The 284,013-nt window shown below is 39.1% G+C and overlaps 3 protein-coding genes, 1 long non-coding RNA gene and 1 other non-coding gene across 14 annotated transcripts; all 5 read right to left on the bottom strand.

Moving 5' to 3' along the window:
* Positions 1-32,678: 32,678 nt before the first annotated feature.
* On the bottom strand, positions 32,679-103,641 carry A2M (alpha-2-macroglobulin). 8 transcript variants are annotated; one of them, XM_012175443.5, is made up of 36 exons: positions 103,496-103,641; positions 78,902-79,085; positions 77,448-77,607; positions 77,235-77,287; positions 74,560-74,580; positions 74,125-74,293; positions 73,596-73,680; positions 70,536-70,656; positions 69,543-69,657; positions 69,290-69,399; positions 66,914-67,075; positions 65,565-65,792; positions 65,054-65,117; positions 63,348-63,490; positions 62,030-62,179; positions 59,340-59,507; positions 58,778-58,889; positions 57,993-58,125; positions 55,114-55,342; positions 54,190-54,316; positions 53,723-53,844; positions 52,541-52,592; positions 49,179-49,262; positions 48,713-48,889; positions 48,302-48,389; positions 46,977-47,133; positions 46,115-46,189; positions 45,506-45,686; positions 39,088-39,311; positions 38,152-38,370; positions 37,875-38,002; positions 36,358-36,448; positions 35,246-35,311; positions 33,724-33,826; positions 33,215-33,256; positions 32,679-32,875 (listed from the first exon to the last, which is right to left on the bottom strand). In XM_012175443.5, exons 1-36 carry the CDS (start codon positions 103,579-103,581, stop codon positions 32,859-32,861), a joined length of 4,446 nt encoding a protein of 1,481 aa, XP_012030833.2. In that variant the 5' UTR covers positions 103,582-103,641; the 3' UTR covers positions 32,679-32,858. The 8 variants fall into 8 exon arrangements, with proteins under 8 accessions (XP_012030833.2, XP_060269427.1, XP_012030834.2 ...); XM_060413444.1 differs by having other exon boundaries at positions 57,993-58,113; XM_012175444.5 differs by lacking the exon at positions 103,496-103,641 and adding an exon at positions 81,524-81,679.
* A 10,297-nt stretch (positions 103,642-113,938) lies between these two features.
* LOC101104482 (alpha-1-macroglobulin-like) lies at positions 113,939-168,928 on the bottom strand. 3 transcript variants are annotated; one of them, XM_027967888.3, is made up of 36 exons: positions 168,790-168,928; positions 166,165-166,345; positions 164,619-164,772; positions 164,419-164,471; positions 163,259-163,279; positions 162,631-162,799; positions 159,509-159,593; positions 156,571-156,694; positions 152,805-152,919; positions 150,433-150,542; positions 149,574-149,735; positions 148,849-149,076; positions 144,821-144,884; positions 139,905-140,047; positions 139,208-139,357; positions 136,221-136,385; positions 134,542-134,638; positions 132,604-132,796; positions 131,979-132,207; positions 131,047-131,173; positions 130,726-130,847; positions 130,095-130,146; positions 124,930-125,013; positions 124,221-124,397; positions 123,842-123,929; positions 122,886-123,042; positions 122,429-122,503; positions 121,511-121,688; positions 120,215-120,438; positions 118,581-118,796; positions 118,281-118,411; positions 117,593-117,683; positions 116,317-116,385; positions 115,592-115,694; positions 114,748-114,789; positions 113,939-114,119 (listed from the first exon to the last, which is right to left on the bottom strand). In XM_027967888.3, exons 1-36 carry the CDS (start codon positions 168,870-168,872, stop codon positions 114,115-114,117), a joined length of 4,467 nt encoding a protein of 1,488 aa, XP_027823689.2. In that variant the 5' UTR covers positions 168,873-168,928; the 3' UTR covers positions 113,939-114,114. The 3 variants fall into 3 exon arrangements, with proteins under 3 accessions (XP_027823689.2, XP_060269421.1, XP_060269422.1); XM_060413438.1 differs by having other exon boundaries at positions 113,939-114,789; XM_060413439.1 differs by lacking the exons at positions 162,631-162,799; positions 164,619-164,772; positions 166,165-166,345; positions 168,790-168,928 and having other exon boundaries at positions 113,939-114,789; positions 164,419-164,448.
* A 740-nt stretch (positions 168,929-169,668) lies between these two features.
* LOC132659483 (uncharacterized) lies at positions 169,669-171,774 on the bottom strand. The gene is made up of 2 exons (XR_009600005.1): positions 171,630-171,774; positions 169,669-169,729 (listed from the first exon to the last, which is right to left on the bottom strand). It is a non-coding gene; the product is annotated as an uncharacterized LOC132659483 (long non-coding RNA).
* A 5,192-nt stretch (positions 171,775-176,966) lies between these two features.
* Positions 176,967-177,068, bottom strand: LOC114114192 (U6 spliceosomal RNA). Its single transcript, XR_003589029.2, has one exon. It is a non-coding gene; the product is annotated as a U6 spliceosomal RNA (small nuclear RNA).
* Positions 177,069-193,595: 16,527 nt separating this feature from the next.
* On the bottom strand, positions 193,596-247,061 carry LOC101122683 (ovostatin homolog 2-like). Its single transcript, XM_027967894.1, is given in 35 exon segments — positions 193,596-193,739; positions 194,167-194,243; positions 195,190-195,292; positions 195,876-195,944; positions 196,306-196,396; positions 198,298-198,422; positions 199,040-199,249; positions 200,918-201,129; positions 202,231-202,396; positions 203,457-203,531; positions 204,211-204,367; positions 204,979-205,060; positions 205,829-206,005; positions 206,981-207,064; positions 211,355-211,406; positions 212,391-212,509; positions 215,254-215,383; positions 215,944-216,172; positions 216,620-216,709; positions 218,529-218,677; positions 220,815-220,985; positions 223,378-223,527; positions 223,979-224,137; positions 224,140-224,179; positions 226,764-227,005; positions 227,653-227,811; positions 228,145-228,254; positions 229,804-229,915; positions 233,600-233,717; positions 237,884-237,968; positions 238,473-238,641; positions 241,286-241,317; positions 245,212-245,398; positions 246,497-246,680; positions 246,997-247,061. Coding segments are annotated over 34 exon segments (4,356 nt in total). The 3' UTR covers positions 193,596-193,739; positions 194,167-194,190.
* Between the last annotated feature and the right edge of the window lie 36,952 nt (positions 247,062-284,013).

Genomic DNA, 284,013 nt, shown 5'->3' with positions numbered 1-284,013 from the left:
GTGCATTCGAGGGTTCGCTGGCTGGGGCTTTTCTGAGCTCATCCCAGGTGAAAGACTAGTTTGGTTCTGTTGCTCTGGAAAAGGAGAGTTAGCACTAGATTTGTAGTCCCACTTGATCTTTGAGTGAACTGCTTAATGCATCTTCTCTTTTTTCCCCCTTTTAGATCTACTTTCAAAAGTTGCATTTTCTGAAGCTTTCTTTCCAATGCAGGGAATGTGAGTTTGATCATTGGTTGAGGAACTATGATCCCATGTGTCCCATTGCTAGAGCCCGCATGCTACAACTAAGACCTGATGCAGACAAACAAAACAAAACAAAACAAACTTTTAAAAAAGTTGCACTTTCTCTGCCCCCTCAAAACAAGTCCTACCTGTCTTCAAAAGGGTCACATCTTTGGTCACATGGACATACGGTCAGTGACCTCACTGAACACATTCCAAAGTTTATCATGGATGCCAAGACTGCTCTTAGACTTTTCTTGTCTTAGCTACAGTGATGTCCCAAGCTGTTATATATGTGCTGTCTCTCCAAAATGGGCTAGAATGTGCTCTCTAGATCCCCAGTAAAGAACTAAAAGTTTTTCTCCCCTTGTGAAGTGAGTGAAGTCACTCAGTCGTGTCCGACTCTTTGCAACCCCCATGGACTGTAGCCTACCAGGCTCCTCTGTCCATGGGGTTTTCCTGACAAGAGTGCTGGAGTGGGTTGCCATTTCCTTCTCCAGGGGATCTTCCAACCCAGGGATTGAACCCAGGTCTCCCCCATTGTAGGCAGACACTTTACCCTCTGAGCCACCAGGGAAGCCAGTTTTTCATGACTTGCAAGGCCCTACATGACTTGTAAGCAACTATTTGCATCTAAATGTTGCTAGCTGTGACAGGTATGAAATGCTCAAATGCTTTCCTGAAGACTGTTAGTTACACTGGTTCCTTGTATGTGTGTGTGTGCTCAGTTGCTCAGTTGTGTCCACCTCTTTTGTAACCCCATGGACTGGAGCCCCTTAGGCTCCTCTGTCTGTGGGTTTCTCCAGGCAAGAATACTAGAGTGGGTAGTCATTTCCTTCCTCGGGGGATCTTCCTGACCCAGGGATTGAACCTGTATCTCCCACATTACAGGTGGATTCTTTACCCCTCAGCCACTGGGGTTCCTTCTATATATTTTTCCTTAGGAAATGCCTTGTCCCCTCTTGAGAGCCGTGGGAAGGCAGTGGGTAGAGCCCTGATGCTGGAATCAATAAGACCAGCTTTTTAAGGTTTTTTTTTTTTTGACATAGACCATTTTAAAAATCATTATTGAATTTGTTACAATATTGCTTCTGTTTTACATTTGATTTTCTGGCTGTCAGGCATGTGGGAATCTTAGCTTCCTGATCAGAGACTGAACCTGCACCCCCTGCATTGAAAGGTGAAATCTTAACCTCTGGATTGCCAGGGACATCCCCAAGAGCAACCTTTCCTCAAATCCTTCTTCAAATAATTGCTGTGTGACTTTAGGCAAAAATGCTTAACTTCTCTGAGCTTATATTGAGGCATACTGTATGATTGTTCTGTCCAAAACAGCCAGTCTCCCAGCTCTCTGTGACATCCACTTGTTTAGTTTCTTCAAAGCTCTTGTCACAGTCTTATTTTCTTTATGTGTTGCTTCTATCAAATTAGTATTTACCATGTTTTGAAGATGTACATGTGCACAGTATAAAATTTAAAAGTTGCAAGACATAGCCCTGAAAAGAATCTCTACTCCACCTCTGTGTGCCAGCTCACCAGTTTCTTGCCCTGGAGAAAAATGCTGTTGCCTTACATTCTTTCTCAGATATACATTGTCCACAAGCAAGCATTTACGTACACAAGTGCACACACACACACACACACGGGCTTCCCAGATGGCTCAGTAGTAAGGAATCTGTTTGCTAAAGCAAAAGATGCAGGAAACACGGATTCATTCCCTGGGTTGGGAAGATCCCCTGGAGTAGTAAATGGCAGCCTTCTTCAGTATTCTTGCCTGGAAAATTCCATGAACAGAAGAACCTAGCAGACTACAGTCTATGGGGTTACAAAGAGTCGGACATGACTGAGCATGTACGCGCAAACACACACACACCTCAGTTTGTAGCATAGTATACACACTGTTCCGAAGTGTACTTCCCACCCCCAATTAACAATATATCTTGAGTTTATGTTTATATACTCATTAGAACTGCCTTATTCTTTTTAATGGCAGGAAAGAATTCTATTTTATGAATTTAGCAATTTATGTAACTGGTCTCCTATTAATGGAAGTTTAGATAATTTCCTTTCTTTTGCCTTTAAAACAATGCTGTGATGACTATATTTCTACAGATGTAATTTCTTGCTTTTTGAGTATTTGTAGTCTTCACCAATTGCTCTACATAAATCTGCAGATTTGTACTCCCTCCAGCAATGCATGAAAAGTTCATTTTTCTTTACATCTTTACCAGTGCAGTTTTTCATCAAACATTTTGATCTTTGCTAATTAGAGAGATGAAAAACAGTTTCTCATTGTGGTTTTAATTTGTATTTCTCTTATTAAGAATTATCTTTTCACATACTTACAAGTCATTTGTATTTCCTTTACTGTGAACTGACAGTTATAGCCTATATCATTTTTTAAAAAGAGATTGGGTGATTGATCTTTTCTTAAATAATGTGTGAGAAAAAGTTCTTTATATGCTAAATAAATGAACCAATTGTGTGTAATACAGGCTGAAAGTATTTTGTCTTAGTTTGTAATTTTTCTGTTTATGTCCTTTGAAATCCTTTATTCTCCATTCTAAGATTAAATTAGTTAAAGGAAAATATAAAACAACTGACCTCCAGTGAAAGGCATGATCATAAAAACACCAGAAATTAATTGGAATTGGCATTGTTGTGTCAAGAAGGATGGAAAATTGGTGCATTTGCTGGAGAAACAGGGGAATGAGTGCAGTAGTTACATGTGTGAAGGCTCATCCAGGAGGCTTTAAGAATCTGTAATATACAGCACTATATATTTTCACTGACAGACTTGGGGACTTAAGAAATATCTCTAGACTAAGAACAGAGTCAGTAGCGGAAAATGCTGTTGAGAGCTGAGAGCAACCTGGGAATATTCTTTGAAGACACAAAATTCCAGATAGAAGCTCACCTATGAATAATTGATTTTTTTTGAGAGTGCAAGAACTTCCCCATTGATGAGAGAAATAGAATATCAGAGAGAGACTTTTTTCCTGTGGTCTCAGAATTTTGGCTGAAACCTAAAGCTGAGGATAGTAGGTGATGAAAAGTCCTATTTTCCAAAGACAGTCCTTGGACACACCCCATAGGACTTTCTAAATGGGTCTGGGGACAGTTACCCACAGCACATATAATGAAAAATTCAAAACCAATTACAGAGGCAAATTTTTTGAGGGAATCTGTGGATGATGAGATTGCTGGCGTGTTTCTCCTCCTTCAGCCCAGGCCAAGTTGGGGAGGAACTAGGAGGGCCTCTGCTTGCTGGAGGTGGACACAGTCCTTCCCAGTCTGTATGGCTCAGCTCTGGAAATTTGTAGACCCAGGGCTGACTGGAGAGCAAGAGAGTGCTTGTAAGAACTCGACCTAAGTGCCCTGTTGTGGACGGCATAGACACTTCCATCTGAATGTTGCCTGGAGAGGTTTGGTGGCGGGAAGCTAGCTGAAATTGCCCCTCATGCGAGGGTAAGGAGGGGCAGATGCAGTGGATGCCAGTTCAATTTCACCATTTGTTCAGTGGGTATAGGAGCACCCCAGGCCCAGAGGAAACAGAAGAAGTTAATGGGGTTTGAGTTGTCTACAAAGGGGACGCCAGGAGAAAGAGGTCCTGTGGAATGTATGGCCATGAGTGAAGAGGCCCTCCAGAGAGCATATCACCTGTATCAGGAAATGGTGCAGGGTGGAAATTCCTCAGGGGTGTGTCTGGCTGTGTGTGGGATCTCCTGAAACCCACTAGTATCTGGGGATCATATCAGTCCAGGTTCAACAAAAGAAGCAGAACCAGTAGGAAATACATTTAAAAGTATATGTATTACAAGGAATTGGTTCAGGCAATTGTGGGGCCAAGTAGGCAAGTCCAAAACTCAAAGGGCAGGCTATCAGGAAGGGCAGACTGGGGACACTGCTGTCCCCAGGAGGAATTTCTTCTTCATCAGGGAAACTTGAATTCTGCTCTTAAGGCCTGTCAACTGATTGAATTGATCCCACCCAGATTATGGTAATGTCCCTTGCTTAAAGTCAACTGGTTATAGACCATACACACATGCGTGCCTGTGTGCTGAGTCACTTCAGTTGTGTCCAACTTTTTGCGCCTCTATGGACTATAGCCTGGCAGGCTCCTCTGTCCATGGAATTCTCGAGGCAAAAATACTGGAGAGGGTTGCCATGCCCTCCACCAGGGGATCTTCCTGACTCAGGGATCAAACCAGTGTCTCCAGCATCTCCTGCATTGCCAGAGGGTTCTTTAACACTAATGCCACCTGGGAAGCACACCTTCACAGCAACATCTAGACTAGTGCGATGGACTTCCCTGGCAGTCCACTGGTTAAGACTGCGCTTCCAGTGTGGGGGGTGACTATTTAAACCCTGGTTGGGGAACCAAGATCCCACATACTGCAGGGTGCCACACCGCGCCACCCCCCCCCCAAAAAAAAACCCCCCCAAAAAACCCAGTGTTTGATTGAATGACTGGAGACTGTTGCCTAGCTGAGATGACACATCACAGGACCACCACAGGTATCAGTCACACAAAGTGATAGCTAGCTAACAGAGTACCAGTAAAAAAGACTTTGTTCTTCCAATCCCTAACTCCAGAGGCCAGAGGGCTGCCTCACTTCCCCACTGCTGGTCTGTGAAAACAAGACTCAGAAGCCAGAGGAATGTAGCCAGAAATTTTATAAGATTGAAATTTTGTTTTAAATTGAATTAAACTTTTGGTATCAATTTGTGTACTCAGACTTTGAGGAGTGACAGAAAGATTTTATTTGGTTTCTGCACATGTATAAACTTAGGTTTTTTAAAAAATTAAAATTCATTTTTTTCTATCACATGACTTTGAGCAAACTCAGGGAGATAATGAAGGAAAGGCAAGCCTAGCATGCTGCAGGTCATGGGGTCACAAAGAGTTGAAGACGGTTTAGAGATTGAACAACAAGCACAATCCTTTCCTTGCTTCCTTCTCTTTCCCATCCACTTTAAAAAGATGGTGCTGAGGAGTTTACTTTCAGGGCAGCAATGGAGAAGCAGACATAGAGAACAGACCTATGGACACAGGGGTGGGGGGCGCGCAGAGGAGAGGAAGGAGAGGGTGAGATATATGGAGAGAGTAACATGGAAATTTACAATACCACATGTGAAATAGATAGCCAATGGGAATTTGCTGTATGACTCAGGGAACTCAAGCAGGGGCTCTGTGAGAATCTAGAAGGGCGGGATGGGAGGGAGGTGAGAGGGAGGTTCAAAAGGGAGGGGACATGGGTGTACCTATGGATGATTCTTATTGATGTGTAGCAGAAAACAGCAAAATTCTGCAAAGGAATTATCCTTAAATTAAAAAACAAACTAAAAATATAATGAACTAGCTTATCTGAACAAGTTCAGTTTACATACCCAGATTTTGGATTTTTAATAAAACAAACAAACATGTATGATGATCTCTTGTGATTTTAACTGCCTTCTTGTGGTCCAAGTCGATGATTGCCCTGATCTAAGAATTGCTAAAGTACTCTGTCCAAAGTCATTCAGAGGGTATTGAGTTAAAGACTGCTCTTTCAGGTTTTTGTCTGTTTTTATTTTTAAATGATCAATCATGGGTAGAATCTGTTATCCAATCACTTATCTTGTTTCTGGAAAAATTCGTGTGTCATTTTGACTATACTCACATCCCCAAATAGTTCATTTGTGGTGAATCATTCCCTTTGTCACCAGACATTTTCAAACAGAAATCTAGGATCATTTGATTAGTTAGACTGCTTGTACACTGTATTCAGGTCACTGCCAGTTATCGACTCTAGTCCTAGAATGACAGTGAGTGAATAAGAACAAAAAGCATAACATTAAGTGGCAAGGAAAGTAAAAGTATCAGCAGTAGCACGTGTCAGTAATGGAGAAAATAGCAAAAGAGGATAAAACAGAAACACATCATATTTTTAATAGAAAGGTGACAACTGATTACAGAAAATTAAGCTTTCCAAAAATTAAGAGAGAAAGGAGAAGATGCAGGTAGAATCAAGTGCTAATCTTGGTATCATTTTGGAATGGTTCATAGTCACATACACTATGTAATTTCACTGTATGGCACAGGGACTTTCCTGGTGGTCCACTGGTTAAGACTCTGTCCTCCTGATGCAGAGAGCCCAGGTTTGATTCCTGGCTGGGGAACTAAGATCCCACATGTCATTTGGCATGGCCAAAAGGTAAAAAAAAGTGCACCTAGTAGATGGCACAGAATTATCATAAAGCCCCTGATGTAGTGCTAGGTCCCCAGGCTGCTTCTGTCCTTAATAAACAAATGTCATCTAATCCCCTACCCCATTTGGAAAGACAAAAGCCATGCTGTCCATTTTCCTGTCTAAGTGCCTTCTGTGTTGGGTTATCCAAGTCAGGAAATCTTAGTGTTCTCCAGAGAACACTAGATTGGAAATCAAGAACTTTTTCACTATTTGCCTGAAACGTAGCAATGAGGTATTTGGAATGTTAGCTAGCTCTTCTGTTCTGTGCCTCCCTCCCAGGCCTAGATCCGGCATTCAATATTCCTAAAACTTACTTTCATTAGAGGGTATTTCATTTGAATCACTTTTTATATTCTGTGTCCTTTTGTATATCACGTGGCTGCTGCCAATGCAGCATTTCCTAAAAGAGTGCCTCACCATTGCGACTTAGCAGCAGCAGCAGCACCATTGTCTCTGAGATGATTGCCAAGCTGACAACCATTTGGTCGGTCTTCAAGCTAACACTTTTTTGACCTGACTAGGAGTTGTCACGGGAGGGTTTCAAACAACAATCAGAATTCCAGTTCCTTTTTCAAATGACTCACTGACTAAAACACTGGGAGATTAAAGCTGTTTAATGGGAAGGTCAATGGGAAAGCAGCCAAGTTCATACATGAAGAAGGAATGTTGACTGCCTGACAGCTATTGTGTAAAACGCTGTGTCAGACTTGTTTCCAAAGATGGCTGCCCGTCTCCCATCGAACATGATCTTTAAAAACAAAGAAGCAAATGCCTTCATTGCGTATAGCTGCTGAACCATGCACTACACCTATTTGAAGTGTATATAATGATGAACCACAGGTTCTTTTGTCCTTGTCACTCCCGCATCAAGAACTAGAGTCCATTTTCCCTAGTCTTCATTCTGCACTGAATATTTATTGCACTCACCTTTCTTTGTCTTCTCATCATTTATTGAGTTTGTGTACAGATGTCTTGTAAGTTCAGATTTCTTTAGCAACTAGGGATTCCCTGGCGGTCCAATCGTTTGGCCTTGTGCGTTCCCTGCAGGAGCCTGAATTCAATCTGCAGTTAGGGAACTAAAATCCTGCAAGCCATGTAGCATGGCCCCAAAAATCTCACAAAGAACCCCACCCCCCAAAAAAACCCCACCAGATTTCTTCAGGATCTATACTTGAAGAATAGTACTTAAGGAGCTTCACCCACAAACCGTATTCACACCTGATTTTGATGCTGAGATCCTAGTGCATCCGTAATAAGGTGAGAATTTCTGGGGAGAGGCTAAAAGTATTTTCTATGTGGGGGAAAAAGTGATTTTGTAATCAAATGGCAGATTTAGGAAATGTTTCCAAAGGTGGCTACAACAATTCCTTCATCTGCATGGTCTTCTGTAACGTGATCTTACTACTCCACGACAGAGTCTGTTTCACTTTCTCTTGAATACAAGCTGGACCCTGTGATGCTCTTGATCAATGGAATGTAATAAAAGTGATTCTATGTGACTTCTGGGGTTTTTCATTAGTAATGTTTCGGTTTCTGCTTTGTTTCTTGGGAGCACTGAATTGCCCTGTAACAGGTCCAGGAACCCTGTTGGAGAAGACACAAGGAGGAGCTCTGAGCTACATGGAGAGGGGGTAGACCTCAGCTGTCCAAGAATCCCAGTGGAGCCTTTGGAAAAGTCCAGTCCCAGGTCCTTTCGGCCTGCAGTTTCATGAGAGACCCCTGGCAGGACCATCTGAAGAACCCCCTGGAGAAGCTCAGTCAATTCATGAAACTGTAAAATACAATAAAATTGTTGCTTTTTAAGCGTATTGAATTTTGGAGTGATTTGTTATGCAACAATACATAAATAAAATAGAAATTATCCACTGTAGGATGTGTCCCAATTTCAGAGATGTTAAGGTGTGAAAAACGTGACCCGCCCATATGCAAGGGCACACACACACACATGCACGGGCACACCACACACACGCGCGTGCACACACACACACACACACACACACACACACACAAACAATCACTACTCCCAGAATGCAATTCTGTGGACCAGTAAGGACAATCTGTGTGCTAGTTACCTTGCTTTGTTATCTTCTTACTATAAATTTCCGTGATTATTTTATTCCTCTCCTTCTCTCTTCCCTTGACTTTTAATTTGTTTGCCAATTTTTTTTACAATTAATACAGCAGCAGTACTCATATTTTTTTAACCTCTGCTGCCACCCTGTGGTTATCTTTCATTACTGTACATGAAAAGAGGGCATCTTAGGGCTTCTGCTAAGGTATCAGATCAGGCAAAGTGTAGCGGAAGCACATTAAAAAAAAAAAAAAAAAAAAAGAAAAAGAAAAACTGGCAGAACATCCAAGACAGTCTTTTCACTGTAATGCTCAGGATTGGAGGCATGAATCTAGTATATGCTATATATGTGCCTCCAATGTATCAGTATTTATGCTTTAAAATCCTTTCAGTTTATGTCTAACCTTACGTAGTAACTCCTAATTCCTTATCTGAGTTCAAACTAAGATGCATAATTAATCACATTAATTGTTGATACTGCCTTGCCATGACTGTCAATTATGGCTTTTAATGGACTTAGGAAAAGAAGTGGATAGAAAGCTGAACCTATTGATGGTAGACCCATACATTAAAATATCTTTGTAGACTTTCATGTTGGTCAAGAACTTGTCAGACTGGCGCAAAAGAATTTTGGCTTTCTTTAAGTGGCAAAAATGAAAGAATCACTTTTAAGAAGTAGAATATATTCACAGCTCATTTTCCATGAGAATAAGAACTATTAATCTGCTTGTCACCTATGTTTACCTCTCTCACCCCTTTCTCTTGCTTGTTACTATCTCAAATTAAATCTGATTATGCTACTAAGAAGAACTAAGGAGCCTCTTGATGAAAGTGAAAGAAGAAAGTGAAAAAGTTGGCTTAAAACTCAACATTCAGAAAACTAAGAACATGGCATCTGGTCCCATCACTTCACGGCAAATAGATGGGCAAAAAATGGAAACAGTGACAGATTTTATTTTTTTGGACTTCAAAATCACTGCAGATAGTGACTGAAGCCATGAAATTCAAAGATGCTTACTCCTTGGAAGAAAAGTTATGACCAAACTAGACAGCATATTAGAAAGCAAAGGCATGACTTTGCCAACAAAGCTCCATCTAGTCAAAGCTATGGTTTCTAGTAGTCATGTATGGATGTGAGAGTTGGACTATGAAGAAAGCTGAGTGCCAAAAAATTGATGCTTTTGAACTTTGGTGTTGGAGAAGACTCTTAAGTGTTCCTTGGACAGTAAGGAGATCCAACCAGTTCATCCTAAAGGAAATCAGTCCTGAATATTCATTGGAAGGACTGATGCTGAAGCAGAAACTCCAATACTTTGGCCACCTGATGTGAAGAGCTGACTCATTGGAAAAGACCCTGATGCTGGGAAAGATTGAAGGAGGGGAGAAGAAGGGGATGACAGAGGATGAGATGGTTGGGTGGCATCACCGACTCAATGGACATGAGTTTGATTAGATTCCGGGAGTTGGTGATGGACAGGGAGGCCTGGCGTGCTGTGATTCATGGGGTCACAAAGAGTCGGACATGACTGAGTGACTGAACTGAACTGAACTGATGTTACTATCCTTTTCTAAAAAGTATATTTTGCTATGTCGGATCTTCGTTGCTATGCTTGGGCTTTAGTTATGGTAAGCGGGGGCTACTCTCTAGTTGCATTGTGAGGGCTTCTCATTGTGGTAGCTCTTCTTGTTGCAGAGCACAGGCTCTAGCGTGCTTGGGTTTCAGTAGTTGTGGCATGTGGGCTCAGTAGTTGCAGCTCACAGGCTCCAGAGCACAGGCTCATTAGTTGTGGCCTTCTAGCATGTGGGATCTTCCCTGACCAGGGATTGAACGGGTGTCCCATGCACTGCAAGGTGGATTCTTAACCATGGGACAACCAGGAAAGCCCTACTATTCTGTTTTTAAAAGATTTCATTGGCTTCCTATTACAGGAACATCCTTGGTAAATCAACCTCAACTGATCTGTCAAGCTTCACTTTTAATTACTCCCATGGGGCCTTCGTCTGACTCTGTTCCCCATGGACTGTATCCCACCAGGCTCCTCAGTCCATGAGATTTTCCAGGTGAGAGCACTGGACTAGGTTGCCATTTCCTTATCCAGGGAATCTTCCCCGACCCAGGGATCAAACATGCATCTCTTGGATCTCCTGCACTGGCAGGTGGATGCTTTACCACTAGTGCCATCTATGAACACTGCCTTTTGATTGAATGTTGATTCAACCTGGTCTAACTAACTCTCTTAATGCAGAATAAAACTGAAAGCTGCTTTCACCATCTGTCCTAGGTCTTACACATTCTAAGAGCATTAAGAATCAGAGATCAGTCAACAGGATTTTCTCTATTCCGTTCTTCCCCACCAAACGCAATGCTAGTGGTTTTCTGTTACTTAATTGTAGTGCTTCTAACACATTGCATGAAGTTGAGATTCCCTATTAAGACCTATGTCCATTTGGTGGGGGTGGTGGCTGGGAGGATTCTACAAATCCGGGCTCTAGGCTGGTGCAGCTCTCTTGTGACCGGGGCGTATAACAGAGGGATAATAGTATCTTGTATAAGAGTGCCTGTGTGCATGGCCAGATCCAGTCTGAGGGCAGAGGTACTGCTCCTTCCATTGTCGTCATTCAGACAAAGAATCTTGGATCTTGTGATATTACAAGGACTAGTAGTTCTTATAGAATACTTGTTCTTTCAGAATACTAATGGGCTTCTCTCTTAAAATTTTTTTTTTTTTTTTAGTTTTTTATTTTTTAAATTTTAAAATCTTTAATTCTTACATGCATTCCCAAACATGAACCCCCCTCCCACCTCCCTCCCCATAACATCTTTCTGGGTCATCCCCATGCACCAGCCCCAAGCATGCTGCATCCTGCGTCAGACATAGACTGGCGATTCAATTCACATGATAGTATACATGTTAGAATGTCATTCTCCCAAATCATCCCACCCTCTCCCTCTCCCTCTGAGTCCAAAAGTCCGTTATACACATCTGTGTCTCTTTCCCTGTCTTGCATACAGGGTCGTCACTGCCATCTTCCTAAATTCCATATATATGTGTTAGTATACTGTATTGGTGTTTTTCTTTCTGGCTTACTTCACTCTGTATAATCGGCTCCAGTTTCATCCATCTCATCAGAACTGATTCAAATGAATTCTTTTTAACGGCTGAGTAATACTCCATTGTGTATATGTACCAGAGCTTTCTTATCCATTCATCTGCTGATGGACATCTAGGTTGTTTCCATGTCCTGGCTATTATAAACAGTGCTGCGATGAACATTGGGGTACACATGTCTATTTCAATTCTGATTTCTTTGGTGTGTATGCCCATCAGTGGGATTGTTGGGTCATAATGCAGTTCTATTTCCAGTTTTTTAAGGAATCTCCACACTGTTCTCCATAGTGGCTGTACTAGTTTACTAGTTTGCATTCCCACCAACAGTGTAAGAGGGTTCCCTTTTCTCCACACCCTCTCCAGCATTTATTGCTTGTAGACTTTTAGATAGCAGCCATTCTGACTGGCATGAAATGGTACCTCACTCTGGTTTTGATTTGCATTTCTCTGATAATGAGTGATGTCGAGCATCTTTTTATGTGTTTGTTAGCCATCCGTATGTCTTCTTTGGAGAAATGTCTGTTTAGTTCTTTGGCCCATTTTTTGATTGGGTCATTTATTTTTCTGGAATCGAGCTGCAGGAGTTGCTTGTATATTTTTGAGATTAGTTGTTTGTCACTTGCTTCATTTGCTATTATTTTCTCCCATTCTTAAGGCTGTCTTTCCACCTTGCTTATAGTTTCCTTAGTTGTGCAGAAGCTTATAATTTTAATTAGGCCCCATTTTTTATTTTTGCTCTTATTTCCAATATTCTGGGAGGTGGGTCATAGAGGATCCTGCTATGATTTATGTCAGAGAGTGTTTTGCCTATGTTCTCCTCTAGGAGTTTTATAGTTTCTGGTCTTACGTTTAGATCTTTAATCCATTTTGAGTTTATTTTTGTGTATGGTGTTAGAAAGTGTTCTAGTTTCATTCTTTTACAAGTGGTTGACCAATTTTCCCAGCAGCACTTGTTAAGGAGATTGTCTTTTCTCCACTGTATATTCTTGCCTCCTTTGTCAAAGATAAGGTGTCCATAGGTGCGTGGATTTATCTCTGGGCTTTCTGTTTTGTTCCATTGATCTATATTTCTGTCTTTGTGCCAGTACCATACTGTCTTGATGACTGTGGCTTTGTAGTAGAGCCTGAAGTCAAGCAGGTTGATTCCTCCAGTTCCATTCTTCTTTCTCAAGAGTGCTTTGCCATGCAAATTGTGAAATTATTTGTTCTAGATCTGTGAAAAATACTGTTGGTAGCTTGATAGGGATTGCATTAAATCTATAGATTGCTTTGGCTAGTATACTCATTTTTACTATATTGATTCTTCCAATCCATGAACATGGTATATTTCTCCATCTATTAGTGTCCTCTTTGATATCTTTCACCAGTGTTTTATAGTTTTCTAAATATAGGTCTTTTGTTTCTTTAGGTAGATATATTCCAAACTATTTTATTCTTTTCGTTGCAATGGTGAATGGAATTGTTTCCTTAATTTCTCTTCCTATTTTCTCATTATTAGTGTATAGGAATGCAAGGGATTTCTGTGTGTTGATTTTATATCCTGCAACTTTACTATATTCATTGATTAGCTCTAGTAATTTTCTGGTGGAGTCTTTAGGGTTTTCTATGTAGAGGATCATGTCATCTGCAAACAGCGAGAGTTTTACTTCTTTTCCAATTTGGATTCGTTTTATTTATTTTTCTGCTCTGATTGCTGTGGCCAAAACTTCCAAAACTATGTTAAACAGTAGTGGTGAAAGTGGGCACCCTTGTCTTGTTCCTGACTTCAGGGGAAATGCTTTCAATTTTTCACCACTGAGGATAATATTTGCTGTGGGTTTGTCATATATAGCTTTTATTATGTTGAGGTATGTTCCTTCTATTCCTGCTTTCTGGAGAGTTTTTTATCATAAATGGATGTTGAATTTTGTCAAAGGCTTTCTTTGCATCTATTGAGATAATCATACGGCTTTTATTTTTCAATTTGTTAATGTGGTGAATTCCATCGATTGATTTGTGGATATTGAAGAATCCTTGCATCCCTGGGATAAAGCCCACTTGGTCATGGTGTATGATCTTTTAAATGTGTTGTTGGATTCTCATTGCTAGAATTTTGTTAAGGATTTTTGCATCTATGTTCATCAGTGATACTGGCCTGTAGTTTTCTTTTTTTGTGGCATCTTTGTCAGGTTTTGGTATTAGGGTGATGGTGGCCTCATAGAATGAGTTTGGAAGTTTACCTTCCTCTGCAATTTCTGGAAGAGTTTGAGTAGGATAGGTGTTAGCTCTTCTCTAAATTTTTGATAGAATTCAGCGGTGAAGCCGTCTGGTCCTGGGCTTTTTGTTTGCTGGAAGATTTCTGATTACAGTTTCAATTTCTGTGCTTGTGATAGGTCTGTTAAGATTTTCTATTCCTTCCTGGTTCAGTTTTTGAAAGTTGTACTTTTCTAAGAATTTGTCCATTTCTTCCACGTTGTCCATTTTATTGGCATATCATTGCTGATAGTAGTCTCTTATGATCCTTTGTATTTCTGTGTTGTCTGTTGTGATCTCTCCATTTTCATTTCTAATTTTATTGATTTGATTTTTCTCCCTTTGTTTCTTGATGAGTCTGGCTAATGGTTTGTCAATTTTATTTATCCTTTCAAAGAACCAGCTTTTGGTTTTGTTGATTTTTGCTATGGTCTCATTTGTTTCTTTTGCATTTATTTCTGCCCTAATTTTTAAGATTTCTTTCCTTCTACTAATCCTGAGGTTCTTCATTTCTTCCTTTTCTAGTTGCTTTAGGTGTAGAGTTAGGCTATTTATTTGACTTTTTCTTGTTTCTTGAGGTATGCCTGTAGTGCTATGAACTTTCCCCTTAGCACTGCTTTTACAGTGTCCCACAGGTTTTGGGCTGTTGTGTTTTCATTTTCATTAGTTTCTATGCATATTTTGATTTCTTTTTTGATTTCTTCTGTGTTTTGTTGGTTATTCAGAAGCGTGTTGTTCAGCCTCCATATGTTGCAATTTTTAATAGTTTTTCTCCTGTAATTGAGATCTAATGTTACTGAATTGTGGGCAGAAAAGATACCTGGAATGATTTCAATTTTTTTTGAATTTACCAAGGCTAGACTCATGACCCAGGATGTGATCTATCCTGGAGAAGGTTCCGTGTGCACTTGAGAAAAGGTGAAATTCATTGTTTTGGGGTGAAATGTCCTATAGATATCAACTAGGTCTAACTGGTCTATTGTATCATTTAAAGTTTTGTTTCCTTGTTAATTTTCTGTTTAGTTGATCTGTCCATAGGTGTGAGTGGGGTATTAAAGTCTCCTACTATTATTGTGTTATTGTTAATTTCCCTTTCATACTTGTTAGCATTTGTCTTGCATATTGCGGTGCTCCTATGTTGGGTGCATATATATTTACAATTGTTATATCTTCTTCTTGTATTGATCCTTTGATCATTATGTAGTGGCCTTCTTTATCTCTTTTCACAGCCTTTGTTTTAAAGTCTATTTTATCTGATATGAATATTGCTACTCTTGCTTTCTTTTGGTCTCTATTTGCATGGAATATCTTTTTCCAGCCCTTCACTTTCAGTCTATATGTGTCCCTTGTTTTGAGGTGGGTCTCTTGTAGACAACATATATAGGGGTCTTGTTTCTGTATTCATTCAGCCAGTCTTTGTCTTTTGGTTGGGGCATTCAACCCATTTATGTTTAAGGTAATTATTGATAAGTATGATCTGGTTGCCATTTACTTTATTGTTTTGGGTTCGAGTTTATACACCCTTTTTGCATTTTCTGTCTAGAGAATATCCTTTAGCATTTGTTGGAGAGCTGGTTTGGTGGTGCTGATTTATCTCAGCTTCTGTTTGTCTGTGAAGCTTTTGATTTCTCTTTCATATCTGAATGAGATCCTTGCTGGGTACAGCAATCTGGGCTGTAGGTTATTTTCTTTCATCACTTTAACTATGTCTTGCCATTCCTTCCTGGCCTGAAGAGTTTCTATTGAAAGATCAGCTGTTATCCTTATGGGAATCCCCTTGTGTGTTATTTGTTGTTTTTCCCTTGCTGCTTTTAATATTTGTTCTTTGTGTTTGATCTTTGTTAATTTGATTAATATGTGTCCTGGGGTATTTCACCTTGGGTTTATCCTGTCTGGGACTCTCTGGGTTTCGTGGACTTGGGTAATTATTTCCTTCCCCATTTTAGGGAAATTTTAAACTATTACCTCCTCAAGTATTTTCTCATGGTCTTTCTTTTTGCCTTCTTCTTCTGGGACTCCTATGATTCGAATGTTGGGGCATTTAATATTGTCCTGGAGGTCTCTGAGTTTGTCCTAATTTCTTTTAATTCATTTTTTCCCCCTGTCTGATTCATTTATTTCTACTATTCTATCTTCTATTTCACTATTCCTATTTTCTGCCTCCGTTATTCTACTATTTGTTGCCTCCAGAGTGTTTTTGATCTCATTTATTTCATTATTCATTATATATTGACTCTTTTTTTAATTTCTTCTAGGTCCTTGTTAAACCTTTCTTGCATCTTCTCAATCCTTGTCTCTAGGCTATTTATCTGTGATTCCATTTTTATTTCAAGATTTTGGATCATTTTCATTATCATTATTCAGAATTCTTTCTCAGGTAGATTCCCCATCTCTTCCTCTTTTGTTTGATTTGGTGGGAATTTATCCTGTTCCTTTACCTGCTGGGTATTCCACAGTCTCTTCATCTTGTTTATATTGCTGTGTTTGGGATGGCCTTTCTATATTCTGGCAGTTTGTGGAGTTCTGTTTATTGTGGAGTTTCCTCTGTGGGTGGGGTTGTATGGGTGGCTTGTCAAGTTTTCCTGGTTAGGGATGCTTGTGTCAGTGTTCTGGTGGGTGGAGCTGGGTTTCTTCTCTCTAGAGTGCAATGAAGTGTCCAGTAATGAGTTATAAGATGTCAGTGGGTTTGGAGTAACTTTGGGCAGCCTGTATATTGAAGCTCAGGGCTGTGTTCTTGTGTTGCTGGATAATTTGCGTGGTACGTCTTGCTCTGGAACTTGTTGGCTCTTGGGTTGTTCTTGGTTTCAGTGTAGGTATGTAGGTGTTTAAAAGACACTCCTTGGAAGAAAAGTTATGACCAACCTAGATAGCATATTCAAAAGCAGAGACATTACTTTGCTGACTAAGGTCCATCTAGTCGAGGCTATGGTTTTTCCTGTGGTCATGTATGGATGTGAGAGTTGGACTGTTAAGAAGACTGAGTGCCGAAGAGTTGATGCTTTTGAACTGGGTATTGGAGAAGACTCTTGAGAGTCCCTTGGACTGCAAGGAGATCCAGCCAGTCCATTCTGAAGGAGATCAGCCCTGGGATTTCTTTGGAAGAAATGATGCTAAAGCTGAAACTCCAGTACTTTGGCCACCTCATGCAAAGAGTTGACTCATTGGAAAAGACTCTGATGCTGAGAGGGATTGGGGGCAGGAGGAGAAAGGAACAACAGAAGATGAGATGGCTGGATGGCATCACTGACTCGATGGACATGAGTCTGAGTGAACTCCAGCAGTTGGTGATGAACAGGGAGGCCTGGCGTGCTGTGATTCATGGGGTCGCAAAGAGTCAGACACGACTGAGTGACTGAACTGAACTGAACTGAACTGAACTGAATTGATGGAGGTGTTTGATGAGCTCCTGTTGATTAATGTTTCCTGGAGTCAGGAGTTCTCTGGTGCTCTCAGAATTTGGACTTAAGTCTCCTGCTACTGGTTTTCAGTCTTATTTTTACAGTAGTCTCAATACTTCTCCAGCTATACAGCACCTTTGATAAAACATCTAGGTTTAAGATGAAAAGTTTCTCCATAGTTAGGGACACCCAGGGAGGTTCACAATTACATGGAGAATGGAGGGAGGAGGGAGTTAGAGGTGACCTGAATGAGATGAGGTGGCATCAAAAGAGGAGACAGCAAGCTAGCCGGTAATCACTTCCTTATGTGCACTCCACAGTCTGGACTGCTCAGAGATGTTCATGGAGTTATACAGAGAAGAGAAGAGGGAGGAAGCAGACAGAGGTGGCCAGGAGGATAAAGGGGAGAATCAAAAGGAGAGAGACAGATCCATCCAGTAATCAGTTCCCTAAGTGTTCTCCACCGTCTGGAACACACAGAGATTCACAGAGTTGGGTAGAGAAGAGAAGGGGGAAGGAGGAGACAGAGGCGACCTGGTGGAGAAAAAGAAGAGTCCAAAGGGGGAGAGAGAAGTCAAGCCAGTAATCTTGCTCTCAAGTAAAAATGAGTACTGATAATTGGGTTCTTAAAGGTACAAAATTGACAACAAATACTAAAAAGCAAAGATTAAAAATCTAGAGTAGAGGTTGGATTTTCAAAAATACAATATTAAAGAAAAGAAGGGAAAAAAAGTCACAAAAATTATAACAAAAAATATATATGAAGTTTGCTTAAAAATAGGGTCTTTTTTTTGCAAAGTAATAGTAGGTTATAAAAATGAAAATTAAAGGAGTAATAGAGGACTTAAAAATTAAAAAAATTAAAAAAAGAATGATAGTAAAAATATATCTAAGACTTTCTCTGGTATTGTTGTAGGCAGTGTGGGGTCAGGTCATTTTCGGATAGTTCCTTGGTCTGGCTTATATTTCTCAAGATCTATAGGCCCCTTCCTATGTAGTTGGTACTAACGACAGAGTTTTAATCTATTTCACCTGTCACTTCCAAGGTGGTTCCCTCTGTTTTAGCTTCTTCTGTTTGCTGGTCTCTTCAGTGTCTGATTTCTGCCCTGACATAAGGGGGCGGTGGTGGACACTTTTTTAGGCTCACTTGTTCAGTTGTGCTGTGGGGAGGGAGGGACGCTGCAAACAAATAACACTGGCATGTGCTCGCAGTGTTTCCGCGACACTGGGCCTGCCCCCGCTCATGGCGCGTGTACCCTCCCTGCCCACACTGCTCAGGCTCTAGGTTGCTCTGTGGGGAACCGTCCGAGGCTGGCCCTGGGCTGCATGCACCTCCTAGGTCTAAGCCACCCAGGTTCAGGCACTCAGGTAGTCCTCAGAGGCGCAGACTCGGTTGGGCCCCTGTTTGTGCCCTTCCCAGATCTGAGCAGCTCTGGTGATGAGGTGTTTGGTGAGTGTGGTCGCTGCGACTTATCGCCTCTCTCGTCCCTGCCACTCGGTTTTCTGGGTGTACAACAAATGCCCCTTCTCAGGCAGATGTTGATCATCCAGAACCCCAAGGAGTCTTAGTTGGCAAAGTAGCCTGCTTGCAATTTGGTAGATAATGTCTCTCTGGGGCTGCGATTGCCCCCTTCTGGCTCTGGCTGCCTGTCACCAGAGGGGGATGGTCTGCAGTGGGCTAGCACTGTTCAGTCCTTTGTTTTGTGAGCAGGCCTGGTGGTGTCTTAGGGTAGGGCTTTTCACATGGTAGTTATCTCACAGTCTGGTTTGCTAGCCCAAGTTAGTTCCCTCAGATTGCCCTCGGGGCATTCAGGCCCAGTCCTTACTCTAAGCAATGCAGCCCGCTACTCCCTGCCCAGCCCCTGCTTGCTAGAGGTGGGTGCAGGCATCTGTGCTGCTTCTCTACTGGGAGAGTTACTGTTGGGCACGTAATCTGTGGGTTTTAATTTTTTATTTATTTTTCCTACCGATTATGTTGCCCTCTGTGGTTCCAAGGCTCACCACAGACTCCCCAGTGAGAGTGTTTCTTGGTGTTTGGAAACTTCTCTCTTTCTAAGACTCCTTTCCCAGGATGGAACTCTGTCCCTACCTCTTTTGTCTCTTTTTTTGTCTTTTATATTTTTTCCTACCTCCTTTTGAAGACACTGGGCTGCTTTTCTGGGTGCCTGATGTCCTCTGCTGGCATTCAGAAGTTGTTTTGTGGAATTTACTCAGCATTTAATGTTCTTTTGATGAATTTGTGGGGGAGAAAGTAGTCTCCCCGTCCTTCCTCCACCATCTTAGGACTGTCCCTCTATTTTCTTTTATTCTTAAATTTTTATTTAAAAATTTTTTGCAGTACCACATGGCAAGCAGGATCTTAGGTCCAAGAGCAGGAATAGAACCCAAGTCCCCTTCAGTGGAAGTGTAGTCTTAACCACTGGACCGCCAGGGAAGTCCCCCACTTTTTTTTTTTTGGATTGGTCTTCATTGACCATTCAAGGTTGTTCTCTTCCTATCTCTAATTTTCTCCTATAAATGTCTATATAATTCTCCCACCTTTTATTAATTACTTTGCATTATTCAAGTATCTTTTAAAGAAGATTTATTTATCTCCTTATCTGTAAACATTTCTTCATAAAATTTTTAGTCCCTTGGAAATCATTGCATGATTGGCAGACTTATGTTGTAGCTAGTTTTTATAGTAGTTTTATAGGCCAAGGTAGCAGGAATAAGGTAATAGAATATGTCGAAAACAAGAATTACCTATACATGTCTGTCACACTCTAATTCCTTTATTATGGATTGAGGTAACTTAGGGTCCTTGCTGTTGTTGTTTAGTCACTAAGTTGTGTCTGACTCTTTTGCAACCCTATGGACTGTAGTCCAGCAGGCTCCTCTGTCCATGGGTAATACCAGACAAGAGTACTGGAGCAGGTTGCCACTTCCTTCTCTAACTTAGGGTCTTAGTCCTCTGTTACTCACTGGTCTCATGGTAATCGTAGACTTTCATGATAGCAGGTTGCAGGTTTCCTACAGGGATGTCTTGTAGAACACAGAAGGAAAAGCTCAGTGTCTGATTGGTACCGGAAAAAAGACAGGGAGAATAATCCAGAATCAAGGAGTCCTCACCTCTTTTCCTTTAGCTCCATTCAGTCTTCATCCTTTGAGGAACAGTCCTGTTGTTGGTGGTGTTTAATCTCAAGGCAGCTGTGCTCCCTTACTGCTCTTGTAGGAGGACGGAGATGAAGATTTTAGAGTAGGAACCCGAGGAGTTAGAGAAGAGATCCTTAGAGTAATGAAACTTTCCCAGACTTTTAAACAATTAAAACAATTCAGGGACTTCCCTGGTGGTCTGACAGCTAAGATTCCACACTCTCAATGCAGGGGGCCCAGGTTCCATTCCTGATCAGGCACCTAGATCCCACACACTGCAACTGAGTTTGCATACTGCAACTAAAGATTCTGCATGCTGCAAGGAAGATGGAAGATCCTGAGTGCTGCAACTAAGACATGGTTCAGTTCAGTTCAGTCGATCAGTCGTGTCTGACTCTGCGACTCCATGAATTGCAGCATGCCAGGCCTCCCTGTTCATCACCAACTCCTGGAGTTCACTCAGACTCAAGTCCATCGAGTCAGTGATGCCATCCAGCCATCTCATCCTCTGTCGTCCCCTTCTCCTCCTGCCCCCAATCCCTCCCAGCATCAGAGTCTTTTCCAATGAGTCAACTCTTCACATGAGGTGGCCAAAGTACTGGAGTTTCAGCTTTAGCATCATTCCTTCTAAACAAATCTCAGGGCCGATTTCCTTCAAAATGGACTGGTTGGATCTCCTTGCAGTCCAGGGGACTCTCAAGAGTCTTCTCCAACACCACAGTTCAAAAGCATCAACTCTTCGGTGCTCAGCTTTCTTCATAGTCCAAATCTCACATCCATACATGACCACAGGAAAAACCATAGCCTTGACTAGATGGACCTTAGTCGGCAAAGTAATGTCTCTGCTTTTGAATATACTATCTAGGATGGTCATAACTTTTCCTCCAAGGAGTGTCTTTTAAACACCTACATACCTACACTGAAACCACAGAGATCTCTAGTCTTTCCCATTCTGTTGTTTCCCTCTATTTCTTTGCACTGATGGCTGAGGAAGGCTTTCTTAGATGGTCAACACCGAAATCAGAGTGATTATATTCTATGCAGCCAAAGATAGAGAAGCTCTATAGAGTCAACAAAACAAGACTGGGAGCTGACTGTGGCTCAGATCCTGAACTCCTTATTACCAAATTCAGACTTAAATTGAAGAAAGTAGGAAAACCACTAGACCATTCAGGTATGACCTAAATCAAATCCCTTATGATTATACAGTGGAAGTGAGAAATAGATTTAAGGGCCTAGATCTGATAGATAGAGTGCCTGATGAACTATGGAATGAGGTTTGTGACATTGTGCAGGAGACAGGGATCAAGATCATCCCCATGGAAAAGAAATGCAAAAAAGCAAAATGGTTGTCTGGGGAGGCTTTACAAATAGCTGTGAAGAGAAGAGAGGTGAAAAGCAAAGGAGAAAAGGAAAGATATAGGCATCTAAATGCAGAGTTCCAAAGAATAGCAAGAAGAGATAAGAAAGCCCTCTTCAGCGATCAGTGCAAAGAAAGAGAGGAAAACAACAGATTGGGAAAGACTAGAGATCTCTTCAAGAAAATTAGAAATACCAAGGGAACATTTCATGCAAAGCTGGGCTCGATAAAGGGCAGAAATGGTATGGACCTAACAGAAGCAGAAGATATTAAGAAGAGGTGGCAAGAATACACAGAAGAACTGTACAAAAAAGATCTTCACGACCCAGATAGTCATGATGATATGATCACTAATCTAGAACCAGACATCTTGGAGTGTGAAGTCAAGTGGGCCTTAGAAAGCATCACTACGAACAAAGCTAGTGGAGGTGATGGAATTCCAACTGAGCTGTTTCAAATCTTGAAAGATGATGCTGTGAAAGTGCTGCACTCAATAGGCCAACAAATTTGGAAAACTCAGCAGTGGCCACAGGACTGGAAAAGGTCAGTTTTCATTCCAATCCCAAAGAAAGGCAATGTCAAAGAATGTTCAAACTACCGCAGAATTGCACTCATCTCACAGCTAGTAAAGTAATGCTCAAAATTCTCCAGGCCAGGCTTCAGCAATACGTGAACTGTGAACTCCCTGATGTTCAAGCTGGTTTTAGAAAAGGCAGAGGAACCAGAGATCAAATTGCCAACATCCACTGGATCATGGAAAAAGCAAGAGAGTTCCAGAAAAAAGTCTACTTCTGCTTTATTGACTATGCCAAAGCCTTTGACTGTGTGGATCACAATAAACTGTGGAAAATCCTGAAAGAGATGGGAATACAGACCACCTGACCTGCCTCTTGAGAAATCTGTATGCAGGTCAGGAAGCAACAGATAGAACTGGACATGGAAGAACAGACTGGTTCCAAATAGGAAAAGGAGTACATCAAGGCTGTATATTGTCACCCTGCTTATTTAACTTATATGCAGTGTAATCATGAGAAACGCTGGACTGGAAGAAACACAAGCTGGAATCAAGATTGCTGGGAGAAATATCAATAACCTCAGATATGCAGATGGCACCACTCTTATGGCAGAAAGTGAAGAGGAGCTAAAAGCCTCGTGATGAAAGTGAAAGAGGAGAGTGAAAAAGTTGGCCTAAAGCTCAACATTCAGAAAACGAAGAACATGGCATCTGGTCCCATCACTTCATGGCAAATAGATGGGGAAACAGTGGAAACAGTCAGACTTTATTTTTGGGGGCTCCAAAATCACTGCAGATGGTGACTGTAGCCATGAAATTAAAAGACGCTTACTCCTTGGGAGAAAAGTTATGACCAACCTAGATAGCATATTCAAAAGCAGAGACATCACTTTGCTGACTAAGCTCCGTCTAGTCAAGGCTATGGTTTTTCCAGTGATCATGTATGGATTGAGAGTTGGACTGTGAAGAAGACTGAGTGCAGAAGAACTGATGCTTTTGAACTGTGGTGCTGGAGAAGACTCTTGAGAGTCCCTTGGACTGCCAGGAGATCCAACCAGTCCATTCTGAAGGAGATCAGCCCTGAGATTTCTTTGGAAGGAATGATGCTGAAGCTGAAACTCCAGTACTTTGGCCACCTCATGAGAAGAATTGACTCATTGGAAAAAACTCTGATGCTGGGAGGGATTGGAGGCAGGAGGAGAAGGGGACGACCGAGGATGAGATGGCTGGATGGCATCATGGACTCGATGGACGTGGGTCTGAGTGAACTCTGGGAGATGGTGATGAACAGGGAGGCCTGGCATGCTGTGATTCATGGAGTTGCAGAGTCGGACACGACTGAGTGACTGAACTGACCTGAACTGAACTGAACTTGCTATTCTTTTGAACTCTGAATTCACGTGCTTATATCTTTCCTTTTCTCCTTTGCTTTTTGCTTCTCTTCTTTTCACAGCTATTTGCAAGGCCTTCCCAGACAGCCATTTTGCTTTTTTGCATTTCTTTTTCTTGGGGATGCTCTTGATCCCTGTCTCCTGTACAATGTCACGAATCTCTGTCCACAGTTCATCAGGGACTCTATCTATCAGATCTAGTCCTTTAAATCTATTTCTCACTTCTACTGTATTATCATAAGGGATTTGATTTAGGTCATACCTGAATGGTGTAGTGGTTTTCCCTACTTTCTTCAATTTAAGTCTGAATTTGGCAATAATGAGCTCATGATCTGAGCCACAGTTAGATCCTGGTCTTATTTTTTTCTGAACTTTATAGAGTTTCTCCATCTTTGGCTTCAAAGAATATAATCAATATGATTTTGATGTTGACCTTCTGGTGATGTCCATGTGTAGAGTCTTCTCTTGCTTTGTTGGAAGAGGGTGTTTGCTATGACCAGTGTGTTCTCTTGGTAAAACTCTATTAGCCTTTGCCCTGCTTCATTCTGTATTCCAAGGACAAATTTGCCTATTACTCCAGATGTTTCTTGACTTCCTACTTTTGCATTTCAGTCCCTTATAATGAAAAGGTCATCTTTTATGGGTGTTAGTTCTAAAAGGTCTTGTAGGTCTTCATAGAACTGTTTAACTTCAGCTTCTTCAGTGTTACCAGTTGGGGCATAGACTTGGATTACTGTGATACTGAATGGTTTGCCTTGGAAAGGAACCGAGATCATTCTGTCTTTTTTGAGATTGCATCCAAGTACTGCATTTCAGACTCTTTTGTTGACCATGATGGCTACTCCATTTCTTCTAAGGGATTCTTGCCCACAGTAGTAGATATAATGGTCGTCTGCATTAAATTCACCCATTCCAGTCCATTTTAGTTTGCTGAGTCCTAGAATGTCAACATTCACTCTTGCCATCTCCTGTTCGACCACTTCTAATTTGCCTTAATTCATGGACCTGACATTCCAGGTTCCTATGCAATATTGCTCTTTACAGCATCAGACATTGCCTCCATCACCAGTCACATCCACAGCTGGTATTGTTTTTGCTTTGGCTCCATCCCTTCATTCTTTCTGGAGTTATTTCTCCTCTGATCTCCAGTAGCATATTGGGCACCTACTGACCTGGGGAGTTCCTTTTTCAGTATCCTATCATTTTGCCTTTTCATGCTGTTCTGGGGTTCTCAAGGCAAGAATACTGAAGTGGTTTGCCATTTCCTTCTCCAGTGGACCACATTCTGTCAGACCTCTCCACCATGACCCGCCTGTCTTCGGTGGCCCCACGGGGCATGGTTAGTTTCATTGAGTTAGACAAGGCTGTGGTCGTAGTGTGATTAGATTGCCTAGTTTTCTGTGATTATGGTTTCAGTGGATCTTCCCTCTGATGCCCCCTTGCAACACCTACCGTCTTACTTGGGTTTCTCTTACCTTGCTGCTGCTGATAAATTACTTCAGTCGTGTCTGACTCTGTGCAACCCCATAGACGGCAGCCCACCAGGCTCCCCCATCCCTGGGATTCTCCAGGCAAGAACACTGGAGTGGGTTGCCATTCTCTTCTCCAATGCAGGAAAGTGAAAAGTGAAAGTGAAGTCACTCAGTCATGTCCGACTTGGACATGGGCTAAATAATGTTGTTTTAATTTGTGTGTTTCTGATTACTAAACAGGCTAGGTATTCCTGTGTTTACCAACCACTTATATATCCTTTAGGATATATATAGGGCTTCCCTGGTGGCTCAGAGGTTAAAGTGTCTACCTCCAATGCGGGAGACCCGGGTTCGATCCCTGGGTAGGGAAGATCCCCTGGAGAAGGAAATGGCAACCCACTCCAGTATTCTTGTCTGGAGAATCCCATGGACTTAGGAGCCTGGTGGGCTGCAGTCCACAGGGTTACAAAGAGTTGGACATGACTGAGTGACTTTACTTACTTATATATCCTTTAATTGTTTCATGTCTTTGTTAATTTTTCTATTGATTTTTCTTATTCATGATGATTTATACCCTTAAAAGATACATTCTAGACACTAATATTTTTAAAATTGAAGTACAGTTGATTTACAATGCTGTGTTAATTTCTGCTGTACAAAGTGATTCAGTTATATATAATTTATATATGTGTGTGTATCTATCTATCTATCTATCTATCTATCTATCTATCTATCTATCTGGAAAAAGGCATGGCAACCCACTACAGTATTCTTGCCTGGTGAATCCCATGGACAGAGGAGCCTGACGGGCTACAGTCTTTAGGGTTGCAAAGAGTGGGACATGACTGAAGAGACTAAGCAGGCATGCACACACACACACACACACACACACACACACATGCTCTTCTTCATTATAGATTATCCCAATAGATTGGATATAGTTCCTTGTGCTATACAGTAGGACCTTGTTGTTTATCTATTCTATATATGTAATAGCTACATCTGCTAACCCCGAACTCCAGCTCCATCCCTCTCCCAAACCATCTCCCTTGGCAACCACAAGTCTGTTCTCTGTTAGGGACTAATAATTGTTTATTTGAATTAAAAGTATCCTCTCCCAGTCTGCCTTTTGTTTACCTAAAATTTTTTTGACCCTTGTCTGTAAGTTATCTAGGTGTATATTTTTAGATTTGAAGATATTTTCTCTCAGTGTTTTGAGATATTTTGTTATCTTCTGGCTTCAATTACTGTTTTTGAGTAATCTGTTCATTCTAATATATGTTCTTTGTCTTCGTTTTCTGAATTTTCACTATGATATGCCTAAAATTGGATTTTTTTGGTGTTTTTACTATAGTGAAGTATATAAAGTATAAAAATTGTCATTTCAACCATTATTTAAATGCATAATTCAGTGGCTTTAAGTATATATGCAATGTTGTATAATCATCACCACTATTTTATCTCCAATACCTTTTAGCCATTCTTAAGAGATGCTTTGTATCCATTAGGTAATAGCTCCCCAGTCTTCCACCTATCCCCTGTCCCTGGTATCCTCTAGTCTACTTTCTGTTTCTAAGACGTCTTCTCTTCTAGATATTTCATATAAGTGGAATCATACAATATTCGTCCTTTTGTTTGTGGCTTATTTCACTTAGCATAATGTTTTCAAGTTTCATCCAGTTGTAGAAATGTCAGAACTGTATCCCTTTTTTATGGCCAAATAATTTTCCACTGTAGGTACATACCACCTTTTATATATCCCTTCATCATCTGTTGATGGATTTTTGATTACTAACTTATTGTGACTAATGGTGCTGTGAACAATGGCATACAAGTATCTGAGTTTTCTTTTCCAATTCTTTGGAGATATATCCTTAGAAGTGGAACTGTCGAATCATATAGTAATTTTATGTTTAACTTTTTGAGGCTCCAGCACACTTTTTCACAGAAGCTGCACCATTTGACATTCCTGGCAGCTATACAAAGGCTATAATTTCTCTACATCCTTGACAACACTTGTTAATTTTTAAAACAATTATAGCCATTTTTGTAGATATAAAGTGGTATCTTATTATGGTCTCAATTTATGTTTCTCTAATCAGTAATAGTATCAGGGTTCTTTCAGGTCAGTCAGTTCAGTCACTCAGTCATATCTGACTTTTTGAGATCCCATGGACTGCAACACACCAGGCTTCCCTGTCCATCACCAACTCCCGGAGCTTGCCCAAACTCATGTCCATTGAATTGGTGATGCCATCCAAGCATCTCATCCTCTGTCATCCCCTTCTCCTCCTGCCTTTAAAATCTTTCCCAGCATCAAGGTCTTTTCCAATGAGTCAGTTCTTTGCATCAGGTGGCCAAAGTACTGGAGTTTCAGCTTCAGCATCAGTCCTTCCAGTGAATATTCAGGACTGATTTCCTTTAGGATGGACTGGTTGGATCTCCTTGCAGTCCAAGGGACTCTCAAGAGTCTTCTCCAACACCACAATTCAAAAGCATCCATTCTTTGGCACTTAGCTTTCTTTATAATCCAACTTTCACATCCATACATAACTACTGGAAAAACCATAGCTTTGACTAGATGGACCTTTGTCAGCAAAGTCATGTCTCTGCTTTTTAATACGCTGTCTAGATTTGTCATAGCTTTTCTTCCAAGGAGCAAGCATCTTTGAATTTCATGGCTGCAGTCACCATCTGCAGTGATTTTGGAGCCCAAACATAGTCTCTTTGTTTGCTTTGTTTCTCCATCTACTTGCCATGAAGTGATAGGACCAGATACTATGATCTAAGTTTTCTTAATGTTGAGTTTTAAGCCAATTTTTTCATTCACCTCTTTCACTTTCATCAAAAGGCTCTTTAGTTCTTCTTCCTTTTTTGCCATAAGGGTGGTGTCATCTGCATATCTGAGGTTATTGATATTTCTCCTGGAAATTTTAATTCCAGCTTGTGCTTCATCCAGCCCGGCACTTCACATGATATACACCACATGTAAGTTAAATAAGCAGAGTGACAATATGCAGCCTTGAGGTACTCCTTTCCCTATTTGGAACTAGTCTGTTGTTCCATGTCCAGTTCTAACTGCTGCTTCTTGACCTGCATACAGATTTCTCAGGAGGCAGGTAAGGCGGTCTTGGTAGTCCCATCTCTTTAAGAAATTTCCACAGTTTGTTGTTCTTTCAGGTACTTATATGTCATTTATATATTTTTAGAGAAATACCTATTCAAGTGCTTTGACATATTTTAGCAAGTCTTTTAGGTGATTCTGATGCACACTAAACTTTTAAAAATCAAGTAACTAGAAACTAATAAACTACTACCACAAATAATGTATTAACATAATTGGAACCAACTGGAATAAAGCTGTTAGTTTTTTTCTTTTTTTAAATTAATTATTTATTTATTTGTGCTGAGTCTTAGTTGTGGCACGTGGGATCTAGTTCCCTGATCAGGGTTTGAACCTGGGTGCCCTGCATTGGGAGCTCATTGTCTTAAGCACTGGACCACCAGGGAGGTTCCAAGTGTTAGTTTTTGTTGTAAGACTATTTAATAGATCACGGTGAATATGTGCTATTCAATTTTCAAAAGCTTGTCTCTTGTCTTCTTAAGTAGACAAAAGCTGAGGAGAAATAGATAAACATTTGTGGAAAGGAAGAGGAGAAATCGAATAAGTGGAGGATAAACAGAAACAAGAGCAGGAAAATAATTTTCACAAAACCAGATATGTGGAGTATTTAAGACCAAATGAGGATTATGAAGTAAGATGTCTTTAATTGTACTTCATAGAGTAGGTTTTCTTTTTTCTTGTGCAGAAGGACAGGTACTGAATTCAAGGACTTCCCTGTAACTCAAACAGTAAAGAATCTGCTGTGATTCAGGAAGCCAAGGTTTTATCCTTGGGCTGGAAGATCCTCTGGAGAAGGGAATGGCAATCCACTGCAGTATTTTTGCCTGAAGAAGTCCATGGACAGAGAAGCCTGGCAGGCTACAGTTCATGGGGTCGCAAAGAGTCGGACACGGTTGAGGGACTAACACACAGCTTGAAGTGAAGTGAAGTGAAGTCACTCAGCGCTATAGCCACTCAGGCTTAGTTGCCTGGTGGCACGTGGGATCCTAGTTCTCTGACTAGGGATCGAACTCATTTCCCCTACATTGGAAGGTGGATTCTTAACCACTGGACCATTGGGCAAGTCCCAGGCAAATACATTTTTAGTAGCTTTTTTTTTTTTTTTCTTTCTGGTGGACATCATTCTAGTCTTAGTTTATGTAAGTGCAAAAAAAGGACACGTTATTTCCTTCCCCTCCCCTTATTATTTAAGAGCCTGTATTATGTACCCTGTCCTTTGCTCTATTGTTTTCTCATAACAGTATAATCCTGGAGATATTTCTGTATTGATACGGAGAGTGCTTTCTCATTCTGTTTCCAGCCACATATGTTGCCATTGTTTAGATGTTTCCTAATATATTCTGAATTCTTGTGACCTCTTTCATACAGTAAACTGTTATACCCTCACCTCCCAGTATTAACTTTTGATTTATCAGTAGAGTTTACCTGAATATAAAAGACATTTATTCTTCCGAGGTAGATCAAATATTCTATTTCTTTCTCTTTGAATTCCTGCCATAACCACACAATCAACCTCTGACCTCTCTATCTCATTTACAGTCATTTCTCCACATACTTTTACAGAAAGAATAAATAGTTCATGAAATTTGATGTTGTCAAGATATATCATTCTTTAAAAGTCTGCTGAATTTTAATTCCATGATTCCCAACCAGTAGGCTGGTGGCAGATCTATTTTCAATTATAATTAGATATTTTCTTCAGGATAAAGAACACAATGCAAAAATTCATGACTCAAGAGTGTCCAGGTCTCTCTGGTTATGAAAATAATGTCCAAAATCCTCTTACAATGAAAAGTGAAGTGAATTATAAAAGAATTCATACAGAGTGACTGGTAATTACCAGAATATCAGAATTTGAATGTGGTATGTCAAAACTTGAGAAGGTCATTGTATCTGGAGTCCATCCTAGTAATAGTTTGCAATATTTATCATGTAGTATTACAATAAGCCAAATATGAAACTGTTTCTTTTATTCTTCAGTGTAATTTCTCTAAGGAAAGAATCCCAATGTATTCAATTTTGCATCATAGCATGGAATATAGTGCCTGACACACTGGAATGAATGAATAAATGTTTCTTGAGTGAGTCTTCTTGGTCCAAGGAGATACAGTGATTGATTTGCAACAAGCATACCCTTCAGGTACTTTTGCAGTCATGACTTCCATAAAAACAAAGGAAAAAGGACTAGACTAAGTGATAGAATTTATTATAATCCTGTCAGTTTATTTCCTTTAGTCATGCTCTTTGGAGAAGGAAATGGCAACCCACTCCAGTATTCTTGCCTAGAGAATCCCGTGGACAGAGGAGCCTTGTGGGCTGCTGTCCATAGGGTCGCACAGAATCAGACATGACTGAAGTGACTTAGCATGCATACATGCATTGGAGAAGGAAACGGCAACCCACTCCAGTATTCTTGCCTGGAGAAACCCAGGGACAGAGGAGCCTGGTGGGCTGCCGTCTATGGGGTTGCACAGAGTCGGGCATGACTGAAGTGACTTAGCAGCAGCAGCAGTAATACCCCTAATTTCTTTTATATTTCATGCCTTAGATTGATCTAATTATAACATGTATTCAGCTCTGAAATGTTTTTTCCTTGGCCTTGTTGTCTGGAGAGGCAGAATGGTTTGAGGTTATGAGTGTAGACTTGGAAGCCAGACTTCTTGATATTGAATTCTGGTTTAGCCATTTACTCCCTGAATAAATTGGAGAAATTACACCTCTCTGTGCCTCAGTGTCCTCACTTGTTTTGCAAGTGAAAGTGTTAGTCACTCAGTTGTGTCCCCAACTCTTTGTGACCTCTTGGACTGTAGCTCGCCAGGCTCCTCTGTCCTTGGGATTCTCTAGGCAAGAATACTTGAGTGAGCTGCCATTTCCTCCTCCAGGGGATCTTCCCAACCCTAGTCTCCTGCATTGCAGGTAGATTTGCTTACTGTCTGAGCCACCAGGGAATCCTCAGTTGTTATAATACCTGTTTCATAGGGTTGATATATTAATACCTATGAAGTGCTTAGAGTAGAATCTAGCACAAAGGCGATTAACTTTCTTTCTTAAAGGTTTTTTTGATGTGGACCATTTTTAAAGTTTTTATTGAATTCGTTATAATATTGCTTTGTTTTATATTTTTTGGCTAAGAGGCACATATGATCTTAGCTCCCTGACCGGGGATCGGACCTCCCCCCCCCCCCCCCCCCCCCCCCCCCCCCCCGCACTGCATTGGAAGGCAAAGTGTTAACCACTGGATAGCCAGGGAAGTTCCAGGGTGATAGCTTTTAGCTTTTATTTTGCCTAGCCTGGAGACAGAGCTAAGGGTGCTTGAACTTCAAAGACCTTCACAGTTTTTAGTTTATAGCATCCAGGCTCTGTCAGACTCAACCAAATGAAGACTAGGACTCCTAGGACTTTCCAGGGATCTTCTCTTCAAACTCTGGAAGCTTCTACTCCTCCATCCATATGATGGATGATTTAATGCATATGAGTATCTCCTTGAGTTTATATTCATCCTTTGGTTCTGGCTTAAAGTTCCAAAAAAAAAGATGTTTCAATGTAACACTCTTATTTAGGCTTTGACTCCTATGTATTCTTTCCTCTAGGAAAACTCACTTCTCTTTGAATCAACTCTTCAGTATTTTCAATCTGTCATCCTTCACTGAATCTGATACCCAAGGTTAGCTAACTGATCACATGTATTGGTCAATGGCAGATTTGGTTCTCAGGACACATAACTTCCAATTCAAATCAAGTCCCAATTAATTATGCTGCCTCCCTATGTTGGACAGTCAACTTTCTATTTTATTACTTCCCTTTAATGTGGAAAGTTTTCTTCCTCCAGGCAGCCTTTTGTTCTCTCATGAATCCACTCTGGCTTTTTCTTAGAGTACTGCCATAACCAAATATGCTTTAAATGCTCCTAGTACATTATACAATGCTTTCTTCTTTTCCCTGCAACCTTTAAATGAAGCCTACTCAGACTACCATCTCTGCAATGTTTCTCATTTTTGAAATCCCTTAACTCTTGACTTTTTAAACAGTAATTTTATTTATTTATTTTTGGCTGTGCTGGGTCTGTATTGCTGCACAAAGGCTTTCTCTAGTTGTGGTGAGTGGGGGCAAGTCTCTACTTGCAGTGTGTGGGCTTCTCATTGCAGTGGCTTCTCTTGTTGCAGAGCATGGGCTCTAGTGTGTGCTGACTTCAGTAGTTGCAGCACGGGGGCTCAGTAGTTGCAGCTCCTGAGTGCTAGAGCACAGACTCAATAGTTGTTGCACATGGGCTTAGCTGCTCCTCAAGATGTGGTATCTTTCCTGACCAGGGATCAAATCCTTGTCTCCAGCATTGGCAGGTGGATTCTTTACCACTGAGCCAGCACAGATACCCCTTTCTATGAATTTTTATCTCAGGAGTCTATTGGGAATCACATGGAATTTTAATAAACATTTATTGAGTAAATGAGGAAACAGTGATAGAGACTGACCAGAAAAAAAAAAAAAAAGAAAGTTTATTCAACAAGCCTTCAGAGATGTTAAAAACTGTCTTCTTCCATGGAGATCTGAGTCTGTGGAACAGGGACTCCAGGAAAGTAGTTTTCATTGACATGGTCTTTAAGCATTTCCAGTATCTATGTTAGTGGAAAGGAGAGAAAGTTCAGATGGACATGGGTTTCTGGAGCAGTGAAAATTCCTTCCGAGATCTGGGTGGCATATTGCCAGAGGAAATCCAGTTAGTATAGTGGAAATGAGATTCATTACTTAAAATGATTCAACTTGCAGTTCTATGAACTATCTGAGATTTGACTATCAGGGGCCCCTTTTCAATAAAGGTATTTTTTTTTAATTTTGCAATAAGTTGCACCTTGAGCAGTATGATATCCATGAAAAATATTTAGCAAGAATTTTATGGAGGAGATTTGAGGGGAGACAAAGTGGTTCTCACTCCATCTGGAAGGAGTTTTGCTTACCTTTGCTGCAAGGAGCACTGTACTCAGCAACTGCAAACTCATCTGAATAAAAACAAAAACAATCAAGCAAAGTGAGAAGGAAAGCAAACATCGATGGGATACAGGTTAGTGAAAGAATCTTTATTGTGGGAAGAATTGTATCAGAAACACCAGCATCATTCATTTGATGTGTTCTTACTGCCTTGTGTCTTCAAATACTTTATGTTACTCTTGAAGGGCAGCAGTTTAGATATCATACTTATTTAAATTTCATATTGTCCTAAGTTGATTTTATCTGAAGAAAAGAGAACTAGATATCCTACAGGTGCTTTGTATTAGGAATAGTACATTTATACAGTAGGTAATTTCTACAATGTTTGTGTAGAAGACAAAGACAGGAGAATCAGACTTGGTGGAGACACATGAACTGATGAGAGCAGTTAGTTTAATGAACTGGCCCAACACATCTTTCAAATATAAATCTCTGTGATCAAGAATTTAATTTCTGTGTGAATGTTGTTCTCACTCACCTGTCTCATAATAGTCATAGACTTTCACTATGGCTGGTTTCAGATCCCTTACTGGGATGTCTTGCAGAACTGTGAAGGTCAAGGTCAGGGTCTCATTTGTCACCTATAAAGCAAAAAGGAAGTAAATGACCCTCCAGGGAGCTTCCATCTCTCTTTGAGTGAGTTTAAGTATTCACCTATTTGGGGGAAAAACTTTTTGTCAACTAACAGAGCCCTTAAATTGGGTTAAAAGCTCTCAAAGTAGATGAAAACTTCTCCAAACTGTTTCTTAAATAACTAAAACTATTCATACGCTCCCATTAATGTGAGTTCATGGCTCTGTTAATAGGGGTGAATGATGTATGCTTTTTATTGTTTGAATACCTATGTTTATTTTTAAGTATCAGAATTCAATACTTTCACTTCTCTATCATGCAGAACTACTTATTATCTCAAAATACATGTATATATATGGCTGAGTCCTTTCACTTTTCACCTGAAACTGACACAGCATTGTTAATTGGCTAATGTATGCATGCTAAGTCGCTCAGTCATGTCTGGCTCTTTGCGACCCTATGGACTACAGCCCACCAGGCTTCTCTGTCCATGAGATTTTCCAGGCAAGAATACTGGAGTGGGTTGCCATGCTCTCCTCAAGGGGATCTTCCTGAACCAGGGATTGAACTCTTGTCTGTTATGTCTTCTGCATTGGCAGGTAGGTTTTATTTTTTATTTTATTTTTTACCACTGAGCCACCTGGGAAGCCCAACTGGCTATACTCCTGTACAAAATAAAAAGTTAAAAAAAAAAGAATATAAAAGGCAGGTCACTGCAGACTTAAGTTTCATAAAATTGTAAGCTATAATATCCATTAATATGGGAACAAATAAATTATGTAACAACACACAACTATAAAATCAGATTGGTTTATTGGTGGACTGATCCTATATTTTATGGTCTAAGTCCTTCCTGAGATTGATAGTATATTACCCTTTTGTTTTACTGATGTGATGTTGAAATGTGTGTGTGCTGAGTCATGTGCAACCCTTAGCGATGCCAAGGACTATAGCCCACCAGGCTCCTCTGTCTAAGGGATTTCCCAGGCAAGAATACTGGAGTTGGTTGCCATTTACTCCTCCAGGGCATCTTCCTGACCCGGGGATCAAACCCTTGTCTTTTTAAGTCTCCTGCATTGGCAGGTGGACTCTTTACCTTTGGTGTCACCTAGGATGCTGATATAGTAATTGACTAACCCCAATGGTTTCTTCCTTCTATTATGCAGTATTTGCAAAATAACTTGTGCACATAAGTCAGCATCTTTTGTGGAGAATTTCTTGCTTTTGGGGGTTCCTAGAAATATGCATATCCAAATATTATATATAACAAGCCATTTCTTTCCATAGTCCCAGATGAAATATATATAGAGGAGAGGAGAATATTCATTGGAACTAATGTTAGAATTCTCAAATTTTTAGTATGGAGATGATGTCTCCAAAAATGTCTTATCTGTATATTTTTGCAACTAGATTGGCAGGGAGCTCACCTTATCCAGATAAATCAAAACATGATTGTTGCTAACTTCTGTTCGGCTCACGTCAGATCTTTCTAGCTGAAGAAAATTAAGACATTGTAAATGTTAGTAAACAGATGAAAACTCTGGGGAACCAGAGAAAAGAATGTTTATTACCAAACTAAGCCTAAGGATGAAATTTTTTGAAACGCTTTTTACAAGCAAAGACAATAATGTGGCAAAATTAAAAAGGAAAGGTAATTGGGATGCAGGGTTTAATATTAGTATGATACAGGACCTATGTATAAAGTTGATTTATTTGAGGAACAGGGAAAAAATTAGAAATTACCCATATTTCAAGGTTCAATTCACATTCCATTCCTTTAAGGAGGCTTTTTTTTCTTTACTTTTTCTTATTCTCAGTTTTCTCTGTACTTCTGCAATAGTTCTAGTTTATGTCAAACTTCTTCATATTTTTTTCACTAGCTCATGTGCTTATGCTTTATTTTTTAAGCTCCATTAAAATAGGAGCCTGCCAATACTTTTTTTCCTAGTAGATGTGGCTCCTAGCATAGTGCTGTTCATGACAGGAGACAGGCTGTTGCTGTGTCACTAAGCAGTGGACAGGAAGGATGCTGGAGCTGGCATCCAGCATCCAGGTATGCCCAGGAAGTTCAGAAGACTAAATTAATATGACCTCTAATACCTGCCACCCCAGTGTGATCCATGGTGGAAGAACAGTCTCAAAATTATCTGAATTGACCACTGAAGTTAGTAGTGAAAGACTAGTTAATGATAACAATGCTTCATAAAACTAGAAGAAAAGGAGAATATTTTACAGACCATTTGTTTTTCATGGGTGGCAGTTTTGGGTTATTAGTACTTAAAAATTAATATTTCAAATTAATATCTTAATGGAAATATGACCAAAAAATTCATCACAAAATTTTGAAACCCATTAAAGCAAAGTTTAATGAGAAAAGAAACATGCTCCCCATACAAACATGCTAAATTATATTTCTGCATTTGGTGAAAGTAATGTCTTTGGTAGGAGTTGATTTAATAGTATTTTATATTAATGTCTTAGTCTAGAGATATATAAAACATTAAATAAAATAGAGTCTCCTGGGCTTATGTAGACCTACCATTTTCACTGTTGGTTTCAAGGGAATGAAGCCAGATACCATCTTCACGTCAACAATTGCCATGTTGGAGGCTTGACGGCTTCCAATATAACTAAAAATCCAGGGAAGAAAGGAGTTAGGATTTTCTGCGTTATTAAATACTTTTTTTCTATGTCCAGTAAGCACATAAGAGTCCTGAAAGGTACCAGAAATCTTCCTAAATTTCTTATCAAGTAGCTCAAAAAACTGGCTGTGCATTAGAATCTTCAGGGGAGCCTGTTGAAGCCACAGAGACCAGGCCTTACTCCAGACCAGATGAATCAGAATTTCATGGGTGTGACCTCTGAGAATCTGCCTTTTAAGAAAGCTCTATAAGTGATGCATAGTTGGGCAGTTCAGTTCAGTCGCTCAGTCATGTCCGATTCTTTGCGACCCCATGGACTGCACCATGCCAGGCCTTCCTGTCCATCACCAATTCCCGGAGTTTACTCAAACTCATGTCCATCGAGTTGCTGATGCCATCCAACCATCTCATCCTCTGTCGTCCCCTTCTCCTCCCACCTTCACTCTTTCCCAGCATCATGGTCTTTTCATATGAGTCAGTTCTTCACATCAGGTGGCCAAAGTATTGGAGTTTCAGCTTCAGCAACAGTCCTTCCAATGACTATTCAGTACTGATTTCCTTTAGGATGGACTGGTTGGATCTCCTTGCAGTCCAAGGGACTCTCAAGAGTCTTCTCCAACACCACAGTTCAAAAGCATAGATGGGCATAAGATTGCTAATTTATCCAGTTATTTGTTACATGTACTTTGTTTTTGTTTTTTTTTTTTTTTCCTGAATAATATCCCCAACCAGGTTATAATATTCTTGTTGTTCAGTCACTAAGTTGGGTCTGACTCTTTGCGATCCCATAGACTACAGGATGCCAGGCTCTTTTGTCTTTCACTATCTGCCAGAGTTTGCTCATAATATTCTTTTTTTTTTTTGCTCATAATATTCTTGTGTACAGATACAGATAGCCTAGTAGTTATTTGAAAATGGCTGCATATGTATGTATTTCCCCCAGATTGATTATTTTATATGTAATCTGAGATTTAATTATCACCAGTAGAAATTCTAACTAAAGAGTCACTACTCCCTTCTATTCATACGTTTCAAGAGGTCTCCACCTTTGTCCTGGATAAAGCAAGAATAATATTAGATTTCATGACAATAGAATGAAATCAGGATGAATCATAACATTAGAATAAAATCAGGAATTCAGGTTAGAGGCAAGGGGTAATGTTCTTTATGTAATTATTATTGAGGGGGATTAATAAGCTGTAAATAAGGAGATTAGACACTAAGAGATCCTGCAGTGGGGGATATACAATGTAAACTCCATCACTGAGAAATTCTGCGTCAATATGGGAACAGGTTGCTTTTTCAGTAAATGCAGAACAGACATTCACTGTCACGCTGCTCTGCTTAATGTGGAGTTCTAGTGAGAAGATTGGCTGTTATACCCAGAACTACATGATGCAGTTAGAGGTCTTACCTGATATTCAGTGAGATCTGGAAGCTAGTGTGGGCTTCGCGTCCATCACAAGTTTGAGGCAATGTCTGCACCTCCAAAGCAAATGGGAACTCGTCTTTTTTCAGGAGAATATTGTATTTCAAAGATGTCTGTGGAACAGAGAAAAATCTATGATTTTTCCTTCTCCAGGACTCCTCCCAGATACCTCAACTCTTTCTCTCATTTGTGCCATCGCTCACTGAGTTAGGACTTTTCAGTGACCATGGTGACTCTGGACCTTCTGTCCCCAGAATCTCACCTGGAGGTAAACACATCCTTCTCCTGTGACTGACATGCTGTACTCTCCAGGCACCTCTGGCAATGAAACCTGCTGTAGCAACAGGCGGTTGCTGTTTTCCACTTGGAATTTTGTGGAAAATGTCCCTGAAGACTTGATGGTCACCTGTGCAGCCTTGCTAGTCCTGGTGAAAGTGGCTGCTCCATATCTGGACAAGGCGTGGAGAGCTACCACTGTGTCCTGGAAGAGACAGATGAGAGGACCCACGTAGGCATGACAGCCCTTGAAAGACCCAAAAGTCCATGTTAGTGAATACTGAAAGTCACTCAGTCATGTCTGACTCTTTGCGACCCCATGGACTGTAGCCTGCCAGGCTCTTCTGTCCATGGAATTCTCTAGGTAAGAATACTGGAGTGGTTAGCCTTTCCCTTCTCCAGGGTATCTTCCTAACCCAGGGATTGAACCCAGGTATCCCGCATTGCAGGCAGATTCTTTACTGTCTGAGCCACCAGGAAAGCCCAAGAATACTGCAGTGGATAGCCTATCCCTTCTCCTGGGGAACTTCCCAACTCAGGGATAGGACCAAGGTCTCCTGCATCACAGGAGGATTCTTTACCAGCTGAGTTACCAGGGAAAACCAAAATCCATGTTAGCTGCCACAAAAGGAGCTTCGGTTTCCTATTTCCTGTTCCCCTCACTACTTCAGTAGTAGAATCCTCATTTTAAGATTGATTATAATCCTTAGATAGATGACAGAACCATATCTTTTGCATATCTGCCTTGGACTGTATGGTTCTGATCATGTATCCTTATTTCTCACCATCCTTCAATACTAATAACATTTTTCTTCATTTCAAGCATTTGTATCTTCATTTTTTTCTTCTTTTGAATGTTTGTATCTTGTTCAAACATTTTGCTACCTGAAGGTGAAGTGAAAGGTTCTGGCTAAGCACGGACCTGGGTGGAAGAGAAGCCCCCCTGGGAATTCTGCTGCTTTGAGATCCACTTCACGATGCTCGTGGCAGGGGTGAGGTCCTCCGAGGTCAGGGCAGGCTGGGCCGTGAGGTGAGCAAGGAGCACGTAGGCTGTCATCTCCACCTCTGCAGACGGAGCCCTGGGTTGGTAAACATCCTCTGTGAGTGCCCTGGGTTTCTGAGGTCGTGTCCAGTGGATGGAATTACCTGGAGGTGAGAAAAGGATTTTTTCATGTGGTATGTAAGTGACCATATACTCATATTCAACTTCAAGTAAAAGTATAGGAGCCAGACCTAAAGTGAGGGTTGCATTCCAACGATAGTCTGTTAAACCTTATCTAGATGCTTTTCCTTATATGAAAAGCTGAACTTGACTTCTCATAGAACTTGGGCTAAGGTGGTCATGTTGCTGAAGTCCAAAGCCTACAGCCGGCCAAGATGCCAAATGGTTGCTGCAGTTGTGTTAATGGAAGAAATGGCTGAGCAAATTCTCTCATTAGTTGTAGTAATTTCCTGTATTTGATGTTATTCCAACCTCAATTTTCTATAAAGCCTGTCTTTGTAGATTTCTTATAAGGATCACAAATCACATGAGATAATGGAGTTTTCATTCATTAGATTAAAAAAAGTAGAGTAATTCTCAAAATACCAAAGGCTGCCAGGGTGTGAAATAACAGGTACTGATTTATACTGCTGTGGGAGGTAAACAGCTCTTTGGAGAGTAATTTGGCAGTAATCCAGCAAAGCGGAAAATGTACTGAGCTCACGAATCCAGCAGTTATGCTTTCCAAGTTTAAGTTAGACAAACTCAGGTCCTACCCCCTCAAGGAGAATATGAGTATTCATTGCAGCATGGTTTGCAACAGAAGTAAATAACAAGAAAAGATCCATGAGAAGAGACACTCTATATAAGTTATGCCCTTTTAGTATATTGTAATGTATTATGCTAGTCAATCTAATCACATGGATCACAGCCTCGTCTGACTCAATGAAACTAAGCCATGTCCTGTTGGGCCACCCAAGATAGGTGGGTCATGGTGGAGAGGTTTGACAGAATGTGGTTCACTGAAGAAGGGAATGGCAAACCACTTCAGTATTCTTGCCTTGAGAACCCCATGAAGAGTATGAAAAGGCAAAATGATAGGATACTGAAAAAGGAATTCCCCAGGTCGGTAGGTGCCCAATATGTTACTGGAGATCAGTGGAGAAATAACTCCAGAAAGAATGAAGGGATGGAGCCAAACCAAAAACAATACCAGTTGTGGATGTGACTGGTGATGGAAGCAAGGTCCAATGCTGTAAAGAGCAATATTGCATAGGAACCTGGAATGTCAGGTCCAAGAATCAAGGCAAATTGGAAGTGGTCGAACAGGAGATGACAAGAGTGAACGTCAAGATTCTAGGAATCAGTGAACTAAAATGGACTGGAATGGGTGAATTTAACTCAGACGACCATTATATCTACTACTGCGAGCAGGAATCCCTCAGAAGAAATGGAGTAGCCATCATGGTCAACAAAAGAGTCCAAAATGGAGTACTTGGATACAATCTCAAAAATGACAGAATGATCTCTGTTCATTTCCAAGGCAAACCATTCAACACCATGGTAATCCAAGTCTATGACCCAACCAGTAATGCTGAAGAAGTTGAAGTTGAACGGTTCTGTGAAGACTTACAAGACCTTTTAGAACTAACACCCAAAAAAGATGTCCTTTTCATTATAGGGGCCTGGAATGCAAAAGTAGGAAGTCAAGAAACACCTGGAGTAACAGGCAAATTTGGCCTTGGAATACGGAATGAAGCAAGGCAAAGGCTAAATGAGTTTTGCCAAGAAAATGCACTGGTCATAGCAAAAACACTCTTTCAACAACACAAGAGAAGATTATACACATTGACATCACCAGAAGGTCAACACCGAAATCATATTGATTATATTCTTTGCAGCCAAAGATGGAAAAGCTCTCTACAGTCAGCAAAAACAAGTCTGGGAGATGACTGTGGCTCAGATCATGAGCTCCTTAATGCCAAATTCAGACTCAAATTGAAGAAAGTAGGGCAAACCACTAGGCCATTCAGGTATGACCTAAATCAAATCCCTTATGATTATACAGTAGAAGTGAGAAATAGATTTAAGGGACTAGCTCTGATAGATAAGAGTGTCTGATGAACTATGGACAGAGGTTTGTGACATGGTACAGCAGACAGGGATCAAGACCATCCCCAAGAAAAAGAAATGCAAAAAAGCAAAATGGCTGTCTGGGGAGGCATTGCAAATAGCTGTGAAAAGAAGAGAAGTGAAAAGCAAAGGAGAATAGGAAAGATATAAGCATCTGAATGCAGAGTTCCAAAGAATAGCAAGAAGAGATAAGAAAGCCTTCCTCAGTGATCAAAGCAAAGAAATAGAGGAAAACAACAGAATGAAAAAGACTTGAGATCTCTTCAAGAAAATTAGAGATACCAAGGGAACATTTCATGCAAAGATGGGCTCGATAAAGGACAGAAATGGTCTGGACCTACAGAAGCAGAAGATATTAAGAAGAGGTGGCAAGAATACACAGAAGAACTGTACAAAAAAGATCTTCACGACCCAGATAATTATGATGGTGTGATCACTCACCTAGAGCCAGACATCTTGGAATGTGAAGTCAAGTGAGCCTTAGAAAGCATCACTATGAACAAAGCTAGTGGAGGTGTTGAAATTCCAGTTGAGCTATTTCAAATCTTGAAAGATGATGCTGTGGAAGTGTCGCACTCAATATGACAGCAAATTTGGAAAACTCAGCAGTGGCCACAGGACTGGAAAAGTTCAGTTTTCATTCTAATCCCAAAGAAAGGCAATGCCAAAGAATGCTCAAACTACTGCACAATTGCTCTTATCTCACATGCTAGTAAAGTAATGCTCAAAATTCTCCAAGTCAGGCTTCAGTAATACGTGAACTGTGAACTTCCAGATATTCAAGCTGGTTTTAGAAAAGGCAGAGGAACCAGAGATCAAACTGCCAACATCTGCTGGATCATGGAAAAAGCAAAAGAGTTCCAGAAAAGCATCTATTTCTGCTTTATTGACTATGCCAAAGCCTTTAACTGTGTGGTGCTGGGAGCCAGCGTGAGGAATTCCACTTGTGACAAGGTCATGCGGCAGAGCTCTGACGGCAAGGCTAATCAGACCTCAGGTTTTCCCTCCTGGAATTTCCTGAGCATCCACCCCACAAAAATAAGAATCTGCCTGCTTTTCTACTCTTCTGACATTCTCTGGAAAAAGTCAATTCAGGGCTTTAGTCTTCTGCATTTGAAAGAGTGTTTCAATCCAAAAACCCCTCTGATGGCTTTCTAGCCTGCCTGCAGGACTCGTACAGCTGTGCAAGTGATTGTTTGAGGCCTCCTGACCGCAGGAGGCACAGGAAGCTTAAAACATCCTAGGAATGTAGGGGCTTCCAAGAGTCAAAATCATTAGAATAGGACTGATTAAAGGTTTCATTTGCTGAGCCAATACTTGCTGCCAAATTTTCATATCCTTTATTTTTAGATATAGTTGGTATATAGAAAAACAAGTAGTAGACCTGGTAGATCTTTGAGTTAAGTACCTTCTTTGTTATAACCCACTGCACCTTTGTTCTATAGAGATGTAACTTTAGTGCTTTAAGGAGATACAGATTGAAGAAAAACGCTTAGGGGAAACGAAATTAACATTCATTAAGGAAGAGAGCCAAAAGTGTTAACAAGCCTCTTGGCCAGAAGATAATGTAAATCACCTGAGACATTTTGTATACAAAAAGATATACAGAAAGAATCTGGGCTGCTAAGGCTACATAATTTTGTATTACCCACTGATCTCTATGTATAATCAAAAGTATAAAAGGCCTTGAAGGACAATAGAAGGAGAGCCAGTCGCTGGACTGGTTTCCCCGTGTCTCCTCTTTACTCTGATTTCAGGCTGAATTCCCATCTGGGGCATGGAGGCTCACTATGTCTACTTACTTGTCCCGGCTTTTAAGATCCTTAAGAGAGAGAGCCCAAGGCGGGCACTCTCCGATATTCAAACGGACGCCGGCGGCCTAACGTAGATGGTGCAAGCTCCTTGTCTGGAACTTTATTGGTTTTCCATGTAACCCAAGTTAATCAGTCTCTTCTCTCCACTTAATTTTTCCTACTACACTATTTCTTCCTAATCTAATCTTATATTAATAAATAAATAAGTCTTTCCTAGCTGACTCCATCCACCCTTCGAATTCCCTGGATCTACCGGGGCTGGGCCCTGACAATGTGGATCACAATAAACTGTGGAAAATTCTGAAAGAGATGGGAATACCAGACCACTTGACCTGCCTCTTGAGAAACCTATATGCAGGTCAGGAAGCAACAGTTAGAACTGGACATGGAACAACAGACTGGTTCCAAATAGGAAAAGGAGTATGTCAAGGCTGTATATTGTCACCCTGCTTATTTAACTTCTATGCAGAGTACATCATTAGGAGTGCTGGGCTGGAAGAAGCACAAGCTGGAATCAAGATTGCTGGGAGAAATATCAATAACCTCAGATATGCAGATGACACCACCCTTATGGCAGAAAGTGAAGAGGAACTAAAAAGCTTCTTGATGAAAGTGAAAGGGGAGAGTGAAAAAGTTGGCTTAAATCTCAACATTCAGAGAACTAAGATCATGGCATCCGGTTCTATCACTTCATGGGAAATAGGTGGGGAAATAGTGGAAACAGTATCAGACTTTATTTTTTGGGGCTCCAAAATCACTGCAGAGGGTGATTACAGCCATGAAATTGAAAGACGCTTACTCCTTGGAAGAAAAGTTATGACCAACCTAGATAGCATATTCAAAAGCAGAGACATTACTTTGCCAACAAATGTCCATCTAGTCAAGGCTATGGTTTTTCCAGTGGTCATGTATGGATGTGAAAGTTGGACTGTGAAGAAGACTGAGTGCCGAAGAATTGATGCTTTTGAAGTGTGGTGTTGGAGAAGACTCTTGGGAGTCCCTTGGACTGCAAGGAGATGCAACCAGTCCATTCTAAAGGAGATCAGTCCTGGGTGTTCATTGGAAGGAATGATGCCAAAGCTGAAACTCCAGTACTTTGGCCACCTCTTGTGAAGAGTTGACTCACTGGAAAAGGCTCTGATGCTGGGAGGGATTGGGGGCTGGAGGAGTAGGGGACGACAGAGAATGAGAGGGCTGGATGGCATCACCAACTCGATGGACATGAGTTTGAGTGAACTCTGGGAGTTGGTGATGGACAGGGAGGATGGTGTGGTGTAGTTCATGGGTTCACAAAGAGTCAGACATGACTGAAAGACTGAAGTGAACTGAATGTATTATGCAGCAGTGAAAATTAACACACATGTACAAGGGATTCCTTTCAGCCTAATGTTGAACTTAAAATACAAATGGCAAGCAGACAGACAAAGATCAAGTAGAAATACTTAGAAGGATGATAGTTCTTATCTAAAGATGAAAAATGTAAGCATTCTGAATATTATTTAGGATTACACATGCAATAAAAAGATAAATCCATGGAGATTGTAATGACAAATTCTAGATCAACTACTTTTTAGCGTAGGAGTGGCACCCTGAGGGTTTTTCCAGCATTGGTAATATTCTGTTTCTTAATCTGAAAGGGAGTTATTAAAGGTATTTGCTAATCATTCTTTATGCATTTTTGTATATCTGAAATATTTCTCAGTGCATTACAAGAGTAAACAACTAATAGCACTGTCAAGGGAGAAAAGCAGGATATGTTTTATTGGATATCTTATTATTTGCATTTTATTTTGATTTCTTCTACCTGTCACATAGACCATTATATACATAGAAATATTGTGTGGATAATGAATAGACTTTTCCAACATCATCAGTTTTGTGAAATGAGCATAAAATATTAGAATTTATTCATGGGATTGCTTCTTCCAGTCTTATGTTTAAAATGATATGATACACTGGGTGAGGGTGGAGCATATATTGAGAACTGATATATTAATCAATAGCTAATACTTGTATAGCACTTGCTCTGGGCCATATACTTTTTAAGCACTAGTCTTCAGAGGCCAAGCTTCTTACTATTACAGTATACTGCCTTTTAATCTTTGGATGTGTAAGTTGAGTAAGAAACTTCAAGTCTATAATGATATAGAGGGACTTCCTTGGTGGCCCAGTGGTTAAGACTGAGCCTTCCAATGCAAGTGGTATGGATTCAACTCTTGGTCAGGGACCTAGGATCCCACATACTGCATAGTGTGGTCAAAAATTAAAAAATAAACAAAATGTAAATATAATGATATAGTTAAAAGAAGAGAGGGAAAGGGATCCTGAGAGGTAGTCATGGGAGACCTTTGGTGTGGAATTGTTGATCCCGAGAATGTGTGATGGGAGAAAGTTCTTGGGTGTGCTCTCACCGTTCTTCACAGCTTCCTTATGCAGTGACGTGAGTACCTCTGTCCTCCTTTCCTGGTTACCTGCCAGGGCAAAGGCATAGGCCAACAGTGCCTTGGTGTAGACGTGGCTGTCTTGGGATCCTTCCTTGGCTGACTTCCAGGCTGAGTCCAGGCAAAACAGGGCATTGCGGACGACAGGATGCTGGCGAGGCAGAACAGGAAGGGGGTGAGCTGTGTGAATTGGGAGGTTGGGGCCCCCAGGTGAAAACAGACCACAGCACAGAGGTCAAGTTGTTCAGAAGCATTTGTCCCTCTAGCCTCGTTCTTAGGGAGGGAGAGAATAGTATTTTTTAATTTGTTAGTCTACATTCATAGTGCAAGAATATAATCCATATCTTTAGAATTCTAGATTCTATGTGTGTGTGGTGCTGGTGGTGAGGTTGCTAGGGAAGAAATAGATAAGGGCCATCACTGAGAAAGTGTAAATGTGTCTTAGTGGTTTGATCAAATTCTCTTATGATCTGGGAAGCACTGGCATTGCATAGTGGGAAAGGTGAGTAAGGTGACATTTCAGACAACATGTCAGCAGTTTCACTGCATCCAGAGCAATGCTTTAGCCAGGACACTTACTGTGACAGGGAGAGGCATCTCTAGAAGGGCGATGGTGATGTAGGCAGAGAGGGTCACTTCATCGTCCACCCCACCCTGTAAACATGAGACAGAGAGAGATTTATGAAGGACATTTATAGAGATACAGCTTACCTTAGGAAACAAGAAAAATCTCAAATAAACAATTTAATCTTATGCCTGAAGCAACTAGAGCAAGAAGAACAAACAAAACCCAAAGTGTGTAGAAGGAAAGAAATCATAAAGATCAGAGCAGAAATAAATAAAATAGAAACTAAAAATTAAAAAAAGGTCAGTGAAACTTAAAGCTGGTTCTTTGAAAATACAGATAAATTGATAAACCTTTCACTGGACTCGTCATGAAAAAAAAAGGGAGCGGCCCAAATCAATAAAATCAGAAGTGAAAAAAGAAGTTACAACAGACACTACAGACATACAGTGGAGTATAAGAGAGTGCTATCAGCAACTGTATGTCAATAAAACGGACAATCTAGAAGAAGTGGACAAATTCCTAGAAGGTGCCATCTCCCAAGAAATTGAACCAGGAAGGAATAGAAAGTTTGAACAGACCAATTACCAGTACTGAACTTGACTCAGTAATTTAAAAACTCCCAATAACTTCTGAGAATGCTCTTCATCAGTTCCTTGTATTCTGTTGTAAAGGGATTTGTCCTAACCCATATTCATCACCGTGGGGCAAAGTATCACAGTCACCCTAAGTTCCATCCCCTCTTTCTGGTGCTGCTATCCAGGTTTTATTTTCATCTGACACCTTCCTTAAGGAATCCTTAGGTTATCACTTCCTCTCCTTATTCTTGTGGCCAGTATAGTGGACAAAGGAAAAATAGCCCTGGGAATACTTCACCTTGATGGCATTGTTAAGCAGAGACCCAGAACTCCTGAAACAGCCATTGCTCTTCTGCTTTTGGGCCAGCCAGGTGAGAGCTTCAGTAATATGTGCTTCATCAATGAAGATATAGCCTCGAGCCTGGGCAAAACTCTTCAGTACAAAGGCCGTGAGCCTGTGGGGGAGAGGAAGTGATGATCGCATCTATGTTGGTACAGTGGTTTCATAACCACTTCACAGCAGCAGCCTGCATAGGACACGTCTCATACACTGATGTGAGTCATCTAACAGACATACTTGTGAACTTAGAGCTTCCATTGCCTTTACTTGATGAGTCTGCTGGATTTAGTATAGTTGACTCTTGAACAACATGGTTTGAAATGCATGAGTCCACTTACTCAATGGTTTTTTTTTTTTTTTTTTAACAAATATGTACTACAGTACTACATGATCCCCAGTTGGTTGAATCTGTGGATGGACAACTGGGTTACAGAGGGCCAACTGTAGAGTGACAGTGTAGAATTTTCTACTGCTGAAGGGCAGCACCCATAACCTGCATGTTTTTCAAGGGTCAGCTGTACTCCTAATGTTACTTTTTTTTTTCTGTTTGATTAAGGCTTTAAATCTTTAGTGATTTTCTTTTGTAGATGGTAGCATTTTCTCCTATACAGCTGTTACATGTGGTACCTTCTGACACTGTTTTGCCTGAGGTATCTCTTTTTTGATTTTTTTTTTTTGATGTGGGCCATTTTAAAGGTCTTTATTGAGTTTGTTACAATATTGCTTCTGTTTTATAAGGCTTGTGGGATCTTAGCTGCCCAACCAGAGATCGAACCTGCACTGCCTCTGTTAGAAGGCAGTCTTCGCCCCTGGACCACTGGGGATGTTCCTACCTTAGGGATTTAAAAATAATGTTTGATATCACTGGGACCATCTCATTTCTTTCCTCACTATTAGTTTATTAGTGGTCAAAGTGAATCTGATCTAAAAAAACATAATCTGAAGTTAACACAGTTTATTTGGAAGTTATGTGATATGGTCACTGGCTATCTCATTTAAAAAGTCATGGTTATGGAGGCTGTTTTTTTAAAAAAATAGCTATTTCAGAAAGAATACCTTGGTGTATTATGAACAGGATGAATTCTGGGGACAAGTCTAACATATGTGTATTTGAATCTCAGGTTTTTTGCTTGTTGCCTTGCTAGTATTGTATATTTATCCAGTATAACTAACTATAGGCTTAATGATAATATCTGATAGGGTTACTGGGAATATAATTTTGATTATATATGTAAGAGAGCTGACACAAAAATAGAAGCTTGTAAAAGCTTTCTTTCCCTTACCAAGTATTGCCCTCACTGTTGCCGTGATGTTCCCCAAAGGTGCTGTAAGAGCCATCGAAGTGCTTGTAGAGCAGCTGTCTCTGGTAACCTGGAGTGGAAGTTTCATAAGCAACATGATATATTGTACATTGCATGGCCAGACAAATCATCAAAATGCCCTGGCATCTTGTGCTATTCCCTAAATTTTGTTGCAATATGTTGGATGGTTCTGAGTCCTAAACATTTTATCGGAGGTTGGACACTGGATAGGTCTCATGAAATTAACCATCATAGTAGTCTTATTATTGTAAATATCCTGGAATGATACATTTACATATCATAGAACGGATAAGTAACTCAAGCCTACTGGAGAATCCAATCTGTTATTAAAATAACACTGCAAAGTTTTCATGCACTTATTCAGTCACTCACCAGTGTTGAGGTAGTGGATAGCCTTGGACTTGAGCTCTGCAGTTAGCTGCTGTGTCTCATTTAGATAATCCAGAACATAGATGTTAGGGGCAAAGAGGGCCATATTCTGTTCTCCACAACCATAGGGCATTTGGAGGAGATTTTGGGTGTTTCGCATGGCAGAGCCTAATATGTCTCCTAGGAAATGGGAGAGATGGGAAGTCATAAAATTTATAGATTATGATGTATCAGAATCATTAAGAAGAAATGTATAATTAGCTAAGGTAAAGAAAGGAGGATTTTTAGGAAGGGTGGGTCTTTTAAGTACAGAAGTATGATTAAAAGCAATAAATAAGTCCAAAGGAGAAGAGAACAAAGAAGTTAAAATTATAGCTGTTATTTTGAGAAAATATTTATGGAAAAAATAGTAGATATTGTCTAATATGGTTCACTAGTCTCCTATAGTCCCCTAGGGCTGGAGACTCACCCAAAACTGAGAAGGAGGCTCGGGCAGATTCTTCCACCACATTTGGTGGCAGCTTCAGAGGTAATGATTCAGACGCCTCGGCACCTAGAGAAAGAAACAAATCAACCATGATGAAAATGACTTCTACTGTATATCTTCCTAAAGAGCTCCAAGACCCAGAAGCCAGAACTATGCCTTGAACCTAAACTTCTTCTGAAAAGTTGTCCCTCTTTTAATATTCCAGTTTTTAAAATATCTTCCACATATATTAATGGGACTCTGAGATTTCTAGAATCTTTCCTTTCCCAGCCTCCTCGTGTGTGGAATTGTAGCAAAAGAAGGCTACACATTGACAAGAGCCTGTTATATCGTGATTCTCTGTAATTCCCCACAAGGGAAGCCCAAAATCTAGTTTTTTGGGGCTTCCCTGATAGCTCAGTTGGTAAAGAATCCGCCTACAATGCATGAGACCCTGGTTGGATTCCTGGGTCGGGAAGATCCGCTGGAGAAGGGATAAGATACCCACTCTGGTATTCTTGGGCTTCCCTTATGGCTCAGCTGGTCAAGAATCTGCCTGCAATTCAGGAGACCTGGGTTCAATCCCTGGGTTGGGAAGATACCCTGGAGAAGGGAAAGGCTACCCACCCCAGTATTCTGGCCTGGACAATTCCATGGACTGTGTAGTCCATAAGGTTGCAAAGAGTTGAACACAACTCAAGTGTTTCATTAAGACCAGACTATGGTCAATATCTTGGTGGTGGTTTCAGCTGTCACTCAAAAGTTCCTGAATTCTACCTTAATGCTCAGTCTTTACTTCCATTAAATTTCACCAGATATGAACACAGTATTTTTATGGAAACCCTAGACATGGGGCAGGGGGTAAAGATGAACAGTATTTGACTCACTGAAAAAAATTAATAGTTGCTGATAAGCATACACTTGCTGGCCTTTTAATGTTGGTGAATAACATGAAGAAGAAAAGAAAAAATTGTAGTATTTATCATCATACTGAATTCCATCTTTATGGATTAATAATGAAAACTTTGTCAAAGGGCACAAAGTATCAGTTATACAAGATGAATAAATTCAAGAGGTCTATTGTAAAGCGTAGTGCCTAGAGTTAATAATACTGTATTGTGTACCTCTTGCTGCTGCTGCTGCTAAGTCACTTCAGTTATGTTCGACTCTGTGCAACCACAAAGATGGCAGCCCACCAGGCTCCCCAATCCCTGGGATTCTCCAGGCAAGAATACTGGAGTGGGCTGCCATTTCCTCCTCCAATGCATGAAAGTGAAATCCAAACATTTGCTAATAGGATATATCGTATATTACAAAAACATAATAATTAGAGAGTGAGAGGAAACTGTTGAAAGTGATGGATAAGTTTATGGTATAGATTGTGGTGACAGTTTCACAAGTGTATACTTCCTCCAAACTCATTAAGTAGGATACATCAATTATGTATGTACTATCAGTTATATTAATTACATAGTCATGTGGTTAAATTTAATCCTGTAGTTAAATATATAATTGTGTGCTAAATATACAGTTATATTAATTATATATTACTTGTATATCAAAAAATTCTCTTACATTCAAAAAACATTTTATAAGAAAACATGACATAAGCAAAGCAAAAAGACAAATTACCAAATGAAAGGAAATATTTACAAATTACTCAGTAGATAAAGAATCAATGTATACAGCTGAATCCAAAAAAATCCAAACTACTCCAACATATTGAAAATGGTCAAGGATATGAAAGCAATTCATAAGTGTGCAAAAATAAAGTCATCCTAATTTTCAGCTAGAGAAATTTAAATTAAAGCAACAATGCTTTTTTTTAATCCACATTTTTGGTCAAAATTTAAAAACTTTGATGGTAACAAATGCTGGTGATAATGCAGGAAAATATAAACTGGTGGAAATAGAAGCATATTTACGTAATAGACTTTGTTTAGTTCTATTAAGACTAAGAATACACATTACTGGCTCTTAATTAGGAATTTCATGTTTTGGTATCTACCTTAGATATACTTGCATATATACACCAGGAGGCATCTATCTATCTAGTCCAGCAAATAGTTAGAAAAACCAATTTGGGAAATGCTATAAAACCAAGCAGAACTGTGATAGTTTGAAATTAAAAGGAATTATCTAAATCTATAATTTAACATGGAGAGATTTCTAAGATAAAAGTCCTTGAGTGAAAAAGAAAGCAAGTTATATGATTAAACTTATCCATTTATGTAAATCACACATACAGAAACAAATTTATCAATGTATTATTTAAAAATGTACATTGATAATCATTAAAGTATTGGAAAAGATTTCAAGGTGGTGACAATAGCCTTTAATATGAGGTTTTGATTTTTTTTTTAAGGAGAAAGTATTTTTTGCATTATGTGGGTAATTAAAATTAATTTAAATAAAACTCTGATGATTAGCCCTAGACACATGAGAGAGAAATCAAAATGAAAAACTCAGAAATGGAGGAAAATCTATGATGGATTTGGTAGTAAGCAGTAAGTTCACTTAAATGTAGAAACAAGGCTAAATAATAAGGCAATTATGTTTTTAAGAATACATTTCATATATTAATATGTTAAGTCTTGACATGACAAAAAATATAATAAAAAGAAGTGAGTATGAAGAGAAAGGCAAGAAATGATGTTGATTAGACATTAATTTGAGATAAGAACACATTGCATTGATAAATTTCTTAGTGTACTAAGTTTCTATAAATGTTTTTATTTAGACTAGGAAATTCTCCACAAAGATAAAGCTATATCTTTTATTATAAGGTTCTTTAGTTCCTCCTTGGAATGACTGATAAGATGTTAGAATCGACACCAAACAAAAATTGACAGGACAAATGGTACAGGCTATGGAAACCTTTTCTCAGGAAGTACCATAGCCTCATTCTCTAATGTAGTTAGCTATGCAAAACTCGGTGTTGCAGTGGCTTGAATTCAGCAATTCAGCTACTTGTATTGTATTGTATATTATAATTGTATTATATATATGCCTCCCATGTTGTATTACTAAATATCCAAGAAAATATCCTCTTTGGCAATATTCACTTTGAATCTACCCACTTTTTATTAAAACCTATAACCACATCATACACTAGTCAGAAGGTCATTTTGATAGTTGTACAGGTGCTTAAGAAATAAAGACTCAGAATTCATGGAATAAGGATAGTGCCCTGATCAAATTACTTGGCCTCTTTAAGAAGCAGTTTCCTCACTTACCAAATGGGTTGATGGTTCTTCGGGTCTTACCTCATAGGGAAAGTGTAGGAAGGGTATATATAAAATACTTTGAACTTCAAATATTATACTCTAGTCAATATCATTTTAATTATGATGGCCGAGTCTTACCTGATGGACAAAGCAGGAAGTTGAATATTTCTTCCTTCTCTAGTCCTTCAGGCTTTAGGTGGAAAGGAAAAAAGTTAGAAATGAGAGACTTTCAGGACATAGGGGAACTACAGGTTTCTTGATGAAGAAAAGTATTGGAACTGATTTTCAAACGTATTATATAAACAAATTGATTAAGTGTAAGCAAAAGCTTCTTGATGAAAGTGAAAGAGGAGAGTGAAAAAGTTGACTTAAAGCTCAACATTCAGAAAACAAAGATCATGGCATCTGGTCTCATCACTTCATGGTAAACAGATGGGGAAACAGTGGAAGTAGTGTCGGACTTTATTTTGGGGGGCTCCAAAATCACTGCAGATGGTGATTGCAGCCATGAAATTAAAAGACGCTTGCTCCTTGGAAGGAAAGTTATGACCAACCTAGATAGCATATTCAAAAGCAGAGACATTACTTTACCAACAAAGGTCTGTCTAGTTAAGGCTATGGTTTTTCCAGTGGTCATGTATGGATGTAAAAGTTGGACTGTGAAGAAGACTGAGCGCTGAAGAATTGATGCTTTTGAAGTGTGGTGTTGGAGAAGACTCTTGAGAGTCCGTTGGACTGCAAGGAGATCCAACCAGTCCATTCTAAAGGAGATCAGTCCTGGGTGTTCTTTGGAAGGACTGATGCTAAAGCTGAAACTCCAATACTTTGGCCACCTCATGCAAAAGGTTGATTTATTGGAAAAGACTCTGATGCTGGGAAGGATTGGGGGCAGGAGGAGAAGGGGGCGACAGAGGATGAGATGGCTGGATGGTGTCCCTGACTCGATGGACATGAGTTTGGGTGGACTCTGGGAGTTGGTGATGGACAGGGAGGCCTGGCGTGCTGCAATTCATGGCGTCTCAAAGAGTTGGACACGACTGAGCGACTGAACTGAACTGAACTGAAGCAATATATGAAGGAGACAAATTGATAGATGGGAAATGGAGGGGAATTATAAAGTTAAATCAAGAGAGGTAGAGATGAGAGAGAGAGAGACAGAGAGAGAGAGAATCATATTGTGAAATATCACATGATCATATATTATTTAGTTCTTCTTACCCCAAAGCAGGAACTCCAACTGGATTAACCACTGTTTTTCTTAACTCGTTGTGACCCATCAAAAAGAAAAAAAAAAAAACACAAAACAGCAGGCTTACTTACCTCAACCAACAGGGACTTGATGATTGTGTCTTTCCTTCCATGCTCAGGGACCATAGGCACCTCACTCCCACACAGCTCTTGAGACTTCCCTGCTTCTGCTCTCACTGTGAAATTCACATTCCCTAGAAAATGGGGACCAGTAGAGATGAACGCCATCTCTGTCTTCTTCAGTGACTCCAAACCCCAAGGTTTATACATGTTTAATGCTCTGTGACTTTTTATTTTGGTTTATAAAAATATAGGAGCAGAAATGGAAGTAGCATAGACTAGAGGCTAATGATACTGAGAATCCAAGGTAGAGATGGAGGTGAGGGAAAGAGGGTATCCTTCTAGACATCCTAGAATGAAAGAGAGAAAAATATTCTACCATCTGGTGGAGGGGGGCACATTCTTTGCCTGGATATAAGGATCCCATAGATATATACAATCTTTAGGTACAGAATTGCCTATAAAAGGCTGTCTCTCACCTAAGGACTTTGGGGTTACTGCCCAGGACACGGTCTGCCGGCCATTTTCACAGATGCAGGTAGTCTCTTGTTCCTTCTTTTCTGGAACAGCTAGGAATGCAGGAGAGGCTTCTAGGTGCACACTGACCTGAAACCATGGGTGAGACAAAGAGACAAATGGACCAGAGGAAAAGGGCACCAGAGAGGGAATGGCTTAAAATAAAGCGCATTGGGGGATTAAGTAGATTTCAGGTTGCCTAACACTGAAGATAATATAAATGAAGACTGAGCATCTTATGGGTGGATCTGACATCTAAATTTTAGTATTTGGGAGTAATCTGCTCTTTCAAGTGGTAGGAGCACAGTTGAAGAAAAGTCATGATAGTAGGTTTGTTGCCTGTGGAAGCTCTATTCCTTTGGCTTAGGATTTTTTTTTAAATTTATTTTTAATTGGAGGATAATTGCTTTACAGTGTTGAGTTAGTTTCTGCCATACAACAATATGAATGAGCCTTAACGGTACACATATCCCCTTCCTCCTGAACCTCCTTCCCACTCTCTTGGCTTAGGATCTCAACTGCACCTTCAGGTCTCCCAGCAGAGTATATAAGATTTACAAACAGTTATGGTGAGATGTAAAAATTAAATTTAATATAATTAATCATATATGAAAAGTTAAATATTAATATATACGAATGCATAGGTTGAAATCTTGGAGAACAGAAGACATGAGGATTATGATAAGGTCAGAACCTTGTTTCACATTGTCATTTGGTATTTGGAGATATCAGAAACTGCGGTCATATAATACCTGAATATTTCTGACAGTATTCTCTCCTGGCGAGCCCATCTTATAAATAGGAAGTTTGTCAGTACTTCCAGGAATGCAGTTCTTAATTTATTGGATGCTTACCCTGTGTTCAATTTAAGATAGAGAGGTCATTACCCGGATGCATTTGGGAAGGTAGTTTAACACTGTGGCCTTGAGTGTGAAGGCCTCTCCACGGATCACAGAGTAGGGCATCGTAAGCTCCACAAAGAAGGGCTGGAAGACTCGGAGAGAGGCGGTCGGAGAGAGACCAAGTCCAGTGTCTCTGGACAGGCAGAGGGCCCCTGCCTTCCACTCAGTGATGGTGTCAGGGACTGTTACTTCTACTTCATGCACACCTGAAGAGCTGGGGAGGATGGTCATGCGAAAAACAAAAAGCAGGCAGTTAAAATACAGGCCTTGTTGTTGTGTTTAGTTGCTAAGTTGTGTCCAACTCTTTGAGACTCTATGGACTATAGCCCACCAGGCTCCTCTGTCCATGGGATTCTCCAGGCAAAAACACTGCCGTGGGTTGCCATTCCCTTCCTCAGGGGATCTTCCTGACTCAGGGACTGAACCCGTGTCTCCTACGTTGGCAGGCAGATTCTTTACACTGAGCCACCAGGGAAGCCCCAATACAGGCATACCTTGTTTTATTGCGCTTTACTTTACTGTGCTTTACAGTTCTGTGTTTTTAAACAAATTGTGGCTATCCTGTGTCAAACAAGTCTATTGGTATCATTTTTCTACCAGCATTTGCTCACTTCAGGTCTCTGAAGTAATTCTTTCAATATTTCAAACTTTTACTTTATTATTTTATTTGTTGTGATAATATGTGATCATTAATTTTTGGTGTCACTATTTTGCTTGTTTTGGGGTACCGTGAACTGCACCCATATAAGACAGCAAACTTAACAGATAAGTGCTGTGTGTGTCTGACTGCTCCACTGACTAGCCATTCCCCCAACTCTCTTCCTCTTCTCAGGCTTCCCTATTCCCTGAGACATAACAATACTGAAATTAGGCCAATTAATAATCCTAGGATGGCTTGTAAGTGTTCAGTGAAAGGAAGGATTGCACACCTCTCACTTTAATAAACCAAAAGCTAGAAATAGGGTTTCCCTGGTGTTCCAGTGGTTAAGAATTCACCTGCCAATGTAGGGGACATGAGTTTGATCCTGGTCTGGGAAGATCCCACATGCCTCAGGGCAACTAAGCCAGTGTGCAACTACTTGAGCCTACGTTCTAGAGCCCATGTTCCACAAGAGTAGTCACTGCAATAAGAAGCCCACACACCACAACAAAGAGTAGCCTCCACTCACTGCAACTAGAGAAAACCTGCATGCAGCAACAAAGACCCAGTACAGCCAAAAATAAATAAATGCAATTTTTTAAAAAGCTAGAAATGATTAAGCTTTCTAGGGAATTCAAGTTGGAAGCTAGGCCTCTTGCACCAGTTAGCCAAGTTATGAATGCTCGGGAAAGTTCTTAAAGGAATTTAACAGTACTACTTGGGTAAACACTTAGATGATAAGATAGAAAATCAGCCTTACTGCTTGACATAGAGAACATTTGAGTGATTTAGACAGAAGACCAAACCAGCCACAACATTTCCTGAAACCAAATCCTGATCCAGAGCAAGGCCCCAACTGTCCTTGGTTCAACTCTCTTCAATTCTCTGTGGGGTGAGAGAGGTAAGGGAGCTGAAGAAGAGTTTGAAGCTGGCAGAGAATGGTTCATGAGGCTTAAGGGAAGAAGTCAACTCCGTAACATAAAAGCTCAAGGTGATGTAGCAAGTGCTGATATAGAAGCTGCTGTAAGTTACCCAGAAGATAATTAGTGAAGGTGACCACACTAAATGACAGATTTTTAAATGTAGATGAGACAGCCTTATATTGTAAGAACATGCCAACTCGGACTTTCATAGTTGGAGAGGAAAAGTCAGTGTCTGACTTTAAATCTTCAAAGGACGGGCAGACTCCCTAGTTAGGGGCTAATGCAGCTGGTGACTTGAAGTTGAAACCAGTGCTCATTTATCATTCTGGAAATCTTGGGGCCCTTCAGAATTATGCTAAATCTACTCTGCCTGTGCTCTATAAATGGAACAATAGAGCCTGCATGATAGAACATCTGTTTACAACATGGTTTACTGAATATTTTAAGCCCACTGTTGATACCCACTACTTAGAAAGAAAAGATCCCTTTCAAAATACTACTGCTCATTGACAATGTACCTGGTCTCCCAAGAGCTCTGATGGAGATGCTCAATGAGATTAATGTTGTCATCATGCCGGCTAACACAATAATCACTGAAGTCCATGGATCAAGAAGTAGTTTTGACTTCCAAGTCTCATTCTTTAAGGAATATATGTTGTAAGGCTTTAGCTGCCATAAATGGTTGAGTCCTCTAAGGATCTGGGCAAAGTCAATTGAAAACCTCTTGGAAAGGATTCACCATTCTAGGTACCATTGAGAACATTCATGATTCATAGGAAAAGGTCAGACTGTTAACACTAACAAGAGAGTGAAAAAAAGTGGATTCCAACTCTCATGGATGACTTTGAGGGGTTAAGACTTCAGTGGAGGAAGTAACTGCAGATGTGGTGTAAATAGCAAGAGAACCAGAATTAGAAGTGCAGCCTGAAGATATGACCAAATTGCTGCAATCTCATGTTAAAACTTGAATGGATAAGGAGTTGCTTTTTATGGATGAGCAAAGAAAGTGGTTTCCTGAGATGGAGACTACTCCTGTGGAAGATACTGTAAACTGTTGAAATGACAACAAAAGAGTTAGAATATTACATAAACTTAGTTGCCAAAGCCATGGCAGAGTTTGAGAAGACTGACTCCAATTTTGAAAGACATTCTACAGTGGGTAAATGCTATCAGACAACATTGCATGCTACAGAGAAATTGCCTGTGCACAGCAAGGAAGACCCAGCAGAGTCAATAATAAATAATAAAATAAATGAAAAGTGAAAATAAAATAAATAAGTAATTTAAAAGAAGTGGCTTACCTTACAACCACCAAATCCCAGATCCATGTCTCAGGGAAGTACTTTCGCACAGTCTCTGTGGGAGGCTCTGAAGTATCGTCAAAATGTATAAAACCACCATTTCTTCTCATTTCAGCTAAGGCTGTGGAGGAAACTGTAACAATAACTATAAAGATAAAGCTTATGAGAGATTGTAATAAGTGCAACAAAAGAAATAGGGTGATGAAAAAGATAGGAACTGGGAAAGGACACTTGGGTTAAGGGAAAGCTTCTTGGAGGAGGTGATATTTTTAGGTGAATTCTGAAGTATTATAGTAAGCTATATGTGAGCTGGGGGAAGCGAGCCCCAGTCAGAGAACAGTGAGACGCAGAAGCAGAAAGAGTCTTGGATAGTTTATGAGAGGAGACCTTGAGGCAGAAAGGAGGCTCTGCAGCTACTCCATGCTGTTCTAAGTGGAAAGGGTTATGACTTGAGATCTGGATTCGGTCTGCACGAGCAAAGAAAAACCATACTCAGACATTATGACAGGGGCTTTGAGAAATAGTTTATAGGAGTGAGAGGATCAAGAATTTAAAAAGCTCTTCATTCCCCAATTTTTATCCATCCTATATATAATAGTTTGCATCTACTAACTCTAAACTCCCAGTTCACCCCTCTCCAACCCTTCCTTCCCTCTTGGCAACCCAAGTCTGCTCTCCATGTCTTGAATCACAAGTTCTTTTTGGTTAATTTCATCACATTTTATCTTTTTTTAAAGAATTATTTTATTTGGTTCAATATATTAGGCAATTATTTAAGTTTTTACCTGGAGAAGCTAATAGTGGCTGTCTTTGAGACTGAATTCTATATTGTTCAGGCTGTGGACATATCTTGGGTTTACGAATCTTTGAGTTGGTAAATGCCTTCAAGCCCATATCCTGTAAAGGAAATCATAACCGAATCAGTACATCAATATTTTATACCCATTCTTCTTTTCATAGAATTGAACAAATAATCCAGCTAGGTTAATATTAAACTTTTAATGTTCACAGGAGTAGAAAGGAAATTGATAAAGAGATAATTTTATTCTGACTTTAAACCTCTTTCAAAGGTAATTATGTTACATATATGATATTTATAAATATCATAAGGCAATGAATTTCAGTAAAAAGCCAAAACAAAATTCGCTTAATAGTCCCAGAAGTTCCAGTCCTAGTTATGTTGCTCTTGCAGATCTGCTACTATTAGTAGATGTTGGAGAAGTTACTTGACCTCTCTATGTTCCATTGCCCTCAACAATGGTATGGAAGCATTAAAATAAATATTCTTTCTATGGATAATATTTTGTGAACCTTAAGAAGTGACCATCAGCAGTATAAGGGACTTACCTGTAGGAAGCTATACATATCTTTTTCATTTGTATTTGATACTGGAAAATACATGATTCCATTGATATAGACATTGTCATGACTGATGCAGTCTTCATTGTCTTCCTCCTGTTGATTTACACTTGAGGGGAAACTGCTGAGGTCCTTGACTGGTAGCAGGTTATAAACCTGTACAAATGCAACGGTAAAAAGGACAAAATTAAGGACTTCTGTGGAGGTCCAGTGGTTAAGAGTCCACGCTTCCAAGACAGGGGGCTCAAGTTTGATCCCTGGTTGGGGAGCTAAGATCCCACATGCTGCGCAGTGTAGGGGGGGACCATGCCCCCACAAAAGGATTAAACAGTTTTTAAAAAAAGGCCAAAATTATTTGTGGCTTATTTTTCTTAAGTTCAAGGAGAAATGAAAAGACTAATCAATGCCAGACTTTCTTTGAGTGGCTCTGTTACTTAGATAATTTATAGAGAAGGTGATTTTGAAGATGTTTAACAGTGTTAGGGGGGAAAAAAACCCCCAAACATTCCTATCTAAGTACCCAAAGATCATAATCCTTTGTTACATAATTCAGAGACAAACCCTAGACTCTATGTTGGAATGAAATAAAATTTAATTAAGATAAATTGAAGTTTGCTCTACTTGAGAGATTGTGTAACACTTTGGGATGAGAGAATTAAGTAATGGTTTTTTCTCTACCTGGTGGTTAGCAACAGACTCAGTGTATAACAAAGTAAATGGACACATGTTCTAAACAGGCACATGGATAAGCCTGTATCCTCTATATAGGTCAGGATGGTATTTTCTTACTATTAATGATGAGAACAAAATGCTCCATATCTTTATAAAAAACATAAACTTTGATTGTAGAATACTGAAAATGATACTTGCAAATTCACTTCAACAGAAGAATAAAACCAACATAAAAATCTTGACAAAATTGTTTGACAAGACTAGATTAGCGAGTACCACAATGAAATGAAACACTTTCTCAAAGGCAGCTCCCTTTTAGCATCTCTGTCTCCTTGCTCTGCTTTATTTTTCTTGAAAGTATATAATGTAATTATTGTCTATCTCATCTACAAAAATGTAAGATCCATGAGTGCATAGATTTTTTTTCTTTCTAGTAGTTCACTATTGAGATCCTCAGAATTTAGGCACACAGTAGGCACATCCAGAACAGAGTAGGCACTAAATAAGTATGTGTGGACTGAATGACTTATGCTACTGCTGCTGCTGCTGCTGCTGCTAAGTCGCTTCAGTTGTGTCCGACTCTGTGAGACCCGATAGACAGCAGCCCACCAGGCTCCCCCTAGCTGCAGGCATTTCATTACTAAAACATTATCACAGATTGAGAGGAACTCTTGTTCTAACCCAGGTTTGCTCCTAAATACCTGAAAGCGTCTGTTTTATTATTAACAAACTAGTAGAATCTTCTGCCTTATCTATCCACTGAGGTTGTTATAATTTAAAAAAATTTTGAGAACTGTGAACTTATGTTCAGTTCAGTTCAGTTCAGTCACTCAGTCGTATCCGACTATTTGTGACCCCATGAATCACAGCACGCTAGGCCTCCCTGTCCATCACCAACTCCCGGAGGTCACTCAGACTCACGTCCATCGAATCAGTGATGGCATCCAGCCATCTCATCCTCTGTTGTCCTCTTTTCCTCCTGTCCCCAATCCCTCCCAGCATCAGAACTTATGTTATATAAGCATAAAACATTAATTTAATTTGCCCACATATTTCTTTCCACTATGCATTTAAGAATTCCTTTAGAAGTATCTTAAGATTTTTAATTAAATACCATTGGAAGCACCCAAAAGTCCTTTACTTATGTTTCTCTTGTAGGGAAGAAAAAACATAACTTTCCCTTTATAAAATTTTGATAGTAAAAAAAAAACTTCAGTAAGAGGTATTCCAATTGGCCTCATTGAAAATTTGAAGAAATGGGCAAACTACTATTAGGATATATTAAGTAGTTTCTTGTTGTTACACTCAGCATATTCTTTTGTTATTTTTCCTATTAGCCCAATATTTTATCTCATTTAATTTATTTTTCCATGTATTATTATTATTTTCTTTTTTAGTATTTATTTGGCTGTGTTGGGTCTTAGTTGCGCATGAGGGAATCTAGTTTCCTGACCAGGGATCAAACCCCAGACCCCTGCTTTGGGAGGTTGGAGTGTAGCCACTGGACCACCAGGGAAGTCCCCTAACCCAATATTTTAAAAGGTTTCATTTATTAATGTCATTTGTCACATAGCAATTAATTTTTCCTAATTTTTATTCATCAGAGACAATATAGCTCTTCCTTCAGAAACTGTGTTCATCTTGGGAAATGCAATGTTACAACTGATACAATTCTTATAAAAATTTGATATTTCATTTAGCCTGTGCAGTCTTAGTGCAAGTATATGTACCACTTCTGTTAAGACTTTTTGAAATATTGAAACTAGTTTGAAAACTCTTATTATTGGGTTCATAAAGCTCTTCAATATCAGGGATTTTGGATTGTGCATCATTTAACTGTATATATTCATATGTAATATCTTTCTTACCAAAAAAAAAGGTGCACATGAAAGAGCTCAAAATGATTAACTCCTAGATAAATATAACTTTAATAGAACCCACCCCACTCTTCTTGCTCTGAGTCACCCGTGGGGCCCTTTCTGGCCCCTGGGGCTCACAGAACTCACCGTGGCCGCTGAGAGCTCAGCTTCAGGCCTCATGAGCAGCACACTTTGATCCACGGCGCGGAGGGCGCAGAGGGACTCAGGGGAAGCGGTGACTTGAAGGTGGGCCTGGGAGGCCGGGAAACTCTGTCCGGGGCTGAAGTTCAAACCCACCTGTGGAATTGGGGACAAAGTCAGAAGAACAAATTTCCTGATTGATCCATGGATTCACCAGCCTTTCCTGGGTGTTCCTCAAATTTGGTGCAAAATCACCCTGACTTTGTTGATGTTTGGCGCTGTGTGAGTCTTAAGGCCTTTGATTCCCTATTTGTCACTCTGATATTCATCAATTGAGCCATTATAATGATATCTATTTTTATAAGTTATTAAATTTGAGACTCCACTTTCCATCTTTGATACATGATGAGGTGTTCATTAACTGCGGCTAGAATGCAAATGGCTCTAGACACTCTTGTATTTTTTTGGCTCTTTTGTAGTCTTATAAACTTGGTTACATATTTCCCAACACTTCACCATAAAAGAAGGGAACAAGGTACTGTGAACTGGGTAAGAGATAATGCATGGGGATTTTGTGCTAGGAGTCACAAAATCAAAGGAGCTCTGTACTCCTCTTAAGAAGAAAAACTAGAATATTTGGTTCATAGAAAGTTAGAGGATATAAGGGTAAATACAATGCATTAAACTCTTACTATTATATCTCACAACTGCAAGTTCTATTTCCTTCTCCACTGTGAAGTATAGATCTCCACTGTGAAGAAGCTCCTTTGGCTTCTTTCTCTCTTTTTTTAAATTGTGATATAGTTCCTTTAAAATGTTGTGTTAGAGTCTGTTGTGCAATGAAGTGAATCAGCTATATGTATACATATATCTCTTCCCTCGTGGACCTCCCTCCCACCCTGCTCCCCCAACACCCATCCTGGTCATCACAGAGCACCAAGCTGAGCTCCCTGTACCTTACAGCAGCTTCCCACTATCTGTTTTACACATGCTAATGTGTATACATCAATCCTAATCTCCGAATTCATCCCACCCTCAATACCCCCTCCTTGTTCACACATCTGTTCTCTACATCCACGTCTCTATTCTTGCCCTGCAAATATTTCATCTGTACCATTTTCCTAGATTTCAAAAATATGCGTTAATATATGATATTTGTTTTTCTCTTGATGTGGCTTCTTAGTGTGATCTGCCATTACCTTGCTGAAAATTTCTGGAGAATTCATTTAACCCCTTTGACCCCAAAGCGCAAGTGTAGGAAATAATTGATAGTGATAGTAACATAATTTTAAATGTTGAAAATTTTATCATATAAAACACTCACCTTGTTGGTCAGACAGTGTTCAGCTTCATATCTTGCAGAATCCCCTACCACTTCTCCATCAGGCAAAATGGCATAGATGAGCAGTCTAGCGACAGGAGCGATGTCTGACTCCACGGGGACTGATATGGAAAAATGGCCTTGCACTGAAGCAGAGACAATAAGGAAGTGATAATGGGTTAGAGTTCAAGGCTAAAATAATGCTTTTCTGTTGTATCAGTACAAAGTCATTTTAGAAGCCTGGTTTGGCTAATGACTCTATTAGTAATGTAATGTTATTTAGTCGCTAAGTCCTGTCTGACTCACGGCGACCCCATGAACTTGGTCCCACCAGGCTTCTCTGTCCATGGGAATTCCCAGGCAAGAATACTAGAGTGCGTTACCATTTCCTTCTCCAGGGGATCTTCCTGACCCTGGGATCGAACCCAAGTCTCCTGTTTGGCAGGTAATTTCTTTACCACAGAGCCACCAGGGAAGCCCAGTAGATGTAGCAGATATAAGAAATAGTAGATGCAATAAATGGATGACTACCTCTAAGAACTCTGGGTTAAAAAAAAAAAAACTTTATCAATATTCTCATCTCTGAAAATCACATAATGATTTCTCCCCAGTTTTAAGCTTGAGTTCATCTGTATAAAATTCTGATGTTATCTAAGGATGTGGAGACATCTGCTTGGCTTCCATTTGATCTATACTTCACAGTGGAGAAGGAAATAGAACTTGCAGTTGTGAGATATAATAGTAAGGGTTTAATGCATTGTATTTACCCTTATATCCTCTAATTTTCTATGAACCAAATATTCTAGTTTTTCTTCTTAAGAGGAGTACTGAGCTCCTTTGAAAGTTGTTTTTTGACTCATACATAGATTTGTTAGAAGTTAAATCAACCTTCTCTAAGTCTACTGTAGCGCTTCTATGTTGCTACAAAGAAGCAGCAAGAGTAGTTCACTGATAATTTTCTAGTAAGGGATCTTTTAGATTCCCTTAGGATAAGTGAAAAGTTCAGAGATTATATTGTTTCACATATGTTCCTGTGGAAAATCCGATTCAATGTTGGAAAAACTCAATTTATCTCTTCATAAGTCATAAATATCTTCAAAAGGGAAATATAATGTGAAAATGTAAATAACTCTGCACAAGACCCAATATATAAAAGACACTGCAAAGTTTTAGCTTCTTTCCACTGTCTAAAACAATTTTGAAATATCATTTTGAGGAGGTTCATGAGTATTTATTTTGGAAAATTTGGAGTAAGCATAGATGATGAACCAACTCAACATTTTAAGTCTGAACAGATTAACCTGAAGGAAAAGAAAAATATTTGATAAAGTGTTTTTTAAAAAACAAACATTATTGCTTTCCCCTTTCAACTTTTCTTTTTTTTTCTTTTAAATATTTTTTTGGATGCTTACCGTTTTTAATGTCTTTATTGAGTTTGTTACAATATTGCTTCTGTTTTATGCTTTGGTTTTTTTGGCCACGAGGCATGTGGGATCTTTGTTCCCTGATCAAGGATCAAACCTAAACGCTCCACATTGGAAGTGTGGAGTCTTAACCACTAGACTGCCAAATAAGTCTCCCTTTTCAACTTTTTTTTTGAGGGTGGGATGAACAGTATCTCTCTATTTGAGACTATTCCTGGTATTTTTGCAGCATAAGGCTGCATGTGACAGAGGAGGGCAAGCATGAGGGATTATAGAAATACTCACTGTCTCCCTGCTCCACGGGCAGTGCGTGAGTCCCAGATCGGACAATGCTTCCTTTTGCCATTATCTGCAAACAAGAAAATGAAAAGGGATTTAATTTGCCTGAAAGAGCTCTTAGCCAAAGTTCTTGCCCTCCATGTAATATGCCTGTTTTATTAAGCCCCTACTGGCAATAATTAGATTGGAGAGAAGTCAAACTTTCAAAAGGAACGTGGATAAGAGGTCAAAGAAGTGATATGTAAAAGTGGAAGCTGCTCATCGTGTCCGACTCTATGTGACCCTGTGGACTGTAGCCCGCCAGGCTTCTCTGTCCCTGGAATTCTCCAGGCAAGAGTACTGGAGTGGGTTGCCATGCCCTCCTCCAGGGGATCTTCCTGACCTAGGGATCAAACCTGGGTCTCCCACATTGCAGACAGATTACCATCTGAGCCTTCAGGGAAGGAATGTAAAGAGCTTCATAAATGCCCACACAGTGCTTTTATCTACAGACAGTGAAGGTGGCCCTCCTTCTCACCAGGTAATAGAACACGAGCTCCTTTAGATCCTTTAGGACCTGTCCCTTCAGCACATAATGTGCCTGGACTGTCTGAGTTTGGCCACAGGGCAGTTCACGAGGCAAGGGCTCAAGGTAGACAAAGCTGTTGCTTCGGGAGAACACAAGATTAGCACTGTGATAAGCATCTTCATGTTGTTCTGACAGCCACTGGTAGCCGTAACAGGGGCTATGATCCTTGTATTTGACCTGATGAATTAGAAAACCAGTATTAGCTTATAGATTATATATCAGAGAGAATGGCAGTGTGCTCACAAAACTGGTTTAGTTTAGTATCCTACCTTAACTAGTGTACCTAGAAATCTTTTGCTCCACACTAAAAAGTGAGAGAGAAGTGTCCCTTATTTTGTTTATCTGTATTGCAGACCCTTTACATGGCAGAGGCTTCCTGGGTTGGTATTTATACTTCTGAAGAGCATATAAAGAGGCATCCTTGACTCTGATTAGTTCCCTTGCGTTTCTGTAGCCACTTTATATATTCAGACAGAGATACTGGAGCTATGAAACCTCACTGGGGAGACTAACTGATCCTCAGAAACTGAAGAATTCCATTTCGGAGAGGAGATGCCTAATTTAGGATGGGTTTCAAATGGATATTATGAATAAATGTAATACTGCAAACTTAGAGGTCTGAGAACACTTTCTGTAACTAGCATTTGTTCAAGAGTTGAGTTTATGTTTGTTTACGTTCAGTCACCCAGTTGCGTCTGACTCTTTGCGACCCCGTGGACTGTAGCACACCAGGCCTCCCTGTCCTTCACCATCTCCCAGAGCTTGCTTAAACTCATGTCTATCTAGTCAGTGATGCTATCTGACCATCTCATCCTCTGTTGTCCCCTTCTCCTGCTGCCTTCAATCTTTCTCAGCATCAGTGTCTTTTCCAATGAGTCGGCCTCTTCATATCAGGTGGCCAAAGTATTGGAGCTTCAGCTTCAGTATCAGTCCTTCCAGTGAATATTCAGGGTTGATTTCCTTTAGGATGGACTGGTTTGATTTCTTTGCTGTCCAAGGGACTCTCAAGAGTCTTCTATAGCACCACAATTTGAAAGCATCAATTCTTTGAGTGAAATAATTGATGCCTACCTCTCCCAGGCTGCATGTGTGGACCGCTCCCCCACTTTAACCACAACTCTGTGCTGCCTCCTTTTTAATAAACTGTTTCAAAATTGACCTTAAATTAGTTTCTAATTTCTCATTTTTTCCCTGTCTTCTTTAAGACTAAACACAACTTGGAAATGCCATCACTTTTCGGTTGCAACATTTTTTCCTTAGACTTCTTCATGTCACTGGTAACTTCCTTGCAGACTTACCCTGATACTGAGGGAGGTGCCCTTGACGTTGGTGGTGGTGATGGAGAACTGTGCCCGGCCGTGCTCATCAGTGGTGACGTTAGAGTTGTGGTTGGCTTCATTTGCTGTGATGAAGATGACTTTATTTGGCATGGGGACACCTTTCCCATCCACTAGGAGCACCTGAAGATTAAAAGCTGTAGATCAGTTATGTGGCTAATATCCAATATGCAGCAAACATTCATTTTAGCACAGATATTTATTGTGTCCAATATGTTGAATGTGGTTGCAGGCATTGAGGCTACAGTAGTGAAGAAAACAAAGTTCCTTCTGTCTTTGAGCACTCAGTCCAGGAAAAGAGAGAGCTGCTAAATAAATGCGTAAATAATGGATTTCCCTGGTAGCTAGGCTTCCCTGGTGGTTCAGTGGTAAACAGCCCGCCTGCTAATGAAGAAGACATGGGTTCGATTCCTGGGTCAGGAAGATGCCCTGGAGAAGGAAATGGCAACCCATTCCAGTATTCTTGCCTGGAGAATTCCATGGAAAAAGGAGCCTGGTGCACTATAGTCTATGGGGTCACAAAGAGTCATACACAACTGAAAAACTAACACTTTCAATTTCAACAAACTCTGAGTTTGCCAATGAAATGTCAGTTGCATATCTGAAGACCAGAACACCAAAATTCTTTCTCTTTTGATAACAAATGGGAATATTGGGATAGTTATTTAGCAGGAATAAAATCTCAAAAAGTACAATATATCTCTGAGAAATCTGGAAAAGTGAACTTTCATTTTAGGAAGTGACCAAAGTTTCTGAACATGTGTGCTGTCATAACATAATCAAAACATTCTAAAATTTATTCCACCACTCCTCTATAGCCTGATCTTGCTGTCTTTTACACTCTCCACAGCTGACACAATGTTTCTATTGAAGATGAGATGCATGGTGATTATACTTGGAGGTACATATGACTGTCATCTTAGACTTCTGGAGTCTGAAAACTCCATTAGCACTTTTGCATATAATAGAAAAATAACAGGAGAAGATATTTTTTGTGTGTAGATTTGAGAGAAAAAATTTGTATCTTTAGAATCTGGTGAAAGTGAAAGTATTAGTTGCTCAGCCGTGTTTGACTCTTTGCAACCCCATGGATGGGGAGCAATGCCAGGCTCCTCTAGGAGCATGCCAGGCTCCTCTGTCCATGGAATTCTCTAGGCTAGAATGCTGGAGTTGGTTGCCATTCTCTTCTCCAGAGTATATTCCCAACCCACAGATTGAACCCGGTTCTCTTGCATTGCAGGCAGATGCTTTATCTTCTGAGCCACCTAAGCAAATAATTTATAATATTTCATAACTCCAGGGGAATCTTCCCAACCCAGGGATTGAACCTGGGTCTCTTGCATCTCCTGCATTGGCAGGCAGATTCTTTACCACTGGCACCACCTGGAAGGGTAAACCTTAAATAGCAGTATTTTACCCCTCTATGTACTGTTTTTAAAGTATACTTGCTATTAAAGAAAGAGTAATATAAATACAAAATCCATGAAAGAAACAACAGGTACAGTGATTGCCATGTGCTCAGTCATGTCCAACTCTTTGCAACTCCATGGACTGTAGCCTGGCAGGCTCCTCTGTCCATGGGATTCTCTAGGCAAGAATACTGGAGTGGGTTGTCATTTCCTCCTCTAGGGAATCTTCCTGCCTCAGAAATCTAACCCTAATCTCCTCCTGCATTACAGGTGGATTCTTTACCTCCTGAGCCATCAGAAAACAGTAGAACCTCTTACATTTCAAAATAAAAATAAAAGCCACCTACCCATCATTTCCATACAAAATTAATGTAGGAAAGATAATGTAACTGGCCAGCATGAATTTTGAGATGCATATGGAAAAATATAAAAATCTGAGACTGCATGGTAAGCCATGGGAAAGAGTTTGAATGATAACACACAGGGCTGTTTTAAAAACCTTCTAATTTTAGCGTGTTTTTTATAGATTTGATATACAAATTTACCGAGGAACAAATCTATTTTATGCAGTTTTATACCCTTGATTGGGGGCTTCCCAGGTGGTGCTAGTGGTAAGAACCCACCTGCCAATGCAGGAGACATAACAGATGCAGGTTCGATCCCTGGGTTGAGAAGATCCCACGGAGGAGGGCATGGCAACCCACTCCAGTATTCTTGCCTGGAGCATCCTCATGGAGAGAGGAGCCTGGCAGGCTACAGTCCATAGGGTCACAAAGAACTGGACACAACTGAAGCGACTGAGCACACACGTACACGTTTTTGATTATATTAATCAGTGGATAATACCAGCCAAATGTGGTTTTAGCAGAATATTTTGTGTGTATTAGGGGAGACTATGGTTTGACATGTGAACTGAAAAATACTTCACCTGCCCAGTGAAAGGAATTCCTCGTCTAAGGTTTGAGTCCACTGTGACAAATGAGAGTTTGGTGATGGTTGTTGTTATTTCAGTGGCCCCCTTTCCAGTTAATTCCACCTCTGAAAAAGAAGGAAAAAATAAGTTCTCATTTGGAAGGATTTTTTCCCCGAACTTACACCACCACCACCACCCTTTCATAATTTGGCAAAGGAGCTAAATCAGTGTCTGTTGTTCTTTTGCCATACCCAGGAGGTATACACACCTGTTCCTTCTTCTTGGATCTTGGCTTCCACTTCGATTTTCATTTCAAATTCTTGTCTCTTCATCTGGAAGATCTTGGTGTTTACTTGCTGAGAGAAGCAGCCCTCACTGTTCAGCTAGGAGGGGATGAAATAAAACACACAAACGTAAGACTGGACAAATGAATGGTCAAGCAGTCTGGAGGGATTTTTTTTTTTTTTTTAGGCAACAAGACTTAGGAACTTTGCATGATAGGGACACAATAAATATTCTCTAGGAATTAATTATTATTATATCTCACAACAGTCTCTGCCTTATAACTTGACAGGTATATTCCTTAGTTTCTGCTAATCTCTAGAGTGAATGAGGTATAGAAATTTAAACCATTAAAATTGGAGTTTGATCCCTGGGTCAGGAAGATCCCCTGGAGAAGGAAATGGCAACTCAGTTCAGGATCCTTGCCAGGGAAATCCCATGGACAGAGAAGCCTGGTGGGCTACAGTCCATGGGGTTGCGAGAGTCAGACTCGACTGAGAAACTAAACAATAACAACAATCTTACTGTAGGAGGCAGCTAACTCTTCACTGAAATCTGGCTTCCCTTTACAGCAGTGTCTGGGAGGTAGCTGCCCATGTGGGGACTGTGTTTCCTCCATCCCTGACATCTAGGTGGGGCTATGTGACAAGCTCTTGCTCATAGAAAGAGGGAAGAGCTGAAGCCCTTCCCAGCCAAGGTGGTTAAGATGGGTATATTTTGTCTTCTTTCTTCCTGTAGATACTCAAAGGGGTTTTAGATACCAGGTTCTGGGTCCTTGGTGCACAAAGAATGCCTACAACTGACAAGAAATAATTCCTATTAGGCTAAGTCACTGATTTTTATCAATAAAAACTACTATAGCTAGCATGGAATTCTTTTATAGATTGGTCTGTTCTTGCTTGAATTATCACCATGTTATAACTCACTGCTTGTCAATGGTGCCTAGGTTGTTGGTCCCTAGGAGTGGCTTCCCACATACCTGCCCACTGAACTTCTCACAGACAGCATTGGATTCTTCACCATGACAATTAGAAGGGTTCCTGTACTTTCTGCACATGTTCATAGTCACACGTCCTGGGACAGGCTTCCCATAAGTGTATCTGTCATAAAAGCATCCACAAGGATCAAATCAGACATTGAACACCCTCATTTTTGACCTGTTTATTTCCCCTCTAGCTATAGCATATTTTTACTCTCTGTATTTCCTTCTAACTTCTGCAGGGCTCATGTAATGTTGAGGGCAAGTAAACTAACTGGTTTGAGTTCCCTAACATACATCCAGCAAATTCCCACTGGCTATCTATTTTATATATGATAATGTAATTGTTTCCATGCTGCTCTCTCAATTTGTCCCACCCTCTTCTTCCCCAACTGGGTCCACAAGTCTGTTGAAACCTTCTGTTTTAGAAATTTACAGTGCAGTGTGCTGAAATTTACTACCATCTCTTTTACCATGTCTTTTTTCCCCTTGATATCTAATTTTCAGTTTCATCTTTTTAAAAATATTTTTCTTATTGTCAAAGCTACACCAGATCTTAAGAGAAAACAACCATACCAACAAAACAAAGACAAGAAACGAGTGCTTTCAATTCTACACAGGAATATAAACCATTAATTTGATGGTGTCTTTCCTTCCTCCATCTTTTTCCTATGGGCAGCTATCTCTGTTTATGTCGAATTTTACTTGTTTACTTTTTACAAAAACTGTGGTGTTGGAGAAGACTCTTGAGAGTCCCTTGGACTGCAAGGAGATCCAACCAGTCCATCCTAAAGGAAATCAGTTCTGAATATTCTTTGGAAGGACTGATGTTGCAGCTGATACTCCAATACTTTGGCCACCTGATGTGAAGAGTTGACTCATTTGGAAAGACCCTGATGCTGGGAAAGAATGAAGTCAGGAAGAGAAGGGGACAACAGAGGATGAAATGGTTGGATGGCATCACTGACTCAATGGACATGAGTCTGAGTAAACTCCAGGAGTTGGTGATGGACAGGGAGGCCTGACATGGTGCAGTCCATGGGGTCGCAAAGAGTCAGACACGACTGAGCGAGCGACTGTACTGAACTGAACTGAGCTTTTTACAAAAATGGAATTGTGGCATAAATATGTCATTGGTAATTGCTGTAGTTTTGAGAGTGTTTTCTTCCCAATTTAAATATCCTCAGGACTGCCCAGATGGTATAGTAGTTAAGAATCCACCTTCTAGACATACAGATGGCTAACAAATACATGAAAATATGCTCAACATTGCTCATTATTAGAGAAATGTAAATCAGAACTACAGTGAGGTATCACCTCACTTTGGTCAGAATGGCCATCATCAAAAAATCTACAAACAATAAAAGCTGGAGAGGGTGTGGGGAAAGGGAACCCTCTTCCACTGTTGGTGGAAATGCAAATTGATACAGCCAATATGGAGATTCCTCAAAAAACTAAGAATAAAACTATCATGTGACCCAGCAATCCCACTACAAGGCATATAACCTGAGGAAACCACAATTGAAAAAGACGCGTATACCCAGCGTTCACTGCAGCACTATTTACAATAGCCAGGACACGGAAGCAACCTAGATGTCCATTGACAGATGAATGGGTAAAAAATCTGTGGTGCATATATACAATTGAATATTACTCAGCCATAAAAAGGAACACATTTCAGTTTTATATATATCCTTTTCCTATTATACAGAGTGAAGTAAGTCAGGAAAAGAAAAATAAATATCACATATTAATGCATATATATGAAATCTAGAAAGGAAGTACTGATGAACCTATTTGCAGGCAACAAAGGAGATGCAGGCATAGAGAACAGATTTGTGGACCTAGTTGGGGAAGGAGAGTGTGGAACAAATTGAGAGTGGCATGGAAACAATTACATTACCATATATAAAATAGATAGCCAGTGGGAATTTGCTGAACGACTCAGAGAGCTCAAATCAGTACTCTGACAACCTAGAGGGGTGGGATGGGGTGGGAGGTGGAAGGGAGATTTAAGAGGGAGGAGACACATGTAAACTGATGGCTGATTCATGCTGATGTATGGCAAAAACCAACACAATATTGTGTAGCAATTATTCTCCAGTTAAGTATAAGTAAATTAAAAAAATAGAATCTGCCTTCTAATGCAGGAGACGTCGGTTTGATCCCTGGTCAGGGAACTAAAATCCCACATGCCTCAGGGCAGCTAAACCTGTATGCCACAACTACAGAAACCTGCAACGAAGGCCCAGTGCAGCCAAAAAAAAAAAAAAAAAAAATCCTCTATCTCTGTATATGTAAGAGTATTGGTTCATTAGCTCTGTGGAACAGGAGCTTTGTGGTCTTCCCCTGAGAGAGTGCTGGGCAGGGACCCAGCTGAACAGCTAGTATATTACAAATGTGGTCTTTAGGTAGGGCTTGTTTCTTCATTGCTTGTTCTTTCTGTTACTGCTACTGCTGGGCTACTGGAGATGGGAGGATAAGATCCTAGTAACATTAATTCTCAAGGTTGGAAAAGCCTGATTGAGAGATCATGTCCAGTCTCATCAGTGACAATGGCAGTGCCAAGAAGTATGAGACCTGCCTTAGGTAGATGGATGAGTTAGATGAGGTTTCTGTAACACGCTTATCTCTATAAATTCCAAATCTAAGTTATTTTTCCACTATGTCTGCAAGGTCAGGTAAATGATCTGTTGATGACTGACTTTCCTTTACAACCTGATAAGGTGAAAGTCACTACCCTTCAACACTCTCTTATTTATGTGCCTATGTGTGCACGAGTAGCTTTATTACTTTCAGAATCAACTCTACTAGCATAGCTTCTCTAGAAACAGTTGCCTATCCTGTGATAGTTGCAATAATTCTGGTAAGGACAGGAAAGAAATTAAGAAGGAAAATAGAAAAGCAACAGGAAAGTTCTAGAGATGGGAATGTTCCCATGTATTTAAGGTGTTTGTGCAGCATTCCTCATAGAGAAGCTAGCAAGATATCCCAAAGAGTGAGTCTCTTTTAAATAATACACCCACCCCAAAAGATGATTTTTGGAAAGTATAAACTCACAGGCCGCACACGGACACTTTCACCTCTTCTTCCAAGATGGTGATTGTCTTTGGCATTCTTACTTGTACTTCAAACTTAGGAAGCACTGTTGATTGGAGAAAAGGAAGTTGATGATTGGTTTTCAACTTTTGGGGAATTGGCATTTCCAGATTCTCAATAATAATTCCCTAATATTATTTTAGGGCCCTGTAAAGGAGCCCTCTTCTCCAGTATATTCACCTTCCTCTCAACTGGAGATCTTGGTTGAAGGACTGTGATGGATCAATGTAATCCTAGTGAATTATGGGAGACCCCACTAGACTACAAATGTTTTACATTTTTAAAGATTAAATTTGTTACAAAAAAGGCTATATGACATCCTATTCACAAATCACTGATGGTCCTTGTTGGATTTAGATATAATTTGCTCCACTCCAAGTCTAATCTCACCCATGAGAAATAAGAAGAGTCCAAAAAAACTTGAATTCTAGGCCTTAGAAGTTCAAATATAAAAAAAAGAACTCCATGGTGATTTTTCTTATTGGCATACCAAATTCCTCCACGGTGAAGTGGTGCTCTGCAGTCCCACCTGATTCTTTCTGTACCACCACCTTATAGGACCCTTGAAAGGGTTCTGACGAGAGGGGGAAGGTCAACTGCTGGAGGCCATTCTCTACCTCGAGGTTCTGCCACTGTGCGATGCGATTTCCTTTGGGGTCCTACAGACACAATAATCGTAATTTACAAAAGCCTAGAGTGTTAGACAGTACAGGAAATCAATGGGGACTCTGATGTTATCCACAAAGAGGGATTCTGATGTTATCCACAAAGAGGGGTGGGAGGAGATGACTTGGAACAAACCAGTGTTACATGAGTTTGAAGGCTTCTCCCTTAATGATAAATTTCTGAAATATTGGAAGAATCTCTTAAATAAGAACATTTCCCCTAAGTTTATTATAATTATGGAATGTTTCACATTGCTTACCTCAATATATACTAGTGGAACCTGAAAGACAAAAGGATAGTAAGCAGTTTAGAACTGTTCTCATAGCCTCAATTCTGATTTATAAGCAAAATAGTTTTATGCAGAATAGTTTTATCTGTAGTAAAACAGAAAAATTCTAGTTTAAGCTTTATAGAAGTTTAATCCATTACAAGGAATTAATGAGTAATGTTAAGTACTTATTGGACTCTCAGCAACAAATGCATGTGTGCCATTCATTAGGAATGGTATTTACTAATATTACCTAAATACTTATAGCATCCCAGTGAAGAACATTCCTTTGCTATACTATTTTACAGGTTAAGAAATAAACACCAATGGAACAATGAGTAACCATGTTCAGATTCAAATATTAAGGTAGACTACAGAATTCTTAACTAGTTCTAAGAATAAGAAGGAGTGGGCATAAATCCTCTACTATTAATGCATATTCATTTTATTTATTTATTTATTTTTTCATTTTTACTTTATTTTACTTTTACAATACTGTATTGGTTTTGCCATACATTGACATGAATCCACCACGGGTGTATACAAGCTCCCAATCCTGAATCCCCTCCCACCTCCCACCCCATATCATCACTCTGGATCATCCCCATGCACCAGCCCCAAGCATCCTGTATCCTGTATCGAACATAGACCGGCACTTCATTTCTTACATGATAGTATACATGTTTCAATGCCATTCTCCCAAATCATCCCACCCTCTCCCTCTCCCTCAGAGTCCAAAAGTCCGTTCTATACATCTGTGTCTCTTTTGCTGTCTCACATACAGGGTCATCATTACCATCTTTCTAAATTCTATATATATGTGTCATTTTACTGTATTGGTGTTTTTCTTTCTGGCCTACTTCACTCTGTATAATCGGCTCCAGTTTCATCCATCTCATTAGAACTGATTCAAAAGTATTCTTTTTAATGGCTGAGTAATACTCCATTGTGTATATGTACCACAGCTTTCTTATCCATTCATCTGCTGATGGACATCTAGGTTGTTTCCATGTCCTGGCTATTATAAACAGTGCTGCAATGAACATTGGGGTACATGTGTCTCTTTCAATTCTGGTTTCCTCGGTGTGTATGCCCAGCAGTGGGATTGCTGGGCCATAAGGCAGCTCTATTTGCAATTTTTTAAGGAATCTCCACATTGTTTTCCATAGTGGCTGTTTAAAAACAGATATTTATTAAGTGCCTACCAGGTGCCGTGTATAATCTTAGTGTAAAGAACCCACCTACCAAAGCAGGAGATGTAAGAGATGTTGGTTCAAGCCCTGGAGGAGGGCATGGCAACCCACTCCAGTATTCTCGCCTGGAGAATGGCATGGACAGAGGAGCCTGGTGGGCTATAGTTCATGGGGTCTCAAAGAGTTGGACGCTACTGAAGTGATTGAGCATGCACATTAAGTGCCTACCAAGTGCTGTGTATCATCCTAGGTGCTATAAATACAGCAATCCACAAAAGAGCAATAGCTCTGCTTCTCATGGAGCTTGCATTCTAATAGGGATGGATATATGAAAAACAGACATATATGCAATATATATTTTTGATATGTATAGATACACATTTAATATATATGTTTGGTGTATGAGATACACATATTTGACATATATATTTAAGGTATATATATGTTCAAGTTATATATATATGTTTAAAGTAGTGTCAAGAAATGAAAATAAAGCAGAGTTCAGGTGACAGAGTGATGGATGAAGTGTTTAATTTTAGATAGAAAAGTTTAAGTAGAAACCAGGAGACCCATTTCAAGGCTACTGCAATAGTGTTATTTAGAGGTGATATTGGTTAGAACAAAGTTGTAGCAATTCAGGTGGTAAAGCACAGTCTGGATATATTTTAAGCTAACATGATTTTCTGATAAAATAGGATGTGGCTGTTAGAGAAGGAAATGAAGGATTATGCCTTAATCTTTTGCTTTAGGAGCTAGGAGGAAAAAATTGCTCCATCCCCGCCAGTCCTCTCCGCTCCTTCTGACAACACCCTCCCCCATTCCCACCCCATTCCTGAGCAGAGATGGATTTAATTAGGATCAGCAGGGAATTGCAGCCCCCCATGGCCTGGGAAAGAGTGTGTTTTTAAGAGGGGAAAAGGAAGTTGGGAGGGGGAGGGACTATAGTAAACAGAGTTTGTGGCTTTTAATTGAAAAGTGTCTCTTCCCAAGATTAAAAAAAAAAATGTGGCTGAGGACTAGATTTGGGAGAGAAAAATTAAGACTTTGGTTTCTTGTCTACATTAAAATTGAGTGTTAGTCTTGAGGAACAAACATTGATTATACTCTCCTTCCTTTATAGGAGAGGTTTTGGTAGGTGTGTTTAGAAAAATTTTAATCTTTGAAAAGTTATTTAAACCTAAGTTTTTTGACAGTTTATTTATTTAGTGTATCTTTCTAGTTTGCCTAACTGAGAATTTTTCAAAGAGTAAGTTTAATTGTGTGACAATCAAGTACCAGTAACAAGAAAGAATCAACAACTCTCTTGACCCAGGGTACTGTTTTAAATGAGGATTTTGCACAATGGCCATGCCAGAAAATATTGTTATCAGCAGTAGATTCTTCCTTTCTCTGGCTCTCCTCCAACACCAAAAGCAGACTCCCAGCCTGTTTATACAGATAATAATAATTCTAGATAGATATTAGGAGACTTACCAACTCATTCAGGGGGTGAAAGCTTTCATTCAACAAGACAATACGAAATTTCACTGAAACAGAAATATTTTCCATGAGTCCCAGAAACCTTAGGCCAGGTCTGTAGGTTAGTAAGACAAGCTATTAAGGAACCAGGATTCCTTTGACTGGGAAACATGCAAGAGAGGAAGTTGGGAACTTTTGGGAAGTTGTCCTGACTATAGGCCTCTGTACCTGTCTGCTCTGGTTTATAGATGGGTTTGTCTGTCTGGACAAAGACCAGGCTCTCTTCATTTTTAACCAACACTGTGGTCCGCTTCTTGAATTCTTGGGTTGGTCCTTTAACTTGGATGGTGAGGAACATTACCTCTTGACTGGTTGGAGATCTTGGGAGCTGAAATAGAGGAAAGACCCTGAAAACCCACTCATTTCTCAAGTTTCTTCTCCAAGTCCCTCTCCAACTTCTCCCTAGGGGTCTTGCCCCTTTTAATTTCACTGGCGCATCTCATCGGAGAAAGTTGGCATGAACAGAAATTCATGGACAGAATGATCTCTGTCACTTGTGAATGGGAAGACAGAACAAAAGGTGGAGGACATCATAACAGTGAATGAGGTCATACATGAGATGCACATCTCCTTATAGATCAGCCAGAGCAGTTTTTTAAAAAATATTTTTGCTCCATTGTTTTTAATTTTTATTTATATTGGAGTGTAGTTGATCAACAACTTTGCGTTAGTTTCAGGCGTACAGCAAAGTGATTCAGTTATTCACATATATGTATCTATTCTTTTCAAATTCTTTTTCCACTTAGGTTATTACAGGATATTGAGCAGACTTCCCTATGCTATATAGTAGATCCTTATTGGCTATCTATTTTAAATATAGTAGTGTGTACATGTCAATCTCAAACTCCTAATCTATCCCTCTCCCGGTAAGTCTATGAGTCTGTTTCTGTTTTGAAAATAAGTTTATTTGTATGATTTTTTTTTTTTTAAGATTCCACATGTAAGCGATATTATGTGATATTTGTCTTTCTCTGTCTGACTTTCTTCACTTAGTATGATAATCTCCAGGGCCATCCATGTTGCTGCAAATCAGCTAGTACAGCTTTGATTCATTTATGCACTGAACTTAACCAAACTGCTGTTATGTGATAAATGAGCATGGTATTATAGAAGCATCTCTTAATGCTATGAGAAAGGAAACTGCAATATTTTATTGGCTGGATGCTGTAAGGATTCTATACAACTCTGAAGAGATAATGGCTGTACATTCATGGTGATTTCCACAGTTTCATGCTTAGAAAGAGTCTGGGATGATGTGTTTTGTGTTCCAGTCAGCCCACCACTGGGGCTTATGTTGAACATTGGTCTAGTATGTTTTATTAGTCTTTTTTCCATTTCTATTTTAAGGAGAAGTCACACTTTCCCTTTGTCTAGTTCTTACTTTTTTTCTTTGTTAATAGGAATTTTCTCAATTCATTAAGCTCATTTTAATATCTCTATAAGTATTTGTCTACTGTGGTTGGAAATTCACATATTGCTTCTTAATTTCTACGCTTAGTCGTTACATTTAGATTCCCTCGTGAAGTCCATGCCAGCCTCGCAAATCTTATCTTGATGAATTCTAGATCCCTGTGTTCCTGACCCATAGAAACAAGTGTATTAAGTCAAACTGTCATACTCACGCTGAAGGAGACACAGTGGAACAAGTCCTTCTCTGCCACCACGTCAGTGAAGAGGCTCCTGTTCTCTCTGATGGACTCCAAGGAGGCGCTGACAGTCACCGTCTCATTCAGGTGGCTCAGAAGGAGGCAGCCCTTCTCAGGGATTCCAGTACGGAGCAGGGAGGGGACCAGCACCATGTATTGCCTGGGGTTGGGGGAGTCCAGTTAAAGGAGAGTGTAGGAGGTGAGGCATTGTTATCAGCAGCACTATTTTCTGCTGTAATTTTGTTACTATCCATAGTTCTATGCCGTGAGAAGACATATTGGTAAGCAGGAAATTGATCCTTGCCACTGAAAGGCATGCAAGAGAATTATTCTCCTTTCCATAGTCAGTGCCATGTCAGTGAACATTTTACTTGAAGTGAGCCTTAATGAGGTGAACATTTGCAGGCATATCTCACGCTGAGGAACTCAAATCTGAATTCAAATAAAGACATGATAATTATACTTAGTCAAGCTGTCAATCTATTTTACATTAGGATTACTGAGGAAAGCAAGCAATTCTCATGTGAGACATTACAAAAGCCAATCCGTTTATAGAACTTTTCATTGAATACATAGCAAGCCTGTAAAAATGGAATGGCATGTTCTTGCTTTCCACTTTATGGATATGGAGCCTGAGGCTTAAAGAAAGTCATTAGTTTAAAGTCTCAGTGTGTTAAGCAACTAATGACATCTTGGTGTGTTACCTAACCCTGAATGTTTGTACATTAAATATTTGACTTTCAACTCATGGCTGGACAAAAATGGTCTACTCAAGGATGGTTTTCGAAAGATTGAATTTGGAGTCCTGGTTACTCATGAGCAGAAAAGAAACTTTCCCAATACCCTCATATATAATTTTATTGACTCTCAAATTTTCAAACATTTTTGCTTACAATATCCCTAACATAATTCTTAGACACTATGGACTCCTTACATATACTCAGGAAAACAACTATTTTTTTTTCCACAAGTTTAAGTAATAGTGAAATATATTATTTTTGATGATACTTTAAAATAAAACTTACATTACTTTTTTTTTTTTTTTTTGCTACCTGGATATAACTCAGTTGGTAGAGAATCTGCCGGAAATTCAGGAGACCTGGGTTTGATTCCTGGGTTGGCAAGATCCTCTGGAGAAGAAAATGGCAACCCACTCCAGTATTCTTGCCTGGAGAATCCCATGGACAGAGGAGCCTGACTGGCTGCAGACCATGAGGTCACAAGAGTCAGACACGACTTAGAGACTAAAGCAAACCACCACCACCACATTACTTTTTTGTAACTTTCCCATGGAATCTTAAATATCATATTGATAAGATATCCAATATGATCTATTTAAAAAATACACCAAAATCTTCTTTTTGTAATAATCAGAAATTTAGCAGCTTTCTCCTTTTCCCTCGTGAGCTTGAATTTTCATGTCACTTATCTAACAGAAGTCTGTCCTAACATTTCTATGCTTTAAAATATTTTATGGATCACTCTAGTGTCTTTATTTTGTATGGGTATACATATGCATATATGCATATGTATGTGTGATGCGTATGCATATGACTGTTTGCATATGTACATGTATGCATGTACTGTTATGTGTGGGTATATAAATTGCATTTTAACTCTTAAATTTAATGTGATCATAAAGTTGTAAATGTTAAACATTTTCTTCTGAATTGTTTTCAAAAGTCTTAGTAGTATACAACAGATCAAAACAAAATAAATATATTACAAGCTATGATTCATATATTTTACATATTAATATAAAATCAAAACACTTTTGAAGCACATCTCTGATGAAAATGATGAACTGTTCTTATATATTCATGGACAGATATTCCTTACTGCAAGAATTAAACAAAGGTCTACCATGAACTCTGTTGCTAGTTTTGGTTTATGTAGATGCAGTGCTGTGAAAAATTGTTTGCATAAAAGTAAATAAATTATATCATTTTTATCAGCTCCTGTAACTTCTGCATTACATGCCAAAAATCACAGTGCCCTATTATCAAGAGTTGCTTCTTATCATCTATCAACTGGTATTTCCCTTAGATCCTCCTTCAATTCTGTTGAAACAAAGAATTCATCACCACACTATCTGCAAAATGATTTTCTCTTCTGTCATTTGAGTCTTTTGTTTTCTCAACATCAACATCAGTTTTTCAAATTGCTCCTTTATTTGGAACTCTAGAGATTGTTATATTCCAGAACAATGTTCCATAGTAACAACTGATTGAGGGGAGGTTTGTCTCTTTTAAAGTGGAAGATGGGAAATTAAAAAAGGGGAGGTAAGAAAGGGTAGATAGCATGGTCTCAAGCTGATCAGCATGAGTGTGAGGATCTAAAAGTTGATTCTTTTAAAAGTATCAATTTCCAGTGCCCTTTAGGAAGTCTTTGTATATCCTCAGATAACTTAGAGATTCAGAGATCCAGAAAGTTGGAGAGAAATGTTTAAGAATAAGTAAAGATTTGTAAAATCTCATTCTTGAAAGAGACCTTAAAGATAAGGAGGTGACAGTTCCATAGGGGGGACAAATAAATGAATGGGAAGCATTTAAAATACAGGAAAGGACTCTTCAAATTTATGTTTTATGTGAAACTCACGGTTTTCCAGAGACTGAAGCATCTGTCGGCAGCAAGAGCAGAAGAAGAAGAGTAAGACTTGGATAAAGGAGTTTGTTCTTCCCCATGCTGCAGGGAGAAGGGACTGGAGGAGACCAGACTGTGTTGCACCTTTCTCCCTACAGTTGTTCTGGTCCCAGACTTTCCTCAGAGCAAGTAGGCTTTATGCTGCCCTCTGTGTAAACAGGAAGTTCCACCCACACAAGGTGTCTAAACAAAGTAGAGGTCTCTGAACATTCTCTGGAAGGTCATTGCTCTCAGGGACTTAATTACAGTCAAGGTTAATTCCTGGCAAGCTAAATAGGATTCCTGGAGGGATAAAATCCACATTCCCATTAGTGCTCATTTTCCCTGGGTTTTCCCGTAAAGCAGCTAATCGGCTTTTCAATCCCTTCTCTCTCTCTTGCTCCCTCCTGCTTCCTCATAGTGCCTTTTATGGCTTTCCTCTCATCTCTTGCATGAATAGCTGGCAGGGGAAGCTATAATTTAAGCAACACTGGAAGGCTCAAAATAGATATTTCACTACAAGTCAGTCTCCTGCAAGTCCTACATCAGATATGCCTACCTCAAATACTGAAGCAGTTTAAGAATTTAGTTGTCCTCTGTGGAAATGACAATGGATTAAAAGAATACCTTTTTGTCTTGGAGGAGATTGCTGAATTGCAGATAAAGAACTAGGTTCTGGAAGAATAATAGAAATATTTCCCTGTATTAAGGAAGTGAAAAGATGAAAGGAGAAGTAGCAGGATTTCAAAAACAAGCTTTGACTTACTCTGCCCAAGAAAGATCTTAATTGCCTTTACCATCTACTTAAGTGAACATGAACACATTTTGTTACTGCTTTCTAAATATGCAACTCCCCTCCAGTCTATTTTATCCATCCATCCATCCACTCATTCATTCATTCATCCAATTGATTGATTGTTTTATAAGTTTTATTGAGCCCAGTTGGTCTAGGATCATACAAAATCATGGAGATGGAATGATCAAATATGTAGAAACAGATTGCACATTCTTGAGGGTATGAAATCAGGCAAATAAACAAGCAATAAAAATACAGTAGCCAGATATTATTATTGGAGAAGTTCAGGTGCTCTGGGAGCACAGGATTGGGGCACACAATTTAAACTTGGGTCTTGGAAAGGAAATCAAAGGGAAAGAAAAAAGCAAATTAAGCATCGACCCACACTTGTGGGTGGTTAGCCAGGGGAAAGAGGAGATGCAAAGTGCATTTGAAGCACGTAAGGAATGACATAAACAAAGACACAGGAGGCAATAACCATCATGACACATTCATGATAAACATCATGACAGTAAAATGAAAAATTTTTGGAATGGAGAAAATGCTTGTCCACTTAGAAAAGTAGTGAAGTGAGCTCGCTTCAGATAAAAAAAGAAACCTGCTGGTAGTACTAGGGTACTTGGGAGTAATCAGTGAAATGAATTTCCTAAATTTATTTCTTGGAAAGATCACACTCACTGAAATTTGGGAGAGTGATGGGAAGGAGGCAATCCAGAAAGCAGGGTGGGTGTTGGCACAATTATATGGGTGAGAAATGATGGTATTTGAGCTAGGGTTGGGGCTTCCCAAGTGGCTAGTGGTAAAGAACCACCTGTCAAGGCTGGAGACATAAGAGATGTGGATGTGATCCCTGGACTGGGAAGATCCCTGGAGAAGGGTATGACAACCCACTCCAGTATTCTTGCCTGGAGAATCCCCATGGACCAAGGAGCTGGGTGGGCTACAGTCCATGGGGGTCACAAAAAGTTGGACACAATTGAAGTGACTTATGCATGTATGCATGTGTTTATAATGATATTGGATAGAGGTTGACAGATTTATATCATATCTAAGAGGTAAAATTACAGTACACAGTGAACACATGAATGTGATGGGTAAAGGAAAATGTGCCTTCCAATTTTCCTGGCTATTCACTGAATGACTTGTGTTGCTTTTAAGTGATTGAGTGAAACACAGGACATAGGTTGAGAACAGAACGAGAACAGAGGGGTGAGAGTTGGGAAGATAAAGAGTCTAATTTTAGAAAGTGTTGTGCTTTAAGTAATAACATTTGTAGGAAGTTTTACATGAGCTTTTGAACTGTGGTGTTGGAGAAGACTCTTGGGAGTCCCTTGAACAGCAAGGAGATCCAACTAATCCATTCTAAAGGAAATCAGTCCTGAATATTCATTGGAATGACTGATGCTGAAGCTGAAACTCCAATACTTTGGTCACCTGATGCGAAGAACTGACTCATTTGAAAAGACCCTGATGCTGGGAAAGATTGAAGGCGGGAGGAGAAGGGGATGACAAAGGATGAGATGGTTTGATGGCATCACTGACTTAATGGACATGAGTTTGAGTAAACTCTGGGAGTTGGCGATGGACAGGGAGGCTTGGTGTGCTGCAGTCCATGGGGTTGTAAAGTGTCAGACGTGACTGAGTGGCTGAACTGAACTGAACTGAACTGAACTGAATGGTTTAGCGGTTTTCCTACTTTCTTCAATTTCAGTCTGAATTTGGCAATAAGGAGTTCATGATCTGAGCCAGTCAGCTCCTGGTCTTGTTTTTGTTGACTGTTTAGAGCTTCTCCATCTTTGGCTGCAAAGAATATAATCTATCTGATTTCGGTGTTGACCGTCTGGTCATGTCCATGTGTAGTCTTCTCTTGTGTTGCTGGAAGATGGTGTTTGCTATGACCAATGCATTTCCTTGGCAAAACTCTATTAGTCTTTGCCTTGTTTCATCCCATATTCCAGCTGTGTTCCCTTCCTGCTATTTACCTAGGGCCAAAGACAACTCTTTCTTTTTTGGGGGTGTTAGTTCTAAAAGGTCTTGTGGGTCTTCATAGAACCATTCAACTTCAGCTTCTTCAGCGTTACTGGTTGGGGCATAGACTTGGATTACTGTGATATTGAATGGTTTGCCTTGGAAACGAACAGAGATCATTCTGTCAGTTTTGAGATTTCATCCAAGTACTGCATTTTGGACTCTTTTGTTGTCCATGATGGCTACTCCATTTCTTCTGAGGGATTCCTGCCCACAGTAGTAGATGTAATGGTCATCCGAGTGAAATTCACCCATTCCAGTCCATTTTAGTTCGCTGATTCCTAGAATGTTGACATTCACTCTTGCCATCTCTTGTTTGACCAATTCCAATTTGCCTTGATTCATGGACCTGACATTCCAGGTTCCTATGCAATATTGCTCTTTACAGCATCGGACCTTGCTTCTATCACCAGTCACATCCACAGCTGGGTATTCTTTTTGTTTTGGCTCCACCCCTTCATTCTTTCTGGAGTTATTTCTCCACTGATCTCCAGTAGCATATTGGGCACCTACTGACCTGGGGAGTTCCTCTTTCAGTATCCTATCATTTTGCCTTTTCCTACTGTCCATGGGGTTCTCAAGGCAAGAATACTGAAGTGGTTTGCCATTCCCTTCTCCAGTGGACCACATTCTGTCAGACCTCTCCACCATGACTTACCCATCTTGGGTTGCCCTGAGGGCATGGCTTAGTTTCATTCTTTCTCCCTAACCATCTTCAAACTATGGGTAGCTGTTTGATCTAGTCTGGCCAGTGACATTTAAATGGAAAACTTTTGGGCAGGGCTTGTAGAAAACTTTTGGTTTCTTAACATAAAGAAAACGTTTCAGGAGACACAGCAATGAAATGTTTTTATTTATTCTTTCTGCATGGAAATTGAAGGTAATACTTAAAGTTTCAATGGCCATCTTGAGTTGACAAAGCAACGAACAGGATGATCAAGGTCTGTATGCTAAGCAGGTACAAACGATAGAAAGGGCTTTGGTCTCTGTCAGTATTATTGGGTAATTGTGTCAAAGTTGGAATGTCAACCTATGGACTTCTTCCCTATTTGTTCAGCAATTGCTAGTTGCTTTTCTGTTATTTATTGCCAGAGGAATCCCTAGCTGATTCACAGACAGATGCAAAATGCATTTTAAATATATAGAGAATATTAGAACTTAAAGTAACATTGCAACAGTGGGGAGAGTGTGAAAAATGTAGATTTTAAGTGTATTGGACATGACAATTACTAGTTTAATATTGATGAATGTACTAAGAGAAAAATTACAGTACTCCTTTTTTACCTTGTTTGATGCACTATTGATATAAAAGACACAATTATTTAATATATTACTTAAAGGAAAAGCTCTTCCAATTAAATTATTATGATATGAAACAATGTGTATGTTGCAATCACTGAATGCCAGAAATAGCTAATATTTGTAGGTACTATATGTTAGGCATTGTGTTAAGCACTTCATTTCATTTATTTTGTTCAAAAATGCATAAACTAGTTATGGACTTTTCCATTTTGGAGATGATAAATAGAGAATGACTCTAGGTTTCTCACTGGGGCTCTTGTGGGTGATCTTGCTAATAAGAGACAGGAAATTGTCAGGTAGAATCTTAGGTATGTTGGCTTTGAGGCTTTCTTGTGAAATTCAGGGAACCTGGGGATAAATTTCAGAAGTGAAGGAAAAAAAAAGAGATTGATTAATTGGCTCCTTCATCCATTCAGTTAATATTTAAGCTTACTATGAACCAGGCTCTGTATTAAGTACTGGGGATATTGTGAAGCAAAGCAGTCAAGTGGAGAAGATGGATATTATTTAGTCAGTCCACATATATTCTAATGCATATTTTATACCAGACACTGTCCTGTGGTTAACAAAAACCATATGTTTCTGCTATTGAGGAGTTTACATTCCTTTGCATCAAAATTAAGAAGGTGACTGGTGAAACGCATGTGACCATGCCAGCAGATCCACTTTCAATTCACGACTGCAGCCTTAGGTGCAAACACAGCCTCTATGCACTGCTGCTGCATTGCTCAAGTGATTTTATTTTCTCACTCTCTCAGGTCATCATTTCTATAAACAATGCCCTTTCTTTTCTGTCTACTGATGACATTACTTCTTACTTCACTGAAAAAATAGAAATGATCACAAGCAAAATTCTGATCATCTGTCTCCAATTTTGAAATTGTCAGCTTGTCTGCATCTGCACCCATGGACTCTGTATTCTCTTGTGTTGCACTGGATAAACTTGTGTGCATCTAAATGCAAACCACCATTAATTTTTTTTTTTTTTTAGTGTAACTTACTCTTTTCACATACTCAAAAACTTTTATACTAAATTGACTCTCTGTGCCTTAATCACTCAGTCATGTCCAACTCTTTGCAACCCCATGGACTGTGGCCTGCTAGGCTCTTCTCTCTGTGGGATTCTCCAGGTGAGAATACTGGATTGGGTTGCCATGCCCTCCTCCAGGGGATCTTCCCAACCCAGGGATAGGACCCAGGTCTCCCACATTGTAGGCGGATTCTTTACTGTCTGAGCTACCAGGGAAGCCCTTAGCTCTCTCTACTACACCATAAAAATCTCTCCTCTCAACCTCATTATTCTCATCAGCATATAAATATATATTTCACCTGTGAAAAAAACAAAATCTTTGACTATACATATCCATCTATCAATCCCCCCCCCCCATTTTTTGGTTTCTTTTCCCACAAATCTCCTATCAATATTTGTCCAAACTTACTACTTCCGCTTCTTCTTCTCTCATTGTTTCATTAAAAACCCACTCCTAACAGGCTTTATCTCCATCTGTCAGTCACCAGAGATCTCCATGTTGCCAATTTCAGTGGTTAATTCTCAGTTCTCATTTTATTATGTCTTTCAGAAGCAATTGACTTAGCTGCTCACTCTGTTCTTGAAATTCTTCTGGAAGCCATTTCTTCACTTGAATTTCAACTCCCTGTCCTTCTCTGATTCTGTCAATCATTTTCAGAATCCTTTATTATTTGTTTTCCTGACACTTAAACATTGCCGTGTCTCAAAGTCCAGTCTTCTAACTTCATCTCTTTTCAAGACATATTGTCTCTAAAGGGTCGCTTTTTGTCCTAGGGTTTTAAATGTTATATTTAGAGAGTATTTAAACTCTCATTCTCAAACAATTTCTCATTGCAAAGTATCTATTCCTGATTTCTCCCTTCTGATTGAGAATTGTATTTATAACTGTTTTCTCTGACTCTCTACTGAAGTCTTACCGGCACCTCAAATTCAACACAGGATTAAGCATCTGATTCCTCTTCCCTTCCTGGGACTTTTCCTCTAAGTGGTATCTCCATTAAACCAACTGCTTAGGCCAAAAATATGTGGATTCATCCTTGATTTCTTTCTTTCTGCTATTTCCAGTGTTAAGTTTAACAACAATCAGAATATATCTTTAGTATGTTATTTCATCTACTGCCATCTAGTCTAAATCACCATCATCCTTTGTCAGTCCCAGTGCAAGACTAGTTTAACTTGTCTTCTTGATTCTCCCACTGTTCTCTGACAATCCACTGTCTCACACAAAAGTCAGAATAAATCCTTTAAAGGAAAAATCTATTTATGTCACCCCCGGGAAACTCCTCTAACAGCTCCTCATGATCCCGAATCCAGATTTTTTACCAAAGCCTAGAAGATGTCCAGGACTTGGTGATTCCCTCCCATGGTCTGATCTCATTTTTATGGCTTCACCCATCCTGTTCACTCTGCTGAAGTCACACTGCTCTCTTTCCTGTTCCTAGAATACACAAAGTCTGTTTTTGCTTTAGGACCATGTACTCCGTTTGCTTTTCTTGGGGCACTTAGGATATTCATATGGCTTTCTCTTCTACTTCATTCATGTCTCTGCTTAACCTCACAAAGACCTTTCTTGACCATTCTACCAGAATAGCAGTCCTCCACATATTGTCCTCTGTTTCCTTATGCTTTTTTTATTGTTCCTAGCACATTTCATTTGGGGAAGGCCATGGCACCCCACTCCAGTACTCTTGCCTGGAAAATTCCATGGGCGGAGGAGCCTGGTAGGCTGCAGTCCATGGGATCGTTACAGGTTGGACACGACTGAGCGACTTCACTTTCACTTTTCACTTTCATGCACTGGAGAAGGAAATGGCAACCTACTCCAGTGTTCTTGCCTGGAGAATCCCAGGGAAGGGGAAGCCTGATGGGCTGCCGTCTATGGGGTCGCACAGAGTCGGACACGACTGAAGTGACTTAGCAGTAGCAGTAGTAACAGCGTATTTCATTACACACATATATGTGACCATATGACATTACATAAAAATATAAATGACCCCTGGTGGCTCAGATGGTAAAGAATCTGCCTGCAAAGCAGGAGACTCAGGTTCGATCCCTGGGTTGGGGTGATCCCCTGGAGAAGAGAATGGCAACCCACTCCAGTATTCTTGCCTGGAGAATCCCATGGACAGTATGGACAGAAGAGCCTGGTGAGCTACAGTCTATAGGGTTGCAAAGAGTTGGACACAACTGAGCAACTAACACAGAGTGTACATATGACAAAATGTATTACATGTAACCATATGATAATGTACATACAATTTATACAGTATCAGTTCAGTTCAGTTCAGTCACTCAGTCATGTCCGACTCTTTGCGACCCCATGAATCACAGCACGCCAGGCCTCACTGTCCATCACCAACTCCCAGAGTTCACCCAGACTCGCTTCCATTGAGTCAGTGATGCCATCCAGCCATCTCATCCTCTGTCGTCCCCTTCTCCTCCTGCCCCCAATGCCTCCCAGCATCAAAGTCTTTTCCAATAAGTCAACTCTTCTCATGAGGTGGCCAAAGTACTGGAGTTTCAGCTTTAGCATCATTCCTTCCAAAGAAATCCCAGAGTTGATCTCCTTCAGAATGGACTGGTTGCATCTCCTTGCAGTCCCTTGGACTTGCAGTCCCTCTCAAGAGTCTTCTCCAACACCACAGTTCAAAAGCATCAATTCTTCGGTGCTCAGCCTTCTTCACGGTCCAGCTCTCACATCCATACATGACCACTGGAAAACCCATAGCCTTGACTAGACAGACCTTAGTCTGCAAAGAAATGTCTCTGCTTTTGAACACGCTATCTAGGTTGGTCATAACTTTTCTTCCAAGGAGTAAGCGTCTTTTAATTTCATGGCTGCAGTCACCATCTGCAGTGATTTTGGAGCCCCCCAAAATAAAGTCTGACACTGTTTCCACTGTTTCTCCATCTATTTCCCATGGAGTGATGGGACTGGATGCCATGATCTTCGTTTTCTGAATGTTGAGCTTTAAGCCAACTTTTTCACTCTATACACATATTAATGCCCAGAACAGTACCCATTTGTTCATATTAGGTGCTCAATAAATAACTGTTGAACGAACAAATGACTAAAGTTAATATGTAAACGAATACTATGTTGGCAAATATTGGCCTTTATTTTCAGCTTTCAAATGTGATTCCAGCGTGTTCATAGAGTTGTCTTCCCCAGTACTGTTATTTACAAAATTGATAACCATTCTTTTTTTTTTTTAAAAAAATTATTTTTATTTATTTATTATTTTTTGCTGTGCTGGGTGTTGGTTGCAGCGCAGTCTCTTTGCTGCTGGGAAGGGTTTTCTCTAGTTGTGGGGAGTGGGGGCTGCTCCTAGTTGCAGCTCGTGGGCTTAGTTGCTCCGTGACACGTGGAATGTTCCTGGATCAGGGATCAAACCCATGTCTCCTGCATTGGCAGGTGGATTCTCAACCACTGAACCACAGGCAAGTCCCTGAAAAGCACTCCTTTTGTGACAGTACATGAAGAGTTGAAAAGGCTAAATATTAAAGACTTAATGTGTTCTCAGTTCAATTCAGTTCAGTTCAGTCACTCAGTCGTGTCCGACTCTGCGACCCCATGAATCACAGCATGCCAGGCCTCCCTGTCCATCACCAACTCCCAGAGTTCACTCAAACTCATGTCCATCGAGTTAGTGATGCCATCCAGCCATCTCATCCTCTGTTGTCCCCTTCTCCTCCTGCTCCCAATCCCTCCCAGCATCAGAGTCTTTTCCAATGAGTCAACTCTTCGCATGAGGTAGCCATAGTACTGGAGTTTCAGCTTTAGCATCAGTCCTTCCAAAGAACACCCAGGGCTGATCTCCTTTAGAATGGACTGGTTGGATCTCCTTGCAGTCCAAGGGACTCTCAAGAGTCTTCTCCAACACCACACTTCAAAAGTATCAATTCTTCGGCACTCAATTTTCTTCACAGTCCAACTTTCACATCCATACATGACCACTGGAAAAACCATAGCCTTGACTAGACTTTGATGAGACATTACTTTAAAGTAATGTCTCTGCTTTTGAATATGCTATCTAGGTTGGTCATAACTTTCCTTCCAAGGATTAAGCATCTTTTAGTTTCATGGTTGCAATCACAATTTGCAGTGATTTTGGCCCCCCCCCCCCCCAAAATAAAGTCTGTTACTGTTTCCACTGTTTCCTCATGTATTTGCCGTGAAGAGATGGGACCAGATGCCATGATCTTTATTTTCTGAATGTTGAGCTTTAAGACAACTTTCACGTTCATCAAGAGGCTTTTTAGTTTCTCTTCACTTTCTGCCATAAGGGTGGTGTCATCTGCATATTTGAGGTTATTGATATTTCTCCCGGCCATCTTGATTCCAGCTTGTGCTTCTTCCAGTCCAGCGTTTCTCATGATGTACTCTGCATAGAAGTTAAATAAGCACGGTGACAATATACAGCCCTGACATACTCCTTTTCCTATTTGGAACCAGTCTGTTGTTTCATGTCCAGTTTTAACTGTTGCTTCCTGACCTGCATATAGGTTTCTCAAGAGGCAGGTCAGTTTCCAAGTTAAAATGTATTTATTAACATTCTAGGTATAGTAATTTGACTGTGAATTAAGCTATGAATTTACTCAGGACTATGCAACTCACATTTCTCTATTTTTAAAAATGTATTTATTTATTTAATTGGCTGTGCTGTTAGTTGTGACATGTGGGATTCAGTTCCCTAACCTGGGATCGAGACCAGACCCCCTGCATTGGGAGTCGTAGCCACTGGGCCACCAAAGAAGTCCCTCCCTATTTTTCATAAAGGCACTTTCTACACTCCTCTGCCTTTGTCAGTGGTGTTGCCCAGTGCCATCACTGTCACTGCTCCTGTTGCCTCCAGGATCATGGGTATCTTGCTGCTCCAGTGTCCGTGGCAGCACCACCTGGGGCACCAGGATGACAGGTGCCTGTGCCACGTCCAAGGCCTCCTGGGGCGTAGGCTTTGGTGCTGTGTGCTGTGTGTGTGGGGAATCCAGAATCATGAGTGTCTCTACCATGACCAGAGTTGTTGAGTCATGGATGCTGCTACTGTGTCTGTGTGTGTGTGTCAAAGGTGGAGTTACAGGTACCTCTGTGGCTGGAGGGATAGGATCTCAGGCCCCGCTGCCATGCTGTTCAGCTCCCTGTGGCCACGGGCACGTCTGCACCCAGAAGGTCAGTGTCACATGCACTTTTCCTGATGCTGCCAGCTTGTGTGGGGCCGCGGGCTCAGCCACCAAGTCTGGTGATCCAGAATCGCAGGCATGGCTTCCAGTGTTCTCCTGGCTTTGCCTCCTCTATGTGCCCAGGCCACCCACCTTTAACATACGGATGTGTGAAATCCTCTGATGTCCTGGTGTGTTGGATGGAGGCACCTTTGCTGAGTTGCAGATGTTTTTCTGGTGGTAGACTGAAGGGGAGCAATAAAGAGAGCATCTCAACTGCCATGATGCTGATGTCACACCACAAAGATTATTCTTGCAGTGGTGGGAGACAATGGTGCTTCAGATTAGGATTTAGAAGGAGATACGGAGAGCATATTTAGCTAAGTGATGATAATGCCATTGCCAAGACAGTTCATACGTGAGGAGAGGAAAAGTGAGGAGGCAGCAAGAGTTTGACGTGGTTGTAAGACATCCAGGTAGAGATGTCCAGAAGGCATGTGCATCTTCAGATGGGATATCCCAGGGTGGTGCTGTGTTCTTATTGTAACCCTGTCAGGTAGCACATGGTTCAGTATTTTCCATTTGGGGCAATGTTAAATCCAATCACTTGATTAAGGTGTTATGTGCCATACTTGTGAGTTTATGTTTTGCCTTGTAACTAATATTTTATGGGGATACTATTAGACTATATAAATGTCCTGCTGTGTGCCTAGTTGCTCAGTCATGTCCGACTCTTTGCCACCTACCTACCTACTTCTCAGGGACAGAGAAGCCTGGCAGGCTACAGTCCATTGGGTCACCAATATCTGGACACAACTGAGCAACTAACACACACATACCTACTTCTTATCAAAATTTCAATGTGTTTGTTTGTTTCTGCCAGTATAGTCATGTTTTCCTCCTATGTATAATGGGTTATAATCTATTATTTCATTATTTATTTTGATGCTCAAATAGTCTCAGATTTGACCAGTAAATATCCATTTAAGCTGACTTCTGGGTCCTATTGGCATGCCTTCATTAATCTTGGGAAACTACTTATCTTCTGACCCAAGATATTTCAGGCTCATATTATAATTTTCCTTTACTATGTTTTTTTTTTTTTTTCTTTTAGTGAATGACATTAGAAATCAAGAATTGGTATGTAGGTATGCCCTTTGTTTTTATGGTGTCCCTACTCTTAGACTTTCTTAGCAAAAGAGCTAGGGAGTTATGCATGTTTAAACATACATACACATGTAGATAAATTGATACATGCTCTGTTAGGCTTCTGATGCCCCACACGTAGACTAACCCTCCATAAAGACACCCACCTCATCTTGCTCCAACTCTAATACCACAGGAGTGATATTTATTCTTTCTCAATCTGTGTAATTTTAATTTCCTTTTATTGTCTTATTGAATTAGCCAGAACTTCTAATATGCTATTGAGCCAGGCTACTTTCTTTGTGAACATTCTTCTAATCCTTTTAGGAGTTGTACACCGCACTATCTACTATCTTAACTCTCTTCAACACAGTGTGACATCTGTCTTATCTATCTCTATCTAGTGGTGTTGGGCTGACTTATTCAGAAAACAATGGAAGAGGCAGAGACATGATTTTCATTGGCCAATCCAATACTTCTTTTGGATGTATAATGGTTTGCTACATTTTTCAAATTTACTCTAGGAACCAGGGCTGCTTATAAAATAAACACAATTAAGGAAAAATAAACAGACAAATCTAGACAGATAAATAGGATTATCTTGCTAAAATGCTGTTTATTCTGTGAGGAAATTAAGTCTAATTCCTTCAGGGGTTGCTTAATTAGTATTATATCTAGTTAAAATAAATAGAGAAGTCTGTAGCTTGTCTTCTCATTTTCTTGATAGAGTCTTTCACGGAGCAAATTTTTAATCATAATGAAGTTTAGCTTATCAATTATTTCTTTCATGGATAATGCCTTTGCTTTGTATAGAAAAAGGTCATCACTATAACTAATGTCACTTAGATTTTCTCCTGTGTTGTCTTCTAGGATTTTGAAGTTTTGTATTTTACATTTAGGTCTATGATGCATTTTGAGTTAATTTTTTTTGAAAAGTGTGTAGATTCCTTCATTTTCTTTCTTTCTTTTTTTTTTTTTGCATGTGGATGTCCAGTTGTTCTAGCAGCATATGTATTTATTTTGTTAAGTTTATACCTAATTATTTCATTTTGGTGGGGTTGTTAATGTAAATGGTATTGTGCTTTTAAATTCTAAATTTTACTTGTTCATTTCTGGTATATAGGAAAGCAATTGAGTTTTTATATTAACTTTGTATCCTGCAACCTTATTATTACTGCTGTATGTAGTGATCTGAAAGAAATAATAAAAAAAAAACTCCCATGACTAATATCACAGGAGTGATATTTATTCTTTCTCAATCTGTATAATTTTAATTTCCTTTTATTATCTTATTGCATTAGTTAGAACTTCTAATATGATACTGGAAAGAAGTGGTAAGAGAGAATATGCTTTCTTTGTTCCTATTAGTAGGAAAATTTTAATTTTGCACCAGTAAGTGTGATATAAGTTGTAAGTTTCTAGTACTTTTTTTTTAAAAATCATGTTGAGGAAGTTCTCCTCTGTTTCTGCTTTGCTGAGTGGTTTTGTTTTTTAGGGCTTCCCTGATAGCTCAGTTGGTAAAGAATCTGCCTGGAATGCAGGAGACCTTGGTTTGATTCCTGGGTCAGGAAGGTCTAGAGAAGGGATGTTCTTGGGCTTCCCTTGTGTCTCAGCTGGTAAAAACTCTTCCTGCAATGCAGGAGACATGGGTTCAGTCCCTGGGTTGGGAAGATCCCTTGGAGAAGGGAAAGGCTGCCCATTCCAGTATTCTAGTCTAGAGAATTCCATGAAGAGTCCATGGGGTTGCAAACAGTTGGACACAATTGAGCTACTTTAATTTTTTTTTTTTTTTTATCACGAATGGGTGTTGGATTTTGTTAACTGCTTTTTTTCTGTATCTACTGATACCATGTAATATCAATTTCTTCTTTAGCCTATTGATGTAATGGGTTACATTAATTGATTTTCAAATATTGAACCAGATTTGGATAACTGCGATAAATCCTACTTGGTCATTGTGTATAATTCTTTTATACACTGTTGGATATGATTTACTATTTTTTAAAAAAGATTTTTGCACTTATGCCCATGAGAAATATTGTTCTGTAGTTTTATTTTATTGTATTGCCGTGGTACAGTTTTAGTATTATGTTAATGCTGGGCTTATAAATTGAGTTAGAAAATATTTTCTTGTCTATCTTTTGAAAGAAACTGAAGAGAATTGGTATAACTCTTTCCTTAGATGTTTGATAAATTCACCTATCTGGGCCTGATGGTTTCTGTTTTGCAAGGTTATTAATTATTGATTCAATTTCTTCAATAGATGTAGGTCAGTTTGAATTGTCTATTTCTTCTTGTAGGAGTGTTGGCAAAAGTGGCCTTTCAAGAAGTTAGTCCATTTCATTTAGATTATTAAATTTGTGGGCAAGGCATTGTTCATAGTATTCCTTTGTTATCCTTTTACTGTCCTTATGATCCAGCAATTCCATTCCTGAGTATTTATCCATAGAAAACAAAACTACTAATTTGAAAAGATATATGCTCCCCTATGTTCATTGCAGTATTATATACAATAGCCAAGATATGGAAGCAACCCAAGTGTCCATTGACAGGTGACTGATAAAGAAAATGTGACATACAAATACAAAGGAATATTACTCGGCCATAATAAAGAATGAAATATTACTATTTGCAACAGCATGGATGGACCTGGGGGATATTATGCTAAGCGGAATGTGTCAGACAGAGAAAGACAAATGCCCTATAATTTCACTTACATGTGGAATTTAAAAAAGGAGAGAAGTGAACAAACATAAGAAAACTGAAACAAACTCATAGAGCAAACAAGTGGTTGCTAGGGGAGGGGAGTAGGGGGAATTAGTGAAGCAAGTGTGGGAGATTAAGAGGCACAAACTTCTAGCGAGAAAGAAATGAATCTTGTGGATGCAATGTACAACATTTATGGGGAATATAGTCAATAATATTGTAATAGTTTTTTATGGTGACAGATGGCAAGTAGACTTATTGTGGTGATCATTTTGTATAGAAATATCAAATCACCATGTTGTGTGTCTGGAATTAACATAGTGTTGTATGTCAATTGCACTTCAATCAAAAAAAAAAAAGAAATATAACATTGCTTTACTTTCTTTGTGCGTGTATGCTAAGTTGCTTCAGTTGTGTTTGACTCTTTGCTACCCTGCAGATCCTAGCCCACCAGGTTTCTTTGTCTGGGATTCTCCTGGCAAGAATACTGGAGTGGGCTGCCGTGCTCTCCTCCAAGGGATTTTCCTGACCCAGGGATCAAACCTGTGTCTCTTAAGTCTCCTATGTTGGTAGGCAGGCTCTTTACCACTAGTGCCACTTGGGAATTGCATTAAATCTGACTCTGCTTTCATTCTTCTAAAATTCTAGTGAGACTTAATCTTCATTTTTATTAGAGCCTTCCCCACACTGGGGTTTGTAAAACAAAATATTTGGGATGCTGCTTTTGTCTTTGCATGAAACTGGTTACTCCTCATATGACCATGCCATTGTCCAGCCCTTCAGCCATTTTGAAGCCTGGCTACTTGGCTGCTTCTATGCTCTATCCGGACACAGGAATATTTCCTGAGACTGAGAGCTCTGTAGTCCAGAATGTGCCTCACATAGCTACTTAGCTCAGAAGTCCTATCTATTACCCTGAGTGCAATGATGGAGGTGACCCAGTGCCCACTATCCTGGGTCCCATAAGCTCCACTCATGTCCTGGTTTTGATTTCTTCCTGCCAGTGGGGCTTTTCTCTCTCTCTTTTATTAAAAAAACCTTATGATTTTGTATTGGGATATAGCCAATTAACAATGCTGTGATAATTTCAGGTAAACAGAAAAGGGACTCAGTCACACATATACATATATCCATTCTCCTGCAAACTCCCTTCCCATCCTGGCTGCAGTGGGGCTTCTCTTTAATGTCTCTGCAAAAGACTTCTTTTTCTTCTTCCTCAGGAGCACCTCTGGGGACTTGCTCAAGTGCCAGGGCTTTTGCATAGCATCTTTAAGCAACCTCTGCTTCTAACCTTGAAAATTCTTAAGGCAAAAGGCCACAAGGACTTGGCTACACTTTTAAATAGGGAAGGGAAAAAAATACCATAGGACAAGAATCAGCACAGATTACAACCATTTCAAATCCTTTTCAGTCATGAAACCAAAATAATCTTTAATATTTCAGTAAATTATTCTTCCATATTAGGAAGGGAAATAGGCTGGGAAAACAGAGGTATTTTGCTTACTTTGGGAAAAGAATGTGAACTTGTGTAGTTTCAGTTAAGATTTGTCCATGTAACTGTTCGGGGGGAAAAAAAAAGATAAAGGAAAGGGGAAAAGCAGGCTGATCTTGTTATTATTTGAGAAATTCATGTTTTCATATATATAGTTCCATAACCTCATATTGTTGAACAAAAACTAATGTAGAGACTTCTGCTGATCTGTGTGATTTTCTTATACAATAGTAAATAAAATGACTCTTTTTCCAATTTCTTCTTTGGTTCTTGTTTGGAAGTGCTGTTACTGTCCCACACACATATCTTTCCTGCTTCTGCAAGCAAACATATGGTTCTGGAAATCTGGAATTTTAACCCCAGGATTCAATAAAGAGCACTAGCATTGAAACTTAACTGTTCCGCCCCACTTCCCTCCCCTCACCACCTGGGGAGTAGTGATACGTTGGGAGAATGTGACTATCTTTGCTTCCTGTTTCTACCATTTCTACCATTCCCTATGAAAAAATGCATGAACAATATTTCACCTTATGAGAGAGGGATCAAAATGCATAGTAATAAGTGGTATTAAACACATCCTTTGAGGAAAAAGACCAGTACACAGCTTCTTTTCTCTTTGCAAAATATGAAGATGAAATTTAAAAAGTGGTCTGGATTAGGAAGAGAATTCTTAGACTTCTAATTGCCCTAACCTCCTATCCTGTCTCTTGTTGGCCTATGTATTCTCTATGATTGAGAAATCCCTTGTTTCGAACAAAATTCTTCCTTACATTCTAATTCAGATCTTTCGGATCATTTTCAAAGATTTCTTTCAAGTTTCCCATTGTGAAATTCTGTGTCTTGCAATTATGGTCTACAATAAGGCCAAGGAGAGCAGTTTCTCATGCTGCTTCTGGCTTATTCTCTGGAACAGTTTAGAAAAAAATGAGATGTATAGAAACATCTCTGAGATGTGTAAAATACCATGCAAATATAAAATTATATCAATATTTTATTTTCCTACCAAAAAGAAAGAGAAAGAGAAGACCCAACATAAAAATAAAAACCGAATGGACAAAATTCCTTCATAAGTATATTGTGTAGGTTAAGAATTCTCTGACCAAAAGAACTGCAATGGAAACAAAACTGAGTTTCTGAATCACGTGAAACTTCTCTCCTTTCCTTTGCTTAATGCCTCATTTAAAGAATGCTGAAAACAGAGATGGGCTTCCCTGGTGGCTCAGCGGTAAAAAATCCAACTGCAATGTAGGAGCCACAGGACACTCAGGTTTGATCCCTGGGTCAGGAAGATCCCTTGGAGGAGGGCATGGCAAACCACTCCAGTATTCTTGCCTGGAGAATCCCATGGACAGAGGAGCCTGGTGGGCTACAGTCCAAAGGGTCGAAAAGAGTCAGACATAATTGAAGTGACTTAGCATGCATGCATGAAAATAGAAACAGTAGGGCTGAAAAGGAGGCACAACCAGCTCAGGTTGATAGTTGATTCTTGCAAATTAAATACAATTAACGAGGAATTATACATACATAAGGATGAAACAGCAGGGGGCGTGGCAGCCCAGAACACTGAGATGTAGACATTGAAGCCATTATTTTGGAGGGAAATAGATTCTAATCATGGTTTTCTCTTTCTGGTGCCCAGATCCCATTTTGAAGCTATCCAGGAGCCCACCAACAGTTGCTTCATTAGAAGAAAAGATCTCTTATCTAAAAAATCCCAATGGATTTAGGAGCTCTGAGTCAGCAACTTGGGTCAAAGAGCAAAACTTCAAATAAAAGATGCTCTAAGTACTCTTATCACTTAGGAAATTCCAAGGGGATTTTTAGGAGTGCTATGCCAGGAACCAGGGGCAGACAGATAGACACATAGGCAGACAGAAACACATATATAAAATGTCATCTATTTTAATGGAGTTTTTAAAATCTGAATTTTAGAATCAGCATCTCTGATCCTAATGGTCTTTGAGCTAAGATTACATAAAATGTAAATAAATTTAGGGAGTATTGACATTTGACATTTTCATGATGCTGACTTTTAACCTATCCAAAAACATAGGATGCTTTATTAACATTTGTTCAAGTCCTTTTTTTGTGTTCTTCATTACTATTTAAAATTTTTTCTTATATATATTTTACCCATTTCTTTCACATTTATTCCTGGGTATCATGAGAAAAATCAAAGCCAAAATAAAAATCAAAGTACAGAATCAATGTACTTTGGGATAAAAATAAAGTCAAAGTTTTGACTGTAGCATCTGACATTAAGGTTCAGAACTAAATAAAGTTATGCCTAGCAGTTACTTTTGAATAGAAAAAAAAAATTCTGACAAATTTAAGGGTATTCCTCTGTATTTGCTAGACAATAAGAATTCTAATAATCTAGTTTACAGGAGCCCTGTAGGTGACCTAAGGTAGAGATGAGCCTTTTGGAGAGGTTTTTGGGTATTGGTTTTGTCTCGTGGAATAAATCTCATTAAAACTGATATGAAACCATGACATTTAAAAGGAGAACTGTACTAACAGAAGCATTTCCAGATGGGACTTCAAAGGACAGAAATGGTTCAAAGGGAAAAGATTTCAGAGCCCTCAAATATCTACAGACTGGAAGAAGATTGAGAGCATATCTCAGCTGAAAACATATGCCTTTTCTCATGGGAGATAAAGGATGAATTAGAGTGTAGAGTGGATTCCAGAGCCACAGAGAACCACTCTGAGGAAGCAAGACTGAACCCTAATCAGAGAACTGGTGACAACTGCCTGGTCAGATTTCAGAGTGGCTATGGACCATGAGCTGGAGTGGCCTCCTGTGCTCCACCTTTTTGAATAGAAGTATCTGTCACAGTTGTCCTGGGATTGCCCCCAGCAGAGTGGTGGTAGATAACTTTTCTGTTTAGTTCACAGATATTCAGAATGCGAACTACACTAAAGGAACTGAAATTGAGCAGGTGACCCCAAGGAGTCTCATCTATACTTGGACCTAATTTAGATGCTGGATTTCAAGCCTGAGGCTGATGTCTTCATATGACAAGACATCAAGTGTTGGAGGGGAACATGGATGAGTGTTATTTTTTTTTTTTTTAACATGGAAGTGAGATGCAAATCAGTGAGGGGCTTATGGAAGATTATGAAAGCTTAGTGGTTAGAGATTGTTTATTAATAAACCATGCCTTTCAGTATTCTAAGGCTTATGTGGTTCCCTCTCCTTGCCCTATGCCTTGCTTTTGAAAAAGGGTAGTGATGGAAGTGGTACTATGTGACTTCCAAAGCTAGACACTAAGAGGCTCTTCAGGTTCTGTCCCACTCCCTAGAATGCTTATGTTAATACTTGGGACACAGTCTCTTGGAATCTTGCTCCAAATCCTGAGCCATTTGGAGAGGACATGTGTCAACACTGTGGGCAGCATTTCTAGATGAGCCACCAGGTGATGGCCAGCATGAACTGCATGCCATCTGAGGAGCCATCTTGGATACCCAGTCCAGTTGAATCTTCAGAGGACCAAAACCCTAGCCAACATCTGACTTCAACTGCAAGAGAGAACCAAAGCAAATAATGCCTTGTTGGGTGAACCTGGTCAAACCATAAAACCATGAGAGAAAAATGATAAAGTATTGTTTTAATTCATTACACTCTAGGTAGATAACTGGAACACATAGCCACATAGACACACACACACACACACACACACACACACACACGCACACACACACCATTTGTAGCAGAGACTGGCTAGTTCTGCACTGAGTTTCTTTCCTTTTCCTCCTGAATACACAGAAAGACTGTCTCATCATGCCACTGAGTTCTGGCTAATGGAGCATAAGTAAATGTGATGTATGTCATATCCAGGTCTGCTGTATTAAAACTTCCTGTGGGCACCTTTATATCACTGTTTGACGGATAAGTATTTGGAAGTGACATACACAAAAATGACAAAGTTAGGTTATTGTGCTTTGTCACTGAGTTTTTGGGTTTGCTGTTTTAGCAGTTAATGTAAAATTAACTAAATACACAGCTGTAACAAACTGGCAGTATTTTATTTTGCATTTTGCTTCTATGTCCATACATGAGATTGACATTTAATTTTCTTTTTTGTGTGATTCTTATGATATTAAACTTAAAATAATTTATATAGGTATTCTTTTTCTGCTCTCTAAATATTGTTTTTAGGATTGAGATTATCATTTCCTTGAAAGTGTGATGAAATTTTTCTATAAAATATTGTTATGCTATCTTTTGTAAGTGAAGGATTATTTTTTACTCCTAATTCACTTTCATTTCTGGTTTATTCAATTTTTAAAAATATTCTATCCTCTGTTTTGATAATTTGTATAATTTTTATTCTTCTAGAACATTATATTTTTCATCGAGGCTTTCAAAATTTACCAGTTGTATGTTTTATTAATCTTTAGAATACAGACTTTTGTTTTCTTGATTCTATCATTTTGTAGACTTTCATTTTATTAACTTCTGTTCTTCACAATTCGCTGTCAACACTGTTTATATATTGCTTTTTTCCCCATTTTTCTAGCTCATTTCATTCATATAACAATCTTTCTTGATTTTTTAATTCATAGAATGTTTAGGTGTTATAAAATGTACTTCCACATGTACTAGATATTTAAACAAATAAATCAGGTATTTTGACATAAAATGGTTTAATTCTTGTTCAGTTCTAAATGTTTTGTAACTTTCATTGTTACTTCCTTTTAATTTTAAAGTTTTTATGATGGAGCATTTCAAACATGCATAAAATTAGACAAAATAATAAATGAATCCAATATATCCACAATATTATTATTATTTTCATAATATGTTTTTATCCTGCTCTCCTGACATATGTTCCACTTAGAAAAATAGTAGTCTTTAAAAGTAGTGGTAGTAGTTATAGTCTTAAAAAAAGCATCATTTGAACAGAAATGCTAAAGTTAACCTCAAAAATAACCCTAATGCTTGGTTACCAGTCACCCACGACCACACTGAAAATCTTTCTGGTTTGTAATTTATCTGCAAAGCATCTTTTATATGTAAAGTGAGAAATCACCAATCCTGTGTAAATTTTAATCTGGAATATTTTTTGTAAATATATAAAACTTTCCATGTATATATGTACACATATTATTTATTTGTTCATCTAACTGTTCTAAATCTACTAAAAGTCTACATCCACAATACTGTATTAATGTAGTGAACTACTAGACTCTTAATACCCAGTTCTAACATCCAAGAACATCTATGTGCACTCTTGCCTTAGCTATACCATATCCACATTCCATCTACATTCACCTTCTAACCACCTCACCCTTCCCATTATCATTTTGAAGCAAAACGCTAAAATATTTCAGCATATATTTCCAGAAGGAAAGGATTATTTTTAAACAAAAACAAGCTACATTATCATACATAAACATTTAACAAAATTTTTTAATATCATCTATATTTAAATATTCAGCCAGTACAAATTTATAATTCCTTGTTAAAATGTCATGTTTTTTAATTGGAGTAAATGGCTGTACAGTGTTGCATTAGTTTTTATTGTACAACAACGTGAATCAGCCAAATGTATACATATAATCCCTCCTTCTTGAGCCTCCCTCCCACGCCCCCATCCCACCCGTCCAGGTCATCACAGATGTCATGATGTTTTAAAAGGTGTCTTTGAAATCATTATCAAAATTAGGCCTATACATTGTGATTGATTAATTGATTGATATACCTTTTAAATCTTTCTAATTTTATAGGTGGTCTCTGCTTCTCATTCTGAGACAATTTATTTGTTGGAGAAATCAAATTGTCAGTTTTCCACAGTATGAATTTTGCAAATTATATGCTTGTGATATAATTTAATACGTTCCTTACCTTCTGTGTACATATAATCTGCAATATGAGTTTAATTACTCCCAACTGTACATTTTAAATATTTTTATAGTCCATACCTTTCACCTGAAAGAATGATTCTGTGAGGGTAAGGCCTGAGGTTTGTCATGCTTCCTAATGACTGCTTATTGTGTTTATGACTATTATTGACTCCATGAAAAACATGACTTCAAGAATGTAGAATAAGTGAAATAAAAAATATATTACTTTCTTATAATTTTAAGGTATCTTAAGGAATGGAAGGGTAGCAATTACTAGGAACGGCAAAGCCTTGTTATAGTCTTACTACTTTCTTGTAACTTTTAGGTATCTTAAGGAATGAAAGGGTAGCAATTACTAGGAAAGGCAAAGCAGAGATATAAGGGAGAGACTGAAATAAAAAACAGACTATTGAGCAAGAGATGTTGGGTGAGACTTACGGTTCCACAGAATCTGAGGTGCTGGTAGAAAACTGAGTGAGGAGAAGTAGCAGGAGACAAGAGTGAAGAAGTCTGCCTTCCCCCATCGTGAGGGGCAAACCGCAGGCACTGTATCGCGCCCAGCTCCTGCCCTCAGCCTGGTCCTTGAGACCTTTCAAATTTAGCAGACTTTATATGCTATTTGCAAACAAGCTCCACCTAGTGCCTCCAAATGGAGTTCATGGTTGGACACAGATTCCCTGAAAGGGTTGATGCTCTCAGCGATTGCTTCATTAGTCTCAAGGCTAAACTCTGTCTGACAGGCTCTGAGTCATTTCCAGACAATAAAAATTTATGTTCCAGTAAGAATTAACCTTCTCTAACTTTGACAGCAAAGCTCCTGAGGAGGAACTTTCAACCCATCCTTCTTCAACTCCTTCAAAATTCTTGCAAGTAGCTGTCAAAAAGAGCTACCTCTGAGGGTCAAGGGATGTGTCATTATGCCAGTAACTCATTCAATGACTTTAGGGGGACTTCTTGACAGAGGATTGAATAAGCAGCTCTGGAGAAAGTAATTCAAAAGAAATGCCCGTGCTTGACTAAAATTGCAGGTGTTCTCCCTGTCTTCGCTATCCCCCTCACTTCATCATGACCCACCCATCTAGCACTCTCTCCTAGCCTTCCTCAAGCTGCAGCCAAGCCCTGCTCCCAACATACTTCCCCTGTATCACTAACACTGTGGATCCACCCCACACTCAACATTCTCCTACAGACTTGCTAAGGCTGGGCAGTAGACACAGTTCACACAGGACACCTCTTGATCACCTGGTGCTGGTGGCCACAGGGACTAACCTCCCTGGGCCCCACAGGTCTGTAATGATTGGAAAGATAGTTCTGGGCAGGCTGTCACACCCAGGACATTACACAGGCAGCAGAAAAAAATTACCCATAGTCTGCCTGTGAAAAAGACATTTACTTATCCTGGAACTTCAGCCTTAGGGATAGGCTTCAGCACTGCTGCTCTTCTAGATGCTGCAGACACACTTGTAGGGAATATAGGGAGGAAGATGCAGTCTTTGCACCCTCCCGTTGTTGCATCGTCCCCTGACCTTGCCATGGCTTTCTGGGATCTTCCAGCAATGAGCTTATACACTCAGAGGAAAGCTTAGTTCTGGCAACTGTTGCCCAGAAACACTCCCGGATCTCCTGGTCTGGAGGTCAGCAGGGATTGCAGACCCACAGGACTATTTATGTACTTTAACAGCTGTTGCTGGAGGATCTGGCTTTCAATCTGTCTGAAACTAGGCACTAACTCTGGGAGCAAGCTTTCTGGAACACTGACAGGTCTTAAAACACCCTCAACAACTGGGATCCATCAAGAATAAATCAGGCTGCTTAACACACTGATTTGAAACAACCAAGAGCTAGGGTGAGGATAAATGATAAGCTTCATCTCATACACAGGACACTCTTTCAATGGGAAAGTGGGCTGTTTTATTTAGCATGCAGACTCAAACAGAGAGAGTCAAGCAAAATGAGGAGAATGGGGGAAGATGCTTCGAATGAACAAAACGAAACTTCAGAAAAAAAATCTTAGCAAAATGGGGATACTTATGGCTGATTCATGTTGATGTATGACAAAAATCACCACAATATTGTAAAGTAATTATCTTCTGATTAAAATAAATAAATTGAAAAAATGGAGATACATAAATTATCTGAAAAAAAGTTCAAAAGAATAGTTGAAAAATGCTCACTGAACTTGAGGAAGAATGGATGAACACAGTGAGAGCTTGAGCAAAGATAAATAAGAAAGTGCTGAACAGAAGTCATAGAGCTGAAGAATATAATAACTGAACTGAAAATAGGCTCGAGGGGTTCAACGGAAGATGAAGTGGAGCAGAAGACAGGATTAGTGACCTGAAAGAGCAGTGGAACGCATCCAAATAGAGCAGCAAAGAGAAAAAAGAATGTTGAAAGAGTGGAGGCAGGTAAAGAGTTCCTATGGGACAACATCAAGCAGAATAACATTCACATTAAAGGAGTCCCAAAAGGAGAAGACAGAGAGAAAGAGCCTGAAAATTTGAGAAATAATGGCTGAAAACGTCCCTAAGAAAGGGGAAGAAACAGATACTCAGGTACAGGAAGCACAAAGAGTTCCTTATGAGAAGAACCAAAGCGATCTCTACCAAGGCATGTTATAATTAAAATTAAAAGTTCAAGAGAGAATCTTAAAAACAGCAAGAGAGAAAAAAACAAAAAGACCTTGTTACGTACAAGGGAACTTCCATTGGATTATCAGCTGAGTTTTCAGCAGAAACTCTGCAGGTCAGAAGGGAGTAGCAAGATATATTTAAAGTTGTGAAGGAAAAAACTTCTCACTAAGAATCTCTACCCAGCAAGGCCACCATTTAGAACTGAAGGAAAGAGAAAAAGTTTTCCATAGAAGCAAAAGCTAAAGGAGTTTATCACCACAAAACCTGCTTTACAGGAAATGTTAAAGGGACTTCTTTAAGCTGAAAACATACTAATAACTTGAAAACGTATGTAAGTAAAAATCTAACTGGTAAAGCCAAGTAAATAGTAAAGATAGTGGTTAACTGCGGCTTATTTGTACTAGTGGCTCAAGACAGGTTTTCTATGACATTTTTAACTTTAAAAGCAAATATACTTCATGAAAAAGAATGCTTTGCCTAGGATCAAGCAGAATAAGAATTACTAGGATTGAATGAACAAGGAGGGAAATTAAAATGTGGATATTTATTTAGAATATGATAGGTCTTTATCCCCCTGGAGGAGGAAACAGCAACCCACTCCAATATTCTTGCCTGAAAAATTCCATGGACAGAGGAGCCTGGCAGGCTACAGTCCAAGAGCATTGGAAAGAGTTAGACGCAAGTGAGCAACTCAACACACACACACACACAAACATACACACAGAGGTATTTTTTAAATGTATTTTTAACAAATATGGGGAAAAGTTCTTCCTCTTTCTTTAAAAAAAAAAAAAAGCTTTATTTATTTATTTTTTTCTGTGCTCTGTGGGCTTCTCTTTAGTTTCAGTGAGGGGGGGCTACTCCTCCAGATGAGGTGCTCAGACTTCTCTTGGTGCAGAGCACAGGCTCTCAGGCATGTAGGCTTCAGTAGTTGTGGCTCCAGGGTTTTAGAACACAGGCTCAGTAGTTGTGGCACAGAGGCTTAGCTGTTCCTCTGGATGTGGGATCTTCCCGGACCAGGAACTGCTGAACCTGAGTCTCCTGCATTGGCAGGCGGATTCTTTACCCCTGAGCCACCAGGGAAGCCTTTTCTCTTTTTGCTCTATATCTAGCACCTAATTTAGTAGATTCTGTTTCTGTATGTAGATGGAGACAAAGCATTTAAAAATGGTATCTAATTTGCACTAACTCTCTTAAAATTCAGAACAAAAACTTACTTTTTCAAGTAAAAATATATCCATAATTTTCATGGCAACATAGTTAATTGCATTAGTTTAATAAGAATATGTCTTTTTAAAAAATCTAGACATAATTTGGACAGATTGATTGTGTAATTAAGGCCTACAAGAAAAATAATTTTTGAAAATAATTCTTATTTAATCAGTCATGACAAGCTCACAATAGAGAAGTATGGGTGGAGTCAATATTTACAAAGTCCTCAAAGGAAACTGACATGGTGTATGACATATAGGGTACCAGCCTCGTACATAAAGATAATTGTTTCCTGGCAGGCCAAAGATCTTGGGAATTTGGGTGGGGGAGGCTTCTAGAGGAGAGGAATTCCTCTGACTTTGTAGTTACTGCAGGTAATAATACAAGTTTTAAGTTCAGTCATTCAGTCGTGTCCAGCTCTTTGTGACCCAGTGGACTGCAGCATGCCAGGCTTCCCTGTCCATCAGCAACTTCTGGAGCTTGCGCAAACTCATGTCCATAGAGTCAGTGATGCCATCCAACCATCTCATTCTCCGTCGTTCCCTTCTCCTCCTGCCTTCAATCTTTCCCAGCAGAAGAGACTTTTCCAGTGAGTCAGTTCTGCACATCAGGTGGCCAAAGTAATGGAGCTTCCATTTCAGCATCAGTCCTTCCAATGAAAATTCAGTACCGATTTCCTTTAGGATTGACTGTTTTGATCTCCTTGCAGTCCAAGGTATTCTTGAGAGTCTTCTCCAACACCACAGTTCAAGAGCATTAATTCTTCGGTGCTCAGCTTATTTATGGTCCAACTCTCACACCCATATATGACTATTAGAAAAACCATAGCTTTGACTAGACGGACCTTTGTCGACAAAGTAATGTCTCTACTTTTTAATATGCTTTTAATCTGTTTTTAAATACAGTCGTAGCTTTTCTTTCTTCCAAGGAGCGAGAGTCTTTTAATTTCCTGGCTGCAGTCACCATCTGCAGTGATTTTAGAGCCCAAGAAAATAAACTCTGTCACTGTTTTCAAGTTTTAGGGGTTCTTAAAAGTTTAAACCAAAACACTAATTTGAAAAGATATATCCACCCTAATTGTTCACTTCAGCATTATTTACAATAGCTAAATTATGGATTCGATCTAAATGTCCATTGATAGATAAATGGCTAAAGAATGGCATATTACTTGGCTAAAAGAAAAAATAAAATCTTGCCATTTTGACAACATGAGTGAACTTAGATGTATTATGCTAAGTGAAATAAATCAGACAGGGAAAGACAAACACGGTATGATCTTACATGTGTGTGTTTGCTGTTCAGTCATGTCTGACTTTTAGTGACCCCATGGACTTAAGCCTATGAGGCTCCTCTGTCCATGGGTATTCTCCTGGCAGAAGTACTGGAGTGGGTTGCCAGTTCCTTCTCCAGGGTATCTTCCTGACCCAGGAATCAAACCCAGGTCTCCCACATTGCAGGCAGATTCTTTATTGTCTGAGACACCAGGGCCAATCCAACTTCTATAAGGAATCTAAAAACTCATAAATACAGAGGGCCAAACTGGTGGCTGCCAGAGGAAGGGTGGTTGGGGGGTGGGCTGAAACAGGTGAAGGAGGTTAAGAGATACAAAACTGGTTATAAAATAAATGTCATGAGGATGTAATACATAGCGTAAGGAATGTAGTCAATAATACTGTAATAATTTTGTATGGTAACAGACAGTTATGAAACTTACTGTGGTGATCATTTTAAAATATATTTAAATGCCAAATCATTATGATGTATACCTGAAACTAACATAATATTGCACATCAATTATACTTCAGTTAGAAAAGAAAGACCTTCAGCAATAGTTCTGCTTTGTATTCAGTTCAGTTCAGTGGCTCAGTCGTGTCCAACTCTTTGCGACCCCATGAACTGCAGCACGCCAGGCCTCCCTGTCCATCACCATCTCCCAGAGTTCACTCAGACTCACGTCCATCGAGTCCATGATGCCATCCAGTCATCTCATCCTCTGTCGTCCCCTTCTCCTCCTGCCCCCAATCCCTCCCAGCATCAGAGTCTTTTCCAATGAGTCAACTCTTCACATGAGGTGGCCAAAGTACTGGAGCTTCAGCTTTAGTATCATTCCTTCCAAAGAAATCCCAGGGCTGATCTCCTTCACTATGGACTGCTTGGATCTCCTTGCAGTCCAAGGGACTCTCAAGAGTCTTCTCCAACACCACAGTTCAAAAGAATCAATTCTTCAGCACTCAGCCTTCTTCACAGTCCAACTCTCACATCCATACATGACCACAGGAAAAACCATAGTCTTGACTAGACGGAACTTAGTCGGCAAAGTAGTCTCTGCTTTTGAATGTATCTAGGTTGTTCATAACTTTTCTTCCAAGGAGTAAGCGTCTTTTAATTTCATGGCTTCAGTCACTATCTACAGTGATTCTGCAGCCCCCCAAAATAAAGTCTGACACTGTTTCCACTGTTTCCCCATCTATTTCTCATGATGTGATGAGACCGGATGCCATGATCTTCGTTTTCTGAATGCTGAGCTTTAAGCCAACTTTTTCGCCCTCCTCTTTCACTTTCATCAAGGGGCTTTTTAGCTCCTCTTCACTTTCTGCCATAAGGGTGGTGTCATCTGCATATCTGAGGTTATTGATATTTCTCCTGGCAATCTTGATTCCAGCTTGTGTTTCTTCCAGTCCAGCGTTTCTCATAATGTACTCTGCATAGGAGCTAAATAAGCAGGGTGACAATATACAGCCTTGACATACTCCTTTTCCTATTTGGAACCAGTCTGTTGTTCCATGTCCAGTTCTAACTGTTGCTTCCTGACCTGCATGCAGATTGCTCAGGAGGCAGGTCAGGTGGTCTGGTAGTCCCATCTCTTTCAGAATTTTCCACAGTTTATTGTGATCCACACAGTCAAAGGCTTTGGCATAGTCAATAAAGCAGAAATTGATGTTTTTCTGGAACTCTCTTGCTTTTTCCATGATCCAGTGGATGTTGGCAATTTGATCTCTGGTTCCTCTGCCTTTTCTAAAACCAGCTTGAACATCAGGGAGTTCACGGTTCACGTATTGCTGAAGCCTGGCTTGGAGAATTTTGAGCATTACTTTACTAGCAGGTGAGATGAGTGCAATTGTGCAGTAGTTTGAGCATTCTTTTGTATTGCCTTTCCTTGGAATTGGAATGAAAACTGACCTTTTCCAGTCCTGTGGCCACTGCCGAGTTTTCCAAATTTGCTGGCATATTGAGTGCAGCACTTTCACAGCATCATCTTTCAGGATTTGAAACAGCTCAACTGGAATTCCATCACCTCCACTAGCAACACAGCCTTGTCTAACTCAATGAAACCAAGCGATGCCTGCAGGGCAACCCAAGATGGGCGGGTCATGGTGGAGAGGTCTCACAGAATGTGGTCCACTGGAGAAGGGAATGGCAAGCCACTTCAGTATTCTTGCCTTGAGAACCCCATGAACAGTGTGAAAAGACAGAATGATAGGATAACAAAAGAGGAAATCCTCAGGTCATTAGGTGCCCAATATGCTACTGGAAATCAGTGGAGAAATAACTCCAGAAAGAATGAAGGGATGGAGCCAAAGCAAAAACAATACCTAGCTGTGGATATGACTGGTGATAGAAGCAAGGTCCGATGCTGTAAAGAGCAATATTGCATAGGAACCTGGAATGTCAGGTCCATGAATCAAGGCAAATTGGAAGTGGTCAAACAAGAGATGGCCAGGGTGAACATCGACATTCTAGGAATCAGTGAACTAAAATGGACTGGAATGGGTGAATTTAACTCAGATGACCATTACATCTACTACTGTGGGCAGGAATCCCTCAGAAGAAATGGAGTAGCCATCATGGTCAACAAAAGAGTTCAAAATGCAGTACTTGGATGCAATCTTAAAAACGACAGAATGATCTCTTAGTCTCCAAGGCAAACCATTCAATATCACAGTTATCCACGTCTATGCCCCAACCAGTAACGCTGAAGAAACTGAAGTTGAACGGTTTTATGAAGACCTACAAGACCTTTTAGAACTAACACCCCAAAAAGATGTCCTTCTCATTATAGGGGACTGGAATGCAAAAGTAGGAAGTCAAGAAGCACCTGGAATAACAGGCAAATTTGGCCTTGGAATGCGGAATGAAGCAGGGCAAAAACTAATACAGTTTTGCCAAGAAAATGCACTGGTCATAGCAAACACCCTCTTCCAACAACGCAAGAGAAGACTCTAGACATGGACATCACCAGATGGTCAACACCGAAATCAGATTGATTATATACTTTGCAGCCCAAGATGGAGAAGCTCTATACAGTCAGCAAAAACAAGACCAGGAGCTGACTGTGGCTCAGATCATGAACTCCTTATTAACAAATTCAGACTCAAATTGAAGAAAGTAAGGAAAACCGCTAGACCATTCAGGTATGACCTAAACCAAATCCCTTATGTTTATACAGTGGAAGTGAGAAATAGATTTAAGGGCCTAGATCTGATAGATAGAGTGCCTGATGAACTATGGAATGAGGTTCGTGACATTGTACAGGAGACAGGGATCAAGACCATCCCCATGGAAAAGAAATGCTTTGTATTAAATACTGATAAACATTCTTTGAAAGGCTGTACTAGAGCAGATTAAAATCTATAAATCAGTCTTTTTACCCACATTTGCATTGAAGTCTAGCAATATTCATGACTCATAGATTTATTAATTTATATCATGAATTATTTTATTTTCTGGAGTGGATTGCCATTTCCTCTTCCATGGGATTTTCCTTATCCAGGGATCAAACCCATGTCTCCTTCGTCTCCTGCATTAGCAGATGAATTCTTATCACTGAGTCACCTGGGAAGCTGGCAAATTTTGCCTCAAGTCCTAATAAATAACCGAAATTCCTTCTTCTTATTTCTCTGACTTTGGAAAAGTATGAAAATCTGTTTTATGTGTTTGTGAAACAGTAAGCAATTCAAGTCAGATTTGAGTGAAAATGATCTTTCTGGCTCATTTTCTCTACTGGTATGTGCTAAAACCTTTGCATTATTCCATTTCTCCTCTGTCTCTTTGCTTGAGGGAATATGCTCACTCAGCACTGACCCATTTTTTTTCACTGTCTACTATATTCCCAGAACTGTGTTGGGTGAACAGGTGGCAGACATGATTAAAATACAGGTCTGGCTTTCAAAGAGCTCTGACTACACAGAAGATGGGGAAAAAACAATTTTTTAAGGTGTGGAATTGTACAAGTCAAAAGAGAGATATTTGTGCTAAACCATCAGAAGCATGAAAAGAGAACAGTTCTGCATAAATGACTCTACCAGTAATCAGAAAGATCAGAAAAAGAACTTTCTTTCTTTATCCTACCATGGCCTAGAAGATGGACTACCTATTATACAACTCTGAAATAATTCTCCTTTTAAAAACCTTTCATAAAAAATGACAATTATTGTTCTAGTCTTCACTTCTTTTGTAATTTTATTTTTGCCCTTATCTTTTAATTTGTCTATTTGTATACATTTTATTGGGTTTCTCAGATGGTGCTGGTGGTAAAGAACCCGCCTGCCAATGCAACAGACATAGAGATGAGGGTTCGATCCCTGGGTCGAGAAGATCCCCTGATGGAGGGCATGGTAACCTACTGCAGTATTCTTGGCTGAGAAATCCCATGGACAGAGGCATCTGGCAGGCTGGAGTCCGCAGGGTGGCAAAGAGTCAGATATGACTGAGGGAACTTAAGCACGCATGCATGCATGCATTTTATTATTCTTTCAACTTATTTTTGCTATTTATGCCCATGAAATTAATCTTTAATTTTCATTTTATAGTTCAGTACAAATTCAGAAATTAAGTCCGAATTAGAATTCACTTCTTGTTGAGTTGAATAAATGAAGATAAAATGTATCTGACTAAGGAAGGCTAAATATTGTAAAAAAAAAAAAATTGACATTCATAATCATTATACATTTATTTGTATTCCGTGAATCTCCAGACAATACCCAATGTGACTATAGGGATAATTCACATCATAAAAAAATTTCAAAAATTTCAAAAATTTTCAAAATTTAACCTGGAATAAATGATAAGCTTAGTATTGCAAAGAAAAGGTGAGAACTGACCAGCTGAATAATTACAACATTTCATTTAGCCACAGTAATTCAAATATTTTAGTATGTATGAAAGAATAAACTGGTTAATCAGTGAAGTAGAATAAATCATTTAGAAACAAATCTTAAAATAGAGGAGTCATTTCTTATTTGCAGGGAAATCTTGAATTGGTTAATAAATGATAATGGGACTATTGAAGGCTACATAAGTGAGAAAAAAAGTCAATTTAGATATCAACTCATATAGCGCACAATAGACAACAAAATGACTTGAGATGGAATTAAATGTAAAAATTCAAACCAGGACTTTTGCTTCCACACATGCAGGATTTCTTCAGCACAAAGTTCTCTCTAATGCAATCCCTTTATAAGTCGCACCCCTTTTCCCATTTCCCTAGCACCTATAACCACTGGAAACCACTCACTTATCTTCCATTTCTATGGTTTTGTCATTTCAAGAATGTTTTATGAAAGGAGTCATACAGTATGACCTTTTGAGATTGTATTTCTTTTCACTCAGTGTAAAGTTTTTGAGATCCATCCAAGTAGTTGTTTGTATCAGTGCTTTGTCTGTTTTTATTAGTGAGTAGTATTCCATAGTATGGATGTACCACAGCTAGTCTGATGGACATTTTGGTTGTTTCCAATATTTAGAAATATTGTTTTCTTTCCCCTATCTTCTGGGAAAGCAGATTTTGGAATTTAATTTTTAATTGTCTGCAGATTTTTTTTGTGTGTCCCTCTTTGTGTAGTTTTTCTGTATTTTTAAAAACACTATAGGGACTTCCCTGGGGTCCAGTGGTTAACATACTGTGCTTCCACTGCATGGGGCAAGGGTTAGATCCCTGGTTGGGGAACGAAGATCCTGCATGCCATGTGGAGTGGCAAAAAAACAAAACAAAACAAAACACTGTGGAGAATAGATACATAAGAAAGAACACATAATATTGATAGAAAGAGTTATAAATGTCATAAATTTATTCAACATACAAATTTAGCATACTTCCAATTCCTGTCCCTTCTTTCTCCCACTGGCCTCTCTTCTGATAACTCTTTGTTCTTTGTTTCTGGAGCAGTTCATCTGATGAGGTCCACAAGTTACCATCGTCAATCATTTCCATGTTCAGACTAAACAGTAAAGAAAAGATAGAAATATTAGGAAAATTTTGTGATCTAATAAAGGAATAATTTTTCATATTTTAGTGATAAATATTTGAACTTAGTATGCTTATTTATTTTTATTGATAAGGCTGTTCTCAGTTTTTCCATGTTTTAAAGTAGAGTGGAAAGTCTCATAGCAAGTATTGTATTGTCAAAGATGAACCCTGTCAATTAGCCAAAAGGAACATCTTAGAGATCACGTCTCTTGTGCAGTATTGTATGGACAATTTTAGAGTGAAAAGTTGCCTGACTTTAACTTGTGTAAGTTTAGAAACATCTCAGAAAGGCCATGGGTGATAAATATATCACCACTGAGCACAGAGATATAAAATAAATATTAAATGATTTAGCTTTTGTATGTGGCAAATTCCTGGATTCATCCTCAAACAAGTCAACCTAGATACATGTAATTATATTTTACTTGCATTTTTTCCTACTGTGAAAGTCTATAATACATCTGAGATAGTTCAATTCATAAATGATTCACCAAGGAGTTTTATAATATGGTAAGGGAATGATCAAGAAGCAGCTCTACTCAAACAGCAAATGTTTATTTTCTTTTCATTGGCATCAGATTTTACTGTCTATACTTTACCAGCACTGCAGGGAACACTGTACTCTTCGATGGTGAATTCCTCTGAAATGCAAAAAGAATGAGACAGCGATGACAGACATGCAGTAATAGGCACATGAGTAGTTAACTGTAAATAAACTGCATAAGCTATGAAAGAAACTATAAGGCATAGCTATAGAGCCAATAAAAGGGCTTCTTTTGTACTAAGCCACTTGGGATTGTTTGGTGGGAAGTAACAGAAAGTTGGGCCTGGATACAAAGCTCACAAATGGATAACTGTCTTTCTGTAGGACACTGTATAGCCCCTTTTCACAATTATGTTTTTCTTATTGGAGTTGTACCTTCTGTTCTAAACCTTTTCTTTTCTAAGAAAGAGTTAAGTTGGAACACCACCAGCATGCTAAGATGGTGTAAGTTTCTAGTTCAAAGTCATGAGCAAATCAAAGAATTTCCTGATATATTACACAGTTTCCCAAAATTCGTGATTCTCCAAGGCCCAGGTGAAAAATAGATCAAATTTTGGGTCTCGTAGCACACATTAGTACTGGGAAGTGTTTGCTTTTTTTTTTTTTTTTTTTAAGTTATTGCTGCTCTTCTTTCCTGTCTAGAATAATTCAGTGTAGAACAAACAACTTCATAGGAGAATTTAGAAAGAACTGATCCCCTTATTGCTTTATGATCAGTTTATAAGAATGACTCTAATACTTGTCTGGGGACAAGTATTATGAATAAGATTATCCTGTGATTATAAACTCACTCTTTCTTCCAGTGAGAGATTGTGGAGTTTTCTTTCAGTTATGGTGACACTATCCTAGGTTAGTCATCTTTTTCCTTCCAAGGCTTGGCATGTCTGACTCTCACTCACCTGTCTCATAGTAATCATATGCCTTTACAGTAGCTGGTTTTAAATTCTTTACTGTGATGTCTTGTTCCACTGAGAAGGAGAAACTCACGGTATGATGGTTTAGCTGGAGAGACAGGAAAACTGAATTGGAATCAAAGATTAACTTTGTCTCTCTTTAAGATATTATCAAACCCTGTACTTATGCTATTCTCTGTGCCAAAACCTATGGAAAGAACGAGATGGCTTCAGACTTGCATAATACATTCAAGGACAGATAAAAGAAGGGCAAGAAGACAATTCTACAGACATTTAAATGTAGTAAATCAAGCCTGTTGACTTGGCCAGGATTCATTTTCCTCTATAGCTATTTCCTCCCCTTTCATAAATGAAATACCAGGGAGTTTTATAATATGGGCTTCCCTGGAGGCTCAGATGGTAAAGAATCTGCCTACAATGTGGGAGACCCGGCTTCAATCCCTGGGTCAGGAAGATTCCTCTGGAGAAGAGAATGGCAATGCACTCCAGTATTCTTGCCTGGAGAATTTCTTGGATGGACAGAAGAGCCTGGTGAGCTGTAGTCTGTGGGGCTGTAAAGAGTTGAACACGACTGAGTGACTAACACTTACATCAGAGACTTATGCAACATGGTAAGCTGTGTATGTGAAGTACACTCTTTGGAACCTGGGTTGGCTTGTTAGAACCTCTAGTGGCTCTCCTGGATCTAGCAGAGTCACAGAGAATCTTACCTCTTCAAAATAAATCAGGACATGGTTGGTGTTCACTTCAGTCCTCTGAATCTGAGCCATTTCCTGGAGCTGTAGACGCAGAGGATAAACCAAAGGGTATGATATGAGGGACTCTCAGGCTGAGATAGTCTTCAGATATTTATGTTCTAAATGGCTTCTCAGAGACATCACACTCTAATTTGATCTCCTCAAGAATAATAGCAATAGTAATAAAAATAACATTGACTAAACACCCTTCCTATCTATTATCTACATATAGAGACAGGGAGTTATCTTCTAACTATATTTTAAAAAAGGCAGGGAGGAGGATAAAAGACATTTCTCCCCATCTTTTGAGTCTAGCATAATTTTGATACCAGAAACCAGTAGGAATAATGTAAGAAACAAAAGGTATAGCCCAATGTCAGTCATTGGGATGACGTCAGTCACTGGGAGAAGGGGACGACAGAGGATGAGATGGTTGGATGGCATCACTGACTCAATGGATATGAGTTTGGGTAAACTCCAGGAGTTGGTGATGGACAGGGAGGCCTGGCATGCTGCTGTTCATGGGGTCACGAAGCATCGGACATGATTGAATGACTGAACTGAACTGAGTTTCAGTCATGATATTAAAAAAAAAAAACCACAACCATCTATAAGCAAACAGAATTCAGAAATTTATTTTAAAAAATAAACACAACGACCAGGTCCAGTTAGTCCTAAGAATGTAAAGTTGCTTCAGAATTTAAAAGACCCATGTGATTTATTATACTAATTAAAAATAAAATCACTGTCATCTAAAATACAGAAAAAGATTTGAACTAAAGCACAGCACTCATTTGCTACAAGAACTTTTGTAAATTATAATTGGAAACTTCCTTGAACCAATAAGAAAATGATCCAAAACCCTAAAGCAAACATTTGCTCAATGATGAAGAGATAAAAACTTTCTCTTCTATGTCAAGGAAAAGTTCAGAAAAAAAATTTTAAAATGGAGAATATACGTACATACATTCATATGATGTAGTCTCCCTTTTCCTTTTTATACGTAATGGAAAGATAATTTAATGCACTATGCATTCCTACAGGTCTCAAGGTTAAACATTATTAACCATGTTTATGATTTGTATCTTATAGTTGAGACCATATAACTAGGATGCCCACTGTTCAAATAATGGAAACACACACTAGAGACACAAGTTTGAGAGACCTCTTGAAGAACTGAATCAAAAAAATAAAATTTACAGCATTTATTTGCCATGACTTTGCTATCTGTAAGGGATTTAGGGCTTACCTTTCTCACGGATGATTTCACAGGTATGAAGCCTGATACCATCTTCACATCAACAATGACCATGTTGGAGCTGGGTCGTTCCCCAGTGTAACTATGAAGTCAAGGTGTATGGACAAGGCAGTCAAACAAAATCCTTTGGATTTCATTCAAGACAGAAGTCTCTCCTCGTTTATTTCTAGTGTTTCCTATCCCTGGCTACCATTCAACTTCACCATCTACTCTATTTGCTTCTGCTATAGTTGTCTGGGGCTTCTCAGGTGGCACTAGTGGTAAAGAATCTGCCAGCCAATGCAGGAGATGCACGTTTGATCCCTGGATGGGAACAAGAACCTCTCTTGGGTAGGAAGGAATTGGCAACCCACTCCAGTATTCTTGCCTGGAATACTCTATGGACAGAGGAGCCTGGTGGGTTACAATCCATGGAGTTGCAATAGAGTGGGACATGACTGAACAACTGAGCATGTAGTTGTTTAGAAAACTGATAAGAAGTCATACTCTGCAGATATAGTGACATCATATTCTCAACATCAAAGGCTTTTTGGTTAAGAGTGAAGAAAATTTCCTTTTGAATAAGTATTGCAAGAATTTCTTATTCATTGTGTATGACCCTGGACAGTGAAGATCCTCTGCACCAGAAAATCAGTTTCACCATATTCTACAAAAGGTCAGGTAGCAATTTACAATTTACCTAATGTTGATGTGAATCTGGACTTTCCTGTGAGTGCTGACTCCATCACAATTCTTGGGGAGAGTTTCAACTTTCAGAGTAAAGGGAGCTTTTCTTTCTTTCTTGGGCAGGATATTATATCTCAAGGATGTCTAAAATAAATGGGAAAAAAGCGCCTTTATTTTTACACTCAATATATTGCTTCTAGGTAATTTATATTTCCCCTTGGTACACGTTTCTTTCTCTGTTTTGAAGTTCAGATCTACTTCTTGAGACTTGATCTCCCATTTGTGATACTTCTGGAATGCTGGCAAGTCTCACCTGGACATACACGCATCCCGACCCTGACACAGCTGTGCTGTACTTCCCCGGGATCTCTGGCAAAGCCACCTCCTGCAGCAGTAGACGTTTGGCTTCATCTACTCGGAATTCTTCAGAGAAGGTCTCAGACTTCACAGTGACAGTAGCTGCTTTCTCCCCTTTAGTGTAAGTTGCTGCCCCATATTTGGAAAGTGCCTGGAGAGCCACCACTGTATCCTGAAAAGAGATGGATGCAGAAATTATAGGAGAGGAAGGTGGTCAAATCATACTGGATATAAACCATCCATGCTACTCTCAGAGTTACCTAGTCATAAACACTGTTCATTCACTGAATTTCAAGTCTGTTCAGAGCTCGTTATTCATCTTGAACTATTCATTCATCTTGAACTATTCCATGTACATCGTGTGTGTTAGTCACTCCATCATGTCCTACCCAGCGATCCCATGGACTGTAGCCCACCAGGCTTCTCTGTTCATGGAATTCTCCAGGCAAGAATACTGGAGTGGATAGCTATTTCCTTCTCCAGGGGATCTTCCCAACTCAGGGATTGAATCCAGGTCTCCCACATTGCAGGCAGATTCTTTACCATTTGAGCCATCTGGAAATCCTTAGGTACTTTGGGGAAATGCAGTTTCCTCATTCAAGTAGTTTACAATGTACATATGGGACTTAGACTCTAATAGTTGACATAGAGTAGAACACATTTCAATAATCTATACATTTCTGTGTATTTCTACAAGCTTTACAGGTGGCAGAGTGGTAAAGAATCTGCCTACCAATGCAGGAGATGCAAGAGACTTGGGTTTGATCCCTGGGTCAGAAAGATCCCTGAAGGAGGAAATGGCAACCTACTCCAGTATTCTTGTCTGGAGAATCCCAAAGACAGAGGAGTTTCACAGGCTATAGTCCATGGGGTCACAAAGAGTCAGACATGACTGAGCATGGACACATGTAATATATACATTTCTATAACAATATTTGTTGGGAAAATTCAGAAAAAGAAGGAGTTGGAGCTAGTATACATAATAAGAGAAGGCTGTGAAGAAGATGAGAAATAAGATCATCTCTGAATAGTGAGAAAGATTTATGCAAACAGAAAAGAGGCATCAGGCAGTAACAGGGAGGGACGTATTGGAAGTTAAGACCTGGAGAAGAGTGAAACAATTCCAGGAAAAGCGAAGAGATCAGCCTTATTAGACAAGATTATTCATGTTTACTGAGGAGAGGAAATATTTTGGGCAAATTAATTTTAGTCTTTGGATGAAAAATGCCACAAATCATGTGGGATCTTAGTTCCCACACCAACCAGGGATGGAACCTGAGCCCCCTGCAGTGGAAGCACAGAGTCTGGACCACCAGGAAAGACTCTAAAGGAAGTAATCTTATGAAAACATTGCTTTAGGAAGATCGGTTACTTTATAGAAAAGGATCCACTAAGAAGAGAAAATATGAGAGATTGTATAGAGGACAGAGAAATAATCCAAGTATAAAATAATGAGGCTGAAACCTTTTTGGTGATGCAAGAGTAAAATATAAATTAGAAACACTATTCACTTACTCAACTCTTAGAATATGGTTGTGTCTACATAGGTATTAGTACATTAATTTTTCTTCCTAGAGTCTCTTCACAGACCTGAGTGGAGGAGAAGCCCCCGCTGGGGTTCTGTTGCTTGGTGAGCCATTTTACAATCTGTGTAGCCACAGACAGATCTTCTGAAGATGGGGCAGGCTGGGCAGTAAGATGGGCAAGGAGGGAGTAAGATGTCATCTCCACGTCAACAGAAGGAGCCCGGGGTGGACTGTAGAGTTCATCAACTTCTTGAGGCTTCCTAGGACGTTGCCAGTGGATTGAGTCCTCTTAGAAATAAAAAAGGATATCATCTTCAGCTTAGAGAACATTTTCAAAAATCTAAATCTTTAATGATCCCTGTAATTACAGCTCACCCATTGAATGGACGTATGTGAAATGAAGTGAAAGCCTCTCGGTCGTGTCTGATTTTTTGCGACCCTATGGACTATATAGTCCATTGAATTCTCCAGGCCAGAATACTGGAGTTGGTAGCCTTTCCTTTCTCCAGGGGATTTTCCCAACCCCAGGGATTGAACCCAGGTCTCCCGCATTGCAGGCAGATTCTTTACCAGCTGAGCCTCCAGGGAAGCCCAAGAATACTAGAGTGGGTAGTCTTTCCTTTTCTCTAGTGGATCTTCCCAGCCCAAGAATTGAACCAGGGTCTCCTGCATTGCAGGCAGATTCTTTACCAACTGAGCTATCGGGGAAGCCCAGACATACATGAAGTGAAAGTATTAAGTAATCACCAATCAAGCTAATCTTTGCCAAGAAAGTACATTGAGGTTCCAGTAAATCACCTTATGTCTTTGTGTTTATTACATCCTTGTGTGATATTAGAAACTGGACTGTTTCGAGGCCTATGATGTATGAATTGATAAAATCATCCATGTTACCTAGAGATGTTAGGTCAGTAATAATTAATCTTTTTATAATAATAAAAATGGATCTAATATAATACAAGCATGATGTGAAAGTGAAAAGTGAAAGTCATTCAGTGGTTTCCAACTCTTTGCAACCCCATGGACTCTGATTATATACAGTTCATGGAATTCTCCAGTGAGAACACTGGAGTGGGTAGCTGTTCCCTTCTCCAGTGGATCTTCCCAAACCAGGGATAGAACCCAAGTCTCCTGCATTGCAGGCAGATACAAGCTGAGCCACCAGGGAAGCCCAAGAATACTGGAGTGGGTAGCCTATCCCTTCTCCAGGGGATCTTCCTGACCCAGGAATCGAACCAGGGTCTCCTGTGATGCAGACGGATTCTTTACTGGCTGAGCTACCAGGGAAAGCCTAAAATAGATGTGAATAAGATAGGCTCTCTCCCTTTGATCACTGGTGACTTTGGAAGTCAATTCTTACCTTCTCTTACAGCTTCTTTGTCTAGGGACTCAAGCAGTTCCTTTCTCTTGGCTTGGTCTCCTGCTAGTGCGAAGGCATAGGCCAATAACGCCTTGGTATAGACAAGACTTCCTTGGGCCTCTGAGACAGATTGCCAGGCCCTTTCCAGGCAGAATAGAGCATTGCGGACAACTTGGTGCTATAAAGAAGATAAAGACCCTGCTTCTGTTTTCCCTTGTTCCAGCCATTTACTTATTTATTTATTTTGGGGAGGGGGGCGCGGGGCGGGTATAGCTGCTTTACAACACTGTGTTAGTTTCTGCTGTACAGCAAAGTGAATCGGCTCTACGTATACATATATCCCCCCCCTTTTCGACTGCCTTCCCATTCAGGTCACCACAGAGCACTGAGTAGAGTTCCCTGTGCTACACAGCAGGTTCCCATTAGGTATCTATTTTACACATAGTAGTTGTGTATACGTCAGTCCACATCTCCCAGCTCATCCCACCTCCACGTTTCCCCTTTGGTATCCATATGTTCTCATTCTCCACATCAATCTTGTTCCTGCCTTGCAAAGAGATTCATCTGTACCACTTTTCTAGATTCCACATATATGCATTAATATACGAAATGTGTTTTTCTTTTTCTGACTTACTGAAAATGAAGGAAGATCTTAAGCTAGCTGAACCAGGCTAATGAGTTGTCCCCTGGCTAGCCACAGATTAAATGCCCCAGTGTGCTTGCACAACACCACAGTTCCGACCAGAGGGTAATTTCCTTTGCAGCTTCCCAAGGGATCTACTGTCCTTTATGCTCCAGCGAAATATACTAATATTAAATAATGTGAAAATTACAACTCATTTTCCTCAGAGATTCATAGCTCCACGAGTTTCATCCTTACATTAGAGGAAGGTACAGGGTGGGAGTGGCGGTACATACGGTGACAAGCAGTGGCATCTCCAGCAGAGCGATGGTAATATAGGCAGAGAGCGTTACCTCGTCATCGACCCCACCCTGTAGGATCAGAGGCAGAGACACTCAAACACTCCAAAGCCATCACCCAGAGGCAGCTAACTCTAATTTCCCCCTTGGTTATCTTCACCAGAATGTATCTTTTCTAGGGCAATATTATTGTTTCCTCCGCTTCCTCTTTCACCCTCAAATTCTTAAATCTGTCCCAAATCACTTTCCCTCATTTTTAGTGACATAGTGGAGTTTTTTGGACATGCTATTTTCTTAACCATAGGAAACACCTAATTTATTGTTAGGTTTCAAAAGCTTTTGCTTCTGCTGTCCTTCTCAAAGTTATGTCACCATGACTTGAGGAATCCATAGGAGCATCACAACTCATACATTTCACTCTTCTCAGGGACCAGAACAAATTTAAAGGCATCACCTTAATAGCATTGTTTAGCAATGATCCAGAGCGCTGGAAACACCCATTTTCCTTCTGCTTCCGTGAAAGCCAGGTAAGGGAGTCTGTGATGTGCGAGTCCTCTACAAAGATGTGTGATTGGGCTTGAGAAAAAGACTTGAGCACAAATGCAGTAAGCCTGTTCAGCAAAGAAGAGAAGGAGACCTGAGGATCATTTCCTTTTTAAAGGTCACTGTGTTTCATTGCCTCCAGAGAGCTTTGCAGTTCCGTGGAGAAAATTGGTGGGGAGATGACCCTTGAATACTGAATATACTCTTATTTGTCCAACAAACTTCTGAATCTATTTAAAAATCTCTCAACTTTATTGGTTTCTCCAGAGTTGATACTTTTTTTTCCTCATAAAAAGTTTGTTGGAGACTCCAAGCCTTCCTACCACCCAAATTGCCATTTTCTGAATGATTTTACTACATCACAGTGTCTTTCTGTTCTTCGCCTCCTCTCCTTCCTGAATGCACAATATAGAAATTTCTTCCTCTCTCATTTCACATTGTGACACCTTATGCCTTATATTTCTGCTTGAGGGGACCCTAATTTTACTATTATCTATTGTACTATCCACCTGCAATGCAGGAGACACAGGTTCTATCCTTGGGCCTGGAAGATCCCCTGGAGAAGGAAATGGGAACCCACTCCAGTATTCTTGCCTGGGAAATCCCATGGACAGAGAAGCCAGGTGGGCTACAGTCCATGGAGTCCCAAAAGAGTCAGACATGGCTTAGCGACTAAACAACTGTACTATCAGAACAGTGAGCTTTCATACATGAAATGGTGAGATCTTCCGCTAGCAATGATATGCATGTGGGTTTTTAAAGGATAACAAATTTCTACACAATAAATCCAGGTATCAGATAAGAGCTATTTCCAGTTATCTGAAATATCTTGGATCTACAGAGAGCATATGGAAATAATTATCTTACCAAGTGTTTCCCTGACTTCTACCATCACGATCCCCAAAGGTGCTGTAAGAACCATCACTGTGCTTATAGTTCAACTGTCTTTGGTAACCTTAAGAAGAAGAATGTTTGCATAGATTTAGGAAATAGCAGAGACACTGGAGAAGGAATCAGGCTTTTCCTTGAAACTCATTGAGGAATCACAGGGAAGCTACTATTTTACTACAAAGTCTCCAAGATTTGAAGATGCCATTTAATTCTCTGGTTGTATTGTGAGACATCTTGTTGGATGTCACAGCAAAGGTAATTACTAAATTTTAATCGAAGGGACGTGGATTTGAGTTCAGTGGAGGAGATATTTAGGAAATCAACTAATGTTTTTCCTTTGGGGGTAATCTCTCACCACTGATGAGGTAGCTGATGGCTTTGGACTTGATCTTCTCAGTGAGCTGTCCTGTCTCATTTAGATAGTTCAGAACATAGATGTTAGGGGTGAAAAGGACCATATTCTGTTCTCCACAACCATAGGGCATCCGGAGAAGATTCTGAAGATTTTGCATTGCAGAGCCTAGTATATCACCTGAGGAATGAAATGCAGAAAAAATTTTAGGGGAACTCAGCTGATTGATGTTAGGGTAGGAAACTAGATGACTAGCTAAGTGAGAAGTCAAATCATGTATAAAGGGAAGGACCAGAAAGCATAAGAGGTGAAGAAAAACAAGAATAGAAAGAGAAATGTTGGAACAATAAAGTAGATGTTCAAAGATGGGAAAAATAGGAAAAAACAAAAATGGAAGGATATACCTTTCTGATGAGTCACACATCTGGTAAAAAATGATTAGTTTCATCTCTAGTAGAGAGCATCACTAGCCAATATCTTGAAGGTGAGAGCACAAAGAGATGACTCTCTTTGCTCTTTAGAGTATATCAAGGTTTAAGATGTAGCATAGCATCGATTCAGCCCCTCTTTCCCACTAATACACAGTGTGGTCCTGATGCTTTCTCTCAGTCCAATGCCTAGACACAGGGACTTCATTAGGAAGGGATGATGAGACGCCATGCACTAGAGTTAAAAGGATGGACAGATGCTTCTTTTGGGATGGGAGACTCACCCAAAACTGAATATGTCGCCCTGGCAGAACCTTCAACCACGTTTGAAGGAAGTTTTAATGACAACATTTCAGATCCTCCAGTTTCTAATGAAACAAGACAAATACACAGAAGGGAGGGAAAAATGAGAGAAATGTTCTAGTTCTATCTGCATTTTTTCCCATCTCTATGATCAAGATCCAACATCATGTTTTTCTTAGTTATTATTTCATTTCTTTGATGTAATCCAAGTTTCTGCTAGAGCCACAATTCATCTCACAGTGAAGTTCATATTAATCTTATATATTTGTGCTAAATCTCTATAGATCTCTGTATAAGCATATACCTTATGTTATACTTATTTCCTTCTCTTTCTTGTTTATGTTAACTTATACTATAGCTAGTGGTTGTAAAAAAATCATATTTACTCCATAAATATGTATGAAGTGTGTGCTATGTACCAGATTTTGTATTAAGTGCAGTGATACAGCAATTTTTGGAAGACATTTCCTGACATCATAATAAGTTCATTTTGATGGGAGTAATAAAAAACAAATTTTTAGTATGCTGGATACTGATAAGTTCTATACAAAAAATAAAGCAGTGTTTATATGGGTGAGCTAGTGAGGCAAGGTAAACCAAGAAGTGCAGGGTGTGGGGAGAAATTTGTCATCTAAATACTCATTGATTAAAAAATCAGGTACCTCCCTGTTGTTTCAGTGGCTAAGACTCCATGCTCTCAATTCAGGGGGCCTTGGTTCAATCCCTGGTCAGGGAAATAGATTCACATGCCCCAACTAAGATCTGGTATAGCCAAAATCAGAAAGGAACCAGGAATGTTAGGTCCGTGAATTAAGGTAAATTAGAAGTGGTCAAACAAGAGATGACAAGAGTGAACATTGACTTTTTAAGAATCAGTGAATTAATATGGACTGGAATGGGCAAATTTAATTCAGATGACCATTGTATCTACTACTGTGGGCAAGAATCCCTTAGAAGAAATGGAGTAGCCTTCATAGTCAACAAGAGTCCAAAATGCAGTACTTGGGTGCAACCTCAAAAATAACAGAATGATCTCTGTTCATTTCCAAGGGAAGTCATTCAATATTACAGTAATCCAAGTCTATGCCCCAACCAGTAATGCTGAGGAAGCTGAAGTTGAATGGTTCTCTGAAGACCTACCAGATCTTTTAGGACTAACACTCAATAAAGATGTCTTTTTCATCATAGGGGACTGGAATGCAAAAGTAGGAAGTCAAGAGATACCTGGAGTAACAGGCAAATTTGGCCTTGGAGTACAAAAGAAGCACGGCAAAGGCTAACAGAGTTTTGCCAAGAAATCACACTGGTCATAAAAAATACCCTTTTCCAATAACACAAGAGAAGACTCTACATGGACATCACCAGATGGTCATTACCGAAATCAGATTGTTATATTCTTTGTAGCCAAAGATGAAGAAGCTCTATATAGTCAGCAAAATAAGACCTGGAGCTGACTGTGGCTCAGATCATGACTCTTTATTGTACAATTCAGACTTAAATTCAAGAAAGTAGGGAAAGCCACTAGACCATTCAGGTATGAATTAAATTCTTTACAATTATATAGTGGAATTGACAAATAAATTGCAGAGGTCAGATCTGATAGACAGAGTGCCTGAAGAACTGTGGACTGAGGTTTTAGACATTGTACAGGAGACAGGGAGCAAGACCATCCCCAAGAAAAAGAAATGCAAAAAGGCAAGATGGCTGTCTGAGGAGGCCTTACAAATAGCTGAGAAAAGAAGCAAAAGATAAAGGAGAAAAGGAAAGCTATACCCATTTGAATGCAGAGTTCCAAATAATAGCAAGGAGAGATAAGAAAGACTTCCTCAGTGATCAATGCAAAGAAATAGAGGAAAACAACAGAATGGGAAAGACTGGAGATCTTTTCAAGAAAATTAGAGATACCAAGGGAACATTTCATGCAAAGATGGGCTCAATAAGGACAGAAATGGTATGAAACTAACAGAAGCAGAAGATATTAAGAAGAGGTGGCAAGAAAACACAGAAGAACTGTACAAAAAAGATCTTCATGACCCAGATAACTGCAATGGTGTGATCACTCACCTAGAGCCAGACATCCTGGAATGAAGTCAAGTGGGCCTTAGAAAGCATCACTGTGAACAAAGCTAGTAGAGGTGATGCAATTCCAGTTGAGCTATTTCAAATTGTAAAAGATGATGCTGTGAAACTGCTGCACTCAATATGCCAGCAAATTTAGAAAACTCAGCAGTGGCCACAGGATTGGAAAAGGTCAGTTTTCACTCCAATCCCAAAGAAAGGCAGTGCCAATGAATGTTCAAACTACCACACAGTTGCACTCATCTCACACAGTAGGAAAGTAATGCTCAAAATTCTGCAAGGCAGGCTTCAACAGTACATGAACCATGAACTTCCAGATGCTCAAGCTGGATGTAGAAAAGGGAGAGAAACCAGAGATCAAATTGCCAACATCAATTCTATCATTGAAAAAGCAAGAGAATACCAGAAAAAATCTACTTCTGCTTTATTAATTATGCCACAATCTTTGACTGTGAAGATCACAACAAACTATTGAAAATTCTGAAACAGATGGGAATACCAGACCACCTGACCTGCCTCTTGAGAAATCTCTATGCAGGTCAAGAGGCAACAGTTAGAACTGGACATGGAAGAACAGACTGGTTCCAAATTGGGAAAGGAGTATATCAAGGCTGTATATTGTCACCCTGCTTATATGCAGAGTACATCATGCAAAATGCTGGGCTGGATGAAACACTACTTGGAATCACGATTGCCGGGAGAACTATCAATAACCTCAGATACACAGATGACACCACCCTTATGGCAAAAAGTGAAGAAGAACTAAAGAGACTCTTGATGAAAGTGAAAGGGGAGAGTGAAAAAGCTGGCTTAAAACTCAACATTCAAAAAACAAAGATCATGGCATCTGGTCCTGTGACTTCATGGCAAATAGATGGGCAAACAATGGAGACAGTGAGACACTTTATATTTTTGGGCTCCAGAATCACTGCAGATGGTGACTGCAGCTCTGAAATTAAAAGGTGCTTGCTCTTTGGAAGAAAAACTAAGACCAATCTAGACAGCATAGTAAAAAGCAGAGACATTACTTTGCCAATAAAAGTCTGTCTAGTCAAAGCTATAGTTTTTTCAGTAGTCATGTATGGATGTGAGAGTTGGACCATAAAGAAAGCTGAGCGCCGAAGAATTGATGGTTTGGAACTTTGGTGTTGGAGAAAACTCTTGAGAGTCCCTTGGACTGCAAGGAGATCCAACCAGTCCATCCTAAAGGAAATCAGTCCTGAATATTCATTGGAAGGATTGATGCTGAAGCTGAAACTCCAATACTTTGGCCAACTGATGCAAAGAACTGACTTGTTCAAAAAGACCCTGATGCTAAGAATGATTAAAGGTGGGAGGAGAAGGGGATGACAGAGGATGAGATGGTTGGATGGCATCACCGACTCAATGGACATGAGTTTGAGCAAACTCTGGGAGTTGGTGATGGACAGGGAAGCCTGGTGTGCTGCAGTCCATGGGGTCACAAAGAGTCAGACATGACTGAGTGATTGAACTGAACTGAATAGCCAAAATAAGTAAATATATAAATAGTTAAAAAAAATCATAAGTGATGAAGACTAAATCAGGGAGTAAAATTTATAGATATCTAGGGGAAGAGACTTGCTGGAATACGGAGCAAAACATGAAAAGACATCAAAGATGAGAGCATGCTGGTTGTGTTCCAAGATCAGATTAGGAGACCAGTGTGATTAGATTAGGAGGAGCAGGGTGAGTGGAGGACAAGGTAAGAAGGTATGAAGTCACAACGGTAGAAAGGTTTTGTAGGTGAGGTTGGAGACATGCTCTAACTTTGAGGGACATGGGAGACTCTTGGAAGATTCTGAACAGAGGAGGGGCATGGTGTGAAATATGCTTTAATGATTCTCTTGCTATGGAAGAACAAGGGGTGATGACCAGTTAGGAGGTGGCTGAGATGATCCAAGAGAGAAAGGTCTAGAGCAGGAGTGGACATGATGAGAAGTGGGAAAATTATGAATAATATTTAAAGGTAGAACCAACTAGATTTGGAATTGATTGGGTATGGAGTAAAAGAGAAAGAATATAATTAAAGGACAACTCCAAAATTTTTATCTCCAGCAAGCAGAAGAATAGGATTTCCATCACTGCAGCAGCGTCTGAGATGAAGAAAACTGTAGGAGAAGCAGTGAGTCCTGCAGGGGTTCAGTTTTGAGCAAGCTAGTTTTGAGAGACCTCTTAGACCTCCAAGCCTGCAAGTGGAGATGATAAGTGAACAGTTGAATACATGAGTCTCAGTTTAGGAAAGAGGTATGGACAGAAGATATATACATTTTGTGGTCTCTGGTACAAAGTTATTAAAGTTCTGTGACTAGCTGAGATTATCAGGGGCTACTTAAATAGACAAGAGAGGCCATCTGTACACTAAGCATTGTTCTCAAGATGGTTTTTGATAGTGCAGAGTTGAACATTTTTATTTTTTTATTTTTATTTATTTTTATTTTTTTTTAGTTTTTTATTTTTTAAATTTTAAAATCTTTAATTCTTACATGCGTTCCCAAACATGAACCCCCCTCCCACCTCCCTCCCCACAACATCTCTCTGGGTTATCCCCATGCATTTTAATAGTCATTTTCTAAATGACTGTATGAATGTTTAGATGGTAATTTTAAGGGTTCAATAAAGATTGTTTTTCTCTATATATGTTAATGACCTAAAATTCTTCAAATAATTTGTTTAAACAAAAACATGAATACACTTAAACTATTAACTGAATAACCAATAATACTAGTGCCACAAAGATATTTCAATATTTGGAAAATTGTGTAGGAAGAAGTTTGGGAAGCAAGGTGTATTGGAAAGAATCCTGTCCGATAGTCATCAGCTTTAGTCCTCATTATTGGCCAAGAAATTTTAAGTGAATCTCTTTAACTTTTCGATGCCCTCATCAGGAAAAGCTTGTTCTCCATCAAATGTCCTTCGATTTGCACATGGGATAGTATACTTCTTTCCTTTTTTTTCCACCAGAGAAAACGTGCCTCCAAGGGCATTTCACATCATATACTTTGGCAAGTGGCTTAACATAAAAATTTTATCTATTTCTGACACTTACCTGATGCACAGAGAAGTGTGTTGAAAGTTTCTTCTCTTTCTATTCCTTCAGGCTTTGTATAGAAAGAAGAAAATTAAGAAGAAAAGTTATGTGTATATATATACAGAATCTAGAAAAATGGTACTGATGAACCTATTTACAGGGAAGGAATAGAGAACAAACTTGTGGATACAGGGAGGAAGGAGAGGGTGGGGTGAATTGAGAGAGTAGTATTGACATATATATACTACTGTGTGTGAAATAGATAACTAGTGAGAAGCTGCTGTAAGCATAGGGAGCTCAGCTCAGTGCTCTGTAATGACTTAGAGGGATGGGATTTGGGAGGTGAGTGGAAGGGAGGATTTAGGAGGGGATACATGTATACATGTAGCTGATTCACATTGTTGTACAGTAGAAGCTAATACAACATTGTAAAGCAATTATTCTCCAATTAAAAAATGAATTAAAAAAAAAGAGAAGTGATAGTGCATCAGAGAAGAAGCAATTACTTTAGAAGAGAAAATGTTAGTGAAAGCTTGAGCTGTGAACATATTCATATTCATGGGAATGAAATGTCACTGCCACATACATGTTAGATAATGCGATTTCCATAATAGAGCTTCTGAGACTCAGAGAAATTAGACCTTCATACCTCAACAAGTAAAGGCTTGATAACGGTGTCCTTCTGTCCAAGTTCTGGGAAGTGAGGCACCTCACTGCCACATAGTTCCTGAGACCGCAGGGCTTCTGCAGTAGCTGTGAAATTCACCTCTCCTGGGGAATAAAATTCGTAAGGAGTTAAACAGTGATCCTATATTGAATGGTTTCTTCTTTTTAAGCCTCTCCAATGTATATAATTGTTTTCCTTCCATTGATCAGTCAAAGGAGGAGAGAAACACATGCATCTGAGTGGAAGTGGAAAGCTATCAGCACAACAAAGGAAGTAGGATTCCTGAACACCGTTATCACTCACCCAGTGACTTTGGGGTCACAGCCCAGGACATGGTTTTCTGCTTGTTTCCACAGACACAGTGAGATTCTTCATTCTTCTCTACTGGGATGGCCAAGAAGGCAGAAGAGGCCTCCAGCTGTATGCTCACCTGTCCCCCATTCCCATCCACAAGTTGGAGAAAGAATACAGGCAAAAGGTCAGTAATGGGGTGTCAGGGTGGGGGGAGGGAAAGACGCTTAAAGGGACAATGCACACTAATGAGAGGCTTTGAGAAGCTGTTCAGACAAGGTAAATCCTGTCAAGTATTTTGTAGTTTAGATGTTTGCCATAAGGACATTGAAAAACTGATGGGAATCAAGATAAATACTCAGGATTTAGGCTTGTGCCAACACAAGGAAGAAATACTTTTCTTTTGTTAGAGTGAAAAAATAATCAGGTGGGTAATAATCAGGTGGTAATAGCTGAATTCAGGAATACACAAATAAAATAGAGTCCTGGATGACTATAACCTTACCACCTTGGATCTGTTGGGAGCTTTGTTCTTAGCACTTGAAAGTGGAAGTGTTATTCACTCAGTTGTGTCCGACTCTTTGCCACTCCCTGGACTGTAGCCCGCTAGGCTCCTCTGTCCTTGGGGATTCTCCAGGCGAGAATACTGGAGTGGGTTGACATTACCTTCTCCAAGGGATCTTCCCAACCCAGGGACTGAACCCAGGTCTCCCACACTGCAGGCAGATTCTTTACTATCTGAGTCACCAGGGAAGCCCAGATGGTTGTAACCTTACCACCTTGGACCTGTTGGGGAGCTTTGTTCTTAGCACCTATTCCAGTCCAAAATTAGGCCACATCGTATTCAGTTATGATTTACTAGGAGATGACCTGGAGGAGATTTAGGAAATGAATGGTGTGTTCCTTCCTCCTTCCTTCACTTACATCCAGACAAGTGCCCTTACCCGCATGCAATGGGACAGATAGTTGAACACAGTGGCTTTGAGTGTGAAGGCTTCTCCCCGAACCACAGAATAGGGAAGAGTGAGTTCCAGGAAGAAGGGCTGGAAGGCTGTGAGAGAGACGGTGGGCGAGAGTCCAAGCCCTGCTGCTCCAGACAAGCAGAGGGCGCTGGCTTTCCAGTCCGTGACGGTGTCAGGGACCTTGATTGCCAACTCACGTTTGCCCCACATACTAGAGATGGGAAAAAAGAAGACGAGAGTCAATGAATTCCTTTTCTTAAAAGCATGGACCACAGCTGACTCTAGAGCATGACACTTTAGAAACCCAGTGTGATAAATGCTAAACTTGATATAAAGTTTGGTGCTCCTAAAGAGGTCTCTGAAATTTTTTTTTTCTTTTTTTTTTTTCTTTTTAGGGTCAAGGGTGGCTTTCTATTAAGTATCTCAGGAACAAATTAGAAAAACAAAATTGCTTTGTTTAGCTATGAGATAAATGAACTACGAATCTACACATCTATCAGAAAAGAGTCGGGCAAAACAGAAAGGACTGGCCCTACAATTACACCGGAATCATAGAAGAGGATTCAAATCCTCCTACGAACTCAGTTCCAAGCAGCACACAACTTACTCGAGTGGCGTCAACTCCCAGATCCAGGTCTCAGGGAAATACTTTCGGATTGTTTCTTTCACTTTCATAGCTGAAGAGTCTTCTCTCATATCCAATGGATAAACTAACCCTGGACCTACACCTGCTAGTCCAACTTCGGGGCCTGGTGGACCTGGTGGGCCTGGTTGACCTAGTGCACCTGGTGCACCTGGAGCTGTGGAGAGACAACACGAGGGCCTAATGTAAGCCTGAGTTTTATCATCAAGTTCTCAGAGCCGCCTTATGTATCAAGTAGAATAAGGCCATACACTCAGGGAATGCCTTTGATTAGAACAATTTACCCTACCACCTTCTTACTTTGTTTTCTCATCTGTTTGTCTTATTGGAAGGTTAATCCTGCTGCTTCATCAAATAGTTTAGAGGCAAATGTATTTTTCTCTAGAAATGAAAACAAATGTAACTCTCCCTAAGCTGATTTTTCAACTGGTGAAAGGAAGAATAAAGAGTAGTTTAACCACCCCCACCACTCCCATACTGCTCAGATGGTAAAGAATCTGCATGCAATGTGGGAGACCTGAGTTTGATCCCTGGGTCGGGAAGACCCCCTGGAGGAGGGCATGGCAACCCACTCCAGTAGTCTTGCCTGGAGAATCCCCATGGACAGAGAAGCCTGGCAGGCTGCAGTCTATGGGGTTGCAAAGAGTCAGACATGACTAAGTGACTAAGAACAGCACAGCACATACTGCTTATGGGCTTCCCAGGTGTCACTAGTGGTAAAGAACCTGCCTGCCAATGTAGGAGACGTAAGAGACATGAGTTCAATCTCTGGGTCAGGAAGATCAAGTGGAGGTGGGCATGGCAACCCACTCCAATATTCAAGAATCCCATGGACGGAGGAGCCTGGCAGGCTACAGTTAACAGGCTCACAAAGAGTTGGACGTGACTGAAGTGACGTAGCTCAGCACACAGCACAGGAGGAAACAGGATTCGTAGGCATCTCAGCATGCCTAGAGAAATGTCTCTGTTAGCAGCAGAAGAGAAAACAGAATCTTTTTGATTTTCCTCTTTTCTATGTATACTTGAGATACACAAGGAGACTAACAGTATATCTGCCAAAAGTTGAATTATTCTATTCTATTATTTAACTTGTCAGAATCACTGATTTCCATGAAAGAACGACAGAGGCAAATAATATCCATATAATCGTTCACATTTCTCAGATCCCTTGCAGATAGGGCACCATGATCTGTGCCACTTCCACAGCTGGCTGTAAAGTCATGTGCATATCTACTCCTTCTTCTCCAAGATAGTAACCTTGAAAGGCTTGCTGGAGATAGAGTCACAAGAGGAAAGCTGAATGAATCTCCTTGACAATGATTGGTCGTGTTCTGACCAATGGAGGTGTTTTGAACAGCCCCTGGGCTCACAAGCAGTTTTTGTGAGAGCATTAAAATTAACTGTTAGGTGCTTAGACTGTGACTTCACTTTCACTTTTCACTTTCATGCATTGGAAAAGGAAATGGCAACCCACTCCAGTGTTCTTGCCTGGAGAATCCCAGGGACAGAGGAGCCTAGTGGGCTGCCATCTATGGGGTTGCACAGAGTTGGACACAACTGAAGCGACTTAGCAGCAGCAGCAGCAGCTTAGACTCTGAGATGTGGGGGTTTGTTTGCTAAGGCGGTATAATTTATCTTATCTTGACTAATTCAGATACTGAAGGCACAGTAGATAAAGAGGATTTAAAGTACCACGACTGTATTTAATTTTGATTAGAGAGAGACAGAGAAATCATAATGCTTCATTTTTTCCCTAGAGAAAAAAGTTATTTGAGGAAATTTTACTGAGAAATTGCTGCAGAGTCATAACATTCAGTACCTAAAAAATGTTTTTTCATCACAACCCAGCAAAACATTACTTTTCTTCTATTATTTTAGTGGATAAATAACTTTCACCCTTACCATATGCATAGTTTATAGACATTCCTGGATATGGAAGCGGCTGGCAAAAATATGGCTTGTGGATTTTTGAGTTGGTAAAAATATTTAATCCTGCAGACTGGAAGAAAAATAATTATTAAAGCATATAGGCAATCCAGTCTAGAGACTGGGATATTTTCTTACATCTGTATTATACCCTTAGTATTATACATAGAACTCAGGATTATCGTGAAAATTCCACCCAATGGAGAAGAGAGGTATTTTATAAAAATGAAAATGGGGTCACAGAGAGTCCAGATCATCCAATTAATGAATGGGAGTTGGGATTAGAATCTACTTCTGATTCCTATTTCTGAATTTTGTCTCCTGTATGCTTGGAGCCCCTTTAATTATCTTTTGCCTCCAAGAAACTGAGTGTTTTAGCTTTGGATGTTTTTCTTCCCTTCCTCCCCCTGCCTTAAACCACACATTAACTTTGTTGCAGAGAATAGTTTTTTGTTTCTTTTCATTTGAAATTGTAGGGTTGCATATTGGAGGTTTTTCTTCATAGTCATTACACTTTGCTTTGTTTTTGTTTTATTGGGAAATATGCCTTTGCCTGAATATCTGTGTTCAGCTCATCCCTTTTGTGATTTATCCTTTCGTTTTTTTTTTCTTTTTCAGTTTTAAGTATACTGAAACTCTGCATGCAAAACACCCATGCAGACATCCACAGTAGCTTGATTCCTTGATTCCTGTTACAGACTTCCTCCTTCTTCAATATTAGTCACAGTTAAATACTACTTGCTGTCCTCTAGAGTGCTAGGGAAGCTGTGGGACTCTGAAGCACAGTTGTCAGTGGTGGCTGTGGTATGGAACAGGGAGAAAGAAGTCAGAAAGAAACATTTAACAGTTAATAAAGAGCCTTCTTTTTCTCCCTCCATCACCAACTGATTCTGGAGGCTCCAGAAAAGGGAGGTTTAAACTGCTCTCAGCTAAGCTGCAGACCTCCACAGCAGTACGACACATGGCTTCCTCAAGGTATAGAGAGTGTTTTCAGTCCTTTTTGGTGGAGCTAAGATTTAATCTCACAACTTGGATAAACTTTCCTTTCATAACTCTGCCTAACTGCAGTTAAAGATACACATTTGCTCCAGGGTACCTAAGGCATGCTAATGCTTCCACTGCAAGTTTTATAAATTCTTCTGTATGAACAGCTACTTTCAATTCACCTGAAATTTTACTGCACTGAAACTGTTGGCTGCAGTATTTTACTCTATGTATTCAGTCATTTGCAGAGTCATTTATTGTGAAATGCCTGTTGCAGTGGTTGCCGACAGAGTATTCACTTCTCTTTTTAAGGATGTCAGAGGCTCTGTGGGAAATGTTTGCTTTGTTTTTCTCACGTATTGGAATCTCTGAGAATCACTGAGAGGATATATGACGGTGACAACTAGCTTTGGGATCAACTTGGTTAAAGTTGCGGGCCCTAAAAGTATACCCCTTGCTCTTAAAGTGTCAGAGAAATTCATGACTGACTGTCTGTGTGTCTACAAAGTTCTCCATGCTTCTGACATTTCAATATTTTTCTGTTAATCATAGCTTTGTTTTTTGGTGGTTGAGAGGAAGATTAGATTCTGGAGCTTAGAAATCCGTTTCTTCTCCATCTTGATGATGATGCAGAGATCAATTTAGGTTGTGTTTTTAAGAAGAGGAATTACCTCAAAGATACTGTAAACATCATCATCACTGATGAGCTGCCTTGGAGCGTAAATGATTCCATTGTGAGTTATGTCTTCCGCATTGATGCATTTTTCCCCATCTTCATTCATGTGGTCTCCATATCCCATGCTAAAGGTTCTCTTTACTGGTAGCAAATTATACACCTGCAAAGTAGAACAAAGGAAAAACTGTTCTGTATTTTATAAAGTGAGATAATGTTCAATCTGGAGTTTAAGAGATCTTGGTGTTTATTTAATACTCCCATAGCAACATTATAAAACATGACACAGAAATCATGGAGTGATATCAAAGGTTATGGATCCCAATCATTTTGTTGTACAAAAGAAAATAATGTATAAAGAAATCAAATTCATTGATGAAAGACTCAGAGGTCATTTAGCCTAAAACTCAAGTCTCTTTGTCTCCAGCCCAAATGCCTCCTTTTTTTAAAAAATTATCTTTTGAATTTTATTTATATTTATTGGTGTATAATTGCTTTGCAATGTGGCGTTAGCTTCTGCTGTACAACAAAGTGAATCAGCTATATGTATACATGTATCCCCTCCCTCTTGGAACATCCTCCCACTTCACGTCTCATCCCACCCCTCCAGGTCATCGCAGAGCACCAAGCTGAGCTTCCTCTGCTTTACAGCAGGTTCCTGCTAACCATCTATTTTATACATGGTAGTGTATATATGTCAGTCCTAATTTCCCAGTTCGCCCCACTCTCCCCTTCCCCACCCTGTGCCTATATGTCATTCTCTCTGTCTGTGTCTCTATTCCTGCCCTGGAAATAAGTTCATCAGTACCATTTTTCTAGACTCTACATATATGCATTAATACATTTGTTTTTCTCTTTCTGACATACTGCACTCTGTTTGACAGACCCTAGGTCCAACTTTTAAAAGAAAGCACAGAGAAGCATTATGAAAGAATAGAAGTCATTCATATCCATCACCTAGAAACAACCTCTGTAAATACTTAATTTGTTTCCTTTTCCCACTTTATGTGATTATATCCTTACCAGGTTTCCCCCCCCCCACCCCTAGTCTACTGCTGTAGGACCAAGTTTAACTCAGGAGGAAACTAGATGCAAAGTTAACCCAGAAATAAATTCATTCTAGTTCAGTTTTGGCCTTGTGCGTGCACGCTGAGTTGCTTCAGTTGTGTCCGATTCTTTATGACCCTATGGACTGTAGCTCACCAGGCTCCTCTGTCCATGGGATTCTCCAGGCAAGAATACTGGAGTGGGTTGCTATGCCCTCCTCCAGGGGATCTTCCCATTCCAGGGATAGAACCCGCATCTCTTATGTCTTCTACACTGGCAGGCAGGTTCTTTACCACTAGTACCATCTGGGAAGCCCCATCATAAGGCCACCTGCTCAGTCGTACAGTATTCAGGCTGCTAAAGACACACTGACTCCATGCGGACCTGTTGTCATCTCTTATCTAAGCTACTACCATAGTCTCCTATTTCCATGCTTTCGTTCTTGCTCCCACACTTAGAACAGCAAACAGGATCTTCATAACTAGGTAAATCTAAATCGTCGCTCTCCTGCTTTAAACTCTTCACTGATATATCATTGCCTTTGCTGTCAATTCAATTCCTAGGTCGGGAGGATCCCCTGGAGAAGGAAATGGCAACCCACTCCAGTTCTCTTGCTTGGAAAATCCCATGGGCGGAGGATCCTGGTAGGCTACAGTCCATGGGATCACAAAAGAGTCAGACATGACTGAACGACTTCACTTTCACTTTTCACTTTGCTGTCAATGCCTAATTCCACTCCAAGTTCACGGTCCTCCTTATGATCTTCCTGACTTTCATTCCACCAACTGCCTCTACCATCCTTTTCTCTCACCACTTTATGGGAGGTCATTACCGTTTCCTTTGGAAACACTCTGTTGTTCTGGCCTCAGGACTTCCATGCTGCTTTCATTCTTTACATTCCCTGCCCCTGCCCCTGTTATTTGACAATCTAAGAAGAGATCCCGATCACTACATTAAAACTTGCTCAACTGTTTTCTTCATCTCAACATCCTGTTTATTCCTTAAATGATACTTACTGACACTTAGAACTACTATTTGTTAATGTGTTTTTGTTGCTTGCTTGCTTAACACATGAGACTATGAATCTAAAATGCTCAAAGACCACATCTATTTTTCACCACTAGAACTCTTATTCTCAGAGCACTATCTTGTAGTCAAAATGCAGTGGATATTTGTTAAATAAATAAATGGACAACGAAGACTGTAAAACTGAACTCTTTTACAAGTTTTTCATTATAAGAAACGTCTTTTTTTTTTTTTAAGCTGTGCTGCGCAGCATATGGGATCTTAATTCCCCAAGCAGGGATCTGAGATCCCTGCAGTAGAAGCAGAGTCTGATCCATTGGACCACCAGGGAAGTCCCAAGAAACATGTTTGAAAGTTTGATTGAAATCTCTTTTGTCAATACTTAAAACAAGTAAGTGCCTGGACTTTGGAGAAGATTTAAAAATTTGACATTTCACATACTATCTGGAACTGTGGTGTGTTAGACATGGCATCGAATAAAATTTGGTTCAAATTCTACCTTTAAAATATATTTTTTGGTGCATTGTTTCTATAGTTCCTTAATCTAACTCTGTTGTGTTTTCTTATTCCATAAAATGAAGGTAATAATGCCCTCCTTAAGGAATTATTCATTTCTTTACTCATTAAAAATGTGTTGAGCATCTTTTACATGTGAGGACTGTGCGAGGCACAGGTGGGCAAGATTGCTCAGTCTTTGATACATCGTAGCAGACAATGAAGTGAGATGATCTGTGGAAAGCATCTTGTGCAATGTCTTTTTCAGAAACAAGTAGAATTCAAACTCTTATGTGACTTAGTGCACTATTCCTGACACTCTAAAGAACTTGTCCTTTGCAGGTATAACTTCCAGCTTCCAGAAATGGTCATATCATGTGTGTATTTTCTGATATCCGAGACTGAGATGGGACTCACTGACTGAGGTGAGAGCTCAGCTTCAGGCTTCATTAGCAGGACACTCTTGTCCACGGCTCGGAGGCCACAGAGAGAGTAAGGAGTGGCTGTGATCTTCAGGCTGGTGTTTGAGGCTGGAAGGCCTTGGGTTGAGGAGAAGCTCAGATTTACCTGTAAGGAGGATATAATTATAGCAATGAATTTTCCAACTGTTACAATCTTAAAACACTCTTCTACGCCAGGCTTCCCAGGTGGTGCTAGTAATCAAGAATCCACCTGCAATGCAGGTAAGAGATGCAGGTTTGATCCCTGGACCAGAAAGATCCCCTGGAGGAAGGCATGGCAACCCACTCCAGTATTCATGCCTGGAGAATCCCATAGACAGAGGAGCCTGGTGGGCTATGGTCCATAGGGTCACAAAGAGTTGGACTGAGTGAAGCAATTTAGCACACAGCACACACCCCAGGGAAGTCCCTAGAATATATTTTGAATTCCTCATGAATTTTCAGATAAAACAAGAGACTTGCAAGAAATCATGCTAATGGCCACCTGCTTTGAACTACTCAGCTTTTGTTATCATTCTCTGCTATTAGAGATCCTTTGGCAGAAAGTTTTAGAAGCACCACCTGACCGTCTTTTAATGAACATAAGTTCCTTATTTTCCATGTTTCAAAAAGAGGAGATGAAGAAAAGGACTGGGCTTAAACAAAACACCCACCTTATTGGCAAAACAGTTTTCAATGTCGAGCGTCTCAGCATCTGCGACAACTTCTCCATTAGGTAAAATGGTATAAACAAGTAACTGGGCTATAGGAGCAATGGTTGATTTCACTCGAAAGGAGAAGGAAAATACCCCTTTTACTGCAAAGTAAAGAAAGTTCAAGATAATAGATTAGGAGGAGGGAAGAGCTTCAGTTTTAGGAAGAGGAGCCTCTCAAATTATTTTACTTATTTATATGTGGAGTGTACTAAAGTTACAAAAAGACTTGCCTTTATGCCATTGCGCTTGCAGTGAAAGTGAAAGTGTTAGTCTCTCAGTCATGTCTGACTCTATGTGACTCCATGGATTGTAGCCCTCCAGGCTCCTCTGTCCATGGAATTCTTCAGGCAAGAATACTGGAGTGGGTTGCCATTCCCTTTTCCAAGGGATTTTCCCCACCTAGGGATCAAACCTGGATCTCCTGCATTGCAGGCAGATTCTATGCAGTAGTATTCAGTAAACATATGCTGAACTACTGATACTATTTTCCTTAAAGATGTAGATTACATTGTTAATTTCCTCTGCTTAAGAAGGAAAGAACATTCAGTAAGTCTCTATTTTTAAATTAAAAAAAAAGACATTAAGAAGTCAAGAGAGAAGAACTTCTAGACATCTTTACTGATCTCTATGATACAGTCAGCACAAGTGTTGTCATACGAATGTGCTTAGTTGCTCAGTCATGTCCAGGGAAGCCTGTCATATGCATGAGGGCAAGTCAAAGAATGCAACACAGTCTTTATCTTCAGGCCATTTACAATAGAGCAGAGATATAGGTACACATGGGTTTCCCTGGTAGTTCAGCTGGTAAAGAATAGGCCTGCAATGCAGGAGACCCTGGTTCAATCCATGGGTCGGGAAGATCTCCTGGAGAAGGGATAGGTTACCCACTCCAGTATTCTTGGGCATCCCTAGTGGCTCAGCTGGTAAAGAATCCACCTGCAATGTGGGAGACCTGGGTTCAATCCCTGAGTTGGGAAGACACCCTGGAGGAGGGCATGGCAACCCACTCCAGTATCTTTGCCTGGAGAATCTCCATGGACAGAGGAACCTGGCAGGCTTTCAGTCCCTGGGACTGAAAAGAGTCAGACATGACTGAGTGACTAAGCAAAAGCACAGGTACACATAATCATGTACAAAATATAGTATGCCTCTGATTTTTATAATGCATCTATTTCAGTTGTTTTCTGTGTGAATTACATAGTGTTTAATTCACGCACCTTTAATCTTGTTCTGTCTGATCTTTGTAGCATACATTTATTTTAAAGCTGTTGTCTTATACATCTATAGAATACTTGAGGGCAACTTGTGGGGAAAATACACAAAACAGCAGGGTTAAAATAAATGTGAACTAGTGTCTGGTTCATATTTTTGTATGGCAGAAACCAATATACCATTGGAAAGCAATTATCCTCCAATTAAAAATAAATTTAGAAAATGAATTAGTAAAAAAAAAAATTGAAGTAATAAAACTAAAACCATATGAAATTAAATTTCTGAAGCAGGGCTAAACATAGACAGGAATTAATTATTAAGATGCCATAATGAACGATTAAACACTAGAGTGCTTAAATTTAACAGCTTCCCAGAAATCCAAGACAAGTGGAAAAACAACCATTTACATAGCTATCATCAAAATAAAGTATGCTTTATCTTACAGAGACACTTCCTTCTCCCCATTTCACCTCTCAAGATACTTAACATACTACGTAGGATTTAAATTCTATTAGTGAAAGTTAGTTCCAGAAAAACATCTATTTCTGCTTTATTGACTATGCCAAAGCCTTTGACTGTGTGGATCACAATAAACTGTGGAAAATTCTGAAAGAGATGGGGATACCAGACCACCTAACGTGCCTCTTGAGAAATCTGTATGCAGGCCAGGAAGCAACAGTTAGAAATGGACATGGAACAACAGACTGGTTCCAAATAGGAAAAGGAGTACGTCAAGGCTGTATATTGTCACCCTGCTTATTACACTTCTATGCAGAGTACATCATGAGAATCGCTGGACTGGAAGAAACACAAGCTGGAATGAAGATTGCTGGGAGAAATATCAATAACCTCAGATATGCAGATGACATCACCCTTATGGCAGAAAGTGAAGAGGAGCTAAAAAGCCTCTTGATGAAAGTGAAAGAGGAGAGTGAAAAAGCTGGCTTAAGTCTCAACATTTAGAAAATGAAGATCATGGCATCCAGTCCCATCACTTCATGGGAAATAGATGGGGAAACAGAGGAAACAGTGTCAGACTTTTTTTTTCGGGGCTCCAAAATCACTGCAGATGGTGACTGCAGCCATGAAATTAAAAGACGCTTACTCCTTAGAAGAAAAGTTATGACCAACCTAGATAGCATATTCAAAAGCAGAGACATTACTTTGCCGACTAAGGTCCATCTAGTCAAGGCTATGGTTTTTCCTGTGGTCATGTATGGATGTGAGAGTTGGACTGTGAAGAAGGCTGAGTGCTGAAGAATTGATGCTTTTGAACTGTGGTGTTGGAGAAGACTCTTGAGAGTCCCTTGGACTGCAAGGAGATGCAACCAGTCCATTCTGAAGGAGATCAGCCCTGGGATTTGTTTGGAAGGAATAATGCTAAAGCTGAAACTCCAGTACTTTGGCCACCTCATGTGAACAGTTGACTCATTGAGGATGAGATGGCTGGATGGCATCACCGACTTGATGGACATGAGTCTGAGTGAACTCTGGGAGACACAACTGAGGGACTGAACTGAACTGAACTGAACTGAAAGTTTCTCAGTCGTGTCCGACTCTCTGTGACCCCATGGACTATACAGTTTATGAAATTCTCCAGGCCAGAATACTGAAAGGGTAGCTTTTCTCTTCTCTAGGGGATTTTCCCAATCCAGGGATCAAACGTAGGTCTCCTGCATTGCAGGCAGATTCTTTACCAGCTGAGTGACAAGGGAAGCAGGAACTAATTTTGAAGAAATTTCCTCATGAGGAAATTTGGCTTTTGATATGCTATTGGGAACAAACTTACCTGCTCTTGAAAAACCAAGATAATGTTCAGTCCCATAAAAATCCATGATAAATGGAAAATTAGAGGGACTGTTCCATATTTGAGTACCTGAATTCAATTTTTTTAAGCAATAAAAAAATTTAGTAAGAGAGTTTTTATCTAGAAAAGAGATTTTATGGACCTAAGGAGAATCTAAGGTGAGCAGGGTTTAGAGTGGTATGTCTTTATTATGGCCTTGGTCGTCTCATGCTGCTGGAAAAATGGATAGACTAGAAAAAAAAGCTTTCATTTACTGATAGAGTTAGTAGAAATTTAATAACAGATGAATTTGAAATTCAAAGAATTACAAGATTTTAAGCACAATCTAAAAGTCATGATTAATTATAAAGGTCTTTTTATTCCAGCTTTTTATGATTATTTCAACAAAGGTGGTGAATAAATAGAGTTAGGAGATTAAATAAAAATCAATCTTCATTTGGAAAATTCTGAAGAATGTTGAAGTGCAATGCTGGCTTTATGTTTTGTTGAACTGCTTAAATAAAAAGAGATAAAAAGAGAAATAGAGTGAAAAGAGACCCTTCTTGGCACAGTAGTTTATCTTAAGCAAGTTGAGACTTTTTTTTTTTTCACTAGCAATTTTTCTACTTTACAAAATAAAGAAATAGTACTTAATTCTAAGTTCTTCCATTAGAATTTTTAGTAAAGAATGGGATTTATTCAAACATATAAGCAGAAGAGTGCACAAAAAATATAGCATCTTGAGGGCAATGATCATGTTTTATTAATGTTTTTATGCAAAGCTCCTATTATGAGCTATATCAAGATAGGAAGATAGACTCTCTTGAAGTATAGTTTTGATGGGGAAACTTTTTTTTCCAAAAAATTTAAGTTGTAAATCATAATGAAATTTCTTAATCTTCATTTACTAATTAGTTAAAAAATATGTATTGTATACTCACTGTGTGTCAGGTACTAATGTGAGAAACGGTGTGTCAAAAATAAAAGACAAATATGTTCTAATCTTTATAATACATATTCTTTATTTTTCTTGAAAATATTCACTCACCTTGGGTGAATGGACTTTTTGATCTTTCCAAATATGCTTTTTTTAAAAATAAAAATTGTTTTGGTAAACTGACAGCCTATAATTCAAATGAACAGGAGAAAAGGGATGCTACTTATGAGATTTAGCCTGGGGATATGTAACAAAGAGACTAAACAGACGTCTCTTTGGTAATAGAGTATTCCTTGAAAAGTTAATTAACAGATATCAATGGATATTTATGATTCAAGAAAATCCAGAAGGAAAGTATGATCTAAAAGAGAGAGGCAGGAATACAAGTGAGAGACTTGAAGATGGTGTGTTGCTAGCACTTAAGATAGAAGAAGCCATAAATTTAGGAATGCAGGAGGTCTTTAGAAGCTGCAAAAGGTGAGGAAACAGGTAATCCTCTGGAGTTCCAGAAGGAATTTAATTCTGCTGACACCTTGATGTTAGCCCAGTAAGATTCCTTTCTACAGAACTACAAGAAAGTAAATTTGTGTGGTTTTTAGCCAGCAAGCTTCCTACAGAGGCAATAAGAAACTAATACAAAATCATACAGAGTAAAATATTTCTTTGGTGATTATTTTCATTTTTCAGTTATTTTCTGCATTAAAAAATTTAATAATAAAATGAATATATTTTACTTTAGAAATAAAATTTAAAATATAGGAACATTATAAAAAGGATTTTAAAAAGTACTAAAATGAACCTAGTATTCTTTTAAACTCAGCTTCCCCATCTTTGATTGATGGAAGAAAGTTGGTAGCCATTTGCTCTGATGTAAGAAATAGCTAAAGTGTTTAGAGCAATTTAAGAGAAAAAAAAATAGGAAATCCTGAAAATACTTACACTCTCCTTGTTTAATGGATAACACATGGGTTCCTGATTGAGCAATGCTTCCTCTTGCTTTGATCTGAAGACAGAGGGAAACATGTTTAGTATCATTTTAAAGGGTAGTTTTTAAACTTACGTATTTATAATATACAAATAACATATTTATAATTCACAAATAACAAGAATCTCACTATTTCAACCCAAAAGTTACTTTTGTTTACTAAATTTCTCTTCCAATATTTTCCAATATGTGTAGTTTAAGTAATAAACTTCACACAATATACTTTAAATGACAAACATGTAATTTTACAATGTTTTAGAATTTTCTTACTATTTACTACTTATCTTGGATATTAATATTTTAAATTTACATATTCTTTCAACATATATTTTAAGCATCTATTATATGCAAAGCAATATATAGTGAAGGGAGGTATAAAATATAATGTAAGTATTATCTATTGCTGCCTTTATTTTAAAAAACTGCAAAAAATTAAAAGCATTTACACTCTCCATGTGTCTGGTACTGAACTAAATAATTTTAAGATTTTTCTTTAATTCTGGCAATAACGATGTTGCTGTTGTTTCATTGCTCAGTTGTGTCTGACTATTTGCAATCCCATGGACTGCAGCTCACCAGGCTTCCCTGTCCTTCACCATCTCACAGAGTTTGCTCAAACTCATGTCCATTAAGTCAATGATGCCATCCAACCATCTCATCCTCTGTTACCCTCTTCTCCTTCTGCCCTCAATCTTTCCCAGCATCAAGATTTTTTCCAATGAGTCAGCTCTTTGCATCAGGTGGCCAAAGTATAGGAGCCTCAGCTTCAGCATCAGTCTTTCCAATCAATATTCAGGGTTGATTTCCTTTAGGACTGACCAGTTTGATCTCCATGCTGTCGAAGGGACTTTCAAGAGTCTTCTCTAGCACAACAGCTTGAAGGCATCAATTCTTTGGTGCTTAGCCTTCTTTATGGTCCGCCTCTAATCCGTACATGACTATTGGAAAAACCAGAGCTTTGACTATATGCACCTTTGTAGGTAAAGTGATGTCTCTGCTTTTTAATACACTGTCTAGGTTTGTCATAGCTTTTCTTCCAGGAGCAAGCATCTTTTAATTTCATGGCTGCAGTCACCATCTGCAGTGACTTTGGAGTCTAAGAAAATAAAGCTTGTCATTGTTTCCATTATTTCCCCATCTATTTGCCATGAAGTGATGGGACTGGATGCCATGATTTTAGTTTTTTGAATGTTGAGTTTTAAGCCAGCTTTTTCACTCTCGTCTTTAACCTTCATCAGGAGGCTCTTTAGTTCCTCTTTGCTTTCTTCCATTAGGGTGGTGTCATCTGTATATCTGAGGTTGTTGATATTTCTCTCAGCAATCTTGCTTCCAGCTTGTACTTCATCCATACTGGCACTTCACATGATGCACTCTGCATAGAAGTTAAATGGGCAGGGTGACAGTATACGGCCTTGACATATTCTTTTCCCAAATTTGAACCAGTCCATTGTTTCATGTCTGGTTCTAACTGTTGCTTCTTGACCTGCATACAGGTTTCTCAGGAGGCAGATAAGCTGATCTTGTATTCCCATCTCTTTCAGAATTTTCCACAGTTTGTTGTGGAAAACTGTGTCAAAGACTTCAGTGTAGTCAATGAAGCATAAGTATTCAAGAAAATTAAATACACCAAGGTAGCATTTCATGCAAAGATGGGCACAATAAAGGAAAGAAATGGTGTGAATCTAACAGAAGCAGAAGATGTTAAGAAGAGTTGGCAAGAATATACAGAAAGTGAAGTCGCTCAGTTGTGTCTGACTCTTTGCAACCCCATGGACTATAGCATACAAGGCTCCGCTGTCCATGGGATTTTCCAGGCAAGGGTATTGGAGTGGGTTGGCATTTCCTTTTCCAGAGGATCTTCCCGGCCCAGGGATCGAACCCCAGTCTGCCACATTGCAGGCAGATGTTTTACCATCTGAGCCACCAAGGAAGCCTCTAGAATATACCGAAGAACTGTATAAAAAAGGGCTTCAGTTCAGTCCAGTTCAGTCGCTCAGTCATGTCTGACTCTTTGCAACTCCATGAACAGCAGCATGCCATGCCTCCCTGTCCATCACTAACTTCCAGAGTTTACCCAAACTCATGTCCATTGAGTTGGTGATGCTGTCCAACCATCTCATCCTCTGTTGTCCCCTTCTCCTCCTGCCTGACCCTAACCACGATGGTGTAATCACTCACCTAGAATCAGACAACCTGGGGTGTGAAGTCAAGCAGAACTTAGGATGTGTTACTATGAACAAAGCTAGTGGAGGTGATGAAATTCCAGCTGAGCTATTTCAAATCCAAAAGATGATGCTGTGAAAGTGCTACACTCAATATGCCAGCAAATTTGGAAAACTCAGCAGTGGCCACAGGACTGGTAAAGGTCAGTTTTCATTCCAATCCCAAAGAAAGGCAATGCCAAAGAATATTCAAACTACACCACACAGTTGTACTCAGTACACATGCTAGCAAGGTTATTCTCAAAATCCTTCAAGCAAGGCTTCAACAGTATGTGAACAGAGAACTTGCAGATGTTCAAGCTGGATTTAGAAAAGGAACCAGAGGAACCAGACATCAAATTGCCAACATCCACTGGATCATTGAAAAAACAACAAAATACCAGAAATAATCTACTTCTGCTTTATTGATTCTTTGCTTTAAAGCCTCTGATTGTGTGGATCACAACAATAACTCTATGAGATGATTGACATTATTCTTTACAGATGAGATTAAGTAAATTACCTGAGGTCACATAACTAGGAAGCAATAAAACTAGGATTCTAACTTACTGTCAATTATTTTACTTTTTTTAGAATTACAAAAATACTATATATATTATATGTTCATATACAGAATTTTCTAACACATAAGTTTTTTTTTTGTTCAAAAGTCTTACTTGGGTAATTATCAGCTTTGAATATTTCTAGTTTTTGGATGTAAATAGGTATACTGACCCCAAAAGTATCATACCAACTTATAATATGCCTGTCAATGTACTTTTGCCTATAGTCACACACAAATTCTTGAACTCGTAAGTTATTTAGAACTTTTATAGGAGTAAAAGTCTACTGCTTTATTTTTAAAATTTTCACTTCTCCAATTAATGTAAAATTCAACGTTTTTCCTAAAGATTGTTTATGCATTTTATTTCCTATTGACTGTTTTGATTTTTATCTTTTGTCTATTGATCTACTGAGTTCTAAGATAAAACATTCTTTCTGACTAATATGTCGCCTAAGTGTTTTCCTCTTCTGTTCAATAATTTTCCAATGGATCTCAGAAAAAAATGAAAAAAACTTAAACTTTCAGGGGCGAGTAGAACATGAATGAAAAATTAAAGCATTAATTTGCTAGGAAGCAACCTTTTTTCACTCATAAACACAGAAACAAATTATATTGATATAAAAGTCATTACAGCAAGGAGATCCAACCAGTCCATTCTGAAGGAGATCAACCCTGGGATTTCTTTGGAGGGAATGATGCTGAAGCTGAAACTCCAGTACTTTGGCCACCTCATGCAAAGTGTTGACTCATTGGAAAAGAATCTGATGCTGGGAGGGATTGGGGGCAGGAGGAGAAGGGGACGACAGAGGATGAGATGGCTGGATGGGATCACTGACTTGATGGACGTGAGTCTGAGTGAACTCTGGGAGTTGGTGATGGACAGGGAGGCCTGGCATGCTGCAATTTATGGGGTGGCAAAGTGTCGGACATGACTGAGTGACTGAACTGAACTGAACTGACTGATTTAGATACAAATTCTATCTTTTTAGTTGGAACTTCCCTGGTGGCTCAGTAGAAAAGAATCTACTTGCAGTGCAGGAGACCTGGGTTCGATCCTGAGCTGGGAAGATCCCCTGGAGAAGGACATGGCAACCCATTCCATTATTCTTATCTGGGAAATCCCAGTTGCAGAGAGTCAGACATGACTTAGCAACTAAATAGCAATCTTTATAGGGTTTATATAATTAGGAAGAGCTACAGTGGCTTTTAGTCTTACCAAATAATAAAAGGTTAATTCCGTTTCATCTGTCAGAATCTGTCGATTCAGGATGTAGTGCACCCGAATCTCCTGTGTTTGCCCACAGGTCACAGTACCAGCCACAGGTTCAAGCTGAATGTAACTCTTGCTTGGGGAGAAAATATGTCTTGCAGTGTGCATTGCTGGTATGTGAGATTCTTCAACCCATCTGCTATCAAAACAGTAGTTATTCTGTTTGTAAGTGACCTAATGGATAGAATAAAGGTCTTAAGTAAGTTATTTTTATTAACATTATATATATATATGTATATATATATATATAAAGTCACTCTGTCATTTGCTGAAGATTTTTCAAGACCCATGCTTACTTGATTTCATTATAGGCTGCCTTCCAAAATAAAGAGTAACCTATAAACAACTTTCCCTTAAGTTTATTTAAAGTTAAACTGTATGAATTTAGTCACATTCACTCATAATCAAGATCAATAACTTTTTCTTAATATCCTTATGGTTGTACATTGCATAAGGACATTAGAATATTTCACACAAAATGAAAATAGTGGTTTACCAAAGAAACAATTAAAATCGAGTTTGTAATAAAGCTATAAAAATGTTGGATTTTCAAGGGACTGTCAAGATGGTTTAATAAATGTCTCCTGAAACTAGATCATGTCATAAAGTCTAAAGTGAAAGCTTTCTGACAGAATTTTTTATTTCTTATTTTGTATTATGTTTCCACTTACCCCAACTGAAATGAAAGAAGATGTGAAGTTACTGGTATCAATGGAAATGTTCACCAAACCGTGCTCATTTGTAGTAAATCTGGCACTGTACTGAAACATATCCACATTGACCACTACAGTCTCATTGGGGATTGGCTGATCCTTCTCATCAACTAGAAGAACCTAGAAGTAGGAAAGAGAAATACGAAAGTGAAAGCTGATTTCAGGTGTTATATAGCAATAACATTTTCCACTCTATTGTGTTCACTTCTTGACACCTTGGCCATTGTCATCTAATGAAGATCTTAGCATATAAAAGTAAGATTTGTTTTCTGGACTCTAAAATATTTTGCTTTTTGACATTTCTGTTTAGATAACTTATGAGCGTTTAATTGAGAACTGCCAACAGTAGATTCACGGTGTTACCTTCCCCAGCTTTCTTCATCTTTGTTGTTCTGTATCTCATTATAAGGCTTCTTTTTGTTTTTGTTGTCACTGTTTAGTTGCTCAGTTGTGTCCGACCTTTTGCGACCCCGTGGACTGTAACCTGCTAGGCTCCTCTGTCCATGGGATCTCCTGCAGTGGGCTACCATTTCCTTCTCCAGGGAATTTTCCCGACTTAGGGATCAAACCTAGGTTTCCTGCTTGGCAGGTTGAGTCTTTACTGCTGAGCCACCATGAAGCCCTATATAAGGCGTTTGCCTTTTAAGTTTTTATAATTTCTTTACTCACTCTAAATAAATGTTTGTTTTTATAATAAATTTTGCTTTTGTATAACAAAAGAATTTTGATTCATTTAAAAGATAAGTTTTGATATAAAAATTGGTTTTCCTAGAAGTCACATGCCCACAAATATGGTTATATTGAAAAGAAACTTTACCTGCCCAAAGAAAGGAAGCCCACGTCTGTAATGTGAATCCACTTTAGTAAATTTCAGTTTGCTTAAGGTGTTTGTGATTTCACTTGATCCATGTCCGGTTAGTTCCAACCCTGAAGGATAATTCAGAAAAGTTGAACTGTTCTATATGTTCTGTTTACCTCACCTCCTATCCCATCCCAGCTTCACTCCATTATTAAAAAAAAAAAATCCATATACTCTTATTCTTTCATTGACATCTATAATTCCTCAATTCTCTCGTTTCACAAATATCCTGCTTGTTCCATCCATGTTCTTGAGGAGATTTTTTCATCATTTCCTCAGAGATCTTGTTCTGATTTGCTCCTCTCCAGCAACCATCTGGGAACAACTTGATTCTTCACACTGGCCTAAAAATATTCTTAAATTTCTGTCAGAAACCCCTTCCCCAGCAAAAGCCTTCTTTCCAGCACATGGTGAAAAGTATAGCCAATACCCAGGGCTTTTTCATTCAGTGAAGTGTGATCTGTATTTTACCTCCATTATCTAAAGTCTTCCTCTGTCAAAAGAAACTACTTTTTCATTCCCCCCAACTCTAACCCTATGTGTGCTCAATCACCTAGTCACACAGAGTGGGTTGCCATTTCCTTCTCTAACCCTATGTCTTCTAGTTTTATTCTGCCTATTTATCTAATCTTCTGACTGTAGGTGTTTCAGTTTTTCAGCCCCTCCTTGTCCATCTCTAGCCTCAATTTAGCAATGATAATTAACTTACTTTCAGAACACTTGCTTTTTCTCCTAGGATGATCTGAATACAATAAGAATGGTTTCAGATTTACATTTCGGATCCTGATTTTGCTCAGACTTTTCTTTTGAAATTGTCCATTGAGTGAATCAACTGACATTTTGATATTCTGAGGTATGATGAATTGTCTTAGACAAATCCTTATCACCATAATTCTTTCTCATCTTTTCCTTATCTTGGTTAATGATATTTTCATTTCCCAGACCTCCAAAATTGTAGTCTTTGGGGTCATTTTGGACAGTATTCTGATTTAACACATTGTAACGTATTTTTCATCTAGCCTGTCCTTTTCACGCCTGCTAAAATTAACTTTTTTTTTCCTGTTCTTATATTTTGTAAACTGAAATGATAATAAAAAATAAAAGTGACTATTTAAATCAAACTTTAACTTTACAAATATAAAAATATAACCAAAGCCCTCTTTTGCATTGTATAATTATAATATATGCCATGTTCTTTTCTCTGAGTAGTCTAAGTACTGTATATTCTATATAAAACTACTAAATGGCAATTGGAAAATATTTAATAGCTTGAGGTGAAAAAACTAAAGTTTTACTCAAATGTTTTAAATCACATTTAGGATTGACATCCCTTTGAAGAAAAGTGAAATTTGTGTTTTTTTTCTATGTGATGAAAACATGATTTTTAAAAAGTGGATAATATTCAAAACAGCATTATGATAATTCTGGGTATGGACTCATACTTTTAATAGCATTAACAGATTTTTTTTTTTTTTTTTTTACTTTTTATCATTGCCTTCCCTTGTAATTAGCATTGTATGGTTCACTTGCTATTTTTTTTTATATTTAAGGGTTCTGTTAAGTTAGCATTTTATTTGGAATTAACAATTATTTTATTTATATGAATTTTTTTGGAATTAACTTAAAAATAGTTTATTAGGTCATTCTCCTTAAATATAGCTGAAGATATCTAATTCTTTCATAAGAAAGTCTAACCTCTCTAGTATACAATTTACTTTTCTAAACACCTTTATAACAAACCTACTTTTAAAGACTCCTTTGGGACTGAAGACATTTTTTTTATGCTTATTATGCTTTTCTGGTGCATTACTGTTTCTAAATACAATCCATTCTATTCAAATCTGCTCAAGTGCTATTTTTTAGAAGTTTTTTTGGGCCTATATTAGAATAAACTATCTCTCTTCACACTTATTGTGCCCTTATTTATTAGCTTCCTGTGAAAACTTTATGGTGTGGGCCAAGTTGCTTCAGTCGTGTCTGACTCCTTGCAACCCTATGGACCATAGCCTGCCAAGTTCCTCTGTTGATGGGATTCTCCAAGCAAGAGTGCTGGAGTGGGTTGCTATTCCCTCCTCCAGGGGATCTGGCAGGCGGTTTCTTTATCACTAGCACTACCTGGGAAGCCTCCAGATTTTATTATGGTCATATATAATACATAGATACATATATACATAGCCATTTATATGTATAATTTCTTTTTAGATTCCTAATTCCTTGAGGGCAGAGACCATATCACTAACACAGTCCCCAGAAACTAGAAAGTATTTTACATGGATTGAATATTTGATAAATGTTCAGCAAATTAATACACATTTAATAATAATACAAACCTGTTCCCTCCTCTCTGACCTTGGCTTCCACTTCTAATGTGTTCTCATATCCTTTTTGTTTCAGCTGAAGCGATTTAGCATTTACTAGTTGTGTGAAACAACCTTCATCGTCTGTCTGAAAAGAAAGGAAGAGAAGTCCTGGGTTCTCTGGTTTGTGATTTTAAAAAGTCAGTTTTCAACCAATGACGATTTTGTGTTGGCCATAGAAGGAAATTTTACAAATGTTTTGTTCACCTTTTGGGTGCTTATCTTTTCCCCCAGGTGATACGAAATTTGTTCACTAATCATTGCATCAAATCACTGCAAACCTTTGCTTTCTCCCCTCACTTCTGAAAGCCTATCCCATTTCTGTCATATTAAACTTTCCTTCCTATGTGGCGCTAGTGATAAAGAACCTGCCTGCCAATGCAGGAGACACAGGAGATGCATGTTCGATTTCTGGATTAGTAAGATCCCCTGGAGGAGGTCATGGTAACCGACTCCAATATTCTTGCCCGGGAAAGCTCTTGGACAGAGGAGCCTGGTGGGCTATCGTCCATAGAGTCAGAAAGAGTTGGACATGACTAATGCAACGTATAACCAACCTAGACAGCATATTAAAAAGCAGAGACATTACTTTGCCAACAAAGGTTTGTCTAGTCAAAGCTATGGTTTTTCCTGTGGTCGTGTACGGATGTGAGAGTTGGACTGTGAAGAAAGCTCAGTGCTGAAGAATTGATGCTTTTGAACTGCAGTGTTGTAGAAGACTCTTGAGAGTCCCTTGGACTGCAAGGAGATCCAACCAATCCGTTCTGAAGGAGATCAGCCCTAGGATTTCTATGGAGGGAATGATGCTGAAGCTGAAACTCCAGTACTTTGGCCACCTGATGCAAAGAGTTGACTCATTGGAAAAGACTCTGATGCTGAGAGGGATTGGGGGCAGGAGGAGAAGGGGACGACTGAGGATGAGATGGCTGGATGGCATCACGGACTCGATGGACATGAGTCTGAGTGAACTCCGGGAGTTGGTGATGGACAGGGAGACCTGGCGTGCTGTGATTCATAGGATGGCAAAGAGTTGGATATGACTGAGTGACTGAACTGAACTGAACTGAATACAACATAGCTAGTGTTTCCCAACATTCCATGGTATTTTGTAATTTTATCTCTTTGTGTACATTGTTCCTTAAATATCTTTTCTTGCTTCCACTCTCATTGTGGCCAACAGTTACAGCTCTTCTAAACACAACTCAGACATAACACGTTCTAAGCCTTTGACTGTGTGGATCACAATAAACTGTGGAAAATTCTTAAAGAGATGGGGATACCGGACCATCTAACCTGCCTCTTGAGAAATCTGTATGCGGGTCAGGAAGCAACAGTTAGAACTGGACATGGAACAACAGACTGGTTCCAAATGGGAAAAGGAGTATATCAAGGCTGTATATTGTCACCCTGCTTATTTAACTTCTATGCAGAGTACATCATGAGAAACGCTGGACTGGAAGAAACACAAACTGGAATCAAGATTGCTGGGAGAAATATCAATAACCTCACATATGCAGATGACACCACCCTTATGGCAGAAAGTGAAGAGGAGCTAAAAAGCCTCTTGATGAAAGTGAAAGAGGAGAGCGAAAAAGTTGGCTTAAAGCTCAACATTCAGAAAACGAAGATCATGGCATCTGGTCCCATCACTTCATGGGAAATAGATGGGGAAACAGAGGAAACAGTGTCAGACTTTATTTTTGGGGGGCTCCAAAATCACTGCAGATGGTGACTGCAGCCATGAAATTAAAAGACGCTTACTCCTTAGAAGAAAAGTTATGACCAACCTAGATAGTATATTCGAAAGCAGAAACATTACTTGCCGACTAAGGTCCGTCTAGTCAAGGCTATGGTTTTTCTTGTGGTCATGTATGGATGTGAGAGTTGGACTGTGAAGAAGGCTGAGCACTGAAGAATTGATGCTTTTGAACTGTGGTGTTGGAGAAGGCTCTTGAGAGTCCCTTGGACTACAAGGAGATCCACCCAGTCCATTCTGAAGGAGATCAGCCCTGGGATTTCTTTGGAGGGAATGATGCTAAAGCTGAAACTCCAGTACTTTGGCCACCTCATGTGAAGAGTTGACTCATTGGAAAAGACTCTGATGCTGGGAGGGATTTGGGGCAGGAGGAGAAGGGGACAACCGAGGATGAGATGGCTGGATGGCATCACTGACTCGATGGACGTAAGTCTGAGTGAACTCCAGGAGTTGGTGATGGGCAGGGAGGCCTGGTGTGTTGCGATTCATGGGGTCACAAAGCGTCGGGCACGACTGAGTGACTGAACTGAACTGAAGAAGCCTCTGTAATGATCTCGACCTAAATATTGACTGTAGTTGTTCAGTGGCTCAGTTGTGTCTGACTCTTTTGCCACCCCATAGACTATAGATCACCGGTCTTCTCTGTCCATGGGATTCTCCAGGCAAGAATACCAGGTTGCCATTTCCTTCTCCAGGGGATCTTCCTGACCCAAGATCGAACCCACATCTCCTGCATTGCAGGAAGATTCTTTACTGCTGAGTCATCAGGGAAGCCTAAATATTGACTAGGGATTGTTAACTGTGTTTTCTTGATATCTAGGACATTAATGAAAGCACATATATTTATTGACTAGATGATTCATTATAGAAATTAGATTTCTAAACTAAACACTAGGTTCCATATTATAATAAAGTTTTGTTTTCATTTTTTACTTGTTTGCATGATATTTATTGCATAGTAAAATTTAGTCATGCTTAATTTGGGCTTCCCTGGTGGGTCAGATGGTAAATAGTCTGCCTGCAATGCAGGATACCAAGGTTTGATCCCCGGGTTCAGAAGATTCCCTGGAGAAGGGAATGGTTACCCATTCCAATATTCTTGCCTGTAAATATTTATTGAACAATAAATATTTATTGCACAACTTTAATCAATTTAATTTACTTATATACAGATGCCATGACTCTTTTGAAAATGAAAATGAATCTTAGTCTCCCTGATTTGATAAAGATTTTGACAGCTATATTTCTCTCATGATTATCTTGCTTATTAGTATTCATCTTGACCTTCATCATCATGTTTACCACCTTAGCCTTTCATTCTGCAACTTAGATACCTTGCTTTTCCACACCTGACAATGTCTGTTCACAGTGCCTCACCTTGACCTTTTTTGTACTCTACCTCTGAAATCAGTAATTCATACATTTCATTTCTTTTTTTTTTTTTTACATTTCATTTCTTAATACAGCATGTCCTGCTGCTGTTTCCTTTACATCTCTGATGTAATCGAGGGCTCTCATCCATCTTTTCACTTGGTCCCCCTCTCTTCAACCTGATGCTGATCTCATAGACTCCCACATGCAGGTTAGATTCCATAGTGTCATTTGATTCTCCCACAGGCCCGGTTCTTAACATTTGCCATATTTTTCTTCTGTTTTCTGTTTGATTAAAGTCAACTTTGGAGACTTCCACATCCTTTTATGCCCAGAAACCTGGCATTTTGATTGCTATCAAAAGGAAATTGCAAAATTGGCCAAATAAATACTATCATAAATCCATGAGCCCTATGTTCAAGTGGGTTCTGATTATTGCCAGGCAATCTTAAAATATTTCCCTATTCCACAGTTTTCCTAGGTGACTAATTCAAACACTGCTCTCTTATTACATTGTATTATGTTGCGTTGTATTGTGTTCTTTATTGTATTATCTGTCACAAGAAAGCAAGATCTGGTGTTAGTGTCCTGGGGAGAGTGGTTTCCATATACCTGTTGACTGAATTCTTCACAGATGCTTTTTGGATATTTTCCATAGCAGGGAGAAATGTACTGCAAATATTTTCTGCATACATTAATCGTCACCAGGCCACGGACAGGCTTTCCATATGTGTATCTGTAACAATAAAGTGGTCATACAAAAAGATATTTAACATAAATTACTCACATTTCCTATACATGATTTCATCATTCATCTTACTCATCTACAGCAATTGCATTTCCTTTCACAGCATTAGCACTTTAGAAATACTTATTCTGAAACAGTCTTATCTATACCTCTAAAAGAAAATACTTATGAGTACTGAATTATTTTTGAAACACCTCCAAATGGAAAAGTAACAATGTGGTTTTTCTCAGATCTTACCTTCCTCTCAGTTGAGGTTTGACTATAAAACTGCCTATTTCCTTCTTTCTCTGCTGTCATATTATCTAGGTTATGATTCTAGCTTTGTCAGTACCTCCAAAGTTGTTTTAGGGAAAAAAATTAGAGAAACATAGAGTGTGTATTGCTTTTGTTTGTTTGCTGGTTTTATTTTTTAAGATTTTTGTTGTTGTTGTGGACTTAAAAATCTTTCCCGAATTTGTTATAATATTGCTTCTTTTTATGTTTGTTTTTTTTTTTGCAGCAAAATGTGGGATCTTATCTCCCTAACCAGGGATTGAATCTGCACCCCCTGCCTTGGAAGGCAAATTTTTAGCCAATTTTTAGCCATTTGGACCATCAAGGAAGTCCCAAAAGTGTATTTCTAAGTCCTCCCTAACTTATATATGTTTTAAGAGGATAAGTGAGGAATTAAATGGGAAAACACTAGCTACAGAAGAAAAATATCACAAATGAACTGTATCATGATAGTTGGATTCTGCCAAATCTGATGGAAGGATGTGATGTATGGCCTGAATATTTATGTCACCCTGAAATTCATGTTGAAATTCTAAATCCCAAAGGATGATAGTTAAGGAGGTGAGGGTTTTGGGAGGAGGGTGAAGTTCTCATGAATGGGGGTGTGCCTTCATAAAAGAGGCTCCAGAGAGATCTCTTGTCCCCCCTTCCATGTGAGGACACAAGAAGATGCTCAGAACCAGAAAGAAGACCTTCAACAGAATGTGACCATGCAGGCACCTTGATCTTGGATTTCCCAGCCTCTGGGACTGTGAACAGGAGGAGAAGGGGCAGACAGAAGACGAGGTGGTTGGATGGCATCACTGACTCAGTGGACACGAGTTCGAGCAAGCTCTGGGAGATGGTGAAGGACGGGGAAACCTGGTGTCTGCAGTCCATGGGGTCGCAAAGAGTTGGACACGACTGAGTGACAGGACAACAATAGAACTGTGAACAATACAGTTCTGTTGTTAATAAGCTCCTCAGTCTGTGGTATTTTGTTATGATACCCTGAACAGACTAAGGCGTGATGTGAAGCTGAACTCAGTCTATTGTTTCTTAAAGTATGCTTTCTGGACCACCTCCATGGACATTCCCTGAGACATGCAGTGAGATTCAGAGTACCAAATCCTTCTTCAGATTTAGAGGTGGGGACAAGGAATCTACATTTGAAATAAGCACCTCCATAGCTTCTCATGCATGCTTAAGTTTGAGACCCTGTCCAAACTGTGAAGTAGGTGAAGTTTGGTCTCAGAAACCCCAAGCTTCCTCTTTTCAGTGTCTCCTCCCCTTCAAATTTCTATAAGTGCTGATAAAGTAATACACTATTTACTAAATTTAGTCATTTTGTTGAATCTTCTCTTTAAATTTGAAGCAAAAGGCTTTTTCCCTGATGAAAAAATGTAAAGCATCAAAGCTGGTGAAAAGGAAAACACATGTTTTTTATGTTGTTTTTAAAAGCAAGCAGTAAATCCAACCTCCTTGATGTAACTGGAGGGGACTTTATTGCCCAAAGGCAATCAGAGAAGAAATAAATAGCATACATTTTATTTCTTTTTAAAAATTTCATTTTATTAAACCAGAGTATAGTTGTTTTACAATATTGTGTTAGTTTCTGCTGTATAACAAAGTGAGTCAGCTATACAGAAACATATATCCCCTCTGTTTTGGATTTCCTTACCATTTAGGTTACCACAGAGCAGTGAGTAGAGTTTCCTGCACTATCTCGTATGTTCTCATTAGTTATCTATTTTACGCATAGTATCAGTAGTGTATACATGTCAATTCCGATCTCCCAATTCATCCCACACCCCTTTCCCCTTTTGGTGTCCCTACATTTGTTCTCTATGTCTGTATCTCTATTTCTACTTTGCAAAAAAGTTAAATGCATGTATTTTTAATTCTATATTAATATATCCAGCATTTAAGATAGAGGGTCTGCTTAACTTCTTTCTAGCTTCCCAGAGTTAAAAAAATTAGGGACAATACAAAATTGGAGATAATAAGATATGGAATAACATGGAAGCTATGGGCTCCAGAATTAGATGGTTTGGGTTCACTTTAGTCCAGTGTCTGGGACATAGAAATGCTTCATGCAGCTATATGTATTTTTTTGTTACTTGCCGAGGCAATATAGAATTATGGAGAAAGGTTCAGGGTCTGGAGCCAGACTGTTGGATTTAAATTCCAATCTGCCATTTATTGTCTGTAGGAACTTGAACAAATTAGTTTATTCTTTATATGTTATAGTTCCCTCATTTGTAAAATGAGAATTATTATCCTCATCTCACAAGGTTACTGTAAGAACAAAAACGCAAGTAAGTGCAAGGCACTTTGAACATTGCCTGGCACATTTTAAATGCTCAGTTAATAATTTTACTAACAGTAGTAAACATATTGCATGCTATCACCCCTGCTCCTTGGTCTAAGCTCAGACAAGTTGGAGAGACTCGTTCCTTCTTTAATTAAAATAGTTGGAAGGTCAGTAATCATTATGTGCAATACAAACAGGGTAGGGAAATAGAAATGAGATAAAAAAATGTAACTCACAAGCTGCAGACAGAAACCTCAAATTCATCCTCTAGGAAACTAATCTTCTTGGGCATTTTCACTTGGACCTCAAATTTGGGCAAAACTGTTATCAATAAAAGAAAAAAAAAAACACAAATGTGAGAGCAGGCAGAAAGTCTTGCAAGAGTATTAGTAATGATTCTATTACAGAATCTTGTAACAAAGAGTCACCTGAAGTGATTTCAATTACAATAAGGAGCAGCAGGTCACTACTGGCAAAAAAGAGATGCCATTCATACCCATGGGCAGTTAGCACCATGGTAACTTAGGCTGGTATTATAGTTCCTAGACTCTCCTCAGAATTTGTCCAAGATTTCAAAGGTGGGAGGGAAACAGCTGCATTAGTCTCTGAAGGTCACCATGATTAGACCTGGTCACAGGTACAGAGAGGCCAGAAACTTTCACTTTGTCCTTATTTTTTACCCTGTCTGCTCTAGCTCTTCTTCCCAACTTCTAACCCTGCTGACTCACAGAGACCCTGGGCCCACTATCAGACACCTGGTTATAGAAATACCAAAGTGGGAGGAGGGAGAGCTAACATCCTCCCATTGATTCTTCTACCAGTTTCCCTCAGTGGTCCACTCTGGAATCTGAATGTGCTCTTGAAAGTTCTGATCTGTACATCCTCACCCTTGCTTCAGGAGGCCTGGTTAGCAATTTCCTCAGATCCATCAGCTCCTCCTGAGGCACTCTGACTTTTCCAGCCTCTCCCACACAGTTGTATTTAAGGTTAGTTGTTCCTACAATTAATCCCTGTTCCATAATTCTCATGGCAGTTCTGGTGAGACAGGAGAATCCTGTTTTTGTGATAAGTCTCCTATTCATGGCAAACAGATGGAGAAAAAGTGGAAATAGTGGCAGATTTTATATTCTTGGGCTTCACAATCACTTCAGATGGTAACTGTAGCCATGAAATTAAAAGCTGCTTGCTCCTTGGAAGAAAAGCTATGAAAAACCTAGACAGTGTATTAAAAAGCAGAGACATCACTTTGCTGACAAAGGCCTATATAGTCAAAGCTATGGTATTTCCAGTAGTCATGTATGAGTTTGCGAGTTGGACCATAAAGAAGGCTGAGCACCAAAGCATTGATGCTTTCGAGCTGTAGCATTAGAGAAGACTCTTGAGAGTCCCTTGGACAGCAAGGAGATTAAACCAGTCAGTCCTAAAAGAAATCAACCCTGAATATTCATTGGAAGGACTGATGCTGAAGCTGAAACTGCAATGCTTTGTCTACCCGATGTGAAGAGCTGACTCATTGGAAAAGGCTGTGATGCTAGGAAAGATTGAGGACAGGAGGATAAGAGCAGGCATAGGATGAGATAGTTGGATGGCATGACTGACTCAATGGACATGAGTCTGAGTGAGCTCCAGGAGATAGAAAAGGACAGGGAAGCATGGCATGCTGCAGTCCATTGGGTTACAAAGAGTCAGACATGACTTAGCAGTAGAACAACAACTCCTTATCCACAGCATGATATATTTAACTTACCTTAGAAATTCTACATAATTGATAACTAATAAGATGGTTTCAATGTCTGAGAACTATTATTAGCGTAAATTACATGTAGGTTACAGACAGCAAGGATGTAATCCCAGAAAATACACCCTGTTGTAAGATATAGATCAAGAGATGCATGTAGATGACACAATATATTGGTTAACAATTTATGTTTGAATAGGTTCAGTTGGAACTATTAAAATCCCTTATGCTTCTTGGCTCCATGATTTTGGTAAATTTTTAACTTCTCTCAGTTCATTTCAGTTCAGTCGCTTAGTCATGTCCGACTGTTTGCGACCCCATGAATTGCAGCACACCAGGCCTCCCTGTTCATCACCATTTCCCAGAGTTCACTCAGACCTACGTTCATTGAGTCTGTGATGCCATCCAGCCATCTCATTCTCTGTCGTCCCCTTCTCCTCCTGCCCCCAATCCCTCCCAGCATCAGAGTCTTTTCCAATGAGTCTACTCTTCTCATGAGGTGGCCAAAGTACTGGAGTTTCAGCTTTAGCATCATTCCCTCCAAAGAAATCCCAGGGCTGATCTCCTTCAGAATGGACTGGTTGCATCTCCTTGCAGTCCAAGGGACTCTCAAGAGTCTTCTCCAACATCACACTTCAAAAGCATCAATTCTTTGGCGCTCAGCCTTCTTCACAGTCCAACTCTCACATCCATACATGACCACAGGAAAACCATAGCCTTGACTAGACGGACCTTAGTTGGCAAAGTAATGTCTCTGCTTTTGAATATGCTATCTAGGTTGGTCATAACTTTTCTTCTAAGGAGTAAGCGTCTTTTAATTTCATGGCTGCAGTCACCATCTGCAGTGATTTTGGAGCCCCCCAAAATAAAGTCTGACACTGTTTCCCCATCTACTTCTGCTTTATTGACTATGCCAAAGCCTTTGACTGTGTGGATCACAGTAAACTGTGGAAAATTCTGAAAGAGATGAGAATACCAGACCACCTAACCTGCCTCTTGAGAAATCTGTATGCAGGTCAGGAAGCAACAGTTAGAACTGGACATGGAACAACAGACTGGTTCCAAATAGGAAAAGGAGTATGTCAAGGCTGTATATTGTCACCCTGCTTATTTAACTTCTATGCAGAGTACATCATGAGAAACACTGGACTGGAAGAAACACAAGCTGGAATCAAAATTGCTGGGAGAAATATCAATAACCTCAGATATGCAGATGACACCACCCTTATGGCAGAAAGTGAAGAGGAACTAAAAAGCTTCTTGATGAAAGTGAAAGAGGAGAGCAAAAAAGTTGGCTTAAAGCTCAGCATTCAGAAAATGAAGATCATGGCATCCAGTCCCATCACTTCATGGGAAATAGATGGGGAAACAGTAGAAACTTCTCTAGTATCAATATACTCATTTGCAAAATAGAGATGGTATAGTATCTGCCTGAGAGGGCTATTGTAAGGATTTAATGAGATAGTGCATGAAATGTTTGGCAAATATTTAGATAAATAAAAATTCTTGCTACTTTTTGATTGTTATATGCTAGGTTTTTGCTTGTCACTACATAGAAAAATGATCCGATCTTGTGTTCTTTAATGTCATAAATGTGTTTGACATGTGTGGAATTCTTACCGTATTCATCCACTTCAAAAGAGTGCTCTATTTTTTTCCGAGACTCCTTCAGCAGTACCACCTTGTAGGGACCCAGTGCGGGCTCCACTGAGAGTGGGAAAGACAGCTGACTGAGTCCCCCTTGCAATTTGAAACTGGGCCATTGGAAAATCCGGTTCCTTTTGGGGTTCTATAGGTAAAAGCATCACAAGTATATTGAAGTAATTGAAATATATAGTTCTGAGTAGAAGGACAGCTTTTCAGGGAGGATGACATGGGAAGCAGGCTAATTAGCTGGTTGGTAAATTGGCACCAAAGGTATTAGCAAAGGTTTCTAAGAATTCTAGACTGAGAAAAGGGCAACTTGCCCAGCTGAGATAAGACAGGTGATAGTTTCTCTTTTTGTGATTATGCATACCCATCTCGGTCAGAAATATTGGAAGACCCACTACATTGCATCATCTCAGAGTATTTTTGTTCTTTCATTGACATCTTATCCACTCTTCCCAGGATTTATGAGAGACAGGGAAAACAGTATTTATTTAGTTCTGAAGAAGTGCCAGTGGGGAAGGAGAAAGTGGAAAGAAGAAAGTTAATATAACTCACAGTGAGTCCTCATCCCAAGAGAGAGACACAAGATATTACCTACCTCAATATAAACCATCGGGAACTGAAAAGAAAACAAATAGCGTGAGTGTGAGACAGAGTATAAAAAGACAAAACTGTGACACCAGCATTAAAACAGTATTTGGACCAGAAGGAAGTGAGCCTATTCAGTTCTTGTCTGGATGAGGAAATGTGGCCCTGTTTGAGTCATTACACTTCATATGTTTGGTCTGGGACATAGTCTCTGAAGAAATCATGGGGGCTTCCCTATGGCTCAGTGGTAAAGAATCCACCTGCCAGTGAAGACGACAGTTTCTATCCCTTATTTGGGAAGATCCCACATGCTATGAGGCAACAAAACCTGTGTGCACCAACTACTGAGTCTGTGCTCTAGAGCCTGGGAACCATAACTACTAAGCCCATGGACCTTAGAACCTGTGCTCTGCAACAAGAGAAGCCACCATAATGAGACGCCTGCGCCCTGTGGCTGCAGAGTAGCCCCCGTTCTCCACAACCAGAGAAAAGTCTGAGCAGCAATGAAGACCCAGCACAGCCAAAAATGGATAATTTATTTTTTTAAAGAGAAGGAAAAAATCATTCTTAAAAAAAGGAACAAACAGAAAAGAAATAATGATTTCCTTTTATGAAATAATGTAACCTAGACTTGTGTAAAAAGATACAAATAATGAGTTTCATTTTGTAGTTGACTTATCTGTGAAAAATTCTCCATTTCTCTTAAGAGAGATATCAAATGTACTTATTTTCTTTTGTCCATTTAGAATAATTGAGTCTTTAAGGGAGATAATTTCAACTGAATATTTAATTAACTTTAAGAATGTAGTTGATGAACTTATCTCCCTTATCCTCCAGTAGCCATATGCTTTGGAGAACTTTCTGTGGTAGATTTAAGTATCTCATATTGGTCTCAGGTTCTCCAAAGAACAGGTTTTTACCTTTTGGGTTTTTTTTTTTTTTTTCCCTCCCAGTCTTACTGCTGGGAAAGATGGAAGGCAAAGGAGAAGAGGGCAACAGAGTAGGAGATGGTTAGATAGCATCACTTACTCAATGGACATAAACTTGAGCAAACTCTGGGAGTTAGTGCAGGACAGGGAAGCTGGTGTGAGGCAGTTCACGGGGTTGCAAAGAGTCAGACACAACTTGGCGACTGAACAACAACAAAATAGCCATTGTTATGAGACTCACCGTTTCATTCAAAGGGTGAAAGTTGACATCCACAGAGACAATGCGGAAGTTCACTGAAACACAGAGATTTTTCTCATGAAAGCCTCCAGTGGAAATTCAGGGTGGTAACACAAATAACAATGTGCCAGGATTTCCAAAACGTAATAGAGAACTACACCTCCAACCCTTCAGATTGCATTTGCTTGTTTGGTTCCTTATACCTGTTTGTCCTGGCTTGTAGATGGGTTTGTCTGTCTGGACAAAGACTAGGCTTTCTGCTTCTGTAATGTACATCCGCTTCCTCTTTATGAAGTTCTGGGTTGGCCCTTGTACCTGTACAGTTATGAATGCTGAGGGAAAAGATGATGCTGGAATCTGTAAAACAGAAATGAGCTGAAGAATCTGCCCAGATCCACTTCTGAATGTCTCAGCTTTTGTGACTTTCTCATTTCTCTGGTTAGTCCCATGGGAATTAGTAAGAGCTAGGCTTCCTTGGTGGTTCAGATGGTAAAGAATCCACTTGCAATGCAAGAGACTGAGGTTCAACCCCTGGGTCAGGAAGATCCCCTGGAGAAGGGAATGGCTACCCACTCTAAGATTCTTGCCTGGAGAATTCCATGGACAGAGGAGCCTGGTAGGCTATAGACCACAGGGTCACAAAGAGTCAGCTGGACATGACTGAGAAAGAGATACTTTCGCTTTCATTTTTTCAGGGTCAAATGGAATGTCCCCTGCTTTATAGATTAATATGAGAGTGTACTTTGGCCACCTCATGCGAACAGTTGACTCATTGGAAAAGACTTTGATGCTGGGAGGGACTGGGGCCAGGAGAAGAAGGGAACGACAGAGGATGAGTTGGCTGGATGGCATCACTGACTCAATGGACATGAGTCTGAGTGAACTCCGGGAATTGGTGAAGGACAGGGAGGCCTGGCGTGCCGTGATTCATGGGGTCGCAAAGAGTTGGACACAACTGAGCGACCGAACTGAACTGAACTGATGAGTGTGTAACATGAAGGCAGCAATTTATTGAATTGATTAAAGGAGAAATGTCATTGCAATAAAAATTAAATAATTCTTCAACTAGTCATGACAATGAAGGAAATAAGTTCTCATTTTTACAGTAATATGGTAGTATTAAAATAATTTTTAAAATTTATTTCTAGTAGTCAAAAGTAGCACTATATATTATCATTGGTAGTGAGCTGGTATGATAACTATTTAATACTTTAAGTTAATAAAAGGTTACAAGGACAGTACATTAAACATCAACCATCTGGGAGATCTTAGATAAGTCACTAAACTTTATGAATCTGTGTTTATATCTATAAAGGCATGAACATGATTTACCTTCAAAGTTTGCTTTAAGAACAAACAAAATCATTCTTGTAACCATTGTTATCTTTTGTATATTGTACCAGTTCTGTTTGTAAATATTATGAAAGTATATTCAGTAGAACTTTTATCTTTTGACTTGTTTGAAATTCACTCTGTACTCCTCATTTTACTTTTTTGTATTTTATTTTTTATTGGAGTATAATTGCTTGATGATGCTGTGTTAGTTTCTGCTGGGCAACAAAGTTAATCAACTATATATATACATATATCCCCTCCCTCTTGAACCTCCTTCCCACCCCTATCCCACCCATTAAGGTCATCACAGAGCACCAAACTGAGGGTTTTTAATTGTTGAGGGTCAGAACCCAAGGCATCAACTAATGTGCTCTCTCTGTAGTGATTTTCCCTCCCCCAAGGAGGAATGCTGACCGTGAAGGAGCTGCAGTAGAAGGAATTTTTCGTCTCCAGGTCTGTGAGGAGATTCCTGCCCTGTATCCCATCTTCCAGAGTTACTGTCAGCGCCACTGTCTCATTCAGGTGATTCAGCAGGACACAGACCTTCTCGGGAACACCAGCGTACAGCTGTGATGGGACCAGCACCAGGTACTGTCTGTGGAGAAGAGGGGTCTGGGTCAGCCATGGAGAGGTTATTGTGGTTGTTTTCTAGATAATCTTTGCTATCTTCATCAGTCACAGAACCGAGTTAGATTTCAGCAGGAGTGGCAAGGAGTATATTCTTCAAACGCCAATCCAGAGACCTTAGAAACTCAGAACCCCACTACCAAGTTAAACACCCATACATTTCTCCAGTATTGTGGAAATAGTCACCATTACAACATTAGCAAACCTATTCGTAAGCTACAGATAAGCACTCCATGAGTTGTTATACATTTTGGATAGAGGCAATTTTCTAAATTAGAAATTTTCAATGAACCAGGAAAATGTGATCTCTCACACACACACACACACACACACACACACACACACACACGAATATTATTCAACCTTAAAAAAAAATAAGGAAATCCTGCCCTTTGTGAAAACATAGATGGCCCTTGAGGGCACAGTGTTAGGTGAAATAAACCAGAGAAAGACAGTTATGCCTGGTATCACTTACATGTGGAATCTTTTTTTAATTTTAAGTCAAACTTAGAAACCTAGAGTAGAAAAGAGCTTTCCAGTGGCTGGGAGGTAGAGGGAAACAGGAATAGGTTGGTAAAAGGGCATAAACTTTCATTTATGAGGTAATAAGAGCTGAAGATGTAATATCTAACATGGTGACTATGGCTGATAACACTGTATTATATAACTGAAATTTGCTCAGAGATCAGAAATTAAATGTTCTTACCTCTCCCTCAAAAGTAGATAGCTGAGAGACAGATGTGCTAGATAAATCATTAGATTAATCTATGTGATAGATTAGTTAGGTCAATGGGAAAAATCCTTTCACAATATATATGTGTGTTGTACACTTTAATATCTTACAACTTTAATTCTCAGCTATATGTCAACAGTCCTCTCAAAACACTTTTATTAACAAACAATATTATTAATCAATTAATTATTATTGAAACCAGTAAGAGAATCTGTCTGTGTGTGGTCTTGGGTTTCGTATGATGGTATCACAAGTCACTTTGTTTCCTGGGAAACATTAAAGAGATAACAATTCATGGAGAGGAACTGAATCTATTTTCAATACAGTTTCAGGAGCAACTTTAGCTCTTCTTTTTCTTCCACTCTCTGCAGATAGAAGACAAACTAGGCTAATCATCAGACGTATTACCATTGTACACCCAGAAGAAAATATCAGTCCTCTGTTGCTGTTTATCTATCATTTAGAAAAGCCCAAACATACTGTACTCTGTGATGCTCTGGTGGCTCATGCTTGTCGATCTATCTGAAGTGTCCTGGTCTAGCTGGAAAACTTCTATTTGCTTCATAAGACTCATCTCAAAAACAAATTCCTTCTGTAGAATTTGGTGATGCCCCTCCCTTTATATAAGTTCCCATGAGGAGTTAGGTATTATTTGTCAGTATTCCCACAGACGGCTTCCCTAGTGACTCAGGAGATGGGGGTTTGTTCCCTAATCCAGGAAGATCCCCTGGAGGAGGAGATGGCAACCCACTTCAGTATTCTTTCCTGGAAATCCCCCTGGACAGAGGACGTTGGCGGGCTACAGTCCATGGGGTCGCAGAGTTGGATACAACTTAGCAACTGAGCAACAACAGTTCCCACAGAATCCTGGTTCTGTTTTTGCATTTTATTTCATTCTCTGTGCACCATCTCTCTTGCTCTCTTTTATGCTATGAGGTACTGAGGTCACAGCCCACATTTTGTTGATTTGTATGTTCTCAAAGTATAATGCTAGCCTTTAAAGATTTGATGAAGGATTGAGTGACTTGACTCCATCCTTGGGCTTCCCTGGTGGCTCAGACAGTAAAGCGTCTGCCTGTAATGTGGGAGACCCAGGTTCAATTCCTGGGTCGGGAAGACCCCCTGGAGAAGGAAATGGCAATCCACTCCAGCACTCTTGCCTGAAAAATCCCATGGATGGAGGAGCCTGATAGGCTACAGTCCATGGGGTCGCAAAGAGTCAGACACGACTGAGCGACTTCACTTTCACTTTGAGTGACTTGACACATCCTGGCTTGTCTTTAGGTCTCATCCATCTTGGGAACCCACGACTTGGAGGAGACACAGATATTATGTCACTTTGCAATGGCAAAGACAAGACACCAGCCTTTTTCATTAGCCAGTAAAGAATTTATCTCCTTTTTTTGGTAGGAATTATATAGTTTTATTTGGTGAATATTGTAGAATTCCATCATCTTGGCAGGTGAATGTTTCACAAATATTTCACAAGAGACACCTTGTGTCTTTGAGTTTTCTAGAACTGGGAGTATACCTTTTACCACCTGTGGTAATCATTTTTCAATGCTTTTCAACAGCAGATAATTTCATAGAGAATTAGGAAATAAAAAGACAGACATCAAGAAATGGATAACAGAATGGAAGAGAGGAGGGCAATAGAATTTTCTGGAAATGTTGCTTACGGTTTGGAGGTAGCTGAAGCATCTCTGGGAAGGAGCAAGAAAAGCAGAATCAAGACTGGATTAGGCAGTTGATGTCCCCTCATGGTGTAGAGAGGAACAGGAAAGAATGGGAGTCTGAGTCCTTAATTCCTTGAACTCTGTCCTTGTTCCAGAATCCCTGGTTTTTATTTTACCTGATGGTAGTGAAAGTAAATGGCCAACCATTTATTTTTGTAACATATTAACTACTTCCAGTATAAAAAAATCAATTGCAGATCACTTCCATCCACTTGCTCAAATTTTCAAAGGGCATGAAAAATAGCATGTTGAGACTATATTAGTTGTTGTTGTTAATCAGCAACTTTAAACATCTTAAAGAAAATAAATCAAAATAAATGATATGATTTGATGAAATTAAGAACTACTTATGTAAATACATAACACAGATCTTTTCCTGGAAGTCCAGGGAACAGCACACATTCCCTGAACATTAACCAATAGAGTTCATTAACAAAACAAAGGAAAATTTATCCCAGAATTTTAAACAAAATAAATATAAAGATAATCTCTCCATTGTTTGAAAGCTTAGTTTTCACTTTTTATAGCTATCTTTATATTTATTTAGAAAGAAAATGAACCCATGTAATACATTATTATAGTTTCTTAGTTCATTTAACATCTAGAATATAAAGCCAATTAATTTTATCTTCTAAGAAAATAAGCTTTAGAATCTTTAAAAAGATGGTACAAATGAACTCATTTGCAAAACAGAAATAGAGTCACAGATGTAGAAAACAAATTTACCAAGGGGGACGGCACAGGGAGAGGGGGAAGGGATAAACTGGGAGATTGGGATTGACATACACACTACTATATGTAAAATAGGTACTAATAAGAACCTACTGTGTAGCACAGGGAACTCTACTCAGTAGTCTGCAATGATCCATATGGGGAAAAAAATCTAAAAAAGAGTGGATATATGTATATGTAAAATTGATTCACTTTTGCTGTAAACAGAAACTAATACAATATTATGAATCAACTATACTCCAATAAAGTTTAATTTAAAAAAATATAATTCCAATGATGATAATAAACTATGATTGATATAATGCTAGGTTAAATAAACTGTAATAATACATTGTGTGAGGCCTTGGTACCTGGCAAATGCTTGCTGAATGAAGATAAAACTCTACAGCTTCATTTGGTTTCTTTTCTCATTAGACACTATGCTCTTTCCACTTCCATCCTGCATTCCTACACTGCCATAAATAAATATCTTCATTCTCTGCCAGCTTAATATGGAATAAAGTAAACTTACAACAGATAATAAATGATTTTTAGGAAGGCTCCAAGTAACTTTTCATAGGCATAATTATACTTTTTTGGATATATACCAATCCCTTACTTTGGCCAAATGTCTAACGACTAAGTATAAAAATCCACATTTTGATGAAGCAAAATCACCATTACAGTTTAAATTTCTAGAGTAGACGAATACATCTGAAGTATTATGTAACTTTATTGTTGTGATTTTTAATTGAAAATGATAGTAGATACATTTAAAATACCTATCATAGAGCATAAACAGTATGTTCTCCACATTCTCTGCTAATGCTTATATTACATATTTTTGTGGTCTTCAATCTTTTCCCTCCTTATATTCCCAAAAGAATTTTGTTAAGCATGTAACCTTTCACACATGCTTAGCTTCTAAAGCTTCTCATCATGAGTAAGATAACAAAAAATATAAATACTGATATTTAAAAAATAAAGTGAAATACCACTTTGAAAATGTATTCAGTGAAATGTAAATACTGCAGTCATTTATTGCCTGCCATTATCCATTTAAAACAACATGATCTATTCTTTTAAAAGTTGGAAATTTTAGTATCATTCTTGTTTCTACTCAATCTTGTATTTCCATCCTTATTTCCCACATAATTTTACCTTGTTATTTTGTGCTTCAATATATTTTATTTTTAAAAAGTTTTTTTTGATGTGGATCATTTTAAAAGTCTTTATTGAATTTTTTATAATATTACTTCTGTTTTATACATTTTTCTGGCCTCAAGATGTGTGGGATCTTAGCTTCCTGACCCGGGATTGAACCTGTACCCCCTGCGTTAAAAGGTGAAGTCTTAAACACTGGACGACTGGGGAAGTACTGCTTCAATATATTTTAAAGATCACTCTATCATACATTTCTGAAACTAAAGATAATCAAAACTATAAAAGACATTCTTGTACCTATCCAGTTCTGAGTAGTAATAGATTTTTCTAGATCAAGCTATCATTATAAGTATGGTCAATATATTCTTTATCAAAACTATATATAACTAGTATAATTTCAATAATATTAAACACAAGAAAAATTTTGTTTGAAAGTCATTTCTAAACGACATTAATCGTATATTCCATCCATCTGGGTCCTCCAATCAGATCATGTGTCTTTGGATGAATATGACTTACTGCTAGATTGACATACATCTCACCTATCCTCTTGCTATGTTTTCTATTCTCCTATGTTCTACTCTGCTATATTTCTATTCTAGAACATTCCTATTCAACTATTCTATTGATGCAAGCACCAAGAAGTCTTGTTCAAATAAAGAGAGATAGAGGTCTTCCTTGGTAGTCTGGTGGCTAAGATTCCACGCTCTCAATACAGGGGGCCCAGGTTCCATCCCTGATCAGGGAACTAAGATCCCACATGCTGCAACTAAGATCCAGTGCAACCAAATAAAATAGGAAAAAAGCACAAGAAGTTCTGTTATAACATCATCATTTGAGTATCTGGTTATCTAAGTTATAAGCCAAAGGTCACATTGTAATCATCATTGAAAAAGAATTTTAATTACCTGTGCTGTGCTGTGCTTAGTTGCTTCAGTTGTGTCCAACTCTTTCTGACTCCATGGACTGCAGCCCGCTAGGCTCCTCTGTCCATGGGATTCTCCAGGCAAGAATACTGGAGCTTAATTATCTATCAGCTGATGAATCAAGTATGACTTCCTTAATGCTATTGAAAGCACACCACTGGAAACTAGGTCAATTGCAAAAGGATTTGGAACTCAGTTATTAGTCATTCTCATTCTCATTGTCTAGAAACATTGCAAAAAAGGCACTTATAAATGGTTACTAATTGCTATAGTTCGACTTAGAATCACCTGATAATGCTCAATAGCTTTGGCAAAAGTGAAATATTATCAATTTAAATATACTTTTATCAATATAAAACCTCAAAGTGCTTTTTATTATTGTCAAAACTATGACTTGCATAATTATATTTCTAGAAAGTTCCTACAAATAATCTGATTTTCAAAGCTAGGCCTCATTGTCAAGATAAGCAGTCAAGTTAGATTTATGACTGATAGGAAAAATATGATTTCATTTTTAATTCGAATAAACTCACAAATGTACATTTGTATGACAATTATCCCACTTCTGAATTCTGAGATAAGTTAAAATCCCATTTCTGAATTCTAAGATCAAGAGTTTTGCTGGGTACCTGTTTCCTGGATTCAGTGTTTCTTTCTATGCTCTCTCCTTTGTTCTTATGCAACTCTCAAGGGCAATATAAACACTGACAAGAGTTGAGGAAGAAAAAGGTGAGGTTTAAAAATGAAAACTTTTATTATTTTTACCTCCCACCACTATAATAAATGAGTATGGAAAATTTCAAAATGAGTCAAAAGTACCCATTTTAAATGCCATACATTTTTAATACCAGAAATATATTTAAGATAGTTGGATGTATGAGGGCTTATGAGCTACAGTGAGTTCATGATTCCTTGATTTAAGAGACTGTGCAAATATCAATATTTTGGATTTGTTTTTGTAAAAGACAAACAAATTTTTCACTCTAAAATATATCTAAAACACATATTATAAGTAAATATCATAATATTAAAATAAATCCACAGGTCATGTCTTGATTGAATTATCAACATTTTGGTAGAAGTTTTATGTAATTATTACCTACAAAGATCATAAATTTATTGGTCATGCACAATTTCAGGGGTTTCAAAATAATGTTGAAATACATTGAGGCCAAAACCGAACCTATGGCAGATTCTATCTACCCAAATGTCAAAGTCAAAGATCAATGTTATAGTATTCCAACTTTTAATAGTAGGTAGCCATTTAACTCACATGAATGAAAATAGAGTAATGAAATTCCAGTCATCAGTTTAATAGACACAGTAAATATTTGTTGAGTGAAAGAATAAATAAAATAAGTTGGTAAACTTTCTTGGCTAAAGTATTGTCCTATAAGCAGGAAAAGCATTTGGAAAGAAAGAATCTGAATATACAATATGGGAATATTCTAACTGACCTCAAAGCAGGATGACAAAGTACTTAAGAGAATAGACTCAATTGTCAAACTCATTGGAAAGAATCCCAGGTTCCTCACTGTTACCCCTTGGACAAATTACTTAACCTCTCAGGGCTTCAGTTTATCTATAAGGTTGCTTAAGAGTAGCTCCCCAAGGATTAGATTTAATTTAACATACTTAAAAGTACTTAGAAAGTGTCTGGCATAGAGTGAAAGCTATATAAATGTTTGTTATTATTATTAATAGTAAAACTGTCTTTCCAGGTTTTTTTAAATCTTAGAAACTCTTTTTTCTTTTGTGCAGAGAACAATCTGTTTTACATAACTGATATGTAAGATTCATAGTTTTGAACACCAAGTGTAATTGACTCATCCAAGAAATTCCCACACAAAGAGTAAAATTGCACACAGCTACCCAGTCACTCACTAAGGGCTTCCCAGGTGGCACTAGTGGTAAAGAACCTGCCTCTCAAGGAAATGGGGATTTGATCTCTGTGCTGGGAAGATCTCCTGGAGAAGGGCATGACAATCCATGCCAATATTCTTGCCTGGAGAATCCCATGGACAAAGGAGCCTGGCAGGCTATATAGTCCATGGTGTCGCAGAGAGTTGGATCTGATTGACTTGGCATTTCCTTTAATCATTCACTAAAGCAAAAATTAATATTTGTAAAACTACAGATGAACTGCAATGTTTGATAACTGAAGACACATGCTATATATTGCCTTGGTAGAATCTATCTTACACATCCACCAAAATAGGAAGGCCTTATCACAACATAAAAGCTTTGATTACTTACTGTTAGGTGAAAAGGAAAAAAAGCTAACTTTTTTTTTTCAGTTGAAGACAACAGTTTGTTTTCTGTGTATTATGAAGTGATTATGACAATAGATTAAGGTAACACTCCTCTTCTGATATAGAGACAATAAAAAATAATGAAAAAGGAAAACACATTTTCATTGTGATGAGAACTCTTTAAGATTTGCTGTCTTAATGTTTCTATATATCATACCTCACTGTGTTAGCTCTAGTCATCTTGTTGTACATTACACCCCCAGTACTCATTTGTTTAGAATCTAAAAAAGCTAACGTTTGACTATAATAATAGCATTAAATTTTGACATAAACTAGGAAGAGAGGCGAACACATAGATGTGAAAAAAGTTAACACTGTAATTGCTGATGATTCTCATGCTAATTGTATGGCAAACAGATTTTTTAAAATCTCAAAGTTATTTTAAAAAAATTCTATGAAAGACATTATAACCTTTGGACATATTTGTAAACTGCTACTTCCAATGAAAAATATGTTTACAGAACATTGAGCAACTGTGAGTGGGTGAGAATGGAGATGTCCTTGTCACTTAGTGTACACTGGGGGAGGTGCTGTTAGAATCACTGGCATAAGCAGAATGAAATCAAAACTCACATTAAGAGAAATGGGACATTCAGAGCAATATTTTTTAAAACTGTATTTTTAATTGGAGGGAAATTGCTTTACCAAATTGTGTTGGTTTCCGTACAACAATGAGATTCAGCTATAATTGCACGTATTTTCCCTCCTTCTTGAGCCTCCCTCCTCTCTCCCTATCCCATCCCCTCTAGATCATCACAGTGGGCCAGGCTGGGCTCCCTGTTATACAGCAACTTCTGACCAGCTATCCATTTTACACATGGTAGTGTACATATGTCAAGGCTACCGTCTCCATTCATCCTACTTGCTCCTTCCTCCACTGTATCCACAAGTCCCTTCTCTATGTCTGCATCTCCATTCCCTCCCTGTAGAGAGGTTCATCAATATAATTTTTCTAGATTCCATGTATATGAGTTAACATATGATATTTATTTTTCTCTTTCTGACTTACTGTATTCTTATACTTTGTTTTTAAAAGCAATAGGACCCTGGGAAAACCATGACTATTTGAAGCATTATATCTGAGACGCTAATGACCAACTTTTTTGAAAACTGAATATCCTCAATTGCGTCACACTCATTCATCTTTTTTGCTACTTAAAAACCACTTCCCAGTATCGTAAGTCCTCTGCTAGAAAATATATGGGATGAGAGAGGAAAAAAAAAAAACCCACCTCATTTTAATTAAATTTTGATGTTTCTGGGTTGTTGGAAGTAGTAGCAGGCTTTTAAACCTCTGCCTTCTTTAGCTGTTCTTAGTGAGAATTCCAGAAATCTTCCAATTTTGTCCCTAGTCTTATTTCTTGAAATATTTCCTATCAGGAAAGAAATTATTAGTTAATAATGTCAGTTGCTAAGGCTGATCTTCTTGAGACTCCCTTGGACTGTAAGGAGATCCAACCAGTCCATTCTGAAGGAGATCAGTCATGGGTGTTCTTTGGAAGGAATGATGCTAAAGCTGAAACTCCAGGACTTTGGCCACCTCATGCAAAGAGTTGACTCATTGGAAAAGACTCTGATGCTGGGAGGGATTGGGGGCAGGAGGAGAAGGGGACGACAGAGGATGAGATGGCTGGATGGCATCACCGACTCGATGGACGTGAGTCTGAGTGAATTCCGGGAGTTGGTGATGGACAGGGAGGCCTGGCATGCTGCGATTCATGGGGTGGCAAAGAGTCGGATACAACTGAGCGACTAAATTGAACTGAAATTAACTGAAGGCTGATCTTCAGGCTGTTTTACAGAAAACAGCTCTTCAGTTCCATAGCTCAGACTTTCCTGTAACTTTTCTCTTCACTTGAACTTATTTCCCTCCCTGCTGCAAATAAGTCTATCCAACTCTCATCTTAAGGCGTGATTTTGAATTAATTCCACCTCTGTGCTTTCTCATGTGCCATTCATCTCATCAGAAATGTCTTCTTTTGAGACATTTCTGTAGTAACCTGTGCCTAAGAACTGCTTCTTGACCATGGAGATGAGATTTCTCAGCTTAATTCCATGCCATGCTGATCATTCTATTACCGGGCAATTCTCTACTCACTAGGGTTCTCTTACTAGTTCTTGATACACTTTATTGCTGTTTTACTTACAGTTCAGCTGTTAGCTTATACATTTATATAAACTGTCAGTGATTTTAAAATTTGATTATTATTAAAATCACCTAAGAGTCCCTTGGACTGTAAGGAGATCAACCAATCAATTCTGAGATCAGCCCTGGGATTTCTTTGGAAGGAATGATGCTAAAGCTGAAACTCCAGTACTTTGGCCACCTCATGTGAAGACTTGACTCATTGGAAAAGACTCTGATGCTGGGAGGGATTTGGGGCAGGAGGAGAAGGGGACGACAGAGGATGAGATGGCTGAATGGCATCACTGACTCGATGGACATGAGTCTGAGTGAACTCCGGGAGTTGGTGATGGACAGGAGGCCTGGCATGCTGCGATTCATGGGGTGGCAAAGAGTCGGACTCGACTGAGCGACTGAACTGAACTGAAGCAGCTCTTTAAAAATACAGTTTCCAAGGTTCCCTACTCCATACTTACTGAAACTAAATATTTAACCTTTATGTTGCATAACGGATAAGGCAATGGCACCCCACTCCCGTACTCTTGCCTGGAAAGTCCCATGGACGGAGGAGCCTGGTAGGCTACAGTCCATGGGGTCGCTAAGAGTTGGGCGCGACTGAATGACTTCACTTTTACTTTTCACTTTCATGCATTGGAGAAGGAAATGGCAACCCACTTCAGTATTCTTGCCTGGAGAATCCCAGGGGTGGGGGGAGCCTGGTGGGCTGCCATCTATGGGGTTGCACAGAGTCGGACACGACTGAAGCGACTTAGCAGCAGCAGCAGCATGCTGCATAATCTATGTTTTCAAGTTCCCTTTTTTAGTATGATTGACATGAAGAATGCCATATATTTAATGTATAGAAAAGAAGCATATATCTGTAAAAAAATGAAATGCTTCATGAATTTGTGTATTCTCCTTATCTAGGGGTCATGCTAATCTCTGTATTGTTCTAATTTTAGTATGAGTGAATCAAAGTTGCTCAGTCGTGTCCAACTCTTTGCAACCCCATGGACAGCCTGTCAGGCTCCTCTGTCCATGTGATTCTCCAGGCAAGATACTGGAGTGGGTTGCCCATTCCTTTCTTCAGGGGATCTTCCTTCCAGGGATCGAACCTGGGTCTCTCACATCGCAGGCAGATTCTTTACTGTCTGAGCCACCAGGGAAGACCCAAGTCTGGGCTTTAGAGGGGCACACCCGGATTTTAGTGTACATGCTGCTGAAGTGAGCACTTTAATCTATATTTTTATTTTATATTTTAAGCAAACTCTCTAATGGATTTTAATATGACTGATTTGCTAAGCATGTATTGGTGGTGGTGGTTTAGTCACTGAGTTGTATCTGACTCTTGCGACCCCATGGACTGTGGCCCTCCAGGCTCCTCTGTCCACGGAATTCTCCAGGCAAGAATACTGGAGTAGGTTGCCATTTCTTTCACCAGGGGTTCTTCCCAACCCAGGGATCAGATCCACGTCTCCCACATTGCAGGAAAATTCCTTACCAACTGAGCCACCAGGGAAGCCCCAAACATGTATTGAGTACCATAAATTTAGAAACCCTATAAATGATAGTAGCTGAGCATAATGAAACTTAGATACACTCAGTTTCTGCCCAGGCTTGTAGATGGATACCTGTCTGCACAAGGACCATGTATTCTCTGGGCCTGATTGCTATTGATCTTTCCTTCTGGTTGAGAGTTGCTCTTTTAGCAAAGAATGTAATGAAAGCTGGCCTGGTCTGGAGAACCTAGGGATCAAATAAATATGAGATAGCTGTTTTATCAAAATATCCCTCCCTGGGGAGAAGGGGGCTTTGGGGTGACAGCAAATGGGTATAGATTTTTGGAGGGGATAATGAAAATATTCCTGTGGTGATGGCTACAAAACTCTGGATATACTAAAAGTCACTGACTTATACTCTAAATGGATGAATTTTCTAGTGTGTAAACCATATCTTGATAAAGCTGTTAAAAAAATTCCTCCTACTAACTAGGTGTTGGCATCACTCAAAATTTTAATTCATCACTTGTCATTCCTTTTCTGGAAAAGTCAATCTTGTTTATTTCTCTCACTTTGTCACTTTCCTATATCATCATTTAAATTCTTTTTTTTCCCCTTTCTTAAAATTTTCCTTCTCTGTATGGGAATGTTCCCTTTTATTTATCTTATTCCATGTGACAAATTTCTATCCTCATTCCCTTCTCAGCGCTTATGACTGTACTCACATCATCCTAAACTGAGGACTATGTTATTCTTTTAAAAATTAGAATACATTTACATACACTGTAAAATAGCCTGATATCTCTCCATAGAAAGTCAGTTATATGGGTACCTTTTGTGAACCTGCAATATTCTTATCTCCACCAACTAGAATGAAATATTTAATTCAAAGCTAATGCATTTGAAGAAATCCTGTCCAGTTACATTTTCTTCAAATATTTTGGTCTGGATCTCACTATAGTTGAGAGAGACAGTCAAGAAAACAGATTGTGTTTTGTAGATTGAAAAGCTACGCATAAGCTTTATCTAAAGAGCTTTCTTATAGAATGGAGGGATGAACAGAGCATACTGCTTACAAAATTTAAGCCAGAGCATTAAAATTGAAAGCATCAAAGCAATATTTAGCTACTTAGCAATCATTTTGATAACTGAAGGATTTTGGAGTTTAAGAAAATTGCAATACATCAAAAGACTGAATCTGAGAAATTAATGTAACAGAAAGATACTGGCCTATGAATTAAATTTTGTAGGCCCAACAAAGGAAACCTCAATAAGAGAGAAGCAATTAATTAAAGTAATTAGTTCTATAAAGGCTAGCAATGTCAGTATCTTCATTACAATGATTTGCCCCCAAACAGATACAACAAATTTCATTTCAAATTTTCCCACTCTTAGTCCAGCTTCTTTCCTCAGCTTCCCACTAATGCCTCTTCTTTAATATGGATACAACAGTGTTAGAGCTCTTAATTACATTCTGGATATTTACTAGGCAAATATGATGGTGCCATTTAAATTTGGAATTTATTGTATGAATTAATGGGCTTCCCAGGTAGTGCAGTGGTAAAGAATCCACCTGCCAATGCAGGAGATGTAAGAGACTTGGGTTCAACCCCTGGGTCAAGAAGATCCCCTGGAGGAGGAAATGGCAACCCACTCCGGATAATTCCATGAACAGAGGAACCTGACAGAGTACAGTCCATGGGGTCTCAAAGAGTGGGAGATGACTAACTATACATTTCCTCTAATCATTCACTAAAGCAAAAAAATGATATTCATGATCCTTTCTTTCTCTTGTTGTATTTTTACCCACCCCTTTCTACAAGGACAACCTCATATTGTGTGTTTCTTTACTGCAAAGGTTTTGGCCAAATCTAAAGAAAATTGTCTGTGTCATTTGACCAAGACTGTATCTTTATGCCTTTAATTAATATGTCTCTACATCACAAATGGAAAACAATGTCATAGTGGTGATCACTTACCTTATCCCTTATGAAAAGCAACAACAAAAAAATCTACTTTTCTCCATGCTTCTCCTCCTTTACTGATTCCGTGGAGATTCTTTGTCCCTTGTCATAACACTCACTTCAAGATATGACCCTAAAACAATCACTTAATATTTGAAGAACATTCAAATAGTCAGTTATATACTTACACTTAGAACATCTTTGTTAATCAAAATGTAGAACATAAATTTACCAGAAATGGGCATATCTGGAAGTCAAATGTTTTCTGAGACTTTACTAACATGATACAACTTGGAAGCTTAAATCTAATATCAACAACAAGAAGTCTAACATGAGGAATTTAAAAAACACAAATTGATTGTTATACATGTTGAAATTTGCTGAGTGAGAGAAGCAACTTGTATAACACTTCTTTTTACTAAGGTGAATTTAATTTATATTTTCAAACAAATGTAATCTGATTTATCTGATTAGGAGGAGACAAACATAAATGTTTGAATACATATCCCTCTGATAAATATACCTATATATGTGCTGTGCTTAGTTGCTCAGTCATGTTCAATGCTTTGTGACCTCAGGACTATAGCCTGTCAGGCTCCTCTGTTGATAGACTTCTCCAGGCAAGAATGCTGGAGTGAGTTGCCATGCCCTTCTCCAGGGGAATCTTCCCAACCCAGAGATAGAACTCAGGTCTCCCACATTGCAGTCGGATTCTTTACCATCTGAGCCACCAGGGAAGCCCATATATATATATACACTTTAAGTTCGTTAAGTAAACTCATCCATATGAGAATTCTCTAGATTGTCAGTTAGCAGCTAAAATTTGTTGTACCTATCCTTAGAATTTTTTATCTAGTTCTCATGTTTGGAATTTATATATTTGAAGTTAATACTCATACTTTAATACATAAAGCTCTTTATATCCAGATAAATTTGTCTATGATGAAAAAGTGATTGAAAATTATATAGGTAATATATACTCTTAAAAAGTAAATAGGTAGCACATACTGGTGAAAAGTAAAAGTAAGAAAGAGAAAAAATAAATTATTTCCAGTCTTGTGAAAATACATCCCAAATTCCAAAGTCAAATTTGGAATTATAAGTTATATCCTTATCCTCTTTCAGGCTTCACTTTCTTTAAGGTATGGTTCCTTGGGAAGTAGTTATAATTCATTGTTAAATTAATTTTTAAACTTTTAATTTTATATTGGGGTATAGCCAATTAACAATTTTGTGATAGTTTCAAGTAAAGAGTGAAGGGGCTCAGCCATACATAGACATGTAACTAGTCTCCCCCAAACTCCCCTCCCATCCAGGCTGCCACATAATATTGAGCAGAGTTTCATGTGCTAAACAGTAGTTCCTTAATTATTCATTTAAAATATAACAGTGTGTACATGTTCATCCCAATCTCCCTAACAATCTCTTCTTCCCACCCTTCCCTCCCTGAAACACAATTTTTAATATTAAGAAAGTAGAAAACTTCTGTAAAGAACCCTAACCCTTTCACAATCTTTGATGATAATCACTTTGATGATAGTGACATTGCTTTGCACAATATTCAGTGTTATGCAATTATTTTCTGTCAGATAAAGGCTTAGGGCAAAGGGAAAATGTTCCAGGAATCTATCAAGACTAGTGTCATGAATGAGAACTTGTTCCTTCCTCAGAACATGTTCTTGATGAGAATTCTACCCACAACCCCATAGGCAGTCATGTCCTGCAGCAGATGGTAAGCAAGGCGCCTCTGTCTTCTCCCCTCAAACCCTTCTTTGTAACGCTCACAGGATTATGCACCTGGGGTGGGGCTGAGGGGGAGCAAGCTCACAGTGTTCTCTTTGGAATTACCATTACCTCAAATAATAAGGTTTCTGTCAACTTGTTTTGGTTTTGACAAATCATAAAATTTTCCAGACTCTTTTTGCCTTGAGAGGTGGACTTTCTTTTAGGCAGAGTGAGTCTGGGAACCAATGGATCCTGCTAGGAAATGGGTGCAGCCAGTGCAGCCCCTTTGCATCCAGTGGCTAAGACTCCAAGAGACCAAAGCAGGGGGCACAGGTTTGATCCCTGGTTGGGGAACTAGATTCAACATGCAGCAACTAAGACCTAGGGCAGCCAAATATTTTAAAAAGGAAAGCTTTCCCTCAAAAAAAAAAAAAAATTTTTTTTTGTTGTTGTCAAAAAGAAACTACATTTACTCACCCAGTGCTTTAAATATCATTATATTAAGAATGGGGTTTATATGTAGAATTTTCTTTCCTTTTGCTGGGTGGAAACTCACAACCTGTGTTTGGATTCTGCTTCTGTGACTTAGAGACAAATAGTCTCTGATGAGTAACTGAAATACCCGGTGCTTCTCTTTCTTTGTCTATGAATGGGAATAATTATAACAACAATGATTTATAAGGTTATTGTGGGAATTAGGTGGCACTGGAGTGGCGAGCGGTGTCTGTGTGGCTTGGAGCGGCAAGCGGCGGAGAGGAGATACCCCACGTCCAAGGTCAGAAAAGCCCCAGCAAGATGGTAGGAGGGGTGAATTCGCGTTTAGAATCAAACCCCGGTTCCACCAGAGATGCTCAGAGGGCTCAAACAAACCTTGTGCGCACCGGGACCCAGGGACCACACAGAGACAGAGACAGAACTGTGTTTGAGCATCTCTGGTGGAGGTACAGGTAGGCAGTGGTCTGCCTCCGGGACAGGGGCTCTGGGTGTGGGTATAGCATAAACCCTCTTGGAGGAGGTTGCCGTTAACCCTACTATAGAGCTGCCAGAACTTACATGGGACTGGGAAATAGACTTTTGCAGGGCACAACAGAGCCTTGTGCACCTGGACCCAGGAGAAAGGAACAGTGACCCCACGGGAGACTTGCCTGTGGGTGTCCGGGAGTCTCCGTTGAAGGCGTGGGTCGGTGATGGCCTGCTGCAGGGTTGAGGGCATGGAGTGTAGCAGTACATGCCTGGATTCTTTTGAGACAGGTCACCACTATCTTCATTACCTCTACCATAGTTTGAGTGAGTGAGTGACTGAAGTCGCTCAGTCGTGTCCGACTCTTTGCGACCCCATGGACTGTAGCCTACTAGGCTCCTATGTCCATAGGATTTTCCATGCAAGAGTACTGGAGTGGATTGCCATTTCCTTCTCCAGGGGATCTTCCCAACCCAGGGATCGAACCCGGGTCTCCCACATTGTAGACAGACATTTTACCATCTGAGCCACCAGGGAAGTCCCAGGTAAATAGCAGGGAGGGAACACAGCTCCACCCATAAAGAGAAAATTGGATTAAAGATTTACTGAGCATGGCCCCGCCCATCAGAACAAGACCTAGTTTCCTCCTCAGTCAGTCTATCCCATCAGGAAGCTTTCATAAGCCTCTTATCCTTCTCCATCATAGGACTGCTGCTGCTGCTAAGTCATTTAAGTCATGCCCTACTCTTAGCGACCCCATGGACAGCAGCATACCAGGCTCCTCTGTCCATGGGATTTTCCAGGCACGGGTGCTGGAGTGAAATGCCATTGACCTCTCTGCCATCAGAGGGCAGATAACTGAAAATCACCATCACAGAAAACTAACCAATCTAATCACACGGACCACAGCCTTGTCTAACTCAATGAAACTGTAGGTCATGCCATGTAGGGCCACCGAAGACGGACGGGTCATGGTGGAGAGTTCAGAAAAAATGTGGTTCACTGGAGAGGGAATGGAAAACCACTTCAGTATTCCTGCCTTCAGAACCCCATGAACAGTATGAAAAGGAAAAAGATAGGACACTGAAAGATGAACTCCCCAGGTTGGTAGGTGCCCAATATGCTACTGGAGATCAGTGGAGAAATAACTCCAGAAAGAATGAAGAGATGGAACCATAGCAAAAACAACACCCAGCTGTGGATGTGACTGGTGATAGAAGCAAGGTCCAATCCTATAAAGAGCAATATTGCATAGGAACCTGAAATGGTACATACATCAGCTCAGTCCAGCTGCTCAGTCGTGTCCGACTCTTTGCAATCCCATGAATTGCAGCACGCCAGGCCTCCCTGTCCATCACCAACTCCCAGAGTTCACTCAGACTTACGTCCATCGAGTCAGTGATGCCATCCAGCCATCTCATCCTCTGTCATCCCCTTCTCCTCCTGCCCCCAATCCCTCCCAGCATCAGAGTCTTTTCCAATGAGTCAACTCTTCCGATGAGGTGGCCAAAGTACTGGAGTTTCAGCTTTAGCATCATTCCTTCCAAAGAAATCCCAGGGCTGATCTCCTTCAGAATGGACTGGTTGGATCTCCTTGCAGTCCAAGGGACTCTCAAGAGTCTTCTCCAACACCACAGCTCAAAAGCATCAATTCTTTGCTGCTCAGCTTTCTTCACAGTCCAACTCTCACATTCATACATGACCACAGGAAAAACCATAGCCTTGACTAGACAGACCTTAGTTGACAGAGTAATGTCTCTGCTTTTGAATATGCTATCTAGGTTGGTCATAACTTTTCTTCCAAGGAGTAGGCGTCTTTTAATTACATGGCTGCATTCACCATCTGCAGTGATTTTGGAGCCCCAAAAAATAAAGTCTGAAACTGTTTCTACTGTTTCCCCATCTATTTCCCATGAAGTGATGGGACCGGATGCCATGATCTTCGTTTTCTGAATGTTGAGCTTTAAGCCAACTTTTTCACTCTCCTCATTCTCTTTCATCAAGAGGCTTTTCAGTTCCTCTTCACTTTCTGCCATAAGGGTGGTGTCATCTGCATATCTGAGGTTATTGATATTTCTCCCAGCAGTCTTGATTCCAGCTTGGGCTTCTTCCGGCCCAATGTTTCTCATGATGTACTCTGCATAGAAGTTAAATAAGCAGGGTGACAATATACAGCCTTGACGTATTCCTTTTCCTATTTGGAACCAGTCTGTTCCATGTCCAGTTCTAACTGCAGTACTTGGATGCAATCTCAAAGACGACAGAATGATCTCTGTTCGTTTCCAAGGCAAACCATTCAATATCACAGTAATCCAAGTCAATGCCCCAACCAGTAATGCTGAAGAAGCTGAAATTGAACGGTTCTATGAAGACCTACAAGACCTTTTAGAACTAACACCCAAAAAAGGTGTCCTTTTCATTATAGGGGACTGGAATGCAAAAGTAGGAAGTCAAGAAACACCTGGAGTAACAGGCAAATTTGGCCTTGGAATGTGGAATGAAGCAAGGCAAAGACTAATAGAGTTTTGCCAAGAAAATACACTGGTACATACATGAATCAAGACAAATTGGAAGTGGTCAAGCAGGAGATGGCAAGAGTGAACGTCGACATTTTAGGAATTAGAGAAGTAAAATGGACTGGAATGGGTCAATTTAATTCTGATGACCATTATATTTACGACTGTGGGCAAGAATCCCTTAGAAGAAATGGAGTAACCATCATAGTCAACCAAAGAGTCAAATGCAGTACTTGGATGCAATCTCAAAAATGACAGAATGATCTCTGTTTGCTTCTGAGGCAAACCATTCAATATCACGGCTATCCAACTCTATGCCCCGACCAGTAATGCTGAAGAAGCTGAAGTTGAATGGTTCTATGAAGACTTACAAGACCTTCTAGACTTAACACCTAAAAAAAGATGTCCTTTTCATTATAGGAGACTGGAATGCAAAAGTAGGAAGTCAAGAAACACCTGGAGTAACAGGCAAATTTGGCCTTGGAGTACAGAATGCAGCAGGGCAAAGGCTAATAGTTTTGCCAAGAGAATGCACTGTTCATACCAAACACCCTCTTCCAACAACACAAGAGAAAACTCTACACATGGACATCACCAGATGGTCAACACGGAAATCAGATTGATTATATTCTTTGCAGCCAAAGATAGAAAAGCTCTCTACAGTCATCAAAAACAAGACAGGAGCTGACTGTGGCTCAGATCATGAACTCCTTATAGCCAAACAGAGATTTAAAAAGGAGAAAGTGGGGAAAACCACTAGACCATTCAGGCATAACCTAAATCAAATCCCTTATGAATATACAGTAGAAGAGAGAAATAGATTTAAGGGACTAGATCTCATAGAGAGAGTGCCTCATAAACTATGGATGGAAGTTCATGACATTGTACAGGAGAGAGGGATAAAGACCATCCCCATGGAAAAGAAATGCAAAAAGCAAAATGGCTGTCTGAGGAGGCCTTACAAATAGCTGTGAAAAGAAGAGAAATGAAAAGCAAAGGAGAAAAGGAAAGATATAAGCATCTGAATGCAGAGTTCCGAAGAAGAGCAAGGAGAGATAAGACAGCCTTCCTCAGCGATCAATGCAAAGAAATAGAGGCAAACAACAGAATGGGAAAGACTAGAGATCTCTTCAAGAAAATTAGAGATACCAAGAGAACATTTCATGCAAAGATGGGCTCAATAAAGGACAAAAATTGTATGGACCTAATCCCTCCCAGCATCAGAGTCTTTTCCAATGAGTCAACTCTTCAGATGAGGTGGCCAAAGTACTGGAGTTTCAGCTTTAGCATCATTCCCTCCAAAGAAATCCCATGGTTGATCTCCTTCAGAATGGACTGGTTGGATCTCCTTGCAGTCCAAGGGACTCTCAAGAGTCTTCTCCAACACCACAGTTCAAAAGCATCAATTCTTCGGCGCTCAGCCTTCTTCACAGTCCAACTCTCACATCCATACATGACCACTGGAAAAACCATAGCCTTGACTAGATGGACCTTAGTTGGCAAAGTAATATTTCTGCTTTTGAATATGCTATCTAGGTTGGTCATAACTTTTCTTCCAAGGAGTAAGCGTCTTTTAATTTCATGGCTGCAGTCACCATCTGCAGTGATTTTGGAGCCCCCCAAAAATAAAGTCTGACACTGTTTCCACTGTTTCCCCATCTATTTCCCATGAAGTGATGAGACCGGATGTCATGATCTTCGTTTTCTGAATGTTGAGCTTTAAGTCAACTTTTTCACTCTCCTCTTTCACTTTCATCAAGAGGCTTTTAGTTCCTCTTCACTTTCTGCCATAAGGGTGGTGTCATCTGCATATCTGAGGTTATTGATATTTCTCCTGGCAATCTTCATTCCAGCTTGTGTTTCTTCCAGCCCAGGATTTTTCATGGTGTACTCTGCATAGAAGTTAAATAAGCAGGGTGACAACATACAGCCTTGATGTACACCTTTTCCTATTTGGAATCAGTCTGTTGTTCCATGTCCAATTCTAACTGTTGCTTCCTGACCTGCATACAGATTTCTCAAGAGGCAGGTTAGGTGGTTGATATTCCCATCTCTTTCAGAATTTTCCAGAATTTATTGTGATCCACACATCAAAGTCTTTGGCATAGTCAATAAAGTAGAAACAGATATTTTTCTGGAACTCTCTTGCTTGTTCCATGATCCAGCGGATGTTGGCAATTTGATCTCTGGTTCCTCTGCCTTTTTAAAACCAGCTTGAACATCAGGGAGTTCACGGTTCATGTATTCCTGAAGCCTGGCTTGGAGAATTTTGAGTGTTATTTTACTAGCATGTGAGAAGAGTGCAATTGTGCGGTAGTTTGAGCATTCTTTGGCATTGCCTTTCTTTGGGATTGGAATGAAAACTGACCTTTTCCAGTCCTGTGGCCACTGGTGAGCTTTCCAAATGTGCTGGTTTATTGAGTACAGCACTTTCACAGCATCATCTTTCATGATTTGAAATAGCTCAAGTGGAATTCCATCACCTCCACTAGCTTTGTTCGTAGTGATGCTTTCTAAGGCCTACTTGACTTCACATTCCAGGATGTCTGGCTCTAGATGAGTGATCACACCATGGTGATTATCCAGGTCATGAAGATCTTTTCTGTACAGTTCTTCTGTGTATTCTTGCCACCTCTTCTTAATATCTTCTGCTTCTGTTAGGTCCACACCATTTCTGTCCTTTATCAAGCTCATCTTTGCATGAAATGTTCCCTTGGCATCTCCAATTTTCTTGAAGAGATCTCTAGTCTTTCCCATTCTGTTGTTTTCCTCAATTTCTTTGCATTGATGACTGAAGAAGGCTTTCTTATCTCTTCTTGCTTGCTTGAAGAAAGCTGAGCACCAAAGAACTGATGCTTTTGAACTGTGGTGTTGGAGAAGACTCTTGAGAGTCCCTTGGACTGCAAGGAGATCCAACCAGTCCATTCTAAAGGAGATCAGTCCTGGGTGTTCATTGGAAGGAATGATGCTGAAACTGAAACTCCAGTACTTTGGCCACCTCATGTGAAGAGTTGACTCATTGGAAAAGACCCTGATGCTGGGAGGGATTGGGAGCAGAAGAAGGGAACGATGGAGGATGAGATGGCTGGGTGTCATCTTGACTCCATGGACATGTGTTTGAGTGAACTCCGGGAGTTGGTGATGGACAGGGGAGTCCTGGCATGCTGTGATTCATGGGATCGCAAATAGTTGGACCTGACTGAGCGACTGAACTGAACTGAATTGAACTGAGAGATCTCTTCAAGAAAATTAGAGATACCAAGGGAATATTTCATGCAAAGATGGGCTCATTAAAGGACAGTAATGATATGGGCCTGACAGAAGCAGAAGATATTAAGAAGAGGTTGCAAGAATACTCAGAAGAACTGTACAAGAAAGATCTTCATGAGCTGGATAATCAACATGGTGTGATCAGTCACCTATCCAGACTTCCTGCAATGTGAAGTTAAGTGGGCCTTAGGAAGCATCACTATGAACAAAGCCTGTGGAAGTGATGGCATTTCAGTTGAGCTATTTCAAATACTTAAAAGAATGATGATGTTAAAGTGCCACATTCAATATGCCAGCAAATTTGAAAAACTCAGCAGTGGTCACAGGACTTTAAAAGGTCAGTTTTCATTCCAATCCCTAAGAAAGGCAATGCCAAAGAATGCTCAAACTACCATGTAATTTCATTCATCTCACACGCTAACAAAGTAATGCTCAAAAATTTTCAAGCCAGCCTTTATCAATATGTGAACTGTGAACTTCCAGATGTTCAAGCTAGTTTTAGAAAAGGCAGAGAAACAAGAGATAAAATTGCTAACATCCACTGGATCATCAAAAAAGCAAGAGAGTTCCAGAAAAACATCTATTTCTACTTTATTGACTATGCCAAAGCCTTTGACTCTGTGCATCATAATAAAGTGTGGAAAATTCTGAAGGAGATGGGAATACCAGACCACCTTACCTGCCTCTTGAGAAATATGTATGCAGGTTAGGAAGAAACAGTTAGAACTGGACATGGTACAAGAAACTGGTTCCAAATAGGAAAGGTAGTATGTCAAGGCTGTATATTGTCACCCTGCTTATTTAACTTATATGCAGAATACATGATGAGAAATGCTGGGCTGGATGAAACACTAATTGGAATCAGTATTCCTTGGAGAACTATCAACAACCTGAGATATGCAGAGGACATCACCGTTATGGCAGAAAGTTAAGAAGAACTAAAGAGCCTCCGATGAAAGTGAAAGAGGAGAGTGAAAAAGCTGGCTTAAACCTCAACATTCAGAAAACCAAGATAATGGCATCCGGTTCATCACTTCATGGGAAATAGATTGGGACACAGTGGAAACAGTGGCAGACTTTATTTTTGGGGGCTCCCAAATCAGTGCAGATGATGAATGCAGCCATGAAATAAAAAGATGCTCACTCCTTGGAAGAAAAGTTATGACCAATCTAGACAGTATATTAAGAAGCAGAGACATTACTTTGTCAACAAAGGTCCTTCTAGTCAAGGCTATGGTTTTCCATTAGTCATGTATGGATTTGAGATTTGGATTAAAAAGAAAGCTGATCGCCAAAGAATTGATGCTTTTGAACTGTGGTGTTGGAGAAGATTCTTGAGAGTCTCTTGGACTGCAAGGAGATCCAGCCAGTCCCTCCTAAAGGAAATAACTCCTAAATATTCATTGGAAGGACTGACATTGAAGCTGAAATTCCAATACTTTGGCCACCTGATGCGAAGAACTTGCTCATCACTGACTGAATGGAAATTAGTTTGAGCAAACTCAGGGAGCTGGTGTTGGACAGGGAAGCCTGGCATGCTGCAGTCCATGGGGTTGCAAAGAGTCAGACGTGACTGAGTGACTGAACTGAACCGAACTGTGGGAATTACATTGTTGTTGTTCTGTTGCTAAGTTGTGTCCACCTCTTTGCGATCCCATGAACTACAGCTCGCCAGGCTTCCCTGTCCATCACCAACTCCCTGAGTTTGCTCAAACTCATGTTCATTGAGTCAAGTGATGCCATCCAACCATCTCATCCTCTGTCAACCCCTTCTCCTCTTGCCCTCCATCTTTCCTACTATCAGAATCTTTCCCAATGAGTCAATTAGTATACTTAAAGTGATCAGCACAGTGCCTGACATGTAGAAAACATTGGATAGGTCCCTTTTAAGACTAAATTTTACACACACACACACACACACACACACACACACACACACACACATACACCCCTTCAAAGTCCTACTCATGGAGACTATTACTGTGAGCATTGGGTGTTTCATGTCAGCCAGGCACCTATACGGACCCCTCTAAATGATTTTCCTGGGATTAGTAATCAGAAAGAACTTTAAAAAGGAGGCATCACAGGTTCTCTATGAAGATAAGACAGGAAAACAGAGGCAAAGAACTAGGGAAAAAAATGAATGATATGGAACTTTATCAGTGGCAAGTGAAAGAATGTCTTACTAGCAGAGATTTAAAAATACCAAACATTTATTATCTCATTTGGCACAAATTCTGAGGAACATGGAAGCAGCATTAATTCAGCAGCTTACCGATGCCATCAAGAAGTTTCTTCCATTGTTTCTGCTTTACTTCTTAGGTATATCAGTATTATTTGCCTTTTTGGCCGCAGTTTGGCTACTAAAGTACCAAAAATGGTTTCTTCCCAACAATATCACAGTCTGGGGAAGAAAAGAGTCAGTAAAAAACAAAATTTTCTGCTCCAGAATCTCTCTCTTTCTTTTCCTTTCTCTTCCTCTCTCTGTCTGCTTCTTTCTCTCTTCTCTACCAGAGAGCAAAATCACTCTGGTTGCTGTATCAGGAGACATCCCTGTATAGGTCCTTAGTCAGATTCAATTTCAATTTCTCATTGTTAGGTCAAAGTATAGTAATTGGAGGTGTGTTCCTTAGAAATTCTACTTCATGGTTGAAGTACTCGTAACTGCTGGGAATCTGGGTGGCTGTTAGTTCTTGGATGAATTCACACTGAGAATTTCCCTGAATATCAGAAAGACTTTTTACACAACTCCCCTCTTCTTCCTCCTCTTCCTTAGAGGCATCTCTGTATTCAGTAATGGTTGCTGTGGTGGTATAAATACAGTCCATGGGGTCACAAAGAGTCAACCCCATGGACTGAGCACATGATACTTACATGGAAAGTTAATTGCGATCATAAAGTGAAGTGAAAGTGAAGTTGCTCAGTCATGCCCGACTCTTTGCAACCCCGTGGACTGTAGCCCACCAGGCTCCTCCGTCCATGGGATTCTCCGGGCAAGAATACTGGAGTGGGTTGCCATTTCCTTCTCCAGGAATTGCAATCATAAAGAAGTAGTAAATAACTGTTTTTCTTTTGTCTCTTATTTATCCATGATGATATAAAGACTTGACTCCCTTGCCTTAATGTGCACGTGCATGCTCAGTTGCTCAGTCGTGTCTGACTCTTTGCAGCCCTGTGGACTGTAGCCCACCAGGCTCCTCTGTCCATGGAATTTTCCAGGCGAGAATACTGAAGTGGGTTGCCATTTCCTTTCCAGGGGATATTACTGACCTAGGGAGTGAACCTGGATCTCCTGCATCTCGTTTATCGGCAGGTGAATTCTTTACCACTACACCACTTGGAAGTCCCTTGCCTTAAAGTAGGAGAAGCTCTAAAAGACCACCCCAGCATCAAAGCTCACTATGGGCCCAAACTTTTACTGTGACCCATTGCAGCTCAACTCTTCTGTCTGTACAATTCTGATCCTTTATCCTGTACTGGTGTTGATCTTCAAAGTTGTCCCCAATAAACACCCTACACACATATGTCCATCCAGGGTTTGCGTTCCAGGGAACCTGACCTGTGAAAACCAGTCACCGTCAGAGGAGACTGTGATAATGTGATTGGCTTAAACACTTATTGGCTTCCCTTGTGGCTCAGATGGTAAAGCGTCTGCCTACAATGCAGGAGACCCAGGTTTGATTCCTGGATCGGGAAGAAGGAAATGGCAATCCACTCCAGCACTCTTGCCTAGAAAATCCCATGGATGGAAGAGCCTGATAGGCTACAGTCCATGGGGTCGCAAAGAGTTGGACACGACTGAGCGACTTCACTTTCTTTAAACACTTATGCTCCATCTGAAAGTACACTGAGGCCAGAGATTTCATTTTACTCCTCTGGTTTCTCCTTCATAGTCTGCTTTATTCGTTCTTCCTCAAGCTGCTCCTGCTTTGTGTTTTAATATTTGAATGCCTCCTTGATTTTCCTCTCCATACAGACTCACTGCCTGAGTGAACTCCTCCCATCCATGATCTGTGTGCTAACATCACCCACATTTATTTATTTATTTTTTAACCTTGACCTCTCTCTCAAATTTCTAACAATGTTTTTATTATTCAACTTCCAACCTATTATCTCCATTTGAGTGTATAAAATCACAAACTCCCTACATCCAAAGACAAATTCCTATTTTGCCATTCAAGCTTGCAGAAGCCCAGGGAATCTATTTCTCAGTAGCTCAACTGGTAAGCATGGGAATAATCTCTGTGTCCAACTCTTTGCGACCCTATGGACTATAGCTTGCCAGGTTCCTCTGTCCTTGGGATTCTCCAAGCAACAATACTGGAGTAGGTTGCCATGCCCTCCTCCAGGGGATCTTCCCAACTTGAGGATCAAACCCATGTCTGTAAAGTCTTCTGCGTTAGCAGGCGGGTTCTTTTACCACTAGCACCACCTAGGATGTCCCCATTTCCTCAGTCCTTTTATCCAATCCATCAGGAAATTCTACTGATTTTACCCTCAAAATATACCTGGAACTTGATAACTTCTATCTTCACCATTGCAACCCTGGTCCAAGTACTTGAATGGATTCCTTGAATATAATATGTATAGATTCTGGGGTGTGTGTGTTTAAATGAGTACAAAAAATATGAGTACTGATTATCTACATATGTGACATACAATGTTTTGGTAAACTAGGTATAAAGGAATTCTTAACACAGTGAAATAAGCTTTTGTAGTCCTTCACATGGGCTGACATAAGTAGTTTATGTAGGATGATTCAATAAATATACATTTATTAAGGGCCCAGTTCTAGCTTAGGTACTATTTTTGGGGTACATTGAGCAGAGAGAGTATAAAATAAATAAGCCTAACCATCTTTTACTGTCACTCTATTATTAATTTGTTGAATACTGATAGACCCTGGGACACTTTGTTTCCAATGTTTTGAACACAACTGGAGAATTTATCTATAGCTTCTTCCTGTCTGTAACAGAGTCTTAGTAGAGTCAGGGCCTGCATTGAAATTGGTAGAGCAATGAATTCATTTCCACCCCTCTTTCCTCCAATTTTGTCCTGCCACCATCTTCTCAGTATTAACTTATTGCTTCAACTATAGTGTTAGGTAAAGGATAGACAACAAGCATTGCTTTTCAGGAGTAAGTGATACGCTCAGACCAATAAAATCACTTTTAGAGAAATAAACTGTCCTTGGATTACCCTCTCGATCATGTGAGTGAATTCAATAAATCCATCAGCTAATTTGTGACTAAGTATATTTTCCCCTCCACACATGCTTTGTTATTTTATTGAAAAGAGTGTTTTATGTCTCCTGTGTTTCTTTTTACATCATCAAGCTCACGTGAAGTCCTCTTAAAGGTGATCTCCTCCTCTGCCTCTCCAGGAATCTGGGCTCTCGCTTTCTCTGGATGCTGGAAGATTTCATATTCAGTACTCTGAATTCTGTCTAAAAACTTGAATTCAGAATTGACAACAGTAAAGCAAAATTGTTAGCATTGGTATCAAACAAAACCTTGAGTTTTCTGGGATGAAAATTATGAATCATGTAATGAAAAAAAGAAAATCAGAGACACGGATGCAAAAATCACAGCATTTAATGAAACAAACTCTGGTAAGAACTCATAGCAGAGTGAACTCTATTCAGAATGTGAGGTGGTTCACAGATTTCTTCCAGGTTTGAGACAGGAGAATGAGTTCATTCAAAGTAAATTGTTTTCTACCTGGGATTTAAAAACAGTTCAAACAATAAATAAATGTGTGTATGTACATATAAATACATACATAGAAGTGGATAAACAAATACATATTTATAGACATTCACAAATACACATTAGCTTACACATGATGTGTATAAAATATGTACATACATATTAATAACATATCAATTCATGAAACAAACATGAGAGTTTTAAAAAATGAAACATTTATGCAAAGCACATAGTTTCAAATTCTTTAAAGTTATTTTAAAGACATTAATAAAAATCTTAATGCTGTCCTATTAGAGTACTTACCTAATGTACATAATTATACAGACCGTGTGAAGCACCAGAGACTTCTCTTTGCTTCATCTATTGTTTTATCTCCTTAGATTTTCATTTTCTCATCAGATGTGTTTTTAATAACTCAAGATGATTATGATTTCCTTACCTTTTTTGTGTATTTTGTTTTGTCTCACTGAGACACAGAAACACTGTTGATATTGTAAGAAGCAAGGGCATATTCATCTGGAAAATAAAAAGAAAGTTCATCCTTATTACATCTCCAACTTTCTATAACCAGGTGATATCAGACAATATAATTACACTAGGTAATTACTAACCCTTTTAGTAATTCTGCAAGAAAGTCAATTCCTTCTATTTTCTAAATCCAGGAACATCATATCAGAGTTTAAGGCACTTGACAAAGTACATTCAATTAGTAAATGACAGAGTCAGAATTCAAAGACTGCTTTACAGGGGTTTCCCTGTGATGCAGTGGTTAAGAATCTACCTTCAAATGCAGAGGATGCAAGATTGATCCCTGGTGAGGGAACCAGGATCCCACATGCTGTAGGGTTACTGAGTCTACGTCCTGCCAAGAAGACCCAACACAGCCAAAAAAACGAAAGAACGACAAAAAACCCCACCAAAAATCCCTGAAGTTTGCTGACAAACTTCTCATGACATTCAACAAGAAATTAATAGCACTAACCTTCCAGGGAACTTTTTAAAAAATCTTCTGAACAGCATCTTAGTAACTGCTTTGAAACCTAATCTATCAAGATTTGCCTGTAAAGCTTCAGAATATTTCTCACTCTTCCTCTCAAATTAAAGTCCATAGATGTAGCATGGAATGGTTAGTCTCAGCCATTAACAACAAAACAACAGCAACAAGACCTGGAAGCTTAACTGGTTTGTATTTCAAATTAAAGGCAGTGCCTTCGCATTATATCAAAAGGATTCTAGGTGTTGAAAAATTCTGGCAAATAGAAGAAGGCCAAGTCAGAAGTTTATATCTATATCTATATCTATATCTATATCTATATCTATATATAAAATGGAGTAAAAAAATATGTAAAGTAAACCCAGATATTGAAGACCAAGGATGATTTTCAAAAGTTAAGTGGTTCAGGGAATCCTAGATACAGATATAACTTCCAGTAGTTTTAAAGCATGGTTGTTGCCCACCTACCTTTTTCATAATAATTGTAGACCATGACTGGGGATGGCTGAATGTTTGCCACATGGTTGATTTGCTCAACAGAGAGGGTGAAACTCTTTGCTGTACCTGAAACCTATAAAGATAGAGATTATAAATACACCAGAGCAGGCCTGCAAAAAATAAAACCGCAGAGCAAATTATTTCCAGAAGTTTATGATAAATCCAAGGTGTAATGATCTTACATAATGGCAAAATAATGAGTTAAGTAATATTAAATTGTGTAAAATGTTGTTTCACAGATTATATTAAGGTACAAGAAAGTTGAAAATATTAGAAAAATGTAGGCATTTGTGTGGATGTTAATGATGTATACATAGAAAGGATGAGTCTGAAACTCGTGCCAGTCTCTGCTGGAGTTCAAGTCAAATTATAAAAGAATTGTACATCTTTGACCAGACTATGTTAGATGCTGTGGGGAATAAAAGAACAGGGAAATGATGCTTCTAAACTTGAGAAGCATCCAGTTAGCCAAGGTATATACAAAATAGCATAGTATTTAAGAGGGAAAAGACAATTAGTGTGGAAGAACACTGATCACCTTTAACATCTCACATAGTTTTGACAAGCCCTATCATGTATATTTATGAGAAATCGAAGCATCCAGTTACCCTCAAAAGAAAAAGAAAGCCGTGGAGAAAAAATTATTGTCAACTTACATTTTCCAGGTAGAAAAGAACATGGTCATTCTTGAATTCACTCTTCATTACTTGGCCACTGTTTTCAAGCTTTAAGGAAATTGGCAGGGAGGGATAAATATGAAAGAGCAGCATTCCAGAATTCAGTGTTTCATGCTTTTTCTCTAATCAGTATCAGGAAGTTGTTTTATGGAAAATTCCCTTGTGCATGATGTTTTCATAAACACAAGTCAGAACTAAATTTAAAAAATAGGTTACGAACTATTGGAAATAATGACTTCTAATTGCTATAAATCAAGAATCCATTCCACCACTGTTTAGCAAAAATATGAGTGTGAACTGTGAATGTTTGTTTAAGTGAAGAATTACACAGCTTGGCTTTGCTAACCAACTGTTTCATCAACACATTACTGCTTTTTGGAGGCTGAAAGACTGGGCTTCTCTTACTTACCTCTTCAATGGATGACATGACTGGAGTAAATCCTGATAGCATTTTTACATCAACAAGGACCATGTTGGAGTTATTGTGATTTCCCGTATATCTGAAATTTAAAAACAAAACGCTAACTTAGACATCATTTTAGAAGAGTGACTTAACCTTATGGCAAGGATATGAGTATATTGATGCCAATTGGCTCTAAGCCTGGAGGAGAGGCAAAAGCTGGAGAAAAAACATCTGAAGATAGTCATTCTCACATATCTGGAAACAAGCACAGTTAGAGTGATCTTGGCTGAGATGATTCAAAGCAACATAAATTGGAGTAAAGAATGAATGGACCTAATCTCCCCAAATCCTGCTTTTAAACTTGCTTGAGGCTTTAAAGTCAGAACTTATAGACAAAACTTTTAAATTTATATTACACATATGGAGACTCAGTGGGTAAAATATGCCTTGTAATGCTGGAGAAACAAGGGACACAGATTCCATCCTTGGGTCAGGAAGATCACCTAGGAAGGGCATGGCAACCCACTCCAGTATTCTTGCCTGAAGAATCCCGAGGATGGAGGAGCCTCGTGGACTGCAGTCCACAAGGGTGCAAAGAGTTGGACATGACTGAAGCGACTGCGCACAGCACACATACTTATGTCAGCCTTAGATTCTGTGCAACACTTAGAAGAGGCTCATATCTCAAAAGCAGGATGTTGGCAAAATCATACAACAGACATGCCCCCAAGAGATCTTCTAAGTTGTACCCACAACTTCGGATAAAATTGTTGGGACATCAAGTTGAGAGCTGTGTATTATATTATTAGCATTAGTGTTCAACAGATTTTCATTTGGAAATCCTAAGAAAAATCCCCGAAACTAATTTTATTCAATGTTTCTCCATACATTAACCAACAATAAAACTCTTCGGTACCTATAAATTATATTTTAATTCAAGAGAATTACTTTGCTTTTTTACACTGAAAAATATCTAAAATTTTGCTTTGTGTACAATTATATTAATGATTAAATAAATGTTAGCGGGTTTTCTCTTTTTGGCCCACTCATGCTTGTCTTTAGAAAGAAAATTGTATCTCTGTTGTGCAAAACTGACGCACAAAAAGGTAGAAGCAATGCTGAAGGATTAATGTGGCAGAAGCTTTCAAATTGCATACAGTACAGAATATATTTGCATAACCCTACCTTTGATTTAGTTGAAAATGTACTAAATTGTGATGTGGGCACAGAGAGTACCATCAACATGTGATTATTGACATTAATAATATATAAATATCTTTTATACAATTTAAAGATTACTTTCCATTTATAGTTATTACAAAATATTGGCTATAACCCCCAGGGCTGAACATCCTTGGGTCTATCTTACACTCTCCGTGGTTTGTACCTCCCACTCCCCCATCCTCAGATTCCCCCTCCTCCTTCTCCTCACTGGTAATCACTAGTTTGTTCTTTATTTCTGTAAGTCCACCTCTTTTTTGTTAAATTCACTAGTTTGTTGCATTTTTTAGATTTCATATGTAAGTGATATCATACAGTATTTGTCCTTCTCTGTCTGACTTATTTCACTTAGCATGTGCTTTGTGCTTAGTCTCCCAGACATGCCCACCCAGCTCCTTTGTACATGCGGATTCTCTAGGCAAGGATACTGGAGTGGGTTGCCATGCCCTCCTCCAGGGGATCTTCCCAACCCAGGGACTGAACCCAGGTCTCCCACATTGCAGGTGGATTCTTTACTGTCTGAGCCAGCAAGGAAGCCCTTCATTTAGTATAAGGCCCTCCAAGTCCATTTATGGGCTTCTTTATCCATTCATGAGCTGATGTACACTTAGGTTGCTTCCATGTCTTGGTGATTGTAAATAATGCTACTATGAACATTGGAGTCATGTGTCTTTTCAAATTAGTGCTTTTGATATTTTGTTAGTGTTTAAAATAATTCTTTTCTGATGCACCACTTTCTCTCTAACCTGAAAGTTGACATCAAAATGGGACACTTACCTGAGGGTTACTGTCAGGTCAAAATTACTCTGGAATACATCAGAAGAGTTTTTCTTTACTGTTTGTAAGGAAAGGGAAAATCCAGATTCCTTCTTAGGTAGTAGCACATTATACCTCACAGTAGCCTAGAAAGGATAGCAAAGTGTAAGAAAAAAAAAAATCCATCCATCTATCACTTGAAGCACTTATTGTTTTTTCTTATTTCCATTATTGCTGTTGTTGTTTAGTAACTAAGTTGTGTCTGACTCTTTGCAACCCCATGGACTATAGCTCACTGAGCTCCTCTGTCCATGGGATTTCCTAGGCAAGAATACTGGAGTTAATTGCCATTTCCTTCTCCAGGGGATCTTCCTGAGCCAGGGATTGAACCACTGCCTATCCTGCATTAGCAGGTGGATTCTTTACCACTGAGCCAACAGGGAAGCCCTCATTTCCATTATTAATGCACTTTATTTTATAACTTCATTATCAGGGAATAAGGCTAAATATAATCATTTGATTGTCAGAAGACACAAGAACCTTTGACATTCCTCAAGAAACTTCTCAGTTATCCAGTTATCTTTAAGAGTAGATAACTTTTTACAAAATAACTTCAGTTTTCAGATGCTGAGTGGAAAATATCAATGAAGGAAAAGGTAATCATGAAAACATGCAAGAGTAAAATAGCACTTTGTACATAACTGAAAAGATAGTCTGTGTTTTTCACTGGAAAACACTCATATCCTTCACAGAATTCCATTACCTGGATAAATGCACAACCTTGTCCTTCCACATCTACTGTATATTGTCCACTTGCTTTTGTTAGTTCTGAACGTTGAACCAATAAGTGATTATCACCATTAACCTGGAAAATCTCATTGAATTCTTCACTGCTTAAGCTGACAGTGACTTGATCATCAGAGAAGATTAAATTCATGTAGCGGGTTATGGCAAGAAGGCAGACGGGCGTATCCTGCACAGAACAGTACAAGCAGCATTCCAAACTCTGTTATGATGCAATATCCGTCATCATGTGGCCATGAACTTTAAATCAACCCATAGAAATATTTCTGACATGTCAACAGAATACCAAGAAGCAGTATTCTAAACAACAGGGAAAACATTTTCTTGTGCTAATTGTTGTCACTTTCTTCAACAGATCTTAATTAGATCTAAAAGTCTTCTAAATAATTTTATAATATCCATGTGAAATATTGCTCAATCTTTTCTAAAAATTAAGGTGTTATGTAATTTGGTTGCCATAGATAATGTTTATGCTCAACTGTCTTCAAAGATGGGAAGTCAGAATCCAGAAAGGATGTTGGGAGATTCACTAACATATGGTTTTACTTAGAAACTAAGACTGAAATAAAGAAAGGAAGGAAGGAAATTATTTTCCTTGTGGGAATAAAACTTGTATTTCTTTGCATTAATTTTTTTGGCCTATTAAGGAAGGATATAAGTCATTGTTTTTGATACTCATTACTTTGGCTATTCATTCATTTGCTTTTTCCAATGTATAGACCACAGAATTAGGGAGAAATATTACTTCTTGGCTGACATGAAGCAACGGTTTGACCAAAGTATTCTTATTGTCAGGGCTCTTGTGTTTATAACAACCATCCTTTCTAGACTTTCATTCTATTTTTACTGTGTAAATCGAGATATAAATCAGGCATATATTCTCTGAGAGGGGATTTTATTTTATTCATTTATATACAGAAAATTCCTAGTAGAGTTCCTGGTATACAAGAACTGCCCAATAAATGCTTGTTGACTAAATATTGGGTCACCTTTAGAGATGTGGATGGACCTAGAGACTATCATACACAGTGAGGTAAGTCAGAAAAAACCCCCAAATATTGTATATTAATGCATACATGTGGTATCTCGAAAAATGGTACAAATCAACCTATGTGCAGGGCAGGAATAGACACACAGATGTGGAGAATGGATGTGTGGACATGGGGTGGAGGAAGAAGGGGTGGAATTAATTGGGAGATTTGGATTGGCATATATACACTAACATGTGTAAAATAGATAGCGAGGGTGAGATGGCTGGATGGCATCACTGACTCCATGGACGCGAGTCTGGGTGAACTCCGGGAGTTGGTGATGGACAGGGAGGCCTGGCATGCTGCAATTCATGGGGTCGCAAAGAGTTGCACACGACTGAGTGACTGAACTGAACTGAACTGAGCACAGGGAGTTTGCGCAAACTCATGTTCATTGAGTCAGTGATGCCATCCAGCCATCTGTGATTCATGGGGTTGCAAGGAGTCGGACACGACTAAGCGACTGAACTGAACTGAACTGAGCACAGGGAGATCAGGTTGGTGCTCTGTGATGACTTAAAGGGGTGGACTGGGGTGGGGGTAGGCGGGAGGTCCAAGAGGGAGGGGCTATATGTATACATATAGCTGATTTGCTTCATCACACAGCAGAAACCAATCCATTGTAAAGCAACTAAACCCCAATAAAGATGATTTATAGTAGCAAATATTCCTTGTCTCAGAAGGTATTTCCTACCTTTGGTATTTTTATTATATATATCTATATAATATATTATCTATATTACTATAGAGTGGCAACTTTTACATTGAACATATTGTGGTTATTTTAGTAGATCCACACCAATCACCTGAGGGGAGGAGAAGCCTCCGTGAGAATTCATCTGTTGGGCAAGCCACTGAACAATCTTACTAGCGTAGGTCAGGTCAGGGTTTTTCTGGGAAATGATAGCCAACAGCACATAGCAAGTCTTCTCCATCTCAGCAGAAGGTGCCCGAGGAATAAAGAGTGGAGATGCCTTTGTCTCAAGTTTCTTCACTTTTCCCCAATATATCACATTGTCTGAGAAGAAAAGAAAAATTTTCACACAGTCCCTATGTAAAGAAAGATGCAAATGCCATCCTTGACCTCTCTTGTGGGTTCATTGTGCCCCTCAAAATTCATATGTTCAAGGCCCTACTACCTAGAACCTCAGAATGGAACTGTATTTGGATATAGGGCTTTTAAAGGGGTGAATAAGTTAAAATGAAGCCATTTAGATGGGTCTTAGTACTTAGCAACTAAACAACAACAACAACAAATGTATCCTTATCAAAAGAGATAATTTGGACTCATGGAGGGGGCACCAGGAACGCATGTACGTGGGAAAAGACATGTGAAGACGGTTAGAGAAAATGGCCATCTACAAACTAAGCAGAATGGCCTCAGAAGACATCATACCCGCTGATACTTTGATCTTGGAATTCTAGCTCTAGAACCATGAGAAAATAAATTTTTGTCATTTAAACCACCCAATACAGTGTATTTTATTGGGCTGGTCAAAAAGTTCATTCAGGTTTTTATGGAAAAACTCAAACGAACTTTTTGGCCAACCCAATATTATGGCAGCCCTAGAGAACTAAGGCAACTTCAGAGAGCAACTTCCTAAGGTCAACGTTTTTGACCTTAAGTTCAAGGCCAAAGTTTCACAAGCAGTTTTTATTATCTGCAGCCACTGCACTTGATTTTCTTTACTTCACTCACTTGAGAAGAAATGAGCAGAAAAGAAAAAGAGGAAGCTAGAAAATATATAATGTTTTGTTTTTTAAAAAAATCACTCAGAAATTTCATAAGATAAATAGAAGCATTCTAGAAAAGAGAGGGTTCCTATGTGATTGCTCAGTTTCATCAGTTTATTCTTAGGGTCATCTCTATTAAGAAAGAAGTGAAGTGAAGTGAAGTGAAAGTTGCTCAGTCGTGTCTGACTGTTTGCGATGCCATAGACTATAGCCCATGAGGTTCCTCTGTCCATGGGATTGTCCAGGCAAGAAAACTGGAGTGGGTTGCCATTTCCTCCTCCAGGGGATCTTCCCCACCCACGGGTCAAACCCTGGTCCCCTGCATTTCAGGCAGATTATTTGCCTGAAAGCCCCTCCATTAGCAAAAATGAATAATAATACTTACTTAATTTTGTAGCAGATTGATCCAGGGTCCGGAGTAAGGATTCCACTTTCTCCTCTTTTCCAGCTAATGCAAAAGCATAAGCTAGAATTGCAAGGTTGTAGCCATTTCTGACACCATTTTCCAAGGCCTCTTCTAAGCAAAAGAGCCCATTTCGTAGAGTGGGAAACTAGCCAAGAAGAACAATTTATTTTAAGATGATGCTTGAATACTTACTTGTAAGCTTGACTGTTTAAACTAATCATTTTTATAATGTATATAATATACCCTTGAAGTATATTTTACATGCAAACCTGTTCATTTCTGTACATGTGAAATATATTTTATAAATATCATTAAAATTCATTTTTAATGGATTATCAGTATTTGAAAAAATTTAAGTACTATGAAAATGGCAATCTCTGTCTGACTGGTTGTATTTTAGTTAATGATGGAAATGTTTTCTATGTGGCAAAGTATACATATTTATTTTTAGACCTAAGATATTTTACACTAATGCCCAAAATAGGAGCTCGTATTTCTAAAGATGGTTTTTGAGGTATACCAATGACCCTGAAAATTCCTAGGATCTTATTTCAAGAATAGATTTCGCAATTGGATAATCTGAATTTTGGATTGAGAGGCAGCCAAGATGAGCCACACTTAAGCTGAAAATGTTTGCATACTGAGTTGGTTACACAAACAGAATATCAGGTTGTAGTTATACTTGGAATAAGAGTTCTTAATCTGAAATTAATAGCTGAACTTCAGGAGATATGTGGATACCGAAATGGTATGAAATACTTGTATAAGTGTGCATACATATATCTTCTCCAGGGAAAAACTCAATAGTGTTCATCAAAGTTTCTATGAATCAAAAAGGTCATGCTAGAGGTAAAGAATCTGTCTGCCAATGCAGGAGACCTAAGAGATGTGAGTTTGATCCCTGGGTCTGGAAAATCCCCTGGAGGAGGAAAGAGCAACCCACTCCAATATTTTTGCCTGGAAAATCCCATGGACAGAAGAGCCTGGCAGGCTACAGTCTATAGGGTCTCAAAGAGTTGGACATGACTGAAGCAACTCAGCATGCATGAATAAAAAAATTTTGGGAGAGTTAATTTAAAGAGTGGTAGTGAATTAATTATTCTCTTGATGTTTCACCCAGTCCAGGAATTTTAAATCACTCTGAATCGATAGTCAAATTCATGTGCATTCAGCTGACTGATACTAAAAGACAGTGGGACCCATACAGTGAAATTGAGTCCAGCTTCAAGGAATGCAGCAACGATATAGGCAGTGAGTACAATGTCCTCTTCATCTCCAACCTAAACACAAAGGAACCATAAGTCATATAGGACAGCAGAGCGCAAAAGAACAGCTATCCTTCTGAAGGTAAACTAGATAGGAAAGAGACAGTGGGACAAATATCATTAAAATTTTTTTTTTTGGCCACGGTGCAGCATATGGAGAATACCAAGTGATATATCTAAATATGGACTGGAAAAGGGAAAGAATAGGTCTATCAAGGACAGACTTCATTCCATTTGCATTTTGACCTGAGGCAAGTGAGGTCCTCATGCTTTGATTTAAGGAGGTATTGGATCAGTGCTTCATTGAAACAATATAAATTAGGAGATCCTCTTCCTGAACTGGCTTACCATCCATAAATAGAAATGAATAATGTTTGGCTTCAAATTTATAAACTGTTTCCTCTCTAGGTTCTTTTTCAGTCCCCTCTCACCTATTCTCAGTTTATCTACTCAAGGAGACTGGTTCTAAGAAAGGACTGAAAACAGTAAGGCAAATAATAGATTCAAGAGGAATTCAGTGTAGGCTGAGGATAACATGCAGGCAGCAGTAATAATGGCTTTGATTTACATACCACAAACCTATCAAGGCAGCAGAAGGAGTAATATTCATAAGAAGTGTACTCATGTTCTCAGGAGCTGGATAAGGCAGGTAATGCAAAGGAGAAAGGAAAGCTTACTTGTGTGAATCACTCACCTCCCAGGCATTGCTGAAAAGCTTGCCATCACTTTTAAAGCAGCCATCTATTTTCTGTTTGCTTGCAAGCCAGATCAAGGTCTCCCTTTGAACCAGTTCATCGATGAAGACATATTGCTTCATTCCCTCAAATGTCTTAAAAGTAAGAGCACTGAGCCTGTAAAGCCAATCGTCAGTTAGACAGAAGTTAGATAAGAAAGAAATGATGTCAGCTTCCCATCAGGTCCATCATCACTGATTGCTTTGGGTCATGGGTGGATCTAATCTGGCTGAGAGCGACTGTAACAAGTCTTGATTGATAGCAGTTCTTTCCTTTGGGTCAGTAAATATGTGAAAGTAAGATCATGTAATTTCCAGCACGTTTACGCACAAATTTCTATAGAATCCATCAGATTGTTCATGCATGAAGAAAGAATGGAATGGGTGTAATTAGGTGATTTGAAGCCTTTTTGTTTTACTTTCCTCAATCTACATGGGGCTCAGAGAGACAGACTAAGATGTGCCATTTACCACAAACTGAAAGTATTGGTGGGGGTGTCATTAAATGACCAAACATCTAAGCAATCTATTATGAGACTTTCAGTACATTGTTGCTTTAAAGTTGGAATAATCAAATATTTTAGTTTTATCTGATTCACCTCTAGGAACTCACTTTGAAACACAAAAGTGTTGCTTTCAAATCTCCACCAAACACAATTCCCCTCAGCCCCTCACAAGTCCTCCTCAGATCATTCTTGTATTATTTAAAATAAAATTTTCATCTCTTACCGTATGCTTCCTTCCCGATTCCTCTGCCAAAACACACTATAGGAACCATCCAAGTTTTTGAAAGACAACTGCTTCTGATAACCTAAAATACAACATGGTAGGAAATTATTCTTTAAGAAAGTTAAAAGAAAAATAATGGTGTAGTAACAGCCCCGTGTTTTGGTATTAGACATAAATGACTAGATGATCATTTCAATTTTAATTTCTGAAACTCAGGTTCTCCATCCACAGGGAGAAAAGATAGCTTCTACCTTATAGGGTTTTAATGACAAGTAAGATATTCCATGTGACTACATCTAACTCAATATTTGTCTGATATTACTAATCATTTATTTTTTTCTTGGGGTTATTTTACTTCAGCGTTATTTTTCTGAAAAAAAAAAAAAAGAATAAAATAAATTATACTCCTGAACCTTTCTTTGATATCACATTTACAAGATATTTCTAAATACAAAACTAATCACTTCATCTCAATGGAATGCAATTGAGCAAACAAATACAGAAGTTGATAAATGAACTGTTTATAACTACCATTAATAACAATAACAAAACTCACTAACAAAGTAGCTTGGCAAAATATTAGGCATTAAAAAAAAACTGAGGTCATAATGTGAAACAGTACATGTGTGAATTGTGAAGCCAAATGACCATACAGATACTGAATTCCAGAAAAGCCTCCAAACAAACAACCCCCCCTCCCCCAAAATAGAGCTAGGGCTCAGAGTGACTCGGTTCTTCAGACATAGTTTTTCCCCATGAGACTACCTAATAATGGCAGCTTTATGACATCTTGATATTAGTAATAATTTATTTAATCTATTATAGGCAGAAATTACTTCAATCTTCTCACCATTAGATAAGAAGAATAAAGCTTTAGATTTAACTTCCTCTGTCAGTTGTTTAGTAGATCTCAGATAGTCTAGGATGTAGGTATCAGATGCTAGCAGGGCAATATTCTGTTCTCCCCCTCCATAGGGCATTTGGAAAAGATTCTCCAGATTCTGTATTGCAAGTCCTATAATGTCCCCTAAAAACACGACAAACAGAATATTACTGTTTGTTAAACTTGGCATCTCAGCATTAATGACAATAGGTGAAAGAGGCATCGTGGAAGGAAAGAACATTTTAAAATAGGTCTAAAAGATGGAAACAAGGAATGTTTTCATGAAGTTATTCTAAAGAAGGTGAAGTAAAAGAGGTTTCTGGTATGAAAAATGTTTTGGAAAATCTCCTATTACCACAGAGAGAAGGAATTTAAGAAAGTGTGTTTGTTCACTTGATTGCTTGCTGGTTTGGTTTCTTGAGAAACTGACCCTGTGAATTATACAATGTAATCTATCTCTTTGCCCAAAGTGTAGATGTTAATAAGAGACAAAGAAATTTGACTTCTCTGGAACAGTTTTATCCGTTACTAAGGAAATTTCCAACATTTTTAATAAAGTATATTCTGATCTCCAAAGGTATACTTAATATTTCAGATGGACAGGCTATAACAGGACTCTTTGTTTTCTAAACACCAATTACCATTCAGCAGAAAAAAATATCTTCTAGGGACATAGATTTTTTAAAAATTTATTTTTTTATTGAAATATAACTGCTTTACAGTTTTGTGTTACATGAATCAGCTGTTAATATATGTATACATATATCCTTTCCCTCTTGGGCCTCCCTCCTACCCACTCCCGCATCTCACCTTTCTAGGTCATCACCGAGTACTGAGCTGAACACTCTGTGCTGTACAGCAGGTTCCCACTAGCTATCTATTTCACCCATGGTTGTGTACACTCTCTCAGCTCATCGCACAAGGACATGGATTTGAAAATGGTGCTGTAAGCCCTTCAGATCCCATGCAGAAGCAAACATAGGAGATCATCCTCAACAATAATTCCCTTAAATTGATACTGTAAGAAAAATCTCTCCATCCTTTTAAGTTTTTTTTTTTTAAGACCACCTCAACTAAGATTTTCAAATCACTGTGAAACAAAAAAATTAACCAACTTACCCACAACAGTGAAAAAGGCCCTGGTTGATCCTTCTACGACATCATTCGTCAGATTCAAATCTACCTGCCTGGAGACTTTGGTGCCTGGAAAGAAAAAATATCAATTAAACAAATAATGTTTGGCTTTCTTTCATAAACAATAGCAGGTTTATGGAACAAACATATTAGGAAATATATTCTATTATTTATATTTATTTTATAAGTTGCTTGTTTGAAGAGACGAACTTGAGGTTTTGATCTAGTTTAGAATAACAATACATTTAGAAAATGGTATATAAATCTGGAAGTTAGAGATGGCCTCTATTCTCTATCAGTTTAGTGCCTGAACTACTTATGTATGAAAAATAAAAGTAAAAACTACTGATTGTGACATATGGAACATTACACATGAAAGGTAAAACTTGGAGAGTCTTACTAGGCATTAAAATAAAATCATCAGGAAATCCCCTGGCAGTCCAGTGGTTAGGACCCAGTGCTTTTACTGCTGGGACTTGATTTGATCCCTGGCTGGGGACTAAGATCCTGCAAGATGTGCAGTGTGGCAAAAAAAAAAAAAAAAATTACGTAAATAAGAAATTTAAAAAAAATCAGATCATCATCAACCACATAAAGCAATACTCATGAGGCCCGTAAAACTGGCTACTGAAGGGCAGTGATTTTCTATTGTTGTTTCATCCCAGGAGTACAGAAGCAAAGATTACATTATGGACTGTTTACATTATGTGCTGTTTGGGTATAATCTTGACTTCCCACTGCCCAAAATTGTGCAACACTCACCTGCAAGATGAGGTCCACCCACTCCACCCCTGCAAAAATTCCCAAGATGAAAGAAGTAGGCTGAGACAGATTGATGTCATAGATGGACAACAAAAAATAACCTCATAAATATCCTTTATGTTTGCTAAAATAATACAATGAAGACTGGGCCTGAAATAAAATAATCCTCCATTGGATATTCAGAATAAAGTCACTGAGGTCCTCAGTATAGCAATAAAGTAGAAGAAAAGGAAATAAATAGACCTGTGGACAAATTTCCTTTAGGATTAGTTTGACCATGTAGAATATCCTACAGCACTTGGGAATCTGCTTAATATTACATGGCAGCCTGGATGGGATGGGAATTTTGGGGAGAATAGATACATGTATATGTATGGCTGAGTCTCTTCGCTGTTCGCCCGAAACTATCACAATGTTGTTGATTGGCTATCAGTTCAGTTCAGTCATTCAGTCCTGTCTGACTCTTTGCGACCCCATGAATCACAGCATGCCAGGCCTCCCTGCCCATCATCAACTCCCAGAATTCACCCAAACTCATGTGAATTGAGTCAGTGACGCCATCCAGCCATCTCATCCTCTGTCATCCCCTTCTCCTCCTGCCCCCAATCCCTCCCAGCATCAGGGTCTTTTCCAATGAGTCAAGTCTTCACATGAGGTGGCCGAAGTACTGGAGTTTCAGTCTCAGCATCAGTCCTTCCAATGAACACTCAGGACTGGTCTCCTTCAGGATGGACTGGTTGGAACTCCAAGGGACTCTCAAGAGTCTTCTCCAACATCACAGTTCAAAAGCATCAATTCTTCAGTGCTCAGCTTTCTTCACAGTCCAACTCTCACATCCATACATGACCACTGGAAAAACCACAGCCTTGACTAGATGGACCTTTGTTGGCAAAGTAATATTTCTGCTTTTTAATATGCTGTCTAGATTGGTCATAATTTTCCTTCCAAGGAGTAAGCGTCTTTTAATTTCATGGCTGCAATCACCATCTGGAGTGATTTTGGAGCCCCCCAAAATAAAGTCTGATACTGTTTCCACTGTTTCCCCATCTATTTCCCATGAAGTGATGGGACTGGATGCCATGATCTTGATTTTCTGAATGCTGAGCTTTAAGCCAACTTTTTCACTCTCCACTTTCACTTTCATCAAGAGGCTTTTCAGTTCCTCTTCACTTTCTGCCATAAGGGTGGTGTCACCTGCATATCTGAGGTTATTGATATTTCTCCCAGAAATCTTGATTCCAGCTTGTGTTTCTTCCAGTCCAGCGTCTCTCATGATGTACTCTGCCTAGAAGTTAAATAAGTAGGGTGAAAATATACAGCCTTGATGTACTCCTTTTCCTCTTTGGAAACAGTCTCTTGTTCCATGTCCAGTTCTAACTGTTGCTTCCTGACCTGCATACAGATTTCTCAAGAGGCAGGTTAGGTGGTATGGTATTCCCATCTCTTTCAGAATTTTCCACAGTTTATTGTGATCCACACAGTCAAAGGCTTTGGCATAGTCAATAAAGCAGAAATCGATGTTTTTCTGGAACTCTCTTGCTTTTTCGATGATCCAGTGGATGTTGGCAATTTGATCTCTGGTTCCTCTGCCTTTTCAAAACCAGCTTGAACATCAGGAAGTTCACCGTTCACATATAACTGAAGCCTAGCTTGGAGAATTTTGAGCATTATTTTACTAGCATGTGAGATGAGTGCAATTGTGGGGTAGTTTGAGCATTCTTTGGCATTGACTGTCTTTGGAATTGGAATGAAAACTGAACTTTTCTAGTCGTGTGGCCACTGCTGAGTTGTCCAAATGTGCTGGCATGTTGAGTGCAGCACTTTCACAGCATCATCTTTCAGGATTTGAAATAGCTCCACTGGAATTCCATCACCTCCACTAGCTTTGTTCGTAGTGATGCTTTCTAAGGCCCACTTGCCTTCATATTCCAGGATGTCTGGCTCTAGATGAGTGATCACACCATTGTGATTATCCAGGTCATGAAGATCTTTTTTGTACAGCTCTTCTGTGTATTCTTGCCACCTCTTCTTAATATCTTCTGCTTCTGTTAGGTCCCTACCATTTCTGTAGTTTATCGAGCCCATCTTTGCATGAAATGTTCCCTTGGTATCTCTAATTTTCTTGAAGAGGTCTCTAGTCTTTCCCATTCTGTTCTTATCCTCTATTTCTTTGCATTGATCACTGAAAAAGACTTTCTTATCTCTTCTTGCTATTCTTTGGAACTCTGCTCAGACGCTTATATCTTTCCTTTTTCCTTTGCTTTTTGCTTCTCTTCTCTTCACAGCCATTTGTAAGGCCTCCCTAGACAGCCATTTTGCTTTTTTGCATTTCTTTTCCACGGGGATGGTCTTGATCCCTGTCTCCTGTACGATGTCACAAACCTCAGTCCATAGTTCATCAGGCACTCTATCTATCAGATCTAGGCCCTTAAATCTATTTCTCACTTCCACTGTATAATCATAAGGGATTTGATTTAGGTCATACCTGAATGGTCTAGCGATTTTCCCTACTTTCTTCAATTTCAGTCTGAATTTGGTAGTAAGGAGTTCATGATCTGAGCAACAGTCAGCTCCTGGTCTTGTTTTTATTGACTGTATAGAGCTTCTCCATCTTGGGCTGCAAAGAATATAATCAATCTGATTTCAATGTTGACCATCTGGTGATGTCCATGTGTAGAGTCTTCTCTTGTGTTGTTGGAAGAGGGTGTTTGCTATGACCTGTGCATTTTCTTGGCAAAACTGTATTAGCCTTTGCCCTGCTTCATTCCGCATTTCAAGGCCAAATTTGCCTGTTACTCCAGGTGTTTCTTGACTTCCTGCTTTAGCATTCCAGTCCCCTATAATGAAAAGGACATCTTTTTTGGGTGTTAGTTCTAAAAGGTCTTGTAGGTCTTCATAGAACTGTTCAACTTCAGCTTCTTCAGTGTTACTGGTTGGGTCGTAGACTTGGATTACCATGATATTGAATGGTTTGCCTTGGAGACGAACAGAGATCATTCTGTCATTTTTGAGATTGCATCCAAGTACCGCAGTTTGGACTCTTTTGTTGACCATGATGGCTACTCCATTTCTTCTGAGGGATTCCTGCCCACAGTAGTAGATAAAATGGTCATCTAAGTTAAATTCACCCATTCCAGTCCATTTTAGTTCGCTGATTCCTAGAATGTCGACGTTCACTCTTGCCATCTCTTGTTTGACCACTTCCAATTTGCCTTGATTCATGGACCTGACATTCCAGGTTCCTATGCAATATTGCTCTTTACAGCATCAGACCTTGCTTCTATCACCAGTCATATCCACAGCTGGGTATTGTTTTTGCTTTGGCTCCATCCCTTCATTCTTTCTGGAGTTATTTCTCCACTGATTTCCAGTAGCATATTGGGCACCTACTGACCTGGGGAGTTCCTCTTTCAGTATCCTATCATTTTGCCTTTTCATACTGTTCATGGGGTTCTCAAGGCAAGAATACTGAAGTGGCTTGCCATTCCCTTCTCCAGTGGACCACATTCTGTCATTGACTATACTATCACAAAATTGGCTATACCCCAAAATAAAAAAGTTAAATAAAAAAAGTTAAAAAAGAAAAGATCCTCTTACCTTGTGTACAGATAAGGAAACTTTGAGTCATCTCTCTTTCAATACCTTCAGGCTATCAAGGAGTAAAGTAAACAGAAAGAAGCAGAAAGTCAGGGGTCTGGGTCATCTTTCCACACAGAAAAAGCAACCAGGGGTCAGCTCACATAGGCATGGCTGGCTCATGGTTTGTGCTGGAGAAGATCCATTCATTGTCCCCTTCTGTTTATATCTGCAAGTCACTGTATGTTACCAACACCCACTGTGGCTCTGTGTTCCCATAGTTCTTTGAGGGACAGAGATAACTTCAGTGTTTAGTGGAACATACTCAGTTTTCCTGGCACTGTCCAGCTTCTCCAGTAGACAAACAAAAGTGTTTTGCAAAGTAAGAACATGCCAAAAGGTGAGGTGAGAGGATGCCATTGACAAGCAGTGATTCTTTTAGAGGATGATGAGGCCTGCACAGGCATGTGGATTTGTCTCTTGGATTTGAGAGTCAGTTAAAGAATGGGAGGGAAGAGGATCAGGTGTATAGGAAGCATCATGAGTCAGGAGCAAGCAAAAAATCTAAGCCTGTTTCATAAGTTACATTTTTCTATCCTGGGTTAATTGTTAATTAAAGAATGGATGAATTTTATTGCCATTTTAGTTTATTTAAAATGGCATATCTTGTGTCGATAATTAGAGTGAAAATGTTAGTTGCTCAGTCATGTCCGACTGTTTGTCAACAGCAATTATGGTCAATTAAGTCTCTTCACAGAGAATGTCCTTTATTATTTAACCTATTGCATGCATGCTAAGTCACTTCTCAAGTCCATCTCTTGTGACCCTATGGACTGTAGCCCACCAGGCTCCTCTGTCATTGGGATTCTTCAGGCAAGAACACTGGAGTGGGTTGCCATTTCCTCCTCCAGGTGATCTTCTCCTCAGGGATGGAACCTGAGTCTTTTAATGTCTCCTGCATTGGCAGGTGGGTTCTTTACCGTTAGCACCACCTGGGAAGCCCATGATACTCTCTATTTTGTATGTAGAAGGGCTTGATAGTTTTGCATGTACTTACCTGTACCAGCAGACTTTTGATCACAGTATCTTTCCAATTCAGGTTCTGCCTCTCAGGTGCTTCATTTGGGCAAGCACTATTTTGCTTGGACTCGGCAACTACAGTGATATTCACTTTACCTGAAAAGCATTCTCAAGTATAAATTACATTGACCACTGGCCCCTTCTGTGAAGGGAAATGATTAAAAGTCTATAAATCACTTCTTGAATCAGACAAACTGAATCTTATAATCATATTTATGCTTGGACCAAAATAACTCATTCTTTCTCCTGCCTGGAGATAATATGATGTCCTTTTCTATCTTTTTCAAGATTCCCTACATGAAGTAATTGATTCACTTAAATAACTAGAACTTAAGAACTTTTATGGAAAAAAGAGAATATTTTGCAAAACCAACTGAGCAAATTCATTGATCTGGATTGCTTTTAAAGTTGATGTGTGGCAAAACCAATACAATATTGTAAAGTAAAAAAATAAAAATAAAAAAAAATTTAAAAAAGTTTACATATGACAATATAGGGGCATAAAGTCAGAAAACTAGGCCTTCTAACTTTTTTCGAGACTGAACAAACCAAAACAGTAAACTATGACATAGTGGAAAGGGCATTGAATTTAAATCAAATGTTGGCAGGGGATCTATTGTTTTTAACTCCTGTGGCTTAGACGGTAAAGCGTCTGTCTACAATGCGGGAGACCTGGGTTCGATCCCTGGGTTGGGAAGATGCCCTGGAGAAGGAAATGGGCAATCCACTCCAGTACTATTGCCTGGAAAATCCCATGGACAGAGGAGCCTGGTAGGCTACAGTCCATGGGGTTGCAAAGAGTCTGACACGACTGAGTAACTTCACTTTCCTTTCCTTTCCTTACATCATACGTGCGTGCATGCTGTCAGTTAATTTGTGTCCACCTCTTTGCGACCGCCATGGACTGTGTAGTCCACCAGACTCCTCTCTCCATGGAATTTTCCAGGCAAGAATACTAGAGTGGATTGCCATTTCCTTCTTCAGAGATTTTCCTGACCCAGTTATAGAACTTACCTCTCTTATGTCTCCTGTATTGGCAAGTGGATTCGTTATCACTAGCAGCACCAAGGAAGCCCTATCTGGGAAGCCATCTGGGGAGTCACTGAGAAGTAATATAATAGGTCATAATTAAAATGGATCTCCAATTTTCTTGTGAAAATTAGAGAAATAAAAAATATAATATTTTGGTTTCATATTATCTATATGCCTATAGTGAAGTCGCTCAATCATGTCCGACTCTTTGCAATCCCATGGACTGTAGCCTACCAGCCTCCTCTGTCCATGGGATTTTCCAGGCAAGAGTACTGGAATGGGTTGCCATTATATACCTATGCATAACCAATACACTGTTCATATTTTTTGTTAGTATGTTTTGTTTCTTTTTTAAGATAAATTTTTGACACTCCACTCTTAGAACTGTGTCCTCCTCTTAAAGCCTTAAAACCATACAAGTCAGTACAGTATTCTATCTCAGTTGCCTGCGGAAGATTTTTGAAGACCTTGTATAGCTAGAGAAATTGAGAAGCTTAAAATCTAATAGGAAAACTAGTCTTATGCAGTCCAATGTCAGGTGAACTAAAGTGAGCTCATAAATTATTCTTTATTGCTAAAGGAATATAATAAGTATCAGTTCAGTTCAGTTCAGTTCAGTCCCTCAGTTGTGTCCGACTCTTTGCGACCCCATGAATCGCACCGCAGTACGCCAGGCCTCCCTGTCCATCACCAACTCCTGGAGTTCACTCAGACTCAAGTCCATCAAGTCAGTGATGCCATCCAGCCATCTCATCCTCTGTTGTCCCCTTCTTCTCCTGCCCCCAATCCCACCCAGCATCAAAGTCTTTTCCAATGAGTCAGCTCTTCGCATGAGGTGGCCAAAGTACTGGAGTTTCAGCTTTAGCATCATTCCTTCCAAAGAAATCCCAGGGTTGATCTCCGTCTACTACATCTATAATTCTTGTTTACTAGATTCTTTTTAACTTTTCCCTTCCCTTGTATTTTTAACAAGATATTGTCAAATTTAGTTTTCTATATTGCAGATAATCTGTGCATTGAGACTGTACTCTTCTCCATGTTTAATTCCCGTCTGAGTGTTCAGTGTTTTGGGTGTCTCATAATGCATCTAGTAGATTTACAAATCCTGGCAATCATTGAGATTGAGGAGCAATTTTTGTTTAGGTAACATGAGTTCCTGATGGCAAGTGAAGAAGCAAATGAGAAGTGAAGAAACTGAGCAGCATTAATGAAAATATGGTCTTCACTTGGGTTATGATACATGGACTTGATGGGTAATGCAAATTAGCCTTTGCATTGTATTTCAATCACATTCTGCTTTTAAACAAATGAAGGATGGGTTTGCTCCACATAAGCATTAGCAAAACCAGAAATTAGATTATAAAAACAAGATTTTAATTGAGACCCTAAAAAAATGAGAACTTTCAAAACCAGAAATTTCAAATGTGAGGGAGAAAGTTATCTTTGTATGGAGGATTTAAGGGAAACAGCCGCTGCTGCTGCTGCTGCTAAGTCGCTTCAGTTGTGTCTGACTCTGTGCGATCTCATAGATGGCGCCCACCAGGCTCTGCCGTCCCTGGGATTCTCCAGGCAAGAACACTGGAGTGGGTTGCCATTTCCTTCTCCAATGCATGAAAGTGAAAAGTGAAAGTGAAGTCGCTCAGTTGTGTCCAACTCTTAGTGACCCCATGGACTGCAGCCTACCAGGCTTCTTAGTCCATGGGATTTTCCAGGCAAGAGTACTGGAGTGGGGTGCCATTGCCTTCTCCGAGGCAATAAAAATAAACTGGTTTTTCAGGAGAGGTTGGCATAGACACATAGTTACTTACCCAGCTTCTTAGGAGTAACAGTCCAGACATATGTCTTTTTCTCTGAAGCTTGGATAATCTCACTGCTGTTGTCTTTAGGGGTACTGATATCTGCCTCAAAATCCTGAGATGCTTCTAGTTGAGTGAAAATCTAAAATAACAGTCATGCAGTGAGAGTGACACTCTAAATATTTTGCTGACACTATTCCTCCTCCAATCTTGAGAAAATTCTCCCTGTTTTATATCATCAAAAATAAATGATACAAATGACTCCTCTCATAAGAAGATAAATCTGGCATAACACATACTATAAAATGACTTTCTTAGAGCAGTATTTAAATCACTGCTGTGAATTAAAGCAAATTTTTGTTTGCTTTTCAAAGTTTTTTTTTTTTTGATGTGGACCATTTTTTAAAAGACTTTATTGAATTTGTTACAATATTGCTTCTGTTTTATGATTTGTTTTTTTGTCCATGAAGCATGTGGGATCTTCTCTCCCTGACCAGGAATTGAACCCTCACCTCCTGCACTGGAAGGCAAAACCTCAACCACTGGACTGCCAGGGAAACCCTAGCAACTATTTCTGTTTGAGGAAAAAGCTTATGACTCTATAGTACCATTTTGTATTTGAGAATAAAAAGAATATGGCAACATTCAAGGAATCTCTTGGCCTCATTAGATTTTGACTCCAGATCAAAGGGAATAATTTACCTCTACACAGGTATTCAGGTAGCTGAAGACATTGACAATCAGATCAGACCGTTCATTCTGAACTACTGAAGAGGGGGAGGTTATTTCAACAAAGAAAGGTTGGGAGGCTTCCAGAGAAGTTGTTGATGAAATGCCAAATCCAGCCTCACCATTCACACAGAAGCCACTTGCTTCCCATTGGGTTATACTATCAGGGATGGTGAATGAAAGATTTGCTGAACCGGAGGAGCTACAAAGAGAGATTATAGGTAAAATGCATCCTTTGTGTAAACCAGGAACCTAAATTTAATACAGAGCAAACAAGAAAGTATTAACTGAAGGTTAAAAATGAGTCATAGATCGGTATCATTAGATCTTTGTCAGGGCTTTAGATCAGTATTTTGAGAGCTGGATTTCTAAACCCAGCTAAAATTTAATCTTAAAAATGTCACATTTCTCTAAACACATTATTTGTTCTAATTCATGCAACTTGCATCTATCTGCATGAGATGAACAGACAAGAAACAATACTAGAGGAAAAGTAAAATAAAATATGTGGTCAGTACATACAAGCGAATGGTGTTTTGTATTTTACCGACATAGTTCTTCTTTATATACTCAGAAATAAAGTTTAGGAAATAAAGACAAAAAGAAAATAAAAATAAAGATATATAGGAAGGAAAACTTAAAAGCTCACTCAACGCTGACCAGGTCCCAAATCCATGTTTCCGGAAAGTTTGTTCTTACTGTTTCAATTATAACCCGTTCTATGAAGTCAAAATTCTCCCTTGTGACTTCACCAGCTAAAAGAAAAGAGAAATGTTTTAAAGAGAGAGAATAAAAATATACATTCCAAAGACACACACATAAACTATGTCTCTGACCACACATGCTTAGTGGGACATGATATAGGGGTTGCTGCTGGGGCTCAGTGTCAATAAATGTACATCTCAGCCTACGTGTCAGTGTTTTGATGCACAAATCAGTCCCATTATTAAAATAAGAGCAACACACACACACACACACACACACACACACACACACACACAAATCATCCTTCATTGTTCCTCCAGAGTCAAATTTAGAGAAAGTCATGTCTATTTATTGAATGGTGTTTCCCGTCTGACACTCTGGTGTCTGCCAGGAAACAATTTGGTATTGGCCAATTCCATCATCCTAATGACTAAAGTTTCTAAGGACATTAACTTTGCTAATGTCTGTTTTTTAAATTTATTTTTTTATTGGAGGATGAGTGCTTTATAGAATTTTTCTGTTTTCTGTCAAATCTCAACATGAATCAGCCATAGGTATACATATATCCCCTCCCTTTTGAACCTCCCTCTCATCTCCCTCCCCTTCCCACCCCTCTAGGTTGATACAGAGCCTCTGTTTGAGTTTCCTGAGCCACACAGCAAATTCCCATTGGCTATCTATTTCACAAATGGTGATATAAGTTTCCATGTTACTCTTTCCAACCGTCTCACCCTCTCCTTCCTTCTCCCCATGTCCATAAATCTATTTTCCATATCTGCTTCTCCACTACTGTCCTGTAAACAAATTCTTCAGTACCATTTTTCTAGATTCAGTATATATGTGTTAGAATAGGATATTTATCTTTCTCTTTTTAACTCACTTTACTCTGTATAATAGGTTCTAGGTTCACCCACTTCATTAGAACTGACTCAAATGTGTTTCTTTTTACGGCTTAGTAATATTCCATTTTGTATATGCACCACAACTTCTTTATCCATTCATCTGTTGATGGACATCTAGGTTGCTTCCATGCTCTAGCTATCGTAAATAGTGCTGCAATGGACAATGGGATACATGTGTCTTTTTCGGTTTTGGTTTCCTCAGAGTATATGCCTAGGATTGGGACTGCTGTTTCATATGGTGGTTTTATTCCTAGTTTTTAAAAGAATCTCCATACCATCTTCCATAGTGGCTGTATCAATTTACATTCCTACCAACAGTAACGTGGCTGATTTCTAAAGAACATTTTCTTTTGTTTCCTTGGCCTCTGGGCTATATTTGGCTGGGTTACTTTCTTCTGTACAGTAAAGTGACTCTGTTATACACACAAATACACACACATACATTCTTTTTTATATTTGGCATTCTTTTTTCCTATTTTTTGGCCATGCCACATGGCTTATGGGATCTTAGTTCCCCCACCAGGGATTGAACACGCACCCCCTGTATCACCAGGGAAGCCAAAAATGGATGGGTATTTGAACACAATTCTCTGATGCCAGCTGTTTGGTCATCTGAGAATCAAAATGCTCTCTGCCTTGAACTATGTATTCTGATCTACACATAATAAGGGCATCTCCTCTTGTAATCATTATGATTGCCCTCCTGTACATTTCTGCTGTTGTGTTCTACCATAAAAATAAACTTCCTCTCATATCTGAAGCAAATTCTTCCTTTTAGTTAATACCATTCCCACTTGCCTTATTCTGCTTTATTCAGCTGCAGGATGTATAGTCGTAGACAAACACATGACATACTGCACATGTAAAAATCCCAGTTTTGAATAGTCATACGAAATACAACCAATTCCATGAATCATTTTAACCATCTCCCCGCACACAATTCTAGGTTACCCACATGCAATTTTCAATGGGGCACTGTACATGGGTGCATATCCTCCTGATTCTAGATAGAGAAGCCCAGGGTATGGTATGCTTCTCTCTGTTGAACATACTTCTGGTTTCCGGTAATGGAGATTGGTGAAGACTTTCAGACCCATATCCTTCAAAGAAATAAATAGCAAAGGAAAAGTTGAGCAGTCTCTTCATACAAGACCTAAAAAAAGTTATCAACTATATTATAATTTAAAAAATAGATGATAAATATACATGTTTTCTTTGCTAGCAAGCAAGTCTGGTATATTACAAGTCAAGTCATCTGTCTTTGATGTGTGTGAAGACTCTAAAATTGGAGGAAAAATGATAATCACTATGATTATTCAGCACTTGTGTTCTGGGATTTTGCTAAGGGTTTTACATTATTCTCCATTTGATTCTAAGGGAAAAATATTTATGAAATGTTATCATTGCCTTAACTAACATCACACACACACGTGAACATATGTGTATGAGACACAGCCAGTAAATTGGAGCTCTGCGATTTGAAGGAAAACGTCTGATTCTTTTCCCGTTTATTTCTATAGCTGTGATGGCAACCCACGCCAGTATTCTTGCCTGGAGAATCCCAGGGATAGAGGAGTCTGGTGGGCTGCCATCTATGGGGTCGCACAGAATTGAACACGACTGAAGCGACTTAGCAGCAGCCCCAGCAGACTTCAATCATAAAGATTCCTTTAGGGAATTCCGTGGTGATCCAGTGGTTAAGACTTTGCCTTCCAATGCAGAGGGTGTCAGTTTGATCCTTGGTCAAAGAGCTAAGATCCCATATGCTTTGTAGCAGGAAAACAAAAACATAAAACAGAAGCAGTACTGTAACAAATTCCATAGAAACTAAAAAAAAAGGTCCACATTAAAAAAAAATCTTTAAAAATATACCCTTTTATCCTGTCTTGCATACAGGGTCGTCATTGCCATCTTCCTAAATTCCATATATATGTGTTAGTATACTGTATTGGTGTTTTTCTTTCTGGCTTACTTCACTCTGTATAATCGGCTCCAGTTTCATCCATCTCATCAGAACTGATTCAAATGAATTCTTTTTTACGGAAAAAAGACACAGATGTGTATAACAGAGTTTTGGACTCAGAGGGAGAGGGAGAGGGTGGGATGATTTGGGAGAATGGCATTCTAACATGTATACTATCATGTAAGAATTGAATCGCCAGTCTAGGTCTGATGCAGGATACAGCATGCTTGGGGCTGGTGCATGGGGATGACCCAGAGAGATGTTATGGGGAGGGAGGTGGGAGGGGGGTTCATGTTTGGGAACGCATGTAAGAATGAAAGATTTTAAAATTTAAAAAATAAAAAACTAAAAAAATATATATATACCCTTTTAGGAAACCTCAGAATATTCCAATGATAGCCTTTGTATAAATGGAGCTGAGGCTCTATATTAGCCTCCTGATTTGATGATTTCTGCATAAAACTTATTGCAATACCTTGAAGATTGTCTCATTGCTTCTAACATCGTTTTAACTTTAACATCAACATCATCATTTCAGCCACCCCTTAATTTATTTTCCACAGAGAAAAAAATCAACAAAAATTAATATCTTCTTTATAAGACAATTTCTAAGTGATTTTAAGCACGTTACTGACCTCAATCTCAAAGAAAAGGAGGTGTTAGTCACTTGGTCATGTCTGACTTTTTGTGACTCCCCCTGGACTGTAGCCCACCAAGCTTTTCTGTCCATGGTATTCTCCAGGCAAGAATACTGGAATGGGTTGCTATTCCCTTCTCCAGGGTATCTTCCTAACCCAAGGATCAAACCCAGGTCTCCTGCATTGCAGACAGATTCTTTACTGCGCAAATAATAAAACATAGATTTGCATTTGGTGCATGCATGCATAGTCATGTCTGACTCTTTTGTGACCCCCTGGCCTGTAACCCACCAGGCTCCTCTGTCCACCGAATTTTCCAGGCAAGAATACTGAAGTGGGTTGTCATTTCCTTCTCCAAGATATGCATTAGGAAAACTAAGTTTAAAATTGACATGCAATAATTTTTTAAAGTATTTTTTTGATGTGGACTATTTTAAAAGTCTTTATGTACTTTGTTACAATATTACTTCTGATTTATGTTTTTGGTATTTTTTTTTGGCCTCAAGGCATTTGGGATCTTAGCTTTTCAACCAGGGATTGAACCCACACCTCTGGCTTTGAAAGGTGAAGTCTAAACCACTGAACCACCAGGGAAGTCCCAGTATGCAGTAATTTTAAAGCCTAAAATGATCTTACCTTGACAATATCATAGGTGTCTCCATCCCCATGGTTGCTTACAGGTATATAATACAAGCCATTGTAAAACATATCTTTCTGAGGAATGCAAGGGTCTAGCTTGCTATCATCAAGGTTGAGACCTCGATAGAAATAACCATACAGTTCTGTATTTGGGAGCATATTGTACACCTGGAAGAAAAATATCATGGTTTCTAATTATTTGAAATATTCTTTTTGTAGAGGCAAAATTGGCAACTTTTTGTGCTATAACCATTTATTCTTCATTTAAAAATACATCAACACATAATTATTTTATAATCCTTATACATTTTAATTTATTTTCAGTTTTATATTTTGATATGGTTTAAGGGAAAAAAGGTCCATTAAAAATTTATTTACTAACAACAAATAAAAAATTTAAAATCAAGTAAAATGAAGTAAATAAACATATAAAACACACAGGTTGCTATGTTTCCATGAATAAGCATAGTATCAAATCTGAATCAGTTTCCAGGCAGCCAAGGCAAAAAAGAAACATTATTCAATATGTAAATCTCATTATCAAAAAGAGAAAAGCATATATTCTAGTTACACATAGTATAATTGCTCATAATATGATTTAAAAAATTTTTTATTGGAGTATAGTTAATTTACAATGTTGTGTTAGTTTCACGTATATAGCAAAGTGATTAAGTTACACATATACCTATATTCACTTTTTTTGAGATTCTTTTCTAATATAGGCCATTACAGGGTATTGAGATGCATTCCCTGTGATATACAGCAGGGTCTTATAAATTACTTATTTTATATATAGCAGTGTGTATATGTCAGTCCCAATCTCCCAATTTATTCCCTCCACCCCCATATAACCATTTATCCTTGTTCTTTTCTTTATAGCTGTAATATTTCATCTAACATGTTTGAGTCAGCTCATTCTAGGAGAGGAAACCTTCAATTTTGTTTTAGGTGGTTCACAGAAATTTTTAGTTTTACTTCAGGATTTAAGATAGCGTGTAAGGAAGAGATACCTGAAGATCTATGGATAATTCCAAGGCTGAGATCACAGATGATTCGTGATTATCTGTGAATGCCTAGATCTGGAGGAAAATGATAGCAGACTGATTCTAAATCTTCTCAAGTATCCTTCCAAAGAGAACATAAAATAAAAGAGAACAAGTAATCTCTAGCATGAGTGTGATACAGATAATACCATGACCTTCAAATTACTTGTTAGCAGAAATACCAATGGGCTTACCTGGTGGCTCAGAGCAAAGAATCTACCAGCAATGTAGGAGGCACGGGTTCTTTCCCTTTGTGAGGAAGATTCCCTGGGTGGGGAAGATCCCCTAGAGAAGGAAATGGCAACCTACCCCAGTATACTGGCCAGGGAAATCCCGTGGACAGAGGAACCTGAGGGGGCTACAGTTCATGGGGTCACAAGAGTCAGACACAGCAACTAAACAACAACAACAAGAAATATCAACATCATAGTCCAACAGAGCTCCTACTGTTGAGAAGTTGGAGAGGGAAATTTTAAGAAACTACATGAAGAAAAGAGAAGACTGGTACGGAGAAATTGGAAGATACACACACCAGTCAACTCCAGATGAAAGAAAGTACAACATTAAGTGTTAAAAGTATGAATCATGGTCTTTGGATTCAATAAGAGAGGGGCTTAAAATAAATGGGCCCAGAAGTGGCAGCTTCCAAACCTTGTGGTTGATGGGACACAATCAGATCATTAGAGGAAGGAAAAGATGCAACTTCAAAATGTGAGAACGTACTTGCAGGGCAAGAATAGAAACACAGATACAGAGAACTGGGATGAATTGAGAGAGCAGCACTGACAGATATATGCTACCATGTGTAAAACAGAGAGCTAATGGGAAGATGCTGTACAGTCCAGGGAGCTCAGCTCAGTGCTCTTGGAGGGATGCTCTGTAGAGGGATGGGACGAGGGCGCTGGGAGAGTCGAGGGGGAGGGAGTACATGTACACATATAGCTGGTTCACCTTGTTGTACAGTGGAAACTAACACAATATTGTAAAGCAATTCTCCTTTAATTAAAAATAAATTTTAAAAAAGAGGGATGGGAAATATGTATATATATAACTGATTCACTTTGTTGTATAGTAAAAACTAACATAACATTGTAGAGCAATTATACTCCAATTAAAAAAAAAAGTAAAAACAAATGAAAAAAATGGGAAATTAAAATATCCAATAGTTTTTAATTGAGCTGATTTTGATGAAATATTCTGAAATTGCTGGTTTGGTAATGCTTGTGAAAATATAAGATCTATTAACATATAACAGAATGTCCAGGCATACTCTTTGATACTGAGATTTAACTGTAGGTTTTCATATATATGGTCACATCTACAGTTGTATAATCCCTAACCCATTGTAATTATCCATAGAATTCTTTATTGTTGAGTCCTGAGCCATCCAAGAAAAATAATTAAGTGGGCAATCCATGGAAAGACAAAGAAAGACAATGTTTGACATTTTTAACCTGTTCCATTTTAAATAAAAACATCATCTGCAGCATAAGACTTGAGGAAATCTGAGAACTTACACTTTCAGCTGACAGCTGCTGTTCTGACTTCAGTAGGAGAACCCTTTTATCCACAGCCCGGAGGGCACAGACCGAGTCAGGGGATGCCTGAAGATGGAGACCAGTGCTGGAGCCTGGTAGTCCCTGCTCCTTCGAGAACTTTATGCTAACCTAAAATTAAGGAAGAAAAGGAAGGAGTAAGATTATTTTACATGAGAATGTTGGGTTTGCCAAACATTTCATTCATGGTTTTCCATAGCATCTTATAGAAAACCCAAACAAATTTTTTTGGCCAACCCAGTAGTTGGACTATGTCTGATCTTTTCCAAGTAAATCTTTATAGATTTCTGTTCCTTTATTTCTCTTGCCCACTCTCCTCCTTAATTCTCCATCATCACAGGGACACTGCCTTCACCAACCCTCGTGCCATCTCAAGATTGGCACTCCTGTCAAAAGTGGTTCATTCTGTTTGACGATTCATCGCCTAATAACTGAGCTGTGCCAATGCTGATTGTGAGATGACCATGTACAGGTTATAAGCAGTCAACAAACAAGGAGACACCAGGGAGTAAACTGTCCACTCCTCTCACTCAGAACATGCAGAGAATAGAAGAGAACTCACCTTGTTTTTAAAGCATTTGTCCACCTGGAATTTGACACTGTCAGCTATGATTTCCCCACTGGGGTGAAGAGTGTAGACAAGCATGACAGCCGCGGGAGCCAGATCAGCACTGACATTGATGGGGAAGGAGATGTTTCCCTTCCAGGCTGTGTAAATATGAGAGATGAGCAGCAGACACAGTGCCAGAAGTTTCCTGACTCACTGGGTACACTTAGATAAAAAAGAATGGCTTATGGATAGAAAGAGCAAATTGGACTTTATTTTAAAGGCAAATCAACTAATTAGTCAATAAAGTGTGTGCATTCTCAGTTGCTAAGTCATGTCCGACTCTTTGCAACCCCATAGACTGTAACTCGCCAGGCTTCTCTGTCCATGGGATTTTCCAGGCAAGAATGCTGGAGTGGGTGGCCATTTTCTCCTCCAGGGAATCTTCCCAACACAGAGACTGAACCCACATCTCCTACGTTGACAGGTGGATTCTTCACTATTGAGCCTCTGGGAAGCCCCAGTCAATCAATGAATGGGAAGTATATATATGAAGGAAGACTGCATAATTTAGACAATAACAATGTTTGAGTTTTGGACATCACTTTTTCCATATTGTACCTGATAGCCTAGCAATCATAGAAACAGGTTGAAGTCTCTTTCACTGAAATATTTAGCAGGTTACCCTGAGCCTCTGTCCACAAATTGTAATGCTAAGTGCCCTTCCTAACTTTTTGACTAGAATCACAGTAACATTTCTTTAAAAGACAGAAAAATGAAGGTACAGTGCATGTTTAAAAAAAAAATCAATGCTTTATATACACCTTTGTTTCTGATCTCCTTCTGTCCACTGAGGAAGATTGTTCCTTTCACCATAACCTGTGCAGAACAAAGAAAACACAGCATGTGATAGCATGTTAGATGATATGGTGTGTGGACTTAAAAAAAAAAATTCACAACCTAAAAGTTGAGAGTTATACCTTATTCACTGGGAATTTTTAGGATTTCAATCCTGGGAGAAAGCATTTCAAATAAAACTGAGAGACCTGCTCAGAGGAGCCGAGGGAAGTCTCACAACAAAATACAGTTACATCAAAAGGTTATTGTTAACTAGTGAAAACCAGATATCCCAAGTTAAGGAATTTAGCACTTTTCAATATATGGGAAGATGCAAGATTCTGGGCTCACTGAAATTATTCCTCTGATATGTACCCCAGCTATCTGGGTCTAATACCCTGTATTTTCATTTCTCAGGTTTCCTCAGGGCTCACTCCCTCAGTCACTTTCTGCAGTAGGTGACTGCAGCCTGGTGGCTTCTCAGTTCAGTTCAGTCGCTCAGTCGTGTCCGACTCTTTGCAACCCCATGGACTGCAGCACTCCAGGCCTCCCTGTCCATCACCAACTCCCAGTACTTTTTCTCTACCAAGTCCCCTCACGGCTCACCAGCTCACTAACCATGGTGGATACAGCTGCTGATGACTGTGACATTCTTTGTTTACTGATATGGCGGGAAATATTCAATTTCTCAAGTATCATGTTATCATTAGATAATGAATGACCTAATCATACTTCTATTCTATAAGATAAAGTAGTTTTTACAAACAAATATGAAAAACGGGCTCTTTCACAACTTGGGAAGGAACAGAGCAAGTGACCACGGTTGACTGAGAGCTGATTATGTGCGGGAAACTTGGTGAGTGATATGCCAGTTATCATGGAAGGGTGAATAAACCCCTGAAACCGTTGAGACTAACTGGTTTCAAATAAGCCAAGTCATTTCACCTCTTTGCCCCTGTTCCCTTATTTATGAAAAGAAGATACTCATAGGGCTGATTAATGAGTTAATTAAAAACAAACAAACACCCTTATAACACTGCCTGACACATAATACTTACCCTTGGAGCAAAGTCTTTTGTTTTTCTTTCCAGTGACAAATATATAGCTGAGGAAGTTAAGGCTTAGAGAGTTTAAACAATCTGCCAAAGATCAACTAGCTCACCTAAGACATAGGAGAGGGGAGAGGATTCCAGTTAGGAGTCCTAATTTCCAAGTTTGTAGATTTTCACCTTTCCATAACCGTATAGAGATAAAATAGATAGGGCCAGAACCAAAAGGGCTAATTCTTTTTATTGCTCATCAAAGTCAGCCTTCTACTTTGCTCTCTGGTAGCTGTCTAATACTTCATTCTCCTGAAGGGTATGTATATACTTAATGTGAGTTAGAACTGAGTGCATAAAATAGCAGACTCTGAGTAATAAATTTTTCCAGGAACAGATTCACAGACTTAGAGAATGAATTTATGGTTGACCTGGAAGGGGAAAATGTTGTGGGGAAAGTGATAATTAGGGAGTTTGGGACGAACATGTACACACTGCTGTATTTAAAATGGATAACCAACAAGCACCTACTGTACAGCATAGCAAACTCTGCTCCATATTATGTGGCAACCTGGGTGGGAAGAGGATTTGGGGGAGAATGGATCCATGTATATGTATGGCTGAGTCCTTTCGCTGTTCACATGAAACTATCACAACATTGTTAATCAGCCATACCCCAGTGCAAGATAAAAAGTTTAAAATAAATAAATAATTCAGCTTTTCAACCTTGGAAAACTGAAATGACCTTGAAAACTGAAATGAATTTTTGTGTGTTTGTTTCTGGGTTTGTTCTTCGTGGACCCAGTAGTACTCATCAACAAAGGAAGAAGCTTGGTTCAATCTGATTAACATGGCCCAACTGATGTATAGGTTCTGAGCTGTACTGGGCTAAGCAGACAATTAGACAAGATCCATAAATCGACCCACTGAGACTTACCAAATAGAAGAAGTTGATGTTTGAATCATCCCTGTATGCTTCACTGTTTAGCAAGTAACGTATAGTAACAATCTTCTCTTGATTGCATCTAAGCTCCTTGGGTTCAGGCTCAATCATCAGGAAGCTGCTGGATCGCGAGTAGAAGCGTTGGACTGAGAAATGGCCATCCATGTACTCTGGAATTAACCAGCTGGGAAGGTAGCAGCTTTGGGGTCTGATATATGTGGCCTGAGAAGATAAAAGAAAGCAAATGGGTTGTAGAGGTATGAAGATCTTCCGGGGACAGTCATTATTATAGAATGGAAAGCCTCTTATCTCTTCAGGGCAGGGAAGAATCTTAGCTTGTGCTTAACACTTCAGAGTTGTTACTGGCAGTAAAATAATAAGAGCACTCCCCTATTTTCATATATAAAACATGACCTTAGTTGTGTGTCTATTTCATCAGGCCTACAATGAGTTGTTTATCTCACTTTGTCATTTTTGAAGTCAACATTAGGCCTCATGCCTTTCAGCTACATTTGAACACTAACCAATTATTTAAATGCAAAATTCTGTTTAAACAGAAGAAGAGAAATCATAGTATCTCTCTTATCTATGCACAAAATGGTCAAAGGAAAGAAGCCAAATCATCTTTATGAGCTATTTCTACTTTCTCAGAGGAAAATATTGGTTATTGGAGAATTTATTATAATAGTAATTGGCTGTTATTTTGAATAAGTATTCTTATGTATTATTTAATGAACAAACATAAAATACTAAATGTTAAAGTGTATTAAAATGTATTTTCAATGCAAGGTATCTTTTAAGAGACTTCTAATCTTCAAAATTCCTAACATTATTTCTTCTGTGGGATCTCATCCACTCTGATATCTTACTTTCAGACGAAACTCCGGATCAAATATATCAGAAGTATCAATGGAAAACTGAGCTTCACCATTCTCATCTGTGGTGTAGTTTCCTACCAATCTGTCATTGAGCTCCAACTGCAATAACTTGTTCGCCATCGGAACATTATTAGGGCCGGAAAATTTAAGCTGCACACACACACAAAAGAAGCATTCATTTTTTTAAATTAAAATGTCCTATTTCTATTAAGAAAGCATTTTCTATTTGCAAATGTGATTGTTTATTTGTAATTATATTAAATTCCATTAAGCAGAAAGATGTTCTATTTAAAAATATATGATATGGAGATATCTATAATTGTATCTATTGCTTTCTTTCAGCCTAGGACTTTTTCCAATATATCATATGCAGTCATGTTACACATGTGTTATGAAAGTAGGAAAAAAGTGTCCAGAAATTTTCAAAAGGCAATCTATGACCTAAGAAAATGAAATGAAAACACTGTTTTTTTCCAAACCCACAGTTCCAGAATAAGAAATTCCCCTTCTATAGAAAGTGTCCATGTTCTCGAAGCTCACACTTCCAAGCACTGGAGTGATAAAAATAGAAGACTTTTCACTGATCTGCACACCTGCAAGAAATGAAAAGCAGTGTTATGGGAAATATGTCATTTGATCAAGAATTTCAGAAGAACAAATAACTTAAATTTTGTTTGTATATGTGCAAACACATATACACAAAATTATATTCTTGTTCTACACTGAAAGGGAGGTGTGGGTGCTAGGAGTAGGTTACAGAGTACTATTAGGTTATATAATTCATCAAGCTGAATAATGTAATTAGCATGAAAATATTTGAATCAGAAACAAGAGAGAACACTCAATGTCCTTCCTCCTACCATTCTAGTCATTTCTGGCTTGGAACTCTTCTTATGATGAATACCATAGAAATGTCAAAAATAAGGCTTCATTTCCAAAATCATTATTAGCCTGGAAGGTAACTGTTTTCACATTTTTTCCAGATTCAAAAAAATATATCTGATAGCAAAGTAAGTAGAAATGTGTTGTGATACCAAAAAAGCATGTCATAAACAGAGGCAAGAATATGTAAGTTACAATATAAATGTGTCAAGCATCCATTATGAAGGCCGTTATAATATTGATTAAGTAGATTTACACAAAGAAGTTTATAAATAATATTATCTCAATCATTTTTAGGAGAAGGCAATGGCACCCCACTCCAGTACTCTTGCATGGAAAATCCCATGGATAGAGGAGCCTGGTAGGCTGCAGTGCATGGGGTTGCTAAGAGTCGGACACAACTGAGCAATTTCACTTTCACTTTTCACTTTCATGCATTGGAGAAGGAAATGGCAATCCACTCTAGTGTTCTTTCCTGGAGAATCCCAGGGACGGCGGAGCCTGGTGGGCTGCCGTCTATGGGCTCGCACAGAGTCGGACACGACTGAAGTGACTTAGCGGCAGCAGCAGCAGGAATCATTTTTAAGTAACAAGAAATAGTAACTGAATCTGGTTTTACTACCTCAAATTAAATCTCACATTCCTCTTTTTCTGTTTCATTTCTTAAACAAATATTTATTGTACACTATGTGCAGATTTTTCACTAATAATTTTTGCTTTTGCAAATATCCAGTTGTATTAAATTGGAAGTTGGCAAAGTTCTATAAAGGATCTGATAGTTATTATTCTAAGCCCATGATTCACAAGCCCCTCTCACAGCTACTCAATTTTGTTGTCACTCTTATGCAAGGTGAGTAAATACGGTCATATTCCAATATAACTTTATTTACATAAACAGGCAAAGAGCTGCATTTGACCTAGTAGATGTAGATTGTAAAATATGCATTAAATAAAAAACTAGGCCCTGGCAGTTGATTATTACACAAAATTATAAAGAGATACCTAATTTTTTCACCTGTCAAGCTCCTCTGTCTCACTGATGCAAGCACAGATGAGATGTAAACATAGAGCATTTACTTAATAATTTTAAGTATTATTAGGAAAATCTTATTTGAAAGCAACACTCAAGTTGACCTATTGGCAATGTACTCCACATGCTGAACAATTATTGATCTGTATTTTGTGAACATTGTTAACTCAGTAAACGTCTCTCAGGGAGCTGCATATAGCCCCAGATTGCCCATAAAACAGGAGCATTACCTGTCCCAATTTCCGTAACAGTTGCGGTGATATAAAATGACATGAAAAGTCCAGAACGGTAGAGTTGGAAGACTTTTGTATTTACAGTTTGAGAAACACAACCATTTTTCAACTGAAAAGAAGAGAAAGTGTAATGAAAAGGTTAGGTATTTAAAAGTCTCTAAAAAATATGGAATTTCAGCACAGATATGTAACTCCCTCAATTGCTCCACAGCTCCATCTCACAAACTTGGTGAAATGACCAAGAATTACAAAACAAGGAGGAGGAGGTTGGGGGGAGTTTCATCAGTAACGAAAACAAAGTGGAAGTAATGCATATTTTACAGATTTCAGGGATATTCTCCTGGAGACATTGATGGGAACAAATTCACGAATGAAAAATGGCACTGAATAATATTTTAAGATTGAGAAATTAAAATCTCCTTAATACTTGAGAAGTATTAAGAACAGATGGAGTAGAAGCACTCTTCAAATATGTGACACCAGAACACTTCAAGGTAAATTGTTCATTTAAAAAAAGAAAAATCTGGTGTATGTATACAATGAAATATTACTCAGCCACAAAAAAAAGAAATAATGCCATATTCAGCAACATGGATGGACCATGAGATTATCATACTAAATGACGAAAGTTAGGAAAAAGATGAATATATGATTTCATTTATATGTGGAATCTAAAAAAGAGAATACAAATGAACTTATTTATGAAATAGAAACAGACTCACAGACAGAGAAAACAAACTTGTGATTATTAAAGGGGAAGTGGGGAGGGATAAATCAGCGATTTGGGATTACAATATACACACTACTTATATACAGATAGTTAACCAACAAGGACCTTCTGCATAGTATAGGAAACTATACTCAGTATGTTGTAATAACCTATAAGGGAAAAGAATGTAAAAGAATAATAGAAAATAAATAATACATATGTTTATATATATGTGTGCAAGTGAATCACTTTGCTGTACATATGAAATTAGCATGACATGGTAAATCAACTGTATTTCAATAAAGATTTTTAAAATTGCTACTAGTGTAAAGTGAAATGAAATAAAGAAAAATCTGTAGATAATCTTTCAGTAGTGACAAGAGTAATTAGAGAGATATAGATTTAATTCTATTTTAAAATATAGTGTTTATTAATTTCAAATGTAAAACATTAGAGGGATATATCAATTCATTGATCCTCAGAACCACGATATGAACAAGTCACTATTATCATCTCCTTTATATGGATAAATGAATGAAACCCAGGTTGGCTATATAATCTGCCCAAGGTCACACAGTTGGGAGATGGTGGAGGTAACCAGGCATTCTGATTCCAGAATATGCGGTGCTCTGAACTGTCAGCTATAAAATCAACAACAACAAAAAAGGGCAAGTTTGTCTGTTTAAAATACAAATTAAAAAGAAATAATAAAAAGTAATCAAAGAACTTTAATTGCTTTGAAATTAAGAGGAAAAATTTTTCAGTCATCCCTGAGTCAAAGAGACCACGTGAAGTAAATCAATAATAATCTAGGTATTGTCATTGTCAAGGGACGAATACTTTGCATCAAAATCTTTGCTGTTATGTTGTGATTAACCGAAAGTGTAAAAACACTGAATTTTTTTTAAACAAGAAGCAACTAACATCTTTTGAACTAATAAGCTAAAATTTTAAGGAAAAGAATAATATGAAAATGAAAGTAAATTATGCAGAAACAGAAAGTAATATTAGGAAAAAGGTGAAAGCAGAAGTTAAAGACCAACAAAATAGATGAACATTTTTATGAGATGATTTAGGAGGGCAAAATTGTACAAGAGGTAGATACTAACACATATGAAAATCCATCTGGAAAAAAAGAAAATTATTTTAGAACTTAATAAAAATGATACATTGATCAGATAAATTTTTAAAATCTTATAATAGATAGCTACATGTACAATACAATGGCAGGTAAGATCTTTTTCTAAGGCTGAGAGCCCATAAACATTAGAAGCTCTGGTATTTCAAAAATACCACAAAGTCAATATTTAAACAAAAACTTGAAAAAATTTTGCTTTGAGACTAGAGGGTACTTTTTTTTTGGCTACACTGGATCTTTCTTGTGGCATGCAGATTCTTTTTTTTTTTTTTTTTAATTTTTAGCTTTTTATTTTTTAAATTTTAAAATCTTTAATTCTTACATGCATTCCCAAACATGAACCCCCTCCCACCTCCCTCCCCATAACATCTTTCTGGGTCATCCCCATGCACCAGCCCCAAGCATGCTGCATCCTGCGTCAGACATAGACTGGCGATTCAATTCACATGATAGTATACATGTTAGAATGTTTTGGACTCAGAGGGAGAGGGAGAGGGTGGCATGCAGATTCTTCATTGCTGTGTGCAGGCTTTTTCTAGTTCTGGCAAGAGGGTTAGAGGGCAATATTCATAAAACAAGAAAGTTTCCATTTCACAGCAACAGGAAAAACAGGTGTAATTAAGAGTTCTCAAACAAGAAGTCCAAACTGATAACAAAAATATGAAAATATTCTCAAACTCATGGGTTATTGCTGTTGTTGATTAGCCTCTCAGTCATGTCTGACTCTTGTCTATAGCCCACCAGGCTCCTCTGTCCACGGGATTTTCCAGGCAAGAATACTGGAGTGGGTTGCCATTTCCTTCTCCAGGGGATCTTCCTGCCCAGGAATGGAACCCACATCTCCTGAATTAGCAGGTAGATTCTTAACCACTGAGCCACTAGGGAAGCCCCAAACTCACTACTAATGCAAGTTAAAACAAGGTAAATTTTTGTCTACCAAAATGGCAAAACATTTTAAATTCATGTATTGCTGGCAGTAATATTTTTTAAAAATTAAATCTATATATGATTGTATCTATCCACCTATCTATTTATCTACTTTGACTCAGGAAATCTGCTCCAAGGGATCTATTTCAAATAAATAAAACTTCTCATACATAAAGATATTTTTAGCAGATTATTTATTGTTGCATTTTTCACACTGGGGAAAAATTAAACACTAGTTGAAAGAAATCCCCGTCACTTGGGTAAAATGGCTGACAAAATTATATTATAACCACACCATAGAATAATGTTCTCTGATGTGAAAGAATTTCATTCAGTCTTTTTCAGTCTGCAATCCCTACCTAAAATATAGGTTTCTGTCTGTATTAACCAAATATTGATATTTACAAAAAAGCCTTTAGGTAATTTTCTGTTCAAAAATTCAGTGAGATTAGGATAATCAGAATTAAAATACAAACTGTATGGTGTAAACACATTTCACTTTTGAAGTCTAAAGCTGATCCTCAATGAGATGGCCACGATCATTAATGTTATGATACTATAAACTGAAAAAGCAAATGGTGGCTTCAATAGTGAACTTCAAATCTAAGGTAATAAAATAGATACTTTGAATTGCAGCTATTTGCAAGTGAACTTTTTTCATAAAGACAGTTCTAGGTGGCATGGTGAGTGCCATCAGGAATTCATTTATGTAAATGATAGTTTATGATACTCCAAAGAAAGATCAGAGAGGTCACCTAAACAGTATAAACAAAAAAAGACAATAAGATCATTCAAATTCTACAAATTCCATGAATACATAGGTAAAGAGCAATGAACTTGGCCTAGAGAATGAATTACAACTTGAATTTTCTTTTCATTCTTTACCTCACCTATTTACAACCTCCATTATCTACAACATGAAAATAGTGTTCAGTCTCTTTTATAAATGGAATCAAAGAAAGAATAATATTGAAAATGAGGAAGAATTTATTTTTTGGAGTAAAGATCATGATCTGTACCTGTGCAACAAACTGTTCACATATTTCATTCTTGTCTTTCTCACAAGCCACAGAGGAAAAAAATCCCCTGCACACCTGGACTTGGACTTTCCCATGTACAGGTTGGCCAAAGGTATACCTAGGAGGAGAAGATATACTGGTAATATGAACGATACCACGGTCATATTTCATGGTCTCTTATTCATAAGTTATATATGAAATCTCTAAACTATGTCTACCCAACAACGAAATTCAATTCGGAAGCTCATCTATTTGCACTCTCCTCTCCACTGAATTTAGATTAAATTAGACATTTAATCTGTTAGGAGGATTCAGTTGTTTTTTTAAAAAATCAAATTCAAAGTAACGTAAAATTCAAAATCCAAGTGACTTGGACCTAATGATCAAATTGAGTTTCAAAAGTTATATTTTAATCTGATAAAAATATTTAAAAAATTGCTTGCAACACTTGCTCTAGCACAAAAGATATATACATATAAATAAATTACTCAGGATCATGAAGTACTTCTCGATTAATATTTTATATAACACTTCTCATTCCTCACTCAGTAAATATAAAAGGATTGGCATATACTGGATATCCTCTGACCAAAAGTATAATGTCTTTTGGGGTGCGTGTGTGCTTAGTCGCTCAGTTGTGTCCGACTCTTTGCGACCCTAGGGACTGCAGCCTGCCAGGCTTCTCTGTCCATGGGGATTCTCCAGGCAGGAATCTCCAGGAGTGGGTTGCCATGCCCTCTTCCATGGGATCTTCTCAACTCAGAGATGAACCCAGGTCTCCCACATTGCAGGCAGGTTCTTTACTGTCTGAGCCACTAGGGAAGTCTGTCTTTTGGGGTGGGATTAAATAAATATTTCATTTTCTCCCAAAACACACAAAAGACTGTAATACAAGCTTTTTAAAGATTCAAAGGCAAATACGTTGATGATTTGAGCTTGTGGATTATTTAAGGATCCCTTCTACTAGTATTTAGAAAAACAAATCTAAAATCAGTATACAGTAAAAGTGAATATTATTAAATGTAGTGATTATAATATTTTTTCTAGTAATTGGACATTGGTGTTTACGTATATCATTTATTTTTCCCAGTGATCCTGAGATGTAAGTGTGTTATCTCATTTAATGGATTAGTAAATTGAGATCGGGTATCTCTTTTCTCCACTTTGTAACTGATGGAATTAAAATTCAAACTCAGATATTTCTCAGGCCACAATCCATGTTCTTTCTCTTCCACTGATCTATTTAACAATTCTCAATGCTTCTGATATTTTAACTCAATCCAACTCACTATAATCTGTCAACTCTAAATATCAATTACAAGTAAAATAGAGTCAAGACTCTAAACAGGTCACAAATGTTATACCCCAGCATATCTTATTTCCTTCTTCTTCTTGTTTTTTATTTATCAGATAAAACTCATTGTGTTATCACCTAAAAAGATATGTAGCTTAAGTTTACATACAGATCAGAATAAGCATTCTCCTTTTATAATCTGAAAAGGTTTTGGCGAATACTAATACAGTTTATTAAAATACTTTTGCCTGTGGGCAATTTTCTTCCTTCTTAAAAGCTTAATTCATCTCTGAGGTGGTTTGCTAAAATAATCTAATCTGTTGTTGTTTCCTCTGGCTGTTCCAAGCTAATGGTTAAGAAACAATGATTCAGTATTGTGTAATCTTAATTGTTGGCAACTCAGTCACTGATGTTATTTTCTGGACACACTGATTCATTCATCATGTTCTCTCAGCCTGCACAGAAACAACCATGGAGCAAGCTTAGCTCTGCTCTCAACTCTCTAGTCCTGTTGCAGGATTTGATTATTCTGATACTGACACATTGTTTAATGTCAGATCTGAGTAGAATATAACATTAAGGAAGTTTTAATAAATCCTAATTCCATATCAACATTTCAGTAAATCCAAACTCCATGTCAATAAATAAATAAAACCCTCCGCCTTGTGACCCAGCAATCCCACTGCTGGGCATACACACTGAGGAAACCAGAATTGAAAGAGACATGTGTACCCCAGTGTTCATCACAACACTGTTTATAATAGCCAGGACATGGAAGCAACCTAGGTGTCCATCAGCAGATGACTGGATAAGAAAGCTGTGGTACATAGACACTATGGAGTACTACTCAGTCATTAAAAAGAACACATTTGAATCAGTTCTAATGAGGTGGATGAAATTGGAGCCGATTATACAGAGTGAAGTAAGCCAGAAAGAAAAACACCAATACCATATACTAACGCATATATATGGAATTTAGAAAGATGGTAATGATAACCCTGTATGCAAGACAGCAAAAGAGACACAGATGTATAGAATAGTCTTTTGGACTCTGTGGGAGAGGGAGAGGGTGGAATGATTAGGGAGAATGGCATTGAGACATGTATAATATCATATAAGAAACGAATCACCAGTCCAGGTTCAATGCAGGATACAGGATGCCTGGGGCGGGTGCACTGGGATGACCCAGAGGGATGGTATGGGGAGGGAGGTGGGAGGGGGGTTCAAGATTGGGAACACGTGTACATCCGTAGCAGATTCATGTTGATGTATGGCAAAACCAATACAATATTGTAAAGTAATTAGCCTCCAATTAAAATAAATTAAAAAAAAATCTCAATTCCATATCAACATTTAGCTTTTAGGAAGTCTTTGGAAGGTGATACTTGATAAAATATTTTGACTACTCCTATAAAGTGCATTGCAGTGTTACAACATACCATTCAGCAGATAAATTATAGATGTTAATCCCACTGACAATTCTGGTTTTCTGTAGGACTTTTCTAGTGAAACCAGTTTAGGATACTTATATTGATTATCCCATTATTTTTTATACAGATAATCTATAATATCTCATACACTACATTTACAAAATTCTGGCACACGATCAGCTACTCTTCACTGAAACTCAGAAAAATATTATGATTGTTTTCCGAGAGTCTAAAGAACATTTTTTTTAAAGACTAGAAACTGTTTCTAAGATTCCTTATGGTATTCTCAGCAAAATCCCCATGTTTCTACCAGGCTGCCCTTTACCAATGTATCTTTAATATACTACTGAAAATGTTCAAAGGCAGGTACTTTTCATGTCATTAGTTAAATATACAATGTTTAACAAATATGGCAAATATTAACATTTTCAATTGTTTATATAAAGTATAATAGAGGTCTTGGTTAGGAGAGAAACTGAACTTAGATATCCTAGGTCTAAATTGTAGTTCTTCCATCAAAAAACCCTATTAATGTTGATAAGTTATTTAAATTCTCTCATTATCTTTCTTTATAAAATTGAGTTGATAATAGCTCCTTTCTCACAGTGATATGGTGAGAAAGTTAACAAATGTAATGCTTAGCACATTAATTGGTATTCAATAAATATTAGCTTGTTTTTTTTTTTACTATAATTAGAAATTTGAGGAAAGGCAAGGCATTAGAAATAATTCCCTCAAAAGAAAATAACAATTTCTCGAGTCACATAGGAATTCCTTTTTTACATCAAGTGGATTCAAATTAGTTAAAATTAAATTGATAAAATGCCTCACTATGATATTTTCAATATTTCTTTCTTTTCTTTCTGTTTTTTTTTTTTTTTTCGTGAAAACATCCACTGATGGTGAAGATTCAGTGAGGCAAGATGCTTTAGACAAGCGGTCGGAATCGTCCTTGGGCACAACATACTTCGTGAACAATATGGCAGTCAAAAAAACTAAAAGAATGTTACCCATTTGTCATAGCATTGTTACACTTTTGTTGTACTAAATCCAATTCTGGGAAATTTTCTTAAGTAAATAATTTTTCATTAAATTTTTCATTAAAATGCTACATTTTATACACAAAGACAATACTATAACTTTATTTGTCACCGGGAAAACAAAATCAAACAGGTTGCATGTCATATAATAAAAGAGTGGTTAGACAAATTTGGTATAGCCACACAGAGCTATGTTTATGCAGCGAGGAATTGGAATACATGAAAAGCCTGGCATTGTATAGTAACAGGTTTTCTTAACTGGAGTGGGTAAAAACGTCTAATTGTTGAAAGTGCTCATAAAAGACCAGAGAAAAATAAAGTGTTAATGACAGTTAACGTAATTAATTTTAGGTAATATCTCACATTTTTCAATATTTTTTCAAATATTCTACAGTGACAATCCATTACTTCTTTAAAACTTTTAATATAAGCAGATACATAAGTTTACATGATTGATCTCATTTTTTGTTTCCTCTAACCCTTGTATTGACAGGTGGAGTTAAATCTCTTGAATACTTACTCAGCACATGCGCTGATTTGGAATTCATCATCTGAAATAGTTATTGTTTGTGGTGCACTGACCTTAACTTCAAACTTGGGCAACACTGGAAACAAAGAGAAATATAATGTTACTTCAGCTCTCACACACTGCTGAGCAAAAATGATTACAACCATGTAAATGTGTTTCCACACATGACATTTTTCTATGTATGCCTCTGTATAGATCATGGTTCAGTTCCTCCAAATTCCATCAGTGGGTGATGGTGTCTCATTAATTAGTAATTCTCTTTTCCTTTCTTTCCTATTCTTGGAACTTCACATTTTGTTTGTTGTAGTCCTTTAGGTCCTTTTAGATGGTTGTCTTTATTCTAAAAAAATGGGATATTTCCTCAGGAGAAAAGGAAGGGATCAGAATAAGGATACAGGCAATGAATGATGAACAAGAAAGCAGAGACAATAAAACATAGAAGGACAAGAAAGGAAAATGGCAGAAAACCAAATCAAACTTAATGTAATTTGTCTGATTCTAACATAAAAGTTATTTTGTTGAACAGTTCTTTGGACACTTCAATTATATAAGACAACAATCATAATTAGCAATTGGTTACCATTTCTATCAACAGTAAATTGGTGTGTCAACGTCTTTCCTGATTTTTCTTTCACAACAATAGAGTAATCTCCAAACACTGGTTCTAAAACCAGTTGAAATGAGAGTTCGGTAATATTTTGAGAAGAGGTCACATTTTGCCATTGAAAAATCCTATTGTTTTGAGGATCCTAGAAAATAAAGAAGAAATAAAAGCAGAGGATGTATGAGAATATTATCCTTTTCTTTTTAACTTGTGATCCTTTATGTAGTTGGGGCTTCCCTAGTGGCTCAGAGGGTAAAGGATCTGCCTGCAGTGTGGGAGACCAGGGTTTGATCCTTGGGTTGGGAAGATCCTCTGGAGAAGGGCATGGAAACCCACTCCAGCATTCTTGTCTGGAGAACCCCATGGACAAGAGGAGCCTGCTGGGCTGAAATCCATGAGGTCACAAAGAGTCAGACATGACTGAGCGACTAAGCACAACACAGCAAGGTGACGCTAGTAGTAAAGAATCTGCCTGCCAATACAGGAGATGCAGAAGACATGGATTCGATCCCTGGGGCAGGAAGATCCCCTGGAATAAGAAATGGCAACTCGCTCCAGTATTCTTGTCTGGAATATTCCACTGATGGAGGAGCCTGTTGGGATACAGTCTATGAGGATACAAAGGGTCAGACATGATCGAGCGACTGAACACATGTAGTTCAGGGAAGTAAAGAAAGTTCTATCATTTTATTGCACTTGTATCTCAAATTGTGAAAAAAATTACACACTGTTAAATGGAAGTCCCACAATAAGAAAGCATCCTTCAAGCCACACTTCCTCCGTCGTTTGCTTTTAGCAGCTTGTGTGAGCCTGCTTCAATAAATGTATTGATATTATCCAGTAATAATTAAAGAAATTATGTCTTGGAAGCCTCCAAGCCAGGCTTCAGTAATATGTGAACTGTGAAATTCCCGATGCTCAAGCTGGTTTTAGAAAAGGCAGAGGAACCAGAGATCAAATTGCCAACATCCGCTGGATCATCGAAAAAGCAAGAGAGTTCCAGAAAAACATTGATTTCTGATTATTGACTATGCCAAAGCCTTTAACTGTGTGGATCACAATAAACTGTGGAAAATTCTGAAAGAGATGGGAATACCAGACCACCTGACCTGCCTCTTGAGAAATCTGTATGCAGGCCAGGAAGCAACAGTGAAAACTGGACATGGAACAACAGGTTGGTTCCAAATAGGAAAAAGAGTACATCAAGGCTGTATATTGTCACCATGCCTAAATAACTTCTATGCAGAGTACATCATGAGAAACCCTGGGCTGGAAGAAGCACAAGCTGGAATCAAGATTGCTGGGAGAAACATCAATAACCTCAGATACGCAGATGACAGCACCCTTATGGCAGAAAGTGAAGAGGAACTAAAGAGCCTCTTGATGAAAGTGAAAGAGTAGAGTGAAAAAGTTGGCTTAAAGCTCAACATTCAGAAAACTAAGATCATGGCATCTGGTCCCATCACTTCATGGCAAATAGATAGGGAAACAGTGGAAACAGTGTCAGACTTTATTTCTTTGGGATTCCAAAATCACTACAGATGGTGATTGCAGCCATGAAATTAAAAGACGCTTACTCCTTGGAAGGAAAGTTGTGACCAACCTAGATAGCATATTCAGAAGCAGAGACATTACTTTCTCAACGAATGTCCATCTAGTCAAGGCTATGGTTTTTCCAGTGGTCATGTATGGATGTGAGAGTTGGACTGTGAAGAAAGCTGAGCACTGAAGAATTGATGCTTTTGAACTGTGGTGTTGAGGAAGACTCTTGAGAGTCCCTTGGACTGCAAGGAGATCCAACCAGTCCATCCTAAAGGAGATCAGTCCTGGGTGTTCATTGGAAGGACTGATGCTGAGGCTGAAGCTCCAATACTTTGGACACCTCATGTGAAGAACTGACTCATTGGAAAAGACTCTGATGCTGGGAGGGATTGGGGGCAGGAGGAAAAGGGCGTAACAGCGGATGAGATGACTGGATGGCATCACCGACTTGATGGACATGAGTCTGAGTAAACTCCGGAGGTTGATGATGGACAGGGAAGCCTGGCGTGCTGTGATTCATGGGGTCACAAATAGTCGGACACGACTGAGCGACTGAACTGAATTAAAGAAATCTGGATAAAAAGATATCTACAAAGGCACAGAAACATTACTCACTGCTCATCTTTTTTTTGTTTGTTTGTTTTTTGCTTTCCTCCACAGTAAAATCTAGAAAGTTAAATTAATTTTGTAGACTTCCTTTCAGTAAGAATTACTCATGTGATTGAGTGTTGGCTGATGACATGTAAATAGAAGTCACTGGATAGAGAAGAATCAAACTCAGATGCCACAGAAAATAAAGCAAGATATTGAGGATGACATAGAGGTTAAATAGAAGTCTATTGAGTAGCTTCAGCTGCATGCAACAAATTCTGGGAAATTCTCTTCCATTTTTATTCTGTTATAAATATTTCCTAATTTTCCTCGCTATGGCTTCTTAGATACACCCATCATTTAAAAGTGGACCTTTAATTTTCAAATACATGGGATTTTAAAAGTATTTTGATATTAATTTCTCATTTAAATGCTTGCTTCTCTGCAAACGCCTGCTGTGTTTTATCAGTCTTCCAATTTATTGAGGCTTTCAATGGCTAAGTCAAAGATCTCTCTTGGTAAATGTCACATTGCACTTGAAAATATATGGGTTATTTTCAAATATCTTTTGATGTTGATTTCTAACATCATTCCACAGTGGTAAGGAAACAGACTCTGTATGATTTCAATTCCTTTAGATCATGAAATTTCTGCACCTTGTTCTACATCCCTGGATATGTTTCAGTGTCTCCTGGTTCATAGTCTATGAGAACTTGAACAGAGTGTGTATCGTACTGTTGCGTCAAAACTGCATAAATCTTAACTATGTTGAATTGGTTCATGGTGCTTTTCAGGTTTCCTATAACCTTCTACTTTTCTGTATATTCATTTTATTAATTTTGAGAGGTTGATATTGAAACTCCAACTAAAAATCTTAATTTAGCTTCTTAAAAAAATTGCACTATATGTAACTTGGTTCTGTATTTTCCAAGTCTCCTGTAAATGTGTTATCATACTTTCAAAATTTAAAAAATTAAAAAGAAAGAAAAAAAAAGAGTAAATAGAAGAAGCCTTAGTAACATTGCGCTATTACTGCCCTAACCTTGAACCTACTATTTAGGGGTAGTAGTTTCTGAAAACAATGGATTTTTTACTCATTTAAAGCAATGTTACTTAAGTTTGCTGTTACTTTCCATGGAACACAACATTATCTGCATGAAACGTTTAAATGTGGAGATAATATTATTTACAGGTTACTAATAATGCAGAAAACATAAAATGGCCAACATTATTTATCCCACTAGAAGGACAAGTTGTCACCCATATAACAAAATCAAAATCATTTAAATTATAGACTATATTTACATACATGATCATTAATGATGAACTAGATTTCAATGTATTAACCTTTAGAACTAATTAGTCATGGTACCTATTATATGTAGGGATTAAAATACATACTGTTGGAGTTGATTGATACAAGCTATTTACGGACAGGCATGCAATTTCACTTACATTTGAAAGCCACATTACACTACACCAGAGATTTGAACTGGTTGAAGGAGATGCAAACTGGTTTCTGAAAGTGGAGTCCATTTTATAATATCACCTTCTGTGCACTCCTACATTTTTAGGTGCTTTTGAGTTCTATTTTCTTAAAACAAAATGTGGCTAAATTAAAACTGAGAAGAGCCAGCAGCCAAAATTAAGCAATTTGAGACATAAATCTCCCTTAGAAAGAGCCTGTGTGTGTTGCATGTTCAGCTGCTTCAGTCATGTCTGACTGTTTGTGACCCTATAGACTGTAGTCCGGCAGGCTTCTCTGTCCAGGGGATCATTCAGGCAAGAATACTGGAGTGGGTTGCAATGCCTTTCTCCAGGAGATCTTCCCAACTCAGGGATAGAACCGGTGTCTTTTGAGTCTCCTGCATTGCAGGTGGATTCTTTACCCCTGAGCCACTGAGGAAGCCCCTATAAAGAGCCTAATCTTATGTTTTTCCATGAAGATCCATCGTTGCCCCATTTGGCCCACAGCAGACACTAAAAGTGGCAGCCCTTTCTTTGGTTCTTCACATGGTGCCTTATACTGTGTATGCATGTACAAATTTCCCTTCCCCCATATTTCAGTTATCTTAATTTCTCACTGTGCTTAATGAAAACTGCACACATATCACTATTTATCTGAACATTTTAAATGATGGGTTTGAAAAAGATCTCTTACCTGAAGTGTGATCAAGGGATACTGAAAGAAGAAAGAAAAATTCAAGTTAATATTAAAATAGTTCATTTTGGGGTCAGATATTGCATTATAAAGATTATCTGACTTAAATGTTGACTTATTCTTCCCTGTCCCAGATGGCAAAGTTTCTAGAGTCAAAGATACCAGGAAAACTCTAAATCTGAAACAGACTCAAACTTTCCTCTGGGAAGTAAAAAGCAAGTTTTATGTAAGTCATTTTTTTCTAACAGGATGAAAAGACCTAGAGAAGTAAAACAATTCACTGTATGATGCTGCTGCTGCTGCTACTGCTAAGTCACTTCAGTCATGTCTGACTCTGTGCGACCCTATAGATGGCAGTCTGTATAGGAAAGTTTTTGTTTAATATTGAAGTTTATCTTTGAAACTATAGTTATATGTATCTCCATAGTTATGGAAAACTTCCCAATGACACCTTATAGAGCAATGGAGTAATTTGTTTAGATTTCATTATGCCTTTGAAATGACTGAACTCACCACATCGTTGATAGGTAGGAACTTAGTATCAAGTGTCACAATGCGAAGTTTAACTGAAAGAGGAAGAGGGACAATAATATTTTCTTATTATTTATTAATTATTAGTTTTCTCATAGCTATTAATAAGATTGTTATCCTTGTTATTTTCTCTCCCAGATATGATTGCTTATAAATAGACAGTGAAATTAATTGCTTTGCTTTCATAGAACACTGCACTTCCTTCCCCTCTAGCTCTGATTTAACCCTTTAAGATCTGGGTTCCTTTTGGAAAGATTTTTTATTGCACATTTATAATTCATCTGTTGATCATGACCTGGTGTTACCAAAGCTGGCATGAGCTTCTGCCACCACTAGAAACTTTTTACCATAACAGCCCATAGGCAAGTCCCAAAACTTGGTGGCAGAATTAATCACAGAAGGACAAATGTGAAATACATATGGTAAGAGTTACACATGAGCTTCTGATGTGGCACTAGTGGTCAAAAAGCTGCCTGCCAATGCAGGAGACACTAGAGACTTGGGTTTGATCCTTGGATCAGGAAGAGCCCCTGGAGGAGAAATGGCAACTGACTCCAGTATTCTTGCTTGGGAAATCCCATGGACAGAGGAGGCTGGTGGGCTACAGTTTATGGGGTTGCAAAGAGTCAGACCCAACTGCCTACATGCACATACATACACACACATGCACATGAGTTATATGTAATTTTTATGGAAAAATATACTAATGTTGGCAAATATTGATTTTAGCAGAATTCCAGAAAAGCCATATTAGCTATTTTTGCACCTATAACTGTCATCATAGTATTTTAATACATCCAGAAGAGAAAACATAATGTAGCAAAACAAAAAAAAAATCCTCAGTATAAGATAAATTCTGTTTTAGTTCTTTTACTTTTTTTTTTTTAGTAAGTCATCTGTGTGCTCAGATGTTCAGTCATATCCAACTCTTTGCAACCCCATGGACTGTAGCCCGCTAGGCTCATAGAACAAAGTGTGTGGATGCTCTTATCCAACTTCTAATTTTACAAATGAGAAAACTAAAGATCTCAAAGACCAGAACTGACTTGGCAGAAGTTGATAATTTATTCTCAGAGCCAAGACAAAAATCATATCCTTCTGAATCTTAGTTTGGTGCTTTTTCTGCTTTCTTCTACTTACAGCAATAATGAAGAAGGGCTCTGCCTAAGTTATCAGATTTATGATTCCTTTTTCTGGTATGAATAATAATGATGATGACAACAAATGCCATTTACAAATTACTTCCTGTGTGCCAGGGACTATTTTGGGCTTCCCAGGTGGCACTAAGGGTAAAGAATCCACCTGCCAGTGCAGGAGGCATAAAAGATGGAAGTTTTATCTCTGGGTCTGGAAGATTCCCCAGAGGAGGGCATGGCAACCCACTCCAGTATTCTTGCCTAGAGAATCCCATGGACAGAGGAGCCTGGTGGGCTGCAGTGCATGGGGTCGCACAAAGTGGGACATGACCGAAGCAACCTAACATGCATGCACACAGAGAGACTATTTTATATTGACCATCTTATTCTCACAGTAAAAATGAGATACTTTTACTATTTCCATTCTATGGATGAAAAGAATTGAGTCAAAATAGAGATTTAATTAGTTTGCCCAGCTGGTAAATTATGAAGTAACACACCCCTAGCACGCAGCCTTTGTATTATGCAAGCCTGTCATGAGAATTTGTAAACAGTGGGATAGACATGAAACTGTAAGAAACAAAGCACTCAACAATTGAAACTGGAGGGCACTGTTTCATAACTGACCTAGACCACTGGTCAAAATCCTAAGAATTTTTGATCTGAAGAGTTAAGACCAAATTAGAACTTGGATTTAAATTTAATAATGTGTTTGGATTGCTTAAAATTAGAAGAAAGAGTTTCTGAAATCAACAATAAGAAGGAAACATAAATATTGACTTACCATTCTCTCCAGATTTATAGATGGGTTTATCTGTCTGCACAAAGGTCACTGTCTCTTCTGAAGAGAGTGCTACAGATCTCCTCTCAAAGATTTTAAGAGTATCTCCCTTAACCAACAGAGTCACAAAAGCCATCTGTTCAGAAGACTTGTGGGAAACCTATTTAACATAAAGAGCAGAAAATGGGAAAATCATTCTTAGCCATTTAGGTGGTAAACAATGCCTTAATTTGCTTCTGAGGCTGAGAGAGCCTTGTGAATCCATTATGTCTTAATGGGAAACTTGTTAATCACTTGTTTCAATTCCTTTATTTAACCTGAGGACAGTTTCCAGTAAAGTTATTTCTGCGTTTTCTCATCTATTGTTTTCTATGTTCCTGAGTTCCAATCTCTCATTCCTTTACTTAATTCTCTATCCTCATTTTTAAACAGTTCTACTATGTAAAAGCAGTTGTTTGGTCGCTAAATTGTGTCTGACTCTTTTGCAACCCTATGGACTGTAGCCCACCAGGCTCCTTTGTTCGTGGGATTTCCCAGGCAAGAATACTAGAGTGGGTTGCCATTTCCTTTTCCAGGGGATCTTCCTGACCCAGGGATTGAGCCCATGTCTCCTGTATTGGCAGGCAGATTCTTTACCGCTGAGCCACCAGCGAAACCCATCAGAAAACAGTTATATTGTCTTGTTACCATTCCCTGCAAGAGAAAAGTGTAGTACTTCACAAGTTTTATTGTATATATAACTTGTCTTTTTATTTGGCTCTCAAAAATTATCCAATTTTGCTTCTCAGAGTCCACAGCTTATCCAAATCAAGTCTTGTTATTTCTCTAAAACTAATTCTTTTAAGATTTATTTATTTTTTACTGAAGGATAATTGCTTTACAGAATTTTGCCGTTTTCTATAAAACCTCAACATGAATCAGCCATAGGTATACATGTATCTCCCTTCCATCTCCCTCTCCATCTCACCCCTCTAGATTGATACAGAGCCCCTGTTTGAGTTTCCTGAGCCATACAGCAGTCTCATTGGCTATCTATTTTATATATGGTAGCGTAAGTTTCTATGTTACTCTTTCCATAATCTTACCCTCTCCCACCTCTCCCCATGTCCATGCTAGCACATATATATGGAATCTAGAAAAATGGTACTGAAGAATTTATTTACAAGGCAGCAATGGAGAAATAGACACAAAACTCATTTTTAAGTAGTAATTCCATCTTCCCATCTGAAGTTCTGAAATGTCGAATTCTGCACCTCACCTCAAAATTTGCACAAGCATAGAAGTTATCCTCTTCCACAGTCTGGTCAAAAATAGTGCTATTGGATCCATCATATTCTAAGACAACACTCAAGGACACAGATTCATTCAGGTTTAAAAGGTGGAGACAAGCTTGTTCTGTAGAGTGACTTTGCATCACAGAGGGGACCCATAAGATATATTGCCTATGCAAACAAAGTAATCAACACTCTAAACAAGGGTAAGAGAAATGCAGAACATGCATAAAACAATTTTAGCTTATTGACATATTTCTGAAACATATACACTTTTCATGATATTACAATAAACTTAAGTATACAGAAAGCTATCAAGAAAAAATAAAGTCAGTTCCCTTCATACACCTGTTTAAGATTTACAAGGTAAATCAGCACTCTGTCTCAGAAATTGAAATGGCAAAATACAATCAAATTTTAACACAGCATATTTCATAAGGTCACTCTGCCAGTACTTTCATATGAATAGCAATATAATATTCCTTACGGGTTCAAAGTCTCAGAAACAGTAAAATGAAGCAAAAAGGTGCTCATAAAAATGTTGGGCACCATTTTACTCCAGTGCCTGAACAATTATTCAGGATATTCTTAAAGATATTCTCCTCTTTTTTTCTGTCTTTATTAGAAGTCAGCTGTCTCAACTCTGCTTTCTTTTCTTCCTTCTACTCTGCATCTCTCTGTATACTGTTGCTTTTATATAGTCACACAGTGAAGGATCAATTGCTTTTTGGAGCAAATATAATGGGACTCCAATCATATTTGGATTTCCTCTCCCATTACTTTTCTGAGGGGTTGGGGGTGTCACTTTACCTACAACTTCCTTCTTAAATTCACCAGATGCTGATCTGTTTTTGGAATCAGCAGTACAGGTTGGACAGGAAGAAAGAGGAAAACAAAGAAAGCCCTTGTGTGACACTTAGGATTCTATTAATTTAGTTCCTCACTCCCAGGGCTCACCGCAGTATCAAAAGCATTAATCCACAGGAATCAGTACTTGGAAGAAAATACTTGTCCAAACAGCTATTAATCATTTCAAATCCCCAAAGGTAAATATTCCAGGCTTCTGAGAGAAGCAGCATTATCTGATATTGCCAAAATCCAGATGCAAATAAATATCTCAATATAGGCTCATTTTACAGATAATCGAAACTCATTTTTCTATAATTTCATGATATGGAATACAACATTTAAAATGTTGATATGTGTGCAACATTTACTTTAATTTTCTGTTGTTGCTGACTTTTTTTTTGTTTGTTTGCCATATTGTGGCATGAGGGAACTTAGCATTTCCACCAGAGATGGAACCCACTCCCCTTGCATTGGAAGCATGGAGTCTTAACCACTAGACCATCAGAGGAGTTCCTACTATACTTTTCTTAGGTTTTTATAATGGTCAATATCCTTTCCTACCCTAAATAGGAAAAAAATGCAAGAAAATGTGATAAATATGTGTGAGTGCGTATACACATACTGGGCTTCCCAGGTGATGCTAGTGGTAAAGAGCCTGCCAATGTAGGAGACATTAGAGAGGAAGGTTCGATCCATGGGTGGTGGAGATCTCCTGGAGGAGGGCAAGACAACCCACTCCAGTGTTCTAGCTTGGAGAATTCCATGGATAGCGGAATCTGGTGGGTTACAGTCCATAGAGTCGCAAAGAGTCAAATATGCACAACTGACTTGACTTGGCGTGCATGCACAGGCGTACACACATACTAGTCACTTCTTGATCTCCACCCTCGCAAAAAATGCTTTGCCATATTATTGCAAAATTTTTCTACAAGAAACATGAGTCATACCAGAGAAACTGGTGACCTCTCACCCTCAGTGTGTTAATTCCCCTATTTGTCTTCTTTTTTTGGTTGTTGTTAACATCCTTTTCATGTCAAGTATTGATGGAGTTAATGCATCTGGCTTGAAGAATGATGCATTGGGTAATGAAAGAATGAAACTGATTTCAGTCTTTTAGAAATAGATCTACAATACTGCAACAGCAAACACAAAGGAAAGAACAACAAAACCAACTATAATCCATGCGGAGGTTGAATGGGGCTCTGAGGCCAGGGAAGGTCACAACAGGGTCCTCAGCTGACCGCATTTCCAATTACAGCACAGTACCGTGTGCTTGAAAACTCGGATCATGTTCTCAGTAGAACTTCAGCTTCTCTCGATTCCCCATTTCAATTTAAGACTTTTGTTTTCAGTCTGCCTTTTCTCTAACCATGCTTAAGACGCCAGCTCTTTTAAAATCTTTGCTACAGGGCTAATCTTCAACTGTTATTTGGCCTCGCCAGTTTTAATATTTAATTTCTTTCCACTGGAATCTCAAACTGTTGGTCTCTGTGTTTGATCAATACCCTTTCCTCTGATCACCCCTTGGGCTTATTATTAGAACCACTCTCTGTACTCTGTTTCTCCTACTCACAAATCACTAGCTTCCAAAACAAGTGAAGCTCAACTCATCAGTGTTCAAGTTAAACAGGACCACAAGGCAGACTGTTTATAAGTCAAAGCAACTAATTCTTTATTCTCAAGGCTGGTGAATCTAAAATCATGCAACTTCTCTAAAATATTTGTGTTTTTCCAAATGTGAATATTTTATGCTCAGTAAATGACTATTCATTTTAACTTTAATCAAGGCTAGTTATTAATGACAAACATATGTTTTGTACAATTCTTTTAAATCACCTTGGAAACTAGAATTTTTTAATAATATCTCTTTCCCCAAACATGGCTTTATCTGATTAACATATCCTCAAATAAATTTATCTGATTTACATGGTTAATGGGTCTTTATTCCAAAAAATTCAGATATGAATCCAACTTCTATTGTGTACTTACTATGTATCAGCAAGGCAATAGTGAGGTGCTAGAGAGAGCAAGATGAGTAAGACACAGCTTTTTAAAGGAGTTTACTTCTAGTATAGAAGGGAAGAAAGAAAAAGAGGAAAGAAAGAAGGAGGATGGGAGAGGGCAGGGAGAAAGCAAGTGAGAATGAAGGAATGAAGATCTGTGGAAGAAGGGGGATATTATAATTTCTTAATAATTAACAGAGTGATAGGCACTGATATTGATATCACTTCATTTAATTCTCAAAAATACAATTTAAGTTCTTTATTTATTCTTATTTTATAGATAAGAGAAATACATTATCAGAAAAAAAAAACACAAATTTTCATAGGGTCACCCAGAGAGTAGGTGTTTGGGAAGAATTTCTTTTAATAATCAAATTAAGTGAGATCAAACAATGTTTATATATAAAAATATGAAAGGACATGGAACAATGTACTATGTTCGAAATTCTCTTTATGTTTCTGCTAAATAAAGGGATATATGATAGATATTATATCATCATCATGTGACAGACTCAGTGTTATTTAGGTCATTGTTCACTGCTATGGAACTATCTCTAGTCACTTGTTTATTCAGTATGTGCTTACTGAGTATCTACTATTTGCTAGAAATATGGTTCAGTTCAGTTTAGTTCAGTTGCTCAGTCGTGTCCAACTCTTTGCAACCCCATGAATCGCAGCATGCCAAGCCTCCCTGTCCATCACCAACTCCAGGAGTTCACTCAGACTCATGTCCATCGAGTCAGTGATGCCATCCAGCCATCTCATCCTCTGTCATCTGTCCCCTTCTCCTCCTGCCCCCAATCCCTCCCAGCATCAGAATCTTTTCCAATGAGTCAACTCTTTGCATGAGGTGGCCAAAGTACTGGAGATTCAGCTTTAGCATCATTCCTTCCAAAGAAATCCCAGGGTTGATCTCCTTCAGAATGGACTGGATCTCCTTGCAGTCCTAGGGACTCTCAAGAGTCTTCTCCAACACCACAGTTCAAAAGCATCAATTCTTCGGTGCTCAGCCTTCTTCACAGTCCAACTCTCACATCCATACATGACTACTGGAAAAACCATAGCCTTGGCTAGACGGACCTTTGTTGGCAAAGTAATGTCTCTGCTTTTGAATATGCTGTCTAGGTTGGTCATAACTTTTCTTCCAAGGAGCAAGCATCTTTTAATTTCATGGCTGCAATGACCACCTGCAGTGATTTTGGAGCCCCTCAAAATAAAGTCTGACACTGTTTCCACTGTTTCCCCATCTATTTGCCGTTAAGTGATGGGACTGGATGCCATGATCTTCGTTTTCTGAATGTTGAGCTTTAAGCCAACTTTTTCACTCTCCTCTTTCACTTTCATCAAGAGTCTTTTTAGTTCCTCTTCACTTTCTGCCATAAGGGTGGTGTCATCTGCATATCTGAGGTTATTGATATTTCTCCCAGCAATCTTGATTCCAGCTTGTGTTTCCTCCAGCCCAGCGTTTCTCATGATGTACTCTGCATATATGTTGAATAAGCAGGGTGACAATATACAGCTTTGATGTACTCCTTTTCCTATTTGGAACCAGTCTGTTGTTCCATGTCCAGTTCTAACTGTTGCTTCCTGACCTGCATACATGGTAGATGGTGGGAGTTATGAGGTGAATGCAAGTTTTTGTAGTTATTCTATTAGGAAAGGTGGAGGTTAAAGAACGAATTGTACAATTAATTATTTCATTACAACCATAGTAAATGTTACAGAAGAGAAGGAACTGTAGGGTGCCAAGGAAATGTGTGGTGGTTGGTTAGAGGTGGGGTGAGACATAGTATTGAACCTGCCCTTGATGATAAACAGATGAATAAGACTATTTCTTTTCCTAGAATAAATCACTGTCCACTCAGCACAATATTTAAACATAAATTACAAGGCCATGTGATACGAAGACTATCCTATATTGAAACTATGAGCAACGCTTAGTGGAATCACATTAAAATGACAAATGGGAAGTTGAAAAGAATTTGATTAGGAAGTTTTGAGTTGGGACTGTTAACATGATTATGAGTTTTCTAGGTATCATAGAAACTGAAGTAATAGCTCAGAAAAGAAAGTGATGAAATTATAATCGAACATTGTGTGTGTTTTAGAAATAATATTAAGTTCTGCTTTATTGAAGAAAAGAGAGTGTATGAAATGCCATTCAACAAGCCTATTGAAAACATAGTGATTGACTTGTGAAAAGTTGTTTTCTTGAACTAAGGAGTCTGATGTTAGTTTGAAGAGTAGTGGACATAACAACTCTACTCCATGAAAAACATACAGGAATGAGAGTAAAGTAGCGGAAAGAGAATCATATATGTTATCGATACTATGCTTGATATTTACTGTCAAAGGAAGAAAGAAAGAGAAAGAAATTTAGACTGGCCTCTAGCAAAATAGACTGGGAGAAAGTCTGTTTGAAAATATAACTCAGGCCATAACAAAACACCATATTTCTTTTAAACATGTCATCACTTTATTGCTGTGATATTAGAAAGTGGCAGGAAGTCTGATGTAAAATTATATGAAATAATGTGGCTAAAGTCACATCTAAATATATCCTCTTCATAATTACCACAATGAGTCTGCTCAAAGACTACCCTAGGTTAAAGAGGTAATGCCCTGAACTATGGCAATATGTCTCAAGATACATGTTTCTTTACTCTTGTTGTTAGAATTTGAAGCCATTTTGATTTGGGGATTAAGGAGAGGGAGAGGGTGAGATGGACACTAGGAGTAAATACTATTGCACTGCCCTGCAAGACAGGGAAAACAAAACAAATATATAGATGAAGTGATAATTTGATATATATTAATTAAGAGGTGACATTAGTACTCCAAAGAGGGGATACATAGTAGAGGGCTGAAATAATAAATCTGGTGCTCTGAAAAATGCTGGAGATGTGGATATCAATTTGGGAATCAAATACAAATACAAATGATGTTTAATATTCTAGATGTTGCTGTTTTTTAGTTGCTAAGTAATGTCCAACTCTTTGTGACCCCATGGCCTGTAGCCCGCCCAGCTCCTTTGTCCATTGGATTTTCCAGACAGGAATAAAGAATACTGGAGTGGATTGCCATTTCCTTCTCTGGGTGAATCTTTCTGACCCAGGGATTGAATCCATATCTCCTGCGTTAGTAGGTGGATTCTTTACCATTGAGCCACCAGGGAAGTCCATAATATCCTGGGTATTGCTAAAATTATACAGGAAAGTAGTTTTGGGTTGGCCAAAATGTTTGTTAGGGTTTTTCCATAGTATTTTTCAGAACAAACAAACTTTGGCCAACCCCATACAAAGGTAAGGAAGATAGCCAATAGCAAGAGAAAGACAGGTGAAGATCTGGCTACTCTGCTTTTCCAGCTGGGTGAATTTGATCAGACATGGGGCAATATTGGTTTAGTTCCCTAGAACCATTGGGTTGAATCTGAAGCCACGCCTTGAAAGGCTCTTTTGGCTTTATATGATTTATATATTACAAGTTTTCTCTAAACAACAATAAAATAGTTTCTTGATTTTCCCAGCTGCATAATTAATGATAGACCATTTAAAGGGACAGATGTTTAAAATGTATGTCAGAGTTCCTGAGAATATCTTGAACTTCTAGTCCACCTCTCTGAACTGTTTATGCCAGCACTACAAATGGAGGATTGCCCAAGACTAGCAATGTATAGGCAGTGAATTATGTTTTAAAATAAACAAAACTCTTCAGTTCCTGATGTTGCAATCCCCTGAAAAGGAAATCACCTTTTACTCAGAAGAGAATAATCAGCTTGATAAGTGACACTGTCCTTCTTATTCTCAAATGTTTGTCTCCTGCATCACTGACTGATTGTTAAAGTTGCCAAGAAATTTCTAATCACACAATGCCCCCCTGTAGATGAGTGATTTAAAAAACAAAATAGTGGGGGGAGAAACAGATGGATAATAAAAAGGCCAAGTGAATGCATATGACTTGACAGGGCATTTCTTTAGTCCTTTGATACATTAGAACAGGATATTTCAATCTTGGCACTATTGGCATTTGGGGCTGGATAATTCTTTGTTGTGCGAAGCAGCTGGTGTGTTACAAGATGTTTAGCAGAGCTGTCATCTCTATTCACTAGCTGCTGGTAGCATATCCCCCAGTTATGACTGCCCAGAATGTCTTGAGCCATTGCCAAAAGTCCCCTGGGAGAATTCCATAACATTCAAAATTGTTTTGCAAGTTACAGTGCTCTTTTAATAGTTTTCAATATACATTTAAAGTGAAGTTCATAGAGCATTATATCTTTTTAAGATATTAGTGAAACAAAAGCAAAAATAAACAAGTAGGACCTAATCAAACTTAAAAGCTTCTGCACAATGAAGGAAATCATCAGCATAATGAAAAGGGAGCCTACTAAATGGGGGAAGATATTTCCAAGTTGGATTAATATCCAAAATACATAGTGAAATCATATAACTTAATATCAAAAAACCTAACAACCCGATTAAAAAATGGGCAGAGGATCAGAATGGACATTTCTCCAAAGAAGATATACACGTAGTTAACAGACATGTGAAAAGATGCTCAGATCACTAATCACCAGGGAAATGCAAATAAAAACCATAGTGAGGTATCACCTCACACCTGTCAGAATGGTTATAACCAAAGAGATAAGGAAGTGTTAGTGAGGATATGGAGAAAAGGGAGTCCTAGTAAAATTGTTGATGGGAAGGTAAACTGGTAAAGCAACTATGGAAAACAGTATGGAGATTCCTAAAAAAAAAAAAAAAAAAAAAAATAGAGCTACTGTATGATCCAGCAACTCCATCCCTGGGTATTTAATCAAGGGAAGTGAAAACACTAATTTGAAAAGCTGTATGTACCAGATACTCACATTGACATTATTTATAATAAATAAGATATAGAAGCAATCTAAATGTCCATTAGCAGATAAATGGATAAAGAAGATGTGGTTTATATATACAGTGGATTATTACTCAGCCATGAAAAGAATGAAACCTTGCCATTTGTGACATGGATGGACCTAGAAGATGTGAAAGAAGTAAGCCAGAAAGAGAAAGACAAATACTCTATGTTGTCACTTAATGTGAATCTAAAAAATAAAAAAGGAGGAATATAACAGAAAAAGAAACAGGTTCACAGATAACAAACTAGTGGTTACCAGAGGAGAGCAGTGTGGGGGGATGACCAAAATATGTGAAGGGGATTAAGAGGAACAAACTATTAAGTAAAAAATAAATGTTACAAGGATATATTGTATAGTGCTGCTGCTGCTGCTAAGTCGTTTCAGTTGTGTCTGACTCTGTGCGACCCCATAGATGGCAGCCCACCAGGCTCCTCCGTCCATGGGATTTTCCAGGCAAGAGTACTGGAGTGGGGTGCCATCGCCTTCTCTGATATTATAGTACCGGGAGTATATTCATATTTTATAATACCTTTACATGACATACAATCTATGAAAATTTCATACTATGTTGAAGCTAATATAATATTTTAAGTCAACTATAAGCAATAAAAAAGATGCTAATGTGTTTCAGCGCATGATAGAAGATGGGAAACTATGATTTATCAATGTAAAGCAAGCATGGTGATTGGACTTCCACCTCCTGTGGGTGAATCCAACTCCCAGATCTATGGAGTTGCAAGATTTTTGACAAAGCACCAAAGCCCTGTGTCTGGCCTAGTCTGTAGCATCACATGTTTCTCTGTTTCTGAGTCTTCTGTTTGCTTATTCACCCTTCCTTCCCTATTTCTTCAGTGTACAAAAGTCTGCTTATTCCCTGCAGTGCCAACTTGGAAAGTTGTTATAGGCTCACAAAGTAGCATTTGAATCAGAAAGAACAGACATTGTGCTGAGACCGCTCCTAAAATCCCCTCAGATCCCTGGGGTGCTTTAATAAGTCTAGTTTGAACAGACTTCAAAGCTACAGTGACTGTTTGCTGCTGCTGCTGCTAAGTCGCTTCAGTCGTGTCCGACTCTATGCGACCCCATAGACTGCAGCCCACTAGGCTCCTCTGTCCCTGGGATTCTCCAGGCAAGAATACTGGAGTGGGTTGCCATTTCCTTCTCCAGTGCATGAAAGTGAAAAGTGAAAGTGAACTCGCTGAGTCGTGCCCGACTCTTAGTGACCCCATGGACTGCAGCCTACCAGGCTCCTCCGTCCATGGGATTTTCCAGGCAAGAGTACTGGAGCGAGTTGCCATTGCCTTCTCCACAGTGACTGTTTAGACAAACTTAAAAGAAGGCTGTCTCGGGGAAGAAGGAATCTTTGTTCTAATACTTTAGCAAAATCCTGATTGTGACTGTCAGAAGCCCAGCAATCTTCTCCAGGACTCTAAACAGATTACACGGAATTCTCTCATATCCCCACCAGCCTACAAGACACCTTTGCAAGAAGATCCAGGTGGATGCAGACAAAGTGTATTGCTGGCTCAGCAGAGCTTAAGTTGGGTTTCTGGCCTTTGGGTCCTTTATTTTATTCGTTTCTATTTAACAGTAAACACATGGAGCACTTTGAATTTTATCCAACCTGTATTATAAATGTTCTGTTGACTCTAATTTTAATTTTCTGTACTGCAGAAGCCAATCAAAGTTTGCAGGAGCAAAAAATGGGACCAAAACCTGATCTATGAACCCTAAAAGGCTGGACACTCCCTAGCTATGAAAACTCAACTTCTTTCTCTCTGACTGTGAAGGGTCTGAGGAAGCCTCCACTTGCAGTGTACAAGGTAACATATCAGCTTACTGCAATTTCATGTATCCTGACTAAATCTAGACTCTTGGTTCAGAGACCGTGGACCTTATTATCCTCAGAACAGCAAACAGTATGTTTCACGTTTGAGCTTCCCATGGACATTTACCACCAATGCCCTAGTTCTGCTGGAGCTGGATCAGCCTGTCACGTGACTACTGTACATGTAGGGAATTGGAATCAAAAGCTTATGAAACACATTGAAAATATTGGGCTGCAAGGAAACTTGCCTGATCTTTGCCCTAGAATGTCAGATTGTCTCTTATACTGGAAAACAAACAAATCAGCTTCCTGCTCCTAAAAAAAGAAATATCCTCTATGTCCAGGTCTGTTTTTTTCTACAAGTGCCCCTTGAAAAGATTTTTGTTGTTGCTTTTCAGTCGCTAAGTCATGTCCTATTCTTTGCGACCACATGGACTGCAGCATGCCAGGCCTCCATGTCCTTCACTATCTCTCAGAGTTTGCCCAAGTTCATGTCCACTGAGTCGGTGATGCTATCCAAAGATATCCCAGAATGAAAGTTAATGTTCATCTGACTATTAGACATGCAAAAACACCAAGGACTTATGCACAACCGTCTCAGCAATATCATCCCTTATTTCTATACCATCTTAGTTTCTGATGAATTTTCTCACAAATATGCTACTTCAGTGGGCCACTCTGATTAAGCTGACCACTAGGAACTGGGACCAAATTTTTGTCTTCAATATTTAATTAAATAGTCATTTATTTAGCTGCATTAGGTCTTAGTTGTGAGATCTGTGAGATCTTAAACTTTTGTTGCAGTATGTAGGATCTTTAGTTGCAGCATATGGGAACTAGTTCCTTGACCAGAGATCAAATCCAGGCCCCCTGCGTTGGGAGCTCAGAGTGTTAAACAGTGGACCACTAGGGAAGTCCCCTAGTATCTAATTAACACACCTATCAACAGAGCGCCAAGCAGTGAGATGAGGCCAATTTAAAGTACTGATCTCATCTATGCCCTTCCCAGGGTTTTAGATCCAACCAACTAAACAAATCCATAAACTACCAGGGTCTTTCTTAGGAAGTCAGAGTCTTTTTTTCTTAAGCTCCTTTACAGACTTTTGTATTATACTTGCCCTAAAGCATCAATCCAGGTATAAGAGGATATGTTGATGACTGCACAGGCTCACAAGGAGGAAGGCTGGGGCAATTCTCACATTCTTTTAAAAAAATATTTTATTGTAGTATAGTTGATGACTCTAACTTTCTTAACAGCCTTGGCCAGTGAGCTGAGGCTGATCTGAATGCTTTCCAGAGTGAAGGTTTGTGATATTGATCATTTCAGGTAAGTCTAGGACAAATTTTGTACCAACTTACCTAATTGTATCCTTCTTCTTTAAAGACTATGAAACTGAATCAACTTCAGTTTTTTTATATCGTAGATGTTTATTTTACTTTTACTTATTTTTTGGCCATGCCATGCGGCATTCAGAATCTTAGTTCCCAACCAGGGATGGAATACATACCCCTTACAGTGGAAGCTCAGGGTCCCAACCACTCTTGGGAACAAATTTCTTCATCTGCAAGATGAAGAAAATAATAGAACCAATCTTAGAGCAGTCTTATGAGGATTAAATGTGTTATTAGAGACAAAGTGCTTAGGACAATCCTTGGTACATAGCAAAAACTCAATAAACACTGAGGCATGCAAGGTGAGGTAAGAGATTGGACTTTAGTAAAATTCTCCTGGCCTCATCTCTGCTTTTGTAGAATATGGTCATTGTATAATACACACTTTCTATGAGTCTTTCTATGTTTATGCATCTTATCTCTGTAGTTAGATTAACTGATATTCCTAGAAACAGAGGGGATCAATTGTTTAGGGAAACAAAAGGCCATTTACTTGTCACTAGGTCAGTGACTTGCATTGTTCCAGCAAGGAGAATCAGTTGTTTGCTGTGACTTTGACTCTGGCTAATTGGCCTGGAATTGTTTCAATTAGTACAGCGATATTTGATTAATTTATTCCAACACAAACAAGGGGAAATTTCTTCCTTACCAAATCCATGTACCAGGATTAAAAAAAAATAATCCAAGTGTAATCAAAGTCTTAGGAAGCCAGGCATTTTGCTTTATAAACTAAAGATTGTATAGATAAGCAAGCACTTATTTGGGATTAGAAAATATTCTAGTGTCAACAAATCACTAAGGTCCTTTATTGAAAGGCTTTTAAAGATCTGTACTTCATTTTTTTTTTTAGAGACCTGTGATGTGTTTAAAGTAATATAAAAAAAGTAAAGAGAAAAAGTACCAACCTATTCTCCCACATCAAACACAGAGAAAGAAACAGGATATTATTTTTTCCTATAAAATCCTTATTTTTCTAGTTATCCCTCACCAAGAATAATGGACTCTTATTTTTAATCATGATCTAGTTTTGAAGAAATAATACTGCACAAATTAATCTCTTGAAGAGCAAGACTTTTTGGTGCCCAGCTTGGCAAGTCACTGAGCATTACATGTGAAATGATTTTACTTTTTCAAGATTTTATCCTACTGCATAAAAATTGAGAATATCACATATAATTTCACTCCACATCTCTCACAAACTTTCAAATTTATTTGCATTCATTTTCCCTTAACTTCTTTTTATGTCAGAAGATTAACTGTCCCTCCTCCATTTAAGTCAATTTTTCCTCCATGTATGTTGTAGATTCCATCTGTCCACATCCTTTAAAAAAACTTTCTATTTTGTATTGGAGTATAGTCAATCAATCCTAAAGGAAATCAACCCTGAATACTCATTGGGAGGACTGATGTTCCAATACTTTGGCCACCTGACTTGAAGAGCTAACTCACTGGGAAAGACCCTGATGCTGGGAAAATTGAGGGCCAGGAGGAGAAGAGGGTGACAGAGGATGAGATGGTTGGATGGCATCATTGGCTCAATGGACATGAATCTGAGCAAACTCTGAGAGATGGTGAAGGATGGGAAGCCTGGTGTGCTGCAGTCTATGGAGTCAAAAAGAGTTGGACACGACTGAGCAACTGAACAACATCATAGCCAACTAACAGTGCTGTGAAAGTTTCAGGTGAATAGCAAAGGGACTCAGCCATACATACTCAGCACGGATTTCCCTATGCTATGCAGTAGGTGTTTGTTAGTTATCCATTTAAAAAATGTGTGTACATTTGTCCATCAATAGAGGAATGGATAAAGACAATGTGGTACATATATACAATGAAATATTACCCAGCCATTAAAAAGAGTAAAATAATGCCATTTGCAGAAACATGATGTACCTAGAGATTGTCATTACTGAGTGAAGAAAGTTATAAAGAGGAGAAATATCATATGCTATCCCTTATATGTGGAACCTAAAAGGAAGTGATACAAATGAACTTATAAAACAGAAACAGACTCATAGACTTAGAGAGTGAACTTACTGTTGCCTGGGGGAAGGATGGGAGGAAGGGATAGTTAGTTTGGGATGGACCTGTACCTACTGTTTATATCTTTGAGATTTTTCTTACACAATTGGTCCATGGCTGAAATAAGCTGATATTTTGAAACAATTAGTTTTTGTTTCATCCTATCTTATATAATCCCCGATCCTGACAACGCCTTTTCAACACGCAGCCAAACAAAAAATGTTAGCCAAAACCAGATGAAATTATTTCCTCTTTCAATATAAAGTCAAATCACATTCATATCCCTCTGTATTATAATACCTGCGGCTATTGACTTTTTTCTACTTAAGTAGCAATGGCAAGATTAAATTAATTAGCAATGTTAAGATTAAACGTGAAGGTGGTAGCTGCTGAGCAGAAGGGAGTTGACCTTGCATGGAGCCAGTATAACTGAAAGAGGTCAAGATTCTAAAAAAGCAAAGTGTGTCCCTTTGATGTCATGGAGAATGGGCACTCTGCTTAATATGTATTTCAGTTACATTGTTTTAGAATAGAACCTGCTTGTCTTTCAAGATCCGATTTATAATAACAAAATCTGAACTCAACAAAATCCTCTAAGAAAAGCAAATGGATTTTAAAAGACTTCAGACCTGCTGGACTTATTTCAGTTCCTCAAATGAAAATATCTTTGTCATCACAAGACTTTTACCCATGCTGTGTGCTATAACTAAGGTGCCTTTATCCCCCTTCCCTAGAAAATCTCTACATTTCGCCCTAGATGTAAAATGATATATTGTTAAATTAATCTGAAAGTTAGCATAATCCCCTACCACTATATATTTTTGCTTGTTTCTTTTTCTTTTTTTAAAATTTATTTTAATTGGAGGATAATTACATTACAATAATGGGATTTTTTTTTTGCCATACATCAACATGAGTTGGCCACGGGTACACACGTGCCCCCCATCCTAAATCCCCTTCTCACCTACCTCCCCACCCCATCACTCTGGGCTGTCCCAGAGCACTGGCTTTGGGTGCCTTGCTTTATGCATTGAACTTGCACTGGTCACCTGTTTTACATATGGCAGTGTACATGTTTCAGTGCTGTTTTCTCACATTGCCCCACCCTTGCCTTCTCCCACTGAGTCCAGAAGTCTGTTCTCTACCTCTTCATCTGTCTTGCTGCTCTGCATATAGGATCATCATTACCATCTTTCTAAATTCCATATATATGCATTAATATATATTTTTAACTACCCAGGTCACCACCTATGATTTCTCCTCTGTATTGCATTGAGTTTGAAATTAACAATGCTGTATTTCTCTTCTTTACTGAAATATAACCTTCATGAGGGCAGGCACTAAAAAAACCTACATTTTTTTTTTTAACTATATTTTCTGTACCTAGAACGACACAACATGTGGTAATTGCTCAATAAATATTTTTCAATGAATAAATTATCTTATGGCAGAACTGACCAAGCACCATTTTTCAAAATACTTTTATTTATTTTTGGCTGTGCTGGGTATTCTTTGTTGTGCAAGGACTTTCTCTAGTTGCAGTGAGCAGAGACTACTCTCAGTTTCTGTGCGCAGGATTTTCATGGTGGAAGCTTCTCTTGTTTCAAAGCATGGGCTCTAGGGTATGTGGGCTTCAGTAGTCCTGTGAGTTACAGAATCTTTCTTAACCAGGGATCGAACCCATGTCCCCTGCATTGGCAGGTAGATTCTTTACTACTGGACCACCAGTAAAGCTCCAAAAGTATTGTTTCTTGATATTGGTATGCGTTATGGTCTTCTCCAGTGACTCAGCAGTAGAGAATTTGCCTGCAAGACAGGAGACACAGATGTCGTTTTGATCCCAGGGTTGGGCAGTTATCCTGGAGGAGGAAACAGCAACCCACTGCAGTATTCCTGCCTGAAAAATCCCATGGACAGAGGAGCCTGGTGGGCTACAGTCCATGGGGTGGCAAAAGAGTCAGATACGACTTAGTGACTAAACAACAATGGCAAACTTTTTGCATCTAGTCCAATGAGTTCATCCCACCAATCAGGGAGCCAAAGGACTAATTTTAGTCTAAATACAATGTTCTCTGGAAAATCTTCTGATTTATAGAATTTTAGCAATGGTTATCATGATCTGGATATAACAGATTAACATCCTATGACTTATATTCATCTCAGTTCAGTCAGTCAGTTCAGTCACTCAATCGTGTCTGACTCTTTGCAACCCCATGAATCATGCCAGGGCTCCCTGTCCATCACCATCTTCCGGAGTTCACTCAAACTCACGTCCATCGAGTCCGTGATGCCATCCAGCAATCTCATCCTCTGTCGTCCCCTTCTCCTCCTGCCCCCAATCCCTTCCAGCATCAGAGTCTTTTCCAATGAGTCAACACTTCGCATGAAGTGGCCAAAGTACTGGAGTTTCAGCTTTAGCATCATTCCTTCCAAAGAACACCCAGGGCTGATCTCCTTCAGAATGGACTGGTTGGATCTCCTTGCAGTCCAAGGGACTCTCAAGAGCCTTCTCCAACACCACAGCTCAAAAGCATCAATTCTTTGGCACTCAGCTTTCTTCACAGTCCAACTCTCACTTCCATACGTGACCACAGGAAAAACCATAGCCTTGACTAGATGGACCTTTGCTGGCAAAGTAATGTCTCTGCTTTTCAATATGCTATCTAGGTTGGTCATAGCTTTTCTTGCATCTACCTTTACCAAAAGCAGGGAATTAAGTTAGAAAAATGTGTCCCTGAGACCTCCTAGCTGGTGTTCTCTGCTAACCATAATAACTTCATGGAATGGAAACACTGCACAAGGTCACTCACTAATCGTCTCTAAGTACAAACAGAACACTGCTTAACTACAAAAATGACCAAATGTGTTCCTTTCCCACCTCACTTCAGTGACTGCAGCTTCTTTCCCATTTACAATTTAACTTTTGAAATGCTGGTCTTGTCTCTTGTATTAAAACTTAAGAAACCTTCAGTGATTACACAGTTTAGTTCAGTCGCTCAGTCGTGTCCGACTCTTTGTGACCCAATGAACTGCAGCACGCCAGGCCTCCCTGTCCATCACCAACTCCCGGAGTCCACTGAAACCCATGTCCACTGTGTCGATGATGCCATCCAACCATCTCATCCTCTGTCGTCCCCTTGTCCTCCCGCCTTGAATCTTTCCCAGCATCAGGGTCTTTTCAAACAAGTCAGCTCTCCTCATCAGGTGGCCAAATTATTGGAGTTTCAGCTTCAACATCAGTCCCTCCAATCAACACCCAGGACTGATCTTCTTTAGGATGGACTGGTTGGATCTCCTTACAGTCCAAGGGACTCTCAAGAATTTTCTCCAACACCACAGTTCAAAAGCATAAATTCTTTGGCCCTCAGCTTTCTTTATAGTCCAACTCTCACATCCATACATGACTACTGGAAAAACCATAGCCTTGACTAGATGGACCTTTGTTGGCAAAGTAATGTCTCTGCTTTTTTATTATGCTGTCTAGGTTGGTCATAACTTTCCTTCCAAGAAGCAAGCATCTTTTAATTTCATGGCTGCAATCACCATCTGCAGTGATTTTTTACACATATAAAGAGAATTTTAACACTCCAAAAAGTGTACTTAACTGAAGTTTTAAAAAATTTTCTTTTATTGGAGGATAATTGCCCTAAAATGTTGTGGTGGTTTCTGCTGAATGTCAGGTTGAATCAGTGATAAGTATGTATCCTTTCCCTTTTGAGCCTTCCTACCCCATCTCCATTCCACCCCTCTAGGTCGTCACAGAGCACCAGGCTGGGCTCTCTGTTATACTGCAGCTCCCCGCTAGTTATCTGTTTTACGCATGGTAATCCATATATGTCAATGCTATTTTCTCACTTTGCCCCACCCTCTCCTTCCCCTCTGTGTCCACCAGACCATTGTCTACATCTGTATCTCCTCTTTTTCTCTGTAAGTAGATTCATTGGTACTATTTTTTTAGATTTCATATATATGTACTAATATACAAAATTTAATTTTATTTTTCTGACTTCACTCTGTATAACAGGCTCTTGGGTCATTCACCCCACTACAACTGAACTAAATTTATTTCTTTTAAATGAAGTTTAATGGAGGCAAAAGAGCCGATCCCACAGGAGAAAGAGAACATGGGCAAATATCAGAAAGGTCCTAGACATCCAGGCATATATTTCAGGGTCCTCTTTCCATCATGAAGGACATGCTTTGTCTTTAGAGCATGAACCACCAAGATATGTGTGGAAATCACAGTCTCTGAGAAATCAAGGCACAAGTTTGCTAAAGGACTTTTCTTCCCTTACTGGTTACACAGCCAAATCCTATCTGTGTAACCAGGGAAGCCTGGTATAGACCATCAGTCTATACATTTTTAGCAAAAAAAAAAAAAAAATGTAGTCAAACTGACATAGGCCAAATACATGTGTTTCTGGCACATTAAACCTCACCTTATAAGTCACTAGCTCATCCATCTCTTTCCTGCCCATGTTTTCAGGGGCCGCTGGATAAAATCGTTGTTGTTTAGTTACTAAGTTGTGTTCAACTTTTTTGCAACCTGCATGGACCATAGACCACCAGGCTCTTCTGTCTATGGGATTTCCCAGAAAGGAATACTGGAGTGGGTTGCCTTTTCCTTCTCCAGGGGATTTTCCTGACCCAGGGACTGAACCTGTGTCTCCTACATTGGCAGGCAGTTTCTTATCACTAGACCACCAGGGAAGTCCAGAGGTAATAGAGTTACCATAAAATAGCTGTAAGTTATCACTCTCCAATATTCAGTAACCTATACAATATTCAATAACCAAGCAAACCAAATTTCCCAGGGAACCAAAATTCTGGTTTCTGACTGCATTCAATCCAGAGCAAGACCCATTTTATCAAACTCTCCCCCAAGTCTCCAAGCACAAGGCCAGATCCTGTGACTACAATAGACCCTTCCTAATCCTTTTCTACTGATATTCTCTGCTGTGTGGGATAAAGCTGATTTATAGCTGAACAGGATCAGACAAGACCAGATAAGATGCAGCCTTGTCTTTGGCAATTCTTGGTTATCTGACTTTGAATCTTGGTTAAAAAAGGGCAATAGAATTTATAGTGTGCTAAAAATGAAGGGCAACAGAATTTATAACTTGCTATTCAAATATGAAACTCTTATGGTGACCCTTAGACCAGTTCATTGATGGACAGTTTCCGACTGGTACAACCAGTTAGACAGCCTGAACTGACAAGTGTAACTGGGAATAAGAACCCAGAGGGGAACTTCTGCCTTGACCTTTCCCAGAGCTGTGATTTCCAGCATGGATCCTGGTACAGCAAGTCCCCTACATACAATCTTTCAAGTTGCAAGCTTTCAAAGTTTCCAATGTCCATTCACATGTCCAATCCCATAAGTTAGTTCACAAGTCCGGCTTATGCTATCATGAGTGTACGTCCTCTACAAGTGGTTGTGCTTTTGTGTACTTTATTGTCCTGGACTGTACAGAATACAGTAGTACAGCATCTTTATTTCTTGCCTGTTCACTTGATGCTGGCCCCTGTATGCCAGTCATCGTACTGTACTACTGTACTTTCTGTACTGTAAGATTTAAAATGTTTTCTTTCTTTGTTTTTCTTATATGTTCTTTGAGTGAAAAGTATTATAAACCTATTACGATATAGTGCTATATAGCTGATTGTGGTAGCTGGATACCCAGGCTAATTTTGTTGGACTTACAAATGTGATCTTAGAATGGATCTCGTTTGTATGAAGTGAACTTATTGTAGTTCAGTTCAGAGGCAGGACACAGACTATGTGTGAAGAATCCTGGGTGATTGCCCCTGGAAGTCTCCAGCAACCCAGATGCTTGCCTGCATTCTCTCCCTCGTGCTCCACTGTTATCTGTGACCTTTAGATAAAAGCCTTCCATGAGGATGCTCTTTTGAGTCTTGCCATTGCTTGCAAAGATCCAAGCTGGCAAAAACCTTGCACACGCAGGTTCCCATGGTGTGTAGCATCCCCAGATGTAGGGGCTTCCCCAGTGACTCACTGGTATAGAACCTGCCTGCAATGCAGGAAACTTGCAAGAGAGATGAGTTCCATTCTTGGGTTGGAAAGATCCCCTGGAGAAGGAAATAGCAACCCACTCTAGGATTCTTGCCTGGGAAATTCCATGGACAGAGGAGCCAAAGTCCTTACAGTGATCTACAAGTGTTACCTAGTTACTACTTGTCACCTTGCTGTGTCATTTACTCAGCTCCAGTCATTTTCACCTTATTGCTATTTCTGGAACATACCAGCCATACTTTTGTTTTTCATTGACTCTTTCTTCTCGAGAGAACCCTCTTTCATGGGGCTTTAAATTGCCTAACTCTCTTATCTTTTTGATACTCTGTTGGCTAAATCTCTAATCCACATCTAGCCATTGCTTACTATGTCTGATCTTGACCATTTTATTATAATAGAGAAGTTCACACCTCCATTCCTCACATCCTTCACCTTTTCTTACTTTTTTTTCTTTCCTTAGTACTTATTACTTTTTACACGTTTACTTATTTTTATTGTTTATTATTATTCTGAGTGTTTGAGAATGTAAACTCTATAAAACCCAGGATCCTCCTGTATTTGCTTTACTAATGTATCCTAAGAGACAAAAATATTAGTGGGAATTGTAGGTCAATAGCTATTCAATGAATAATTGCTTCTAAATTTTAATGGAACAAAAGTATAGAGAAAGACCATGTAAAGAAATGTTGTTTTAAAATATATGTGATACATATGGAAACAAAATTATGGTAGGAAGCTTTGCCCTGGCACACATTATACCTGTGAGGTTCACTTGATTAAAGATTCATTAGGCTATAACAGACTGTACAAATAGTAGGGAAGATTTATGAGCTTTGTAAATTATGCACCTCATAGAACACATAATTTCTTTTTCAAAATACAGAGTTAAATATTTTGTCATTATTTTAGAAATTACTAGAACTTTTAAACCAAAAGCTCAGTAGTTGGAAGAAAGAAAAATCACTCCTCTAAATATTTCTTGAACTTAGAATTTCAAACAATAACTACAGAGTTCATCAGTTGCTCAGTTGTGTCTAACTTTTTGCGACCCCATGGACTGCAGCACATTAGGCCTCTCTGTCCATCACCAACTCCCAGAGTTTACTCAGACTTATGTCCGTTGAGTTGGTGATGCCATCCAATTATTTCATTCTCTGTCGTCCCCTTCTCCTGCTGCCTTAAATCCTTCCCAGCATCAGGGTCTTTTCCAATGAGTGAGTTCTTTGCATCAGGTGGCCAAAATATTGGAGTTTCAGCTTCAGCATCAGTCTTTCCAATGAATATTTTGGACTGATTTCCTTTAGGATGGACGGTTGGAGCTCCTTGCAGTCCAAGGGACTCTCAAGAGTCTTCCTCAAGACCACAGTTCAAAAGCATCAATTCTTTGGTGCTCAGCTTTCTTTATTGTCCAGCTCTCACATCCATACATGACTACTGGGAAATCCATAGCTTTGACTAGATGGACTTCGTTGGTGAAGTAATGTCTCTGCTTTTTAATATGCTATGTAGCTTGGTGATAACTTTTCTTTCAAGTAGTAAGCATCTATGAATTTCATGGCTGCAGCCACCAACAGTGATTTTGGAGCCCCCCCCCCCGCCAAGTAAAGACTGTCACTGTTCCCATTGTTTCCCCATCCATTTGCCATGAAGTGATGGGACCAGATGCCATGATCTTCATTTTTTGAATGTTGAGGTTTAAGCCAGCTTTTTCACTCTCCTCTTTCACGTTCATCAAGAGGCTCTTTAGTTCTTCTTCACTTTCTGCCATAAGAATGGTGTCACCTGCATATCTGAGGTTATTGACATTTCTCCTACCAGTCTTGATTCCAGCTTGTGCTTCATCCAGCCCAGCATTTCTCATGATGTACTCTGCATATAAGTTAACTAAGCATGGTGACAATATACAGCCTTGATGTACTCCTTTCCCTATTTGGAACCAGTCTGTTGTTCCATGTCCAGTTCTAACTGTTGCTACTTGACCTGCATACAGATTTCTCAAGACGCAGGTCAGGTAGTCAGGTATTCCTATCTCTTTAAAAATTTTCCATAGTTTGTTGTGATCCACACAGTCAAAGGCTTTGGCATAGTCAATAAAGCAGAATTAGATGTTTTTTTGGATCTCTCTTGCTTTTTTGATGATCCAACGGATGTTGGCAATTTTATTAAAAATGATAGTGTCAGCATAATCTAAATGCATGCAGTTTGGCCTAAACCCTACCCAGAGCAAACATCACTGTCTCAAATGCTTTTATTATTGATGAGTAAGTTAAATTTCTAAGAGAACTACTCACTTATTTAGGATCACACAGTCAGGGGCCTGGATTAGGACCTGAACCTTCTTATTTTCTCATTGTGTGAACTGTATGATAGTCACGTTTAGAAAAGACTTTCAGATTAAAACAAACAAACAAACAAACAAACAAAAACAGCTGACCAACAGCCTGTCAGAGTTTCTGTCTCATTTTATTATTATTCTAAAAAGTAAAAAATGAATTGGTGGTCATATTAAAATTCATATAGTGTTCCTGTACAAACTGAAACAAGATTTCATAGGTTGATACTTTTCCTTGACAATGTAAATACTATATTCACTGAAAAAATGAGGATAGGATCCCCTCCAGACCACAAAGTTCTTCTTCTTCTTTTTTATTTTTAGATTGCTGTTTTTTATATGCAGAATTTTTATTTCTTTATTTGGGTCTTTGTTGCTGTGCTGGCTTTTCTCTAGTTGCAGCAAGTGGGGTTACTCTTCATTGTGGTGCATGGGTTTCTCATTGCATTGGCTTCTCTTGTTGCAGAGCATGGGCTCTAGGGTACTCGGGCTTTAGTAGTTGTGGCATGTGAGCTCAGTAGTTGTTCCTGGGCTCTAGGGCACAGGCTCAATAGTTGTGGCACATGAGCTTAGTTGTGAGATCTTCCCTGAGAAGGGATCAAACCCATGTCTGCTTTCATTGGCAGGTGGATTCTTCACCACTGAGTCACTAGGCAGGCTCTGCTTTGTTTGTTTGTTTGTTTGTTTGCTTTTTTAGGAAAACAAAGATAACAGGTGGTTATGATGAGACATCATTAGTGTTTTCAGCCTCATGATATGAAGCTGGGGATGGAAAATCAATGTCAATTACAATATCGTAGTTATCTATGGTTGAAACAGAAAGTAGTGGTTTAAAACAACCACAATTACTTTTTCATTGAATAAATTTGACATATAACATTGTGTAAATTTAAAGTGTACAATATATTACTTTGACACACATATACTGTAATATCATTGCATTGGTCATAATATTCATTACATAATTCAAACACAGTATTGTTGTCTATATTTATTATATGAGATCAGTTCAGTTCAGTTGCTCAGTTGTGTCTGTCTTTTTGCGACCCCATGGACTGCAGCACACCAGGCTTCCCTGTCCATCACAAACTCCTGGAGTTTTAGAGGGAAAAGGGGTGGATAAACATGAGGCAAGTTCAGTTCAGTTGCTCAGTTGTGTCCAACTCTTTGCAACCCCATGGGCTGCAGCACGCCAGGCCTCCCTGTCCATCACCAACTCCCAGAGCTTGTTCAGACTCATGTCCATTGAGTCGGTGATGCCATCCAACCATCTCATCCTCTGTCATCCCCTTCTCCTCCTGCCTTCAATCCTTCCCACAATCAGGGTATTTCCCAATGAGTCAGATCTTTGCATCTAGTGGCCAAAGTACTAAAGTTTCAGCTTCAGCATCAGTCCTTTCAATGAATTTTCAGGACTGATTTCTTTTAGGATGGACTGGTTGGATCTCCTTGCTGTCCAAGGGACTCTCAAGAGTCTTCTCCAACACCACACTTCAAAAGCATTAATTCTTCAGCACTCAGCTTTCTTTATAGTCCAACTCTCACATCCACACATAACTACTGGAAAAACCATAACATTGACTAGACGGACTTTTGTTGGCAAAGAAATATCTCTGCTTTTTAATATGCTATGTAGGTTGGTCATAACTTTTCTTCCAAGGAGTAAGCGGTTTTTAATTTCAAGCTTGCAGACACAATCTGCAGTGATTTTTGAGCCCCCCAAAATAAAGTCTGTCACTATTTCCACTGTTTCCCCATCTATTTCCCATGAAGTGGTGGGACCGGATGCCATGATCTTCGTTTTCTGAATGTTGAGCTTTAAGCGAACTTTTCACTATCACTTTCATCAAGAGGCTCTTTAGTCTTCGCTTTTTGCATAAGGGTGGTGTCATCTGCATATTCGGAGAAGGCAATGGCATCCCACTCCAGTACTCTTGCCTGGAAAATCCCATGGATGGAGGAGCCTGGTGGGCTGCAGTCCATGGGGTCGCTAGGAGTTGGACACGACTGAGCGACTTCACTTTCACTTTTCACTTTCATGCATTGGAGAAGGAAATGGCAACCCCCTCCAGTGTTCTTGCCTGGAGAATCCCAAGGATGGGGGAGCCTGGTGTGCTGCCGTCTATAGGGTCTCACAGAGTCGGATACGACTGAAGCGACTTAGCTTAGCTGCATCTGCATATTTGAGACCATTGATATTTCTCCCAACAATCTTGGTTCCAGCTGGTGGCTTATCCAGCCCAGCATTACTCATGATTTACTCTGATATGAGTTAAATAAGCAGGGTGACAATACACAGCCTTGATATACTTCTTTTCCTATTTGGAAACCAGTCTGATGTTCCATGTCCAGTTCTAACTGTTTTTTCCTAACCTGCATACAGATTTCTCAAGAGGCAGGTCCGTGGTCTAGTATTCCCATCTCTTTCAGAATTTTCCACAGTTTGTTGTGATCCACACAGTCAAAGTCTTTGGCATAGTCAATAAAGCAGAAAGCGATGTTTTTCTGGAACTCTCTTGCCTTTTCGATGATCCAGTGGGTGTTGGCAATTTGATCTCTGGTTCCTCTGCTTTTTCTAAAACTAACTTGTTCATCTTGTTCACAGTTCATGTACTGTTGACGCCTGACTTGGAGAATTTGCGCATTACTTTACTAGCATGTGAGATGAGTGCAATTGTGCAGTAGTTTGAGCATTCTTTGGCATTTTGGCATTGCATTTCTTTGGGGTTGGAATGAAAACTGACCTTGCCAGTCCCGTGGCAACTGCTAAATTGGCCAAATTTGCTGGCATATTGAGTGTAGCACTTTCACAGCATCATCTTTTAGGATCTGAAATAGCTCAACTGAAATTCCATCACCTCCATTAGCTTTGTTCATAGTGATGCTTCCTAAGGCACACTTGACTTCACATTCCATGAAGTCTGGCTCTATGTCAGTGTGAATGATCACACCATCATGGTTATCTGGGTTGTGAAGATCTTTTTTGTGCAGTTCTTCTGTGTATTCTTGCCACCTCTTCTTACTATCTTCTGTTTCTGTTAGGTTCATACCATTTCTGTCCTTTATTGTGCCCATCTTTACATGAAATGTTCCTTTGGTATCTCTAATTTTCTTGAAGAGATATCTAGTCTTTCCCATTCTATTTTTTTCCTTTATTTCTTTCAACTGATCACTGAGGAAGGCTTTCATATCTCTTCTTGCTATTCTTTGGAACTCTGCATTCAAATGGGTATAACTTTCCTTTTCTCCTTTGCTTTTTGCTTCTCTTCTTTTTACAGCTATTTGTAAGGCCTCCTCAGACAGCCATTTTGCTTTTTGATGTTTCTTTTTGGGGGGATGGTTTTGCTCCCTGTCTCCTTTACAATGGCTGCAGTTCATCAGGCACTCTATCTATCAGATCTACTCTCTTAAATCTATTTCTCACGTCCACTGTATAATCATAAGGGATTTGATTTAGGTTATGCCTGAGTGGTCTAGTGGTTTTCCCTACTTTCTTTAATTTGCGTATGAATTTGACAATAAGGAGTTCATGATCTGAGCCACAGTCAGCTCCTGGTCTTGTTTCGCTGAGTGTATAAAGCTTCTCCATCTTTGGCAGCAAAGAATATAATCAATCTGATTTTGCTATTGACCATCTGGTGATGTCCATGTGTAGAGTCTTCTCTTGTCTTGTGGGAAGAGGGTGTTTACTATGACCAGTGTGTTCTCTTGACAAAACTCTATTAGCCTCTGTCCTGCTTCATTCTGTACTCCAAGGCCAAATTTTCCCACTACTCCAGGTGTTTCTTGACTTCCTACTTTTGCATTCTAGTCCCCTACAATGAAAAGGACATCTTTTTGATGTTAATTCTAGAAGGTTTCGTATGTCTTCATAGAACCGTTCAACTTCAGCATTACTGGTTGGGGCATAGCCTTGGATTACAGTTACATTGAATGGTTTGCTTGGAAAAGAACAGAGATCATTCTGTCGATTTTTATTGTATCCAAGTACTGCATTTTGGACTCTTTTGTTGACTATGATGGCTACTCTATTTCTTCTAAGGACTTCTTGCCCACAGTAGTAGATATAATGGTCATCTGAGTTAAATTCACCCATTCCAGTCCATTTTAGTTAGCTGATTCCTAAAATGTCGATCTCCTGTTTGACCACTTCCAATCTGCCTTGATTCATGGACCTAACATTCCAGGTTCCTATGCAATATTATGAGCAACCTAGATAGCATATCCAAAAGCAGAGACATTACTTTGCCAAGGAAGGTCCGTCTAGTCAAGGCTATGGTTTTTCCAGTGGTCATGTATGGATGTGAGAGTTGGACTGTGAAGAAGGCTGAGCACTGAAGAATTGATGCTTTTGAACTGTGGTGTTGGAGAAGACTCTTGAGAGTTCCTTGGACTGCAAGGAGATCCAACCAGTCCATTCTGAAGATCAACCTTGAGATTTCTTTGGCGGGAATGATGCTAAAGTTGAAACTCCAATACTTTGGCCACCTCATGCAAAGAGTTGACTCATTGGAAAAGCCTCTGATTCTGGGAAAGACTGGGAGCAGGAGGAGAAGGGGACGACAGAGGATGAGATGGCTGGATGGCATCACTGACTCGATGGACGTGAGTCTGAGTGAACTCCGGGAGTTGGTGATGGACAGGGAGGCCTGGTGTGCTGCGATTCATGGGGTTGCAAAGAGGTGGACACGACTGAGAGACTGAACTGAACTGAACTGAACTGAAGTGATGCAATATTACTCTTTACAACATCGGATCTTGCTTCTATCACCAGTCACATCTTCAACTGGATGTTGTTTTTGCTTTGGCTCCGTCTCTTCATACTGTCTGGTATTATTTCTCCACTGATCTCCATATTGGGCACCTACCGACCAGCGGAGTTCATCTTTCAGTGTCCTATCTTTTTGACTTTTCATACTGTTCATGGGCTTCTCAAGGCAAGAATGCTGAAGTGGGTGCAATTCCCTTCTCCAGTGGACAACATTTTGTCAGGGCTCTCTATCATGACCCGTCCATGTTGGGTGGCTCTACATGGCATGACTCATAGTTTCATTGAGTTAGACAAGGCTGCAGTCCATGTGATCAGACTGGTTAGTTTTCTGTGTCTGTGGGTTTTCAGTCTGTCTGCCCTCTGTTGGAGAAAGATAAGAGGCTTGTGGATGCTTCGTGATGGGATAGAATGACTGAGGGAGAAACTGGCTCTTGTTCTGATGGGCAGGGCCCTGCTCAGTAAATCTTTAATCCAATTTTCAGTTGATGGAACTGTGTTTCCTCCCTGCTATTTACCTGGGGCCAAACACAGCTCTTTCATTTTTGGGGGTGTTAGTTCGAAAAGGTCTTGTAGGTCTTCACAGAACTGTTCAACTTCAATTTCTTTAGTGTTACTGGTTGGGGCATAGACTTGGATTACTGTGATATTGAATGGTTTGGCTTGGAAACGAATAGAGATCATTCTGTCGTTTTTGAGATTGCATCCAAGTACTGCATTTCAGACTCTTTTGTTGACCATAATGGCTACTCCAATTTTTCTAAGGGATTCCTGCCTGCAGTAGTAGATATAACGGTCATCTGAGTGAAATTCACCTATTCCAATCCATTTTAGTTCGCTGATTCCTAGAATGTCAACGTTTACTCTTGCCATCTCCTGTTTGAGCACTTCCAATTAGCCTTGATACATGGACCTGACATTCCAAGTTCTTATGCAATATTGCTCTTTACAGCATCGGACCTTGCTTCTATCACCAGTCACATCCACAGCTGGGTATTGTTTTTGCTTTGGCTCCATCCCTTCATTCTTTCTGGAGTTATTTCTCCACTGATCTCCAGTAGCATATGAGGCACCTACTGACCTGGGGTAGTCTCCTTTTCATGAGGACCTACAAGACCTTTTAGAACTAACACCCAAAATAGATGTCCTTTTCATTATAGGGGACTGGAATGCAAAAGTAGGAATTCAAGAAACACCTGGAGTAACAGGAAAATTTGGCCTTGGAATACAGAATGAAGCAGGGCAAAGACTAATACAGTTTTGCCAGGAAAATGCACTGGTCATAGCAAACACCCTCTTCCAACAACACAAAAGAAGACTCTACACATGGACATCACCAGATGGTCAATACCAAAATCAGATTGATTATATTCTTTGCAGCCCAAGATGGAGAAGCTCTATACAGTCAATAAAAACAAGACCAGGAGCTGACTGGCTCAGATCATGAATTCCTTATTGCCAAGTTCAGACTTAAATTGAAGAAAGTAGGGAAATGCCAGGGTCCAGCCCTGCAGGATCCAGGGAAACCCAAAGGAGAAACAGCATCAGTGATTGTGATTGATTTAGAGAGAGATAGATAAGACTGTTGTAGATAAGAAAATAGAGGAGAGAAAGAGGCTGATATTCCTTGGTTTACATAGAGAACCAATAAAACTTCAAGACAAGAAGTTGCCCTGTTCACGCAGGCCACAGGTGCTCTCTCGGTCTCCCGAGGGAGTGGAGACGCAGAACGTCTTCCCATTAAGGTCTTAAAAACCCGCGCAGATAAGTGAACGCTGGGAGCCCCCGTACTCCAAGGGATCAGCCTGAAAAAGAGCGGGAGAGGGAGCGAGAGAGAGAGAAAGAAAGAGAGAGAGAAGAAAAAACACGGGGTGACCAAGCTTCTGCGAGGCCCAAAAGCTTTATTTTTCAAAAGGTACTTTTATACCTTGCCTTATACATAGAGGGAAATGAAAGATGCAAGGTCATACAGAGTCAGCCCAAACATTCCAGCAGTTTTACCCTTATTGAAACCAGGATTTTTCTGCATACCTTTTCCACAAATGATGTTGTGTACAGTATCTTCTGGCCTTGGAGGCCTGTGAACATTTTATGACCCTCTTTTGATAAAGGCTGCTCAACCAGAAAACTTATTTTCCCTCAAAGTGTTTTTTCTTTATATTTCTAATCCATGTCAGCCTCAGAAAATGCCAAACAGAGTTACGTTTTTCACAAAGCAAAGGTGCAGTGAGTTACAAGAAAGAACCAATTAGCTCAAAAGTCTGATATGGTTAAATTCAAGGCTACACGTGTTTTTCTTGCATTCTTACTATGTTAACTAATGCATTCCCTGGTGCACAGTGGATAAGAGATACGGGAACTTAGCAACAAGCATTGGCCCAATAATGAAATCCTACATCAGCATTAGCATTACTCTAATAACTTTTAACTCTTTCAAAGGCTCTATGTTTTAGGCTTTCTGTGCCTCTCACAGTTGGGAGGCTGTAAATAATCACATGCGTAGCTGTAAGAGTCTGGATATTCCTGCCGAGCAAGCTAGAATGTCAACAGAGGGAATCTGATTTGAAATATTCCTCTCATGTCCAGGAGACTTATTAGCTATAGCCCTAAGTTGATTTTCTGCAGAGAAAGGTGGTCAGGGTTAGCCCCCTGTTAATGTCAGAGGAGTTGGTGAAAGTCATGAAACAGTAAAACAGACAGATTCTGGTTTGGGGGTAGATGCTCAAGAAAGCCTAGGGAGCCCCTTGAGTTCTGAAGCCTTGCTTAACAGTTCTCTTCCACATGACTTTGTTATGGGTGGGATCTCCCATGGCAGCTCCCGGCAGGGAAAATCACAATACCATTCAGGTAAGACCTAAATCAAATCCTTTATGATTATACAGTGGAAGTGAGAAATAGATTTAAGGGATTAAATCTGATAGATAGAGTGCCTGATGAAGTAAGGACTGAGGTTCGTGACATTGTACAGGAGACAGGGATCAAGACCATCCCCATGGAAAAGAACTGCAAAAAAGCAAAATGGCTGTCTGAGGAGGCCTTACAAATAGCTGTGAAAAGAAGAGACGTGAAAAGCAAAGGAGAAAAGGAGAGATATAAGCATCTGGATGCAGACTTCCAAAGATATAGCAAGAAGAGATAAGAAAGCCTTTCTCAGCAATCAATGCAAGAAATAGAGGCAAACAACAGAATGGGAAAGACTAGAGATCTCTTCAAGAAAATTAGAGATACCAAGGGAACATTTCATGCAAAGATGGACTCGATAAGGGACAGAAATGGTATGGACCTAACAGAAGCAGATATATTAAGAAGAGGTGGGAAGAATACACAGAAGAACTGTGCAGAAAAGAGCTTCACGACCCTGATAATCACGATGGTGTGATCACTCACCTACAGTCAGACATCCTGGAATGTGAAGTCAAGTGGGCCTTAGAAAGCATCACTAAGAACAAAGCTAGTGGAGGTGATGGCATTCCAGTTGAGTTATTTCAAATCCTAAAAGATGATGCTGTGAAAGTGCTGCACTCAATATGCCAGCAAATTTGGAAAACTCAGCAGTGGCCAAAGGACTGGAAAAGGCCAGTTTTCATTCCAATCCCAAAGAAAGGCAATGCCAAAGAATGCTCAAACTACCGCACAATTGCACTCATCTCACACGCTAGTAAAGTAATGATCAAAATTCTCCAAGCCAGGCTTTAGCAATACGTGAACTGTGAACTTCCTGATGTTCAAGGTGGTTTTAGAAAAGGCAGAAAAACCAGAGATCAAATTGCCAACATCCACTGGATCATGGAACAAGCAAGAGAGTTCCAGAAAAACATCTATTTTTGCTTTATTGACTATGCCAAATCCTTTGACTGTGTGGATCACAATAAACTCTGGAAAATTCTGAAAGAGATGGGAATACCAGGCCACCTAACCTGCCTCTTGAGAAATCTGTATGCAGGTCAGGAAGTAACAGTTAGAACTGGACATGGAAGAACAGACTGGTTCCAAATAGGAAAAGGAGTACGTGAAGACTGTATATGGTCACCCTGCTTATTTAACTTCTATGCAGAGTACATCATGAGAAATGCTGGACTGGAAGAAACACAAGCTGGACTCAAGATGGCTGGGAGAAATATCAATAACCTCAGATATGCGGATGACACCACCTTTATGGCAGAAAATGAAGAGTAACTAAAAGGACTCTTGATGAAAGTGAAAGAGGAGAGCGAAAAAGTTGGCGTAAAGCTCAACATTCAGAAAACGAAGATCATGGCGTCTGGTCCCATCACTTCATGGGAAATAGATGGGAAACAGTAGAAACAGTGTCAGGCTATTTTTTTTGGGATTCCAAAATCACTGCAGATGGTGACTGCAGCCATGAAATTAAAAGACGCTTACTCCTTGGAAGGAAACTTATGACCAACCTAGATAGTATATTCAAAAGCTGAGACATTACTTTGCCGAGGAAGGTCCATCTCGTCAAGGCTATGGTTTTTCCTGTGGTCATGTATGGATGTGAGATTTGGACTGTGAAGAAGGCTGAGCGCTGAAGAATTGATGCTTTTGAGCTGTGGTGTTGGAGAAGACTCTTGAGAGTCCCTTGGACTGCAAGGAGATCCAACCAGTCCATTCTGAAGAAGATCAACCCTGGGATTTCTTTGGAAGGAATGATACTAAAGCTGAAGCTCCAGTACTTTGTTCACCTCATGCGAATAGTTGACTCATTGGTAAAGACTCTGATGCTGGGATGGATTGGGGGCAGGCGGAGGATGAGGTGGGTGGATGGCATCATGGACTCAATGAATGTGAGTCTGAGTGAACTCTGGGAAATGGTGATGGACAGGGAGGCCTAGCGTGCTGCGATTCATGGGGTTGCAAAGAGTCGGACATGATGGAGTGACTGAACTGAACTGAACTGAACTACAAAGTGCAGTGGAGGTAATGAAGATAATGGTGACCTCCCTCAAAAGATCGCATAGATATACTGCTACACTCAGTGCTTCCACCCCTGCAGGTCTCCGCCAACCTACGCCTCTGCAGGGACTCCTGGACACACAGGCAATTCTGGGTCAGTCTTCTGTGGGGTCACTGATCCTTTCTCCTGGGTCCTGGTACACAAAGTTCTGTTGTGCCCTCGAAAGGTCCATTTCCCAGTCCTGTGTAAATTCTGGCAGCTCTATGGTGGGGTTAATGGTAACCTCCTCCAAGAGGGCTTATACCATACCCATGTCTGCTACATCCAGAGCCCTTGTCCCTGCAGTAGACCACCGCCGACCTATACCTCCACAGGAGATGCTCAAACACAGTTTTGTCTTAGTTTCTGTGGGGCCCCTGGATCCTGGTGTGCACAAGCTTTGTTTGAACCTTCTGAGCATCTCTGGCAGGAATGGGATCTGATTCTAAACGTGAATTCACCCCTCCTACCATCTTGCTGGGGCTTCTCCTTTGCCCTTGGACATGGGGTATCTCCTCACAGCCACTCCAGCGCCTACCATCTTATTGGGGTTTCTCTGATGTATATGAGATCACTATGGCTTATTTACTATTCATTACAAATTTGTACCTTTGAATAGCATCAGTATTATCCCTCAGCCCCATTCCCTGGTAACCACCATTTTAGTCTCTTTTGGAAGTTTAGTTTTTTAGATTCCTCATGTAAGGTCATACAGTACTCATCATTTTCTTTTGATATCTCACTCAGCAAAACGTGGTCAAGTTCCATCCATATTGTTGCAAATGTTAGGACCTCAACATGTCTTGTGGTGGAACCACATTGATCATGATACTTCTTACAGTTCTCACAGAGCTCAACCAGGGGTTCTCCCTTAGGGTTACTAGGACATTTGCAACCTGATGATGACTGGGTCTGGAATCATTGCAAAGCCTTCCCCACCTACATGCTTAGCTGTTGAGGATGGCTTTCACCTGGATCTTCAGCTTGGACTCTTGTCCAGGATACCTCTATATGGTCTTGGAACCAAAAGTGGGATTCAGGTGTTCGATCCTCCAAAGTCAGAAGAGAGGCAAGGTTTGTTGAAAGGGAAGTTTGCTTTATTTTGGAAGGCAGCTTCCATGGGTGGGGTGGGGTGGGGAGGAAGGGCAGACTCATGTCCAAAAGCTGACTCTCTGCTACTGACAGTCATAGGACAAGGGCTTTTATAGATGGAGGGAAGGTGCTACATGTAAGAACAGCACTTTCAGCCTTGATGGTCATCTTGAAATTGGTCATAGATCATCTGACCAGCATCATCTCGACTGTTTTAAGGACAGCTAATCTCCAGTTCTAGGGCTGGTTTGTTCCCATTTCCTTGAGGCCAATTTCCAGAATAGTGGCAGCTTATGTCATGACTACAGTCTGGTCCTCATGTAGTTAACTTCCCCACTTGGGGTTTCAGGATATGTAACACAGTTCACAGCATATGGCTCAGAATAAAATACATAGCCTTGGAGGAGAAACTAAGGGTCCTTGACTTTGCTTACTGGCTAAATTGTTATTTGATCCTTGTTGACTATTGAACTTTGTGTCTGCATTTTCTTACTTGTATGATTATTCTTTGGCTAAAGTTTTTCCATAGACAAAAGGAAGGCTGAGGACCTGATAGGGTGGTGGGGAGGATCATTGGGTTCTGCTCCATTTCAGTCTCACTTATTCTAAGCTTAGAGGTTGACTTCCAACAGCAAGCTTCCCTAGAGCTTCTCAGTGTAGGTGGAAGTGGAACTGATTTTCATGATTTAGCAAGAGATGCTACTTTGGCTGAAAACAAATTCAAGGGCAGTGGGCACAACTCTGTTCTCAAAGGTGAGGTTAAAGAAACTGGAGGTTACATTTTAAATTGATGCTAAAGTTTGAGGGAACAATCAAATCACTGTCCATAATGGACTCATCTCACATGCTAGCAAAGTAAAGCTCAAAATTCTCCATGTCAAGCTTCAATAGTAAGTGAACTGAGAACTTCTAGATGTTCAAGCTGGATTTAGAAAAAGCAGAGGAACCATAGATCAAATTGCCAACATCTGTTATATCATAGAAATAGCAAGAGAATTCCAGAAAAACATATACTTCTGCTTCCTTGATTATGCTAAAACCTTTCATTGTGTGGATCACAGCAAACTGGGGAAAATTTCCATCTTTTCAAGAGATGATAATACCAGACCACCTTGCATGCCTCCTGAGAAGTCTGTATACAGGTCAAGAAGCAACAGTTAGAACTGAATGTGAAACAATGGACTGGTTTCAAATTGGGAAAGGAGTACATCAAGGCTGTATATTGTCATCTTGCTTATTTAACTTATATGCAGAGTATATCATGTGAAATGCTAGACTGGATGAAGCACAAGTTGAAATCAAGATTCCAAGAAGAAATATCAATAACCTCAGATATGCAGATGACACCACCCTTATGGCAGAAAGTGAAGAAGAATTAAAGTGCCTCTTGACAAAAGTTAAAGAGGAGAGTGATAAAGCTGGCTTAAAGCTCGACATTCAAAAAACAAAGATCATGGCAAATAAACACTTTACATTGAGGGGCTCCAAAATCACTGCAGATGGTGATTGCAGCCATGAAATTAAAAGATGCACGCTCCTTGGAAAAAAAGCTATGACAAACCTAGACAGTGTATTAAAGAGCAGAGACATACTTTATCGATAAGGTCCATGTATTCGAAGCTATGGATTTTCCAGTAGTCATGTATGGATGCCAAGTAGAACTATAAAGAAAGCTGAGCACCAAAGAAGTGATGCTTTTGCACTGTGGTGAAGTTTGGAGAAGACTCTTGAGAGTCCTTTGGACTGGCAAGGAGATCCAACCAATCAATCGTAAAGGAAATCAGTCTTGAATATTCATTGGAAGGATTGATGCTGAAGATAAAGTTCCAATACTTTGGCCACCTGATGGGAAGAATCACCTCATTGGAAAAGACCCTGATGCTGGGAAAGCTTGAAGGCAGGAGGAGAAGTGGATGACAGAGGATGAAATGGCTGGATGGCATCACCGACTCAATGGATATGAGTTTGAACAAGCTCCGGGAGTTGATGACGGACAAGGAAGCCTGGCATGCTGCAGTCCATGCGGTCGCAAAGAGTTGGACAGGAATGAGCAATTGAACTGAACTGAACTGATCCATAATGCAGGACATTCTACAATAAAATGGACCTAGACTCTTTAATAAATGAATGCAGTGATAAAACAAGGAAGAGTAGATGGACAATTCTTTAATAAAAGACACCAAAGTAATGTTGAAAACAAGTAAACAAAACTCCAAATGGATTCACTTGCGCTAAGTCCTATGTCACTAAACCAAGATTTAATTACACTTTAGTCTCTCTCGGAATTGGAATCTTAAACAAGTTAATCAGAAATTGTTTGATCAGCACTAGTTAGGTCATCTGCCTGAGAGTTGTCTGTCATCCATTAAAGCTAAGTAGCTTTGCAATAACCAATCTGCTTTTATGCCTACATCAAATTCCTTGTTCCTGTTCCCTTCTGCCTAATAAATATTGTTCATTTTGCAAAGCACACAGGAGTTCCTTTCTGTTTGCTAGATTGAAAACTGCCTGATTTGAATCAATTTTTGCTCAAATGAACTCTTAAAGATTTTCTAATATTCCTCATTTTCTCTTTAAACAGGGACAGTAACCCAATGAAAAGTGCAAACTTTCACTAGCTCCTGCACTGAGGAGGCAAGGGATTCTAAACATTTTGGGAAGACTTGTCAAATATATCTTCAGTTCAGTTGTTCAGTCGTGTCTGACTCTTTGTGACCCCATGTATCGCAGCACACCAGGCCTCCCTGTCCATCACCATCTCCCAGAGTTCACTCAGACTCACGTCCATCGAGCCGGTGATGCCATCCAGCCATCTCATACTCTGTCATCCCCTTCTCCTCCTGCCCCAAATCCCTCCCAGCATCAGAGTCTTTTCCAATGAGTCAACATTTCGCATGAGGTGGCCAAAGTACTGGAGTTTCAGCTTCAGCATCATTCCTTCCAAAGAACACCTAGGGCTGATCTTTCCTAGAATGGATTGGTTGGATCGCCTTGCAGGCCAAGGGACTCTCAAGAGTCTTCTCCAACACCACAGTTCAAAAGCATCAATTTTTTGGCACTCAGCTTTCTTCACAGTTCAACTCTCACATCCATACATGACTACTGGAAAAACCATGACCTTGGCTAGATGGACCTTTGTTTGCCAAGTAATGTCTCTGCTTTTGAATATGCTATCTAGGTTGGTCATAAGTTTCCTTCCAAGGAGTAAGCGTCTTTTAATTTCATGGCTGCAATCATCATCTGCAGTGATTTTGGAGCCCCCCAAAATAAAGTCTGACACTGTTTCCACTGTTTCCCCATCTATTTGCCATTAAGTGATGGGACTGGATGCCATGATCTTCGTTTTCTGAATGTTGAGCATTAAGTCAACTTTTTCACTCTCCTCTTTCACTTTCATCAAGAGGCTGTTTAGTTCCTCTTCACTTTCTGCTATAAGGGTGGTGTCATCTGCATATCTGAGGTTATTGATATTTCTCCCAGCCATCTTGATTCCAGCTTGTGTTTCTTCCAGTCCAGCATTTCTCATGATGTACTCTGCATATAAGTTAAATAAGCAGGGTGATAATATACAGCCTTGACCTACTCCCTGTCCTATTTGGAACCAGTCTGTTGCTCCATGTCCAGTTCTAACTCTTGCTTCCTGACCTGCATATAGGTTTCTCAAGAGGCAGCTCAGGTGGTCTGGTATTCCCCTTTCTTTGAGAATTTTCCACAGTTTCTTGTGATCCACACAGTCAAAGGCTTTGGCATAATCAATAAAGCAGAAATAGATGTTTTTTCTGGAACTCTCTTGCTTGTTCCATGATTCAGCGGATGTTGGCAATTTGATCTCTGGTTCCTCTTGCTTTTCTAAAACCAGCTTGAATATCTGGAAGTTCACAGTTCACTTATTACTGAAGCCTGGCTTGGAGAATTTTGAGCATTACTTTACTAGGGTGTGAGATGAGTGCAATTGTGCAATCTTTGGGATTGGAATGAAAAACTGACCTTTTCCAGTCCTGTGGCCACTGCTGAGTTTTCCAAATTTGCTGGCATATTTAGTGCAGCACTTTCACAGCATCATCTTTTAGGATTTGAAATAGCTCAACTGGAATTCCATCACCTCCACTGGCTTTGTTCATAGTGGGTTTTCTAAGGCCCACTTGAGTTCACATTCCAGGATGTCTGGCTCTAGGTGAGTGATCACACCATCTTGATTATCTGGGTCGTGAAGCTCTTTTCTGTACAGTTCTTCTGTGTATTCTTGCCACATCTTCTTAATATCTTCTGCTTCTATTAGGTCCATACCATTTCTGTCCCTTATTGAGCCCATCTTTGCATGAAATGTTCCCTTGGTATCTCTAATTTTCTTGAAGAAATCTCTAGTCTTTCCCATTGTGTTGTTTGCCTCTGTTTCTTTGCATTGTTTGCTGAAGAAGGCTTTTTATCTCTTCTTGCTATTCTTTAGAACTCTGCATCCAGATGCTTATATCTTTCCTTTTCTCCATTGCTTTTTGTCTCTCTTCTTTGCACAGCTATTTGTAAGTCTTCCCCAGACAGCCATTTTGCTTTTTTGCATTTCTTTTCCATGGAGATGGTCTTGATTCCTGTCTCCTGTACAATGTCACAAACCTCAGTCTATAGTTCATCAGGCACTCTATCAGATTGAGTCCCTTAAATCTATGTCTCACTTCCACTGTATAATCATAAGGGATTTGATTTAGGTCATACCTGAATGGTCTAGTGATTTTCCCTACTTTCTTTAATTTAAGTCTGAACTTGGCAATAAGGAGTTCATGATGTGAGCCACAGTCAACTCCCAGTCTTGTGTTTGCAGACTGTATAGTGCTTCTCCATCTTCGGCTGCAAAGAATATAATCAATCTGATTTCAGTGTTGACCATCTGGTGATGTCCATGTGTAGAGTCATCTCTTGTGTTGTTGGAAGAGGGTGTTTGATGTGACCAGTGTGTTCTCTTGGCAAAACTCTATTAGTCTTGGCCCTGCTTCATTCTGTATTCCAAGGCCAAATTTGCCTGTTACTGTTAGAGACCAAATGACGTGCTCTAGGACCTGAGTCATGTTTACCAGAAAGAGACAGGATATGCACTCATCCTGCCTGGCCAATCATGTAACGCCAGCTACTCCTGTAACTGAGACAAAGAACTGCCTGTATATAAGCCACCATACTCCTTTGTTCGGGGCTCTTGTTGGATTCCCTTGTGTGGGATGAGACTTGGGCCCTAGTGCGCTAAGAATAAACAAACTCCCTTCTTGCTTTTGCATTACTGTGGTGGACTTGCTCTCTTGGTTGGTTCGGAGATACGGGCTCGGAGCATAACATTTGGGGGCTCGTCTGGGATCTCCATC

This window comes from Ovis aries, chromosome 3 (assembly GCF_016772045.2).
Source record: "Ovis aries strain OAR_USU_Benz2616 breed Rambouillet chromosome 3, ARS-UI_Ramb_v3.0, whole genome shotgun sequence".
NCBI classification, from domain to species: Eukaryota; Metazoa; Chordata; class Mammalia; order Artiodactyla; family Bovidae; genus Ovis; species Ovis aries.
The sequence above is the reverse complement of the archived record's forward strand: the minus strand, read 5'-3'. Positions and strand labels throughout refer to the sequence as shown.

Excerpts from the sequence above, each read along its gene's own strand:
- LOC101104482 (XM_060413438.1), bottom strand. The coding sequence starts at position 168,872 with ATGAGGGGACATCAACTGCCTAATCCAGTCTTGATTCTGCTTTTCTTG. Across the intron at positions 156,695-159,508 it reads GAGGTTTCTGTCTGCAGCTT|ATACACATATGGAAAGCCTG; the intron begins GTGAGTTACATT and ends TTATTGTTACAG. Across the intron at positions 118,797-120,214 it reads GGGGCTTCTCCTCCACTCAG|GATACAGTGGTGGCTCTCCA; the intron begins GTCTGTGAAGAG and ends ATCTCTTTTCAG.
- A2M (XM_060413441.1), bottom strand. The coding sequence starts at position 103,581 with ATGGGGGAAGGCAGACTTCTTCACTCTTGTCTCCTGCTACTTCTCCTC. Across the intron at positions 65,118-65,564 it reads AGCTCGTGTTCTATTACCTG|ATAATGGCAAAAGGAAGCAT; the intron begins GTGAGAAGGAGG and ends TCTTGTTTGCAG. Across the intron at positions 33,257-33,723 it reads CTATGACTATTATGAGACAG|ATGAGTTTGCAGTTGCTGAG; the intron begins GTGAGTGAGAAC and ends GTTTTTATTCAG.